We start from the raw sequence: 288,358 nt of genomic DNA, 5'->3' as shown, positions 1-288,358 counted from the left end.
GACACACCCTAGGCCCTGTGATTTGAATCTACATTCTACTAAAACTCTCATTGTATTTATATTTTTGTTTGCTTGTACCCTCAAGTTAAACTAAAATATTTATCTACATTATATCACAACAATTTTTGAAGGAAGGTACCTAAAATCCATTAATTTAAAGAATGCATCAAAAATAAAATAAAATCCAGGACTCATTACTCCCCTGGGATTAAAATTCCACAATGTTCAGACTAGTTTTATTTACAAAATTGTGACTGTTGAAATATCCACACAATCATGCAAAGTTAATGGGAAGCTGGCAGAAAGTTGTAAGTTGTTCCTGCTCCAATCACTTTCTTGCCACTACATTTTTAATTGTGTTTGTGTGTGTGTGTGTGTGTGTGTGTGTGTGTGTGTTTAAGGTTGATGCTGGTCACATAGGCTACAGTACCTTACTCTCAAAAAATGATTATAACTTCTCTAGTAGTTCATCTATGCCTATAATGTCACTGTTTTTGTAAATTTGCATTAAATTAGTACTTTATGCTAAGGGATGAAAACTATGTTATCGAATTTTGGCAAGATCAAAGAAGCACAACTACCTAACAAAATAATGGCATGGAAAGAACTAACTGGCAAAAATACAGAGATTTGGAATGGGAAGGAAGGTAAAAGAACTTAAATGTTTGAGGCATTTAGGATATTTTTACAGATGCGATTATCAAAAACCTTGTCATTAAAACTCATTGCTGGAAAATTCTGAACCTGAATATGATGCTGGAATTATGCTAAGTGCAGCATCCTATCAGAAGCTTGAAAGAAATCTTTAGTTGAAAACTGTTTTATAGTTTCAGATTATGTATGCATTTTGGTCATACTTTCATCCCCAAAATCCTGAAAATAATTGAAGTAAATTTGAAACAAAGTACATCAGCTTTGAAAATAAGCTTGAAAATCATTGAGAACGAGAAGCAAAAACTCTAGTGAAGTTTCTGTCCTCCTGGCTTTTCATTTCTACACTGCTTGCTTGATTGTTTCCTTGTTGATTGAAGGACAAGATTTATATCTTACATTTTCTTCTGGAAATTAACGAAGGATGCAGAATGCTTCCTCCTTTTATTTCCCCAGACAATTAACCTTTTTAATTGTAGCTGGGCCAAGGACTCCTAATACGTTTAGCCTGTTAACTTCTGATATACTTCATTTCTGGTTCCTAAAACTATTAGTAAAGTTGATGAAGAAAGCAGATACAATAATGCATTTTGATATTCATACAGTACTGTGTTTTAAGTTTGGTTACGTTAGAAAACTTAGCCCCATCTTTCTGAAGTTTAATATCCTTCAGGAGTCTCCAGAGCTTGGGAGACATTTGCACTTCAGAGAGCCTTCTGTTCATTACTAGACATTTATTTGGCGATAATATTTACACTCAGATGCACAGTGTGGAGCAAGCTGTTAGGAGCCTTTCCATTCACAAAACCTTTTCAGGTACTATAAAAGCAGGAATATTTTTTTCAAAAGCAATATTTCTCTACCCATGTTATCCTCCATATATTGAATTTAGCTCAAGAAACAGCCTAATCAAGTCAGGACCATTCTAAATCCACCTTCTTCCACATGAGGAAGAAGATTTGGAGAAAAAAATTGCTTGACTTTTATATAATCTAGTACAGGGAAAAACAGAATGGGAAACATTTGTTAAAAAATGAGGCAATTATGTGGAATAAGCATGTCAACATTCTTAGAAATCAACTAGGGGGCTTGAATTTCACTGTTTAAAATATTTATTTAGTTACCTACATTTAATTGACCAGAATATGATTCAATTTGGAATGATAGTATGTCTATAGGGAGGGATAGACACACAAGAATCAACTTTCAGTTAGATAGGCTAAAAAGGGATTGTGCAAAAGTGCATTTTAAAGAAATTATAGCACTCCAACTTATCTGGCTTTCTACCATCAACCAAAATCCCATAAAAGCTCTTACCAGCTGTGTTTTTTAAAGAGCAACTTAATCATGATGGAATGAAAACTTACCTATTTCCAGTTGTGCACTTTGTTAACAAGAAGTAAGTGTTGACTTTTTAATATAATTTAATTTAGGATACTTCAATATTTTATAAATATAAGATCACTCCTCTCCCACCAAAATAGTTGATAATCTCTTAGCCCAGGTCTAATTATAAGATACCTTGAAAGACGGGAAAATGCAACCTTTCCATTAGACACAGCAGTTATTAAAGTGGCAGGAATTATCTAATTGATTTATTTTATTTCTTTTTATTACATTTTTATGCTATTCATCTTCCCTATGTGATTCTTACCTCCATCTGCAAGGTTTACCAATAAGAAGTAAGTAAAAAAATATGGTATGGAATGTGGAAGAGGATAGAGAAGAGATAGATAAAAATATATTCATGTTATAAAAGGTGCAGTAGAAGCAACAATACTTTTAAGCATTTGCTTGTTTATAAAATGCATTTTCAGTAATAAACTGAGGGGTCCCTCAATCTGTTCCCAGGGTTTCCTCTATTTGAGTAGTTTAATTTAAAAAATGGAGAAAAAAACCAGGGATATCTGTAGTATATGGAGATCTGCTAGAATGATAAACCTATATTACACCATCATGAAGCAAGCTCCACTGTTTTGGAATACATATATGATATCCTTATGCATTTTTCTAAGGGCTGAGTTTGTGCCATGACAGCATGATGCTGCTTGTATCTCTGTCCCCCACTCCTTACTATTCCCATGAATGCCTCTGGGAGAAAGCCATTGACAATGTTACCATAAAGCTGAATTCTGGAAACAGACTGAGAAGCCCCTCATACTTTTGGTATCATACATTTTTAAAAATGAGCTATTTGACAAGAGGCAGGCAAAAAGGAGAGGGATGAAGAGCACATGTATAGGCAAAGAAAATGATAGGTCACAATAAAGAAACTGGATTTGATCCCTGTCATGTCTAAAAGGATCCATCAACTGCTGGAGTTAATAATAGAAATCAGAAACATTTAATTGTTTATTATAAGTAATCTAATATTACAAATAAGTCCCAATATAACTCCTGCTCCCTTTCAATGTGGTACAATGAAGTCTAAAAATGGACTCACGTCTACAATTTGTAAGTTTTACAAATTGTAGACGAGTCATTGTTAAAGACATCATAGTTTGGTGGTCCAATCACTTACATATTATTCATTTTCCAAGTCCCCTTCAAGTCAACATGTTACTCACATCTTTCTCATACTCAATTCTGAGCAGAGATCATCCTTCCCAATTCATGCTGCTCCTAAAATCCTGCCCCCGGCTATTCCCAATCTGAGATTTTATATTCCCGATTTTATGGGCTAATATAACTGGTAAGAATTTTTGATTTAAAAAAAGTTCCAGTCTTTATTTTGGCAGAAAGTAATATTCTGCAAACACATTGATGGGATTCCTTGGACTCAGTTTGTCTCATTAGTCATCATACATGCATTGACTTTAACTCCCAATGATACTAAAGTAGCCAAAAGGTACAAATAAATCCAAAAGCAACAATGGATAAGAAGAAATAAAAAAGTGGATTTTATATAAGCATTTTTATACTAAATTATATTGCCACCTTGTTTATTACATTTACATCATTCCTTCCTCAAAGGAACCTCAACTCTCTTGCAGAACCTTTCTTTTGCTTTACAACAATCCTACAGAACTGTAGATTCAGAGATTATGAAGAAAAAGGGAGAAACGTTTTGAATCTGGATTTGTCTAATCACATCAGGTGGATTTTATAAATGTTACAGATATATCTCTAGCAGAAATATTGCTAAGTTTCAAATTGTTTTAGGGCACCACTATTGAAGAGACAACAATACTGGTATCTTAAGTATATATAGGTAGTCCTTTATTTATAGCAACCATTGGGACCAGATTTCCTGTTGTAAATTGAGAAACTCACATGACCAGACTTAATTTTACAATTTTTTAATAGAGATCATTAATTATACTTATGTTCTGAATGGATGTTTTCAGCACTAATTCATAAAATGAATCAATTGCCAAGTACTCAAATTTAGGTCTGAAGGGGAAGGGTAATTTATAATAGCCAGAAATGCTTTACATGCCTTAAAGCATTCATTCCAGGACCATCTCAATTTTGAACAATTGTTTAGTTGTAAGACAAGAATTCCCCATATTTCTTTCACTGTTATATGATTATTTGAACTTAAAATATAATATGTAATAAGTGATACTTTTGTTAATTTAAAAATAATCCAGTCTGATAAAATAACTTTCTTTTATGATTACTCCAAATACTATTTTTAAGTACTTTTAGTCAGTGGAGGTTGATGATGGTTGGTTGGTTGATTGGTTAGTTGGTTGGGTGGACAGAAAGGCAGATAGACAACAGTTGATTTTTCACTCATTGGAAAACTGAAAGTTATATCCTGTTTCATTCAGGAGTTCAAGAAACTGAACCAGCACAACTTCTATATGGAGTGGAATAATATTTAGGTTGCAGGATAGCTGTTTCCATCCAAATTTTTAAGAAAGAGTTCTAAAGAACATGTTATTCCAAATGCAGTACACTAAGGTGACCAGATTTTTAGATTGGTAAAGAGGGACACCATTGACCCGGGGGGAGGGGGGACTTGAATAAAAATTTTATATGGAGCAACAAAAATTACATGATCCCAGGACACTGAAACCATCATAAATACGAATCTGTTGCCAAACATCAAAATTTTGATCACGTGACCATGAGGATGCTGCAAAGGTCCCTAAGTGTGAAAAATGGTTGCTAAGTGTGAAAAATGGTCATCAGTCACTTTTTTCAATGCCATTGTAACTACTAGCAGGCAGGCACTCCAAGTCAATCCAGAATGATGTAGATGTTAATACAAAGAACTGAGCAAATTAAAATGGCGAAATTAGTCCCAGGGAAATATTTTTCAAAGAAACCTTGCCACAATTTTTCCCACACGAGCCAACTTCCAACCTCCATGCCCCTCCCCTCTGGGAAATCCAGGAAGGAACAGTCGCTACTTCTCTAGCCAAAGTATTTCCTGGAGCTCTATGGTACTGGGCCATTTTTTCTTATAAAAGGAAGTAAAAGGGGCAGGGGGGTTCCGTTTTCTTGCTTTAACATTTTAATATCTTCATTGAAAGTACTGAGACATAGAGGGGGGTTAGAGTAGACAGAGTGTCTTTTGTCTTGCCCCGGTTAGGATTTCTTAAGCAAATCCACTGCGCTTTCAACATGAAGCCAGAAAATCGGGACTTTTTAAAAACACCCTGGGACACGGGATAAATTGTTAGAAATCGTGACTGCCCCGCCAAAATCGGGACGTCTGGTCACCTTACAGTACACTGCTTAGAGTCAGGTCTATTGTTACTGAAACTAAGAATCCAGTTCCTAGTGTATGGGAATATTTAACATTTGATTGAAACTGATGAGGCCTCACCTTTTAATACTGGAGATCTTTTGCATACATAGGGAAACTGAAGGTAGAAAGGAAAATGCTATAGAATGCACATTTCCCCCCATCAATTTGGTGAAAATGGGTCACGATTAAGTAGGATAAATGCTACTCTAACTCAAAAGAGACAAATAGGAACATACAAGAACATCAAGTAAGAATCTGCAAATGTATTAGCCAGAATCTAGTCAGCTAGGTCATTCATAGTGAGGGAAGTCACCCTCCTAGAAAAATGAAGTATTTTAAGAAATATTTAACAAGGCAGAATATTATATTTTCCCTAAAGGAGAAACATGTTTCTAAAGATGGAAACTCAGAGCTTCAACTCCCTGCCCCCCAGCAGATATTTGGTGCCCATTGAGAAGGACTGGGCCAGTCTATCCACAAAACAAAAGACCTTCAGCTCCAGGATGATGGGGTTATCCTTCAAGACAAAGACATTCAGTCCAATAGGAATTGGAAACAAGCCCCTTTCTTTGCATCAGCAAGCTTCAACCAAGCTTGGCTCAGACAGCCTACAAAATTAGCTGTGAGCCCTACAACAACCAATAGAATACATATTCTTGCACAGGAACAGGAAGTTCAAGTGTAAAGTCCAAGAGAGGGTATAAATACCTATCTATATCCACTCCATGTGGTCAGCTGTCCATAACCATGTGCTTGATGGTTCTGCTTTACCAGTAAACCATCATTCCAATCAGCCCCCATATTTCCAGTGTCTTTCTCCCCACTTGGAACTGAACCAGATGACTATTTCTTCCAAAGCCAGGCAATCCAACATCTTAAGCATTCTCCTGAAGTAGACCATAACATTTATCTTTGCACATTTTAACATCTTCTGTTTGTCAGTTCTCAGGGTTACATAAAAGATGGAATGAGACTTTTAGGCTTCTATCCTTGGCTGCACCTGCTTCTCTGCCAGGGTCCCGCCTCCATACATTAACCTGTAACTTTTCTCCTTGGCAGGGCTATCCCTAACTGTTCACCCTGACCAATGAGCCATAGCCCCTCCGTCCCACGGGCTTCAGCATGGACCATTCATCAGAACAGCTTTTGTCTCTGGCTTTGCCCAGGACAATTAGCCCCCAGCCAATAACTTAACTGCTAATGCTGTCTGGGGAGCTTTGGGCGAGGTGTTGCAGCCAAACAGTGCTTGTTAGGAAAAGGAAGAGGAAGAGGTGGAAGCTCCCTTGAACCTGATTGTGCCTCCCTGACACCGAATGGGCAATGTTATTTGCGACTGCTGCCTGGATTTGGTTGGAAGGGAAGAGCGAGGGGTGGAGGAGGCGACAACAGTAAGTAATCTGGCTTCATCCAAAGATGTTTTTGTTTTGGGTGAATATTCTAGCCTTAGAAGGAGAGAGGGAAGGAGGAAAGAAAGGAGGAGAGAGGGGGAGGAGAAGAGAGATAAGAAAGAAAAGAAGGAAAGAAAGGGGAGAGAAAGAAAGACATAGGGAAGGGCAAAAGAAGAAAGAGAAAGAAAGAAAGAGAAAGAGGGAAGGGAGAAAGAAAGGGAGGGAAGGGAGAGAGAAAGAAAGAAAGAAAGAAAGTGAAAGGGAAGAGAGAAAGAAAGAAAGAGAGAGTGAATGGAGAAAGAAAAAAGAAAGAAAGGGGAAGGGACAGTGAATGAGATATGGATGGATGGATGGATGGATGGATGGAGGTATGGATGGATGGATGGATGGTGGGTTGGGAGAGAAAAAGGAGCGGGAGGAAGGACAAATACTGGCACTAGACGCAGCTTCAGAGGATGTTTGAAACAACACAGAAATCCAGGGTTGGAAGGGCCTTGGAGGTCATCTAGTCCAACTCCCTGCTCCAGCAGAAGATCATATATCCATGATGGCAAACCTATGGTATGCATGCCAGAAGTGGCACACAGGGTGCTCTCTGCTGGCACGTGTGCTGTCACCCCAGGTGAGATCTCCATGATGTTTCTTTTGTGAGTTTCCCTGAAAATGACAAAATAGAAGCTGCGCTGCCGGTGTTGGTATGCTCCACCTCCCACCAGGGAGCTGGTCTTTGGGCCTCTGTGCATGCCCGCACGCCCATGCATGTCGCACGCATGCCAATGCATATCTGCACATGTCTGCAATGTCCATGCATGCACACATTCACGCATGTCCGAACATGCATGTGTTTGTGTGTGTATCTTTCAGTTTGGGCACGTGTGCACCCGTAGTTTGGGCACTCAGTGTTTAAAAGATTCACTATCACTGCCTTATATTATCTGAGTTATTTTGGTGCCTCTAACAGAAAGGAAAATTCCCAGAAAAAAGGAGTTTACTAGGAAAAGGCTGCCATGCAGAGGAAGGCAGATATAGTCCTCAATGTACGACTACAACTGAGCCCAAAATTTTGGTTGCTAAGCAAGAGTGTTATTAAGTGCATTTTGACACATTTTACTCAATCCATCCTCCAATTGTGGATGTCAATCACTATGGACCAGATTGAGAATTTGAGAGCAAAGGCCTGCCACATTACCGGTGATTGACATACTCATAAGGGAAGGGTAAGGGTACCCCTTGACTTACTGTGTGCCCACCATTGAGCCTTGAATCTCAATTACTAAGCAAGACAGCTATTCAATGATCTTTTAGCAGTGGTGGGTTTCAAGATTTTTTAGAACCTCTTCTGTAGAACCTCTTCATGGGAGTGGCTTGCCGGCCATTTGATCAAGTGGGAGTGGCTTGCCAGCCATGTGACTGAGTGGGAGTGGCTTGCCAGCCATGTGACTGGTTGGGCATGGCCAACTTGTAAAATATGGTGAAATGCACTTAACATCGCTCTTGCTTAGCAACCAAAATATTGGCTCAGAAACTCTGGCATTTGAAGCACGCAAGTCTTAAAGCTGTCAAGTTACAAAACACTTGCACCCCTAACCCTTTAGGAAAAAAACCCAGGAGTGTTTACACTTGACAATTTTAAGACTTGTGGACTTCAACCCCCAGAATTCCTCCTCTTGCTCTTCATCTTGATGATGTGCGGATGAGTGGGGGGAGGGAGCTGGAACTGGTTCTAAATGGCACTGTAGATTTGTGGAACCTCTTCTATAGAAGAGGTTAGAACTGGCAGGAACCCACCCCTGGCTTTTACCCACTTTACCACTTTTCTGGCCACTGTTGTTAAGTGAATAGTTGCAGCTCTTAAATAAGTCACATGATTGTTAAGTGAATCTGGCTTCCCCGTGGACTTCATTGGTCAAGTCACAAAAGGGAATCACATGACTCTGGGACAGTGAGACCATTATAAGTAAGAGTCAGTTGCCAAGCATCTGAATTTGGATTACCTGACCATGGGGATGCTGCAACAGTTGTTAAGTATGAAAAACAAATGTCCCCTTTTCCAGTGCTGTTGTAACTTGAATGGTTGCTAAGTGACTCACACAGTTGCTAAATGAATCTGGCTTCCTTGAATCTCTGTTGCTAAAAGACCTGTTCGATGAGTTTGGACTCATTTTACAAGTTTTCTTGTCACCGCTGTTAAGTGGAGTTGTTTAACTCAGTCAGATGATGGTGAAGCGAAGCTGATTCCCCCAGTGACTTCGTTGTCAGACGGTTTTAAAAGGGAGATCATGTGACCACAGGACCCTGCGACCGTCATAAATGCGAGTCAGTTGCTATGCATCCAAATGTAAATCACGTGACCATTAGGATACTGTAATGGTCATAAGTGTAAAAATGGTCATTACTGTCATTGCAAATTTGAATGGTCACTATATGATATGGTTGCAAATTGAGGACTATCTGTACTTTTTCCAATTTGACAACAATCCTTGACTTACGACCATCATGGGCAGCCTTCATCAATGTCGTATGTCCGTACCTAAGATGGAGGGGGTGGGGATGGGGGAGCAGCATCCCAACTGCAGGATCAGGTATGGGGTGGGGAAAGAGCAGAATATTAGTTTATTTGATTATTTTCTTCATCTGAAAAGAGGGGCTATATTATCTCCCTACCCTCAAAGTTCCTATTTCATCTGTATAGCTTGATATCAAGATATGCAAATTGAGGTTGCTATGGAAGACTTTGAGCTACATGCAATGAGAGAGGCTTGAAGACTGAAAGGAAATTCCTTTGTAGCACCTTTTTTTTTGCTTGGGGCTGGGGCATATACATTGCTGTGGCTTTCATTTGCTCCCCTTTGCTGATTCAAAGCATCATCTAAAGCCAAGATTTATGGTTCTTCCTTCCTCTTCTTTTTCTCTCTCTCTCTCCCCCTCCTCCCTCCCTCTCTCCCTCTCTCATTTAATTTCCTTTTCCTCTTTTCCCTTTCTCTCTCTCTCTCTCTCTCTCTCTTTCTTTCTCCCTTCCCTCTTTGTCCTTCTTTCTTTTTCTTTCTTTCTCCCTTCCCTCCCTCTTTCTTTCTCCCTTCCTTCTTTGTCTTTCTTTCTCTCCCTTTTCTTTCTTGTCTCCATTCTCCTCCTCCCCTCTCTCTGTCCCTCTCTATCTCTCCCCTTCCCTTTTCTTCCTCCTTCCCTCTCTCCTTCTAAGGCTAGGATGCTCACCTGAAAAACACTTTTTTGGGATGAAGCCAGCTTACTTATCCCCACCCCCCATCCCCACTCTTCTCTTCCAACCAAACCCCCACAGCAGTTGCAGCAACAAACACTGCCTATTTGGTGTCAGGGAGGCACGATCAGGTACTGGGGAGCTTCCACCCCTTCCTTCTTCTAACAAGTTCCTGAGGCTGTTTGGCTGCTGCACCTCCCCCAAAGCTCCCCAGACCTTGTGATCATCACACCATAGCTTTTGGTTGCCAGCATTGGCAGTTAGCTGATTGGCTGGTGGCTAACTATCCCAAGCAGCCAAAGACAAAGACAAAAGCTGTTTTGGTGAATGGGCCATGGCGAAGCTTGTGGGACAGACAGGTTATAGCCCATTGTCCAGGGTAAGCAGCTAGGGGTGGGCCAGCTGAGGAGAAAAGTTAATGTGCAGAAGCAAGACCCTGGCAGAGAAGCAGGTGTGGACAATGGTAGGAACCTAAAAGTCCTAGACCCATATAAGGCTAGTTCATTGAAATGAAATACTATGAAAATGATGTGATGGAGAAAATGACCATACTTTTCTGTTCCACCGTTCTATACACACTATGATAGATTTCCTAATAAAAATGTTTGCAAGAACTATGAAAAACTTTTATAAATGCTACTTATCCCATGCCAACTACTGCCAGCAGCCATTGATTTGTAAACATACAACCTAGCTTCCTCAGTTGTTACACTATTTAAGAGGAACATCATTTCCACATTATTGCTCTATCGTAAAAAAATTTAACTTCCAGGAAATCATCTCACAAGCTGCCATCACACCGAAGTCTGTGCTGAATAGTTGCGTTAAAAGTTCTTTGAGCTTTTGGGGGCGGCGGGGTGTAATCATTAAAAGAAAGCACAGAAGAAGCTGATCATATTTGGATATTAAGAACTGTTAGCTTCCCTCTGTTTAATCCACACCACAGCTTCCACAATTCACACACCATTGTTTCTACAATTCACAGCTTAGAGAATTAATTTGACCATATTTGATTCTAAATGCCAAAGATTTCTCCTGCTTCACAACTTTAGGAAAAATTCACCCCTTATCCTAGTATCTAAAATGTTTCATACCAAGCTTTAAAAAAAGATTTTCACTAGGGTCTGAAGTGCAATTTCTATTTTCAATGTCATTTTTCCCATGTGTGTTGTGCTGGGGCTGGCGATATTGGTTTTAAAATATCTCTGTTCTACTGATTATGACTAAGAAGCTATAATGTACTCAAAACTTCAAGAATGAAATCATTCTTTCTCAGAGCTATTTTAAGCAAGGTGCTTTTCCAATGTCAGATGCATGCCAAAAAAAGAAGGAAGCTGTTCTAAAAAAAAAGAAAAAAATCCTCAGTTTTAATTATCTCAGTAGCTACTTTTTTGATGCAAAGAATTCTTTGATTTATTTCAGAACCTACAAAATCACAGGATAAAGAAGAGGACTGAATTTTATGCAAACATTGTTCCTTTTGTAGAAAGAGAAATGGCTGTAATAGAGCAACATTCTCTTTGAGGCATATCCCTTTGAAAACAAAGATAGTGGACAGATTTGTCAGAACTAGCAATTAACAACTGACCCAATTAATATCCTCAGGCAAGATTAGCCTAGTAGTTCACACAGTATATTAAACAAAAGCATGACTCAGTCAAATAGCATTACATATTTCTGTAATTATAACTTATTTCAGAACCAATGTGGGGTAGTGGTTAAGATATTGTGCAAGAAATGGAGAGATTATTGTCATTCATGAAAATCTTTGGGTGAATTTGGACCAGTCACTCATTCTGAATCAACTTACTGCTTTTTTCAGACTATAAGATGCTCTGGACTATAAGACGCACCTAGCTTTTGGGGAGAAAAATAAGAAAAAAAATCTGCTTCTGCCTCCCAGCAATTTGCCTCCTTTCAGCAAACAGCAAATAGTTTGGTCAGCTTCAGCACAGCCTGATTTAGCATGAGCAGCTGATTGGCGATTGGATCTGTCTCTGGTAATACCACCTATCGGCTGTTCCAGGCTGCAGGAATCTCCATCACCCATCGCCACCATTGCCGCCCATCACCGCTGCCACCTCTTGTCGCTGCTGCTTATCCCCACCTCTAAATGCCCATTTTTGGCCTCCGTACATCCCATTTTTGGTCCGTTCCAGATGGCGGGGATAGGCAGTAGCAGAGATGCCTGCCGCCTGGAATGGGCTAAAAATGGGGCATGCAAAGGCTGAAAATGGGGTGTGTGGAGGCTCCGATAGGTGGTTGTGATCCCTGCTGCCTGGAACAGTTTATATGCAGTATTCCTGGAGGTAGATACAACCACCAATCAGCTGCTCTTGCTAAATCAGGCTGTTCTGAAGCTATTTGCTGCAAGGAGGCAAATTGCTGGGAGGCAGAGGCCAAAGGGTGGGGGCCAGCAGGTGGGGAGGAGTTTGGCAACATTCACTGTATAAGATGAACAGACATTTCCACCCAACTCTGAGCGGGGGAGGGAAGTGCGTCTTATGCACTGAAAAATACGGTATATCACAGGGCTATGGTGGAGAAAATTGAAGGAATGAGTTCCTAAAGGAAAAGTAGGATATAAGTCTAATAAATAAATAAAGGACCATGAAATGAATATTTTTGGGAAGTTTATTAAGAGAGAAAACAATAAAGAAGAGAATGTTTGTGTGTTTGCATACATACATGTGCATGTGTGTACTTTAAAATCCAAAACATGACCAAAGATCCTCTGAGCATTCAGAATTCAACATTTAAGTGCTGAAAATCATTTTAATGAACACTTTAAGAGTCCATGTTTATTTCATGCTTCAAAAATTAACACAATAATTGTGCTACCAAGTGAAGAAAAAAGCAACTCCTCTTCACACCCATGGAAGACATACTTTTACTTTCTACGTAGCACTTTTCAAAACCTTTCAGGTTTTACATGTTTAGGCAAATAAAAAGTTAGGATCTGGATTCACATGCAGTACTAAAATATAACTTTCTGCAGGGGTAGCTAATTACAAGGGATTAATTCTGTTATTTATTCCTTCTCTGGCATTTAATATGTGCAAAAAAAAAGGTTTTAAAAAAATATTAGGAAAAAATAATCTTGGGCAGCCTATATTCTACATTCATTCTAGACCTATCTTTAGATCTATTTACTTATCATAGGTAATTTCAAATAACTCCAATTTAGTGGTATATCTGAATGTAACCTATGTTTAACTGTTATGATTTGCTGAAACAAACTAGTTTCTTTAACTGCAACATGAAATTGATTAAGCTTAACCATCATTTACTCATACAGATGTTATGTAACTGGAAAAATATTTTACATATATAGGGATTACACAATATATGGAAAAAAATGAATCTTTTGCATTGAAATTCTGCTATATAGAAATGAGCCAGGCTGATCCTAGACTAATATAAAATGGGGCCAGCAGTTGGTGGTATAATGTGTTTTGGAAACAAGGTCTCTAGAAACTTTTGTGAGTCCATAACATTAAGCAATAACATGGATCATTTGCTGTGCATTGCATGGAATGTGAATATAACAGTTGTATTTTGATAATCCAGGTTTAGCATTTACTGTGTTGAGTGAATCTAATAAGACTTAGAAGAGGGAAAGATTGAGATATATCATTTTGTGGCCTGATGGTATTAGATCACCTATAAGGACTCTTCCACAGCAAATTGCACAGGTTTATTTTGTTATTTTTATACTAAATAGAAATCAGTTATGAAAGTGGAGATAGAATATAGGTCATATATCTGTCTTTATGAAATTCTATTTAAACATATCAATCCTGGAAATAATATCATGAAGTTATGGGAACAAGCTGATGGGTGCCATGGAGGTCTCAATTTACATACAAAAAGGGCACATAACACATACCTATCAGTTTACAGAGGTGGGCTTGGCAAGTCAGCTACTTTTAAAAACTCTGTTCAGATATAAACAAGAGTTAGTGAGCAGCCAAAATAAAAATGATGCTAAACATGACATTAAGGATGACTCTATGCATGCCTTCTTCTTGTCCTGAAGCCTGAATTAAGATGTTTTGTTATGAGTTTTGCTGGTAAAGAAAAAAAAGGATACTTTAAAGAACAAACAAGATGTGCTTAACATCATGTCAAATTGGCCTGGTATGCAGAAAAGCAGCAAATAAAAATGTGACCACACAAAGAATGATTACAGGGCTTAGAATGCAAGTTTTCAGGGTAGGGCAATCATTTGCAGAGATTAGATAAACCAGATAAACTGCAAGTTAAATCAACAGGTGGTTTATGACTGCTTCTGTTTTGATCTTCTAAACTTTATGTTCTCTAAGATACAAAGAAAAGAGAGGGAGTTGAATGTACTATTTCCAAAAATTCCCAGGTGAAGTAATATCAGAAAAAGCTTCCTTAATATCCTCCTAGATGTTCATCTGATCACTATCAGGTAACTCAATGTAATTCTGAAGTAAACAATTTGGTCTATGGCTTAAAAATAAATAAATTAGTCTTGTATCTTTTTTTTAATCTCCCTAGTGATAGCGACTCATGTATCATGAGCAAGAACTTGAGAGGCAAATAACTCTTTAGCCATAATCTCTGCTTTAAAGTGACTGCTAATTTTCTTATTTTTTTCAATGGTTCAGTCAAATGATATTGCTCCTAAGTAGGCTAGGTTACTCTAACACCATTGGATAATCATTTTTAGAAAACTACTGTGATGTGTACATGTCAGGAATTTTTACATAACTGTTTCATCCTAAGATAGATCATGTCTGTTCTGTTTCTCTGATAATAAAACACAATATGATGTGAAGCTAATATAGAAAAGACATATGGATTTAAGAGTAAAGATCTAGATTTCTACCTCCTTAGCTGAACAACCCCATGACAACATTAGAAAGCAGATAAGAACACTAGGTTGGGAATCTAAAACCAATACAATCACTGTGCACTTATATTTTTCATTGTCGTTTTTTTCCTAGAAATAAAATGTATCTGGAACAATAATAAAAACAAAAGCCAACTGTCATGTCAAATTGGGGTCCAGTCCTCCCAATATGTGGGAATTATATGTGTGATGTGCCCTTGCATAGAAAATATCCTTCATCCTATTTGAAAGCTATTTCAAATGTAAAATAAATCTATGTATTAGCTATCTATCATATCCACCAACACAGTGCAAGCATTTAGATAACAATGACTGTATACTCCTCAAGGATGTTGGCTTTTCTCATGAAATCTTGGTTGTGGTAGGCTGCATCTCAACATGATGGTGTCAAATCTTAACTAAAAGTGTATCTATTTGCAGCTTCTAGAGCAGTGATGGCGAACCTATGACACGCGTGTCAGTGCTGACACGCATAGCCATTTGGGGTGACACGCACAGGATTTCATGCAATTCATCCTCGGCTCCTGCACGGCCGCCGAGGATGAAAGAATCTGTGCTGGAGGAACGGGGGGGCGGGACGTGTGATCTCCCCCGCCCACACTCACTTACTGTATCGCCACCGCCCCTTTCTGAGCGCAGGGGCTGCTGGTAAGGCGTGCGTGCCGTGCGCACACACGTCATCAGCGCGGCGAGGGAGGACCCGCAGGAGAGGAGCGCGGGAACAGTGCACGCCTCTCTCCAGTTAGGCCGGCACAGAGAGTCTACTCCTGGGACTGTCGGTTACGACCGCACCACACTTATCTCAGTTCATGGCAGGGCTGTGAAGTCTGCTGCTTCCAGCTCCACGTCCTCATCAACATGCCGCTCCAGCCCGCCCCCGCTATGAATATTCATATTCTTCGCCCTTGCGTCACTAGGAATATTCATAGCAGGGACAGGCTGGAGCAGCATGTTGATGAGGACGTGGAGCTGGAAGCAGCCGACTCCACAGCCCTGGTTCACGGCACCCCAAACAAGTTCAATAATATCAAGGGCAACATACAAAATCGACTGATGAACAAAGAAGTTACTAAGCAGGTATGTTAAATAATTTGTTTTTGGTTTATTAAATACAATTATATATTGCAATTATACATTTTTGTAGTTTAAACTATAAATTGCACAAAATTATGTTTTTGTCGAAGTGACACACAACGCGAGTTATGCTCGATTTTTTGCCGATTTTTGACACACCACGCCAAAAAGGTTGCCCATCACTGTTCTAGAAGCATGCAGACAGAGGAAATCATCTAGTGAGGATGGCTACTACAAGAAGTTCACAGAGAGATTCTGTTGGGGAGGAAAAAACAAGAGACAGAAGGCTGAACTTTCATGCTACAACAGCTCATATTATAACTATTTTGGAAGAGGTGGACTATAATTGGCAGCTATTGAATATAAGAGATTGTGAGGAGAAAACATTTTTCTTCATCTATCACATGATGAACTCTGAAAATAAGGACATCAATTAAATAATAACATTTCATAAATCATTATTTCCACTTCTCACCTTACCATTAGGAACAATATTAAGAGTAAAACATGATGTAATTAAACTGTCTTCATGTAAAAGTTTAAGATATAATTAAACACACATTTTCATAACCCACCTTAGACAATCATTCGGAACCACTTGTTGAAAAACAGCTGCTCAGAAATTCTACATTGGCTTGTGACCCTTTCAATATCTTCTGTGTGTGTACATTCATTGATGCTTACTCCTATAGATAATTTTGTCAGGGCTGTCAAAATCCTGGCCCACAGGCCAGATGCATCACATGCTGGCCATGCCCACGCTTGGTTTAGCAAAGGGGGGGGAGTCCTGATGCATCACATGATGCTGCCATGATGATGTGAGTTTAACACCCCTGCCTTACATTTTTAAGAAATTTAATTAAGAAATTCAACCTTAAACTGTCTACTGTGGATTTCACACCATTCCTAAGAGATCTGTAAGGGAGTGTCCATAAGTGCACCTGTATGCCTACCGTCCCTGTCCTATTGTCCCCATTTATTTATATTCATTTCATGTGCTCATGTCCATGTTTATACCTGTTATCTCATACATGTTTGACTGACTGATTGGTCAAATAAACAAACAAACAAACAAACAAATACATAAATAGTGGTTACTTCTAACAGGCAGATCCAAAGGATCACTTTTCTTTTTTATTTCATTGTATTTATTTATTTATTTATTTGTTGGTTGGTTGGTTTAGGTATTTTACATTAAACTTGTTTAGCCATCTTAATTTTTACTGATCTCCTCTTATTTATATAGTATTCATAGTAATGGAGTTAAATTCCTTTGATTTTTGACAAATTCTTTCACCCAGTCAAAGAATCTGCAGAATGTTATTTTTGATTTTTTTTTAAAAAAAACACCTTTACAATGATGGACTATTTTATTGCTATCAGAAGTTTGCTATATATGGTAGATGCTACCACACAAATATTTGGCACTGCAGCCAGATGGACACCTGTAGGGTTTAGTATGATCAGCAGGGCAATATTTCAAAAACTAGTATCTTGAAAATAGCTTGGTAGCCATTTCTAACCCATCAGTGCAAGCAATTATGTAAAAGAACTCAAGAATATAGTACAAATGAAAAGGAATATAAAAATGAAAAACCAAAACTAGTAAGTTTGGTTCTACAACAAAAATAAAGAGTTTTTTTATTCTAATCTTATAAAATACAATGCTACATACAGTATAACTAAGTGGATCCATTCGGTATTCCTTTTATTACTAAAATAGGGCCTTATTGTGAGGGAACAACTTCCAGAACTCATGCTAATGTATATTACAAAAAAGAATGTTTGGATTTGGAATATTACATAAGAGAAATATCTCAATCCATTCAATTTTGCTCTGGACCAATAAAGACCAGTGCTGCTAATTGATGAAGCTTTTGTGAAGAAACTAAGAAAAATTAGCTGTCTGATATAGACCATCTATAAGCTCTCTGCACTTTCAATGGACCATATGCCTCCAAATGGCCTTTAAAATTAGTTTTTCATGACTAGACAAAGTAATAAATTATAGTTTAGTTTTAGATTCCCTCTACTGTGCTTTACAAACTGATTGTTCTGGCCAAATTGGAAGTAAAAAAATGTGAATATTTTTTTCTTTGCCAACAGCTAGAACAATTTTCAAGGTTTTTTTTTAAATTTTAAAGCATGTCCAAAAGCATTTCTATATCTCAATCTATTTCTGAAATGTAGCTCCAAACATTGGCCTCTTTAGGCCAATATTGCAAATATTTGTCAGTAGCCTTCCAGTTTTGCAAATAGATAATCAGTTCTTGAAAATAATACACCCCCTTATCAAACGATTAGCTTTTCCTCCTACAAGTGACCTGGCCCTCCTTAGTCCTTTTATCTTTCTTTCTTGATGGTTTTTTAAATAGTAGCAGTTAGACTTATATACCGCTTCATAGGGCTTTCAGCCCTCTCTAAGCGGTTTACAGAGTCAGCATATTGCCCCCACAGTCTGGGTCCTCATTTCACCCACCTCGGAATGATGGAAGGCTGAGTCAACCCTGAGCCGGTGAGATTTGAACCACCGAACTACAGATAATAGTCAGCTGAAGTGGCTGCAGTACAGCACTCTAACCACTGCACCATCTCGGCTCTAGTAGGCATGGATGATGTGATGCCACCATGACGACGTGAGTTTGACACCCCTGAGACAGATGAAACCAGATGGTTCTCCTTCCTGTTGCATAGCAACTGCTGGGGAAGATCCAAAGTGGCATAGAATAAAATGTATCCTTCATCCTGGGAGCTGACAGATGTTATCTCAGAACCATTGAATCATATCATTCAAAAATCCTGGAAAGCTGGAATGTCTAAATAAATTTTATTAGTTATAGATAAACTGGCAATTATCACCAGATTAAAAGTGAATGTATGAAAGATGATCCTCTCTGGAACCAAACTACTAAAACCCAAATTGTTTTCCATGATGCCCCATGAGCTAGGAGAACTCTGCACATTCATAGACAAAAACAGTGCAGATTTATCCAGCCAGCCAGACCCCAGGTAACCATTCCAGTCTTATTCTGGAAGAAAAAGGATGGGTCTCTTCATTTATGCATTGACTACAATGGGCTAAATAGTCTATGCATTGAAAATGTGTTCCCACTATCACTAATGAAGGACATGGTGGCCCATCTATCTAAGGGCAAGATCTTCACCAAATTGGATTTACAAGAAGCCTATTATCATGTCACAATTAAAGAGGGAGGCAAATGGAAAATGGCATTTAATTGTCCTCTTTGGGTGCTTCCAATTCAAGCTGCTCCCAATTGACTTACAAGGGGCACCTGCCATGTTCATACAGATAATAAAAGAAGTTATAATAAATGAGGGAGGCAAATGGAAAATGGCATTTAATTGTCCTCTTTGGGTGCCTCCAATTCAAGCTGCTCCCAATTGACTTACAAGGGGCACCTGCCATGTCCATACAGATAATAAATGAAGTTCTGCATGATCACCTATACAAGGGGTTTTTGGTATACCTGGACAACATTCTATACTGAAACCAAGTATGAGCATGTGAAGCTTGTACGAGCAGTGTTGAAAAAGCTGCAAACCACAGAAGTATAAAAAAACTTGCAAAATGTGAGTTCCATCAGGAAAAAAATGACTATTTCAGCATAGCAGAGTGGAACTGGACCTGGGGAAAGTGGAAGTGGTATTGTGGTGCTCCCTCACAGTATAAAGCAAATCCAAAGCTTCCTAGAGTTTGCAAACTTCTACCAATTCATCCCCTCCTTCATCCCAGATCACCCTACCCATTACTAACTTGCTAAAAACTAACTAACTAAACCCTAGCCAATCAATAAGATCAACTGTGGACCAGGTGGTGTTTAGGAAATTCAAACAGCTGTTTCCAGTGGAAACAATGTTAAAGCACCCTGACCCAAATGTCCATTTTGTGATTCAGGCAGATTATATGATGTGGCAGTAGAAACAGTGCTGATACAAGAAAAATTCCAGGGAGTCCTTCAACCCTGTCTCTACACTTCTAAAAAAAAAATGACCGAAATGGAGGTGGGTAGTGCGGGAAAAGGAGGCTTATGCAGTCCAATGGGCACTACCAATTTGATGGCATTTCTTAGAGGGGTCAAAAAACCCTTTTGAAGTCTGGACAGACCATAAAAATTTAGAAGCCCTAAAAACATCACATAAGTTGTTTCCCAAATAGGTTCACTGGGCACAATATTTCAATTGTTTTAATTTCACCCTGCATTATGGGTGGGGGGAGAGAAACTTTCTGGTAGACACTTCATCCTGTGTCACAATATAATAGTGTCAAATCCAAAATAATCTGACCAGTCATTCCCCCGAAGCAGCAGGCCGCTATGGTAATGACGAGAGCCCAGGGGAAAACAATATCAAGTATCGCCAATGAAATATTCAATAAACCGAAAGCTGCCCTGAAAGATGATAAATGGCTAGAAACCTGTTCTGTCCCCACTTCACGGCTCTTAACAAACGGCAAGACGAATAAACTTAAAAGGAAGTCTTTTTATCAGTTCTTGGCTCAGACTAGCTTCGAGCTCAAAAATAACATAAATACAGTCTCTGCCAGAAGATAACGAACTGAAAAACAAATCTTTCTTACGGCAACACAAGGTGAACCAAATGGAAACAAAACTCTTATTCCAAAGTATCTATGAATCAGGGTTACAGAAATACAAAGCACTTATCCAAGTGTATCTTACATAAACCACAGCTGATGATCAAGCAATGTTGTACAAACCAAGGAACGCACGAAGGAACGTTGACTCCTGCGACTAGGGCATGGCAGCATCCGTCCTTTTATCTCCAAACCTGCCGCTAACAAGCCCCAGCTGCATAATGAATCTTGTATCCCGAAAAGACTCACAGCAGACATCTGCTGAGTCACAACAGAAACCCACCAAGAGTAATGCACCATGAGGGATGGACTAGCCTGGTAGGAGTAAAACTATATGCCCCAGCCAGTTTGCACAGCACCATACTACAAAACTGCCATGATTCTAGGACAGATTCTAGGACATTTTTGTTTGTCAAAATGCTGCATTTGGTCAAGCAGCAATTCTGGTGACCCAATCTGAAAAAAGACATTGAAAGCTATGTGGCTAGCTGCCCTTTCTGTGCCTCAGCAAAACATGGACCAGGGAGACCCATGGGGTTACTGCATCCAGTACCAAATCCTAAAATACCATGGGAGATTTCTATGGACTTTAGTGGAGCTGCCAGAAAGTGCAGGGAACACTGTAATTTGGGTGGTTACAAACTTATTTTCCAAATAGGTTTATTTCATCCCCTTCCCAAAGATTCCATTGCACACATCCTAGCCAAACTCTTTGTTCAGCACATTTATCCATGGAGTTCCTGATCACATCATCTTGGATAGGGGAACATAGATTAATTTTTACTTTCATATTTAAAAGGTAAAAGGATTGAAAATAACTCCTTGAATGCCCCAGATTGCCTCTGTGGGATTCATCTTATAAGAATGTGCATTGATTTATATGAAGATAGTTGTCTACTGTGGTTGAGAGGTTATTTGAGTCATGTGGTAACTTAATGTCTGGATAATAATTCCCAGTCAGTCTCACGTAATCAATCTACTCTTAGGATGAGGAAGGAAAACCACATTCTGCTAGAAAGATATGCTGAAATTGCACTTAAATCTATCAGATATCTGCCTCCACTATTCGCATCCACAGGACTAATATTCATTCTCAGGTAAAGAGAAATATTAGTTGGGGTAGAGCCATAGGAAATATAAAATTCATCGTAACATCCTTTTCAGTGGGCACACATTGTGTTAATATTATTTAAGGGCATTTCTGCCTTTGTTCTTTTATTTCATTTTAAAAGATTGATTGCTTGATTTATAATGCTTCCCAATGAATATCTGTCTACTCAAGCCCACCCTCCAGACCTTCTGCACAGCCCTCAAGATCTGGCTATCCCGTCAGGCCTGGGGTTAAAGATTATAGTCTGTCCCCACCCGAATGATGAATGAATGTTGCTTTTATTTTAATTATATGTTATTTATATATGTCATTGTGTGTCTTCCCGCCCTATCTGTTGTAAGCCGCCCTGAGTCCCCCCAGGGAAAAGGGCGGCCTATAAATAAATTTACCATTTACCATTTACCATTTTTAGTCAGAAAAATGTCTATAAACAAAGCCAATTAAGAACTTTTTAAATATAAAATGATTGGCTATAGCTACTGAAGCATTAAATAAGTGAATGCCATGTGAATACCTTCATTATTATTCCCACAAAGTTTTGTGCTGTAATCTTACCTATTCAGCTGTACTTCAAAGTTCACCCACCTTTTTTGATATAAGCCACCATTTTTGTCATTAAAAATCTGAAAGGTTTCTGAACTGGATTCTTACTTTATCTACTAGCTATGGCTAGTTCTTGTTTCAGCTAAGTTACATCATATCTAGCAAATAATTACATTAATTTAATGTAATTAACTTGCTAGATGTAATGTAACTAACTGAAACTGTCACTAGTTACTTAATTAACTAGTTATTAGTGAATTTGTTGCACCAGTGCCTATTTAATTAAGTTAATAAGATATTAATTAACTAATTGAGTTAATTAATTAGGACAGGCACTAGTTAATTAAGCCACCAGTTAAAAGTTAATTAATGTAATTAATTTAAATATATTAATATACTAATTTAAACAACCATGTAAACCAGGGATGTCAAACTCAATTTCATTGAGGGTTGCATCAGGGTTGTGTTTGATTTCAGGGGCCAAGGATGGGCATGACCAGGGTGGACATGGCCAGCTTGACATCACTCATGTCAGGGGTGCCTGTGGTGGTCCTAGTGCTCTGCCAGCAAAAACGGGCTCCTGAGCTCCATTTTCAACTGTGATGGCTTCCTGCAACCCTCTGCCAGCAAAAATGGAGCACGGAAGAGCTGTGCACTGTTATGTCATCCCAGATATGGCCGGCAGCCGCAATCAGATCAGGGAAGAGCCCTGATTGGCTCTGGCGCAGTTGCCAGCCGGTCGGAGAGATGCTGTTCGCTTATTGGTTCCCCGCCTGACAGCTGTCCATATAAATAGCTCTCAGGTAGCTCTTTTGCTGTTCCGTTCTGTTCTTGTTGACGCTGTTTGTTATTACTGTTACTTGCTAAATAAATAATTGTGGAAGCCACGCTCCTTGGTCATGTGTTCATTTAAACATAAAACTGGTGACGAGGATGTGTGAAATGGACCCCACTCGAGTTCCTACCATGGCTGCCGCTTCGGTTTTCGCAACTTTCTGCCCTGAGGCAGAATCTTGGGATGAGTTCCTTGAACGCTTTGAGTGTTTCATCCAGGCCCACAACCTGACTGAACTGTCTGTGGAAAGGAAGAGAGGGTTTTTTCTGAACTACTACGGCCCCAAAATGTTCTCCACTGCTTGAGCCTTGTCCGCCCCTACTCCAGTTCACACTATGCCATGGGAGCCGCTGTTAATTAAACTAAAGACTCACTACGAGCTGACCCCTTCCCGATTTGCCCAAAGGCAATTTTTTCACCAATGCATACAGGCTGAGGGGCAGTCCATCAGCCACTACATTGCCACTCTCAGAGCCGCCGCCATCCACTGTGAATTCACTGATTTGGATGAGGTCCTCCTCGAACAATTTATTTACGGCCTGAAGGACATTAATTTACACCGCTGCATCCTTTCCCATGCTGAACTAACTTTAAAAATTGTGGTGGACAAGGCTTGCACCTCAGAAATGGCCGATCAGTCCACCCCAGACCTCAGGAGATTCCCTCCGGCTGCTATGCCTTCATTCCCTCACTCCTCTGTTAATTGTCAACTTGGCCCTGAGGAGTTGAAGTCCGAAGTAGACCTCGCCATTGACCGCCTCAAGTCGCTCTCTCTCAGGAATGGAAGGAGCTGCCTCAGCTGTGGGGGCCGCCACCTACGCTCCTCATGCAGATTCCGGGTAGCCGTCTTCCGCAAGTGTGGGGAAAAGGGCCACATTGCAGCTGTCTGCCGTTCTGGCCCCACAGAATTACGGGCGGCTAGCTTCACTGGCTCCCACCACTGGCCTACCTATACTCCCTCTGCTACACGACAAGGGTGTTTCGCCATCGGGGAACCTCAAGGAACCAACCCCGAGTGGGTAGTGGACTCTGCCATCACAGCTTTTGGGGGTCGTGGTAAGCTCTGTGTCTCCATCAAAGACCAGCCCTGCACGATGGAGCTGGACACTGGCTCTGCTCAGTCCATAATGTCATGGGACACTTTGAAGGCTTTGCTACCGTACCTCCGCCTGCATCAACTGGCCCCCTCCACCTGCCATCTACGTGACTATCAGGGGAACCCCATTCCCACTGTAGGCTGCAGCACATTCCTCATCCAATATGGCCGTTTTAAGGGACCTCTACCTTTCATTGTGGCCCGCAACCCTCTAGCCTCTTTGTTAGAGCTTGACTGGTTCCAAGCCCTGGGCCTGTCTATCTCTGGCATTAATTCACTCCACCTGGCCACCAAAATTGACTCTTTGATTTCTGAATTTGCTGATGTATTTGATCTAGCTTTAGACTGTTACAATGGCACTCCTATCTCCCTCAATCTGGATCCCTTGGTGGCGCCCATCTGCCTTAAATCCAGAAGGGTACCTTTCATCTTACAGGAAAAGATTGACATGGAGTTAGACAAATTCATAGTGCAGGGAATTTTGGAGCCCATTGATCATTCCTGGTGGGAAACGCCAATAGTAATTCCCCTCAAGTCTGACGGATCCATTAGGATCTACGCGGACTATAAAGCCACAGTGAACAAGGCATTGCAGACACATCCATACCCCATTCCTGTTGTGCAACACGTGTTGCATTCCTTGGGCCAGGGCAAGATTTTTGCCAAATTGGACCTGGCCCAAGCATATCAACAACTTCCTGTTGATGACGCTACTGTGGCAGCGCAGACAATCGTTACGCACCACAGTGCTTTTAAATGCCGCCGCCACCAATTTGGCATTAGCGTCGCCCCAGGACTCTTCCAGGGATTAATGGAGCGATTGCTCCATGGTATCCCTGGGATCACCCCCTATTTTGACGATGTCCTGATCGCTGCTACTGACCGATCAGGGCTCGTCAAAACACTCAGGGCATCGGGCCTCCATTTGAAGCGCGCCAAATGTCAGCTAGGTATTCCTTCAGTTGAGTTCTTAGGGTACCTCATAGACCAACACAGCATCCACCCCACCCCTGCCAAAATTGTGCAATTGCTTCAGCGCCCACGCCCACGAATAAGGTGGAGCTACAGGTCTTTTTGGGTCTTCTAAATTTTTACGCTTTCTTTATTCCTCATAAGGCTACCATGGCGGAGCCGCTCCACCACATATTGGACAGCTCCGCGCCATGGGCCTGGACTAGCAGCGAGGCGCATGTGCTTATGGCTGTCAAAGGCCTTTTGACATCTGCCCCATGCTCATTCAATACAATGAGTGACTTCCCCTCCTCCTTGTCTGTGATGCCTCACCCTTTGGTATTGGGGCCATTTTAAGCCACTCCCTTCCCGACAGAACTGAGGCCCCAATAGCATTTTACTCCTGCACCTTGTCCAAGCCTGAGCGGAATTAAAGTCAGCTGGACAAGGAGGCTCTGGCCCTGTAAAACACTTCCACCCCTATCTATATGGCAGACCCTTCACACTCCTTACAGACCACAAAACCCTCCTGGGAATCTTGGTGGGGGACAAGCCCCCACAATAATTTCCCCTCGTATGTCCCGCTGGGCTGAGTTCCTAACCGCCTACTCCTATACCTTACTCTACCAGCCTGGGAAGCACATGGGCCACATGGACGCATTGAGCCAATGCCCCCTGCCCCAACTAGTCTCTGACCCTGCCCCCGCCACCTCCATTTGCCTCATTGAGGATCTGCACCTGCCACTATCTGCAGCGGACATTGCGCAGTCCTCTCTTAAAGATCCCGCCCTCTCTAAAGTTATGGATGCGATTCGCAGTTGCTTGGCGGTGGACATACAAACTGCCACCTTCCTACAATTTTTCCGGCACCGCAATGAGTTGTTGGTTTTGCAGGGATGCCTCCTGTGGGGCTCTCAAGTTGTGATTCCCTCTGCGCTCCGCCACCCAATCCTGACCCGTCTCCATGAGGGCCATCCAGGCATTTTGTGCATGAAAAGCCTAGGGCACAGTTTTGTCTGGTGGCCCTCGATGGAATCAGACATTGCTGGATGGGTGCAATGGTGCTCACCATGCCAAAGTGTTCGACCAGCCCCTCCCGCCGCTCCACCCCAAAAGTGGGACATCCCTTCCACCCCATGGAGTCGCCTCCACATCAATTTTCTAGGGCCCATTGTGGGGCAGACCTTCATAGTGGTCGACGCTCTCTCTAAGTGGGTTGAACTCTTCCCGGTGTGAACTACCACCTCTGGCGCCACCATCCAAATTCTGGATGCTCTTTTCACCATGCACGGCCTTCTGGATGTCCTAGTTTCTGATATCAGGCCACAGTTTATGTCCAAAGTCTTCCAGACGTACCTGGCAAGCCTGGGCATCCGCCATGCCCAGGTCACCTCTTACCGCCCCGCCAGGGACAGATTGGCCAAACGGGCTATCCGCTCGGCCAAAGAGGCTCTCACCCATATGAGCCACCTTCCCTGGCTGGCCAGAATCCAAACTTATCTGAGGGCCCAATATACCATTCCTTGCCAGGCCTCGGGCAAAAGCCCTGCTGAGGTACTCATGGGCCATCGCCTGCGCACCACGCTTGGTCGCCTGCACCCTTCATATTCTCCTTCCGCTTCCCGACTTCAAGGGCCCCCTAGGTCTTTCCTGGTGGGAGAAGGGGTGTTTGCGCAAAACTTTGCAGGTGTTCCCAAATGGCTACCGGGACTCATTACAGAAATAACGGGACCCTGTTCTTACAGGGTCCAGCTCGGTGATGGAAGACTTTGGCAGTGCCATATAAATCAACTTCGCCAGTGTGAGACTGCAAGATTGTTCCTCCAGCCAGCTGCGCCAGCTTTGTAGACTCCACCGGACGCCACCTGCCAGCCGTAAATGCCCAAAACAGCAACCCGAACTGTGCATTTCCATTGCGATCTTGGTAGCTGTCCTACCTTTAAATGTTGACACTTAGTTGGGGGTTGGGCTTCCAGTTCAGCCACGTCACGAGCACGAACCGATGATGACGACGACTGACACTCCTCTGCAGAGACGTTCCCAGCACACGTGCAGACGACCTGAGTACTTAAAGGATTACACATGTGCAATCCGGGAGAAAAGAGTGTAATGTCCTCCCGGCAGTGACATGCGGTCAGCTTTAGGGCTGGTGAGGCACTTTTTAGACTTGTGGACTTCAACTCCCAGAATTCTACAGCCAGGCATGCTCAGTTCTGATTTAAAGCGACAGCATTTTTCCCCCTTGCAAAATAAGTTTTCCCATTTTTTCTTTTCCTTCCCCCTCCTTCCTCCCTCCATCCCTCCCTCCCCCCTCTCTCAAACAGACACAAGCACACAGAGAAATTGGATCCCTCACTCATTCTCAAACAAACACAGAAGTTGGATTGGATATATTTTCCAAAGGCTTGAAAGCAGCTCCTCTGCAATACCCCCCCTTCTCCTGCTGCCTTACGATCAAACATTTTGAATTCCTCCCCCTCCCCACCCACGCACCTTTTTCCAGCTGTTTCAGAGACGATTTCAACTCTGCTTTTGCTAGTTGCTCCCAGAGAACTCTAAAAAGCCTCTAAAAATGCCCTCTACAGGAGGCAAGAGAATACGTGCCTCATTTGCATAAGGAATTCTTCGCATTTTAACCCTTGGTTATCTCTTAAAAGGCGAAAAATTCCTTATGCATAGGAGGCCCCTATGGTTAACACAAAACACTGTTCCAAGTCACTGTGAATCTGGTAGCAACTACCTTGGCTTTAATTATTTTTTTAAAATTCTTTAAAATTCTTTCTTTTTCCTCATGACTGGTGGGGCCATGCCTCTAGTGACTGCACGTCCCTGCCTCCCGGATACAGCCAGCAGCTGCAGTCAGATCAGGGAAGAGTCCTGATTGGCTCTGGCATGGTTACTGGCCGGCAGGAGAGATGCTGTTCGCTTATTGGTTCCCCACCTGACAGCTGCCCATATAAATAGCTGTCAGGTGGCTCTTTTGCTGTTCCGTTCTGTTCTTGTTGATGCTGTTCGTTATTTCTGTTACTTGCTAAATAAATAATTGTTGAAGCCACGCTCCTCGGTCATCTGTTCATCGAATGTAAAATGCACAAGCCTCATAAGCTCTGTTTTTGGCTGTGATGGCCTCCTGCAACACTCTGCCAGCGAAAGCTGACCTTGGGAGGACTGCATGGATCACAAGCCAGTCCTTCGCTGTTTCCAGGGTGGCTTTGCGGGCCAGATCTAGGCATTTGCCCCCTTTTGAATCTCTCATTCACCCCATGGCTGCTCTGTCACATGAGCTTTTCTCTTCCTTAAAGAAGGTCCCACACACCAGTCAAACTGCTTTGCTCTCCAGAATCTGGAAAGCAAAGTCAGTCACTGTCAATTGAGACTAGCAACGAATCTGGGTACAGTTAGGAAAAGCATGGAAGAGGTGGGATCCAGCTATTGACAGAAGGATCTTTCCTCTCTCTCTCAATCAATGCACTCCACACACTTATTTTCCTTGGGCTTCAGTAAAATTTGGTGGTACTAACCTTCTTTTCAAGTGGCTATTAAGAGCCAACCCTCAAAACTCCCTTTATCACCTTCACAATTGGGCAGGGTCTGGAGAATTCATCCACAGACAAGAGGCCTGACTAGGTCTGGTCCAATGGTTGGTGACCTGGAGTCCCTTTGTGGTTGCCAAATTATTAGAAAAAACATTTTGCATTTCAAAGCCAGGAGAAGCAGATGACCCCAAAATGAAGAAAGAAGGCAGCAGCTTATAAAGATGGTTTTAATTGGCAAACACAAGTGACAGCAGCATTCAGTTCTGGGACAACTGACCAACTGGTTTGCTGAGTACAAATATTTTTATACTATTTACAATGTTTCATAATTTTGAGGTTTGCATTTGTGTACCTTTTATTATTTAATTTGTTTTGCATGATCTTTATTTGCTATGAAAAGATTTGTGATTTCTCTCAGGGTTGGGGGAATGAAAATGTTAAATATCAGCCTCCTTGGTTTTAACTCCACCAAGTAGTTATCTTTTGTCTGTCTATTCGGCTATTGGTGTTAACATACCTTCTTCAAAGAATGGGAAGCCTTGAGTCATTGTTTCCACTTTTCTCAATGACCAAGGAAAACCAGAGTTCGTGAATGAAACATTATTTCCATTCATAAGTTCAGTCTTACTCTGACTATTTCCTAAAGAATGGGGAGGGGGGAGACCATGTTCTTTTACTTTTAAAGGCTTCTATGTTTCTTTTTTTCCTGACTTCAGGTTATTTTATGTGATTGTGGGTGGGGGGGTGGAATGAAAAGGAGATGGGTGATCTTACCACAAGTAATTTTTAAAAAGCTAAAAAGTATAAAAATGTGTGAGAGAGAGTGTGTGTGTATGTGTATGTGTATACAAAACCATAAGGAAGGTGAGCAATATAGGATTAAAAGGCATACAACAAATGGCACAAAAGTCTAATTTAAAAGAAAAATATCTGAAAATAGACAAAGTATATATAAAAACAAAAGTATATCTAAAATTTGAAGGGAACAATAGAAACTTCAGATGAATGTAGGGAAACATACAAGTTAATATATAGGAAATTAAATCTATAACAATACAAAGGCTCTAAGCTAATAAACTAAATGCTCACTAATACCAGTTTTAAGGAACTGGTCATCATCTGGTAGAGTATAAGTATAGCTGCACAAAACCTAGCAACATTTTATACTGTAGCAGGATTAGTATCTTTAAGCAGCAAGGAAGTGTAGAATTGTCTTGTGCTGCCTGGGCATTTATACAATAATGGTGAAATGAGGCTACTACAAATGTCTGTCTAATGCAGGCACTGGATGAGTACATGCTTTGTTATTTTTTGTCACATGGGTATTGTTTCTCCAGATAGGGAATTCCGTTATATCAGCTTTTAAGGACAGTTGAGGGGAGGGCATGAAATCAGGCCTTAGTGGCCCTTTAATTGTTATGTGATTTGAGGTTGATTAAATATGTCATAGGAGAGGCAGAGCACCCTCTGTATTTAAGTGGCAATGAAGTTTGGGATCTGATTTGGTAAATTTGGCATACTGTGTCTACCGCACACTGTTTAATGAGTGCTTTAGTCTGATCATATCCCAATCAGAGTAGATGACTTGTAAAGAAATCCAAGGGTGAGACTTTAGTTTCTACTTTTCCATTTGGACTGAAAATCATCCATCATAGTTAAAAAGGATAATTTAAATTGTGCTCAGTTCAATATGGTCACCCATACTTTCGCGAGGTGTATCTTCAGTCTCAGTGTGACTGAGGTTTCAAGTTTTGGGACTTGAAGTGCCAGTCTTAGAAATTTGGACTGAATGAATTCTAATGCAGCAGAATTGGCAAATGACACTGGTTGGGCACCATGAAAAGTTGTACTAGAAAGCCAGGATAAAGTTGAAAGCTTTATAGGATGACAGAAGCAGAGGTGGTATGGGACTCCCGGACTGGGAGCTTTATTACAAAGCAGCAGCACTAACATGGATCAGGGACTGGATAAATTTAAAAAATAAAAGAATAGAGGGCCACAATTTGCAAATGGGATGGCATTTTTTCCTATGGGAAGAGGGTAAAAAGAAAAAAAAATACTTTCACAGATACTATATTAGAGATGCACTGATACAGGTCTGGAATAAAATTAGATAAAAACATTACATGAAAATGCCAACATGGCTTTCCACTGTGGAAGCCATGACACACCCCAATACTAGATCTTTCGAAAATGGTTGGATATAGTGAAATTTTAGACAGCCAAGGGAATTTGAAAAAAAATCCAGAATTAAAGGACCAAAATATAAATATAGATTGGTGGCCATATCTCCAACTACAATCAAGATACAAAAAAGACGTAAAAGAATATGGAATATACACAGAATTACAACAAATAGATAAAATTTTAATTGGCCCGGAAAATAAATTCATAATGAAAATTTACAAATATTTATTAGAAGTAACATTAGAAGAAGAAAAAGTTAAAGGTTGCATGATAGCATGGGCCAAAAACTTTGGTTACAACATTGATATAGTGGATTGGGAAAGAATTTGGAACACAAATTATAAATTAACACGATCAGCAGCACTTAAAGAAAATATATTCAAAACGTTTTATCATTGGCATTTATCACCAACAAGATTGGCAAAAATGTACCCGAACATGAAGCCGTCCTGCTGGAAGTGTAAAAAAGTACAAGGGACCTATTATCACATGTGGTGGACCTGCCTTGAAACACAAAAATATTGGACAAAAATTTGGAAATGGGTGCAAGAAATTACAGGAGAACAGATAAAATACAAACCCAAAATCTTTCTACTGGGAATAATCAAAGGGAAATATACAAAGAAAATTAAGTACATATTAACACATCTGCTAACTACAGCTAGAATAGCATTTGCCCAATGCTGGAAACAAAATACTATCCCCTCAGACGAATTAGTGATAAAAAAAACCTTTGGATTGTGCAGAGATGGACAAATTAACACTGAAATTAAAAGATTAAGAAGAGTCAGAATATCATGAAATTTGGAACAATTGGTACAAATGGCTGCAAAACAGGAACAAAATTAATTAAGCCAAAAAACAATATATATAAATATATATAGAACTGTGTATAAAGTGTGTAACTATAGATGCAAAATATTATATACATGTACAGGTATGATGACATAACAATGTTGATGTAATGACTGTAAGGTGTTGTAGAAGGGAAAATATAATAAAAAAATCTGTCAAAAAACAGAAGTTGTACTAGTGACTTCGCTGCTAAAAGTTTGAGTGTAGCAGGAATACAATGGCTTTCTCTTGTTCTGAGTAATCTGAAGATAGGAATCAAGCTCTTCTGTGCATTTTCAGCAACATAGTCCCCATGAGTTTCCTACTGTTGGCAGAACACTTGTCTGCTCTAGATTAAGGTGACCAGAAGTCCCGCTTTTGGCGGGACAGTCACGATTTTGCACAATTTGTCCCGCATCCAGCTGCGTTCTTAAAAAGGCCTGATTTTTGTTTTAATTTTTATCTTTACCAATGTAAAGAGGCTGCAAGGCCATGGCAGATATGGGCCACCAGCGGGTCTTACTGATTTTCTAGGATACATACAAGTTGCCCACCATGTCTTCCATATTCGGGGAGAGACACTCGCTCCCGCGCAGCACGATCATGCCACAGGTTTTCAAAGCCACATTCTTGATTGGCTCGCAAACGTCACGAGAGACAGCTTCCAAAGGAGGACAAAAAGCGCTGTAGCTGTGCCTAAAGAATAGCCATCTCTATAGGAACGAGAATGTCACTCATCCCAATCTGTTGAGACAAATATTTAATCTCTCAGTTTGATGCTTTTGGAAAGCAGAAAGCCTAGATATTCAAGGAAAGACTTATCCTACTCGTGATAGCATCTGGATTCTGCACTATAGCTCACAATGTCGCTATGCAGTAGTAAATTGAAAAGCTACAATATGGAAAAAACGACGTCATAAAGCTGTAAGTCCTGAACTAATATATTAAGGAGTAAGCCTTACTGAATTGCACATGGTTTTACATGTATATGCTAGGCCTCCAAAAAGAACAGGTGCAGGCATGAGGGAAGGGGCGGGAACTTACACGGCTGGCATCTTAGACATGTTCGGGGACCTTGCAAGGCCTTTGCAAGGTCCCTGGACTTGCCCAAGCTGCCAGGCCTCCAAAAAGAACATGCGTGGGCACAAGGGCAGGGGCGGGAACTTATGCGGATGGTGTCTTTGTCATGTTCATGGACCTCACAAGGCCTTTGCAAGGTCCCCGGACTTTCCCAAGATGCCAGGCCTCTGAAAAGAATGGGCGCGGGCGCGAGGGCAGGAGTGGGAACTTATGCAGCTGATGTCTTTGACATGTTTGGGGACCTCACAAGGCCTTTGCAAGGTCCCCAGACTTGCCCAAGATGCCTGGCCTCCAAAAAGAATGGGAGCGGGTGTGGGTGCAAGGAGGATGGCGGAAACTTGCACGGGCTGTCTCCTAGGACCTACTAGGTGCGGTATGGACAGTATTTTGTACCGGCCGCGCTTGGTCCCCAAGCTGTCCCATGCCGTGTTCTGCTGGAGCCAGACGGCAGCAGCAATAGCAGCAGGAGAAAGCCTGAGCTTGTCGAGCCACCGCAGTGAAGAGTCCCTGGAGGAGTTGAGAGCCTTGCAAGAGGGTGATTGAAAGCAACTTCCACCTGAGAGAAGGCGAGAAGGCATGGGGGGGAACCTCGGGCGGCTGTCACAAGTTTGCTGCGGGGGAGAGAAGAACTATCCCCCACCTCCTTTTTCTCCCTCTCTTCCTCCTTTTTGTCCTTTTCTTAGCAGTAGCATGGAAATTGTCAGTTGCTTTTGGACAATTTTTAATATCCCACTATCCCCCACGTCCTCTTTCTCCCTCTTTCTCCTTTTTGTCCTTTCTCCTCCTTCCCCCCAAAAAGAGAAAGAGAGGGAGAAAGAGGAGGTGGGGAATAGTGGGATAACAAAAATTGTCCAAAAGCAACTGACAATTTCCATGTTACTGCTAACAAAATTACGACACATCAATAAAATTATAGGAGCTGAGTTTAATTCAAGAGAAACTTTTCTAAAGGTAGACAGTTATATAACAATTCCACAATTCTGAAAGAACAAGCTTGTTCTATATGAAATTTAATGCTATAGCAGAATGAAGTAACACTGAAGATAAGTGCAGGTAGTCCTCAATGCACGACCACAATTGAGCCCAAAATGTATGTTGTTAAGTGAGAAATTTATTGAGTTTTGCCCCATTTTACAATTTTTCTTGCCACATTTGTTAAGTGAATCATTGCAGGTAAATTAGTAACATGTTTGTTGAGTGAATCTACTTTCCCCATTCTTTGCTTGTCAGAGGGCCGCGAAAGGGAATTACATGACTCCGGAAAACTGCAACTGTCATAAATCTGTGTCAGTTGCCAAGCATCCGAATGTAAACCTCGTGACCATGGGGATGCTGCAATGGTCATAAGTGTGAAAAACAGTAGAAGTCCTTTTTCAGTGCCGTTGTAACTTTGAACTGTCACTAAATGAACTGTTGTATAGTGAGGACTACCTATATTACATTTATTTTTTTAAAAATAGCCAATAACAATAATTTATATCCTTGAATAAGACTGCATTTAATTCATATAATTATATTTTATGACTATTTACATAGAGATAAATCTTACTAATTATTATGCTTATAAACCAAGGCAGAGGAACTTGTACTATACTCCCTTTCACAGGAGCATTCCCTTGGAAGTAGATTAACTTGAGACCTAATGACTGGGTAAAGGCATCTGGAGTGAGTTGGTAGTTAAATGACTACATTTTATTTCTTCATAGCTTCACTATCATGGCAAACAGGTCTATTGGTAAACTGTAAACATTTTGCTAATTGGTGCCATTTTTAAGAAAATATACACAGGATTGAAATATTAGAGAAAATTTTTATTAGAACTCTAATAAGAATAATAATACTGCATTGTTTTTATTTTTATTTAAAGTGACAAGTGATGTGAAATTAATCTCATCAGACAATACATATTTAATTCCCATGGTATGGCAAACATTAATACTAGATTTGTTACTTGTATCTCATTAGAATATAAAATACATATTTTGGTGGAGGGACTTGTATAGAAATTTTAAATATTTACAAATGAAAGATACAAGACTATTTTGAAGTATTTAAAAGCAAGTTATCCTCCAAAATTAATGACATAGCCCTCCTAACAGGACCCTTTTAAAAAACTATTATATAAGTATTATTGTTGTACACAGAAAAATGTACAAAATGTTTGAAAATCATAAAATGACATCATAAAGCAATTTGTCATTGTCAGTAAAAATACTTTATCACTGCACACACAACTGTACTGCTGATATTGAAGAATATTGTGTCTCATATATTCCTGTGAAATACCAAGATTGACAGCATCACCCTTTGAATGATTTAATTGCCCTGAATCAATTCATCAGCTTGATGATGTTATTGCAACATTCACTTCATTTTTGATCATACAAATCAGCTCTTTCTGGTTCACCATATTTATATTTTTGGCCCAGCAACCATTATACTTACGGCAACATAATCATCACCATAAAGAAGCTGCTTTCAGCAGTGAATTTCAGTTGAAGCGACTTCAGCACTCAAAAATTCAGTTGTGGCATGTTGCTTAAAGCATGCTTGAGAACCTGTCACAGCCTTCCATTTCACAAATAATAACAACCCAATGTTTTTTCAAAACTACTTCTCAACAATCAAAACAAAACAATGATTCAGCATTTCTAACATGTCAGTACTACCTTTTATGGCAATTGACATCCTTGGAGCCATTATTTTTCACTCAATCCTTACATTATGTAAGTGGAGATCAAATAAATACAACAGGCAGGAGAGTGGGAAATGTGATAATTCTGAGGGAAAAAATGCCTGGGTCAACATTAATTTGAGAAACAGCTATGATCCTGCCATGAGATGCTAGTACAGCATTTCTTTGGTGTTTTACACAATCCATGTTCAGCTGACACATGTATTACATTTGCCTGTTTTGTCCACTTTGAGCCATCCACTAACACATTGGTAAACTCCACACAACACTGATCCAAGATTGCATAGTGTGAGAACAGAGCACACTGCTATTTATACAAAGCAGGTGCACTGCTTTAGTGCACATATAACACCCATATGGATGTTTATATGCCTTCAAGCAGTGTTTAATACAGCATCACTCTATTTCAAGTGTTTGAAAAGCATTTTTTTTTAATTTTCAGCCCCACTCCAACAACCTTCCCACCTCACATCCCAAGCTGCTGTTCAGTTATATATAGAATTGTCAGTCACATGCTTCTGTTTGAAGGAGACATCTTCATCCTCATCCTCCTCAATCAGCACCTCTAGTCTAAGGTGACCAGACGTCCCACTTTTGATGGGGCGGTCCCGATTTTGAACAATTTGTCCTGCGTCCCGCAGCGTTTTTAAAAAGTCCCGATTTTTTTAAAAAAACTTAATCAACCCCCCCCCCCCCCGGGTCAATGTTGTCCCTCTTCACCAATGTTAAAATCTGGTCACCTTACTCTAGATGGATTCACATTTCCAGATCCTGATGAGTTACATCCCAGAGTTCTGAAGGAATTGGCAGAAGTTATCTCAGAACTATTGAGCCACATCTTTCAAAGTTCTTGGGAACTACCTGAGGCTTGGAAAAGAGCTGATGTAATCCGCATCTTCAAAAAAGGGGGAAAACATGACAGGTTCAGAGGACTACAAACATTGTGGATTCTGATGAACAGTTCAGGGACTGAGTAATTTTTTCCAACATTGGCTTTTTGTGTTTTTGGACACTTGGGATATTGGGATTTTGATGGACTAATAAGTAACTTCTAGCCCATTAAAATAACTAAAACAAGAGAAAACAAATACACTCCAAAGAGAAATATTATTAATGCTTCAAAGTATTCAGGAAGAGATGACAAGGAGCCATAGGGAGATGATGGAAATGCATGATACAGATGTGGGACTAGAAAACTCCAGCAAATGACAATAAAGAAGGAACAAAAAATTCAGAAAGTAGAGCAGAAACCAAAAGGAATAGAGGAAAAAATAGAGGAGATAAATCAACAAATAAACAAGCAGATAAAGAGACGAAAAAGATAGTGTTGTTTTTTTAAATCGAGCAGGTAGATTATCTCGCAAGAGGTCAAAGGGTAGAAGAGGGTAAAGAGAAAGATCTCCCAGAAGTGATGACAGAATTACTGATTAGTGTTTCAGAGATTAGACAGTGAGAGGCAGATGTGGAGGAAGAAGACATACTTAGATTAAATAAGAGTGATGTAAAGGGATACAAGATCCCAAGGGAAGAGCATGGGAGACCTATCAAAAAAACCAATAAATTTGAAATACTAAAAAGGACAAGAAATGACAGATAGAGATTAAATACCTTTTAACATGGGGTTTATTTTATTAAAAAATAGAAAAAATTGAATAGAAATTGAAAATTTGGAAAATATTATGCATATTATCATATAATATAACCTACTACAATTACTAAGTATATGTAAATGTTAAAAGTTGGAAGAGTACTACTATGTATACTTAAATAGTATTATTGTTATTAGTATTGTGTTTAAAGTAGATTGACCCAGACAATATACTGCTCACTAAGCAATCATATATGTTAAAGAAAAAACTGTATTTTTTTTTTAAAGGGAGCGGGGAACAGATCCAGGAAATTACAGACCAATCAGCCTGACATCAATACTGGGAAGATTGTGGAAAACAGTCTGCCCAATAAATCTTTTCATTCTTTTGTCTGAATGGTATGGAATCTCTTGCCTTCAGATTCAGATTCAGATTCAGAAGTTTATTTGTATGCCGCCCTTTTCCCTGGGGGGACTCAGGGCGGCTCACATCCGAAAGGGAAAAGGGAAACAGACTTTTACATATATGAAAAAACATAATTAAAAGAAAACACAACATTCATACCATTCGGGAGGGTGCAATCTTAGCCCTAGGCCTGGCGGGATAGCCAGATTCTAATGGCTGTGCGGAAGGTCTGGAGAGTGGTGAGGGGGCGAATCTCCATGGGGAGATCATTCCATAGGGTCGGAGCTGCCACCGAGAAAGCCCTCCTCCGCGTGGTCGCCAGTCGGCATTGACCCGCAGATGGAACCTGGAGGAGGCCCAATCGGTGAGATCTAATGGGTCGTGTGGAGGTAATTGGCAGTAGGCGGTCTCTCAAGTACCCAGATCCACTACCATGGAGGGCTTTATGAGTGACAAGTAGCACCTTGAAGCGTATCCGGAGATCGACAGATAGCCAGTGCAGCTCGCGGAGGATAGGTGTTATGTGGGTGAAGCGAGGTGCACCCACAATCGCTCGCGCGGCTGCATTCTGGACTAGCTGAAGTCGCCGTATACTCCTCAAGGGCAGCCCCATGTAGAGCACGTTGCAGTATTCCAGTCTAGAGGTCACAAGAGCATGAGTGACTGTTGTGAGAGCCTCCCGATTCAGGTAGGGGCGCAACTGGTGCACCAGGCGAACCTGGGCAAATGCCCCCCTCGTCACAGCTGATAAATGGTGTTCAAAAGTCAGCTGTGGGTCCAGGAGGACTCCCAAGTTGCGGACCCTGTCTGAGGGATGTAATGTTTGACCCCCCAGCCTGAGAGATGGAAAACCTGCCAAATTGGCGGGAGGGAAACACAACAGCCACTCGGTCTTATCTGGGTTGAGCACGAGTTTGTTGACCCTCATCCAGTCCCTAACGGCTTCTAGTCCCTGGTTCATCACGTCCACCGCTTCATTGAGTTGGCACGGGGCGGACAGATACAACTGAGTATCGTCCGCATATTGATGGTATTTTATCCCGTGCCGCCGAATGATCTCGCCCAGTGGTTTCATGTAGATGTTGAAAAGTAGGGGGGACAGGACCGAACCCTGCGGCACCCCATATGTTAGGGGCCTAGGGGTCGATCTCTGCCCTCCAACTAACACCGACTGCGACCTGTCCGAGAGGTAAGAGGAGAACCACCGCAAAACGGTGCCTCCCACCCCCACCTCCCGCAGTCGTCGCAGAAGGATACCATGGTCGATGGTATCGAAAGCCGCTGAGAGGTCAAGGAGAACCAGAATGGAGGCATGGCCTCCGTCCCTGGCTCTCCAGAGATCATCGGTCAATGCGACCAAAGCGGTTTCTGTGCTGTAGCCAGGCCTGAAGCCGGACTGGAATGGGTCAAGATAGTTAGCTTCCTCCAAGGACCGCTGGAGCTGAAAGGCCACCACCTTCTCAACAACCTTCCCCACAAAGGGGAGGTTGGAGACTGGACGATAATTGTTAAGAACGGCTGGATCCAGAGATGGTTTCTTCAGGAGGGGCCTCACCACCGCCGCTTTGAGTGCGGGGGGGGAAGACCCCCTCCCGAAGCGAGGCGGTAACAATCGCCTGGATCCAGCCCCGTGTCACCTCCCTGCTGTTAGCAACCAGCCAGGAGGGGCACGGGTCCAGTACACAAGTGGAGGCACTCACAGCTCTCATGGCCTTGTCCACGTCCCCTGGGGCAACATCCTGAAACTCAACCCAGCGATGGTCAACCAGATTCTCCCCCTGTGCCTCGACTGGATCTGCAGAATCGGAGTCCAACTCCGACCGAAACCGAGCAACTTTGTCCACTAAGAACTGGACGTACTCCTCAGCCCTACCCTGCAGGGGATCCTCCGTATCCCTCCTATTTAGGAGGGAACGGGTTATCCTAAACAGGGAGGCTGGGCGGGACTCAGCGGAGGCAATCAAGGTGGCAATGTAAGATCTTTTTGCCGTCCTAATTGCCCTGATGTACTCCTTGATGCACGATGTTAAAAGTGCTCGGTTCGATTCGGATCTGTTGGATCTCCACAAGTGCTCTAGGCGTCTCTTCCGGCGCTTCCTCTCCCAGAGTTCCTTGGTGAACCAAGGGGGTCTCCTGGATCCACTGCCTCGGAGTGGCCGTAGTGGCGCAATCCGGTCAAGAGACTCCGACACTGCCGAGTTCCAGGCAGCAACCAGAGTCTCCACCGGACTGTGGGCGAGAGTATCAGGAATAACCCCAAGCTCTGTCTGGAACCTCAAGGGGTCCATAAGTCGCCTGGGGCGGAACCACCTGGTCGGTTCCTCCTCCCTACAGTGGAGGTTTGGCCTCCGAAAGTCAAGCCTCAGTAGGCAATGGTCTGACCACGACAGGGGTATGATCTCACTACCCCTCAGACCAAGATCACAAGTCCACTGCTCCGAGAGGAATACGAGGTCGAGCGTGTGACCCGCTGAATGAGTTGGGCCCCGAATTACCTGGGTCAGGCCCATGGCTGTCATGGAAGCCATGAACTCCTGCACTCCATCAGAGTGTTCACCGAGCGAAGGCAAATTGAAGTCCCCCAGAACCATAAGCCTTGGGAACTCAACCGCCAGCTCGGCTACTGACTCGAGGAGCGAGGGGAGGGCTGCTGCAACGCTGTTGGGAGGCAGGTATGTTAACAGCAACCCCACTTGACCCTTGAGGTCCAACTTCACCAACAGGGACTCACACCCGACAAGCAGGGATCCTACGAGGTGCTAAAGACTCTCGGATAACAATCGCCATACCTCCACCCCTTCCCTGGGTTCTTGGCTGATGAAGCACCTGAAAACCTTCTGGGCACATCTCTACGAGGGGGACTCCTCCCTCTGGGCCCAGCCAGGTTTCAGTAATACATGCCAGGTCTGCCCCCTTGTCTAAGATTAAGTCCCGGACGAGGGGAGCCTTGTGAACTACAGACCTGGCATTTAGCGACAACAGCCTGAGACCAGGGTCCTGATTACTCGCGCCATCTGGCCTTGGAGTGGGACTTGTAGGGCCGGAAGGAGGGATCTCTATGACGTAGCGAGCCCTCCTTCCCCGGTAATGGCCAGCCCTAAAGTCCCCGCCATATCTGCCCCTCCCTGTTACGACCGTGATGCTTGAGCAGGAGGTTGGACTAGATGTCCTCCAAGGTCTTTTCCAACTCTGTTATTCTAGGTTCTTCTGAATATCATTATTGACATTAAAGAGAGACTGATTAGGCTTGTTGCAATATTTATGTAAATCTATAACACTTGTAGAGCATTAATACCAAGAGAAACTTGCAGTCAGAATTTGACTATTGCCAGCATGCTTGAAATCCAGAAACCTGCTGCCACTGTTCTTTTGTCCACTATACTGGAATATACTGAAATGGAATGTAGTGTTGGGGAGACAGGAAGCTCCATGAATATCTGCACTAAAATCAGATCTACTACATAACTTAATCTGAAAATGAAATTTTCACACTTCAACAGTATGAATATTAGCTATTTCTTTGAACTACTCAACACAGAATTTCCAACTATCAAAGGTAGATTCATGGAGAAGCCATTACATGCCTCACTCCAAAAATGAAATATTTCATTTTCAACTTGATATAGGATTAGCTAAAAGAACCTTGCCCAAGACCAGAACTAGGCTTTATATGCAAGAGATTTAGGTTCAACACTCCATTACATTCATGTGCAGACATATCAAAAGAACTCAAGGATGACTGAGAATCTAAAAATATGGCTTTTCTAAAATATTTGCTGCATCTCCCTATCATAAAATATTACGTATCACAATAATAATCTCTCTGTGTGGTCTCTGTGCAGATATTAATGGGATTTCCTGTCTCACCAACACCACCTCCCATTTCAATGTATTCCAGTATAACCTTGAATCCTCACTCTATGCTTTTCTTCTAGAGTGAGTCCTACCACTCTTTAAGTTTCTGGAGAGTACTACCACTTAAAATATATATTAGTATGTTAGAGACTAATATTTCATATAATTCTGAGCTCATTGAAACATAGGAATACAAGAATAAACATGATATGTCAGATCTATGCAATAAGTGCCAGGAACAGGCCTTGTTTTATCTCATAGCTTCAGGATAGCAATCTCTTTGGGTCTGATCAGGTTTTCTACAGAGATCTCAGAAAGACCCTTTCTTTAGTCAAATTCAATTACTTCCAAAAGCCATTATTGAAGGATGAAATAGAAAAGTCCCTTTTGAACAAAGACTGTGCTCATGTGGTGGTGGAATAATTGAATCAACGGAAGATGTTATGCATTGTTATTCCCCCATGAAAGTACATGCCAGGATTTATTATTTCCACCTTTTATTAAATACCTTGACCATTCTAATTCATTTTATCTTTAAAATGCTGTTATCAGATCAATCTGACTCCATCAGTCTACATCAGTGATAGTGAACCTTTTTGGCACCAAGTGCCCAAACTGGAAAGTACGAACATGCATGTGCATGCACACACCAGAGCACTGGAAACCTGAAGACCAGCTGGCTGGTGCACAAATGCCTGTTTTGGGGGCATTTTTGGGGCCATTTTCAGGCCATTTTTCTGCTGTTTTGTGCCAAAAACAGTCCAAAAATGGTGTGGAATGCCCCCCAAAAACTGCTTGTTTCAAGGGCATTTTCAGGATATTTTTGGGCCTTTTTTCAGGCTATTTTCAGGGTGTTTTAGCTCTGATTTTGGCCAGAAAAAAACAGCCTGAAAATGGCATGAAAAACAGCCTCGCTTTTGGATGTTTTTCAGGCTATTTTTCAGGCCATTTTCAGTGCTCCAGCATCTGTGCAAACCAGCTGGCAAGCTCGCATGTGCGTGCCAGAATCCAGAAGAGCAGCTGGCAATGGCGCGCATGCCCACAGAGAGGGCCAAGCCTGCCACCTCTGGCATGCGTACCATAGGGTCGCCATCACAGGTCTACATCAAGTTCTACTCACTGTACTTTACACTGTAGGATTGATTCTAATCTTCTTAGATACTTTGGAATACATGCATACATACACACAAACACACATACACATAAACATATTTCCTTTCTTTTGTATTTTATTCTAATTAATTATTCTGTACTACATGCTGGTCTATGACTGAATAAAGATTTGATAATGGCAGATATCTCTATTTTCTTCTGATTTGCAAGCTACACAACCTCCTTTTGTTTTTTAGTGAAGGGGCAACACTTCTCCCATTGCTTCAATATTAGAAATTGTTCCCAATGGATAAGTAGGCTTTCAGCAGTTTAGTAGCCAAGGGTTCCTTTCTCCATCCTCACATATACAGATACATATGTTGAATGAGAGCAGAAGGGCCATTTAACACTTCAGAGGAAACATTCAACACTTCAGTTAAGTAAATTCTGTTGTTCTTGCCAGGGGCATCTAATAACGATTAACTTCAGAACTAGATTTTCTTCTTTTTCTGAACTTGAGACAAAATTTGCAATGTGTGTTCAGAATATTTTATTACAGATTCTAAATGAAATTAATTCCTTTAAACCTATCAAAATATATTGCCTGTAACTATACATTACACCCTATAATTCCCTTATTCAAACTTCCTAACAGAATATAAAACTCTCCACTCTGCACAAACACATATATACTATCTAAAATAGCCTTAATATATTGTATTTTAGGATTAATTTAGATTTAATTTTTTCATACACCCAACAAGGTCCTGAAAATAATACTTCAGTCATGATAATCTTTTCTGAAGTAGGAAAAACTTCCACTGTGATTATGCAATGTTTTCTCTCTTCCTTGGGAAATGTTTAGTCTTACTAAAATTCTATTTTTTAAGGTTTTGCTTGATTTAAGAAAAGTTCCAAATTCATTCTGAAACAAGAAGTAGCAATAACCAGGGATTTTAATAAAAATTAATTCCCTTGTTAAGATCACTAAACATTGAAAGCAGAGTAGTAAATTAAATCGTAGTAATTTGCAACCTAATAAATAAAAGAAGCACTATATACTTTGATATAAACTATGTTGAGAAATAATTTTTGCCAAGGAACAGAAACTATGCTATAACTTCTCTTACAAATATTTCTAACTGAACATTCAGAAAAAGTTGTACTCTTCATAGGAAGAGATAACATTCACACCATCTAATTGTAACATGTTATACCACAGGGAGAAAGTTCTTCTTGATCCATCTGGTAATCAGTTTATACTCTGAATCATAAAGATTAATAGAACTCATGCAATGTAAATGTAAATGCAGTTATCTTATATCAATTCTATAAATCAGAGGCTCTCCTTTTTATTAATCTATGTCACATTATAATAAAGTAAGTTAAAAGACTTCACCTTTCATATTCATTTTGATCAGCCACTCATTCTCACAGAACTAACAACCATGTATTAGAAAAATAATATATAGAACTGTGTATTAATTTTAATTATATAATCCAATTTTGAATGGAAGAACAAAGTAGCAGGGCAAAAAAACATCATGTGTTAAATGCGCTAATTACTGCAACACCAAACCCACAAAATATGTATCAAACTTTCAATTGAAGCATTCTCCTCTACCAAATGCATATTTCATCATAACAATATAAACACATCTAACCCACAGACCCTACGCACTAGCCCATATTTACTTTAATTTTTCCACCCAAAACCAAAATATTTTGATTCAAATTGCTGTTAACTCAAAATATTAAGCAGTAGACAGCAAGTTCTGAGAAGCCCCTGAGAATATGCCATATGCCTGATCTATCAAGCAGGTCTCCCAATGTGACACTTAAAAAAAATCTATAGTACATTGTGCTCTGTTAAGCTTCATCTGTAACTACAGGTGTTCATTTTCTTTTAGCTATTTCGCAGTCACCACTACCATCATAGCATTCAGTGGCAATACCCTGCAGCTTCAACATAGGTCCTATGTTGGATGCACTATATTTCAAATTCCAATTGGGGGAAATGATGCACATCTCTTGGAGCATCTGTGTCTGAATGTAAATGGGGGAGTAAAACAAGATCAGGATTTTTTTTCCTGACAAGTCATTGGCAAATCATGGATTGTCATCAAACCAATTCCACTTTTTTGCTCTCTGCCAGAAATACCACCTACACACCTGATGGCAATTAGTCTTTGGAGGTGCTAATGAATAAAAACAGCAGACAGTCTTCATAGGCCTCAGAAGAATATCCTGGTTCAGATACACCACATAAATATAAATTCACATCTACCCTCCATTCATTCTCTGTCTGTCTGTCTGTCTGTCTGTCTGTCTGTCTGTCTGTCTCTGTCTCTGTCTCTGTCTCTCTCTCTCTCCTCTCTCTCTCTCTCTCTCTCTCTCTCTCTCTCTCTCTCTCTCTCTCTGTCTCTCTCTCTCTCACACACACACACACACACACACACACCATAAATTATGGATCCAGCTTCCTACTGCTTTTTTCTATATGACAGGAACACCCACTTGCCTGGTGATGTTGGGGTGAGGGATGTTGAAAATCAAATAATAAAGATTTTTTTTAAAAAAGGAATCATTAACTATTTTCAATAACTCTCTTACTATGTGAACATTAATTTAGATGTACTGTCAACAGCATACATATCACCTATCATTTTTTTCACATCAGAACTATGAAACATTTCTTAAATTACCAAAGTACCTACAAAGGCTTTTCTTGAAGAGTTACCTTCTTACTTACATGTTTGGTATTGGTTGGTTAAATTTGGAAGAATGCTAAATTAAGAATGACATACAGGAAGTCCTCAACTTATGATCACAATTTAGCCCAAAATTTACGTGAAAATTTGTTAAGTGAGTTTTGCCCCATTTTATGACTTTTTTGCCACATTTGTTAAATGAATCACAGCAGTTGTTAAATTAGTAACACAGTTGTTTAAGTGAATCTGATTTCCACATTGAGTTTACTTGTCAAAAGGTCTCAAAAGGTGATCGCATGACTCCGGGACACTGTGATCATCATAATGTGAATCAGTTGTCAAGCATCTGAATGTAAATCACATGACCATGGGGATGCTGCAATGGTCCATAAGTGGGAAAATGGTAATAGTCACTTTTAAGTGTCATTGGTAACTTTGAACTGCCACTAAATGACTTTGTATGTCGAGGACTACCTGTAACAGATGCATTTTTAATGTGATTTTTATATTTATTCTTGGTCAGGAACGGGAACATCTAAAGAGAAATCCTTTCTCAAGACATTTCTAGCCCAATTGCTACATATTTAATATATCTGACCTATGAAACATCAAATATTTCTGTTTTCCCTTTAACTAAATGGCATGCATTTCTATCCAGGTATTATGATCTTTTATGGAGAAATTAAATAATCTTTTCCTCTTCTAAAAATTATGTTTAATTCTTGTAAGTGAAACATTGAGAACCACCTTAAGATAAAATATCCATTTTTATTGTATAATAATAGTCTGATAAGAGAAAGACTAAGTCATAGGTTTTATCCTTTCAAGCTACGTAAAGTCAAGAAACAGACACACCAGGGATTTCAAGAATGCTCTTTATTATAGTAGCATAGAGTAACTGATTCATGAAAATCTTGCCTGTACTTTTCAAATACATGCAACAAAAGTCCAAGATGGACTCTGAGTCCCTTTCTCACATTTTTTAGTTTTTCATGGTTGAATTACCATTTCCCCTTTTCCTCCTGTTTTTCAAAACCGTTCTAGAAACACTCTATACTGAGTTTTTAAGATGTATCATATGGGTGCTATTGTTAATGACTTATGTCTATGTCACAAGTTTAAAAATCTCAATATTGATGAAACATTTCTTTATTCTCCCGTTCAGTCCATTCTGATATAACCCTCATCATGTGAGGAGAATGGATCTGAAATTCCACTCCTTCCAATAGAAATTTAAGGTGAAACCTGAAGTGAGGAGACTTCTTGGCCAAAGCAAAACCATTTTACCCAGATTCAGCATCCTCCATTAAAGGTGTCCCCAGTTTCAGAATACTGTTCTCCAAAATGCAATGAAGAGAAGGAAGATGAGAGAAGGTTATTCTTGTCAGGGCATTCCCACCCTCTCACCTGAGTGGATTCCTACCAGTTTGCTCCAGCTCGAGCCAACTGGTAGTGGAAATTGGACCTGGGTCACCAAACTGGTAGGGACAGCATAGCAATAGCAATAGCAGTAGACTTATATACCGCTTCATAGGCCTTTCAGGCCTCTCTAAGCGGTTTACAGAGAGTCAGCATATTGCCCCCAACAATCTGGGTCCTCATTTAACCCACCTCGGAAGGATGGAAGGCTGAGTCAACCCTGAGCCGGTGAGATTTGAACCGCTGACCTGCTGATCTAGCAGTAGCCTGCAGTGCTGCATTTAACCACAGCGCCACCTTGGCTGGCCACACCCCCAAACTAGTCCCAGTTGCTTGCCCTGCCTCTCCATCCCACCCAGTCACGTCCTCATCTCCTGGGTGGCTTGCCTGCCTAAGTTGCCTTTCCAGTTCCCACATGGTGCCTGTCCTGTGCCCCAACTGAGCTGTCTCCTCCTGCCTACAGGTAAGGTCTTTAGGAGGCCTGCTAGGCTCAAAAAAGGGCATGGGGAATGTCCCCCACACAGACATCATGTAGCCTCCTGGGAGCAAAAATGGGCTGGAGTGGGAGCTTCAAGGGAGAAAGAATGAAATCCTCACCATTTGGGGATCTCCAAGTGCACTGAGCTTGAATGAGAGCTCATTGAAAGTGCTGCTAGCTAACCTTGCTCAAGCTAAGCTAATCAATAGTGGGGCTGAAAGAAATGCCAGATGATCAATGGGCATGTTCTCAGTTTCAAAACATCTGGCTTTTCTTCCTCCTACCAAAGACCTTCAGGCAGTGGTGGGCTTGGTTTGGACGATTCAGCTGAATCTGTAGTGTTTGGCAAACCTGGGGTCAGTGGAACCAGCAGCAACCCAGACCTGCCACAACTCCAAACCGTTCTCAGGGGCAGTGCCATAGGTGCTGCCATCTTGTTTTTCAGTTCTGGCATGCGCAGAACAATTTTAATTGCACTGTACATGCGCACAAAGTGTGCACACATGCGCAGCATGCACACATGTGAAGTGGCAGTAGTGCCTGCCAGAACCCACCATAGCCTTCTGGGGTTCTTCACAAGCAGGGAGAAAGGGGAAAGGAAAGAAGGAAGGAAAGAAGGAAAAAAGAAAGAGGGGAGAAAGAAAGAGGGGGGGAGGGAAGGGAGAAACAAAGAAAGAAAGAAAGAAAGAAAGAAAGAAAGAGGGAAGAAAGGAGGGAAGAGATAAAGAAAGGCAGGGAAGGGAGAAAGGAAGGAAGGAGAGGGAAAGGAAGAAAGAAAGAAAGAGAAAGAAAGAAGAAAGAAAGAAAGAAGAAAGAAATAAGAAAGAAAGAAAGAAAGAAAGAGGGAGGAGGAAGGGAGGGAGGAGGGAAGGTAGAAAAATGGAAGGGAAAGTGAATAAGATATGGATGGATGGAAAAAGGAGATGAAAGAAGTACCACAAACCTGGCACTAGACACAGCTTAAGAGGATGCTTTGAAATAGCACACCAATCCAGGGCTGGAAGGGACCTCAGAGGTCCTCTAGTACAACCCTCTGCTCCAGCAGGAGACCTTATATCATCTGGTTATTTTGGTGTCTCTAACACAGAGGAGAAATTCCCAGAAATCCCCAGGCATTGCCAACCTCGCCCCTCCCCCCGTAAAAAAAACCTACAACAAAAACCTCATGCAGTATTAAAAAGAATAGAAAAGGAGGCTGTGTATTGTTTAATGGACTGCTAAATTGACCACACCCTCCCAGTCACATGACCAACAAGCCACTTCCACCCTGCCGCATGACTGCCAAGCCACTTCCTCAAAATAAGCCACATCCACAGAACAAGTAGTAAAAAAATTTGAAACCTCCACTGCCTTTCATGTGTGAACTTTAGTGATGTACCAGATGGAATGCTTATACTGCTTAAGGCAGGTCATCATATTAATCCATCACATGAAAAATAGCCTCAGAATTTAAAAAAAAATTGAATCAAATGTTTTCCCTATATTCAAATCACATGTTTTCCTATATTGTTATTCTAATAATTGATATCCTGATTGATACCTGTTTTCTCTTATAAAATGACTATGGAATACGGGATCATTGCAGATGTAGTGGTGGAGCAAGCAGGATTGTTGCTTAAGGTGACCAGATTTTCAGATTGGTAAAGTGGGACACCTTTGACCGGGGGCGGGGGTGATTAAAAAAAAATTTTTTTTCACTTAACAAATGTGGCAAGAAAAATTGTAAAATGGGGCAAACTCAATAAATTTCTCACTTAACAACATAAATTTTGGGCTCAATTGTGGTTGTGCATTGAGACTAACCTGCACTTATCTTCAGTGTTACTTCATTCTGCTGTAGCATTAAATTTCATATAGACAAGCTTGTTCTTTCAGAATTGTGGAATTGTTATATAACTGTCTACCTTTAGAAAAGTTTCTCTTGAGTTAACTCAGCTCCTATAATTTTATTGATGTGTCGTAATTTTCTTAGCAGTAGTATGGAAATTGTCATTGTTGCTTTTGGACAATTTTTAATATTTTTCTTATTAAATATACAGTACTGAGATTCCCAGGTGGATTCCCCCTCCAATTATTAGCCAGGTTCAACCCTGCTCATCTTTTTGAGAGCAGGCAAAAACAGCCAGGTTACATCCCTACAAATTGAAAGCTCTCTCCCTCCCTTTCTCTCTATCTCTCTCCCCTCCCTTCCTCTCTCTCTCTGTCACTCTGTGTGATGTGTGTGTGTGTGTCAGGAGTGGGTTTCAGGTGGTGTCGCAGCGGTCCCCGCGAACCGGTTGGTCGGCGAACCCGGAAGTAAGTACTTCCAGGAACGCCAAAGGATCCACCCACCGCCGGCCTTTCTTACCCGGTTTTGACAAGTTCTGCGCTTCCACGGATGCGCAGACGCATATAGCACCTGCGCGATCCTCCAGGAGTAGCTGGAGCATCGCACAGGCGCTAGTACGCATGCGGCACTGCACGCACCAAACCGGTTGAACGGGGCGAGAAACCCACCCCTGGTGTGTGTGTGTGTGTCTCACTCACTTAATCACTCACTCTGTGTGTGTTTCTCTCTGTCTCTCTCCCTCCCTCCCTCTATATCTCTCAATCTCTCTCCCCTCCCTTCTTCTGTCACTCACTCACTCACTTAAACACTCACTCTGTGTGTGTGTCTCTCTCTCTCTGTGTCTCTGTCTGTCTTTCTGTGTGTCTCTCCCTCCCTCCAACATGCAGATGGGCTCCAGACCAGGGAGCCTCTTCCTTCTTTTTAACCAGGTGAGTTTCTAAGACTAAGACATAACAAGAACCTTAATTACAGGCTGAACAAAAGAGCCCATTCGGGAAGACTAGTAACATGAGGACAATCCCTCATGTTACTCAGACCAGCTGAGCCTCCCTGGACATTGCAGCAGCAGCAGCCCCGATGCAAAAAAAACGCCGAGATCGAACTGTTTGCATACTTTGCAAAGAAGGCAATAGTGAAACTTTTTCTGTGTTTTAAAATATTCATGTTTTGGTTTAGGTAAAGATTAAATGAGCACCTCAGAACTAGGGTAATTGTAATGCATTCCTTATGATACTTCCATTAAATACCCTTCAGAAGCTACAGTTGGTCTAAAATGCACTTGCGTAGGCATTGTGAGGAGCATTAGTTATACTCATGTGACCTCACAGCTTGATGCCCTGCACTGGTTACTAAAAAGCTGACTATCACTTTTAAAGACCCTCCATAGTGTTAGATCCTGGCTATTTGAGGCACTGTTTATTTTCAATTATGTGTGCCCTTCTGAGCAGAATGTGTCCCATCTAGTGGTGGGATTCAGCCATTTCGCATCTATTCGGGAGAACCGGTTGGTAACTTTCTAAGTAGTTCAGAGAACCAATTGTTGGAAGAAATCTCCTTTCGTTTTTTTCCACTTTACAGGGCTAATCCTGTAAGGAAGGCAGGAAGGAAACATTCTAGTGTTGTTTTCTAGCCTAATCTTTATTGATTTGCTTACAGAAACTGCCTCTCCGGTTAACCCTTATTACATTGTAACAGCTAAGGTGAAGCGTCCATCGAACTGAGTGACCTTGAATTGGCCATGTCCACCCAGTCACATGACCATCGAGCCCCACCTACCCAGATGGTCATTAGGGCAGAGAACGGTTGTTAAATTATTTGCATCCCACCACTGGTCCCATCAATCAAACAGTGTCATTTTGAAGGCCCCAAGTATATGCTTACTTTCTTGTAGGACCTGCTCTCTGGATATTCTCCCAGAGAACTGTGTTGTTCCTATCCATATGACATTTTGGGAACTCCTGAAAAACCTAGTTCTTCTCCCAGGCTTTAGGTCAGGGGGCTGTAGACACCTGCCCCCCCCCTTAGTTATGCCCAGTCATGTTTGCCCACTGCTGGTGTGTACTGTATTGTTCCTCCAACTGGCCAGGATGTTTTTTTTATATAATTATATATGTTGTTTTAGTTTTTATATATAGCTGCTCAGAGTTGTCAGGGAATCAAAATTAGATAAATATATATAATAAAACAAATTGCAAATGGATGTAAGTGGAATTGCTTCAAATTACATTTTCATATGCAAAAAGTATTGTACCTAAAAAACTTTATATTTACTACTCCAAAACTAAATATTTTTTTAATTTGTAAACTGGCAGGGTCACCTAGGTGAGATGTGTGATGCATAAATTTGATAAATAAATAAATAAAATATACTTCTTAGAATACATTTCCTAATAATTTGTGATAGGCCTCTATTGTTTGCATGCATGCATGATAATTACCCAGTTTAATTAATCTTATCTCTGAGTAAACAGGCACAAAATTATAATATTGTGTGATATTAATTGGACAAATGGATAGAAAGCATACTCTGTTCTAATTTCCATTTGAAAATATTTCAAATAATCCATTATATTTAATTACCTAATTTTGATGTACAACAAAAACTTTTGCATTTTCCCCCTTAAATATAAACTCAGGCTAAAATTAAAATTGAGGCATATAGTAGCAAGAATAAAATAATAAATCAGCTACATGATTATCTTTAATGTATTTTTAACTTTGATACAATTCAAAATAACTTCGCACACAATAATCACTGACTGACTCATCTTATTGTCCACATGGCTTCATAAAAAAAGTCCTCATTTTAAAATGATCAAAACATAACATTTTGTTGGAACATATGCCTTGTTTGCTTGAAGTGCCACATTATTATTTCAAAGGCTTTATTTTAACAAACATGAGTAATAACCAATGATCAGGGAAAGTGCTGAAGGTAAAATCTGATGCATCACTCAGTACAATGATATTATTCTGAGGCCATCTTCCCAACTTAACACTGATGTTTTTCCTGAAATTGATTAAAACTGGATATTCGTTGAAATTGCCAATTGTTCAATCAATGGTAAAAAGAAGTTCAAAATACTATTGTAATAGGAAACTTATAAAATGTGCATTCATTATTTTTTATACTATGAATGGCAGCATATGAATTCCCAAGAAAGAGCCTTAGACCTCTTCTCGGCATTTTTACTTTTCAGGTTTCCCTCAAGAAATTTCTAAGCAACTCTGGTTAAAACATTTTATGTAGTCCCCCCAAAAAAGTAGATACTTTGCCATAAGATTTGTTTTAAAAAACATCATTTTTCTCTCTTTCCTCCTCCTCCCAAAGTATCACAAGTTACAATGGTGCTCCAGTAATTAGTAGCTATTTAAGCATAGTCTACTTATATATACATATTAAAAATAGTCAGCCAAATAAGATTACGTTCAATCAGCCAGTTTATTATACATTGTGCCTTGCTTTGGGTTAGCTGATTCACTTCAGACATAATTGTAAGTGACATGATCACTATATTCAATACACACTAATTTTGTCTTCCCAAAAAACTCCCTTTCTTTTACAATCTGATCAATTTGGGCTGCTCTCTGGCAAGTACTGGTATGTTCCATTCCAACATAATGAAATCAAACTTTTATTCACCAAGTGGATCAATTGTCCAGATAGTGTTTCTGTTTATAATCTAGTGTGGGAAGTTATCATCCAGCCCTCTCCCAGAAAAATGAAATATCCTAGGAAATATTGAAAAGGCAGAATATTTCTCTGGATGTGAAAAGAAACATGTTTTAAAAGACAGAATAGTTGCCTGTAGCTTCCTGCCGATCTCCACTGTTAATGGGCCATTAAGATGGCCAAGCTAGTCCACTTTACATAATAAAGACTTCACCAGGCAGCTACAGGAAAGCATGATAATTATTGGCCCTTTACTCAACTGACCACATGACATCTGAGAACTCATCCATACCTGGATTCAAAACACAGCCTAGAAAATAGCCACTGCATGGCCCCATGGGAGTCTGACAACCAATCAGAATACATTTCTTACACAGGAACAGGAAACAAAGAGGTGGGACTGAACAGGTTAGAAAAGCCTAGCAAGCCCCTCCCTCAGCCCTTCTCTTCTTCTCCCCAACATTGAAGCATGTGATCAACTTTCTGTTCTGGGCTCAAGCCATGTGGCCCTGTCCAACAATAAACCATCTTTCCAAGCAGCCTCCATGTCTCCAGTGGTCTTTTTCCCCACTTGGAGTTGAACCCAGAAGGAACATTTCTTTCATCACTAGGAAATTAACTTTGCCATTTCAGAATAAAAATATGGATTTTCCCACCTCAATTGTCCTAAATCATTTTTTTTCCTCAAGAGATATTCTCATTTTTATCAGCCACTTTGTTTGTATGTATTGCCTAAATGCTTTAATATAAAAAACTATCTGGCCAGACGATCTAGAAAATAAAATGATACAGCCATTTTGAAGAAAAGTGAGGAACTTAGATTATTACTGTAATAAATTGCCCTATAACTGAACCTATGTAAATATACAATACTGACTACATACAATGATTTATTCTTACATCACAAACAGGAAGTAAAAATCACCGCAGTTAAGTTATAAGAAATGCTATCATAAGCAGCTTCCAGTTTATTTCAAATAGAAGCAAGAGGCATATACAATAGCTCATGCTAATTGAACTTTCCACTGTTATAAAATTATATCAAGACCTTCCTCCATTTTATGTTATAGCTGTATTTTTGCATATAGTGCTTACTATTAATACAAAGATGTCTAAGAATACATCTTTATCAGAGGTGGGTTTCTGCCGGTTCGCCCCAGATCACTTTCTGAATCACTGTGATTGGAATTCTTTTGATAAAGGATTTCTACAAGTAAAATGTCAACCAGTTAGATTTGACAATCTTATTCTTCCTTTCCCCTGATAGTGAAATGGAAGCAAGGCTATGATTTCTGCATAGGGTCTCTGTCCTATACAATGCTGTGAATTAATGAAATGTTCACAAAGTTTCCTGTTTCAACAAGAGACATTTCACAGAGATCATATTTTGCTTTGAACAACCCAAATTTAGCAAGAACTAAACACCTCAGAGTTTGCCTGACTTTGATATAGATCTTAGTTCGTATTAGTCAATGTTATACATTATCCAGATGGAATATGAGATAGCTATGTAGCTATATTTAACAACATAACACAACACAAACGAAATAAGCTATAACTGCTCTGGCTTTCCATGATATATTTGTTGCATATATATTTGATATAAAGTATGTAACTATAATCACAAATTTTATATCATACTTTTAAAAAATCAAGAATTCATTGGGTTGTGTGCATGTCAAATAACCAAGATGTCTATACATGTGTGATCAAGCCCTATCCTTTTCTTATATATGTTTAATGTTTTTATTCCATGCAGAGAGCCCAAAACAAAATGCTTGCAAATATGGATGCATAGATAGATGCATAGATGCAATTTGTAAAATTGTTGCAAGAAAATTCTACAAAGAAAATGTTTATGATATGCAGGGACATGAAACAGTGCATATTCTTAACAAATGAATAAAACCATCTGCAAATAAGGTTTATATTTTTAAAAAGTTTAACACATTTATATTCATATTTTAATAATATTTTACTCCACCCATTCATATGGAATTTTTAGCATATTACATGAAAATGTTATGGTGCAGTAAAATCAAAACCTAATTGAATTGTAAAACATACATCTACTATAATTATATCATTGCAATTACATAATTATAACAATTATATTTAATATTCAGCTTTGATTTATTAAATAATCATCAGCTGACATAAATTAAAAGAGAACCAGGTCATACATTTAGGCATGAATGCTGCATTTTGACAGGTAAATATCGTAACTGTCAGCATATTTGAAGAGTTGTGCTAGTTTGAACAAATAAACAATTTTAAACAATCAAAAGATTCCCTTATCTTTTATTAATCTAATGTGACATTTATTATTTATTATTATAATATTATCCTTATCCTGTGAAAATTTGTTTTATCACTCTAGCTTTTCTATTAATGTTTTGGTGAACATTGTTATGCCGTGAATAAACAGAATGAAGAACTTTATCTAAATTCCACTGAGTGTTTGCTCTGTTACATCCATTGATATTGCAGTAGATTACGATAGCAGATAGTAGATTCTTAATAATTTGAAATTATTTAACTATAAAGTTTACAATAACATTCATTTATATTTTACAGAGAAATTTTCTTTCACATACAATCTGTAAAGATACATAGTCCCCATTGAATGACATTTGTTCAGTGATTGTTCAAAATTATGATGGCATTGAATGAAGTGACCACCTGTGCTCAAACCTTCTGGCCTTGTGTCACCTGCTTGGTAATGTAATTACAATCAAAAGACTGGATGAAGGGAAGGAAGATCCAACGTTGCGCCGATACAACGTGCAGTCTCAAGACTCCGATACCGCCATTGATACTTTTGCCACTGGATGGTCCATTTGGACCTAAACCATCCCGCAGAGATGGTGGTCAGGAAGACGAAGCCTTGGTGGTCCCAGGGACACTGCAAAGTCCCTAAATGACCCAAGAGAAGCTCTTCAAGCCAGCGGTAAACAGGCAGCCCCAGGCTGATGAAGTAGGGATGGCTCCGAAAGGAAGGAAATGAAAAAAGAAAGTGAGTCCATCTGGTGAGGTATTTTTTCTATTTTGAGAAAGACTGCCCAAAGAAACTTTTTTAAAAAGCCAAATAAAATCCTTAAGCAAAAGAATTAAGTGGCAAAATTAACCTATATTGGATTGCTCTGGAAAGCTTTTTTTCTTTGTAACTATCTTGGTGGATTGAAGTGCTCGCAACATTTTTTGTTTCTCCTCTTAAAGTGAATGGATTAATTTTTCTTCTTCTGTTTCTTGTTACTTTATTTTTTCACTTTGGATTAAAAACCTTCCTTTTTATTTTAACAAATTGTTCCTATTACTTGTTATTAAATTCCATTAAAGAACTCTGTGTCCTAATAAGAGAAATATTAGAAAGTGAAAGGTAGCAACACTGCCACTCAAAGGTCAGAGGCTGGAGTTTTTGAAATAACATATTTTCTTCTTTTCCTCTTTGATCTGACTGACTTTGTAGCTGAAGGGTTTGCAATTTGTTTACAGAAACGATAAAGAGCCAGGACATGAATTGTTTTTGCAGGTGCTCTTTGAGAACTATTTTGGCAAGGGGAGAGAAAGGGGGAAAATAGAACCCTTCTCATTTGAAGAGCTTGTGTTTAAATCAATCTAAATAAAAAAATAAAAGAGGCCTGGAAGGCTAGAGCAGCAGTGGTTATTAGTTTTTCTTTTTCCTCCTTCTTTTTTGGAAACATGGATCAATACTCAGATGAGGAAACTTTAAAATTCCAAAATATCTTGTCTGGAATTCAAAATCTACTTGAAGGATATGGGAAAATAGAGAAGAAGTTGGAAAAACTAGTGTTCCTCACAGCAAAAGATGAAGAGATTGGAGCCCCAAAAATTAAAGGAGAGAATGAAGACATAGAAGATAAAGACAAGATAATAGATGCTTTTATTAATGGAGCAAATGTGGGTGAAAGCGGAAAGAAGGGAATATGGAAAAGGGAATTCGACAAACTGGAGCTCTACCTCAGATTCCAAGATACAGAAGAAGAAAAAAGAGAAATGATGGATTTAAGAAGAGACATTTTTTCAGAAGCATGATTAACAACCAAAGACAAGCTAATTTTAAAAGCAGATGGAGGGCAACAAGATTACCGGAGAAATCCTTCAAGCAACAAAGTGCAGAGAGAAGTCTATAAAAACCTTATAAAGGAGATAAAAAGAAGACTGACACCACAATTGGGAAGAGAGATAAGACTGCTTTGTTACTGGAAAGATACAGGTTGACAATGAAAGTTGATAATAAAAAAATAGTTAATTTTGGTGATCAATAAGTAGGAATTTAGTAATTTTTAGATTGTTTTAGATAGTTATTAAATGTTTATTTGCTAACAAATAATTAATTATAATAACAATAATGAAATGATAATGGATACAGCTTAATGATACTGGCAAACTAGTAAAAGAAATTTGGATATAAATGGCAAATTGCGATCTGGGAAAAAAGACCTATACATTTTATTAACCAATTTTTATTCAAATCTTGTCATAAAGGTGTAATATTTTGGGGGATTGACGAGAGGAGGAGGTTGGATATAAATAGTAAATGATTTTTAGCCAACTACAATAACAACAAAGAAATGTCAATAGACATTGTTTAATAATATATATATGCTCTGGTTTTAACAAAAGAACTTGGATACAAATTCTAAACAGCAAGTTGGGAAAAAAAGAAAAAAAGTTTAGAAACTTTATTAATTGACTTTTACTTAGAACATGTCACAAAGGTGTAATGTTATTGGAGGATTTTGAAATAGCTAATGAACACCATTATGTGGTTGTGTCTTTAAGTATGAATTATTTGAGATAAAAGCATGTTCAGATAATTGTAGTCAAATGAGAATTGTGATACATTGATAGTAAGATTTGATTTGATTCAAATGTATAATCTAATATGAACTATAAGTAATGACTGTGGAAGAAATGCATGAAAGTTATCTGTAACCAATCAACACATTTTCTGCAAGATGTAATGAAGGATGATTCTTTTTTTGTGTTTTTGTTTAATTAAAATTAAAAAAAAATAAAAAAAAAGATTGGATGAAAAAGTCCCCTTCAAGCTCTCTGTGCCAAAATCCTGCCTGGATTTTAGGATGGAATAAAATGGAGGGGAACTCTAGTGCTGGGCTGGAAAAAAAGAGTTCAAGTTGATTTGCTCAGCACTAGAATTCCCTTTTGCTTCTGTACATGGAGGAGAGCTGTCCGCTCCCCTTTGGCAGGCAACTCCTTTGCTTCATCTGCTTAATTCCATGTCTGCTTAATAACTTCAATGGAAAAAGCCAGGACTGCTGTTGTTGAGCAAATTCGCCACCTAAACCATCTCGCTAAATGACCACAATAACTTACAATCTAAATTCTATGCTCAATTGTAGTCATAACTTAAGTACTATCTATAGCTACATATGAACACATTCTAAATTCTGAATTAAATACTAAACAAGTGTTCTATTTTTCTGAAAAGCAAGTATATTTAATGGAGCAAAGAAGTAATAGCAATAGCAATAGCAGTTAGACTTATATACCGCTTCATAGGGCTTTCAGCCCTCTCTAAGTGGTTTACAGAGTCGGCATATCGCCCCCATAGTCTGGGTCCTCATTTCACCCACCTCGGAAAGATGGAAGGCTGAGTCAACCTTGAGCCGGTGAGATTAGAACCAGTGAACTGCAGATAACAGTCAGCTGAAGTGGCCTGCAGTACTGCACCCTAACCACTGCACCACTGCGCCATAGGAGAAAGGGTGTTAATAGTAAATATTAAATATTCTGGATCTCAGAAACATGTTCAGGTCCTCAAAGAAGAAAAGGTCATGAAAAAGGAAGAGTAAGTGTTTTAGAATAGAAGATAGGGTGGTAGAGGCTTGAGAGAACGAAGCTAGTGTGGTAGAATATGTGGAGTCATAGGCAGGAGTGAAAGTCTTTCTCAAGAAGTGAAAGGACAAATCAGCATGGAATTCTTGTTGTGTGGGAAGAGGCCCAGAGTGAACTCTCCCTAACCTTTCAGAGGTACATCTAATATTTATTCAGATAAGTTTAGCAGGATCCTGTTTATGTGCAAGCAATAATTTTTAAAAACAACTCTGAATAATTACTATGTTATTCTAGTACTTTTTAATCTGGGTATCAGATCTGCTATTTCAGCTTGGTGCCTCCCTGGGATCCTGCCATCAAATACTAGGGGGAAGAAGAGCAAATGGATAATGATATGAAGCAGAGATGGGAAATAGGGAGGGGGGATGAGAGGTTTGACATAGATCAGAGGTGCAAGATACCAGTCTGTGCCAGTCTTCAAGGCCATGAAGCCTGAGAATGGAATGTGGATTGCTCAAACATCCAAGTGATTCTCAAAACATCTATGAAGCTCACCATTGGCCAAAAACAAAGTAGTCAGGGGAGAGGGCCAGTATGAATAAGGTGACCAGATTTTCAGATTAGTAAAGAGGGACACCATTGACCGGGGTGGGGGGCTTGATTAAAAATGTTATATTTGGTCAAAAGGTCACAAAAGGCGATTACATGACCCCAGGACACTGAAACCATCATAAATACGAATCTGTTTGCCAACATCAAAATTTGATCACGTGACCATGAGGGATGCTGCAATGGTCGCTAAGTGTGAAAAGTGGTTGTTAAGTGTGAAAATGGTCATCAGTCTCTTTTTTCAATGCCATTGTAACTTGGTCACTAAATGAACTGTTTGAAAGCTAAGGCTAGCTTGCATTATAATGCCTTATACTAGCTTACATTTTCAAGAGAGAGAGCTAAACTCCTAAACACACAAGGAATTTGTCTTTGGTGAATCTGCTCTTAGGGTACATAAAGAAAAATAAAATAGAATACATTCATCAAGAATCATAAGCTACAACACTTAGTGATAGTCACTAAAGGCTGGAGGATTGTTTCCTCTGTGCTTCTTTAAAACAGTATATCTTAGAATAGAATAACAGAGTTGGAAGGCACCTTGGAGATTTTCTAGTCCAACCCCTGCTTAGGAAGGAACCCTACACCATTTCAGAGAAATGGTTATCCAACATCTTTTTAAAAACTTCCAGTGTTGGAACATTCACAATTTCTCTCCTTGATTAGTTTCCACCCATTGCTTCTTGTTCTACCCTCACGTCCCTTGGAGAATAGTTTGACTCCCTCTTCTTTGTGGCAACCCCTGAGATATTGGAACACCTGCTATCATGTCTCTCCTAGTCCTTCTTTAATTAAACTAGACATACCTAGTTCCAGAAACAGTTCCTCATATGTTTTGGCCTCCAGTCCCTAATCATCTTTGTTGCTCTTCTGAGTTTTGACTGTTTTTCTCCTTTATGACCACTGCACTATCCTCATGAGCACATGGTCAAAATTTGCTTGGCATCTGGCATGTGTTCATAATAGTTGCAGTATCCAGGATATGCGATCACCATTGTCACTTTCCCAGCTGTTTTCCAACAAGCAAAGTGACCCGGGAAAAGCCAAACTTGATTAATGACTGCATGGTTCACTTAACAATTGCAGTGACTCAGTTAACAACTGTGGAAAGAAAGGTCATGAAATGAGGGAACCGTCTTGCTTCGCAATGGAATTTTAGGGTCAATGGTGGTGTAAATCGAGGTCTAGCTGTACAGTATATGGAAATAATCCGTCCCTTAAAATTGAAGTGTGCTTGCCTTGCATTCTAAACAACAAAATATCCAACCATTTTTTCTTAAATATTTTAAGCAAATGTTGTACAAAATCTCCCAATGCAATAAGCTTAACACTGTAACCTGAAGTGTTGGAATATAAAAACTGTCCTCGTTCACATAATATGTGAAAATAGCAATGAATTTAAATGTATGAATATAAACTAAGTTTGGAGCTATATTTATAGCCAATGTTGCACTCTATTTTATACAAAATGCTTCCGTATCAGAAAACCCCATGTTCTTCTATTCCAGACACCTGTAAGGAGCCAAAGGACAGCTATTTGTCTATGACCTTCTATAACAAATTCATGGCTTTATACAGAGATACATAATATCAACACCCAACTCTGCTCATTGGGTAGTTTAAGATAACTGCTATTTGAGGAGAAGTTTTAGAAGTTACTTGCAATCTTGTGGCAAGTTTGCTGTTTAATCTGCTAGTTTTGCAAAAGGAGAAACTACACAGCCGTGAAAATAATTCCTGTTGCTCAATGCAACTGTGCTGAGCTGCTTTCCTGGCATGATTTGGAAGATATTTGGTCACAGTAGATCAATATGAATAAGATTGATTGGCTGTGTGACTGTATCATGATGGTAGATTGGTGCTGATTGGTGCTGGCTGTGTGTCCATTGTTGTTTTGTGTGGCAATGGCCTGGGTGGTGGATGGGGCTCGTTTTGTTGACTAGGGCTGGTTTCCAGATGTCTGGCAGGTGGGAGGTGGTTTCAAAATATTCCATGTATAAGTTGGTGATGACTGGGGAGGGGGGGATCCCATGAGTGCTCCTTCTATCTGTTTGTAGCTTTGTCCATTATGGATGAAGTATGTGTTGGTTAGGCAGTGGTTGTCAGGTCAAGGATGTGTTTAGGGGGGATGTGTTTGTTCTGGATAGCTGTCAAGGATTCTTTATAGGCACTTAGGTGAAGAGGAATATGACATCGAAGCTCACAAATAGGTTGCTGGGTTGTAGGTTTTGTTTCTTTATTGTTTCTATGAAGTGGAGTAGGTTTTGTATGTGCAAGGTGATGGATTCTGCGTAGGGTTGGAGTTGTTTGGCGAGGGAATTTGGCAAGATTCTGTAGAGGTGAGTCTATGGAACTGACTATGGGTCTGAGTGGTGTTCCTTCTTTGTGTATCTTGGGGAGGACATAGAGTTTGGGGCATCTGGAAGATTTCTCTCTGGGGATGATTCTTGCTGGATCTCTTCACTGATGGGAGAGGCATTTTCCAGGTAGGTGGTGTGGTGTGTGTTTAGAGGTTTGTAAGCGGGGTCTTGGAATAGGTTGGATAGTTTGGCTTGGTAGTCAGACTTGTTCATTACCACTGTGCCGTTACCTTTGTCTGCTGGGAGAATGATTATGTTGTTGTCTTTCCTCAAGTTGATGAGTGCTTCTTGTTCTTCTTGCTGTAAGTTGCTTCTGGATGGATTACTAGAGCAAAGGACATTGGTGTCTACAAGTCTCGTTTATTGGTTTCATCTGGGTGCTTTTGGTGAGTGTAGCTTCAACTCCGCATATGATTTCTTCAGTGGGGATGTGTTTAAGGGCAACTGCAAAGTTGAATCCTCTGGAAAGGACATTGGTTCAGCTGTGGTGAGGGTTCTGTCTAATATGTTGTGTACTGTTTGTTTCATGAATTGCTGTGGAGAGGGTTGGGCTTCTGTTGTTTTTTTAGTCTGTGGAGTTTGTTGGTGTGTGTGTCTGTCTTGTAGGAGGTTTTCTGTTTGACTCTCCAGAGGGCTAGTTGTTTGGATTTGTCCCAGAGTGCTGGTGGATTTTGTTCGCTGAGTTTGAGGTGAAGAGTGAGTAGGTCCCAGTAGTTTGGTCTAGTAGGAATCTTTCCTGTGGCGTTCGTTCTGATTAGGGCTAATTCAGTTCTTTTCAGGACTCCTTTTGGTGGCTGAGGTTTTAAAATGGAATTTTAGTTGGAAGCATGATCAGGCTTTTCTCTCGGCAGTTGCGTAGGAATGTGAGATCACATAAGATGATGGCTCTTCGGACTTGTGTCGATCACACCCATCACGTCTGCGCAGGACAGGTGCTCAGCTCGCCCAGGGTGGCCATGCCGTCGGAGTTAGCAGAGTTTGTGGATGTCTTTAGTGAGCAGGAGGCAGACCAAATGCTGTCATATCAGCCTTATGACTGCCCCATTGACTTGGTACCAGACACAAAGCTCCCTGTGGGTCTCCTGTACTCCATGTCTGAGCCGGAGTTGGCCACATTGCGAGACTTTCTGGACAAGAACCTCGCCTGGGGTTTTATCCAGCCCTTGTCTTCACCACTGTCTGCCCCAGTCTTGTTCATCAAAAAGAAAACTGGGGATCTGAGACACTGTTGCGATTATCGTCACCTGAATGCCATCATGTTACCCGCTGCCTCTGATTCCTGAGTTGTTGCAGTGGCTCCGGGAGGCAACGGTGTTCACGAAACTGGACTTGGGTGGTGCTTATAACCTGGTCCGAGTCCGGGCAGGGGATGAATGGAAGACGGCCTTCAGCACCTGGTACGTACCATTTCAAGTACACAGTCATGCCGTTTGGTTTGACCAATGCCCCAGCAGTCTTCCAGCACTTCATGAATGATATCTTCCGGGACCTCTTGGATCAGTTTGTCGTCATTTACGTAGATGACATCTTGATCTACTCGATGTCTTGGAAAGATCATCAGCAATACCTACGCCTGGTCCTCCTCCGGGAGCATCGCTAATTCACAAAGCTGGAGAAGTGTCAGTTCTGGCAGACTACCATCGAGTTCCTGGGGCACCATATCTCCCCTGAAGGAATTGCGATGGAGCCGGGCAAGGTAGAGGCATTATGCAGTTGGCAACCCCCTCAGCGTGTGAAGTGTTGACTCCTCGGGTTTGGCAACTACTACCGGACCTTCATCCCCAGCTTTGCTTTCTTTATCTTTATCACACTTGACTCCTGCAGAAGAAAGTGCTGTTTGGCTGGGGACCCATGGATCAACAAGCATCGAGGCCCTGAAGCACCGCCTTCACAAAGGAGCCAATCCAACTTCCTGGGCGTGGACCTTGCTGATGGTGGCAGCTTAATAGAGCTGCTCCCGAGTTCCTGGTCGCGTATCTGCCTAGACATGTGACAGATACCTCATCCTTCAGGCAAGAAGGGGAGGAGAGAGATCCCGCCTGGCAAGTGCCTTTTTTAAATCTTTGCAACTTCTTTGTCTGCGAAGAGAGGGGGGGCAGCCGAGGCTGAATCATCTCCGTGCCGGAATCTACAGCTGTTTTTTTTCAGCTCAAAGTAGATCCTCCCAATTAGAACAATATTTGAACTATCTATCTGATTTTAATACAAGCAGAGCCCGTATATGAGAACCTCATTGCTTATTTAAATCCTAGCTTCATTTTTTTACAAGAGCTTCCTTCGTTAATTTGGTTATCTAAAAAAAAGCTCCTAAAATGGCGATTGGTATTCTCCGTAATAACGCTCACCTCCCTAATCTTTTTGCAAAGAACAGCTATAAACTTCAAAGGGAGGGAACAGCCGGCCAGCAGCTTCTTATTAATTAGTTTCATTTCTACAAGATTCGACAAGACTTTCCTCTTATCAACTTTGCTAATATATATTTCTGATATAGAGAAGTCTAAAATGGCGCTAAATATGCTGAGCTGCTTCGTTACAATGCTTTTTTTTCCTGAAACCTTCTGAAAAGTCCTAAGGAGCTAACAAAGGGGTGATTTAATACCTTTTTTCGTAGCTCCACAGCGGGCCAGTAGAGTTTGATTAATTGCTTGAAGATAAGACTTATAATGCCTCAAAACTAAATCCTGGGCTGAAACCTCCTCCTAAAAGTACATCCCCAATACCTGGCACAAAGTTGCAGCCTCCACCATCTATGTCCCCTACTGGAGATTTGCTAACAAAAGAAACTTTTTTTGGAAACTTTTAGAGAATTTAGAGAGGAGAATTTAGAAACTTTTAGAGAATTTAGAGAGGAGATAAGAAGGAGATAAAAGAGCTTAAGGCGGACTTATATGATAAAATTGATACTAGGATTGCTAAAATGAAAGATGATATGCTGGGACTTGCAACTGTACTGACAGAACATGTTTCTGGAATTGAAGATAACCTAGAGGATCTTAACGAAGCTAATACCAATTTGACATCCAAAACTGAGGTGGTGCAACAAAAAGTTGAAAACGCTGAAAAACAAATTATTGTGATACCTACAGGCAGATGGAGCTGACATTAAGAGTCAGGGGTTTGCATGAGGATAAACAGGAGAACTTGAAACAGATTTTTTCAGAAGCTTTGATTGTCTGGTGGGAGACCGGGGGTCCAACTTTGGCAGATCAATAAAGCTTATCGCGTTAATTCTTGGGTGGCAAAACAGAAGCAACTTCCCCGACATGTAGTTTATACTTCACCACAAGAGAGCTCAGAAACATGATACTACAAGAGTCCTATAACACTAGGCTTCAAATTGGGGGCCAGGATTTGATGTTTTGAAAGAAATACCACCTCAAATGCTAAGAGCCAGGAGAGACTATGCTTTTTTAGTGGAAGAACTCAGAAACCATCAGATACAGTACAGATGGGATGCACCATTTGGTATTATATTTACATTTGACAGGCAAAGATATCGTCTCAACTCCGTATGGAAAACTCGAGATTTTTATCACAATATTCTGAAGGCGGGACACTCTGCACCATCTGGATCTGGAGAAAGACCACAAGAAGGACAAGACAGACAGCAAACCACACAACTACCAGACAAGATGTACCATTTCTCCTCCCCGGAGGGGCAAGGTGTTATGGAACAAAGACCTAGCCGTATGACTACCAGACAATGGAAAACAAGCTAAAAGGCAACAACCTCAACAATTATCGGCCATCGATCAAGGAGTTACAGCACAAGCTCATAAGCTGTGGGAGGAGCTAGGCCAAAGGTTAAACAGGCCATGCACGGAGGCTCTAAAAAAGCTTCAGGTAACCAAGATAACACTAAGATTCTAACATGGAATGTCAATGGACTGAATTCTCCACAGAAGAGAAAGAAAATATTTCACTAACTTAAACAGTTTAAGAATGATATAATTTGTTTGCAAGAAACTCATATCAAATCAACTGATCAAAAATATTTGCTTAACCCAAAACTTGGTCAACATTTTGTAACTTCTGCTATGGAAAAGAAAAATGGTATAGTCGTATACTTAAGAAAAGACATCAAAGCTGAACTAATTAAAGCAGATCCCTTTGGAAGATATATCGCATTAGATCTAATCTTAGAAGAGAAAAAAGACATTAATTTGGGGAATTTATGCTCCTAATCAACAGCAAGACGGATTCTATAGAAATCTTCATGCTAAATTAGTACAGTGGGGGACTATAGGTCTTGTATACTATTGGGTGACTGGAACGGTGTGATAGACACTAAAAGAGATAAGAAAGACCTCTCGCCCAAATACTAAAATGCGAGCTAAGCTACCCAAACCTTTTTTTGACATGATGGACGACTTTGAATTGAGAGATATTTGATTGATTTGATTTTGATTTTAACTTTATTTGTATGCCGCCCTTTCCCTGGGGGGGACTCAGGGCGGCTCACAATGCAAGGGGAGAGGAAGTACAAAACAAGGTATACACATAAAGACAATACATCGTTAAAAAACACAACAGTCGTACTATTCGGGTGGGGTTGAAGTCTTTAGCCCCAGGCCTGTCGGGACAGCCAGGTTTTAAGGGCTACGTGGAAGGTCTGAAGGGTGGTGAGGGTACGAATCTCCACGGGGAGTTCATTCCATAGGGTCGGAGCAGCCACCGAGAAGGCTCTCCTCCAGTAGTTGCCAGTCGACATTGACCGGCTGATGGAATTTGGAGGAGGCCTAATCTATGGGATCTTATTGGCATAGTGGAGGTAATTGGCAGTAGGCGGTCTCTCAAGTACCCAGATCCAATACCATGAAGGGCTTTGTAGGTGACAACTAGCACCTTGAAGCGCACCCGGAGATCAACAGGCAGCCAGTGCAGCTCGCGGAGGATAGGTGTTACGTGGATGAACGAGGTGCAACCACGATCGCGTCGCGCGGCTGCATTCTGGACCAGCTGAAGTCGCCGAATACGCTTCAAGGGCAGCCCCATGTAGAGCACATTGCAGTACTCCAGCCTAGAGGTCACAAGGGCATGAGTGACTGTTGTGAGAGCCTCCCGGTTCAGGTAGAGACGCAACTGGTGCACCAGGCGAACCTGGGCAAATGCCCCCTGTCACAGCCGACAAATGGTGGTCAAAAGTCAGCTGTGGGTCCAGGAGGACTCCCAAGTTGCGGACCCTATCTGAGGGGGGTAATATTTGACTCCCCAGCCTGAGAGATGGAACACTTGGCCAATTAGTGGGAGGGAAGCACAACAGCCACTCGGTCTTATCTGGATTGAGTACAAGCTTGTTAACCCCCATCCAGTCTCTAACAGCCTCAAGGCCCTGGCTCATCATGTCCATCGCTTCATTGAGTTGCACGGGGCGGACAGATACAACTGTGTATCATCCGCATACTGGTGGTATTTTATCCCGTGCCGTCGAATGATCTCACCCAGCGGTTTCATGTAGATATTAAAAAGTAGGGGGGACAGGACCGAACCCTGTGGCACCCCATATGTTAGGGGCCTAGGGGTCGATCTCTGCCCTCTGACTAACACCGACTTGCGACCTGTCTGAGAGGTAAGAGGAGAACCACTGTAAAACAGTGCCTCCCACCCCCACCTCCCGCAGTCGTCACAGAAGGATACCATGGTCGATGGTATCGAAAGCCGCAGAGAGGTCAAGGAGTACCAGGATGGAGGCGTGGCCTCCATCCCTGGCTCTCCAGAAATCATCGGTCAATGCGACCAAAGCGGTTTCTGTGCTGTAGCCGGGCCTGAAGCCAGACTGGAATGGATCAAGATAACTGGCTTCCTCCAAGGACCGCTGGAGCTGAAAGGCCACCACCTTCTCAACAACCTTCCCCACAAAGGGGAGGTTGGAGACTGGACGATAGTTGTGAAGAACGGCTGGATCCAGAGATGGTGTCAGCTCCTCTCCATTTATTAATTAGGAAAGAAAGACCATGAGACTCCATGCGTAGAAATCAAATGTACTTTTACTAATTAAAAATGGCTAAAAGGCTATGCATAGCGAAGTCTGATTAATTAGGCGCGAAAGCAGTTGATATATAGAATAGCCCATTCCCCACCCCTTGGCATCACAGTTCCAGCCCAATCATAAGTCTTCCAAGTGTCAGGTGTGAGATAACTTCAAAAGGCATCACGAAGATGGAATGTCGGTGCCGTTAGTCCAGGCAGGAAATACCCACGCCTGCGCAGTCCGCTCAGTCGGTGAACTCCAGAACTTTCCTCCAGCACAATGAGTAATCCCTCCCAAATACCAGGCCCTCCCCCCCCTGTTTCATGGCAGCTGAAGTGACAGCAAAGCAGAAGCTGACATCCGGCTGTCCCCCGGAAAAAGGCGATCAGGCCTGTAAAACGAAAAAAAAAAACACCAAACAAACAGACAAACACAAAAACAGAAAGAAAAAAGGGGAGAGAGGGAAGAGAAAATCAAAGCTTGTCAGGATAAGCAGCATAAAACTTCCAAAGCAGCCATGGAGCACGAACATGGGACTTGTCAACCCATTCCGTATGGGAGGGGGGGAAATGCTTCCAAGCCACTAAGTACTGGATGCGGTTACGCCGCTTGCGGGAGTCCAGAATCTCATGGACTTCAAAGTGTTGTTCGCCATCAATCAACAAAGGAGCAGGTGGAGGAGTTGCTGGCGGACGTAAAGTGGAAACACGAACAGGCTTAATGAGGTTAACATGGAACACGGGGTGAACACGGTCAAGATGCTTAGGCAGTTGCAAACGAAACGGAAACAGGATTGATGATTTTGAGGATGGGAAAAGGACCGACATACTTAGGTCCCAGCTTCTTGGACTTCTGGGTGGTCTGAAGGAACTTTGTGGACAAGTAGACTAAGTCGCCCTCCTTGTACTGATAAGGTTGCGTACACTTCTTATCAGCTTGCTTTTATGAGCGCGATGAGCGGCATCCAACGTAGCAAGAGTCAAAGGCCAGAGACGGCTGAGACGCTCACTCCAGTCAGCGACGGAAGAAACTTGCGGTTGGTCACGAGGTACCTCTGGAATAGGAACAAAGTCCTGACCAAAAACAACTCGGAAAGGGGTGAACCCAGTGCTGGAATGAACAGAATTGTTGTAGGCGACTTCAGCATGCGGCAACAAGTCTACCCAATCATCTTGCTGATAATTAATGAAACAACGTAAATACTGTTCTAGAATAGAATTAGTCCTCTCACAGGCCCCGTTAGTCTGAGGATGGTGGGCGGAGCTAAGCCCCTGGGCGGAGCCAATGCGTTTAAGAAATTCCTTCCAGAAGGTCGAGGTGAATTGGACACCTCTATCAGAAATGATACGATCAGGCACTCCATGCAACCGGTAAACGTGGGAAATGAAAAGCTTAGCGAGAGCCTTAGCGGAAGGAATCTTGTGGCAAGGGATAAAATGAACCTGTTTAGAAAATAAGTCCATAACGACCCAAATGACGGTGTGCCCCTGGCTCTCAGGAAGCTCGACAATGAAGTCCATCGAAATTTCTTTCCACGGGGCAACAGGCTGTGCCACAGATTGGAGCAGCCCTTGCGGTTTCCCAGGTGGCCGTTTGGCTGGCCGCACAAATCGGGCAACTAGCAACATACTGTTCAATGTCCTTTTTCAAGGAGGGCCACCAGAATTGTCTCTTCACGAGATGCAAAGTTTTCATGAAACCAAAGTGACCCGCCAAACTTGGAATCGTGAGCGCGTTGGAGGACGACGAGACAAAGAGAGGCGGGGACATAAAGTTTGGCCCCGATCCATGGTAGATCATCCCTCATGGTACACTCATCCTGATGCCCCTGGAACCAGTCGTCCTGGGGAAGGGCGCATTTGAGGTTATTGAGGAAATCTTGAGGCATGTCCATCTTTGAACGTGTTTGCTGGTGAGTGACCACCGGGGCCACCAGGCTGGAAGTGGGAACAACTGTTGAACAATGCTCAGTTGGAGCAGTTGTATTGAGGGAGTCTGGACAAAGCATCCGCCATGAAATTTTTCCCCCCAGGGATGTATTTGAGCGTGAAATTGAAACGGTTGAAGTGTTGGGCCCATCGCATTTGTTTAGGTGACAGACGGCGCGGGTTCTCAACGCCTCCAAATTCTTGGTGATCAGTCCACACCTCAAAAGGGTGCTTGGCGCCTTCCAGAAAATGGCGCCATGTGGTCAAAGCCATCGCCACCGCAAATGCCTCTTCTCCCAAACGGCCCCAACGCCTCTCAGTGTCCGTGAGTTTGCGTGAGGTGTAAGCGCATGGTTGCAAGTTACCTTGGTCGTTGGCTTGTAGCAAGACGGCACCAACGGTTGACATCACCTGGCATCAGCTTGGACGACGAAAGGCTTTTCTATGTCGGGATGCTTCAGGACGGTTCCGCAGCAAAAAGGCGTTTAAGTTTCTCGAAAGCAGCTTGACATTCCATGGTCCAATCCAAAGGTTTTGCTAGGCTTAGGTTTAGGCCCACCCTTGGACTTCAGCAAGTTAGTGATAGGAAGTGCAATTTTGGCAAAAGAAGGGATGAATTGACGATAGAAGTTAGCAAAACCCAAAATTTTTGCAATTGTCTGCGCGTTCGGGGTGCCTCCACTCAGTGACCGCCTTAACCTTCCCAGGGTCCATCTCAATGCCGGCGGGAGAGATGCGATAACCGAGGTAGTCAATTTTAGCTTGGTGGAACTCACACTTCGACAACTTGGCATAAAGTTCAGCAGCCTTGAGTTTTTTTAAAACAGTGCGCACCAGAGCGACGTGTTGGTCATAAGTGTGAGAATAGATAAGGATATCGTCCAAATATACGATAACGCCTTTGTAAAGTGTGGTCATGCAAGACCTCATTAATTAATTGCATGAAGACTGCAGGCACCCCCTGCAGGCCCAAAGGCATGACCCGGAACTGGAAGCAACCAAGGAGGACAGTTGAAAGCAGTTTCCATTCATCTCCTTCCTTTATACGGACCCGATAGTACGCTTCCCTGAGGTCCAGCTTAGTGAAAATACGGCCCTTCCCCAAGTGGGCCAACATGTCCTTCATCAAAGGCAGCGGGTTACAAATTTTGGGCCGATATGGCGTTAAGGTTTTTAAAATTAACACATAATCTCAGAGAGCCATCTTTCTTTTCACGGAACAGCACTGGAGCAGCGACTTTAGGGGGGCGGGCTCTATGAATCCCCGTTCCAATTTTTATCGATGAACTCTCTCATTTCTTCCATTTCCCTAGGTGACATGGAATATATTTGGGGTTTTGGCAGCTTAACCCCGGGTAAAATGTCGATTGAACAATCAGTAGGCCTGTGGGGCGGAAGTTTGTCGGAAGATTTCTCACTAAAAACTCCCCTCAAGTCCCAATATACTTTCGGAATTTTTCCTCTCCTTCAATCTGCTCCTGCCCTCTAGCGGCCAAATCAGAACTGCAGTCAACAGGGTGCGAAGAAGCTCCCTCCCCTTCCGGAGGTGTGGCCGTGCGAATCTGTTAACCAGCCTTCCCTCCAATTTATGCAAGGGTTCCACTGGCGAAGCCAAGGCAGGCCCAAAATGAGTGGTCTTTCCATCCCAGGTGCCACAATAAAGAGATTAGTTTCGTGTGGGATCCCATTTTCATCTCTAAGGGCTCAGGTAAAGAAATGGGCGCCCCCCCCCCCTGCAAATGGACCATCTATCTGGCAAAAGACAATAGGGGTTTTTAAAGTTTTCAACTTGAGGCCCAGTTTTTCCACCATAGCAGGATTGATCATTGAGCGGGAACAGCCTGAGTCAAGGAGGGCGGAAAGGCATTCAGACCCCCCATCGGGCAGAACTCTCAATTCTACGGGGATTAGCATAGGGCCCTTGTTTGACTCACCAGCGAGGTGAGGCGTCGTCATCGGAGTCATCAGAGGAGCTGGTGGAGACATCCGCTTCTCCCTCCAAAGCCTGGCTGATGTGGGGGGGTTTGGAATCAACGGCAAACGCAGCTTCTTTCTTCTTCTTATCTGAGGGCTTGGTAGATTTCCCCTCCGTTTGGAAGGGGTTAGGGCGGTGGGCAGCTGGGCAGCTGGGTGCGCATTCAGGAGCACGATGGCCAAGTTTCCCACAATGAAAGCAAGGTAAACGGTCTGGATATTCCAGAGGGGCCTCCCCTCCCTTTGTCTCTGCCTCCGAAAGGGGTTTTGCGGCTCGGGGGGGAAGATTTCGCAGCTTTCTCCTTTTTCTTCTGCCTCTCCTCCTTAGCACATTTGAGCCTTATTAAATCCAGTTCAATGTCTGCCGCGTTTTCAAACCAAACAGTTAAGCGTTTGGGAAGGTGGCGATTAACACATTGTTGATAAATATCTTCATCCAAGCCCAAAGCAAATTTGTCCAAAAGGGCTTCTTCAACCCAACCTCTCATGTAATTACATAGGTGTTGAAACTCCTGAATGTACTCGGACACTGGCCTGTCCTCCTGCGCAAGGGTCATAAATTCAGTTTGCCCCGTTTCTCAGTCAGGGGGTCATCAAACCGCCACTTGAAAGCCCCCATAATGAATTGAAATTCCTCAGGAGGGGGGGAATTTGATTGATGTAATCCTGTTCCCCAGTCAGAGGCCTCTCCGTCTAATGCAAGTAAAACCATTCTTATTCTCAAAGTATCTGATTCAAATCAGGCCCCATAGATTTTCCATATAATTATAGACTTGCATGATGAAAGACCCCAGCTTCTTAGGGCTGCCATCAAATTTTACAGGCAATGGGGGGACTTTAGCCATTCTGCGTCTTCTGGGGAAGTGGGGCCCTGGTCTAGCAGCACCCCTGGCGGGGGGCGAAGCTGCTCGTGGGTTTTCTTGCTCCCATCCCCTCTCGGCCTCTTCACCCTCCCCAAAAACTTAGTCCAGAGTACCTCTGTTCCAAGTAATCAGGTTGATCTCTCTCCTGCGGTCGTCGTTCGGCTCCCGCCTCAAACGGCCTTTCCTGGTGTGTTTCTTCTGGTAACGGCCGCATCCCAGTTCGTTCCCTCCTCTCTTTGTCCCACCGACAAAGACTAACGGGGGGGGGAGACTAGCAGGACACGATATTTCCAGTTGAGCCAATTCTCAGGAACAAGATATCAGCTGGGTTCTTTGTCCTTTTCACCTTCGCTTACCGGCGTAGACATTTTTTTTTCTCTGTCCTGTCTCCTTGTAATTTTGGCACCTTCCACGGTAGGTTGTAGTCTCCTGGAAAGGTGTGTTGAGACTTCGCTAATTGTCAGCTCCTCTCCATTTATTTTTTTTTATTTTTTTTATTTTTTTTATAATAAATGTTTTTTTAATTTTAATTGAAACAAGTACAGCATCTTTCTTTACATCTGTAGAAAATGTATCAATCGATTACAGATCCTCCCGGTCAACAAACATAACTCATATTAACTTAAGCATTATTATATATCCATTTTCATTTGACTGTAATTATTATTTAAAAATATTAATACAAGTAATAATCTTGAACAATACCTGCCCACACCAGTGGGAAAAGAAAAAATCAAAAGAAAAGGTAAAAAAAAAATAGAACAAAAAAAAAAGACAAAAACGACAAAGGACAAGGCAGGAAAAAAGAACAAAACACAGGTATCTATATAAACAAGAAGAAGTATATCAACTGGTTACAACATGCTTTGGTGCTTCTCTTCCATTAACTCATATTAATTCAAATATCTTAACTCAAATGTTTACCATATTAGTATCATTATACCTCCAGTTTTAATTACCTATAGTTATTTAAACACCCTTCTCCTTAGCTATGCCAAAGAATTACTCCATAACACATGCGGACATTTCATTTACTTACTTATAAGTCCTCTATTTACATCAAATCCTCATATCCTATTTTAGCTGAGCATCCATAATATTTAGTTATATCATATATCTAACATTTTCCCAGTATTGATTAACATTTGATTGTATGTATTTTATTTAGTTTTATAATAGTGATAATTATTATAATTAATACTCTTTATGTATAATCCAAAAGTGTTTTCTCATATCCAATTGTATTTATCATGTCGACTCCACATTATATACATTACTATCAATATCAATTATTATTCAGCTATATCTGTTACAAAGAGAGCAATTAGGTTAGCTAAATTGCAATTGTATTCTTCAATCTATCAGCCAATTCCACATTATATACATTACCATCAATATCAATTATTATTCAGCTATATCTATTACAAATTAAGGTAATCAGATTTAGCTAATTTTATGTTATATTCTTCCATCTGTCAGCCTGTGTCTCTCCAACAGCAAAATTTATCAATCCAATTGCCATTCGTTGAATAAGTTTACCAAGTGTTTTTTATAAGCAAGTCCAAACGAAAATATCTTCGCACCTTTTGGCTCTGAATGTCAGTGATGAAATAATAATGTTGTCCCGGGCTTGTAAAACTTTTCAAATTGACTTTAATTCTCCAGGGTGGAGTTTCCATTTCTCCTACACATCTGTCTCTTTAAATGAATCTTCTTTATAGCTCCCCCCCTCCTTTCTTCCTCTGAGATAGACCAGACGCCATTTCTCACATTTTCCATTTGTATTTCAGGAACATTCAAACTTCAACGATCTCAGTTTTTCCTTCATATTTTAAAATCAGATGATCCAATTTTCTTTCCAATCTCTGAAAAGAGTCAAAAAGCTCTCGACATGCGGAAAAAAGAATCTTGAATGAGACCTAGAAGTATTTTCAGACCGCCATGATGTGTCGCAGTTAAAAATTGCAAGTAAAGACACGCTGGAAACTGTGGCAATCTTATCTGATCGTAAACACAGCCAGGTAATAAAAATGTCAGATCGTGAAGGGCTAATTAGTAGAAAGTTGACTTTACGATCCACTTAAAAAGGAGTCAGTGAGAAGGCTCTGAAGCGTTCCTTAAAGCGTTTAAGAAATAGAGTAGCCACCAGCCTAAATCCATTAAAAAAAAAGACCACTTCGCCGCTAGATTTTCTATTTTTTGGTTTCAATTAGCTTAAGCTTTTAGTGCGGACAGTCTCTCTTGAATAATAAAATCAGCTTACCAGATGACATCACTTCTGCCATTCTTAGGGGCAACCTGCAGTTTCAGTTAGCACACAGCTAATCCAGAAAGGAATTGGCCGAGGGTTAATACCCCCCCCAAGAGACTTTGCGAATGTCTCTGAGGTCCTGGGTCTCTCCTCACCTTCACTGTCGTCTCTGGGACAGCTAGGGTCCAAAGAACCCGTCCAAAATCCTTCGGAATAGAGGAATTTCAGGAATAGCCTGAAACTCCGTCTTCTCACTGCTAAGCCCCGCCTTCTCCAGCTCCTCTCCATTTATTAATTAGGAAAGAAAGACCATGAGACTCCATGCGTAGAAATCAAATGTACTTTTACTAATTAAAAATGGCTAAAAGGCTATGCATAGCGAAGTCTGATTAATTAGGCGCGAAAGCAGTTGATATATAGAATAGCCCATTCCCCACCCCTTGGCATCACAGTTCCAGCCCAATCGTAAGTCTTCCAAGTGTCAGATGTGAGATAACTTCAAAAGGCATCACGAAGATGGAATGTCGGTGCCGTTAGTCCAGGCGGGAAATACCCACGCCTGCGCAGTCTGCTCAGTCGGTGAACTCCAGAACTTTCCTCCAGCACAATGAGTAACCCCTCCCAAATACCAGGCCCTCCCCCCCCCGTTTCATGGCAGCTGAAGCGACAGCAAAGCAGAAGCTGACAGATGGTTTCTTCAGGAGGGGTCTCACCACCGCCACCTTTAAAGCGGGGGGAAAGACCCCCTCCCGGAGGGAAGCGGCAACAACCGCCTGGATCCAGCCCCGTGTCACCTCCCTGCTGTTAACAACCAGCGAGAAAGAAATTTGGCGAGAAAGAAACACAGAGGAATATGATTTCACTTTCTTTTCTGATAGACATCAATCCCTTTCAAGGATTGATTTTATACTAATCACTAATGATTTGCTTTCTAGGGTGAAGAAGATAAAGATTGCAGCTAGAGTCCTTTCGGATCATAACCCAGTTTGGATGGAATTGGGAAGGGCAGTGCAGGCAAGAAGGTCTTGGAGACTGAATGAAAACTTATTCAGATATGAAAAGTACATTAATGATTGTAAAAAATTGTTATCTGAATACTTTCTTTTGAATATAAATAAGGGTACACCTATGGAATTCGTATGGGATGCAACCAAAGCGTATATGAGAGGAGTACTGATGAATATAAATAAAACACATAGACATAAACAAGGGCTAAAATGAACAGAATTGGAAGAGGAAATTAAGAGGAAAGAGTTGGAGTTAACAATGAATCCAGGCGATACAAAAGTTAAGGAAGCAATTACCATATTAAAATCTCAATTTGACATGTTGATCTCTGACCAGGTAGCCACTAGTTTATTATATGCAAAACACAATACTTTTTGTAATGAAAACAAACCTGGCAGATGGTTACCTTATCAGATTAGGAAAAAAAGGAAAACTTGAAATATATCTAAACTGATTTATAGAGGGAAGGAGGTGTTTCAACAGGAGGAGATTCAAAAAGCATTTCGGGAATTTTTACAGAATTGTATAAAGGGGATAAAATTAAGGGTTTAGATATAGACAAATACTTAGATAAAGAGAAAATATCCTTAGTTAGAGAAGAGCACAGGCAAAAATTGAACCAACCAATAACCTCGGGGGAAATTTTGCAGGTAATTAAGCAACTAAAGTTAGAGAAAGCACCAGGTACAAATGGTTTGACAGCGGTTTACTATAAAAATTTACAGTTAGAAATGGTAGAACCTCTTAGAGAATTATTTAATAAGATTCAAACGGAAGGTAAGGTGCCTCTATCTTGGAAGACAGCGTTTATATCTTTGATACCCAAAGAAGATCAAGATACTACCCAACCAAGAAATTATAGACCTATCTCATTACTTAATGTAGATTATAAAATTTTTACTAAAATACTAGCAAATAGCTTAATGCTGGTTATTCAACAATTGATACACACCGACCAAACAGGTTTTATACAGGGGAGACAGATGAAAAGTAATGTTAGATTAATTATTAATGCATTAGAATATTTGGGAAAGAACAACCAAATTCATGCTGTGTTCATATTTTTGGATGCTGAGAAGGCCTTTGATTGAGTTAACTGGCAATTTCTGTTGAAGATATTGCAAAAATGCAGATAGGAGATAGCTTTTTACAGTCAATTAAAGCAACATACCAACAGCAAACAGCACAAATCATAGTCAATGGAAGTTTAACAGACTCTTTTCAAATTGGAAAAGGTACAAGACAGGGCTGTCCTTTGTCCCCACTATTGTTTATTATAACTTTGGAAGTATTGTTGAATAAAATACGGGGCTTGGATGGTCTAAAAGGGATCAAGATTAGGCAGCAAGAATGCAGAGTGTGTGCTTTTGCGGATGATTTGTTCATAATATTGGAACAACCGCAGGAATCCAGTATGGTTTTAATGAATACGATTAATCAATATGGTCAAGTGTCTGGTTTTAAAATAAATTTAGGAAAAACAAAAATATTAGCTATAAATATGAATACTACACAAAAGGAAGAACTAGGAGGGATGCTAGGATGTGAGGTAGTCAAAAAGTCAAATATCTTGGAGTTAATATTTTAACCTCAAATGGGAAATTATATAAGCATAATTATGAACCACTTTGGCATAGTATACAGAAAAAGATGAAAAAATGGGAGAAATTGCACTTATCTTTGCTGGGTAGGATAGCGGCAGTGAAAATGAACATCTTACCAAATTTTTTATTTCTCTTCCAAATGTTACCTATACTTAAAAAAGATGTGAATCTTTTAGAATGGCCGAAACAAATTTGTATGGGCAGGAAAGAAGCCGAGGGTAAAGATGAAAATAATGCAAGATGTACGAAAGAGAGGAGGCTTGAAATTACCTAACTTAAAACTACATTATGATGCAGTGGCACTATCTGTAATTAGTGATTGGACTCATTTAACTAATGATAGAATACTGAATATCGAGGGACACGATCTGGTATATGGTTGGCATGCTTACCTGTTATTCAACAAAAAATTGGATAAGAATTTTAAAAGTCATATTTTAAGAAATGCTTTACTGCGGGTCTGGAAAAAATACCAATATAAATTAAATGACAAGATACCCATGTGGGCAATTCCTAGACATGCAATTGAAAATATGAATATAGCACAAAAACAGGATAGAACTATCTACAGACAGCTTCTCATTTTGAAAAGGGGGGTACTACAACTAAAATCTTTAGAGGTATTAAAAGAGGAGAAGGTAATTCAAACATGGTTCCAGTATGGGCAATTACAGGCCAGGTGGAAAATAGATCAAAAAATTGGTTTTATCCAAGTTGAGGATAATTTGTTTAAACAAATAAGAGATCAAAGTTTAATGCATATAAAGAGGATATATAATGTATTAATACAGATGGATTCGGAAACAGAATTAGTTAAAGATTGTATGATAAAGTGGGCTCAAAATATTGAAGAACCAATAATGTTGGATACATGGGAAAGAATATGGATAAGAAATGTGAAATTTACACAAGCTCAAAACCTGAGAGAAATTTTTATAAGATGTTCTATAGATGGCATTTAGATCCTAAAAAGCTGGCTTCTATGTATCCGAATGTACAGCCTAAATGTTGGAGGTGTGGTTCTCTTGATGCTACATATTTTCATATATGGTGGACCTGCCAAAAGGTTAAGGCATTTTGGATAAAAATATGGTGGATTATGCAAAATATCTTTAAAAGAAGGATAAAGTTTATTCCTCAGTTATTTTTACTAGGTATATGTACTGACTTTACAGTGGTAGAGACTAACTTGATTCTGCACCTAATAACGGCGGCAAGACTGTTGGTGGCGCAATACTGGAAGAAGGAAGACTTGCCTACAAATCAAGAATGGACATTGAAAGTTACAAACTTAGCCAAGATGGCATATCTTAAAGATCATTCAAATGAGAGATATAAACGAGACTGGAAAAAATGGATTGACTATATACAAAACAAATACGGGACTAAGAAATTCCAGATAGCCTATGCTTAAGATCCGGAATGATTTAAACTGTTCAAAGTTAGTGTAGCAGGAAGAAGCTAAGATCAATGTAGAGATGTTATTAACCTCTTTTTTTATTTCTTTTTTCTCAATATATTTTAGACTGTGTTTGTTAAAAATCTATACCGTGTACGGGCTCTGGAAGTCGGGGGGAGGAGGTGGGGTGTTGGGGGATGGTGGGGGGAGGGGGATATATACTATGTGTTAGATTTCAATGTAATGTGACTTCACATTTATACTATTTCTCTTTAATTTCTCTGTAAAAATAGGACAAATTGAGTACATTGACATATAGTAGAAATACACCAAGGGGAGGAGGAATGGGATAGAAGAAAGATGGGTAGAGAGGGCGGGAGAGAGGATGGGAGGGAGGGTGAGAAGGAAGGGAGGGAGTGGACTGGGAGAGAGGAGTGGTAGAGGGGGAGGGGAAGTAGGGTAGAGGGGAATGATGGAGGGAAGATAGAAAGTTGGAGGGGGGCGAAGAAAGAGGTGTATGGAAAGTGGAAGAGGTATACTGGGTTTCTATTTTGGGGGGTATTGTTGACAAGAGGAATTGCTGTGATTATTGTTTAATGTTGTATGGCCTCGGCTATGCACAGTATATATGTGAGTATATGAAAATGGAAAATGGAAAATAAAACATTTTAATACAAAGGAGCCAATCCTGAAGCACCATGATCTCCATCATCCGTTTGTGGTGGAGGCGGACGTGTCTGACATCATGGTGGGCACGGTATTACTGCAGGCTCACGCCCCTGGTGGTACCCTTTCCCCTTGCGCTTATTACTCGCGGAAACTCAATTCTTCCGAGTGCAATTATACCATCTGGGAGAAGGAGTTGCTGGTTATCATGGTCAAGGTCCAGACGGACCATAGGAATCTAGAGTTCCTGACAACGACGTGCAAGTTGAACCAGCGCCAGATCTGGTGGTCTCTGTTCATTGTCCAGTTCAACTTCAGAGTGACCTACATTCCAAGTGTGCAAACCAAAGGACGGATGCCCTGTCCTGGAAACGGAGTACTCTGACACTGCAGACTCACTTCCACCCCGGACAGTTTTGCCCGTCGAATCCTTCACTGCAGTTCACGAGCCTGTGGACTTACGGTCTCAAATATGGGATGCGCAGTGGTGCAACGAGTGGGTGGAGCAACAGAAGGCAGAGATAGGGCCAGCCTTCCGTGGACCTTCAACGATGACCTCTTGAGGTACCAGGACCGGCTCTATGTGCCCGCTGGGCCCCTCCATGGACTTATTCTCTCCTAGTGTCATGACAATCTGGCGGCAGGACATTTTGGCCTTTTCAAGACATTGAACATGGTCTCCCATACTTTCTGGTGACCCCGGACAGGCCCTGGGGTGCTGTGTCCATGGACTTCCTGACAGAACCGCCTCCATCTTCGGGGTTTACCATGGTCCTCGTGGTGGTGGACATGCTCACAAAATGGCGCATTTCATTCCCTGTTGGAAATTGCCAACAGCCCATGCCACTGCCCGCATGTTCATCCAGCACGTCTTCCGGCTGCACGGCCTACCAATCGGGTCATGTCGGACTGTGGGACACAATTCGCAGCCCAGTTCTGGAAAGGACTGATGGAAGCTCTAGATGTCCAGGTTTGTTTGTCCTTGGCGCACCATCCCAAACTGACGGGGGGGGGGACAGAGAAGGTGATTGGGATCTTGGAACAGTACCTGTGCTGCTTCATGAATCAGCAGCAGAACAACTGGGCAGAGTACCTGGCCATGGCGGAGTTTGCATTTGACAACTCGCAGCATACCTCCACACAGACGATGCCCTTCATGGCTAACATCAGGTATCACCCTCGCTTCTTCCCTCTTACCCCAGTCCCTGCAGCGCCTGACTCCTCTTGGAGCTCCAGGCAGTCCACCAAGTGGTGCACCGCTATCTGAATCAAGTGAAGGAGGACTACAAGTGGGTCACGGATAGGTCTCAATGTGCTCAGTGCCGGTGTTGGCTGTGGGTGATCACATGTGGCTGTCCATGCAGCATCTTCCCTCCCACCGGCTGGCTAAGAGGTTGGACCACTGGTATCTTGGGCCGTTCCCTGTGGAGGCTGTCATCAACCCAGTAGCCTATCACCTGACCCTGCCACGCTCGATGCGAGTGCACCCAGTGTTAAATTGCTCGCTCCCAATCCCTGAGTGGTCGGCTTGTCCTCTCTGCCAACCGTCTCCACCCCAGCCATCACTGCCTGAAGTGGCCCAGATCTGAGACTCGAGATGGCTAAAGGGACATTTCCAGTACTTGGTGGACTGGACGGCCGAGGGGTTGGACAGGGGGGCTTGGACTGATGCAATGGATGTACATGCCCCTACTTTGGTGCAGGCCTACCATGCACAATATCCCTCAAGGCCACATCATGAGCGTCAGACCCAGGGGAAGGGCCCTGCAGTGAGGAATAGTGTTGTGGCCTAGCAAGAGCCATTGGAGCTGTCGATGGACTCCAATTGCGAGGACCCTTATGACTCCTGCTATGGAGGACCCTGGGCAGGGTTCAGACTCAGAGCAGGGACCAGAGAAGCTGGTTGGCCACCAGGAGGCACCTGAGGCATGGAGGAATGGGGAAGATCAAAGGGAGTTTGTCCCTGATGCCAGACAGAGAAGGGCAGGGAAACGGAAGCAGCAGTTATGGAGACAGACTCATAAGAGATAATCAAGCCCAGATGGTTGTGGCTTGGCCCCTCCCAAGAGATTATATAAGAAGAGACTTTGGGAGGAGTCCTTTTGCAGGACACAACCGTTCGTACTAATCTGGAGAACTCCTTGTCTGGTCTGCCTTGTGTTCCCGTGTCTGTTGTAGTCTGGATTGCTGCCAACATCTTACCTGTGAGTCGTGTTTGGGCTTTCAGCAACAGGATTGTAATTGCTGTAAATAAAGAGTGGAAAACTACTAAGCCTGTGTCGGCATTAATCACCGGATGGAGGGGGGGTCAGAACAGTTTATGACCTGCCCACAAAAAGCAAAGCTTCATTAAGCCATGATGGAGCAATTGCATGCTGAAAATGCCCAGTGGACAGCAAGTGGCTCTGCTGTCTGGTCAGATAGCTCAGCTGCACAGGGCTGCTATGCCCCCCCCCCCCAATCTTGGAGGAAATATCCAAGTGGCTGTGCCGGACAAGTTTGACAGCAGCCAAGCCATGTTTCCAGCTTTCTTGGGACAATGCCACAGCTGTTTATCAGCCTGAGAGAAGAGGACTTTCCCACTGACCGGGCTAAGGTGGGATTTATTATCAGCTTGCTCTCAGGCACTGCAGCTCATTGGGCTTCTCCTTTGTTATCCCAGGCTAGGTCTTTGCTGGACGATTTCAGGGGATTTGGTGAGCACCTCAGACTTATGTACAAGGACCCCATTAAGGAGGAAACAGCCACCAGACTGCTCAAGACACTGCAGCAGGGCCAGGGTTCCTTGCAGGATTATGTCCGTGAATTCTTAGTCAAGATTCGGCCTGGAATGAGGCAGCCCTCATGGACACCTTTCAGGACGGGCTGTCGGATGACCTGCAGGATGAGCTGGTGTGGGTGGACAGGCCACCGAAGTTTCAACGCGTTGATCCATCTGTGCCTCTGGATAGACACCTGGTTGCAGAGGCAGGGGCCTTGCTGCGCACCCCAGGAGACCAGTAGGGTGCCAATCCCACAGGAGTCCCTAGCTTCACAGGAGGAGCAATATAACCAATTTCATTGTATTTATTGTACAATGGCAATAAAGACTATATTACTAACAGTCTAGATATTTTAGCTACTTATTATGTTTACACTGTGAGCCATTGTTATGTTATTTTTTTAAAATGTGACAGGAACAGTAAATAACATTGAATAATATTTAAAGAAATAATATCTTAATTCCTGAGTTGGAAAAAAACGTATTCAATTTGCAAATAACATAAAAATTTGTGAGATCAATAATACCAGTCTCACAAGATTTTAAAATATTACCTGAAAGTAATAGAATGGTGTTGAACAGAAACACAAGTTTTTCAAAACAAAAAACAAATGTACAAGTACAGGATAGAATTTTTTTGCTTCATGCTACTACCTATAAGACATATTGAATGTGTTGATTGCAAATTGAATGAATCAGCAATGTGATATTTTTCAGAAAAAGTAAATTTGATTTCAGGATGCATCAAAAGAATATTGTTTCCTACCAGGAAATTCAGCATTGGGTCCCTGTGCTCTCTGAGCTGGTTGCTTTCTTGTAAATGTTTCATTACCAAAGTAGGTAACAGCATTACTGCTAGAAGAGAATCAGGTTTGCTCTTTTTTATATATATTAGTGGCTTGGCCTGTCAGCATTAGTGGGAATGTTCTCTGTTGTATTTGGGTTTTGTTTATTGTCAGCTTGTTTCTCTGAGTTAGTTGTCCTTGATTGTGGCATTATTTATTGCTTGAATGTTGGTCTAGCATTAATCTTGGTGTGGATGTCTGCTATTTGGGTTTTTATTGCTGCTGAAGACCTGCCTTTAGTCTGTTGACTTGGTCTAGGATGCTCACAGTTTGTCAGTTGAAACCTATGATTAAGATTCTGTGTGTATTATGGAATTAAGGATTTTTCCATCATGTCTTCTGACTGCTACTGATGTTTATGGATGCACTCTGCTAATCTTTGGCCTGTTTGCCCTACAAGCTCTTGCACTGTATGATGTAGATTGTCAAGTCCTCAGACTTACGACCAGTGCAAGTTTAAGACTTCCAGGACCGTTCCCATTGGCTGCGGTGCGCCTGTTTTCAGGCGGGAGAATCGTAGCCTTTTGATTCGTTGCTTTCTTTTTTTTTTTTAATATATATTTTATTCATTTTCACATTCCATTTTACCAATCACTTATATACAGGGTATTTGCTATAAGAAAAAAAAAAGATAAAAAAATAAACAAAATAAAACTCATCATTCACAACCCCACCTGACACTTCCATCCTCCATACACCCCATCTACCCCCTCCAACTTTCCTTTCCTCCCTCTAACACTCCCCTCCTACTTCCCTTTCCCCTCAAACCTTCCCTTCTCCCCTTACTCCCAACACGCCCTCCTTACATTCCCCTTACTCCTTCCTACTCCTCCATCTTCTTTCCCTCTACCTCCCTCCTTGGTGTATGCCTTTATTCAAGTGTGGTTTAATCTGATAAAAGTAAATAACCAAGGAAAAAAAAATATAAGAAGAAAAGAGAAAAAAAAAGGAAAAAAAAAACAACAACCGTATATAAGTGCATTCTTGTTCTTATTGAGACTATGTTAACACCCACCCCCCATAAATCCCCATCCCTAATCCTCCCAACTTCCCAGGGCCCACACCTGGCACTGCCTTCTATCTAAAGTATCTTGTGTTCGTATGGATTAAAAATAAAAGTAATATATTAAAGGAAAGAAAAACAAGAAAAAGAAAGAAAAGAAAAAGAAAAAAGAAAAAGGAAAAAAAAGAAAAGAACTCTTTGTGTTAAGCTCAGCCCCCATCTTTATCTATGCTTAAATAGTGTAAGTCATTCTATCTATATTTTATTCTCATCTCTTGCTTCTTTGTTATTTATCCCAACCTCCTGTAGACTCTCCCGTTCCTCTTCCTTAACCTTGTATTCAGATAACATTTATACAATTTGTATAGGCATCAATATACAGTCTAGCTCAAAGTAATCCCTACCAGTAAAATTTAAGCAGCGTGGATCATTCCACATATTCAAATATTACTTTACAGAAGAACAATCAAACTTTCCCTTCTAATAGGATTTAAACAGCGTAAATAATCTTTCTTAACCTTATTTCAAACAGTAATTCAAAATAATCTAACCAAACCTTCCCTTCTTAGTAAAATTTAAGCAGCGTGGATCAAGTATTACTTTACACAAAAATCAGTTTACATTCTATCTTAAGATGATCCCGACCGGCTTTCCTTTCTAATAGGATTAACAACGTAAATCATTTCCGCATGCATTTTACCCTCATCCCTTGCTTGTCTGATATTTACCACTATCAAATTTATGCAGACATTAGTTTAAGATCTAGCTCAAAATAATTTCACCAAACTTTCCCTTCTAATAAGAATTAAATAGCATGGATCATTCCACAATTCAAATAATACTTTCAACAAGAATCAGTTAACCTTCTGTTTTAAAAATACTCTCGTCCAGCTTTCCCTTCTAACAGAATTTAAACAACATAAATCATTTTGATCCTTTTACATATATACAATCAGTATCACCCCACCAATAAGTTCCGCTTTTTCTACCGGAGAGAGGTCGCAAACCCCCCATTCAGTCCACCAACTTTGGCAAAATATTTTAAATGTCTAAATCCTCGATCTCGCTTTTCTGCTTCTCCGAGGGAGGAAAGGCTACCCCCTCCATCTTGCAGCCATGTGGTCTGTTGCTTGCCTTCTCCTTCAGCTTGTCTCTCCTCTTTTCCAATGTGAATCAGGAAGTCCCGCCTTCAAAGTCTTGTAATAGAAATCTCGAGCCTCCGAAACAGAGTTAAGACGAAGTCTTTGATTCTCAAATGTGACCGTAATGCCGGCTGGGGCCTCCCATCTATATTGAATCTGTTGATTTCTAAGCTCTTTTGTTAAAATGCATAGTCTCTTCTTGCTCTCAACATCTGGAAAGGTATTTCTTTGAAGCAAATCAAGTCTCTGGTCATCAACTCGCAGACTGTTATTATGAAACTTTTGCATAATCGCATTTCTGGATTCTTTTTGTGGAAAAATATATAATTATGTCCCTCGGGAGCTGTCGCTGTTCCGCTACCAACGAGTTTCTGGCGATAGATTTTCCGAATCTGCCAATCAAAGTTAAGTCCCGGACTTCCCACCGCATGGCTGAAGGCTTCAACAAAGGTCTGTTTCAGATTCTCTCGCTCCTTTTCGCGGAATCCTCTGACTCTTATTGCGAATGCCTTCTTATTAAAATTTATCATCACGAGCTGTTCTTGAGTGTCTCTAATTCTTTGTTGTAATATTTGAATATTAGTAGTCAAATTAAAATTAGCCTCCTCCTAAGCTTTCCAATTATTCTCTATTTCAGCAGAATAATCTGACAGGGCAGACACGGCTGCAAACGTATTCGCCTTCATTTGGTCAATTTTAGACTTTAAATCATCATATAGCTCCAATACAAATTCCTTAATTTCTTGTTTAAATCATTAAGCATTTGAAAGAAAATTCCTGTGTTAAAAATTCTCCAGTAGAGGGCGTAGGAGACAGGGCTGCGATTCCAGTATAGATTCTTTAGATTCTTTAGGCACATTTGTAGAGAGATGCTTCGATTTTGACCTGGGTGCCATTATAAATAAACAAATAAACAGCTGTTTCGCTCCCCTCTGTTTCCAAAAAAAAAAATATATATTTTGTTAAGGAGCGGTCCTGCAGGAAGGTAAACCGGCTAAGTACATCCCCTATCAGTCACCAACGGGGAGAAATCGCCATTTTGAAGTCCGTTTAAACAAAGAAGCCTCTAAGACAAATGGTGCTGGTGTTTAAGATAGTAATAAAAGCATAAATCTCACAGGGGTGGGACCCGCCCGTATTAATCCTAGCTTCAAACAACTTTTGCTTTGTCCTGGGGGGGGGGGCTTGCCTGTCTGGGGCTGCAAAAAAGGCAGCTGAGAAGAACTGGCTGGAGATAAAAGCTCCGCTCATGCTGGATCTAATCTCTGTCCACAGCCAAAAAAAAAGAGAAAGGCTGTGGATTACGAATAGACCCTGCACACAGAGCTACTCCCTGCTCCTTTCTTAGCCAAAAGGGGGTGATATCTATGATCTTATTTAGATATACAGACCAGATCTCTGAGAGGAGCTCGGTTGAGCCCTCTCGGCAACAGGCTCCGCCCCCCAGTCCGATTCGTTGCTTTCTTGACAGCCTCCATATAAATAGCGTCAGGCACCTCCTGTCAGTTGTTCTGTTACCAGAGTGTTAGTTAATAAAGCATATTTAGAAACCACGCTGGATCTCGTCATTGCTTCATAGAACAAAGCATATAAACTCCTGTTTCCCCTGGCCCAGGCTGCTGGGTATCTAAGTTTATTTAAAATGTTTGGAAGGCTTTACTTGGTTGTGTACTATGATGATGCATGTTTATAAGAGTATGTGGTTGTTTTGAGTGTTTTGATGTATAACATGTTATTCTTTTCACATATTGTGTTGATTGTGCTGTAGTCATTTAAGCAGTCAAGCAGTTTTTGATAAAGTTGCATGGGTATCCATTTTGTCTGAGGATGTTGCATAGATGATTTGTTTCCTTTTTCTGATATTACAGGGTTTCTGCAGGGTGTTTATCTAAATGGTGTCTTACCCAGCTTCTCTTGTGGGAAGTTGGGATGTTATTTTAGTAGTGGAGTACTGGTTAGCATGGATAGTTTAATGAAAAATTGTGTTTCTAATTTGCCACATTGCCTCTGCTGATGAGGATATCTGGGAAGGATAGTGTATTGTGGTTTCTTCTTTTCTTGTGAATATTATTCCTTTAAAGATGTTGATAGTTTTGTATGCCTTTTCTAATTGTTCTTTTTATGACAAAAGTATTGTGTACTTACATACATGCATGGGAGTGCTAAAGTTTCTTGCATTGCATTATAGTTTCTACTATGAATCATCTTGAAAATAGTATCCCTTGGTGTTCTTCTGATTTGTTGGTATATTGTCTGTCAAAGTGAAAGTATTTAGTCAGGCAATTTAATTTTATTCTGCATTGATAAATCCCTACTTTGAATAATTTGACCATTTGAGCAATCTGTTTAAAACAAATTGGAAGAATCTTAGATAGGTTCAGTAAAGGGCAATTCATATGTAGGGAAGGAGAAGGATATATTTGGATATAAAATGATTTAAGAAGAAATTGATACCATTCTTCAAATACCTGGAAATCAAAAACCATGGTTCCAGAATACAATCATGGATAATTTATTTAGAGACAGAAGGCAGATTCCTATAATTATGCATAAAATGGCTAGAATAACATCAGTTCTATAGTGGAACTAATTAGCCAAAGAGGTGATGGAGTTTACTTATATGTATATGTAGGCAGACATTAAATTTAGTTTTGATTTCAAGATTAAGTAGGACTAAGCACTAAAAACTAATAAATTAAAGACTGAAAATTTAAAACTAAAGATAAGCAAGACTGAGAACTGAAAACTATCTAGGTCACTCTCTCTGAGCCAACTCACCCTTGTGAGGAGAAATATATTAGATATATTTGTCACCTTGAATTATTAATAAGAATAATAATAAAGGTACAATCTAAAAAAAAATAATCTAAAATGTAAGTGGTTTAAATGCCATTTTCCAATTCTATGGATTAAAAGAGCCCCAGGCAATTTAATAATACTGTTCCCTCCTTCAGAAGCAATGAGCAGAAGGAAGTAACAGGAAAAACCTATGGAGTGGGTTTCATTACATTTTTAAGGCTCATGGGCAATGCTATGTCCAGGAAATTATATTGTAGCTAGGGCAGTCTATTATTAGCTAGTCAGACACTCCAAGTACCTGTGTTTTCCCAAAAAAGACCAGGTCTTATTTCTTTTGACCTGAAATAAGCGATTTTCCTTATTTTGGGGGAGGTCTTTTTTTGAGGTGCAGGAGGTGATGAGCATGATTACTCATAGCTGGTCAGCCCTTAACCTCGGCCCGCAAATCAGCTGATCCAGCATGGGCCGGACGTTCTGTCTCGCAAGGCACCTGGAGATGTTTCTGGCACACTCTGCCAGCTCACCAAATCTGCTCTTATGCCTTAGGAATGGAAACAGGAAGAGGAGGACCAGATGAATCATTAATAAAGAGATTACTGTTGTTGTTCAGTCACTAAATCATATCCAACTTTTCTTGACCCCATAGACTCTCCTGTTCTTCACTCCTTCCCAGAGTTTGCCCAAAATATTACTGGAAACCTCTTTCAGCCTATATGTCACTCAACATCTATTCACCCTTATGTTACAAATTGAAAAGCACCTTTGCAGCCAAGCTTTTGTAATTATACAGGATAGAAAAATAGCTTTATGTTTTAAATTCAATTATTGTATACCACAACTTGGCATATTAAGCCCAAACCATAACTTTATATCATTTATTTCTTCTTGGACCAATAGATATGTAGAAAAGAATAGGTGGCAGACTTTGAATCAAAACAACAGGATTATCTAGATTTTCCATCCGGGCTATCCTCAGATAATTATGTATCTAGCAGTCTTTGTGATATAACGTCAAGGGAATACTGAGAATATGGCTGGAAGCTAAAGCTGAAAATAATGCTTTTCATAAACAGCATGAAAATTTAAAATCAGCCTTATATTTACTGGAGGTCTTGAAGTAACTGATACTTTTATTACAAAGTCTTTAAAAAAAAACCCTTAAAACCTGGCTATTTGGGCCAGAATCTGTGGAAGATACTTTGTGATCTGATTAGCCTAGTAGCACTTTTTTCCCACCAGAGAAGAGTATTAGCATATGCAGGAACACTTTATTTTCTTCATGTTCCAAAGCATCTTTTGGAGACTGGATCCAAAGCACTCTCAGCCACCTAAAGGATTATAGAAGTGAAAATTATTGCTTTTCAAGTTTTAACACCTGAGATCTCTGATCACTATCTTCTCACTAGGATGGGATACTTATTTAATCTACAGAATTATATGGTTGTCATATACAATTTCTATTATTATTTCTAGAGTTGTTTGGAAACACACTGCAAGATAAATACTTTTTAAAAAGCTTTCTGTGGAGAGGACCAAAATAATTAATTGATACCTCAGGCAAAGCTATTTTTTAATGCAATTTTCAAAACAAAATTATAAAAGTCTGACTTTGATATGTTACCTGTGAAGAACAGAATGTGTTGTATGAAAAGTGACTCACTAAAACTCCCAGCTATTTTCTATTCAAATTAGTAGGGTTAAGATTTTTTCCTGGGTTTTTTTTATGATTAACATTCTGTAACATTGTCTTGAGCAAAAATCAAGGAGTCTGGTGCACCTTTTACAATGCAAAACTGGCTTGTAGGGTCATTTTTAGTCCTCCGGAGCCTTCAGGGAAGCCTCCTGAAGGTCCCTGAAGGCTCCAGAGGACTAAAAAACGGCCTATGAGCAATCGGAAGTTCTTCTGGTTTCCTTGTAGGGTCATTTTTGCCCTCCAGAGGTTTCAGGGAAGCCTCCTGAAGGTCCCTGAAGCCTCCGGAGAGCCTCCGGGGGTGGGGGAGGCTGTTTTCATCCCTCCAGGCTCTATAAAGCCTCTGGAGCCGGTTGAAAAAAGCATGCAAAACATGGGGGAAGTGCATGTCATGTGTGCACTGGGGGGGTCGCGCATTGCATTATAGGTGTGGCACACCCACGCACCACACCCCGCGCTTCCCCCACTTATGGCACATGAGCCATAAAGGTTCGTCATGCTGCTATACCATTTCAGACAGATGGCTGCCCAGTCTCTTTTTAAAAGCTTCCAGTGATGGAGCCACAACTTGTAAAGGAAAGATGTTCATTTTTCTCACTGTCAGGAAAGTTCTCCTTAGTTCTAGGTTGCTTTAGTCCTTGATTAATTTCCATCCATTGTTTTTTCTTCCATTGCTTTGGAAAATAGATTGAACCACTCTTCTTTGTGGCAGCCCCTCAAATATTGGAACACAGCTATCGTATTGCCCTTAGTCCTTTTTTCAGTAGACTAGATAAACCCAATTCCTGCAATCATGTTTAGCCTCCAGCTCCCTAATCATATTTGTTGCTCTTCTCTGCACTCTTCCCAGAGTTTTAATATCTTTTTTTTAATATTGTGGTGATACCCCTAGATGCAGTGATCCAAATGTGGTTTACCAAGACCTTATAAAGTGGTACTACACCTTACATGGTTCTATTTAATCCAGTCCCTCTGTTAATGCAGCCTAAGATTGCATTGGCATTTTTAGTGTCTGCAACATACTGCTGACTCATATTTAAGAAATTGTCCTCTAGAACTCGGATTTTCCACTTTGGCTTTGATGCTTTTTCCATTTTGTGACTAGGTCCTTTGATTTTAATGCCTAGTTCATTAGTCACTACTACAGCTGCACTGTACATTAACTGATTCATTTTCAAGATGGATCCCGATTCAATTGTTGAAAACACTGCATTGACCATTTTCATGATAGGAGCCAAAATTTTCTTAGGCACAGTTTTTAATGATGGTAAACGTTGCCTTTCCTCATTAGACAGAAAATGCTCCATGATCTTGTCCTTCAATTCTTTTTATTTTGAGTTAGTTCATCAGTTGCTTCAGTGATAACTGGTTCTGGTGGTAGTGTTTTATTTCCGCCCCGACAGCTTCTTCTGGGAGTTCTACTACAATGTCTTTAGTTGTGTCTTGAATATCAGTTATTTCCGCTTGTAATGTTGTTTTTTTAGTTTTGCAAATTGCCTGTATTTCCTCAAGTCCAACTTCACTAAACACTTTATTCTATAAATAAATCGCCTTTGATCTGCTAGTCATTGTTCACTAACATTGAATCTGGATATTGTTGTTTCCATAATCCATACATTCGCTTTAAATAGCCTCTTTTTTCTGGTTCTGTGTTGTAATAACAGGCCATTATGGCACGATTTTCATCTGCACTATATTTTGTCATTTTGTTGGCTGGTCCACTTGTAGCCCACTTGTTGACAGATGCCCAGGGACCAAAACATCCACCGCCCTTGTTAACCCGCACGACGACCGATGCAGTATGGAATTCTTATTCGTTTTTTTTCACCATATTATATAGGTTGGGGGTTTTTTTATGGGACCAGGTTGCCAACCTGACAAACCTCCTCCTTTCTCATCTGGGCTTGGGACCAGCAACGGCAGAGTTGTTGTGTTGTTGTTGTTGTTGTTGTTGTTGTTGTTGTTATACAATTGTATCACAGTGGCCAGTTGTTTCGCCGGATTTGGCATTGGTTACTAGTCGGGCCCCACCCAGGGGCTTAGGACGTTGTAACGTATTTCGTAATATGCGTGCAGATCCAAGCAGTGCGGCTTTTAGCATTTGACTGATGGTGATTTTGTCAATTTTTAACTGTTTTAAATGTAATTCCAGTGCTTTTGGAATAGCACCCAGTGTGCCAATTAGTTTCCTGTTTTTTCGGTCCAAAATGTCCAAATCAGCTTGTGCCCAGTTAACTACACCAGCTGTGTATCTTATAACTGGTATTGCCCAGGTATTTATGGCCTTGATTGTATTTCCACCATTCAATTTAGATTTCAAAATTTTCCTAACTCTGTTGGTGTACTCTCGCCTGACAATAGTTTTTACTTCTCCATGCTTGATGTTATCCAACTGCAGAATGCCTAAGTATTTGTAGGCTTCATTTTCTTTGCATTTAATTAATTGGCCATTGGGCATTTCAATTCCCTCACATGCAGTGAATTGGCCCCTTTTTATGGATACAGTGGCGCATTTTTCCATGCCAAAGTGCATTGAAATATCGGTGCTGAATACTCGGACTGTTTGTCAATGATTGGATTTCTATTTCTGACTTTCCATAGAGTTTCAAATCATCCATATAGTAAATGTGAAATTTTTTCAGCTTCTTTGGCTGTTTGGTAGCCTAATTTCATTTTTTTTAAGATTACTGATAGTGGGATCATTGCGATGATGAAGAGAAGAGGTGAAAGTGAATCACCCTGGAAAATTCCTCGCTTGATATTAACCATTCCGTAGATCTCATTCCCTACTGCCAACTCAGTTCTCCATTGTTTCATCGCCTTTTCAGTAAAGGATGTAATATTTTTGCTAATGCCAGTTGTTTCTAAGCATTTTATGATCCAACTATGTGGCAGTGAGTCAAATGCCTTTTTGTAATCAATCCAGACCATATTCAAGTTCATTTTTCTGTTCTTACAATTTTCTAATATCATTTTATCAATTAGAAGCTGATCTTTTGTGCCTTTACTCCTTTTTTTGTTGCCTTTTGCTCTACTGGCAAGATGTTGTTTGTTTCCAAATATCCATCATGTTATCTGCAATAATGCCTGTGAGTAATTTGAAGGTTGTTGGCAAGCATGTTATTGGTCTGTAGTTTTCAGGTGTTGTTCCTTTAGTTGCATTTCTGAATCAAGTATGTTTTTCCAGTTGTCAACCATTCATCAATTTGGCCCTTTTGTAAAATTTCATTCAGTTGCCTGGCCAATATTGCATGTAAACTGGTCAGATATTTGAGCCAGAAACCGTGTAATTGGTCCTTTCCAGGTGATGTCCATTTCTTTACCTTTTTAACTCAATTTTTGACCATCTCAGTTGTTATTTCTAATACTTGCATTGTTTGTTGCCAATGCTTTTCTCAAAGTCATGTATCCACTTTGCTTCTTTATTGTAGTCCTTTGCATTTTCCCACAATTCTTTCCAGAATTCATCTGTGGCCTGCTTTTCTGGTTTTTCACTTTTGGTGTCATTCACATTAAGACTTTGATAAAAATGCCGTTGGTCTGATCGAAATTGCTGATTTTGTTTATATTGGATGATTCGTGCCTCATATCTTTCATTTTTTCTAGCTGTTGCTGTTATCTGCTGTTTTAACAATCTCTACAGCTTCATTGATGTTTCTTGTATCCAATCTATATCTTCTGATTAGCCAATCTATGATTTTGGTTGTTTTTAAGCCATTGCTCATCGCATGTTCTTTAAGTTACTAGCATCTGCCCTTAATTTTTGACTTTTTGTTCTAATCGGATTTTCCACTTTGGCTTTGATGCTTTTTCTGTTGTGTGACTAGGTACTTTGATTTAATCCCTAGTTCATTAGTGACTATTACAGCTGTGCTGTACATAACTGGTTTGTTTTCCAAGATGGATCCCGAGTCATTGTTGAAAACACTGCATTAACCATTTGGCCCCATTGGGGCCAAAATTTTCTTAGGCACAGTTTTTAGTGATGGTAAACGTTGTCTTTCCTCATTAAGCAGAAAATGCTCCATGATCTTATCCTTCAATTCTTTTGTTTTTGAGTTAGTTCATCAGTTGGTTCAGTGATAACTGGTTCTAGTGGTGATGGTGGTGTTATTTCCTCCCCGAGAGCGTCTTCTGGAGTTCTACTATAATGTCTTTAGTTGTGTCTTGAATATCAGTTATTTCCGCTTGTGATATTGTTTTTTTGGTTTTGCAATTTGCCTGAATTTCCTGAAGTTCAACTTCACGAAACACTTTATTCCATATAATAAATTGCGTTTGATCTGCTAGTCGTTGTCACTAACATTTGAATCTGGATATTGTTGTTTCCATAATTCATACATTCACTTTAAAATAACCTCTTTTTTCTGGCTCTGAGTTGCAGTAACAGGCCATTATGGCATGGTTTTCATATGCACTATTTTTGGTCGTTTTGTTGGCTGGTCCACTTGTAGCCCACTTGTCGACGGATGTCCAGGGACCCCAACATCCGCCGCGGCCCTTGTTAACCCATGCGACGACCGATGAGGTATAAATTTTTATTTGTTCCTTTCACCATATTGTATGGCTTGGCGGGTTGTTTTTTTTTACGGGACCAGTTGCCAACCTGACCTCAACCCTCCTCCTTTCTCATCCGGGCTTGGGACCGGCAATGGCGGAGTTGTTGTTTGTGTTGTTGTTGTTGTTGTTATTATTATTATTTGCAAATCTTAGTTCATTCTGAACTTTAGCTTTCCTGAAATCAATCATCTTTGCAAATACTAGTGATTGTTGGTGGTCTACCTTTATTATGTGTCCTTCTTTCCATTTTTAATACTTAGCCTTAAGAACTTTATCAGAGTTCTTGTGCAACCTGTTAGGGTTCTTCCTGATTTCTCTTTTTCCAGTGCTAGTGTGCTCAATTGGGGTTTTGTAATCATATTTTAACATATTTTCTCCAAACGTTTGAGTTGTTTTCTCATTTTAAGATTTTTATCCATGGAATGCGTCCCAAGTTCTTTCTAAGTTTTTTTAATCATTCTTTTAAAGTCTAAGACAGTGGTTTGATTATGTTCTGTTACTTGTGCTTTATTATTAAATTCTAATATGATATGATCACTGTCCTCCCAAAGTTCCTGCAATATTCAAACCCCTCGTATCATTTCTTCTCAGTAAGAATTAGGTCCAGTATAGCTATCCCCCTAGTTCTCTCCTCTACCTTTTGGATTGGCAAAGTATCAACTAGGCTTGTCTGGAATCTGTTTGATTTCCCACTTGATGTATAGTTTGTCTCCCAGATGTTGTCAGGATAGTTTAAAGTCCCATATTGCTACTGTGGTGTGTTTTTACATACATTGTTAACTGATTAGTAAAAAAGTTCATCTATTTCATCTGATTGGTTTGGTAGTATAAACCTATGGCAATGTCATTCTTTTTTCCTTTTATATTAGATCCTTATGGGTTTAAGAAGACTTTCATCCCTGGTTTTACCAAGTTATCTCTTACATATATGGCATAGTTATCCTCTTACATATAATGCACTCCACCTCCTCTTTTCTTACATCTCTTTCTTTGAACAGTTTATATGCTTCCATCCAGTCAAGTAACTTAATATCATAGCTGAAAAGTATTGGATCTAAACACTGAGAAACAAGTAAACTATAAAAGCCATAATAGGTTTGTCAAAAACAGATCATGCCAAATAAACCTTAGTGCATTTTTGACAAAGTGACTAAATTAGTTGACCAGTGAAACATTGTTACATAATATACTTTGACTTCAGTAAGGCATTTGAAAAGTAGACCCCAATCTAATTCTTGATGATTTATGGTTAAAACAACATTCCCACCAGATAGATTTATATCTAGCTGATCAACTATGCTCAACATGCAGTGCTCAATGGAACTACATCTATGTGAAGGAAAGTGCACTGATGAAGCCCAAGGTCCTGTTTTAGGCCCACTACTCTAACATCTTCATAAACTATTTATATGAGAGGATAGAAGGGGAACTCATTAAATTTGCAGATGACACCAAGCTTTGGGGAATAGTCAACCACTTTAAAAGGGTAGGCTTAAGATCCAGAAAAATCTTGACAGAATTGAACACTGGACCTATCCAGCAAAGTATTCAACAAAGTAATAAAGGGGAAAAAAAACAATCTAAAAGTATGGAGAAATTTTCTTGATGATAGTGATAGTGAAAACAATTGACTAGTGGAATAGCTTACCATCAGAAGTTGTGGATGCTCCATCACTGGACATTTTAAGAAGAGATTGGACAGCCATTTTTTAAAAATGGTATATTGTCTCGTGCTTGAACAGGGTTGGACTAGAAGACCTCTAAGGCAGCTTCAACTTTGTTAAACTGTAATTCAGTGGTGAGAAAAGAAAGTGTTTACACGGTTTGGGTAAAATCACACTTGGAAAACTGCATCCAGTTTTTGGTCACCCCAGACAAAAATGGTGTTGAGACTCTAGAAAGGATGTAGAAGAAAGCAATAAAGATTATTAGGGATCTGGAGCTTAAAGCATATGATGAATGGTTGCAGGAATTGGGTATGTCTACTCTAACAAAAAGAAGGATTAGAGTGACATGTTAGTAGTCTTCCAATATTTGATGGCTGTCACAGAGAAGAGGGGATCAACCTATTCTCCAAAGTACCTGAGGGTAGGACAAGGAATAACATATAGAAACTTGTCAAAGAAAGATCCAACCTAGAACTATGGAGAAATTTCCTGACAGTTAGAACAATTATCGGTGGAAAAGCTTGTCTCCAGAAGTTGTTTGATGCTTTATTTATTAGCCACGCATCTTAACATAAAGTAATTTTGGCCAGCTTACCATTATAGCTAAGCTAAAACATAAAAAGTTAAAACTCAAACATTAAAATCAAAGTCACATGATGAGGGCAGGGTCAGAGTAGGGGGGAGTTGAAATTCGTTATTACTCAATTAACCATCTCCATTGTGCTGTTCCAACACTGGAGACACAAACTGACAGGCAAAGTCACATCATTAGGCCCTTACAAAAGATAAGTGCGTTGGAGCCAACCTCACATTAGGGGGCAAGATGTTGCACAGGGCAGGAACAATAGCAGAAAAGATTGTCCTCCTGGACCCCACCATCTGGAATAATCCAGATCATGGGATCTGCAGCATGTGTCCTCTGCTGGTACGAATGATATGCGTCAATCCCAGTGGATTGAGATGGTTCCTCAAATAATCTGGAGCCATGCCATGAAGGGCTTCAAAGTTGATCACCAATACCTGAATTGTACCGAGAAGCAGACTGGTAACAAGCCACTTCATCAGGGCTAACTGGATTAAACTAATCCCAGGTAACAGAGCAAGACCTTTCCCCAGGTATCTCACATGGACTGTCTCCACACATGGGGTCCAACTAGGAACAAATTGAATGACTTTGTCCATCAGGTGCTGAACAAACTCCTCTGCCCATCCCTACAAAAGATCACTTGACTTAAGAGGGAATGGCCCAAACAGGGCCTCAGGCATGCTGAGGACACAATAAGAGCAGAAAAATACTACTATTTCACCACTCTTACAACCATGAAGTTGGCCTAAGTCATGTCCAGTTGGAGTCATCCCTTGTCTTCTTCCAGTGTCATTCTAGGTGTCTCTTTTTAAAAAGAGATTGGACAACTATTTGTCCAGAATGGCATAGGGTCTCTTGTTTGACAAGGATTTGGATTAGAAGACCTTCACGTTCTCCTCCAACTCAGTTATCCTATTCTATTCTGAGTCCTTCGGGATTGGGCGGCATATAAATTTTAATAATAAATAATAAATAAATAAATATTCTGGATAAAAATGGAAAAGGAGGGGAACAGAGAATAGTTACAGGATATGTGGAAAATAGATTCAGTGAGCTGACAATTTTATAATGCATGTAAAATAAATTCACTGAGCTGCCAACATTCCCATCTTGAGAACATTTTATAAGAAAATATGCAAATGGATCATAGAAAAAATCAATTCAGAATTCTCATTTGAGGGACCAATGAATGAACTCATTATATTTTGGATACATTATGGGAAGACATAGTTCTCTAGATTTTACTCTTCTAGTCATTGCTGACTATAGGGGTAGTACTAATCTTCATTTCAAGGCCATTGAGCCAGTGCTGTCTGAAGCATTTCTGTGGTTATGACATTATATTGGTACTATATATCTACTCGCACTTGAATGCTTTCAAACTGCTAAGTTGTCAGGAGCTGGGACAAGGACAGGAACTCATCCTGTTGCATGGCACTCAAACCTGGCCTGCAGGCTTTCAAGCTGACAGCCCAGTGTCTTAACCACACTGCTCCGTATTCTAGAGTATAGTTCTCTAGAGAAATATATAAAGCTAGGAAATACATAAGGAAATAGGGCTGAGAATGACCAGAAGCAAGAGGAATAGATGTTATCAGCAATGATGGGGACATCATAGGAAGACTTAAGGCCCAACCTGGGGCCTATAATTTTCTAGAGAAGTTCTTTCATTTTAAAGAAAATTATAATCTAATTGGTATTATCAGAGTGCAACTGGTATGTGTTTTGCATAAATATAAATTATCAGCTCATTTCCATTTTTTTCATTATTAAGTATTTGTTGCATGCTCAGTCATTCCAAGGTTCCCAAAAATTGGTATACACACTAGAAATAAATTAAAAGGTAGTTCTAAGCCATTGATAAGAAACAATGAAAGAAAACCACCATCAGATTCTGTACTTCTATATCATCACTTAATGAACTAGAATTGCCTTTTCTGAAGGTAGAGCAATAGAATAAATAGATTGCTTGGAGTGCTATAGATTATGCCCAAAATTAGATACAGTGTAAATCAATAAGAATCAATAATACCAGAATAATTTCATTTTACCTAGTGCCAGGCTAGTGTAAGGTGACCAGACATCCCGCTTTTGGCGGGACAACCCCCGCTTTTTGATGCATTTTCCCGTGTCCCGCCCGCTTTTTTAAAAGGCACGCTTTTTTTGGCGCTCGCAGCTCCCGCCCATCAGCTGCTGGGCTGGCTCATCGTTCTGTTCTATGCTACCTACAAATTTAAGCCAGCCCAGCCTGCCGCTCACTGATTTGATTGGCTGGACTCCAGCCAATCAGTGAGCTGGCCAACCAGCTCACTGATTGGCTGGACTCCTTAGCTGAGGACGCATGCGCGAGTCTCCATTTATTTTGTCTTTCTTGTTGGGGTTGCAGCTGCGCTTACTGGTGGTGAGTAAAATAAATCATGTTTTGTAAATAATGTACTTATTTTATTCTTATTGTCTTATTTGGTACCGTGGGAATTGGGAGGTGCTGGGCTGGGGGGAGGAGACAGCCCCTTCTCCCCCTTTGGCTTTGCGGAGTTCACAGCCAGCCCCTGTGCTGCGCTGGAACGGGCGGCAAGTCTGGATGGAACCACGTGGAAGTTCTCTGCGCGACTGGCAGCCGCTTTTTACTCCCGAGTAAAAATTTACTCGGGAGTAAATTTTACTTACTCCCGAGTAAAAATTTTACTCGGGAGTAAAAAGCGGCTGCCGGTCGCGCAGAGAACTTCCACGTGGTTCCATCCAGACTTGCCGCCCGTGCTGGCTGTGAACTCCGCAAAGCCAAAGGGGGAGAAGGCAGGGGGCTGTCTCCTCCCCCCAGCCCAGCAAACAGAGTCCGTTTTTCAGCCGTGCAGACAACTTCCACGTGGCTTCCGCGGCTCTCGCAGCCCGGCAGAAGCATTTTTTCGGGGCTCTGCCTTAAGCAAGAATTGCATTAAAGACCAGAGCAACAGGTATTTCCTTATTTGCCTGGAGATAAATAATTCCTAGGGATACTTGCCATGTTCTTTCATCTGTGTGTGTGTGTGTGTGTGAGAGAGGAGAGAGAGAGAGAGAGAGAGAGAGAGAGAGAGAGTGTGAGAGAGAGAGAGAGAGAGAGAGGTAATTCATAAAATCACTTCCCCCTCCAGCCATTCTTCCCCGGCTTTCCTACAACTGACATTTCTGCCACTGCATGGTTTTTTTAAAAAAAAATTGTGGCGGAGGCTGTTTGCTTCAAGGTGGCTTGCCTCGTCGTTGGGGGGGGGGAAGGGCTCTGCCTTAAGCAAGAATTGCATTAAAGACCAGAGCAACAGGTATTTCCTTATTTGCCTGGAGATAAATAATTCCTAGGGATACTTGCCATGTTCTTTCATCACCATGACGATCTTATTTTTTGAGCTAAATGTATTTTTCCAGTTTGAATTGGGCATAATCTTTTTTTATTGATCCACTGTCAGGAAGAGGGATTATAATTTAAAACAGATGATTTCAGTGGCATCTTTTTTATTAATTTAAATTTCTTTCCGTTCTCCATACCCATCTTCTTGTATCAAATAATAGCTGTGGATTCATTGGTATTAAGTGTATATGTTTGAAGCAGTGCAGGAAATCTTGAAAACTTATGAATTTCTCTCCCCTCTGTGGCATTAGGCCTTAGTATCTGATTTGCTATATAACTTAGCAGTAGTTATTAGCACTCTTGGTGAATGATTCCCTTTTCTCAAATTATCTTGAACAATAGTTTGCAGTGTTTTCATATCTTGCATCCAGCTTTTTAAATTTATTATTAAATAATTTGTATTCTATCAGGGGCTTTCAGCAGTTTACAGCAACAAAAATGCCAAATAAAATTATATTATTATAAAATCATTGTAACAATTCCACAAAAACAATAAAAAGAAAATCCAGTGATAAAACCATATTAAATCCCAATGGCTCTAGAAGACAGAATAATTTGTACAGCCTTCCTGAATGGACAGCAGGTTAGGGCTCCCTGCTCTGGAGGAGGTTTCCAAAGAATGGGCACCAGCTGAGACCTTCCTCCTGAGAAAGCCCTACCTTTGTCATGAATGGGATTACAGGGCCTCCCCAGAAGATATTTAAAGCTCTGGTAAGATAGCTTTGAGGGGGGTGGTCTTTAAATATTTGGACTTTAAGCTGATTTTGGAACATCTGTAAATTTGAAAGCACAAAAAATGCTATTGGCTTGTTTCCAGATGAGTCATTTACTGTAAGGAGTATAGGCTCAATGTATTTTAAAATAATATTTTATTTATTGTGCATATGATTTTTTAAAATAGTGGTATTCTGTGTTGATTCTTTTTTTAAATTGTCTTAGACTATTTAAAAAAAGATTCTATCCAAAATAAATTGAAACAAGCCATTTTTAAAATTTCTATGCACAATACTTTGAAATGGACTCAGGAGTCATGATTGACACTGAGTGAATTTGCACTTTTAATAATCAGGAAGATACAATTGCATTGAAAAAAGTGACTGATGACCATTTTTCACACTTAGCGACCATTTTCACACTTAGCGACCGTTGTGGCATCCTCATGGTTACGCGATCAAAATGTTGATGTTTGGCAACGGATTCGTATTTCTGATGATAGTTTGAAATGGTGACAATATAAATTATTGCTGGTGTAATACTTAACAATGGTTTTTAAGGATTTCTTTTATTTATAGAATACCTTTTTTATTATTTTGGGGGGATTTTTACTTTTAAATTGTTTATAAAATGTATTTACCACAAGAAATGTTCCTTTTTGCAAATGTGATCTTTGCAAATCTTTGTGATGCAATATGTTCAGACCAGGTTTATGTGTCTCAAGTGGCTGCTATTCTATGGGCAGGCCAGGTTGGTGCAAGGCAGCTTTGCCAGATTTGGTGTGTTTCACCCTCATTGAATTTTATATCATATAAATAATGGAAGGAGGAAGGAAGAGAAAAAAGGAGGAAGGGAGTGAGTGAGGAAAGAAGAGGATGGAAGGAGGGAGGAAGGAAGGAAGAGAGGGAAAGAGCAGAAGACAGATAAGGTGAAGGTAGATAAGCATGAGGAATGAAGGAAGAAGTGAGGAGTCTCGAGGAGGGGGAAAACATTTAGTGACCAAAGTTACAATGGCATTGAAAAAAGTGACTGATGACCATTTTTCACACTTAGCGACCGTTGAGACCATTTTTCACACTTAGCGACCGTTGAGACCATTTTTCACACTTAGCGACTGTTGCAGCATCCTCATGGTCACGTGATCAAAATTTTGTTTGGCAACAGATTCGTATTTATGCTGGTTTCAGTGTCCTGGGGTGACCTTTTGACAAAAAAAAATTTTTTTTAATCAAGCCCCCCCCCCCCCCCCGGTCAAGGGTGTCCCTCTTTTCCAATCTGAAAATCTGGTCACCTTAGGCTAGTGCTATTTAAAAAGAGTATGGAAATTTTAAAATCATTTTATAACTTTCCAGTTCTATACCGCACATGAAGAAGCAATCCATTTTTCTAGACTCCCATTTAGCTGGGGAGTTTATACTGGACCAATTGATTATCATTTAGAGTTAAACTGCATTGCACATCAATTGTATATCAAAGATGTCAAGTTCAATTCCTAAAATATCCAAAAGAAGTTATGTGAGTCACTGCATTCCTGCTCTCTGGAGGGAACTCAGGGTTAAATTATCTAATGAAGACAATTGGGTAAAGCAGATTTCTGTATTCCTAATTTTGTCATTCTGTTTAATTCGCACTTGTCTGCTAGAAATGGGTTTGCCTTGTTGATAAGTGTGTGCATCTTTGAAATAAGGTATTTGGATTTTGATGAGTTGAAAGTGGAACTGGGTTTCCTGTAAAAATTAGGGCACCCCCCCCCCCCCAAAAAGAGATTAGTCTTATTGTTGCTGTTTATCTCATGGCTTACCTCATCTGGGCTTGGAAGCTAAGCAAGATCAATCTGGATTATACTTCAGTGGAAAAACTCCAGGGACTACCAAGACTATTGTTGCCCCCAAAATTACATGGATATAACCATTAAATCACCATAAGTTGAGCTCTGTTAAAAGAAGACTTTTAACTATTCAACTGTAACAATAACTTCACATATTTAACTGTACACAGGCATGTACATCATTTTCAAGAGATGTCATGGACAAAATTTAGAGTTCTCTATTTGGTTTATTTCTGCAAATGAAACACATATTCCATTTCCTATATGAAATGTAAAAACATTGGTGTATTGTATTCTGGGAAGTTTATTCCAACTGCTAGGGAATAAATTCATTGTGCAGAGTTGCTTCCTCAGGAATAAATATTCTATTTTCATACAATTTGCTTGTTTGTTTCTTTTTTCTTTTCTTTTTTTTTTAAATTTTTATTTCCATTCCATTCTATACAATCACATGTTTACTGTGCATAACCGGGGCATATAAAATTGAATAATAAACACAGCGCTCGCTTATATAGAAATGCCCTCTACAATACAAACCCAATATACCTCCTTGATCCACCATACACCCTCTTTCAACCCCCTCCAACTTTCATTCTTCCTTCTTACATACCCCTCTACTATCTACTTCCCCCCCCTCTATCACTCCCTCTCTTAATCCATTCCCTCCCTTCCTTCTCTTCCTCCTCTCTCTCACCCCCTCCACTCTCCTTCTTCTTTCGCTCAACTCCTCCCTTCGGTGTACTTCTATTACCTTCCAGTATATTCAGCTTGTTCTATTTTAACACTAACATTAAAAAGCCACAGTATACAAGTGGAATCATGTACTTTAGAATTTGACACATATTGTATTTCCCCCCTCCACCCTCCCCCTAGAACCCCACCTCCCTTCCCTTCCCCAACTTCCCAGAGCCCGTACACGGTATAGCATTTTAACAATCACAGTCTAAAATATCTCAACATTGAGTTCAGCTTCTTACTGTTACCCAAAACAGTTTAAGTTATTACTAATGTTAAATATAATAAGCAGTTTACATTGTTCGTATACATTAAACTCAGCTTCTCACCATTACACAAATTTAAACAGTTTGCTTTGTTCTGTCTATTTCCAAACCCATTAATTTTGTTCCCTTTGTGCCTCCGTCCTCTATAACACAATTTAGATACATTTCGAATTTTTCTTTTGATTTCCTCTTCCAACTCTTTTTTACCTTTATTTGTATCCATATATATATATATATATATATATATATATATATATATATATATATATATATATATATATATATATACACACACACACACACACACACACATATATATGTATATATATACGTACATATCTATACATATATATTTTTATATTCATTAGTACTCCTCTCATATATGCTTTTCTTAGGTCTCCTGAAAATTCCCTAAATATGCCCTTATTCATATTCCAAACATGATATTCAGATAGCAATTTTTACAATCATTAATATACTTTTCATATCAAAATAGCTCCCATTCGACCTCCAAGATCTTCTTAACTACACTACCCTTCCCAATTCCATCCAAACTGGGCCATGATCCAAAAGAACCCCCACCACAATCTCCGTCCTCTTCGCCCCAGAAAGTAAATCATCAGTAATTTATATAAAAGTTCATAATTATATCAAGTAAATATCTTTTCTTCAGTATGCAACTATGTCGTTTTTCTTTTGCATGACAGAAATCACAAAGTATTGACCATGTTCGAGATTGAGGCTGTTTGAAATAGCAAAATATTTTCTTTCTGTTTTATAAAAAGTTCGGACATAGCTCCTTAATCAATGGCCGATAACTATTAAAGTTGTTGCAGTCTGCCTTATTTCCCCATTCGTCTGGTAGTCGTACCGTTAGGTCCTTGTTCTCTGATCCCTTGCCCCACCGGGAAGGAAAGATGATGCTTTCTATCTTGTGGTTGTATAATTTGTTGTTTATCTTGTCCTTCTCGTTGTCTTTCTCCGGATCCAGATGATTCAGAATGTCCCACCTTCAGGGTCTTATAATAGAAATCTCGGGCTTCCCATACAGAATTGAGACGATATTTTTGCTCACTAAGTGTAATTATAATACCAAATGGCACATCCCATCTATACTGTATCTGTCGGTTTCTGAGTTCTTCCACTAGAAAAGCGTAATCTCTCCTGGCTCTTAACATTTGGGGTGGTATTTCTTTGAAGACAATCAAATCCTGTCCGCCAATTTGTAGCTTGGTATTATAAGACTTTTGTAGTATCCTATTTCTAGACTCTCTTGTAGCAAATATATGATTACATCTTGAGGGAGCTGTCTCTGTTTTGCCGTCCAAGAATTATGGCGGTAAATTTTTTCAATCTGCCAATCAAAGTTGATTCCCGGTCTTCCCACCAGACGATTAAAGGCCTCTGAGAAAATCTGTTTCAGGTCCTCTTGTTCCCTTTCACGCAGTCCCCTGATTCTTAATGCAAGCTCCATCTTTTTATAATTTATCATAACGATTTGTTTTTCTGTATATTCAACTTTTTGTTGCATCACTTCAATTTTGGATGTCAAGTTGGTATTGGCTTCCTCCAGAAGCTTTAGCTTATCTTCCATTCCAGATTTTTCAACTTTTTGTTGCATCACTTCGATTTTGGATGTCAAGTTGGTATTGGCTTCCTCCAGGAGCTCTAACTTATCTTCCATTCCAACTTTTTCAGCTTTTTGTTGCATCACTTCGATTTTGGATGTCAAGTTGGTATTGGCTTCCTCCAGAAGCTCTAGCTTATCTTCCATTCCAGCTTTTTCAACTTTTTGTTGCATCACTTCGATTTTGGATGTCAAGTTGGTGTTGGCTTCCTCCAGAAGCTCTAGCTTATCTTCCATTCCAGCAACATACTCTGTCAATACAGTTACAAATCCAATCATGTCTTCCTTTGTATTAGCAATCCTAGTGTCAAACTTGTCACAAAAGTCTGTAATAAGTTGCTTTATCTCCTCTCTGAATTCTCTAAGTGTCTCAAAAAGAAGTTCTTTTGTTAGCAAATCTCCAGTAGGGGGCATAGAAGGTAAAGTCTGCGACTTCATGCCAAATGCATGAGGTGTATTGCTAAAAGAACGTCTCCCCGACTTTGATTTTGGTGCCATTATTTCAAACAATTAGTCAAGAATTACTCGAACTCTGCTGGCCCGTTATGTAACTTGCAAAAGAAGAAAGTGTTGAGTCCCCCCTTTATTTGTTCATAAAGGTTTTCAAAAGATTTCAAAAAAGAGCGTTGTAACAAAGCACGTCTCAAAAAGAATTAGCATTGTAGTGTAACAGTTCATATTCATCTGTGTTTAAAATATCTCTATATTGACAAGGAGGCTTAACAGCTTTTAAGAATTGATAAGAAAAAGAAAAAGAAATTCTTGGTAGGTCTTCAAAGAAACAATGTTAATTAGTCGGAGAATGCTATCAGGCAATACCTTTGATCTTTCTCTCTGTCGGCTGTGCCAGGAAGCTAATAATATACAAATGCGAAAGCTACAAGATCGCCATCTTAGAACCAATTACACAAAGGGATTTTTTTGTCACATTGAAACTGGGATTTTTGATAGGAAAAAAAAGGAAAGTAAAGTTCTCAAGTTCGGTCTCCGCCTGTATTAATTTCAATAACATAGTTACAAAAATTGTCCAAGGGGTGGGGGTTTCTCGCCTTGTGCTGTAAAAAAAACAGCTGAGATTTTCTGGCCGGAGTAGATGACTCAGCCTTGACTGACTCTTCCCCTCCGTTCGCAGCCAAAAAAAAAAACTGCAAACTTCAAAAAAGACTCTTGCCGACTGAGACGCTCTCTGCTTTTTTCTTGCCTGAAAAAAGAGATATCTAAAAGATATTAAATAGATAACGAACCAGGAATCTGGGGGCAGCTCCGTTAAGCTGCCGACGACGGCAATGCCCTCCCCGGAAGCCCAATTTGCTTGTTTGTTTTCTTAAGAGAAATCAGCCTTCTGGTTTCAATATTCTGGTGTAATTTTTTGAAATGCTTTTATTATATTACCCAATATGAGTCTTCTACCATAATGAATTTCTAAAACTTATGAAATATACAGAGATGTGCACACATGCACACAGACACATAAAGTAATGAATGCACAGGTACACATATTTCAGGTTTGACTACTATTAAAATAATCTTTATTTGCACCTGAGAATGGTCATATTTACAACATTTTATGGGACAAGACCATTTTGTTATTTGTAACAATGATGTAAAGTGTGAACAGGATTCTAGATATTAGCCATGGCTTTTCCCAAAATACTTATTCTGATGACCTCAAATGGATTTGCTGCACTGGGAGAGGATCCTGATGCTAGAATGGCCCCCAATGAGTATACTCTCTATGCAAAGCACAAATGCCCCCTCCCAATCCTGAAAATGATAGATTCCTTCTAAAATTGCTTAAAGGATCAAAAATAAAATTTGAAGGTCTTTACCAAGCACAAACAGTCTAAACAGCCTAAATCATGAAAGTAACCACCTAGCCAAATTCACAGACCTATCTGGCTTCAGGATGTGTGGAATTGATTATCTAATTTCCTAGGGACATTCTTCCTCATGGTAGTCGAAGCCCTAGCCTATGAGAACACAAGTGACAAAGGTCAGGAATCTTATTGCCCAACTGAAAAGAGGGAAGACTCCAGAAGAAGACTTAATCTCTATAGAGCCATTAAAAACAACTTGGACTACTCTTTTTACATGAATCAATACGTATAGCTGAGCAAGGATTGGGGGCTCACATTCATTGTCCCTATATGTAAAAGGGGGGAAAGGATGATCCTGCCAATTATAGATCAATACACATAATTAGTAAATAGCAAAGAAAGAAGCAAAAAAAGTATTTACAGAGTAGCCAGCTGGATTTAAGGAAGGAGGATCAATTATTGAACAGTGTTTAGTGCTTCAACATCTCATTAAAAAACTCTCCCCATTGCACTACTTCCTTTTATGCTGCTTTTATAGGATTTCAAACAGTCTTTCATTCCGTATCACTAGCCAAACTATATGAAACACTAGAAACTCCTTCACTGATAATCTAATACCAGGATGGCGAACCTATGGCACACGTGCCACAAATGGCACTCAGATCCATTTGTCAGGCCACGTGAGGCATTGGCCTATCAGCTGGCCAGCGTGCATGCGCACGCTGGCCAGCTGAGTTCAGCATTTTTTAAAACTATATTTTGCCCTCCCCAGGCTCCAGAGGCTTTATGGGGAAGGTGAAAAGAGCCTCCCCTGCCTCCCCGTAGGCCCTCCGGAGGCTTCAGGAACTTCCCTGAAGCCTCCAGAGATAGAAAAATCAGCCCTATGGGCAAACTGGAAATTCAGGAATGGACTTCTGATTTGCTCATAGGGTCAGTTTAAGACCTCTGGAGGCTTCAGGGACCTTCAGGCATTTCCCTGAAGCCCCCAGAGCACAAACAAAATGGCACTATGGGCAAACTGGAAGTTCAGGAATGGACTTCCGGTTTCCACATAAGGTCATTTTCCCCCTCCCCCGGAGGTTTCAGGGAAGCCTCTTAAATGTCCCTGAAGCCTCTGGAGAGCCTCTAGGGGCCAGGGGAGGCTGTTTTGCCCTCCCCAGACTCCTATAAAGCCTCTGGAGCCTGCGGTGGGTAAAAAAAAGCATGCAAAAAATGGGGAGGCAGCGCCTGTCATGCACACATGCACACTGGAGGGGGTTACACATTACATTATGGGTGCAGCACACCCATGCACAACCCCCCCAGCTCCCCCCACTTATGGCACAAGAGTCAGAAAAGGTTTTCATCGCTGACCTAATAGGTATGCTTTAGGGGTAGGTTTCATCCGGTACGGACCAGTACAGTCGTACTGGATGGTGAAATGTAGTGTGCCTTCATGTACCCCTTGGTCAGGAGGCCTCCTACAAGAACACTCCATCCCCTTCTTCGCTCTTTCACTTATCCCACCCATCCACAATATGCTGCCAAAAAGTTCTCAGAAGAAGAACGAGAAGAAGGAAGAACAGGTGAGTGGCTGGGTTGGGGGGGAAGATATTGGGGAAGAGGCAGAGAGGCTGTAAGTTTGCATGTGTGTACAGGCTGTGAGTTTTAAAAACATCTGAGTGAATCCAGGAAGAGGGAAGAGGCAGAGAGTCTGGAAGTCTGTGTGTGTGCACGCACACAGGAACACACAGGCTGTGAGTCATAAAAACATCTGAGTGAATCCAGGAAGAGGCAACAGGGTTGGAAGTGTGTGTGTGTGCGTGTGTGTGTGTGTTTGTGTGTGTACATAGGCTGGGAGTCTTAAAAATGTCTGAGTGAATCCAGGAAGAGGGAGAAGACAGAGAGACTGGAAGTGTGTGTGTTTGTGTGTGTGTGTGTGTGTGTGTTTGTGCGCATAGGCTGGGAGTCTTAAAAATGTCTGAGTGAATCCAGGAAGAGGGAGAAGACAGAGAGACTGGAAGTGTGTGTGTTTGTGTGTGTGTGTGTGTGTGTGTTTGTGCGCATAGGCTGGGAGTCTTAAAAATGTCTGAGTGAATCCAGGAAGAGGGAGAAGACAGAAAGACTGGAAGAGTGTGTGTGTGTGTTTCTCTCTCTGTGTGTGTGTGTGTGTGCATGCGTGCGCGCGCACATAGGCTGGGAGTCTTAAAAATGTCTGAGTGAATGCAGGAAGAGGAAGAAGGGCAGGAAGTGTGTGTGTGTGTGTGTTTGAGAGACAGAGAGAGCAGACTCTGAGTCTTAAAAACATCTCATGAATGAAGCCAGAAACAGGAAAGAGTCAGAGGGGTTGGAAGTGTTTGTGTGTGTGTGTGTGTGTGTGTGTGTGTGCGCGCGCGCACGCGCGCACACACACGCGCGTGCATGCATTGGACACGAGTTTTAAAAACTTCTGAGTGAATCCAGGAAGAGGGAAGAGACAGAGGGGCTGGAAGTGAGTCTGAGTGCCCACAGGCTGGGAGTCTTAAAAACATCGGAGAGAATCTAGGAATAGGGAAGAGGCAGAGGGCCAGGAAGTGTGTGTGTGTGTGTGTGTGTCTTAAAAATGTCAGAGTGAATCTAGAAAGAGGGAAGAGTTAGAGTGGCTGGAAGTGTGTGTGTATGTGTTCAGGCTGTGAGTTTTAAAAATGTCTGAGTGAATCCAGCAAGAGTCAGAAGAGCTGGAAGTGTGTGTGCTGTGTATGGGCTGTGAGTCTTAAAAATGTCTGAATGAATTCAGGAAGAGGGAAGAGGCAAAAAGGTTGGAAGTGTCTCTCTGTTTGTGCACAGGCTGTGAGTCTTAAAAACGTCTGAGTAAATCCAGGAAGAGTGAAGAGGCAGAAGGGCTGGAGGTGTCTGTGTGTGTGTTTGTGTGTGTGTGTGTGTGTGTGTGTATGTGTGTGTGTGTGCACATAAGCTGTGAGTCTTAAAACATCTGAGTGAATCCAGGAAGGGGGAAGGGGCAGAAGGGCTGGAAGTGTGTGCGCTGTGCATAGGTAAGCAATGTTCCCTCTAATTTTTTTTTCAGTGTGAGCAGAAAAGTATCGTGTTTGAGCGGCATATTTTCATGCCTGAGCACCTGAATTTTTTTCACAGAAGTCATCTAAGATAACAACGAAATCAGTATTATTTGAAACTCAAAGTTATGTTTATTCAAGGTACCCGCTTAATTAAAAGTGTTATATAATATCAGTATCACTTAACAACGCTCCTGCTTAGCAACCAAAATGTTGGCTCAGAAAGTCTGGCATTTGAAACAAAAAATAGCCTTTAAAGTTGTGGTGTGTTAGGAGCATTTTTATTCCTGCATTTTAAACACACACACACACACACACACACACACACACACACACACACATGGAGAGAGGGAAACATAGGAACTTCGAAGGGTGAATAATTTGAAATGGTAGTTGGAGAAAATAGTGTAAGTAAAATAGTGCTTTATATAATTAATGAACAGGGTTTTTTTTAATAGTTTCTTTTTACATTCATTTCTGTGTTCATTTTCTTGGGAATGAAATTCCTTGAGGCTAACTTAATTTTTGGAAGAAAAAAAATAATGCCTGTAAACCAGCAAGAAATTTAAGACAATCTTTAAAATTTGTATTTGAAGAATTTAACAAGAAGGCATTTCTGTTTGCATTGCTTTCAGCAAACATTTCCTATTTTTACTGCCTTTCATTCACCCACTTTTCACTGATATGTTTATACATATTCATTAAGTGACAGCATTTTGGCAGACAGCATTGCTTTTTCTACATTACTGTATGAAAATGTCCTGCATCTAAAAATGACTGATCTATGGCCTTATCACTGCTGTGATGAGCCCCCCCCACACCAGAATAACAGCTGTTGCCGCCTCCTCCTCTTCCAACAGCACCACCACATTTGCTGCCCGGCGCTGCAGCTGAAGTGAAGCCGCCAAAGCTCCCGCCCATGGCAGCGGTGCCGGTGCCTGCCTCCACCTCCGCTCGGAACACCTCACCTAAGCAGGGGTGCTGGCGGGAGCTTTGGCGGCTTCACCTCAGCCGCAGTGTTGGGCGGCAAATCCGGCAGTGCTGTTGGGGGAGGAGGAGGCAGCAGCAGATATTTCGTTCGAGCAGAAAGCATGGCAAGGGATGGGAGGAAAGAAAAGAGCCTGTAGTGCCAGAAGCGATGGGCTTCCGGAAGGCAGAAAGTGGGGAGGGGAAGATACCGGCAGGTCGGGCGTCCAGGAGAGCCATCTCGGTGCCGCCGAGGGGGGGGGACGCCAGGTGCTGGGCTGCCTCTGACTCGCCCTCTCCATGGCTCCCCAGGGCTGCAGGAAACCAAGCAACAAAGCAAGCTAGAAGGACCGCCGTTGTTTTTTTAATATCTCTCCCAGTCTGGGGAAGTCCTTTGCAGGCGGCCAGTTCTAGCTGCCTGCAAAGGACTTCCCCATGTTTGCTTTGATAGAAATCTCTGCGCAGCAGTTAGAAACTGCTGTGCAGGGGTTTCTTGCCACGTTCGCGGCCGTGCAGCCGCGCACCTTAGAGGGAACAGTGTAGGTAAGGTGACCAGATTTTCAGATTGGTAAGGAGGGACACCTTTGACCGGGGGGGGGGACTTGATTAAAAAATTAAATCAAGTAAAATTTTATTTTTTATTTCAACATAACTACAATTTACAAATATAAATTGTAACTGTTGCCAAACATCAAAATTTTGATCACGTGACCATGAGGATGCTGCAACGGTCGCTAAGTGTGAAAATGGTCACTAAGTGTGAAAATGATCATCAGTCACTTTTTTCAATGCCATTGTAACTTTGGTCACTATACCACCTTTCTTGCCACAGTTCTTAAGTTAATAACTGCAGCTGATAAGTTAGTAGCATAAGTGAATCTGGTTCCCCATTTGACTTTGTCAAAAGGTGATATATGACCCCAGGACACTGAAACCATCATAAATACGAATCTGTTGCCAAACATCAAAATTTTGATCACGTGACCATGAGGATGCTGCAATGGTCGCTAAGTGTGAAAATGGTCGTTAAGTGTGAAAATGGTCATCAGTCACTTTTTTCAATGCCATTGTAACTTTGGTCACTATTCCACCTTTCTTGCCACAGTTCTTAAGTGAATAACTGCAGCTGGTATTTTGTATTTTGGATAGAATCTTTTTTTAAATAGTCTAAGACAATTTAAAAAAAGAATCCACACAGAATAAAAATATTTTAAAAAATCCTATGCACAATGAATAAAATATTATTTTAAAATACATTAAAAACATAAAAGAAAAAAACCCAGTTCACTTACCAGCAGGCACAAGTGAGCATTCCAAGTCAATCCAGAATGATGTAGATGTTAATATAAAGAACTGAGCAACTTAAAATGGTGAAATTAGTCAGGGAAATATTTTTCAAAGAAACTTTGCCACCATTTTTTCCGACCTCCAACCTCCGTGCACCTCCCCTCCGGAAAATCCAGGAAGCAACACTCACGGCTTCTCTAGCCAAGTATTTCCTGGAGCTCTATGATACTTGATCATTTTTTCTTATAAAATGAGGTAAAAGGGGCGCGGGGGTCTGTCCGTTTTCTTGCTTTAATGTTTTAATATCTTCAATGAAAGTACTGAGACAGAGAGAGAGGTTAGTTAGACAGAGTGTCTTTTGTCTTGCCCCGGTTAGGATTTCTTAAGCAAATCCACTGGGCATTCAATATGAAGCCAGAAAATCGGGACTTTTTAAAAACGCATCGGGACACAGGACAAATTGTTATAAAGCGTGACTGTCCCACTGAAATCGGGATGTCTGGTCACCTTATGCATATGCTGTGAGGCTTAAAATGTCTGAATAAATCCAGGAAGAGGAAAGAGGCAAAACTTGTGAGCCTTAAAAATGTCTGAGTGAATCCAGTAGGAGGGAAAAGAGAGACTGGAAGTGTATGTGTGTGTGTGTGTGCGTGCGCGCACAAGCTGGGAGTATTAAAAATATCAGAGAATCCAGGAACAGGGAAGAGGCAGAAGGGCTGGAAGTGTTTCTGTGTGTGTTTGTCCACAGGCTGTGAGTTTTAAAAATATCTGAGTGAATCCAGGAAGAGGAAAGAGGCATAGGGGCTGGAAGTGTGTGTGTGTGTATACAGGCTGTGAGTCTTAAAAAGTCTGAGTGAATCCAAGAAGAGGGAAGAGGTAGAGGGGCTAAAAGTGTGTGTGTGTTTGTGTGTGTGCACAGGTTGTGAGACTTAAAAATGTCTGAGTGAATCCAGAGATAGGGAGAAGACAGAGAGATTTGAAGTGTGTGTGTGTGCGCGCGCGCGTGCACAGGCTGTGAGTTTTAAAAATGTCTGTGTCAATCCAGGAAGAGGGAAGAGGCAGAGGGGCTGGAAGTGTGTGTGTGTGGGTTTGTGTGTGCATGCATATCTGTGTGTGTCTGTGTGCATAGGCTGTGAGTCTTAAAAATGTCTTAGTGAATCCAGGAAGAGGGAAGAGGCAGAGGGTCTAGAAGTTTGTTTATGTGTGCACAGGCTGTGAGTCTTAAAAACATAGGAGAGAATCCAGGAATAGGGAAGAGGCATAGGGGCTGGAAGTGTGTGTGTGTATGTTTGTGTGTGTGTGTGTGTGTGTGTGTTTGTGTGTTTGCACATGCTGTGAGGCTTAAAAAGGAATAGGGAAGAGGCAGAGGCACTGGACGTGTTTGTGTCTGTGTGTGTGTGTCCACAGGCTCGGAGTCTTAAAAATATCAGAGTGAATCCAGAAAGAGGGGAAATGCGAAGGGGCTGGAAGTGTGTGTGTGTATGTTTGTGTGTGTGTGTGTGTGTGTGTGTGTTTGTGTGTTTGCACATGCTGTGAGGCTTAAAAAGGAATAGGGAAGAGGCAGAGGCACTGGACGTGTTTGTGTCTGTGTGTGTGTGTCCACAGGCTGGGAGTCTTAAAAATATCTGAGAGAATCCAGGAACAGGGAAGAGGCAGGAGGGCTGGAGTATGTGTGTGTGTGTGTGCACAGGCTGTGAGTTTTAAATTGTCTGAGTGAATCCGGGAAGAGGGAAGAGACAGAGGGGCTGGAAGTGTGTGTGTGCACAGACTGTGAGTCTTAAAAACATCTGAGTAAATCCAGAAATATGGAAGAGGCAGAGATGCTGGAAGTATGTGTGTTTGGGTGCACAGTCTGTGAATCTTAAAAAGTCTGAGTGAATCTCGGGGGCCGATGCCGTGATGAGATGACGTGTGATCTCAAAGCTCTGAAGAGATGGTGAACAGGAAGATTACATCTTGCTGATCTCGAGGATATCGCAAAATCTCTGAGAAAAGCAAGGCAAAAGACTTCAGCTGGCAATAAAAATTCCAATCTATCAAGGCTGACAAAGTCAGGGCAATATGGAGGAGAAGTGTTAAGCTGGTGAGAAACTTTTATTGTTTTTAAAAAATGGACTGCCTATAAAATTTAAAAACTAACTTAAATCAAAGAATAGAAGAACTTAGCGGCAAATTTGATTTTTGTAATGGTTCTGGATAGTGGTTATCTTACTTTCTAAATGTTATTTACATGGATTGATTCTAAGTAAACCTTTTCAAATGGATGGATTACCCTAACATTTCTTCTGACTCTCTGTAAGCTACAAATTGGCTGTTTACATCTTGACACTTTTATTGCTTGGCTGTTTTGGCTTAAGCTCTTATAAGATTGTTCAGCTGTTCCTTTGTAGTTTGTTTTCACTTGCGAGTGTTTCAATCTCGCTGAGCTTCTAAGAAAAAATACAACTGCGTATAAACATGGCGTCTCTTCAAGTGTCTCTTCAAGCGATACTTTTAGCTTTGAAGAGGGTGTTTGATACAGAGGAAAGAATTGAGAGAAAATTGGACTATTTGGTGCATTTGGCAACAAAATGTGATGAAAAAACTGAGGATGTTCATCAAATACAAAATAAGAAGATGGAAATTCAAAAAATTGAAATGGAAGAGTTTCAGCCTGTTGATATTCATGGCAATTGGTTTATTTCTGAGGGAGGAAAGAATGGAATATTCGAAGAGGAATTAAATGGAGAGAAAACTTATTTCAAAGGACAGGACATAAAAGGAGAAGAAAGCATTAAAGAACTTATGGGCTATGAAATACTATTTGCAAAATATTTGGTAACACTGCTGAGAATTAAAGATAAGCTGACAAAGGAAACAGAAGGAGGGAGTCAACATTATATGAGAGATACTACAAACAAGAAGGTGCAAAGAGGACTTCATACAGACTTGTTTAAAAAGATGGTTGGAGAATTGGATCCACAAATGGCAGTAGATATAAGATTGTTTTGTTATTGGAGAGATACATGTTGATAGATGGAAGAGTATAATTCAAAATTAGCTAAACTTAGTTAAATCCAGTGATAATAGGTATAGTTAAGAGGAAGAGATGCACAAAAGCCTTTTGTAACCAGCTGATACACTTTCTACAGTATGTAAAGAAGGAGGAGTTGTACGTTTTGAAAATAAAAAAAAATTACAAAAAAAAAGTCTGAGTGAATCCAGCAAGAGTCAGAAGGGCTGGAAATGAAGGGCTGTGAGTCTTAAAAACATCTGAATGAATCCAGGAAGAGGGAAGAGTTAGAATGGCTGGACATTTGTGCATGTGTACAGGCTGTGAGTATTAAAAATGTCTGAGTGAATCCAGGAAGAGGAAAGAGGCACAGGGGCTGGAAGTGTGAGGTTGTGAGTCTGAAAAATGCCTGAGTGAATCCAGGAAGAGGGAAAAGACAGAGAGACTGGGTGTGTGTGTATGTGTGTGTACATAGGCTGGGAGTCTAAAAACATCGGAGTGAATCCATGAAGAGGCAAGAGGCAGAGGGGCTGGAAGTGTGTCTGTGTGCCCACAGTCTGGGAGTCTTAAAAACTTCTGAGTAAATCTAGGAAGATGGAAGAGGCAGAGGGGCTGGAACTGTGTGTGTGTTTGTGTGTGTGTGTTTGTGTGTGTTTGTTCACAGGCTGTGAGTTTTAAAAATGTCTGAGTGAATTCAGGAAGAGGAAAGAGGCAGTGGGGCTGGAAGTGCGTCCGTGTGTACAGGCTGTGAGTCTTAAAAACATCTGAGTGAATCCAGGAAGAGGAAAAAGGCAGAGGGGCTGGAAGTATGTGTGCTTGGGTGTGTGTTTGTGTGCACAGTTTGTGAGTCTTAAAAAGTCTGAGTGAATCCAGCAAGAGTCAGAAGGGCTGGAAGTGTGTGTGCTGTGTATGGGCTGTGAGTCTTAAAAACATCTGAGTGAATTCAGGAAGAATGAAGAGGCAGAGGTTTTTGTTTGTGTGCACAGGCTGTGAGTTATAAAAACATCTGAGTGAATCCAGGAAGATGGAAGAGGCAGAGGGGCTGGAAGTGTGTTTATATGTGTGTGCCCGTGTGTGCGCATAGGCTGTGAGTCTTAAAAACTTTTAAGTGACTCCAAGGAGAGGCAAGAAGCAGACGGTCTGGAAGTGTGTGTGTGTGTGTGTGTGTGCACAAGTTGTGAGTCTTAAAAATGTCTGAGTGAATACAGAAAGAGGGAAGAGTTAGAGTGGATGGAAGTTTGTGCATGTGTACAGGCTGTGAGTTTTAAAAATGTCTGAGTGAATCCAGCAAGAGTCAGAAGGGCTGGAAGTGTGTGTGCTGTGTATGGGCTGTGAGTCTTAAAAACATCTGAGTGAATTCAGGAAGAATGAAGAGGCAGAGGTTTTTGTTTGTGTGCACAGGCTGTGAGTTATAAAAACATCTGAGTGAATCCAGGAAGAGGCAAGGGGCAGCGGGACTGGATGTGTGTGTGTGTGCACAAGTTGTGAGTGTTAAAAATGTCTAAATGAATCCAGAAAGAGGGAAGAGGTAGAGGTGATGGAAGTGTGTGTGCTGTGCATAGGCTGTGAGGCTTAAAAAGTCTGAGTGAATCCAGGAAGAGGAAGAAAGGCTGGAAGTGTGTGGGTATGTATGTGTGCACACACACGCGCGCACACACACACACACACACACAGGCTGTGAGTCTTTTTTTAATTAAAAATTTTTAATTTTTAATTTAAAACAAATACAACATCCTTCTTTACATGCTATAGAAAGTGTATCAGTTGGTTACAAATAGACTTTTGCGCATCTCTTCCACACTCAACATAGTTCATGTTAACTCGAGCATTTTAACTCAAATATTTATACATGTCACCATCATCATATATCCATTTTCATTTGACTATAATTGTTATTAAAATAATAATAATAATAATAATAATAATAATAATAATAATAATAATAATAACAACAACAACTGATGAACTAACTCAAAAACAAAAAGAATTGAAGGATAAGATCATGGAGCATTTTCTGCTTAATGAGGAAAGGCAACGTTTACCATCACTAACAACTGTGCCTATGAAAATTTTGACCCCTATCATGAAAATGGTTAATGCAGTGTTTTCAACAATTGAATCGGGATCCATCTTGGAAACGAACCAGTTAATGAACAGCGCAGCTGTAATAGTCACTAATGAATTAGGCATTAAAATCAAAGTACCTAGTCACACAACAGAAAAAGCATCAAAGCCAAAGTGGAAAATCCGATTAGAACAAAAAATCAAAAAATTAAGGGCAGATGCTAGTAACTTAAAGAACATGCATGAGCAACGGCTTAAAAACAACAAAATCATAGATTGGCTAATCAGAAGATATAGATTGGATACAAGAAACATCAATGAAGCTGTAGAGATTGTAAAACAGCAGATAACAGCAACAGCTAGAAAAATTGAAAGATATGAGGCACGAATCATCCAATATAAACAAAATCAGCAATTTCGATCAGACCAACAGCGTTTTTATCAAAGTCTTAATGTGAATGGTGACACCAAAAGTGAAAAACCAGAAAAACAGGCCACAGTTGAATTCTGGAAAGAATTGTGGGAAAATGCAAAGGACTACAACAAGGAAGCAAAGTGGATACATGACTTTAAGAAAAGCATTGGCAACAAACAAATGCAAGTATTAGAAATAACAACTGAGATGGTCAAAAATCGAGTTAAAAAGGTAAAGAATTGGACATCACCTGGAAAGGACCAATTACATGGTTTCTGGCTCAAATATCTGACCAGTTTACATGCAATATTGGCCAGGCAACTGAATGAAATTTTACAAAAGGGCCAAATTGATGAATGGTTGACAACTGGAAAAACATACTTGATTCAGAAAGATGCAACTAAAGGAACAACACCTGAAAACTACAGACCAATAACATGCTTGCCAACAACCTTCAAATTACTCACAGGCATTATTGCAGATAACATGATGGATTATTTGGAAACAAACAACATCTTGCCAGTAGAGCAAAAAGGCAACAAAAGAAGGAGCAGGGGCACAAAAGATCAGCTCCTAATTGATAAAATGATATTAGAAAATTGTAAGAACAGAAAAACGAACTTGAATATGGTCTGGATTGATTACAAAAAGGCATTTGACTCACTGCCACATAGTTGGATCATAAAATGCTTAGAAACAACTGGCATTAGCAAAAATATTACATCCTTTACTGAAAAGGCGATGAAACAATGGAGAACTGAGTTGGCAGTAGGGAATGAGATCTACGGAATGGTTAATATCAAGCGAGGAATTTTCCAGGGTGATTCACTTTCACCTCTTCTTTTCATCATCGCAATGATCCCACTATCAGTAATCTTAAAAAAAAAAAATTAGGCTACCAAACAGCCAAAGAAGCTGAAAAAATTTCGCATTTACTATATATGGATGATTTGAAACTCTATGGAAAGTCAGAAATAGAAATCCAATCATTGACAAACACAGTCCGAGTATTCAGCACCGATATTTCAATGCAGTTTGGCATGGAAAAATGTGCCACTGTATCCATAAAAAGGGGCAAAATCACTGCATGTGAGGGAATTGAAATGCCCAATGGCCAATTAATTAAATGCAAAGAAAATGAAGCCTACAAATACTTAGGCATTCTGCAGTTGGATAACATCAAGCATGGAGAAGTAAAAGCTATTGTCAGGCGAGAGTACACCAACAGAGTTAGGAAAATTTTGAAATCTAAATTGAATGGCGGAAATACAATCAAGGCCATAAATACCTGGGCAATACCAGTTATAAGATACACAGCTGGTATAGTTAACTGGACACAAGCTGATTTGGACTTTTTGGACCGAAAAACCAGGAAACTAATGACAATGCACTACAGTTTACATCCACGTGGTGATACTGATAGACTATATCTGCCCCGAAAATCAGGTGGCAGAGGATTATTACAAGTGAAGCAAACAGTTGAAGAAGAAAAACATGCACTGGCTGATTATTTAAAAGAAAGTCAAGAACATCTATTAATCGAAGTAAAGAACAAAAATCTACTGAAGGCCCAACAGACGAAACAAGAATACAGAAAAGATGTGATAAAATCAAGAATGGAGAGTTGGCAGAACAAAGCACTGCATGGCCAATTTCTGGAAAAAATAAAAGATAAAGTGGACAGTGAACAAACTTGGTTATGGTTAACAACAGGTACATTAAAGAAAGAAACAGAGTCACTAATCCTGGCTGCGCAAGAACAAGCTATCCGCACAAATCCCATTAAGGCCAAAATCGAAAAATCCTCTGATGATGCCAAATGCAGACTTTGCAAAGAAGCTGATGAAACTGTTGATCACATACTCAGCTGCTGTAAAAAAATCGTGCAGACTGATTATAAATTGTGGCACAATTCAGTAGCACAAATGATCCATTGGAATTTGTGCAAAAATTATAATATTAAAACAGCAACAAACTGGTGGGAACATCAGCCTGAAAAAGTCACCGAAAATCAGATGGTCAAGATCTTGTGGGATTTCCGTATACAAACCGACAAAATACTGGCGCATAATACACCAGACATCACACTGGTTGAGAAAAATAAGGTCACAATCATAGACGTCGCAATACCAGGTGATAGCAGGGTCGCCAAGAAAGAACATGAAAAAATCGCAAGATACCAGGACTTAAAAATCGAAATTCAACGACTATGACACAAACCAGCAGTGATAATTCCAGTGGTAATTGGCACACTGGGTACTATACCAAAAGCACTGGAATTACATTTAAAACAGTTAAAAATTGACAAAATCACCATCAGTCAAATGCAAAAAGCCGCACTGCTTGGATCTGCACGCATATTACGAAAATACGTTACGATGTCCTAGGCCCCTGGGTGGGGCCCGACTAGTAACCAATGCCAAATCCGGCGAAACAACTGGCCGCTGTGATACAATTGTATTATTATTATTATTATTATTATTATTATTGTTGTTGTTGTTGTTGTTGTTGTTGTTGTTGTTGTTTCTTAAATAATACATGCCCACACCAGTGGGAAAAGAAAAAAAAAACAAAGAAGACAAAAAGAACAAAAAACAAGGCAGGGAAAAAAAAGAAAAACAAAAGAAAAACAAAAAAAGACCAAAAAAAAGAACACAGGTATTTATTTTTAAAAAAAAAAGTATATTAGCTGGTTACAACATGTTTTGGTGCATCTCTTCCATTAATTCATATTAATTCAAATATCTTAACTCAAATGTTTACCATATTGACATCATTATACCTCCACTTTTAGTTGACTACAGTTATTTAAACATCCTTCATCCTTAACTATGCCAAAGATTTAATCCATAACCACATGCTGACATTTCATTTACTTGTTTGTAAAATCCTCTATTAACATCAAATCCTCATATCCTATTTTAGCTGAACATCCATAGTATTTAATACCAAGAATTCCATCTTCCATGCAGTATAGTTTATTATCATTCTCCCTTCTTTATGTAATTATATCGTATATCGTAACATTTTCCCCATATTAGTTAACATTTACCTGTATATATTTTATTTTATTTTTTAATAGTGATAATTATTGTGATTAATAATCTTTGTATATGATCCAAAAATATTTCCAACCTTCCCTTCTCATATCCAATTATTATTTATCATATCAACTCCACATTATATACATTACTATCAATATCAATTATTATTCAGCTATGTCTATTACAAATAAGAGTAATTAGATTTAGCTAATTTTAAATTGTATTCTTCCATCTATCAGCCTATGTCTCTCCAATAACAAAACTTCCTTAGTCCTATTGCCATTCGTGGAACAGATTTACCAAATGTTTTTATAAGCAAGTCCAAACAGGAATATCTTCGCACCTTTTTGCTCAGGATGCCTCTGATGTAATAATAACGTTGTCTCAGGCTTGTTGCACTTTTCAGTTTGTCTTTAATTCTCAAGGGTGGTATCAAAAATTCTGCAAATGATGTTTCATAAAGTATAGGTTCTTTAATGCTTCTCATTCCTCCTGCGCTCTGTCTTTTAAAACAAATCTTCTGTATGGCTGCCCCCCTTTCAAGCGTTGCATCTCTTTCTCCCTCCGAAGTAAACCAGACGCCCGGCATGTCAGCAAGTTGAGAAACTTCGTTTCTGACATTCTTCATTTGTATTTCAGGAACATTCAAACATTCAACGTTCTCACTTTTTTCTTCATATTTTAATGTTAAATAGTCCAGGTTTTTTTCAAATATTTCATATGTGTCAAACAACTTTTGAAATGCAGAGAAAATCATTTGAAACGAATCACTTGAAGCATGTATAGACGCCATGTTGTGACGCAGCTAGAAGCTCTAAGATATTTGCAAGTAAGAACACGCTGGGAGCTGTGCGATCTTATCTGATCTTAGACCAACACAGCCAAGCAATAAAAGTGTCAGATCATAAGAAGCCAACTTGTAGTAAATTAGTTTACAGCCCACTTAAGAAGAGTCAGAGGGAATGTTGAAGTAATTTTTAAAACATTTAAGAAATAGGGTAACCACCGGCCATAAATCCATTAAAAAAAAACCAATTCGCCGCTAGATTCTTCTGTTCTTTGGTTTCAATTAGCTTAAATTTTAGTGCGGACCGTCTCTCTTTGAGTAATAAAATCAGCTTACCAGTTGAAATCGCTTCCACCATTCTTAGGGGCAACCTGCAGTTTCGGTTAGCTTACAGCTAATCCAGAGGAGCTGGCAAAAGGGGTTAAATTCCAAGCCCCCCAGAGACTTGCGAATGTCTCTGAGGTTACTGGATCTCCCCTAACCTTTCACTGTCTCTCCGGGACAGCTAGGGTCCGAAACGACCCGTCCAATTCCTTCGGAATAGGGGAATTTCAGGAATAGCTTGAAACTCCGTCTTCTCACTGCTAAGCCACGCCTTCCATCCAGGCTGTGAGTCTTAAAACATCTGAGTGAATCCAGGAAGAGGGAAGAGGCAGAGGGACTGAAATTATGTCTGTTTGTGCACAGGCGGTGAGTCTTAAATACGAATGAGTAAATTCAGAAAGAGGGAAGAGGCAGAGGGGTTGGAAGTGTGTGTGTATGTGTGTGTGTGTGCACGCACACACAGGAGGTAAGTCTTAAAAACATCTGAGTGAATCCAAGAAGAGGGAAGAAGCAAAGGGGCTGGAACTTTGTGTTTGTGTGTGTGTATATGTGTGTACATAGGTTGGGAGTCTTAAAAAGGTCTGAGTGAATCCAGGAAGAAGGAAGAGGCAGAGGGGATGGAAGTTTGTGCATGTGTACAGGCTGTGACTTTTAAAATGTCTGAGTGAATCCAGCAAGAGGGAAGAGGCAGAGGGGTAGAAGTGTGTGCGTGTGTACAGGCTGTCAGTCTTAAAAACGAATGAATAAATGCAGAATGAGGGAAGAGGCAGAGGGATTTGGTGTGTGTGTGTGTGTCTGTGTGTGTGTGTTTGTGTGTCTGTGTTTGTGTCACAGCAGCCTCCCTCAGTAACCAAGTAACTCCATTTTGCAGAATTAAGAGTACTTTTACTGGTCATGAGTAGATAGCAGCTAGGCAAAGCAAGATCTGAAACCAAAGCATGCGTAATCATAGACATCAATATGTAACCCAACCCCCTCCCCTTGGTAAGCCCATCCCATAGTCCAATCCATATACCACACACGTGTCATATGGGAGACATCTTCAAAAAACATCATCAGGCTGGTATGCCAGACAGTTGGCCTTGGCAGCAAATCCTCTATCTTCAACATGTGCACAACTCACTTTTTACAGTCACTCCCGCACTGAACTCTTTCCCACCCAAATACCATGCCCCCTCCCCATTTCAATGGCAGCCACAAGCAAGCAGCAAAACAGAGGCTGACATCTGGCCGTCCGTCAGGAAAGGAAACATCCCTACAGAAAAAGAACAAACAAACACACAAACAACATAAAACAGGAACAAGAAAAACATGGAAATGTTGAAAACAATTCGGGTCATGGCTTGCCGGGGTAGGTAGAGTAGAATTTAAGTAAAAGTCGAGAAGCCCTAACGTGGGACTTATTGACCCATTCAGCTTGGGAGGGGGGGAATATTTCCAGGATACTAGATACTAAATTCAATTTCTATGTTTTCTAGAGCCCAAAATCTCCTTAATCTCAAAATGTTGCTCATCCTCAATGAGAAAAGGGGCAGATGGTGCAGGTAGAGGAACTTGCAAAGAGGAAGTGTATTCCAGCTTCAAAAGGTTGACATGAAACACTGGGTAAACACGGTTAACGTACTTAGGTAGTTCCAGTCGCACCGACACAGGGTTAATCTTCACAATAGGAAACGGACCGACATACTTAGGATCCAGTTTCTTAGACTTCTGGGTGGTTTGGAGAAACTTGGTAGACAAAAACACATGATCTCCAACCTTGTATTCCTTTTGTTTAGCTCTCTTCTTGTCAGCCTGTTTCTTGTGTGCTCGATGACCAGCATCCAACGCCCTGTATGCCAAAGGACAGATTTTGCGGAGCTGGTCACTCCACTCGGAGAGGGACAGAACTTGTGGTTTTTCACGTGGCACTTCCGGAATAAGCACAAAATCATGGCCAAACACTACTTTAAATGGGGCAAAACCCATGCTGCTGTGCACAGAGTTGTTGTAGACCACTTCAGCATGAGGTAACAACTCAACCCAATTATCTTGCTGATAATTAATGAAATACCGGAAGTACTGTTCCAAAACAGAATTAGTCTGTTCACAAGCCCAGTTAGTTTGAGGATGGTGGGCGAAGCTTAGCCCCTAGGCGGAGCCAATCAACTTTAAAAACTCCTTCCAAATCAAGGAGGTGAATTGGACCCCTCTATCTGAGATAATGCGTTCCGGCACTCCATGTAGACGATATACATGCGTAATGAATAATTTAGCCAAGGATTTAGCCGATGGGATTTTGGAACAAAGAACAAAGTGAACCTGTTTGGAAAATAAGTCAGTAAAGACCCAAATCACAGTATTCCCTTGACTTTCAGGTAATTCAACAATGAAGTCCATAGATGTTTCCTTCCACGGAGCCTCAGGAGGGGACACACCTTGGAGTAGGCCTTGGGGTTTCCCTGGTGGGCATTTTGCAGCAGCACATGTGGGGCAACTGGCCACATAGGACTCAATGTCCTTCTTCAATGAAGACCACCAAAATTGCCTTTTAATGTGATGCAAAGTTTTCACAAATCCAAAATGGCCTGCCATACATGAATCATGGGCCCGTTGTAGAACCAAAGTCCTAATGGTAGCAGGAACATACACTTTAGCTCCTATCCAAGGTAGACCATCTTTTATGGTACACTCATTTGAATGTTGTTTAAACCATTCATTGGACTCAAGGTCCTCCTTGAGTTTGAAGATGATGTCCTTTGTGACCTCAAAGCTAGAGTTGCTCTGGCTTCTGGTGACCACCGGAGCAGTGAGACTCTTCGCCGGGATGACTGGGTGAACTATGCTAAGCTTTGAGCTGTTTGTTTATTTATTTGTTTGTTTGTTTGTTTGTTTGTTAAATTTATAGGCCTCCCAATCCCAGAGGACTGTTGTATTGTGGGAGTCTGAACAGAGCATCTGCCATAAAGTTCTTCCCCACTGGGATATACTTTAAAGTGAAGTTGAATCTGTTGAAATGTTGTGCCCATCTCATCTGTTTAGGAGATAACTTTCAAGTGGTCTTTAACGCCTCCAAATTTTTGTGATCAGTCCATACTTCAAAAGGGTGTTTAGCTCCCTCCAGGAAATGTTGCCAGGTCATCAAGGCCCACGTGACCGCAAAAGCTTCCTTTTCCCATATAGCCCATCGTCTCTCTGTCACAGTTAGCTTCCAAGAGGTATAAGCGCAAGGTTGCAGCTTCCCATCAGCATTCGCTTATAATAGTACTGCCCCCACTGCTACATCACTAGCATCGGCCTGGACAACAAATGGCGAATCCATGTCTGGGTGTTTCAAAACTGGTTCAGCCGCAAAGAGTCGCTTTAGTTTTTCAAATGTGGCTTGACATTCCATAGTCCAATTTAATGGCTTCCCTGGTCTAGGCTTGGCCTCCCCTTTAGATTTTAGGAGGTTCGTAATGGGGAGGGCAATGCTGGCAAACGAGGGAATAAATTGATGATAAAAATTCGCAAATCCCAAAAAACTTTGCAATTGTTTGTGGGTGCGGGGGGGGGGCACCCATTCAGTGACAGCTTGGACCTTTGCTGGGTCCATCTCGATACCATCATGGGAGATGAGATACCCAAGGTAGTCAATCTTCTCTTGATGAAATTCACACTTAGACAGTTTGGTGTACAGTTCCGCTGCACGGAGCTTCCTGAGCACTGAGCGGACCAATTTCACGTGTTCTTCACGTGTTTCCATGTAAATAAGGATGACATCAAGATAGACCATCACGCCTTTGTACAAGTGTTCATGCAAAACTTCATTGATCAGTTGCATGAAAACAGCTGGTGCCCCCCGCAGGCCAAATGGGAGTACTTGGAATTGAAAACAACCAAGTGGGGAGTTGAAAGCAGTTTTCCATTCATCACCCTCTTTAATTCTGACTCTGTAATAGGCCTCTCGTAGGTCTAATTTCATGAAAATCTTCCCTTTACCCAATTGGGCCAACATATCCTTCATTAAAGGTAGTGGATAGAGATTCTGAACACAGACAGCATTCAGGTTTTTGTAATTAAAACACAGATGAAAGGAGCCATCTTTCTTTTCTCTGAGCAGAACTGGAGCAGCTACTCGGGGCCTAGCAGGTTCAATAAATCCCAAATTTGCAAATTCTTGTCAATAAACTTCCTTAACTCTTCCGTTTCATGGGGGGTCATTGAATAAATCTGAGGTTTTGGAAGTTTTCCCCCAGGGAGAATATCAATGCTGCAATTAGTGGCATGCTGTGAGGGTAATCTATCAGATGATTTTTCACTGAAAACATCTCTTAGGTCCCAATACTCTCTTGGGATTTTCTCCTCCCCATCCATTTTTTCTTGCCCCCTTGCTGCTAGGATAGAGTCAGCGTTATTTTGTTTGGGAGCCCCCTCTCTCCCTCAGGGGGTGTAGCAGATCAGATGCATAGCCACTCTTTCCTCCAGTTGATGTGTGGATTCCATTTCCGTAATCAGGGTAAGCCTAATATAAGAGTCCAGTCCATCCCTGGAACCACAATAAAACTTATTGATTGTTGGTGAGTTCCCATCCACATGTCTATTGGCTCAGTTACAAAATGGGCTGGGCTCCATCCAGCTATTGAGCCGTCCAACTGACAAAAAGCAATTGGGACTTTTAAAAATTTCAGTATCAGGCCCAATTTTTCCACTACTTCGGGGCTAACAATGCAATGTGTGCAACCCGAATCTAAAAGGGCCAGCATTTTTTCTTGCACTCCAGTAGAGGGCACTTTAAGTTCAACTGGGATAGTCATGGGGCCTGATCAGGAACTTACCAGACGTTTGTCGTCAGATTCAGTTTCACTTTCCACCGATGAGGAGGGTGATTCCTTTTCCTCTGGCGCAGGGTGGCACTGTGGATTACGTTCCACTGCCTTCATGGCAGTCTCCCTCCTCCTCCTAGGCAGTTTCTTCAGCTTCCTCTCCCCCCCTAATAGAGGGCCTTGGGTTCATCTTGGTGCTGCAGTTTGCTGCTTGGTGCCCCTCCTTCCCACAACCGCAAGAGACGAGCAACCTGGGTTTGCTTGCTCCTTGGGAGGGTTTGGGCAGGGTAGCCTTCTCCTTCTCACTATCTTCGCTAAAATTGTCATGGGCTAAATCAATCTCCATCTCTGCAGCCACTTCATAGTAAGGCTGCAATCTGGGGGGGGACCCCCCTGTTTACACAGTTCTTGTTTCCCTGGGCAAGGGTTTTAAATTTAGTTCTTGCTTTTCGCTGTGTGAGCAAATCATCAAAGCGGTTTAGTCTCTCAGTAGGGGGGAGTCAGCATTATGCAGAGCCTCCATCCAAACAGCTGCCTTATTTTCCAATGCCATTGTAATTATTCTTAACTTGGCCTCCTCATTTGGAGAGATCATCTCCAAACTATTGCATGTAATTCCACATTTGACCGAGGAAAACCACAAAATCTTTAGATTCTCCCCCAAACTTCACACTCGGGGGGAACTTTAACCATCCAGTGTCTGTGGGGGGGCCCTCTCCCTCTTGGAATGTTTCTGGCTGCTGCTGGTGGGGTCATGACTGTGTCATCCTGATCAGTTCCACCTTCTGCCCCCCCCCGGCTCCTCTCAGGCAGAACAAGACCTCTGCAGACCTCTCCATCATTTCATGGAGATCTGTTTCTCTTTCCAGGCCACAACAGAAGTGTTGCCTCTCCCAAGTCTCTTCAAATAGCTTCAGCCTGGGACATCATGAGGTTCTCCTCATCTTCCTCCTGGTCGCTGCCTTGGTGGACCATTCTCCAGGGGTTTGGGATTTTGTTGCACTCCCCTTGGAAGGTGTTAGCTCCAGGATGAGTGTGAAACTGAGATCTTGCTTAATGTCACGGCGGCTTCCCTCAGTAACCAAGAAAGAAACCACTCAACTCCATTTTGCAGAATTAAGAGTACTTTTACTGGTCATGAGTAGATAGCAGCTAGGCAAAGCAAGATCTGAGGCAAAAGCGTGCATAATCATAGATATCAATATGTAACCCAACCCCCCAGGATACATGTACAATCATATTACTTTAAAACCTAACACCCCTCCTCAAGCCTAATATACTTCCCTCCCTCCCCCCTCCCCGCCAACCTCCCCCCCCCTGACTTCCCAGAACCAATACACGGTATAAATCTTTAACAAAAACAGTCTAAAATATATTGAAAAGAGAGTAGAAAATTAATATCGTCCTTAAATTGAACTTTGCTCCTCCTTGCTAGGCTAAATCTAAACAATTTATATCATTCCTGATCTTAATCATAAGCTATCTGGAATTTCTTAGTCCCATATTTATTTTGAATTTAGTCAATCCACTTTTTCCAGTCTCGTTTATCTCTCTCGTTTGAATAGTCCTTAAGATATGCAGATATTTTAGCCATCTCAGCTAGGTTTCTGACTTTCAATGTCCATTCTTGAATAGTAATCTTCCTTCTTCCAGTATTGTGCCACCAACAATCTAGCTGCAGTTATTAAGTGCAAAATCAAATTAATCTCTACAGCTGTACAATCAGTAATTATACCTAACAAAAATAACTGGGGGGTAAATTTTATCCTTTTTTAAGAACATTTTGCATAATCCACCATATTTTTATCCAAAATGCCTTAATCTTTTTGCAAGTCCACCATATATGAAAATATGTAGCATCCACAGAATCACATCTCCATCATTTCGGTTGTAAATTCGGATACATAGAGGCCAGTTTTTTAGGATCTAAATGCCATCTCTAAAACATCTTATAAAAGTTTTCTCTCAAGTTTTGGGCTTGTGTAAATTTTGCATTTCTTACCCAAATCCTTTCCCATGTATCCAGCATTATTTTGAGCCCACTTTATCATATAGTCTTTAACTAATTCTATTTTGGAGTCCGTCTCTATTAGTACATTATATAATCTCTGTATATACATTGGACTTTGATCTCTTATTTGTTTGACTAAATTATCCTTGACTTGCCTAAAACCAATTTTTTGATCTATTTTCCATCTGGCCTGTAGCTGCCCGTACTGAAACCATGTTTGGATTACCTTTTCCTCTTTTAATTCATCCAAGGATTTTAGTTGTAGTACTCCTCTTTCTAGGGTAAGAAGCTGTCTGTAAGTAATTATATCCTGTTTTTGTACTATGTTCATATTTTCTATTGCATGTCTGGGAATTGCCCACATGGGTATCTTATCATTTAATTTGTATTGATATTTTTTCCAGACCTGCAGTAGAGCGTTCCTTAAAATATGACTTTTAAAATTCTCGTCCACTTTTTTGTTATATAAGAGGTAAGCATGCTACCCATATACCAAATCATGCCCCTCGATATTAAGTATTCTATCATTTGTTAAATTAATCCAATCACTAATTACACATAAAGCTACTGCGTCATAGTATAATTTTAAATTAGGTAATTTCAAACCTCCCCTCTCACGCACATCTTGCATTATTTTTAGTTTTACTCTCAGTTTCTTCCCTGCCCATACAAATTTATTAATACCCTTCAGCCATTCTAACAGCTTCACATCTTTTTAAAGTATTGGTAACATTTGGAAAAGAAATAAAAATTTAGGTAAAATATTCATTTTCACCACTGCTATTCCTCCCAACAATGATAACTGTAGTTTCTCCCATTTTTTCATCTCTGTCTGTATACTATGCCAAAGTGGTTCATAATTATACTTGTATAGCTTCCCATTTGAGGTTGAAATATGAACGCCTAAATATTTGACCTTTTTAACTATTTCACATCCTGTCATTACTTCTAGTTCTTCCTTTTGTTTAGTATTCATATTTGTAGCTAATATTTTTGTTTTCCCTAAATTCATTTTAAATCCTGACACTTGATCATATTGATTAATCATATTCATTAAGACCTTACTAGATTCCTGCAGTTGGGTTAATATTATAACCAAAACATCTGCAAAAGTACGTGCTCTATATTCTTGCTGCCTAATTTTAATTCCCTGTAAATCCTCCGAGCCCCGTATTTTATTCAACAATAATTCCAAAGTTATAATAAACAATAATGGGGACAAGGGACAACCCTGCCTTGTACCTTTTTCAATTTGAAAAGAATCTGTTAAACTTCCATTAACTATAATTTGAGCTGTTTGTTGTTGATATATTGCTTTGATTGATTGTAAGAAATGTTCTCCTATTTGCATTTTTTGCAATATTTTCAGCAGGAATTGCCAATTAACTCGATCAAAGGCTTTCTCAGAAATATGAGCGCAGCAGGGATTTGGTTATTCTTTCCCAAATATTCTAGTGTATTAACAATTAGTCTTACATTACTTCTCATTTGTCTCCCTTGAATAAAACCTGTTTGATCATTATGAATCAATTGCTGGATAACCAGCATTAACCTATTCACTAGTATTTTGGTAAAGATTTTATAATCTACATTAAGTAATGATATAGGTCTATAATTTTTTGGTTGAGTAATATCTTGATCTTCTTTGGGTATCAGGGATATAAAAGCTGTCTTCCAAGATGGGGGTACCTTGCCTTCCACTTGAATCTTATTAAATAATTCCTTAAGAGGTTCTACCATTTCTAATTGTAGATTTTTATAATAAGCTGCCATCAAGCCATCTGTACCCGGTGCTTTCCCTGCCTTTAACTGTTTGATTACCTGTAGAATTTCCCCCGAAGTTATTGCTCATCTTTAACTATGGGTATTTTTTCTTTGTCCAGGTATCTGTCTATATCTAGGCCTTGAATTTTATCACCCTTGTACAATCCTATAAAAAATTCATGAAAGATCTTTTGAATCTCATCCTGTTGATAGACTTCCTTCCCTCTGTAGTGTAATTTCGCTACGTTACGAGATTTTTGTTTTTTCCTAATCAAATATGCTAACCATCTACCAGATTTATTTGCATTACAGAAAGTGTTATGTTTTGCATATAACAGATTGATAGCCACCTGGTCTGAAATCAGCATATTAATTCATCTTTTAATAAGGTAATTGCTTCTTTAATCTTTTTATCTCCTGGTTTTAAAATTAACTCTTTTCTCTTTCTTCCTAATTTCATCTTCCAGTTCGATTTGCTTTTCCCCCTGTTTGCATCTATGTAATCTATTTATATTTATCAAAGCTCCTCTCATATACGCTTTACTTGCATTCCATACTATTTCCATAGATGTACCCTTATTCATATTAAAAACAAAGTATTCTGTTAACAATTTTTTACATTCATTAATATATTTCTCTATCTAAATAAATTTTCATTCAATCTCCAAGACCTTCTTGCTTGTTTCCCAGCTCCCAACTCCATCCAAACTGGATTGTGATCTGATAAAACTCTGGAACATATCCTTGTCTTCTTTACCCTAGAAAGCAAATCATTGGTTGTTAGTATGAAGTCAATCCTAGAAAAGGATTGGTGTCTATCAGAAAAGAAGGTAAAATTGTATTCTTCTGCATTTCTTTCTTGCAAATATCTCTCAGTTCAAAATCATCTATCATATTGAAAAAAGACTTAGGTAGTTTTGCTCGCATTTGAGTATTTTGCCCAAAAGCCTTCTTGTCTTTCTTGCTATCCATAACACTATTCCAATCACCCAATAGTATGCAGGACCTATAATCCCAATGTACTAATTTAGCATGGAGCTTTTTATAAAATCCATCTTGTTGTTGGTTGGGAGCATATATTCCCAGTAGCAATATCCTTTTCCCTTCTAATACCAGATCTATTGCAATGTATCTTCCTTGGGAGTCTGCTTCAATTAATTCAGCTCTCATATCCTTCCTTAAATAGAAAACTATACGATTTTTCTTCTCTGGAGCAGAAGCTATAAAGTGTTGTCCAAGTCTTGTGTTAATCAAGTATTTTTGATCAGTTGATCTAATGTGAGTTTCTTGCAAGGAAATTATATCATTCTTGATAATTCTTGAAACCTGGAATAGGGAAGAGTCAGATGGGCTGGAAATGTGTATGTGTCCACAGGCGGTGAGTCTTAAAAATGTCTGAGTGAATGCAGAAAGAGGGAAGAGGTTGAGGGGCTTGAAGTGTGCGTGTGTGTGCACAGGCTGTGAGTCTTAAAAACTTTTCAGTGATTCCAGGAAGAGGGAAGAGGCAGATGGCATGGAAGTTTGTGCATGTGTACAGGCTGTTAGTTTTAAAATGTCTGAGTGAATCCAAGAAGATAAGTGGCCACAGGACTAAGTATCTGAGAGTAGTCCTACATTCCTCTAACAGTAGGGATCCTCATGCAACCACATTTCTGAAAATACTCAAAGGAGTTCATCTGCCATTCTTAAATGCATCAAGACTAAGAGGTAGGGCTACAGTTCTGCAACCCTCATATTATATGAAGCCAAATCAATAACCCAACTTTATGATGGCCAGCTGGGCACCTTCTTTTAGTCTGATTGTCTAGAATTTGTCTAGCTCAAATGTCTAAGCCCTCCAACCCCCAAAAGATGTCTCAAATACCATATTGAGACTACAGACGGCCTCATGAAAATAGAGACTAAAGCTGTGATGACGAACCTATGGCATGCGTGCCAGCGGTGGCAACAGAGCCCTCTCTGTGGACACACATGCTGTTCTCTTCTGAGTTCTGGTGCTCTGGCACACACACGTGCACATACTCGCTTGTGCTCCAGTTTCGGCAAATGTTTAGCTGTCACTAGACTAGAGTGTAGGTAATCATGTTCAGTTATTTTCTTAGGCTATCCTTTTTTTCCTCTTGGCCTTACCCTACTAACTATAAGGGATGATTTTCAGTCCAATGGAAAAAGGCAGTGACTAGTAAAATCTCATCCTTGCAATTCTCTCCAAGTTTACTACTCAGCATTGGATCCGATCAGGCCAATGAAATCATTAAACAGGATGTAGTGAACACAAACTGCCAATTGGAGCTAGCCAGATCCCCAATCTTTACCACAAATGAAATTGATGGGTAATCTGCCTTCCCTAAGGCATTTAACTATTTACTGTATTTTTCTGACTCTAAGATGCACTGGAGTATAAAATGCACCTAGATTTCGAAGAGGAAAACAAGAAAAAAGGTTTTTGGCCTCTGTGTATCCAGTTTTTGCCCTCCCTGACCCCCAGGAGCACTTTGCCGGCTTCCCAAACACTCTGCGTGTCCCATTTTTGCCAAAACCAGGCCTCCTTTCACCATTACAAGATAATGGGACTCATTATCTTGTCCTGCTGGAGTGATTGATTGCTGTCAGTCTATTTATAGCATTTGAACTGGAGTATCTGCAGGTTTGTGGAAAAGCTTTTCTCCAGGCTGGAGAGTAAAAGGGACATTGGGGAAAAGTTGCTGCCAATAAAGGGACTCATACCAGTTCTCTGACTGTGTTGCCTTCATGCTAATCCCCGGGTCATCACACCTGTTAAGTTTGGTATAAACTGAAGAGGCGTGAGGTGGCTGAGGTAAGTGAACAGCAGCTTATTCAGTAGAACAGCACAAGAACTATGTACAGCGATTCAGCACCTCTCCCGGCTTGACAGCTATTTATGTGAGAGCTATCAAGCAGGATGACCAATAAGAATGCCTTAGGCAGCCTGCGCTCAGCCAGTCGCATCTTAGCCAATCAGGCATGGCTGAGCTGTTGCCGGCTGTCGATCGTAAGTCAAGGACTTGCATCCGGTCGTACGTCGAGGACTTGAGGACTGGTTGCAAGTTGAGGACTTAGCACTCCTTCCCATCAGCAAGGGTGCCTGCATGAAGGAAGCGCATGCATAATCACTTAAGTAGGCGGGCTGGCGTCGCACCCACCCAGAGTGCCTCAGTTGTATTGGTGCCGTCAATGAGGTAAGGAGTCCCTATTGTAGGTCCTCCCTGAAGGGAATGGAGCTCCAGGTGACGTCATTGCAGCTTACTCCCGAAGGCAGATCCTGCAATATGGGTAAGACCGGGCAAGGGGGCGCATCGGATTGAGGTAAAGCTGGTTGGGGCTGCCGGACAGTGGTGGCCAGATAGGCAAGGCCTGATTGGGTGAAGGCCTCATGCTGGGGAAAACCAGGAGGTGCACCCACGGACAGAGATAAAACTTGGGCCAGCTGCTGGAAGGCAGTAGCAGAGTAGGGGAGGCCTGATCATGTGAAGGCCTCAAACGGATTCTCATTCAACGGTGGAACCATGGATGGCAACGGAACTGGGGCTGGCTGCTGGATGACGGCGGCTGGACAGGAAGGGCCGGATTGAGTGGAGGCCCTGGGTGGAAGGTGGCACCTCAGTTGATCCACATGGCACTGCCATTCGCTGCTATCTGGGAAGCCAACCCTGTAAGGGCCAGGACCGGTTACAGCAGTGATGGTGGCAGGCACCCACTTCGAATCCCCAGTAAAATTTTGAGCATGGACGAGGTCCCCTTCCTTGAAAGTCCTGGGAGGGACCCCCAGATTGCCAGGCTGTTGCCCCATATAGATTGGGTGCAGTCTGTACCAGGGTGGTTTGCAGGCATCGGCCCATTAGCATCTCAGTGAGCTTTTGTTGGATACAGGGCAAGGGGTGGAGTGCTGACCTAAGAGGTAAGCAGCTACCCTTGCCGCCAGTCACCGAGTGGATGGCACGTTCCGCCCGGCCATTGCAAGCAGAATGGTATGGGGCCTTAGGTGCGTGGTGGATCCCTCGCATGGCCTGGAACTCTTGGAAGGCTGTGGACGCAAATTGTGGCCCATTGTTGGACACGACAATGTCCAGCAACCCATGGGGTATTAAGAGCCGCTGCAAGGCCTGCAAAGTGCTTTCCGTGGTGGTGGAAGACATAAGGATAAGCTCCACCCAGCGGGAATAGGCGTCCACGACCACCAGGAACATCTGCCCATGGAACGGACCTGCGAAATCTAGGTGGAGCCTCAACCAAGGTCCCCTAGGGACCTCCCAGTCCCGGGCAGGTGCCACGGGCAGAACAGGGTGGGACAACTGGCATGGGGAGCAATGGCCCACCCAGGCCACTATCTCCTCATTCATAGCTTCAAGCTAACGCCTTCATGCCTGGGTGGTCCCTATGGAGGCAGTAAAACACCTGGTGGCAGAGGGAGGGTGGGAGGGATGATCACCCTGTCCCCCCAAAGCAAGCACCCGCTGTGGATGGAAAGCTCAACGTGCGGGTTTTAAAGGGGCGGAACTTCTCAGACACTTTGTCCATAGGCCAACCCCTCAAGACCTACAAGAAGATCTGGGAAAGGACAGTGTTGGCCATATAGTGGGTCACTACATCCGAGGCAGTAAGAGGCAGGCCTAGAGAGGCAATGGATAGCACAGACATGGAGGGTACAGTTGTGGGTCAGTAACAGGGAGGGGACAGCGGCTGAGGGCATCAGCATGCCCAAGCTGCTTGCCCAGATGGTAGTGCAGTGTATAGGAATACGCTGGGAGGAACTCCATCCAACGGGTCATCCAAGGAGAGAAAATGGGAGGGGTAGGACGGTCACTGGCCAGAAGTCCAAGGAGTGGCTTGTAGTCAGTGAAGAGCATAAAAAGAGCCATCCGTATAAATAGTCATGGAACTTTTTAATCCCGGACACAGCAGCCAGAGCCTCCTTGTTGATCTGGCTGTATGGTTTATGGTTTTATTATTTATAGACCGCCCTTTTCCCTGAGGGGACTCAGGGCGGCTTACAATATATAGGGAGGGGAGTACAAGACAGTAAGACATAAAACAATACATAAGTAAAAATAGTACACAACATTCATCATTCGGGTGGGGACAGATTACGATCTTTATCCCCAGGCCTGACGGGATAGCCAGGTCTTGAGGGCTGTGCGGAAGGTCTGGACAGTGGTGAGGGTACGAATCTCCATGGGGAGATCGTTCCAAAGGGTCGGAGCTACGACTGAAAAGGCTCTCCTCCGTGTAGTTGCCAGTCGACACTGACTGGCGGATGGAACTCGGAGGAGGCCTAATCTGTGCGATCTAATAGGTCACAAGGAGGTAATTGGCAGGAGGCGGTCTCTCAAGTACGCAGATCCACTACCATGAAGGGCTTTATGGGTGGTAAGTAGCACCTTGAAGCGCACCCGGAGATCAACAGGTAGCCAGCGCAGCTCGCGGAGGATAGGTGTTATGTGGGCGAACCGAGGTGCACCCATGATCACTCGCGCGGCCGCATTCTGGACTAGCTGAAGTCGCCGGGTGCTCTTCAAGGGCAGCCCCATGTAGAGCACGTTGCAGTATTCCAGCCTAGAGGTCACAAGGGCCCGAGTGACTGTTGTGAGGGCCTCCCGGTTCAGGTAGGGTCGCAACTGGCGCACCAGGCGAACCTGGGCAAATGCCCCCCTGGTCACAGCCGTCAGATGGTGATCGAAGGTCAGCTGTGGGTCCAGGAGGACTCCCAAGTTGCGAACCCTGTCTGAGGGGTATAAAGTTTGGCCCCCCAGCCTGAGTGATTGAACACCAGCCAAATTATTGGGAGGGAAACACAACAGCCACTCGGTCTTCTCCGGGTTGAGTACAAGCTTGTTAGCCCTCATCCAGTCCCTAACGGCTTCAAGACCCCGGTTCATCACGTCCACTGCTTCATTGAGTTGGCACGGGGCGGACAGATACAACTGGGTATCGTCCGCGTATTGGTGGTATCTTATCCCATGCCTCCGAATGATCTCGCCCAGCGGTTTCATGTAGATGTTAAATAGTAGGGGGGATAAGACCGAACCCTGCGGCACCCCATATGTTAGGGGCCTAGGGGTCGATCTCTGCCCCCCAACTAACACCGACTGCGACCTGTCCGAGAGGTAGGAGGAGAACCACTGCAAAACAGTGCCTCCCACCCCCACCTCCCGCAGTCTTCGCAGAAGGATACCATGGTCGATGGTATCAAAAGCCGCCGAGAGGTCAAGGAGAACCAGGATGGAGGCATGGCCTCCATCCCTGGCTCTCCAGAGATCATTGGTCAATGCGACCAAAGCGGTTTCTGTGCTGTAACCAGGTCTGAAGCCGGACTGGAAGGGGTCTAGGTAACTGGCATCCTCCAAGGATCGTTGAAGCTGGAAGGCCACCACCTCCTCAACAACCTTCCCTACAAAGGGGAGGTTGGAGACTGGACGATAGTTGTTGAGAACAGCTGGATCCAAAGATGGTTTCTTCAGGAGGGGTCTCACCACCGCCGCTTTAAGTGCGGAGGGGAAGTGCCCCTCCCGAAGGGAGGCGGTAACAACTGCCTGGATCCAGCCTTGTGTCACCTCACTGCTGTTGGCGACCAACCAGGAGGGACACGGGTCCAGTACACAGGTGGAGGGACTCACAGCTCTCATGGCCTTGTCCACATCCCCAGGGGCAACATCCTGAAACTCAACCCAGGGATGGTCTGCCAATTTATCCTCTTGTGCCTCGGCTGGATCTGCAGAGGTGGAGTCCAAATCCGACCGAAACCGAGGAACTTTGTCCGCTAAGAACTGGACATAATCCTCAGCCCTACCCTGCAAGGGGTCCCCCGTATCCCTCCTATGTAGGAGGGAGCGGGTTATCCTAAACAGGGCGGCTGGGTGGGACTCAGCGGACGCAACCAAGGTGGCAATATACGATCTTTTTGCTGTCCTAAGTGCCCTGATGTACTCCTTGGTGCAAGTTGTTAAGAGTGCTCGGTTCGATTCAGACTTATCGGACCTCCATAGGTGCTCTAGGCGTCTCCTCCGGCGCTTCCTCTCCTGGAGCTCCTCGGTGAACCAAGGAGGCCTCCGAGATCCGCCGCCTCGGAGGGGCTGTAGTGGCGCAATCCGGTCAAGGGTCTCCGATGCTGCCGAATGCCAGGCAGCTACCAGAGTCTCCACCGGACTGTGGGCGAGAGTATCAGGAATAACCCCAAGCTCCGTCTGGAACCTCAAGGGGTCCATAAGTCGCCTGGGGCGGAACCACTTGGTCGGTTCCTCCTCCCTACAGTGGGGGTTTGGCCTCCGAAAGTCAAGCCTCAGTAGGCAGTGGTCTGACCACGACAGGGGTATGATCTCATTGCCCCTCAGACCAAGATCACAAGTCCACTGCTCCGAGAGAAATACGAGGTCGAGCATGTGACCCGCTGAGTAGGTTGGGCCCCGGATTACCTGGGTCAAGCCCATGGCCGTCATGGAAGCCATGAACTCCTGCGCCCCATCAGAGTGTTCACCGAGCGAAGACAAATTGAAGTCCCCCAGGACCATAAGTCTGGGGAACTCAATTGCTAGCTCGGCTACCGACTCGAGGAGCGAGGGGAGGGCTGCTGCAACGCTGTTGGGAGGCAGGTACATTAATAGCAAACCCACTTGACCCTTGAGGTCCAACTTCACCAGCAGGGACTCACACCCGACAAGCTCCGGAGCAGGGATCCTACGAGGTGCTAAAGACTCCCGGATAACAATAGCCACACCCCCACCCCTTCCCTGGGCTCTTGGCTGATGAAGCACCTGAAATCCGTCTGGGCACATCTCTACGAGGGGGACTCCTCCCTCCGGGCCCAGCCAGGTTTCAGTAATACATGCCAGGTCTGCCCTCTCGTCTAAAATTAAGTCCCGGACGAGGGGAGCCTTGTGAACTACAGACCTGGCATTTAGCGACAACAGCCTGAGACCAGGGTCCTGATTACTCGCGCCATCTGGCCTCGGAGTGGGACTCATAGGGCCGGAAGGAGGGATCTCTGTGACGTAGCAAACCCTCCTTCCCCGGTAATGGCCAGCCCTAAAGTCCCCGCCATATCTGCCCCTCCCTGTTACGACCGTGATGCTCCGGGCCCCTCCCGTGGCCGTGGTCCCCTCAACCACCCCCACAGTTCCTGCATTCCCCGACAGGCCCTCCGAATCAAGCACACTCATTTATTCACTCAAGCAATCCCCACGTAATAATTAAAAACACATAAAAATACAACAACCATAGAATAATAGAAGTGGGATCATTCACTCAATCACATGCATATTCCATACACTCACCATACAAGAATAATTGCGCAAGTATTACAAGATGTGAAAAGTGTGCAAGTTCGGGTAAAGTCTGTGGATGGGTTCATATAAAGTCCAGTCCGGTGGATTCGCAGAGATATAAAGAGGGAGAAAGATTTTATCTTCCCTCTTCTTGCGTAATAGATGGTAAAAGTGATGTAAGTAGACTTGGGATAGGAGCAGGAGAGTTCCTCTCAGCAGGAGAGAGTGTCTGGGAATAAAAAGCTATGGGGCTTCAGAGCCATTGGGGAGGACATGGCTCAGAACCGCCCCCAGACCAAAAGGGGGGATCACATGCTAGTGTCAGCGGCAGCTTGTCACTATACTGCACCAAGACAGCCGCTGACATAAGCATAGCTTTGACAGCTGCGAACGCATGCGCTTTGCAGCTGCTCCAGCACCAGACGGCAGATTGGTTGAGCAACCGATGCAGCGGCTCGGCTAGTGATACCTTATGAGGTAGAAAAGGCACGTAAAAATTCAAGAGGCCAAGGAACGCCTGCAGCTCCGCCTTGGGGGCATTCTGGATGGCAGCAACTTTGGAGGGGTAGGGTGGATGCCCTGGGCATCTATTAAGAAGCCCAGAAACGCCACCCTTGGCGCAGCAAATGAGCACTTGCTGCGCTTTAATTTTAAGCGTGCACCCCTGAAACGCTTGAGGAACTTCCATAGGACTTCGATGAGACCTGAGCAGTTGTGGGCAGCGATCAGGACATCATTGAAGTAGGGGACTAAGCCTGAGAGCCCATGGAGTAAGCGCTTCATGAGGCTCTGGAAGATCCCCGGGGCAACGTAAACGTCAAATTGAAGGCGGTGGCAATGGAAAGCCACATGGTAGGTGATGATGGTCTGGGCCGCCGCGGCTTTGTCATCCACCAGGAGCTGCTGGTAGACCTGCGCCATATCCAGTTTGGCAAAGATGCAGCCCTGCTCCAAGGAACGAAGCAGGTGCTGCACCACAGGGATTGGATAGGGTTTTGCCTGGAAGCAGAGGTTGATGGTCATAATCCACCCATACAGAGTAACAACCCAGGGTGGGAATTTGAGTCCCCTGGTAGTCCTGAAGGGTAGTATTGGGTGGCATCAGATGGTCGCAGGAGTCGGTCGGGCTCAATTGGGACAGGGTGGCCCAAGAGAGGAGAAAGCGGGAGGAACCAGAGTCAACCTCCATGGTGCATGGCGATCCCTCCAGCAGCAGGGACATGGTGATCTTTTTAGAGTCAGCCGACACTGCAGGGGTGTCTGGAGGATTTTTACTAACAGTGAAGCAGTTGTCCTTCTGCCACTGCTGGCGGCGGGGTTGCTGGAGGCGGGGTTGCAGGAGGGGCAGCAGCGTCGACTGGCTGTAAAGCGGTGGCTGGGTGTCCAGTTGCAGGATAGGTGGTAAGGTGGCGCAGCATACTTGGGCCAGATGTCCTTTCTTGTTACACCTGTGGCAAATGGACACACAGAGCGAGCGTCATTGCCCCCGCAACCCAAACAGGCGGCTACAGCGGAGCGGTTGGCCAGTTGAGGCAGCAGTTGTCTGGGCAGGGCTCTTAGGCAGTCTACCTGGTCCTCCTCCAGATCGTCTAGGGGCACCAGCTTGTCAATGAGGCAGGTTCTCTGGGGTGGAGGGAGCGGTAGCTGGATGCGGTGCATCTCAGCTGTGGATTGCTCCGAAAGTTCAGCAGCTCTAGCCTCCTCCATTGCCTGTTGTAAGGTGATCTCTGCCCTAGCAAGCAACCTCCATTTCAGGCAGAGATCCCGAACCCCGCAGACGAACTGTTTGACGAGGGAGTTGTCAAGATCGACGAATTCGCACTGGATAGCTGGCGTTCGGAGAGACTGTAAGAATTGGCTCAGAGTCTCTCTGCACGCATTGCCGAAAAGTGTAGCGGCGGGCTATCCTTGAAGGCGTAGGGGCATAGTGGTTCTTAAACTTGTTGATAAGCATGTGCCAACTCAGTTGGTACATGGCCAAAGGCGAAGCGAGAGCCCTGGCCATATTAAAAATCTCAGGACCACACGAATTTAAGAAAAAGCTACACTTGTGGTCCGAAGGTAAGTTGTGATTGTTATTTGCTATGAGGAAGCATTTGAAGCTTTCTAAAAAACCAGTCCATGACTCGCCAGCGGTTCCAAAAGGTGCAAACGGCGGAAGTGAAGCCATGGCTGTCGTGGCTTGAGGTAAAAAAAATCTCTTGTAGAAAGGAAGCAAAGTAATTAAGCTTCCTTTTTTCTGTAGCTGTTCAGGCAGGAACCATCAGCATCCCACTTTCATCGCCAGTGTTAAGTTTGGTAGAACAGCACAAGAACTATGTACAGCGATTCAGCACCTTGCCCTGCTTGACAGCTATTTATACGAGAGCTGTCAAGCAGGGCAACTAATAAGAATGCCTCGGGCAGCTCGCGCTCAGCCAGCCGCGCCTTAGCCAATCAGGCATGGCTGAGCTGTTGCCGGCTGTAAATCGTAAGTCAAAGACTTGTGGCCAGTCATAAGTGGAGGACTTTAGGACCAGTTGCAAGTTGAGGACTTAGCAACACCCAGGTATACAAGACAATTTTACACTTCTCTGCTGTTCTCAGATACCCTGCTATAACATGTGTTGTAAGGTTTTGTGCTTAGACTCAAAAGATAACCTGTGTCACAAATTAGTTATAATGAAAATTTAGACCATCACAATAGAGCAGCAGCCCCCAACCTTTTGGGCAACAGAGACCTGATCTGTGGAGAGAGGTTTTCTATGGTTGGGAGGGGGCATGGTTTCACGTGCTGTCTGCAACCCATGAATAGGACTTTGCTTGTTTGAACAACCCAGTTTCTGGCATGCCATGGACCAGAGTCAATTTGCAGACCAGGGGTTGGGGATCCCTAATATAAAGTATTATTTATTATGATACATTTAGTTTATGGATGTTTTACACTCTTTTATTGTTATAATTTTATTTTTTAGATTTTCTAAATATTTTTAAGTTTTTAATGTAATTTTTATTTTTGCAGTTTTTATTTTGTAGTTTTTAAATTCTTTTGTACCCCATCCCCTTATGCTGGTCCTTAACAATAATAAATTTGATTAATTTGTCATATGTAAGATTGAAGTCACAAAATTGCTAAAATACTTTTAAGTCAAGGCTTGGTGTTTATAATTTTAAAAGATATGAGTCACACATAAAAAATATAAATGATGCAATAGTTACAAAAACCTCAGGGGACCACTCTGAAACAATAGTAGCCTCAAACCACAGTTGTGATGCAATGGAAGATTTTATTATATGTTTCCTTTGCTTCATCCTGTTTTATATTAAATACGTTTCTGAAAAGATAGTGTATGGTGATTATTGGGGTCAGCAGGACAACACACATGAACCAAGAATATTAAATATATATATGGAACTCAAATTACAAGGATTTATCTGATTCTTAATTGTCCAGTTGTTGTCTGTTTGAGTATCTGCCTGACTGTCGTGTCTATTGATTAAAATATATTATTGCCAGTGTCTATGTTTACCTCTTTGGGTTGTTTGTCCAAAACACATGATTGCATGATTCGTTAAGAGTTGTTTTTTATTTTCTAAGAAAAAAATATACCACCAATTGTGAAGTCTCTGAACAATAATTCAGATTAGAAAGATATTTATGTTGAAAAATTAATTTGCCAATAAATAAGACACATTACATTTTATTGTTCAGCCTTTATGTATGTAAAATACATATCATTATTGTATCACTTCTTAGAAGGGTTATAGTAATTCATAGTATTGTGTTACTAAGTTATAATGATTGAGATCCTGGATATTGTTGATTTGATACATATGTACAGAACCTGAAACAAAGGGAATCATGCAATAATATAATCATCATCATCATCAGTTTAGGAAAGTTGATTGGGGAAACACTGGTGCTACATCCACACCCACAGACATAGAAACACAGACACACAGAGACATATAATCCTATAACAGTACTGGTTAATACTATACCGGAGCCGGTTTGGTCTAATAATTAGGGTATCAGACTAGAAGCCAGGAGACTGTGAATTCCAGTCCTGTCTTAGGCATGAAAGCCAGTTGAATGATCTTGGACCTTTCACTCTCTCTCAACCCAACTCATCTCACAGGGTTATTGTTGTGTGGAATATAGGAGGAAGAAGGAAAATGTACATTCACACTTTTGAGTCATTTATTTTTTTTAAAAGAGTGGGGTTAAAAAATCTATAATCTATCCCTGCAGTTATCTGATATCTGGGTGCAATGTGTATCTACAACCATGGCATAGTGCAGGGCAATCTGAGGGAACACTTATTTCAATTGTCTTTCCCTGTGTGATATATTTGGGAAGAGTGGGTGACCCCCTTGATTAAATTTTGTAATCTTCTGGATTGAGGAATATGTCTCTGCTGCAGCCTTCACTCTCTGGAACAGCATCTCTATAGAGATTCAGATGACACTATCCCTATTTTTATGGCTAGCTAAACTAATGAACTTGAAATATATGAAATGTATTTATACCAATTGGTAATAATAATTATTTGCATTATTTAAGGGAAGATAGAAGAGGTAGTGTTGGATTATAAAAAGGTAGAGATTATCTTCCAATAGCAATAGCAATAGCAGTTAGACTTATATACCACTTCATAGGGCTTTCAGCCCTCTCTAAGCGGTTTACAGAGTCAGCATATCGCCCCCACAGTCTGGGTCCTCATTTCACCTACCTTGGAAGGATGGAAGGCTGAGTTAACCTTGAACCAGTGAGATTAGAACCACTGAACTGCAGATAACAGTCAGCTGTAGTGGCCTTCAGTACTGCACCCTAACCACTGCGCCACCTCGGCTCTATTCATGCTCAGGGATGTTGTTCATGGACTGGAAGAGTCAGCTACAAGGTTCTTATGCAGTCACCTATGATCCAGAATACTTGTTTCAGTGAGTGAGTGACTGACTCAGAGTGTCATTAGATGTGTAAGTAGAGAAGATTAGGATCAGAGTCAGCACACATCCTTCATCATTGGCCATATATGGGCAGTGATTCTGCCAGAGTTCTGAAGGGTAAAGCAACAGGATAACTCTTAGTTCTCCCTCCAGTGACAGGTCAGGGAGAGAGGAACAGCAAAGGAAGACTGAACCACCTGGTTTGGTAATTGGAGGGAAGTATGTAATAGGCAGGAAGGGATATAGAGTGTGGTTGTATGAGTGAAGAACTAGAATTTGCTTTTGTGAGAAGTATTCTTAGTGCATACTTTCCTTTTACAGGTTTCCACAATTTCAGGCCATGAAATTGAGCAGTAGAAAAAGATGAGAAAGTTGATTGATTTAAAAACACTTCCCAAAACAGTGCAAGGTCCAAGTGAGTCAGGCCCTTAGAGCAGCAGTCCCCAACCTTTGCAGCTTGGTGGCCTGGTGGCGGGGGAAGAGAGGAACTGATCTGGTCTGCATATGCATAAATGCACAGCTCGACTTGCACAAGTTGAGTTGTGTGCATGTGTGCACATGCACTGACCCACTGCTCATGCAAGTTGAGCTGTGCATGTGTGCGTGCATGCCAGCTTGCCGCTGACATGGCATGGTTCAGAATAGCCCATGGCATGGTAGTGAGCCATGTCCTAGGGGTCAGAGAACCTTGTCTTAAAGTCATTAACACTTCAACACTTCAATAAAAGAACAGAGAGATATCATTGTTCCTACCTATTCTACTTTGTTCAGACTACACCCAGAATATTGCTTCCAGTTCTGGACATTGCATTTTCAGGAAGGCATCTTGGAGTGCATCTAGGATAGAGAACCTGAATGGAAAAACATTCAAAAAACATCTGGTTTGTCTGGAAAAGAGACTGCAGGAGATATAATTATTGATTCCAAATATCTGAAGAACAATCTTGTAAAAAGTATGGAAAAATTGTTCAAAGCCATTTTAGGAAAAAATCATTTTGTTTAGCTTAAAAACATTGATTTCTATATTTGGATATTATAATTTTGATAAATTATTATCTGTTGCCAAGAACAAATATTGAATCTGCAAGTCCTTCCTTGCCTCCCTCCCCATGTTTCACTTTCAGCATGAAATTCCAAGCTTGTTTTTAATAACAGTTCCATATTATAACCTTGAGAATTCTGATTTAAATAACCAGGGTAATAAGTGAAGTTTTCTGGGTTCTTTGGAAGAATGTTCCTTTGCATATGCTACATATGTTCTAAATAAATAGATATATTCCATTTTGAACACTCCCAGATCTATCCTAGATCTTTCCCTCCAAAGCCACACCTGGGTGTATCCCTGTCAGTTATCCTAACATCTGTCCATAGGGTTTTTATTGTTTTGATTTAAGTTGAGCATGATCTTCTGACTGCCATCTGTGAACAATTTAAGGGAGCAATTATAGTATTATCTTACTGTTGCTGAAAGAAGTATAATGATTGTAAAGGACAAAATACTTGCTCACGTGAATTTATTGAGAATGTAGCTGAATAGATAAAAAATACATAAACACATTGAAATCATTCTGGTACTTCCAGCATTCTTGTTGAAACAATATATTAACATTTTTCAATACAAGTACATGTAAGATGGGTTTCCTAATACTAAATTGTCAGTGTTACTTAGTCACAAAACACAATATACTTAACAGACAGAGCGAATAAAGATCCACCAGCTGCCTTGGTGTGAAATCAAGCTTTGCCCTTCTCTAACTGTCCTTCAACAACCTTTCCACCAGGCCACCCATGGGCTCCACCAAAAACCCTAGCAATTCTTTGACAAGCTTCAGTTCCAGCTGGTCTTGATAAGTTCATTAATGCTTGACTGTGTTATAATCTTTAAAGAACTACAGTACATCTGCACTGCAGCTGAGCATTTTTTAACATTAATAACTGAAGCCTGAGTTTTCTCAATTTCCTATCCTTTAAATGCTGCATATTTTCAAATAATTAATCAACTAGCTAAAAATAAAAATAAAAGTTAACTAACTGCTAAAAACATTTCTTACCTATAGGATGATCTTCTCTTCAGGAGCTCCAGCCTATGAAATATTGTTTCATCAAGTATAAGATATGCCCCCTCCTAATATTTAGAAAATGTGTAAGCATTTGGCTCTTTCAAATAGTATTTGGGGACTGAGATGTGAGCAATGGCAAGTATTTGAAATAGTTAATGAGACGCTGATAAGATATAGTATCAAGTGAATTATAGATTGGTTGGAATATTTATATGTTCACATTTAATGACTATGACTTTTTAAATGTATTTTCATATTTCATATTTTTGTGGCTAAATTAATGATTGCAGCACTTGAAATAAACTTAATTTATATTGTATTCAGCTTTGTTCATCGACTATAATAATAAAGCAACCATGTGTCTAGTAAATCATGCAGGAAAAAATTACTACATAGAACTAAACTTCATTTTGCTGGCATGAAATTTATGGGGGGGGGGACTTTAAAGTAACCTGACATTTATAAAATGTTTCTAATCAATGAAGCTACAATGAGTTTTCCTGGCTATTCAATGGAGACAGAAGTTTTCCTTAGACAGAGGGAAATGTGCCTCTGATTTTTGCATGTTCTTGTACATAATTCTGTAAGATCAATATTAATATCTAGCTGCCAGGGATTTGGGAACTGGGGATCAGCTCTTTGCAGGTAATATCAAGATTTATTTTTCTTTTCTATCCTCAAGTGTGCTGGGTTCCATAAATTGTTCATGATGAGATCATGTTTTGATCTGGATGATTAATGAATTGAATCCAGAGAAATCTGAGGGTTTGATGGCCACATGTATTTCCAATCAATTTGAGGGATCAATGGAACTGGGTGAGTGATTTTAGATCCTGCACTAACCTTGCATACTCAGGTTAGTGCAATGTTCTACCATACATGAATGATTTACAGCCATTTAGTAAATGAGAACCAATTACAATTGATTGCTTACCACTTAAATTGCTGCAGCAGGGTCAGTGTAGAAATGCCAGTGAAGGAAATACAGAAACTAATAATGATGTTACCTAGTCAGGTAATAAAACATCTGCAAGCAAACAACAAAGCTCAGGGTACCAAGGACTTCAATTTCATTGTATACATGATGTACAGTGACAATAAAGGCTATACTAATTTCACAATAAAAAATCCTTTGAGGATATTCTGGTGGGACCATATAACATTTATTTTGACTAAGATGTATGGTAACTGCTCCCAGTAGTTGCCTCTGCCAAATTCAGTGTGCCCATCATTCCAATAAATCATAATATGGCTAATCTCTTTCCATGTGTAGGAGCTACATTATGCAAATAAGGAGTTTTTATAGTTTCTGCTTGGAAATGTCCATTTCAAATTAACCAAAGAATAGACCATTTCAGTAGTGGCACCGAAGTTTTTAAATGCCTTCCATCAGGCAGTTCAGTCAATCTCTTCTTTGTTATCTTTTAGGAGCATTCTTCTATTTTTATTTCTAAGCTTTCCCTTATAGTAGTCATGCCTATTTTTCCATCTAATTTTAACCATTAACGACTTGTAGTTTTCAGTATGTTAATTAGAAGTATATTTTATTGCTTATAATTTACTGCCCTCATGTTATAATTACAGTTATTTGTGATTTTAGATAGTATTAGGATGAGAGTTATTTTTTAAAAACCTGATCCTATGTTTGGTTTTGTTGTTGCCATGTTTTATCATAAAATGCCATGGGATAGTTCTGTGGCTGGGAATGTATGAAAAGAACCTGTAACTTCAGTTAATCATAAATCCCACAGTCTGATAAAAATACTTGGAAGAGCTGCAAAGTAGCCTAACAAATCTTTCTGTCATTAAGCATTGTTCTAAAAAGAAAAAAAGAAAAAAGAACATCCAGGCCAGGGAATCCCTATAACAGCAGGTTTCTTATATCATGATGTGACAGTCCTAATGAAGAGTCAGTGGTTCTTCCATTCCACAAATTGATGCTCGCCCAGTCTACCCCAGAACCACAGCTTTCATAACAACAGTATCTCCAACTTATGAATAGATTGGGAAATACTTAATATCTATGGGATCCAAGGCACAGTTGATTCCCAAATAACCCACAACACATCAATGGAAAAAAGGCAACTGAGAGCAGTGAATTGGCGGCTGAATAGCAAACAAGAAGGGAGGCTGTTGGAGGCAGCAACCAGTGGATCACACTATATTCAGTAATTGCCTAGACCCATGATGGCGAACATATGGCATGTGTGCCAGAAGTGGCCCACAGAGCCATCTCTCCAGGCATGCCAGCTGTGGCCCATTGCTCCTCCGGATTCCAGCGCACACATGCATGCCAGCCAGCTGGTCTTTGCATATGCGGGAGTGTCAGAAACCAGAAGAGCAGCTCCCTGGTACGTATGCATACAGAGAGAAGCTGAGCTTCCAGCTAGTCTTTGTTCATGCATGCATGCCAGAAATCAGAAAACCAGTGATCGGCATGCATGTACATGCCGGAAACCAGAAGCTCAGCTTCCCAGCACGTGCACGTGTGAAAGGGAGCTGCTCTTCCAGTTTCCAGAGCCCCCACACATACAAAGATCAGCTGGCTAGCATGCATGTATGACAGAACCCAGAAGGCTGGCATGCCTGGAGAGATGGATCTGAGTGCCACTTCCAGCATATGTGCCATAGGTTCACCATCACGAGTCTAGGCAATTATTAAATATATTGTGACCTGGGAGACAAACACTGCAGCAAGCAGAAGAGCAAACAGATTCCAAACCAACCTAGTCGACAACTTTGTTATCCAAAAGGTAGAGGGGAGAATTAGAAGTAAAGCTATACTGGATCTAATTCTTGCTAATAGAGAAGTGAAAGAGGGAGTTGAAGTGCCTGAACCTTAGGTGAAAGTGACAAGTCATACTAGAAGTCAACATAATGCAAACACAAGCAATAAAAAAAACCCAACTAGTGTGTAAACTTTAAAAGAACTGATTTTAATAAGCTCAGAGAAAGCTTAGGAAAGAGTTCATGGATGAAAATCTAAAGGGGAAAACAACTCGAGAAGCATGGGAAACTCTGAAAAAAGTGATCATAAAAGCCCACTCCAGCACAATATCAATGAACAAGAAAAACAAGAAATTGAAGAAGAAACCAGAATAGCTACGCAAAAATCTCTCTGACAAACTGAAATATATAGCTCACAGACATAGAATTATGGGTGTGGACATACCCGCACATGACCCCTCTGTGCTCCCCCGCTTTTGGCATGTGATGGCAAAAAGATTAGCTATCACTGAAGAAGAAGCAAATAAAGTTATAACTAGTAGCCAGCAAGGGTTTGTTAAAAACAGATAATGCCGAGCCTATTGTATTTAATTCTTTGATAAAGTCACTAATTAGTAGATCAGCTAAATGCTGTGGAGATAGCATATTTAGATTTCAGAAAGACATTTGACAAAGTAGACCACAACCTACTGCTTGGTAAACTGGAAAAATGTGGAATAAACAATATCACCACTAGATGAATTTGTAGCTGACTGACAAACTATATTCAACAAGTAGTCCTTAATGGTACTATGTCCAGATGGAGAGAAGTAAATATTGGGGTACCACAAAGCTCCATCTTAGGCCCAGTACTCTTCAATATTTTCATAAATGATTTAGATGAGGGAATAGAAAGGGAACTCATCAAATTTTCAGATGACACTAAACTGGCAGGTATGGCCAACACCCCAGAAGATAAGCTCAGGATCCAAAAAGATATTGACAAACTTGAATTGATTAGGCACTATCTTCTATTCTACTGGTATACACTATAGTAACTTCCATTCTTTCCTTAACTGCCCATTCCATTAATAATCTGGGGATTTGCCCACCCCTCCAAAACTCAGTTTTGGTTGGCAAAGTGCAAGATGAATGTTGCACAGCTTCTGGGGTTGTTCATAAGGGTGAAGAACTGCCGTGATGCGTAGGGTGACCAGACGTCCTGCATTTGGCGGGACAGCCACGCTTTTTCATGAATTTTCCCGCGTCCCGCACGGTTCTTTAAAAAACACGCTTTTTTTGGCGCTCGCAGCTCCCTCGCTCCCCCGCCCATCAGCTGCTAGCTCGCTGGGCTGGCTCATCGTTCCGTTCTATCCTACAAATTTAAGCCAGCCCAGCCTGCCGCTCACTGATTGGATTGGCCTGGACTCCAGCCAATCAGTGAGCTGGCTGGGATGGGAAATTTTCAGCACGCCACGTGCTGAAAATTTTCCATCCCAACCAGCTCACTGATTGGCTGGACTCCGTTAGCTGAGCACGCCTGCGCGAGTCTCCATTTCATTTCATCTTTTGGGGTTGCAGCTGCGCTTACTCACTGGTGAGTAATCATGTTATGAATTGGTATGGGTGGGAATCGGGAGGTGCTGGGGGGAGGAGAACAGCCCTCCTCTCCTCCTTCTCCCCCTTTGCGGAGTTCATTTCACCTCCTCGCGTCACAGCCAAGCCCCTGTGCTGCCTCCCCTGCGGCTCTCCTGCCGCGGCTTCTGTTTCAGTCTGTGCCGCCCGGGAAGAGAGGGAAAAAGAGGAGGTGTGGGACAGATCGTGGGATCACTGCTTTCTGAGCTTGATGGGCAAGGATTCCCCACCCCACCACCTCTTAGGGAAAGAGGAGGTGTGGGACAGATCATGGGATCGCTGGTTTCTGAGCTTGATGGGCAAGGATCCCCCACCCCACCACCTCTTAGGGAAAGGGGAGGTGTGGGACAGATCGTGGGATCACTGGTTTCTGAGCTTGATGGGCAAGGATTCCCCACCCCACCACCTCTTAAGGAAAGAGGAGGTGTGGGACAGATCGTGGGATCACTGGTTTCTGAGCTTGGTTGGCAAGGATTCCCCACCCCACCACCTCTTAGGGAAAGAGGAGGTGTGGGACAGATCGTGGGATCGCTGGTTTCTGAGCTTGATGGGCAAGGATTCCCCACCCCACCACCTCTTAGGGAAAGAGGAGGTGTGGGACAGATCGTGGGATCACTGGTTTCTGAGCTTGGTTGGCAAGGATCCCCCACCCCACCACCTCTTGAGGAAAGAGGAGGTGTGGGACAGATCGTGGGATCGCTGTTTTCTGAGCTTGGCTGTCAAGGATCCCCCACCTCACCACCTCTTAGGGAAAGAGGAGGTGTCAGGCAGATCGTGGGATCGCTGTTTTCTGAGCTTGGTGAGCAAGGATCCCACTATCTTACTATTTTATTTTATTTTTATGTACACTGAGAGCATATTCACCAAAGACAAATTCCTTGTGTGTCCAATCACACTTGGCTAATAAACTATTCTATTCTATTTTACTCTACTCTATTCGTTTCTATTTCAATTCTAACAAGGAGTTTAGCTTCTCTCTCTTGAAAATGTAAGCCAGCATAAGGCATTATAATGCAAGCTAGCCTTAACTTTCAAACAGTTCATTTAGTGACCAAAGTTACAATGGCATTGAAAAAAGTGTCTGATTACCATTTTCACACTTAGCGACCATTTTCACCGTTGCAGCATCCTCATGGTCACGTGATCAAAATTTTGATGTTTGCCAAGTTACAATTTATATTTGTAAATTGTAATGTTGAAATAAAAAAATATTGCAATATTATTTTTGCGTTGTATGAAAATTTTTGTTGCTCCGTATAAATTTTTTAATCAAGCCCCCCCCCCCCCCCCGGTCAAGGGTGTCCCTCTTTACCAATCTGAAAATCTGGTCACCTTAGTGATGCTGCAAGATTCATAGTTTCAGGAATTGTTTGTAAAACTTGGGAACACTGATCATGTAACTTTGAACATTCGCTAAGGGAACACTGTAACCTGGGAATTACCTGTATGTTTTTTTGTGAAATAACATCTACCAGGAAAAAGTATGGTTTTTTAAAAGAGTCACCAAGGATATTGAATCCAAAGCACTTTTCCCACTTCAGAATAACTAGATATTGAGTTTGAAAGGTGGTAGGTTTAGCTATTCATGATAACTATTCTTGGTAAGTAAAGATTAACCATTTGAACTTTCACAGTAGTTTCATAGTGTGGAAAGTTATCACCCAGCCCTCTCCTAGAGAAATGAAATATCCTACAAAATGTTGAAAAGGCAGAATATTATATTTCCCTGGATGTGAAAGGGAGAAATGTTTTAAAGAGAAACTTCCTGCAGCTTCCTGCCTCCCCCAACTTTTTGTCAATAGGTCATTAAGAAGGCCAAGCTAGTCCCTTTACATAATAAAGAGTTAAGACATGATATTATTGGCACTTTTCCCAATTTGCCACATGGCATCTGAGAGCTCAACCAAACCTGGATTCAAAAGGCAGCCTAGAGAATTGCCCCTGCATGGCCCCATGGTAGTCTGACAACCAATCAGAATACAAGATCAAGTTCAAAGGCTAGAGAGGGCATAAAACCAGGGACTTGGCATCTCAGTCCTGCCTTCTCTTTTCTCCCCCAACATTGAAGCATGTCATCACCTTTTCTGTTCAGGACTCAAGCCATGTGGTCCTGTCCACAAATAAACCATCTTTCCAAGCAGCTTCCATGTCTCCAGTGTCTTTTTCCCCACTTGGAGCCGAACCCAGGAGGACATTTCTTTCAACAATAGCATGCTATGTTTTAGACAAAGTGTGGATTTGAGATTTAGTTTTCCAAAAGCTTAAGAAACAAACTCATAAAACAATAAAGGAACAAGTGCCGAAAGCAGGAATGAAAAGACTTCTATGAAGCTGATTATAATCCTTTTTTTCCATATAAAAAGTGTTCCAAACAAAGTGGCACGCCCAAGCTGTAGAGACAGCTTTTCCTTTATTCCCAGAAAAATTCCTTCATCCTTTTGCGTTTCCCTTCTTTCATTCACCACAGCAGTCTAATCAAATCTTGCCTGATACCCAGAATTTCTATTTGTTTTTGTTGAGGGAGGGATTGTTAAATTTACAGACATAATTTTAACTTTTGGGCTCAATGACTTATCTGACAACTATAGTGAATCCTTCAAGATACTCAACCACAGGGTGTTGTTGCTCCTGTTTTAATGGAAATTCCGCAGAATTTTATTTGTTTAACTAATGCCAATTTCACAAAATGGGAACTTGCCAGCTCTGATTAAAACTGAAAATTAGTACTATATTTATTTAGTCTCTTTCCAAATCATATATTACGGTAGTAAATTAATGGGTTCTTTCCTTCTGCCTTTGCCAATATCCACAAAAAAAAAAACAAAAAAAAAACTAAGCCAAAGTCTTCCTAGACATTTCCAGGGCTGATAAACTACTGCCTCATCACAAGATTTTACAGTCCAGACTTATGAAGAAATCGGCACAGTTCCAGCTTCCTGCTAAGATGAACTAGTGCATGACCTTAAATGCACCACAGTGGTAGTATTTAAAGAAACAATGTGCTTTTTTATTCTTTACTTTCTTTTAATTTACTAGCACAGAAACAATAGTATCAGTATTCATTTTGAATATCTTGGGCTAGATTCAGACTTAGTCATGCTTAAGGGAGACTCCAATGAAATTAATAGGATTTAAAGAATAATTAAAATCAATGGGTCTGCTCTAAGTCCAGACTTAGCTCATTGTTTCTTCCAAAAGTTATTTGTTTTATTTTACTAAACACACTGGTGGCCAAAGCAACAATTATTGAGTTTGTGGTTAACAGCAGTATATTTTGAGCTGAACCCTGAAACTGTGATGAAATAATTGAGAGAAAAAAATGGAAGAGAAAAAAAGTGACTGGGCTAATTTGCTTTTAGCTTAAAGAATTGAGTATAATTAGTCATTTAATTTGTTACCTATAGTTCATGGCTTAGCCTTATGGATAGCACTATATATTGTAATCTGATTGTGGTTATGAAAGCCATGTTTTGTGTGATATATAAATCTAGTCACTAATTTCAACTAGAACTAGAAGAAGAGTCCAACGGAAATGGACAAGTACAATATCTTATTTTTTGCAGAAAAAAAATCCCAGTCTTATATTTTGAAATACTCCAAAAAAAAATTATAAAAATAGAATCAGACAGGAAATAATTAGATTGCTAATGGCAGATGGACAAAAATCTGACATGATAAGACACAGGTTCTCATTTTTGCCTATCCTGTCTGTCCTGGAAAGCTTTCACTTTTCTTTTCTATTCAGTTTTTAACTTTGAATTTAGCAGCATTAGAATGCTGACAAAAAGTAGTCATTTAACAATATCTACTCTGAGGGACACAACTTTAGAAAATATGCTTCTTAAAGGAATGAACTAGCATGTAAGCATATGATGCAGTGGTTTAAAAATGTTATTTTGGGAAGGAAAAATAACATTTACTACTATCTAGAAATCCATCATATGATTCCATCATATGATTCCATCCATTACATTTAAAGAAACATATTTGTAAGTACAGCACCAATTATTTGGAAGAAAAAATGTTTGGGAAGAACAATGAAATAAGAATGACATCCTAGAAGCTATCTATGTTTAAAATTTTTCATTCTCATGCTCTTTTTAATTTTTATTATTTTATTAAGAGCTCCTCCATTACAGACAAAGAAGAAAACAACAAACGTAACAGAGTTGTCATTCCACACATTGCAGGAATATTTGAAAAGTTCAGGAGGATTTTCAACCAACACAATCACTTCACAAGTGTATGGCACAATATAGGAGATCAAATCCATCAGGATAAGATTCAACAGTCCATATGCATTTGTAAGACAAAGGTTTTTGAAGACAGCAAACTCCACATTTTGGATAGAGAGAATCAATGGTTTGAAAGAAAGGAAAAAGAATCCATCTATATTAAAATTGAACAGCCCTCTCTCAACAAGGGGGAAGGGGATAAGGCACCACTTATCTCTTGTCTACAACACAGCCCTTTCAGAAGTTCCAAGAAGATTCCACAATCAATTACACCTTGATTCAGGTGACTCTGAGGCCACAGATAAATCCCAAGTGGCCTCAACAGCTCTCAGAGATAGTGCTAACAACCAGACGACTGCAAAAAATACAATTCTTCTACCCCACCACCATCATCCTATCAGTACTTATCCTTCCATCATCCCTCCATCTAGTCTCAATTGTCAGTACCTATCCTTCCATCCTCCCCCCACCATCAGAACTGATGAAACTTCTTGGATTAGAAGTAAAATATTTTCTTCTCCTTCTTCTTCTTCTTCTTCTTCTTCTTCTTCTTCTTCTTCTTCTTCTTCTTCTTCTTCTTCTTCTTCTTCTTCTTCTTCTTCTTCTTCTTCTTCTTCTTCTTCTTCTTCTTGGAAAAACAATCCAGTTTGTCCTTTGAAAAAGCACCTTTGAGACAACTATGACCACGATGACTGAGAATCTCCAAAGAATTTAGATGCAAGGATAATTTTTTTTTCCATGCCATCACTCTGCTGAACAGTTCTAGGTTGCACGAACAGAGGGAAGAAATAATGTGAAGAGTTAATACCACTTTATAATGCCCTGCTAAAACCACACTTGGAATATTGCATCTAGTTTTGGTTGCCAAAATGTAAAAAATATGTTGAGACTGTACAAAGAATGCAGAGAAGAGCAACAAATACGATTAGGGAACTAGAGGCTAAAACCTATAAAAACTGGAATTAGATATGTATTTTAATGAAAAGAAAGACTAGGGGTGACACAATGGCAGTATTCCAATATTTCAGGTGTTGCACAAGGAAGAGGGAGTCAAGCTATTCTCCAAAACACCTCAAGGCAGGACAGGAAGCAATGGGTGGAAACTAATGGAGAGAAAAAACCTAGAACTAAGGAGAAATTTCCTGACAGTTAGAATAATTAACCAGAGGAACAACTTGCTTCCAGAAGTTGTGAATGCTCCATCACTGGAAGTTTTTAAGAAGATATTGGACAACCATTTATATGAAATGGTATAGGGTTTCCTGCCTGAGCAGGAGATAGGACTAGAAGATCTCCAAGGTCCCTTCAAACTCTGTTATTCTATTCTATTCTGTTCTGTTTTGTTCTACTCTAGTCTATTTTTATCTCTAAAGAAAAAATAATTTGTCTCTTTTTTAAAGTATATGTGTGAGGGAATGAAAGGAGGTCTATGTACCTCCTAGCTACAGGGATGTGTAATAGAGGAGCCAATATGGCCACATATGGTTATAAAAGATCCTGAGGCCTTACTCATATTTATTCAGCCATACTAAGATAAATAGGAGTTGACTAATTTCTCATGGTAAGATCTTTTATGACTAAGTGTATCACACCATGGCGAGTCACTGAAGAGACAAGATAGATAATTCCACTCCATTCAAGGTAACCTTCCTCACATCTCTCTGAATGAAAACACCTTTGTGGTCTTTTTTTAATAGCAGCTTTTCACTGATATGGATTTAAACTAGATTTACGTATTCAATCATACTTAGACTATATCTTTCCTGGCATTTTTACATTACAGAGGTTTTAATACAGTTTCGGGGCATCTGCTTTGAAAAGTTTTATATAAAAATATATACAGTACTGTTGTATATAAAAAGCATGTATATTTTTAGTATTAATAAAAGTCAAAGTGTTCATCACACTATTGTTCAGAGCTGGTCTAAATAAGAACATGAATATATCAATTTTTGGTAATTAGCACATGCACAGTGTATAATAAATAGTCATAATTTAAAAAGATTGCCTATTAAACTCTCCATATCATACTATCAATATTAGAAAAATATTATTTTTTTATTTGTTTATTTTTTAATTGTTCCCTTAAATCAATTAACATGCATTTTATTAGTAACAAAAAGCATATTTAGATACCTGGAACTATAAAACTACAGTTTTGTACTTTCTGGCCTGTTTAAAACACTGTTTTATCAATTTTAGATATTACTACAGTAAATTTATTTAGTAAATTTATTTATTTAATATTTAGATATTACTTCATAGCTTTGTTGAAATGCTAATTGTTCCATTTTTTTTGTCTGAAAACCCAGACAATGACTATCTAGTTTTGTTTTGTTTCCATCCAAGTGCATTTCAAATCCATCATTTTTGGTACTCTATTTCTCTGTGGTGTCATTCATATGCTGTTTTAATGTATTTTAGGTATATCTTTCCTACTTCATGATGAAAAGTTTTACTGTCAATCACTCAGATAAATTTATTTTATTTATGGATGATATATAATTAATGTTAGAGCATAAATAAATGGTTAGTTACTGAGCTGAGACTTTGCTATCTATATGTTATCATCATCTTTTCATAAACTTTGCTTTGAATTATTGTAAGGCCTTTGTGTATAAAGTTAATTTTGCAGGTGATTCATTAGATTATTCAAGAGTTAACCCATGATGGGCTTTTATCCCTGTGGAGAGCCTTTATTTATCCTTTGTGATATCAGACTCTTATTCACCTTACTAGCCATGCAGTATTATGCCATTATTATCTGTATATTAAAAAAGGCACTTTTAGGACATAGACATAGATCAGATAAAATTCCCCCAGTCTTTGAAAGCTACCAGGTAACAGCATTATTCTTTCAAAAAGCCTTCCCTTTAATAAATGTGATTAGTATTTTTCAATCTATGTTTTTAATTTGATCAGATAATTAACTGATTGATAAAAAAAAGTTTAATTACCACATTTCATTACCTAAAATACATTGTAGGGGAAAGGCAATGCATAAACATTAACTTTAATCTTTTGCTTTTGAAAATGAAATCAAATACAGCATGGCTGCACTATCCAACTACATATAACTTAGCTATAAATTTCCTCTTCTAGTCATTTCCATGAACCATTAAAGAAGCAGTTGAGGAAGCAGTTGAGGCATGTGGCTTCTAAATAAGTGGAAAATAGAGCAATAGCTACTAAATTATCTGAGAATGCACAAGGTACTTAAACATGGTTTTCTGTTACAGAAACCTGACTATCACTAAGGTGACCAGACGTCCCAATTTCAGCGGGATGGTCACGCTTTATAACAATTTGTCCCGTGTCTTGGGCCGTTTTAAAACAGTCCCGATTTTCTGGCTTCATGTTGAAAGCCCAGTGGATTTGCTTAAGAAATCTTAACCGGGGCAAGACAAAAGACACCCTGTCTAATCCCTCTGTCTCAGTACTTTCATTGAAGATGTTAAAACTTTAAAGCAAGAAAACGGACACCCCCCCGCGCCCCTTTTACCTCATTTTATAAGAAAAAATGACCAAGTACCATAGAGCTCCAGGAAATGCTTGGCTAGAGGGGCCGCAAGTGTTACTTCCTGGATTTTCTGGAGGGGAGGGGCATGGAGGTTGGAGGTCGGCTCGTGTGGAAGAAAAAATGGTGGCAAATATTTCCCTGATTAATTTTACCATTTTAATTTGATCAGTTCTTTGTATTAACATCTACATCATTCTGGATTGACTTGTGCCTGCTGGTAAGTGAGCTGGGTTTTTTTCTTTTATTTTTTAAATGTATTTTAAAATAATATTTTATTTATTGTGCATAGGATTTTTTTAAAATAGCTTTATTCTGTGTGGATTCTTTTTTTAAATTGTCTTAGACTATTTAAAAAAAGATTCTATCCAAAATACAAAATACCAGCTGCAGTTATTCACTTAAGAACTGTGGCAAGAAAGGTGGTATAGTGACCAAAGTTACAATGGCATTGAAAAAAGTGACTGATGACCATTTATCACACAGCGACCATTTTCACACTTAGCGACCGTTGCAGCATCCTCATGGTCACGCGATCAAAATTTTGATGTTTGGCAATAGATTCGTATTTATGATGGTTTCAGTGTCCTGGGGTCATATATCACCTTTTGACAAAGTCAAATGGGGAAACCAGATTCACTTATGTTACTAACTTATCAGCTGCAGTTATTCACTTAAGAACTGTGGCAAGAAAGGTGATATAGTGACCAAAGTTACAATGGCATTGAAAAAAGTGACTGATGACCATTTTTCACACTTAGCGACCATTTTCACACTTAGCGACCATTGCAGCATCCTCATGGTCACGTGATCAAAATGTTGATGTTTGGCAAGAGTTACAATTTATATTTATAAATTGTAGTTATATTGAAATAAAAAAATACAGTACTATTTTTGCGTTATATGAAAAATTTTGTTGCTCCGTATAAAATTTTTAATCAACACCCCCCCACCCCCCCGGTCAAAGGTGTCCCTCTTTACCAATCTGAAAATCTGGTCACCTTAACTATCACACAATTAGATAGAGATACATGGACACAAAAATGCCTCTTAATATAACCTGTCACCTATGAACATTCTAAATAAACCTGCTGCAGACTGAATACCCTTTTTTTCTTTTCTGGACAGAAATATTTCCACAGCATTACCACAGCCTATTTAGAAGCCAACAATTTTTTGTTATGTCTAGTAACGCTTGTTGGGTGACTTTTTGGCTTTCATTTATTTTCTATATCTTTGACATTGATCCACTCAGATCCAAACTTTATAGTTTGGATCTGAATGGATCCTGGAAAATCATTAGGTTGTGGAGAGAAATCATGGAAGAGCCAGCTTGGCCTTTCGTTTGAGGTCACTGGTGAGTCAATGAGCAGAATAAGAGTGAGTGAGTGAGTGAGTGAGTGACAGAGCGACTGAAACAATGAAGATGCAATATACACAGTAGGTTCCCCAACACTGAGAGTGTTATTGTCATCACTGTAGAATATCACTCTCTGAAAAATATAGATTTTCAAAATTAGAAGTATTAAGAATAAACATTTGCCTTATTGAGTTTTCATATATGTGCCCAAGGTGCAAGTTCATTATTGTTGTCATTCTTGTTTTATTCATTGACCTGCTTTCCTTTCATAGAAATTATAACCCAAATTTTGTTTCATGAACATTTGGATAGGCAGTGCTATAAATTACAAATTTTTTTAATGTCAGTGAACATGCTGAGATCAAGTCCGTAAACATCTCATCCAGAGAGAGTTCGAATGGAATAGAATGCTAGCACTAAAACAACATAAAGTCCAGACAAGCTAGAAACATGTTATTTACTTTGTCAGCATTCCAAATGTCATCCAAAACTAAATTAGAGCCCCAGGCAGTGTTGCGTCCTCCCAGACGCGGCCGGCAGCTGAAGCCAGAGCCAGAAGAAGATCTGACTGGCTCTGGTGCAGCTGCCGGCTGGCGGGAGAATTGCTGCCGCCTGATTGGTTCCCCGCCTGACAGCTGTCAGTATAAATAGCTGTCAGTTGGGTGTTGTGTTGTTCTGTTCATCTTGTCATGCCTGTTCATTCTAGTTATGCAATAAACAACTGTTGTGAAGAACGCTCTTCTGCAGTCATCTTTAAAACTTAAAACTGGTGACGAGGATGAGTGACACGGATCCCGTCCACGTCCCCACCATAGCAGCCGCTTCAGTTTTCACGACATTCTGTCCTGAGGTGGAATCATGGGATGCATTCCTTGAACACTTCAAATGCTTCTTACAGGCTCACGACCTGACCGAACTGTCTGAGAGGCGTTTTCCTACATTACTGTGGGCCCGAGATGTTCACCACTGCCCGAGCCTTGTCCGCCCCTAGTCCAGTGCACAGTATGCCTTGGGAGCTGCTGTTAGCTAAACTGAAGATCCATTATGAACCGACTCCTTCTCGTTTCGCTTGCTGGCAGTTTTTCCGGCACTGCATCCAGGCTGAGGGGCAATCAATCAGCCAGTACATGGCTGCTTTGAGGGCTGCAGTGATCCACTGTGAATTTGTGGACTTGGACGAAACACTCCTTGAGCAGTTTATTTACGGCCTCAAGGACATTAATCTCCATTGCCACATTCTTTCCTGGGCCGAACTGACTCTAAAAATCACGGTGAACGAGGCGCATACCTATGAAATGGCCGATCAATCAACCCTGAATCTCCGGCAATTCCCTCTGTCAGCCTTGGCTATGCTTCCTCACTCCTCCGTTCACTGTCTGGAAGACCTGTGGTCTGAGATCAACCTCGCTATTGACTGCCCGAAGGCTACTCCCTCAGGGATGGCAGTGGCTGCCTCAGCTGCGGAGGCCATCACTTTCGCTCCTCCTGTCAGTTCCGGTCAGCCATTTGCTGCAAGTGTGGGGAAAAAGGCCACATTGCGGCCGTCTGCCATTTTGGTCCTACTGACATGAGGGCAGCCAGATTACCCGTTCCTAGCCACAGGCCTGCCTCAACCTCCTCGTCCACGTGCCAAGGGTGCTACGCCGTCACGGAATCTGAGGGGCCGAATCCTGACTGGATGGTGAACTCTGCCTCTACTGCCTTGGGGGGGTTGTGGTAAGATGCATCTCCATGTCTGCCTCGAAGGCCAGCCCTGCACCATGGAGTTGGACACTGGCTCAGCTCACTCCATTATGTCTTGGGGCACCCTTAAAGCCTTGCTTCCTCACCTCTGTTGGCATCACCTGTCCCCCTCTACATGTCATCTTTGAGATTACCAGGGAAACCCTATTCCCATAGTGGGCTGTGGTACTTTTGTTGTGCAATATAGGCGTTTCAAGGGCCCCCTGCCCCTCATTGTGGTCTGAAACTCCCTAGCTTCACTCTTAGGGCTTGACTGGTTCTGAGCTTTGGGGCTATCCATCACCGGCATCAATTCCCTTTGCCTGGCCTCTGACCTTGATTCCTTACTTGTTGAATTTGCCGATGTATTTGATCCGGTTTTGGGCTGCTACAGGGGCACCCCCATTTCCCTTAATTTGGATCTCTTGGTGGCGCCTATCCGCCTTAAGGCCAGGAGAGTGCCTTTTGCGCTTCGGGAAAGGGTCGATGCAGAATTGGACAAGCTGATCACACAGGGCATCTTAGAGCCCATAGATCACTCCCATTGGGAAACCCCTATTGTGATTCCCATTAAGTCCGATGGATCCCTGAGTGAACAAAGTGTTGCAGGCCCACTCCTACTCTGTCCTTGTTGTGCAACACGTGTTGCACTCCTTGGGTCAGGACAAGATTTTTGCAAAATTGGACCTGGCCCAAGTGTACCAGCAGCTTCCCATAGACAAAGCCACCGCGGCGGCACAAACTATTGTTACGCACCACTGTGCTTTCAAATGCCACCACCTTCAATTTGGCATTAGTGTCGCCCTGGGGATTTTCCAAGGATTGATGGAGTGGTTGCTCTATGGCATTCCTGGGGTCATGCCATATTTTGACAATGTCCTGATTTCTGCTACCGATCAATCAGGACTCGTCAAAATGCTCAGGGCAATGCTGACTAGGTTTCGAGCTTCAGGGCTCCATTTAAAATGATCTAAGTGTCAGCCTGGCGTCTCTTCGGTTGAATTTTTGCGTTACCTCATAGTAAATTTACGGTATTCACCCCACTCCTGCCAAAATTGACACCATTGTTTCCACCCCCCCACGCCCTCCAATAAGGCGGAGCTACAGGCCTTTTTGGGTCTTCTCAATTTTTACGCTGCCTTTATTCCCCACAATGCTTCCATAGTGGAGCCTTTTCACTGGCTTTTGGACAGCTTCGCCTCGTGGGTCTGAACTAGCCGTGATGCGCATGCACATGCGCTCGTGGCTGTCAAGCGCCTTCTGACAGCTGCCCCCGTGCTCATTCAATACAATGATCGACTGCCCCTTCTCCTCACCTGCGACACCTCTCCCTTTGGTGTTGGGGCCATTTTGAGTCAATCTCTTCCCGACGGCTCTGAGGCCCCAATCGCCTTTTACTCCTGCACCTTGTCCAGGACTTAGCGTAATTACAGCCAGCTGGACAAGGAGGCCCTTGCGGCTGTGGTGGGGGTAAAATGCTTCCACCATTATCTCTATGGCTGGTCCTTTACCCTCCTGACAAACCATAAACCACATTTGGGCATTTTGGCGGGGAACAGGCCGACCCCTCCCATTGTCTCCCCTCGCATGTCCCGCTGGTCCGAATTCCTGGCCTCCTATTCGTACACCCTACTATACCAGCCCGGCAAGCACATGGGTCACACGGACACCTTAAGCCACTGCCCACTGCCCCTGTTTGTCTCAGATCCTGCTCCCGCCTCCACTGTTTCTCTGATTGATGATCTCCACCTGCAGCTATCCATGGCTGACATTGCCCATTCCTCCCTTATGGACCCTGCCCTTCATAGGGTTCGCCAGGGCTGGGCGGCGGACACTCACTCTGCCAAGTTCCTGCCATTCTTTCGCTGCCGGGACGAGTTGTGCAGGGCTGCCTAGTGTGGGGTTCGAGGATTGTTATTCCCTCTGCCCTGCACCAGCAGGTCCTAACCTGCCTCCACGAGGGCCATCCAGGCATTGTGCGAATGAAATGCCTTGGTCACAGCTACATCTGGTGGCCCTCTATGGACGCGGACATTGCTGGCTGGGTTCAGCAGTGCCCCCCATGCCAGGCTATCAGGCCTGCCCCACCCGCCGCCCCTGGCCAGGAGTAGGACAGCCCCTCCGCGCCATGGAGCCGTCTCCACGTTGACTTCATGGGCCCCATAGAAGGTCATACTTTCTTCCTTGTTGTCGACACCCTCTCCAAATGGATCGAACTTTTCCCGATGCACTCCACCACATCTGGCACCACCATTCAAATTTTAGAATCCCTTTTTATGACACATGGCCTTCCAGACATTATTGTTTCTGACAACGGGCCGCAATTCACTTCTGAGACATTCCAAACATACTTGGTGAGCTTTGGCATTCGCCATGCCCAGGTGGTCCCTTACCACCTCGCAGGGAATGGCATGGCCGAACGGGCTGTCCACTCAGCCAAGGAGGCCCTCGTTCGCCTATGCCACATTTCCTGGCCTGCCAGAATCCAAATGTACCTCTGGGCCCAACATACTACTCCTTGCCAAGCCTCCGGCAAGAGCCCTGCAGAGACTCTCATAGGCCGCCGGCTCCATACCACTCTGGATCGTCTCCATCCCTTACGCCCCTTCTGTTTCCCCATTGCAGGGGCCCCCACTGTCTTTTCTGGTGGGGAAGGGGGTATTCGCACAAAATTACGCAGGAGACCCCAAGTGGCTACCGGGTTTAGTAACAGAATTAATGGGCCCTGTTCTTACAGGATGCAACTCAGCGATGGACGACTTTGGCGGCACCATATAAATCAACTGCGCCACTGCACGACCATTCACTTGCATCTCCAGCTGGCTGCACTGAAATGGCAATCAACACCGCCTACCAGCCACAACCATCACAAACCATCCTCCCGAACTGTGCATTGCCCATCGCAATCTCAATCCAGGACTTACCTTTAAATGTTCACGCTGGACTGGGGGTCGGACCTTCCATTCAGCTGCTTCACGACCACAGACCTCCTTCTCCTCCAACGATGACGGTGGACACTCCCATACCAAGGCGTTCCCAGCGCATGCGCAGAAAACTGCAATACTTAAAAGATTATGCATGCGCAATCCGGGGGAAGGAGTTTTGCATCCTCCCAGATGCAGCTGGCAGCCGAAGCCAGAGCCAGAAGATCTGATTGGTTCCCCGCCTGGCAGCTGTCAGTATAAATAGCTGTCAGGCGGTTGTTGTGTTGTTCTGTTCATCTTGTCATCCCTGTTGTTGTACGCCATTTCGGTGAAGGGTAGCAAGTCCGACCAATTGTCTTGCTGATAGTCCACATAACTCCTGATGTATTGTTCCACCATTGCATTGGCCCTCTGTGCTGAACAGTTCATGCTGGGATGAACCACTGAGCTCAGTCCTTGTGTGGACCCAATGGATCCCAGGAACTCTCTCCAGAACTTGGCTGTGAACTGGACCCCGAGATCTGAAATGATCCTCTTGGGCACCCCATGCAGGTGATAAATGTGTTTCACAAACATTTTCACTAATTTCTTTGTAGACAGTAACTCTGAGCAAGCGATGAAGTATGCCTGCTTGGAAACCAAATCAATAACTGTCCAGATTACTCTATTCCCACTGCTGTCTGGGAGTTCGATGATGAAGTCCATTGCGATCTCTTCCCATGGTCGGTTAGGGCTGGCCACTCATTGAAGTAGTTCAGGGGGCTTCCGTGTTTTCATCGTTGCACAAGCAGCACAGCTTTTTACATAATCTTCCACCTCCAATTTCATCTTTGGCCACCAAAATTGATGCCTGGCGAGGTGGAGCGTCTTCAGGAATCCAAAGTGCCTCCTAGTTTCACCTCATGGCTTCGCTGTAGAACTTCCAGCCTCAACCCTGCAGGGACATACAGTTTAGACCCCTTCCAGGCTAATCCATATTTCATTGTTAGGATATCTTTGTTATTGTTGAGCCACAGGTCTGCAGGAAGAGCCGATTCCATTGCTTTGATCAGCTTATCCTGGCCTTGGTTGGTGACTTGGCCTGCCTTTGGATGGGAGGAAGAAAGCATGGGGTAAACAACTCCCTTCTCACTGTCATACTGCGGCTTTCTCGACAAAACATCCTCCAACAGGTTTTTTGGTACTTGTTGGATACCTAGGGGTTTTGTCTCTGCTGTAGGTGCTGCAGGTTCTGAGCTCTTGTGTTCAATTGCCTCTGGATGGTCCTTTTTTTCTACACTGGTGGTAGTGGCCCAATGAATGTGGGTTCATTCAACCATCCCACAATGAATCTGAGAACCTCATAGTGGTGGCCTACTTGTAACTTTACTAGTCTGGTCATCAATGTTGTCACCCCCCCCCTTAGTGTTCCATCTACCTGCTCAACCTGAATGGGACAGGCTAGAGGTCTTGTGCAAATGCTTGGTTGCTTTACAATCAACATGCTGATTAAGCATCGAATGCAGCCGGTGTCCATGACTGCTTCAACTTCCCCTTCCATCCCCATTTCGGGTACTTGGAGCTTGGCTTGGAAAGAGAAGGGACGGATGGGTGCACTCACCATCGGATCATCTACACTATCCTCTTCCTCCCAAGTTTCCCCATTGGGTGGACTCTTCATCACCTTAGTTTGGGGATCAGTTTTCTGAGGTTGTTGGCCCAGATGACTCTTTTCTGGTGGCATCTGGGGCCTTCTCTTTACTACACTGGTGGTTGGTGTGCATATTTGTGATATTGGGGCTGGAGCCAGGCACTCTGATGCTCTGTGGCCAAGTTGACAGCAATGGTGGCATTTTATTGGCCCCCATGAGGGAAGGAACCTAGTTACATCTCTAAACTTAGGAACCACCTCATCACATTGTTCTGCTATCCATCCTGCAGTTTCCCCCTTATTCACCCCTTCTTCCATTGTCAAGAACATTTCTCTGTTGAACGGTGGGGTAAGAACCTATTGGAGCATTGCAGGTGAGACTGGACTAGGTGGGTGGGGTCAATCCCTGGGTTGGCCACTGCCCAGTTATCTAACATGGTGCCATCTGCTGAGAAAAGGCAGGTGTCCACTGGCATCCCTCCCATCCATGACCTGGGAAGAAAGCCCATTCCGTTGGTGCTTGATCCACAGGTTGCAGTCTAAACATCGATGGCTGACTAGTGAGAGATGTTGGCCAAATCTCTTCCTGCAGTCTGGGTTGAATTCCCCATGTTGATAGGGGATCAACTGCAGGGCAATAGGTCATTTCATTTGTTGTTATATGGAAGGAGTAATTATCTCCACACCTCAGTATATTGCTGAGGCTTTGCTGGGGAAGGAGGGGGAATATTCACTCATGTTTGGCTGCACAAGTTGGTGTGGGAGGCTCCAATCATCTTGTTGTCTACTGGGTGATTGCTCTTGCCTTTTCCAGCCGTGTGTTGAAATAGCCTTTCCAACCCCCTCCGGTTGTGACCACATGTTCCCAGACCCTATAAATCTTCAATCTTCCTCCCCCATAAATTTCTTTGCAGAGATTTGCAGAGAAGTGACTCATCATCAGCTTCTTTTTCTCAAAGGCTCTATCTTCATCTTTGCTGATATTTTACGTTGACCGGGTTAGGTCAGTGTTGGGAGTCAGCACCCCTCACCAGTATCCCATGCCAGGGTTGCTGCTGAATTATTTTAAAGGAGATTTGGGTTAATGTCAGTGTTCCAAATATCATCCAAAATTAAATTAGAGTCCAAGGCAGAGTGTTCCTCAAAGTTCTAATTTATTAGTTGAGACATGTTGGCACATCTATGGAAACCCGAATCTGAAAGCTTCCCGGGGTTTCCCACCCAGCTGACAGTTCATGATCTTGCCCCCACACCCATAAGTCCATCACATGGTCCAATCTTCCACTGCCATGCTGGCAGTTCCACCCATCCAGTTCTGGTCAGGCTCAGAGGTGTAGAGAACAAAAGATGATTTCTTTGGTTTGGTTTCTAGAAGGAATTTTTTATTTTGATAACAACACATTCTACTCCTTACTATTCCCCCTCCCAATTTCCTACTAATGACACGGACTAGTAGAAAAGAATATTAGTGTGGCAGGCCAAAAATCCTAAAAGGAACCGGCTGCAGGCCTGACATACTTGCTTTGTGGCTTATTCAAGACAAAGATTCAATTTCCTTATACATACACAGTAAAAAATAAATTCAGAATAACAGAATAATAGAGTTGGAAGGGTCCTCAGAGATCTTCTAGTGCAGCCCCCTGTTCAAGCAGAAACCCTATACCAACATAAATTTTAAAGCTACAAGCAACATGATTATAGTCATAAGTGGGAAGAGATAGGTACTAGGAAGGAATAGAAGAATATTAGTAATACAGTCTTATAGGTGATGGCATTCAGGTGAAACTGTCCTTGTGTCTAGTTGTTCTGGTGTGCAGTACCCTATAGCGTTATTTTGAGAGTAGTTGAAACAATTTATGTCCAGGATGTGAGGGGTCTGTGGTTATTTTCACAGCCCTCTTTTTTACTCATGCAGTATACAGGTCTTCAATGAAAAGCAGGTTGGTAGCAATTGTTTTTTCTGCAGTTCTAATTATCCATTGAAGTCTGCGTCTGTCTTGTTTGGTTACAGAGCCAAACCAGACAGTTATAGAGGTGCAGATGACAGACTCAATAATTCCTCATAGAACAGAATCATTAAACTTTACAAAGTTTATATATTATAATTAAACTTTACAAAGTGCTTGCAATGTAATATTCTCCATGTTAAAGATGAAGGAGCACAGACTGAAAGAAAACTGCTTTTCTTAAAAGAACAAACTAGTTGTCATAGTAAATGTATTATAATACTGAAGATTTATTTTAGAAAGCAATAATAAACTAGATCAGTAGTAGAGTGAGTAGAGAAAGGAAAATATATTTTGTACTGTCACTTCTGATGTACTGTAGAATAATTACACCAGGTTCTATATCAATTGAACAGGTTAAATGATCTGGCAGGTGTGTCCTGGACTACTTAAAGCATGCAAGGGCGATGTACATGTTACAAATAGCTTCAACAGAAACCAAGTTACTCCATCTAAATTTGATGATGGCAATATAGCTGCATTTAGGCTTGCCTAAAACTGGAAAAAGAAACTTGGAAATAAGAGTGCAAGTCTATTCCATTTGGAAGCACACCCCCTTCCAATAGCAAACCTGCCACGTCTGCAGATATTACCAAAAGACCTTGTGGAGCTAGTAAGATAGATAGGATGCTGAATTTCCCCTGATTCTGGAAACATTGCCCATCACTCCAAATGATTTTCAAGAACATCCCATCTACATTAATCATATTGCAGTAGTCTAAGCAGGAAATTGTAATGGCAGTGATCTATCATATGCACTTTTGGCCCAGAGGCAAATATATACTGATGAGCAACTGTTGCGCTTCTATGATACAAACAGCCGTAGTACAGGTCAAGGATTCAATGGGTGCATAGATATATGAAACTATTCCTTTTCCTTCTTTGACTAAATTTTAAGATATCTAATTAAGTGACTTGGAATCTAGTGAGTTCAGTATAGAGTTTATTGGAGACTTCATAATTTATAGTTGTCTGGAAATCATTATGCAATGCCGGAAAGTATCAGGGTCATGACACACATAAATAGACTTAGCAAAATTTGTTATAAGGGGAATTTCTTGTGTCAATTATTCCATAGAATACTTTTATGTACTCCTAAATTCCACAGTCTTGTTGAATTTTTGATAATCCGGTTCTAATCCCAATTGATATTATTAAGCATGATTACCATATTAGAGAGAAAATTCTTCTGAATAGCAAGTCTAAGGAGCCCTGGAGGTGGGACTAACAGATGAAAAAATCTAGAAGATAAATAGTACCATTTGCCATGTGAATTTTAAATATATAAATGTCAGAAAGTCTATTTAGAATCAATGAAACTCTACTTTCCATCAGAATTATGGTAGAATACTCATAAAAATACCTACCTGTAGACAATGATTATTTTATTCAGAATTTATTCATTAGAGCCAAATTTGAAGTATGGTGGTAACCATTCATTATTTAATTCTGGAGTTAGTAGGTTCACCTGTATCAAGGTTATGTTTAACTGGATCTTCTTTACCTCCCCTATGAATATTATAATAATAAAATACCATTTTCCCTTTTTGTGTAAATATTATAATTCTTTCAGGTCATTATCCCATTTTGCTGGACTAGTTTTGGATGATTGAGCACATTTGAAGGGTAAAGGTTGTAGAAGTCTGGTTTAATCATGGAAGAACAGAAAAATCAAAATGGAAAAAATATTTCTATAGCCCTATAATATACAATTTTGAAAATAAAGATTAACTTCTGTTCATAGTGATGTTATTTTACACATACAGAGTGGGGACGAAAAAAATCAGTATAATCTGGACCAATTTACCAGAGAATGTAACATTTTTTTTACAACAGTAGCAAATTCATCTTATAAACACCCCAAGGGGATACTAAAATATTATTGCTCTACTAGCAAACTCCTTGCCAAAAAATGACAAAATTTTGAAACAGAAATGGAAACAGAATGGGAATCAGGTTGAGGTTTAGTTAAACATTTCTGATAACTACAACTCCTATTTTTCCCATATATGGTCTGGACACCTGTCTGTTGGACTAAGTTTAGCCACTATAACTGCAGTTCAACCACCATCTTAGAAAATGTATTCTATTACCAGACCCTGAAGAAATAACATGCATAATGTAAATATGATCTATAAATTTCAGATATGTTTCACAAAAAAATTGTCAATACCTGTTAAATTTTTGGGATTCAACTTGAGGAAGTAAAAAGGATGGATTCTTTTGCAAGGGAACATTAGAAAATTCACCACAAGAATATGAGCAAAGTTTAATGTTCAGCTGAAAAAACAGCTGTTTTTTAAAAAAACAAAGACAAAAGCAAATCTGCCAAAGATTCTGGGTTGGGAGGAAGTTAAAATGAAGAATGTTTAGTTCCTTAATGCCCCTGTGTGAAGATAAAATGGCAAGACATAGGGAATCTTAGTTTGTAAAAGATCTTTCAAATATTCTTGCCTTCTGAACATTTTTGGTTTACAAAATTAGATCTCTTCAAATGCCAGATTGTACAAGGAAGTAGTCCAAGTTTATGTAATATAATATAGTTACTGGCTCAGATACCTGTAATTTCATTAAACCTCTCTGGAAGCTATTTGTTGACCTTGTGTTCATCTGTTAAATCAGTGGTTCTCAACCTGTGGGTCGCGACCCCTTTGGGGGGTTGTACGCATGTGCAGGAATGGAAGATGGCTGCTCGAGCTGAATGCTCGGGCTTTGCAAAGAGTGAAAAGTGGGAATTTCGAGTGACAGAGCTCCCAGGCTTTGGAAGGGAGGAGTCCCCCATGAGAGACTATCTGTCGGGCAGGCCGGGGGAGCGTTTGGTGGGAGGGGGTCACCTTAAGCGGCCCCTGGACAACGTTTTGATCACTCCTGAATTTCCTTCACCCCCATGCTGGCTTGCGACGATAGCAGCAGCGTTTTGAAAATGGCGGTGGCGGTGGCGACGGCACTGGGACAGCGAGTGGCTCCCGACCGCGTTGCTGGAGGGAATGTTGGAGTGAGTGCGAGATCGAAGCCTCCATTTGCGCTGGGCTTCCTAGACCTTCCAGGTGTGCTGGCTTGCTGGAGGGTGTCACTCTTGGGCGGCTCCCGGACGGCAGCGTTTTGTGACTGGTGGCGGCGGTGGCGAAGGCGCTTGAACGGCGTGGGCAGAAGGAAGTGAGCTTATTGATTTGGGCTTATTGGACCTCCAGGCTCAGATTGTTAGATCTTTGGAGCTGGTGTTACTGGTGTGGTGCCCCAAGGAGGAGCAGTGAGTGGACTAATCATGTTTGCCAGGACTGGGTGGTTGGCCTTTGCTGTTGCATCAGCCCTTCTAGGCCTCCCACCTCCCCTCCTCTCTTTCTATTTACTATCTGCCATCTGCTGCTCCTCAAGAAGATCTTTTGCGACTGCACCCCGGGCCGGGTCAGCTGGGTCATCATCATGAGGTGGGGGGGACAAGACTGCAAACTTATCATCGATTTCAACAGGCGTCTACCCCCCACCCCTATAACCACTCCAGCCACTTCAGACTCTGGGCCTTTGCCCCCCCCCTTTTCCTTGCATCTCTAGACCTACAAGAGAGAGAGGGACTGTGGAACTCTCCCTCCTTGTTTACTATCATTGGTTCCCAACCACAATTTCTGCACTATCCCACTTGAGTGGTGCTTTCTGTTAAGATGTGTGCACTGTTTGTGTATGGAGACTGTATGGGGTGATTGCTGGTTGAATGAACCCACATAATTTTAACTATTTTTTACTATACTATTGTATTTTATATGTTTTAATGGATTTTAGTGGGGTATGTAAGAGAGAGTGATTGAGAATGCATCTAAGAGGATTGAGGCCTGGTGACTCCCCCACTGAGTGCACAAGCAGAAGTAGTAGGGGGGCCCAGGCCCATCCTAGAATGAGTAATAGATGTGTCCTACCGGGTGGAGCAGGGGCCGTGGGGGGGGGAGGGCCTTCTGGGATGGGGGAGAGCCGGAGCATTCCGGTCATGTGGGGGAGAGACAGATACGACGGGGGCTACAGGGCTAGCCATTACCGGAGAAGGAGGGCTTGCTACGTCACAGCGATCCCTCGTTCCGGCCCTGTAAGCTCAACTCAAGGACCAGGTGGCAGAAGAAGCCGGGGCCCTGGTCTCAAGTTGCTGTTGCTAAATGTGATCCAGAAAGCTCCCCTTGTCTGGGACTTAATACTTGACAGGGGGGCAAACCTGGCATGTATTACTGAGACCTGGCTGGGCCATGAGGGAGGAGTCCCCCTCTCCGAAATGTGCCCAGAAGGGTTTCAGGTGCTCCATCAACCATGACATCAAGGAAGGGGTGGGGGAGTGGCAATCATTATCCGGAAATCTTTAGCACCTTGCAGGAGCCCTGCTCTGGAGATTGTTGGGTGTGAGTCCCTTCTTGTGAAGTTGGACCTAGGGGTTCAAGTGGGCTTGCTGTTGGTGTACCTACCTCCTAGCTGTGTCACAACAGCCCTGCCTGCGCTCCTGGAGTCAGTAGCTGGATTGGCAATTGAGTTCCCCAGACTGTTAGTACTGGGGGACTTTAATCTGCCGTCCTAAGGCGAATGCTCTGATGGGGCCCAGGAGTTCATGGCTTCCATGACAGCCATGAACTTGACCCAAGTAATCCAGGGTCCGACTCATAGAGCAGGACGCACGCTTGACCTAGTGTTTCCGGGCAGTGGAGACATGATCTCGAGTTAAGGGAAATAGACATCTTGCCCTTGTCATGGTCGGATCACTTCCTGTTGAGGCTTGATTTTTGGAAGCTACTCCCCCACCACAGGGAGGTGGAACTGATTAAGTGGTTCTGCCCCAGACACCTGATGGACCCGTTGGGTTTTCAGAAGGAGCTTGGGGAGATACCTGATTCTCTTGCCCACAATCCGGCAGAGTACCTGGTGACTGGGGCCCTGGATCGGATTGCGCCTTTGCGGTCTCTCCGCAGCAGTGGATCCAGGAGGGCTCCTTGGTTTACTGAGGAACTCCGGGAGATGAAGCGCCAAAAGAGACTCCTAGAGCGATGCTGGAGGGCTAGTAACTCCGAATCCAACCGAACACTACTAAGAGCCTTTATTAGGACTTATCTCATGGCGATACGGGCGGCAAAATGTGCACATTTTTCTGCTCTTATTGCATCCACAGAATCTTGCCCAGCACCCTCTTTAGGATAACCCGCTCCCTCCTGAATTGGGGGGAAACAGGGGAATGCCTTGCAGGGTCGAGCTGAGGAGTTTGTTCAATTTCTGTCAGACAAAATCGCTCAGATTTGGACAGACCTGGACTCCATTTGGACAGAACCAGCCGAGATGCCGAGGGAGGGTCTTGCTCAGACTTTCTGGAATGAGTTCCAGCTTGTCACCCCTGATGAAGTGGACAAGGCCATGGGAGCGATGAGTGCCTCCACCTGTTTACTGGATCCGTGCCCCTCCTGGCTAGTCTCAACCAGCAGGGAGGTAACACGAGGCTGGCTCCAGAGAATTACGAACGCCTCCTTGATGGAGGGATCCTTTCCACGGCCTCTTAAGGAGGCGGTGGTGGTGGAAGAAGGCGGGGCTTAGCAGTGAGAAGATGGACTTTCAGGCTATTCCTGATTCTCTATCTATACCGAAGCATCTGGACGGTTCCTTTTTGGACCCAAGCTGTCCCGAAGAGACAGTGAAAGGTAGGGGGAGACCCAGTGGTCCCAGAGACGTTCGCAAAGTCTCTGGGGACCCAGGAAAAACCTCCTTTGCCAGTGACTTCCAGATTAGCCTTAAGGCTATTGAAACTGCAGACAGCCCTAAAGAAAGAGAAAGTGTTTCCAGCTGATAAGTACATTTTATTGTTTAGAGAGAAACGGACTGCCTAAAAATTCAAACTAATTTAAAGAACAGAAGAATCTAGTGGCGATTTTGATCCTTTTAATGGTTTTGGACGGTGGGTATCCTACCTTTTAAATGTTATTCACACGGATAATGGATAGATTACTCCAACATCTCCTCGGATCTTTTGCAAGTGGCTGTAAACGAATTCACTATAATTTGGCTGTTTACATCTTGACACTTTTATTGGTTGGCTGTATTGGCTTGTCAGATCTTAAGACAGCTTGCACAGCTTTCAGTCTGCTTTTACTTGCAAATACTTCAGAGCTCTCAAGAAAAAATACTAACTGCGTATAAACATGGCATCTATTCAAGCATCTATTCAAGTGATTTTTTCAACACTACAGACGCTGTCTGACACAGAAGATAGAAATTGGATTATTTGGTGTTTTTGGCAACAAAGTATGAGGAAAAAACTGAGAATGTTTTTCAAATGCAAAATAAGAATGTCGGAGATAAAGAATCTGAACTTGTTGATATTCGTGACAATTGGCTTACTTCTGAGGGAGAAAAGAATGGAATGTTTGAAGAGGAGTTAAACAGACAGAAAATTCACTTCAAAAGACAGGGCGCAGGAGGAGTAGGAAGCATCAAAGAATTCATAGTTTATGAAATACCATCTGCAAAACATTTGATACCACTACTGAGAATTAAAGACAAGCTGATAAAAGAAATAAAAAGAGGGCGGCAACATTACATAAGAGGCATTACAGACAAAAAGATGCAAAGATTTCTTCGTATGGACTTGCTCATAAAGATGTTTGGAGAATTGGACCCACAAATGGCAGCAGATATAAGACTATTCTGTTATTGGAGAGATACAGGTTGATAGATGGAAGAGTATAATTCAAAATTAGCTAAACTTAGTTAAATCCATTTGCAATAGGTATAGATGAATAAAAATTGATAATGTTAGTAATGTATACAATGTTGAGTTGATATGATAAGTAATAATTGGATATGAGAAGGGAAGGTTAGAAATATATTTGGACTATATATAAAGATTATTAATAACAATAATTATTATTATAAAAAATAAAATAAAACTATATACAGTTAAATCTTAACTAATGGGGGGGGGAAATGCTATGATATAGGATATAATTAAATATAATTAAATACCCTCCGGGCATTGTATAATTACTCAAGCGGCAACTAGAAGGTACCAAGTTTATAGTTTAAAGGGGGAGAATTGAATAAACGTAAATGGCAACGAGAACAGTAACCTTAACCAAAGGGAGTAAAAAGCAAACGCCTTTATCTACCCCGGTAAGGGAAAAGTTGCCTGAGGGCAGGCAAATGGGAGACAAGACAGCCCCAACTCCACAAGGCCAGGAGGTAACAATGGACTCTTTACAGGAGGCAATACTGAAGATGAGCGAAAACGTTACCAAAGGTCTGGAGGGTGTAAAGAATGAAATGCATGAAGTTAAGAATAATATGGGAAAGATTGAGGAGCGTATAGGGGCGATACAAGCAGCGCTGTCGAAAAATGAACAGGAAATTCAAAATGTTAAGGAGAGAATGGGAGTAGCAGAAAAAAGGATAGACAAAGTAGAGGATAAACTGGAATCTATAAACTCAAACCTGGAGGAGGCCATCCTTCACCTCGAAATAGAGCGATCAGCATACTATCTGAGATTACAAAACGTGGAGGAAACAAAAGACGAAGACCTCCGGGAGCTGATTGGAGAAATTCTGGGACTAGTCCTTGACAGGCCGAAAAACGAGGTCATCAACGAACTGGACGAAGTCTATAGAATTAATACAAGCTTCGCGAGGCGCCATCGACTTCCGAGGGAGATACATGTGAGGGTGTTGAGAAGACAACTAAGAGAGGACATTCTAAACACAATAAGAGGGGACTCTCTAACGTATAAGGGTAAAGAAATCCTCATTTTAAAGCAGATTCCCTGGCGAGTCAGAGAGAAGAGAAGGAAATACAACTTCCTCTCCTCACATTTAAACAGACACAGAATCCAGTTTCAATGGCTTCTTCCAGAGGGATTGTTAATAACATGGAGGGAAAAGAAATACCGGATAGATACTTTGGAGAAAGCTCAAGAATTCCAGGAGCTCTTACTAGCAGATGAAGAGAGGTTTAACAAGGAAGGAACCTTAAGACAGGAGGACTCTATAACTGCAACTCAGCGGGAGGGGCGAGAGATGGGAGAGGTCAGGGAGCGAGAGAGATATGGCAGAGAAGTTTCAAGGGCAAGGTCACCAATTGAGACACAGTCTAAAGGTGCCAGCAAAGCGAATAATATGTAAAGAAATGGGGGAATGGGAAACGAATGTATTGTCAGCTAATATAAATGGTCTTAACATAACTTCCAAAAGAAAACGTGTACTGTTGGATCTAATGAAACAAAAGTTAGATGTAATTTGTCTTCAGGAAACCCATATTAAAGAGAAATATAACAATCTGTTAAATTGCCCAAAACTAGGTAAAACTTTTTGCTCGTCAGCACAAACTAGAAAAAGGGGAATTGTGATGTATATAAAGGAATGGTTGAACCCCAAATTAATACATGCAGACAAGGAGGGTAGAGTATTAATGGTGGAGATAATGAATGGTGGGAAAAAAAATTTACTAGTTGGAATTTACGCTCCAAACCAAAAACAAGAAAGATTTTATGTAAATCTATACAAGAGGATAAATGAAATAAAGTGGCAAAATATATGTATTCTAGGGGATTTCAACGCAATAGTAGACGGTAAAATGGACTATAAGGGTACACACAAGAAAAGTACAAGAAGGAAATTACCGACTCCCTATGCAAATATGGTGAAGGAATTAGATCTTTATGATGTCTGGCGAACAATGAATGACAAGATACAACAGTACACGTTTTATTCTCAACCACATAATTCATGGTCCCGTATCGACATGGTCTGGTCAAACCTGGAACTACTCATGGATACTGTAAACATTGAAATAACAACGAACAAGTGGGCCGACCATCACCCAGTCTTATGGCAATGGAAAGGGAAATCAAGGACAAAAGCTAGATGGACATTAAACCAGAACATATTACAAGAGAAGCAATTTGTACAACAAATAGAAAAGGAACTGGGCCACTTTTTCAAAGAAAATGGCAAAGAGCAGACCTCAATACAAAACGTCTGGGACACAATGAAGGCAGTTGTGAGGGGAATATCAATAGCCTATCTAATAAGAAGAAACAAAATGTATAGGGGAAAACTTAATGCATTGAACAAAGAATTAAGAGAGACAGAATTGCTGGCTCAGAGAAACCCAGACAATAGCAGATACAGGGAAAGAGGAGAGTTAATCAAACACCAAATAAATTTGATCTCGCAAGAGGAAGTAGCACAAAATATTAAGAGAATGAAACAGAACTATTTTGAGCATGCAAATAAAACTGAGAGATGGCTGGCCCACAAAATAAGAAAAGAGGAGGTCAAAAGAATTATTAAACAATTATGTGACGAGGAGGGGAATTTGAAACAGGAAATAGGGGAAAAGAAAAAGATTGTACAGAATTACTATAAGAAATTATATAAACCAGACGAAATCAATAAACAAGACACTAGAAAATACCTAATAAAGTAGAAACTGCCAGTCTTGTCGGAGGAGATGAGAGAAATGCTTGATAAGGAAATCACACAAGAAGAACTGAAAAAGGCCATTCAAAAACAAAAAAATAACAAAACTCCTGGTCCGGATGGGCTTCTGTCGGTAATATACAAAAAACTTCAAAACGTCGTAGAAGATAAATTATTAGAACTATTCAATGAGGCATTACAAAATGGTAAGGTCCCAAAATCATGGGAGGAAGCTTACATCACTCTAATACCAAAGGAAGAGGCGGATAGTAGTAAGATACAGAACTATAGACCTATATCTCTGTTAAACGCAGATTACAAAATTTTTACATCAATATTGGCGGAAAGGCTAAAAATAATATTAAACCAAAGTATCCATTCGGATCAAAACGGCTTTCTTCCAAAGAGATATATTCGGTATAATACAAGAATGATAATCAATACCTTGGAATTCTACGAAACAAGATTCGAGAAACAAGTAGCTTTAATTTTTGTTGATGCCCAGAAAGCCTTTGACAATTTAGATTGGAACTTCTTAATTACACAATTGAAAATGATGAAATTTGGCGATAATTTTATAAAGATCATAGAAGCTATATATTCACAGCAATCTGCAAACATCATAATCAATGGAGAATTAACAGAGAGGGTACAAATTGGAAAAGGTGTTAGACAAGGGTGTCCGCTCTCCCCATTACTATTTATTATGTCCTTAGAAGTTCTCCTAAGTTGGATAAGATTAAACCAGGAAATTAGGGGGTTGACTATAAAAAAAGAACAATATAAAACGCAGGCCTTCGTGGACAACATGGTTTTTATTGTGGAAGATCCACTAACTTCAGAACCATATTTGATGAAGGATATTGAAAACTTTGGGCGCGTGGCCGGATTAAAAATAAATAAGGAAAAAACTAAAATGATTATAAAGAACGTTCCCAAAAATCAGATTGGCGAACTAGAAAAAATAATGGAAATAAAGGCAACCAAAAAAATTAAATACTTAGGGATCTGGCTGACTGCGAAATGCTCTTCCATAAAAGAAGATAACTATGATAAACTATTACAAAATATCCAAAAAGACTTAAAAAACTGGTCGAAACTACAAATATCATTGATGGGAAGAGTCGCAGTAATCAAGATGAATGTTTTGCCAAAAATCCTCTATCTATTTCAAATGGCACCGGTCAAGCTAGGGGAAAAATTCTATAATGATCTAGACAAAATGGTACGAAGTTTTGTATGGAATGGTAAAAAGCCTAGGATAAAATATAAACATCTTCAGGATAAAAGAGCACAAGGGGGAATGGGCTTACCGGAGTGGAAAACATATCATCAAGCAGCAACAGCTATGTGGACAAAAGAGTGGGTAATGTTAGCCAACAAAAGAATCCTAACGATAGAGGGACACGACTTGCAGTATGGGTGGCACAACTATCTATGGTGCGAGGGAAATAAAGTCCACAATTACTTTAGTAGACACCATTTAAGAGGGGTTTTAATTAAGAACTGGCTGGAAATCAGAAGGAAATTTTACACCCAACTCCCCAAATGGATATCTCCGACGGAAGCCCTGATATACCCGAATTTGATAAACTTTGATAAAATTGTTACTTACCAACAGCTGCTAGATGATCAAAATAGACTAAACCCTAGGGAAAATTTGGCTGAAAGGGGAATAAACATTGATTGGTGGCCATATCTTCTAATTCAAAATAAACATAGATTAGACCTAGCACAATTCGGCTTCCAGAACAAGGACCAGGAACTGGACAAAATTTTAATTGGACCAGATGAAAAAGTAATCTCGAAACTATACAACTGCTTCCTGATTCGGAAAATGGAAGCAGAAAGAGTAAAAGAAGTCATGGTAACCTGAGCCCAAAATATCGGCCACACGATAGATCTAGATGATTGGGAAAGGGTTTGGGAGTGGAATTTGAAATTGACGAAATCGACGGCCTATAAAGAAAATATATACAAAATGTTCTACCGCTGGCATCTTCCTCCAACAAGACTGGCAAAAATCTCCCCAAAAGTATCGGCCAAATGTTGGAAATGTAGAACAACGCTGGGCACATTCTACCACATGTGGTGGACGTGTCCGGTGGCCAAAAAGTATTGGAAGCAAATACTAGGATGGCTGAACGGAATCTTGTCAATGAAATTATGTCTTAACCCGGAAACTTTCCTATTAGGGATAACAGACCAAAAAAATATGTAAAATTAATCAATACCTCCTCGTCCATATTTTGACAGCGGCAAGGATTGTTTACGCACAGTGCTGGAAGAGTGAAAATGCCCCCACCAGCACTATGGTGATGAATAAAATCTTAGAATTAGCAGAAATGAATAAATTGACGATGCGGATTAATGATAAAGAAGATACAGACTTTTATAAAGTCTGGGAGAAATTGTACAAATGGCTTGATGAGACAGTGAAGGTTTAGACATAAAAGGAGATAGCTGACTAACTCAACACGATTCAAGCAATAACCCTAACAAACAACATACAAAAATTGAGAGATAAGTGAGAGGAGAAAAGCATTAGAGGGAGGATTTACCATTGACTAACTCTGCTAGATTACGACGTCGGGAAAACTATGACAAGAGTTGATAGGTAATCCGTCACAATTACCTGCATGGAATTAGCAACCAAGTCTTATTCTAGGTAAGGCGAGATGAGCATGGGAGATGAAAACAATTCTTCATCTTGCTTCTTGTAAAGCTTGCCTTTCTTAAAGAAGGAAAGGAAAGAGAACCGGGTCGCCCTCAGTAGAGGAAAATATGTAAATGCAACAAGGTTAGACTGGGGGGGAGGGAGGGGTAATAGGAAAGACAAGATGGCAGAGGAGAAAGGAGAGGAATAGGAAAAAGGGAAGGGTAAGAAGAAGGGGGAAGGTTAAAAAAGGAGGAAGAGAAAGGAGAGAAGGAAAGGGAGAGGTGAAAGGTGAAAAGAAAAGAGAAGAAAGTGGGATAGGAAGGAGAGAGGAAAGAAGGCAGGGAAGCAAGGAGGGGCAAGAGGGAGGGAAGGAAGGAGAGAAGGAGAGTAGATAGGAAGGAGGGAAGGAGGAAGAAAGGAGGGAACTTAAGAGAAGAGACAGGAAGGAGGGAAGGAGGAAAGGAGGGAGGGAAGATATGAGAGAAGGAGGGGGGAAGAAGAGAGGAAAGAGAGAGGGAAGGAAAGGTAGGATAGGAAAAGAAAAGGAGGGAAGGAAGGAGGGAAGGAGAGAAGGAGGGAGGGAAGGAAGGGGAGTGGGAAAGAAGAACCAAGGGAAGGAAAGAGGGAGGGAGGGGAGAAGATACCTACCTCGGATGTCTATAAGGATTTTGATATTATGGGAACGTCTTGAAATGCAGTCAAATGTAAAGCGAAACAGTGAATGCTGTATTGTTTTTTACCAGTTATTGGTTGTTGTATTTTTCTGTTTACTATAAAAATATTTATTAAAATAAAAATAATAAAAAAAGGATATAATTAAATAAAGAAAGGAGAATGATAATAATTATATACATGGAGGATTAGAAATCTTTCGTATTAAATATTATGGATGTTTAGCTAAAACAGGATATGAGGACTTAATGTTAATGGAGGATGTTATAAATAAGTAAATGAAATGCCAGCATGTGGTTATGGATTGAATTTTTGGTACAGTTAAGGATGAAGGATGTTTTAAACACTGTAGTCAACTAAAAGTGGAGGTATGATGATGTTAATATAGTAACATTTGAGTTAACGACATTCGAATTAATATGAATTAATGGAAGAGATGCACAAAGACTTTTTGTAACCAGCTGATATACTTTTTATAACATATGTTTGTTGTGGTTCTTTTTGTGTTTTTTATTATTGTGTGTATCAAATATATAAGTATATATACAATAGAGAGATACAAAGCGTGTCCTGTGGGGGGAAATATAATTAGGATAGATTAGCAAAAGTAAGGGAATAAGTAATGATACTAAACTTATATCTGGGTTGGCGGAAGTACCATCCCAAGGAACATAAACTGAAATTTAAATAGACACACCAACAATAGTAGAAAAAGAAAGGGAGAAGGAGGAGAGAATAAAAGGAAGATGGGGGAAAGAAGAAAGAGGTAAGGAGAGGAGGATGGAAAGGAGAGAAAGAGGAGGAGAGAGGGTAGAAAGGGGAAGAGGAAGAGCAGGAATAGGAGAAAGGCTACGGGAAGAAGGAAGGGGAAGGAGAGGAGGAAGGAGGAAAGTAGAGAAGGGAGGAGAGGGAGAAAGGAAAGGGAAAGGAAAGGAAGATGGAAGGGAGAGAAAAGGAAGGAGAGAGGGTAGGAAGGGAAGAGGAAGAGTAGGGAGTGAAGGAGAGGCAAGGGAAGAAGGAAGGGAAGGAGAGGAGGAAGGAAGGAAGTAGAGAAGGGAGAGAGGGTGAAAAGAAAGAGGTAAGGAGAGGAGGATGGAAAGGAGAGAAAGAGGAGGAGGGTAGGAAGGGGATGAGGAAGAGCAGGAGTAGGAGAAAGGTTCAGGAAGAAGGAAGGGAAAGGAGAGCAGGAAGGAAGAAAGTAGAGAAGGGAGGAAAGGAGGAAGGGAGAAAAGAAAGGGAAAATAAGGTGGTGTTATAACAGGAGGAAGGGATGGTAAACAAGCAACCTAAACTGTATATTATAACCTATTAAATGAAATAATAATGTATAAGAATGATAAATGTTAAACACCTTGTAACCAAATGACATGCTATATGTGATGATGGGTTTTTTTTTCTGTTTTGTTTTTGTTTTTTTCATTGTTGTGGGTATGTGTTGTCTTTGCAACAAAAAAAATTATATATAAAAAAAGGAGGCAGTGGTGAGACCCCTCCTCAAGAATAGCTGGACCCAGCTATTTTTAAAAACTATTGCCCAGTCTCCAACCTCCCTTTCTTAGGGAAGGTTGTTTTTTTCCCCTTTTTTATTTTATACACATAAGCACATCAACAGAACACGATAAACACATTACCAAAATAACCACATCACTTAAAAACAACATAGGAACAATAAGTTCCATCATATATCATACAGCCGTTCTGAATCGGTTTCTTTGCAGTTAGTGTTTTCATTTCTATACATTTCTATCTTGCATGTGTAATCTCGTTACTCATTATCCATTTTTATACATTTCTTTATTTATTTATATTGTGCTTTATATTTTTACTGTCATCTATTCTCCTACATGCAGTTATAGGTATACATTCACATATTCTTTTTCTTTGCCATTCTTATATTATTATTATTCCATTTAAAAGGGTATAAGATATAATTTGGAATGTATTATTTACCATCCTTTGCACCTGCTATGACACCACCTTATTTTCTCTTTCTTTTCATTTCTCCCACCCTTCCTTCTCTACTTCCCTCCTTCCTCCTCTCCTTCCCCTTCTTTTAGGGTTAGGGTTAGGGAAGGTTGTTGAGAAGGTGGTGGCCCTCCAACTCCGACGGACCTTGGATGAAGCAGATTATCTAGATCCTTTTCAGTCTGGTTTCAGGCCTGGCTACTCCACCGAAACTGCTTTGGTCACACTGACCGATGATCTCTGGCGGGCCAGGGACAGAGGGCATTCCTCTGTCCTTGTGCTCCTTGACCTCTCAGTGCCTTCAATACCATCGACCATGGTAGCCTTCTGCGACGGCTGGAAGAGGTGGAGTGGGAGGCACTGTCTTACGGTGGTTCTCCTCTTACCTCTCCGACAGGTCGCAGTCGGTGTTGGTCAGAGGACAGAGGTCGACTCCTAGGCCCCTCAATTATGGGGTGCCGCAGGGGTTGGTCCTGTCCCCCCTCCTATTTAACATCTACATGAAGCCACTGAGCGAGATTATCTGCCGGCACGGGATTAAATACCACCAGTATGCGGACGATACTCAGTTGTATCTGTCCACCCCGTGTCAACTCAGTGAAGCAGTGGAAGTGATGTGCCAGTGCCTGGAGCTGTTGGAGTCTTGATGGGAGTGAACAACTTGCACTCAATCCTGACAAGACCGAATGGCTGTGGATGTTGCCCCCTAAGGACAGTCCATCCAGTCCATCCTTAACCCTGGGGGAAGAAAAATTGCTCCCCTCAGAGAGGATTCGCAATTTGGGGGGTCCTCCTGGACTCGAGCTGACCTTGAAACACCACCTGTCGGCTGTGACTAGGGGAGCCTTTGCCCAGGTTCACCTGGTGCACCAATTGCAGCCCTATTTGGACCGGGAGGCACTTCAGACACGCACTCATGCCCTCGTCATCTCAAGACTGGATTACTGTAATGCGCTCTACTTGGGGCTGTCCCTGAAAGTGTTCGGATACCGAGCACGATTCAAGGTGCTAGTCATCACCTTTAAAACCCTACGTGGCATAGGACCAGGGTATCTGCGAGACCATCTTCTGCCACATACCTCCCTCAGACCAATAAGTCGCACAGGATGGACCTTCTTGGGGCTGTTGACCCCTTGATTGAGGTCCAGCCTCCTCCTGATTGGGTGTTTGTTGTGTTCCCTTTTTAACCTTGTTGTGTCCAATTGTTTTCAATAATTCTTTTTAATTTTTTTTCATTTCTGTAAGCCGCCCGGAGTCCTCCGGGATTGGGCGGCATAGAAATTTAATAAATGAAATGAAATGAAATGAACGACCTTTCCACAGGGGTTGCCGAGGAGCCTCCGGCAGCGAGGCTGGCAAGAAGCCGCCCGAAGAGAAAGAGCGGCTCGGGTTCCCTGCGCGGTGGAAGGTGTGTGTTGGTGTGTGTGTGTGTGTGTGTGTGTGTGGTGTGTGATGGGTGGTGGGTGGTGGGAAAGTAGGAGCCGGAACATGTCTGCCGAGCTCACCACTCAGGCCCCGTACAAGAGAATGACTAGAGAAGAGGTGAAACCGAGCTTGGGAATTGTGCTGGGGAGAGGGCAAGGCACAAGTGATTTATAGGGGAGCTGGTGGCGGCAGTGAATGGGAGAGATAACGCTCTCCAAGGCTGCCATTTGTGGAAGACGCCGACGCCATTGGTGGACACCGCGGCTCAGCTGTTTGTAAGACGCCACGGCCCAGCTGTTCTGTGGAGCCCCGACCTTGCCGCGACCGCCGCCCTGATTGTCGCGACCGCCGCTTTGTCGTTCGCCAGCTCAGCCACCTTGGAAGAGTTTGGAGGACCCTTGGGGGGGCGGGGGCTTGCTGGCTGCCGCTGCTTCGTTTGCTTGGTTACTGCGATCACTATTTCCTCCCTCCGGCTGCCGTGGCCAAATTTCTGCTGGGAGGAAAGAACGGGTCTGTTTGTCTCGGCCACCATGGGACTGCTTCATATGCTCCATCCTGTCCCAACCCCCGCGGCTCAGCTGCTCTTGCCGTTCGGAGGAGCCTCGACCCCACCACTATTCTTCCCGCTCCGGACTCCGACCTGTGCGTCCGCTCTTTTACATGACTCAGCTGCTTGGAGCTTCGGGGAGTTTCGAGGGGCTTGCGGACTTCTACCGCTACTTCATCCGCATGGCCGACCCGCCCGCCATTGTACCACTTTGGCCGTACGGCTGAGCTGCGACCAAGTTCTGCTATTTGTGGGGAATGAGTCACAGCTTTACATCTGCTTCGGCCGCCGTGGACTGGTCTTGTTGTCCGAGAGCCAGTTGCTTTTCCACCTAACCTGGCCACCGCGACCACCATTTCATCCACCCAGCTGTTATGATCTAGCCCTACTGTTTCTGGGGAGCCACTGACCTTGCTGTCTTACTCTGGCCCCCATGACCGCTATGTCATCTGCAGTCCTGGCCCTGTTTTTCTCACTTCTGGACTACAATGAGAATTGGAGGGGGTAGGCTTCGAACTTGCCTCCTGTCTCAATCTGTGCTTATGCCCCCCCCTCCATCTGCAGCTATTCACTCATCACGGACTCTGGAGCCTTGGCCCTCTGTGGTTCTTTTCGGGACTTATAGGAGGGAGAGGAGCGGAGGAGCTCTCCCTCCTTTTCCATCCTTGTTTCCCATCTTATAATTGCACAAACTTACTGACTGAGCCTAAGTTCTCCACAATTTTTATGGATGTAGGTGTGTATGGTATGATTGCTGATACTTGTACCCACTTTTATTTAAATTATATTCTACTGTATTCCATTGTATTTTGTACTTTTAATTGACTCTTGTAGGGACTGTATGAGTGAGCGACTGTGGGTATGTATAAGAGGACTGGGAGTACAGCCTGGTGCCTCCTCCACTGAGTGCTGAAGCAGAAGTGGTAGGGGGCCCAGGCCCTACCTCCCATCCTAGAATGAATGATATAAATGGTCTGCCAGAGAGAACAGAGGCTACGGGGGGAAGTGGGGTCTACGGGGCACGGGGATGGGCCAGCGCATTCCGGTCATGGTTGGGAGAGGCAGGTTTGATGGGAGCTATAGGGCTAGCCTTACTGGGGAAAGAGGGTTCGCTACGTCACAGCGATCCTCCTTCCGGCCCTACTACTCCACTCCAGTACCAGATGGCGAGAGTTGTCAGGCCCTGGTCTCAGGCTGTTGTTGCTAAATGCCAGGTCTGTGGTTCACAAAGCTCCCCTCATCCGGGACCTAATATTAGATGAGGGGACAGACCTGGCATGTATTACTGAGACCTGGCTGGACCATGAGGGAGGAGTCCCCCTCACTGAAATGTGCCCAGAAGAGTTTCAGCCGTGACACCAGCAGCTGAAACCCTTCTGGGCACATTTCAGTGAGGGTGGGGGAGTGGCAGTCATCATCTGAAAGTCCCTAGTTCTCATAGGATCCCTGCTCCGGAGATTGTCGGGTGTGAGTCCTCCTGTTGAAGTTGGACCTTGGGGGTCAAAATGGGTCTGTTGCTAACGGTACCTACCTCCCAACAGCGTTGCAACAGCCCTGCCTGTGCTCCTTGAGTCAGTAGCCCGAGCTGGCAGTTGAGTTCCCCAGGCTTGTAGTGCTGGGGGATTTCAACCTGCCGTTGCTAGGTGATTGCTCTAACGGAGCGCAGGAGTTCATGGCTTTCATGACAGCCATGGACTTCACCCAGGTAATTCAGGGCCCGATTCATTCAGCAGGGCACACGATCCACCTCATATTCTCCTCGGAGCAGTGGAGACGTGATCTTGATTTGAAGGGCATCAAGATCTTGCTCTTGTCATGGTCAGATCACTTCCTACTGAGGCTCGACTTTCGGAAACCAATCCCCCACTATAGGGAGGGGGAACCGATTAGGTGGTTTCCGCCCCAGGCGCCTGACGGACCCTATGGATTTCAGACGGCGCTTGGTGAGATACCTGACTCTCTGGCCCACAGTCCGGCGGAGTCCTTGGTTACTGCTTAGAATATAGCAGTGGTGGAGGCTCTAAACCGGATTGTTCCTTTATGGCCTCTCCATGACAGTGGATCCAGGAGGACTCCTTGGTTCACCGAGGAACTCCGGAAATGAAGCGCCAAAAGAGACGCCTAGAGCGACGTTGGAGGGCTAGTATCTCCGAATCCGACACGAACACAATTAAGAGCCTTTATTAGGACTTATCTAGTGGTGATACGGGCAGCAAAATGTGGTGCATTTTTCCCGCTCTATTGCATCCGCAGAATCTCACCCAGCCGCCCTGTTAGGATAGCCTGCTCCCTCTTGAAAGGGAGGGATGTGGACGAACACTTACAGGGTAGAGATGAGGAATTCGTTCAATTTCTGCGGATAAAATCACTCGGATCCGGACAGACCAGGACTCCACTTGGACGGTACCAGGGGGAAGGTCCTGATCAGATTTTATGGAGCGAATTTCAACTTGTCGCTCCTGAGGAAGTGGACAAGGCCATGGGAGCTGTGAGTGCCTCCACCTGTTTGCTGGACCCATGTCTGGTCTCCTGGCTGGTCTCGACCAGCAGAGAGGTGACACTTGGCTGGCTCCAGAGGATTATGAACACCTCTCTTCTGGAGGGATCCTTCCCGCATCCTCTAAAGGATGCGGTGGTGAGACCCCTCCTTAAGAACCTTCCCTGGATCCAGCCATTTTGAACAACTGTCGCCCAGTCTCCAACCTCCCCTTCGTGGGGAAGGTTGTTGAGAAGATGATGGCCTCTCAACTCCGACGGACCTTGGATGAAACAGATTATCTGGATCCCTTTCATTCGGGTTTCTGGCCTGGTTACGGCACAGAAACGCTGCTTTGGTCGTGCTGATGGATGATATCTGGCGGGCCAGGGATAGAGGACATTCCTCTATCCTAGTGCTTCTTGACCTCTCAGCGGCCTTCGATACCATCGACCATGGTAATCCTTCTGCAACGTTACGTGAGGTGGAGTGGGAGGCACGTCCTAGAAGTGGTTCTCCTCCTACCTCTCGGACAGGTCACAGTCAGTGTTGGTTGGGGACAGAGGATCGACCCCTAGGCCCCTCAAATATGGGGTTGCTGCAGGGCTCAGTCCTGTCCCCCCTCCTATTTAACATCTACATGAAGCCTCTGGATGAGATCATACGCCGGCATGGGATCAATATCATCAATATGCGGACGATACCCAATTGTATCTGTCCGCCCCGTGCCAACTCAGTGAAGCAGTTGCAGTGATGTGCCAGTGGCCTGGAGGCTGTCAGGGTCTGGATGGGAGCGAACAAGCTTGCACTCAATCCAGACAAGACCAAGTGGCTATTGATGTTGCCCTCCCAAATATGGTCCAGACATTCCATCTCTTAGCCTTGGGGGGGGGGTGTGAAATTATACACCCCTCGGAGAGGACACGCAATTTGGGGGTCCTCCTGGATCCACAGCTGATGTTTAGAACACCACTTGTCGGCTGTGACCAGGGGGGCCTTTGCCCAGGTCCCTGGTGCACCAGTTGCGGCCCTATCTGGACCAGGAGGCACTTTGAATAGTCACTCACACCCTCATCACCTCAAGACTGGATTACTGTAACACGCTCTACATTGGGCTGCCCCTGAAGAGTGTTCGAAGGACTGCAGTTGGTCCAGAATGCAGCCCGCGCGAGCGATACTGGGATGTCCCGAGATACACCCATGTTACACCCATCCTCCGCGAGCTGCACTGGCTCCCTATCGGTCTCCGAACGCGCTTCAAGGGGCTAGTTATCATCTTTAAAGCCCTACATGGCTTAGGATCTGGATATCTACGAGACCATCTTCTGTCACATACCTCCCAGCGTCTAATAAGATCACAAAGGATGGGGCCTTCTCCAGGTGCCATCGACTAGACAATGTCATCTGGCGGCTCCTTAGGGGAGGGCCTTCTCTGTAAGCTGCCCCGGCCCTATGGAACGATCTACCTCCAGAGATCTGGGACCCTCCTCACTCCTCGGCCTTCCGAAAGTCTACTAAGACCTGGCTATTCCGGCAGGCCTGGGGCTGTTGACCTCATGAATGAGGTCCAGCCCCACTAAGATTGAGTGCATGATGTGTCTTTTTACAACTTGTTTTCCCCCTCTCTATTTTAATTTTTTTTTCTTAATATTCTTTTTAGAGCTGTTTTTATGTAAGCCGCCCCGGAGTCCTTCGGGATTGGGCGGCATATTAAATTCATTAAACTTTGAACCTTGGTAAGATCACATTGGGATACTGCATCTGGTTTTGGGTCACCAGGATACAAAAAAGATTGTGGGACTCTAGAAAGAGGCTGTAAGAGCAACTAAGATGATTAAGGCTAAATATATGAGAACATTGCACTAGACTTTGGTATGTCCAATTTAATGAAAGAAGGACTGTGGTAGCAGTGTTCCCAATATTTGAGAGTCTGCTACAAAGAAGAGAAGATTGAAGTTTTCCTTCCAATTCTGCTGTTATGTTGTGTTGTGCATGTTATGAACATAGCAACAGAAATATCCATCAATAACTGGGAAGTAATCTCAATTATTTCTTGTAAACTAAGAGTAGGAGGGGTGATGCATCAAATATTTATAGAGTAGACTTTTCTTGAAATAAATTGCTTCACCTGACACTACCATGATTGTCTGCTGTGTCTTAATACACATTCGGAAATATTCAAACCTTTCCCCTTCATTTATTTTCAAAATATTTTAGCTATTTTGTAAGTTTTTTTGTCCTTCTTCTATTGAAATATAATTAATTATATTGGCTAGTATAGCTTTTTGCTGAGTTATAACTTGTGAAGTTCTGTCCTTTCTGGGATAAGATTTATTTAGCAGGATATAGCTTCTTCTCCTTCTCCTCCTATCACCTAATTCTGTGTAATTGTTTTCTTTACTAAACAGGAACTAATGACTTGAGTCCACTGTTCCCTCTAAGGTGCGCGCCTGCGCGGCCGCGCACATGGCTGTCATTCCCCGCCCAGTAGTTTCTAATTGCCGTGCAGAGGCACGTGGGGCAGGTATCTGGACACGAACTACAGAGCGATCGCAATCAAACCTCTCCAGCTAAATCTTTTCTACTGCAGTACATTGCCGCCCGACTTCAGGATTCTCTAATCAGTGTAGGTTGAAAAGAAAAAACGGGAAAGGGATCTTAAAGATTTAAACTCTGGAGCAAATGCTTCAGAGGCAACAACAGTTTTCACGGGAATTAGAAGAGTCAGAGAGCCCTGCCTGGAGTTTTGCTCCCCCCTCCCCTTTCAGACCTGCTGCAAGATCGGCTAATTTGCTATTGCCTGGGCTGGCTCTCCTCGGTTACATTTAGCACAATGTAGCTCTTTTGAGCTCTTTTTCTCCCTCCTCAGCCCCGCCCGACTTCAGGATTCTCTAATCTGTGATTCTGTGTAGATCGAAAGAAAAAAGGAAGGAGGGGAGGGGGATCTTAAAGATTTAAAACTCTGGAGTAAATGCTTCAGAGGCAACAACAGTTTCATGGGGAATTAGAACAGTCAGACTCAAAGAGCCCTGCCTGGAGTTTTGCCCCCCCCCCTTTCAGACCTGCTGCGAGATCGGCTAATTTGCTATTGCCTGGGCTGGCTCATTTAGCAACAATGTAGCTCTTTTGAGCTCTTTGTTCTCCTCCTCCCTCGCTTCTCGGGCTCCACCAATGGGGGAGCAAAGCCCAGCGCCAGGCTTTGGGCTAACACAGGGATCTGCAAAGTTGGCTGTTTTAAGACTGGTGGACTTCAACTCTCAAAATTCTGGAAGTTGAAGTCCACCACCAGTCTTAAAAGAGCCAGCTTTGCAGATCCCTTGGCTAACATAATTGATGCCTCCGGAGTTGGAAAGAGGCGAGAGAGCCGGTCACATGAGTCATGACACACATGAGCTTTGTGACCACATTGCTGAGTAATAAAAATCCAGTCCACGTTGTAATGAAGGAATACCTATATTTGATAACTCATTGGGATTTTCAAAGTCATTGAGAATATTTTTGCTTTTAATCTAATTAAACTTCCTATCTGTCAGTTTAAAATAGTGACTTCCATAGAGCAAACTAAAATCACTACTTTATAAACAAAAGGAAGGTGTTTTTTTTCTCTTATTTGGTTATGGTAGAGCCATTTTAACAATCTATTTATATTTGCAAGTAGTATGCAGTTTAGAAATTAGTTTTTGCAGTAGTAGTAGGTTACTGAAACCCTCTGTACACGGGACCGGGGGGCGGAGGCCTGTTGCCGAGGAGAGCTCAACCGAGTTCCCTCTCAGAGATCTGGTCTGTATATCTAATTAAGATCATAGAATATCACCCCTTTTTGGCTAAGAAAGGGGCAGGAAGCTAGCCTCTGTGTGCTAGGGTCTATTCGTAATTCACAACCTTTCTCCTTTTTTTTTGGCTGTGGACAGAGATTAGATCCAGCATGAGCGGAGCTTTTATCTCCAGCCAGTTCTTCTCAGCTGCCTTTTTTTGCAGCCCCCCAGACAGGCGACCCCCCCCCAGGACAAAGCAAAGTTGTTTGAAGCTAGGATTAATACGGGCGGGTCCCACTCCTGTGAGATTTATGCTTTTATTACTATCTTAAATACCAGCACCATTCGTCTTAGAGGCTTCTTTGTTTAAACGGACTTCAAATGGCGATTTCTCTCCGGTTGGTGACTGATAGGGGATGTACGTAGCCGGTTTTACCTTCCTGCAGACCGCTCCTTAACAAAATAATTTTTTTTTGTTTTTTTTTGGAAACAGAGGGGAGCGAAAGCACTGTTTATTTGTTGAATTTATAATGGCACCCAGGTCAAATCGAAGCGTCTCTCTACAAATGTGCCTAAAGAATCTGTGAAGGAATTTAAAGATTTATACTGGAATCGCAGCCCTTGTCTCCTACGCCCTCTACTGGAGAATTCTTAACACAGGAATTTTTTTTTCAAATCTTTAATGATTTTAAACAAGAAATTAAGGAATTTGTATTCGAGCTATATGGTGATTTAAAGTCTAAAATTGACCAAATGAAGGCGAATACGTTGCAGCCGTGTCTGCCCTGTCAGATTATACCGCTGAAATAGAGAATAAATTGGAAAGTTTGGAGGAGGCTAATTCTAATTTGACTACTAATATTCAAATTTTACAACAAAAAATTAGAGACACTCAGAACAGCTCGTTATGATAAACTTTAATAAGAAGGCATTCGCAATAAGAGTCAGAGGATTTCGCGAAAAGGAGCGAGAGAATTTGAAACAGACCTTTGTTGAAGCCCTCAGCCATGCGGTGGGGAAGCCCGGGACTTAACCTTGATTGGCAGATTCGGAAAATCTATCGCCAGAATTCGTTGGTAGCGGAACAGCGACAGCTCCCGAGGGACATAATTATATATTTCTCCACAAAAGAATCCAGAACGCGATCGTGCAAAAATTTTACAATAATAGTTTGAGAATTAATGGCCAGAACTTGATTGTCTTCAAAGAAATACCTTTCCAGATGTTAAAGGCAAGAAGGGACTATACCTTCTTAACTAAAGATCTTAGAAATCAACAGATTCAATATAGATGGGAGGCCCCAGCCGGCATTACGGTCACATTTGAGAATCAAAAACTTCGTCTTAATTCTGTTTCGGAGGCTCGAGATTTCTATTACAAGACTTTGAAGGCGGGACTTCCTGATTCACTTGGAAAAGGAGAGACAAGCCGAAGGAGAAGGCAAGCAACAGACCACATGGCTGCAAGATGGAGGGGGTAGCTCCCCCTCCCTCGGAGAAGCAGAAAAGCGGAGTTTGAGGATTTAGACATTCTAAAATATTCACCAAAGTTGTGGATTGAATGGGGGTTTGCGACCTCTCTCCGGCAGAAAAAGGGGAACTTATTGGTGGGGGTGATACTGATGTATATATGTAAAATGCATGCAGAATGATTTATGCTGTTTAAATCTTGTTAGAAGGGAAAGTTTGAAGAGATTATTTTAAATAGAAGGTAAACTGATTTTTGTTTGAAACTAATTATTTTGAGCTAGATTTTAAACTAAGCTTGCATAACTTTGATAGTGGCAAATATTAGAGAAGCAAGGGATGAGGGTAAATGCATGCGGAATGATTTACGTATATTGGTGGGGTGATACTGAATGTATATATGTAAAATGAATGCAGAATGATTTATGTTGTTTAAATTCTGTTAGAAGGGAAAGCTGGATGAGATAATTTTAAAACGGAAGGTAAACTGATTTTTGTTGAAAGTATTATTTGAATATGTGGAATGATCTATGCTATCTAATTTTTATTAGAAGGGAAGCTTGGTGAAATTATTTATAAATTTGGATAAATGTTTATTTGAATACAAGGTAAGGAAGAGGAACGGGAGAGTCTACAGGAGGTCGGGGTAAATAACAAGAAGCAAGCGACGAGAATAAAATATAGATAGAATGATTTCACTATTTAAGCATAGATAAAGATGGGGGGCTGAGCTTAACACAAGAGTTTTCTCTTTTTTCTTTTTTCTCTTTGGTCTTTTCTTTCTTTTTTTTGGTTTTTTTTTTTTCCTTTAATATATTATTTTTATTTTTAATCCATATGATATAAGATACTTAGATAGAAGGCAGGCCAGGTGGGCCCTGGGAATTCAGGAGGAGGTAGGGATGGGGATTTGGGGGGATGGGTGGGTGGGTGTGAACATAGTCTCAATAAGAACAAGAATGCACTTTATATACGGTTGTTCTTTTTTTTCTCTCCTTTTTTTTTTTACTCTTTTCTTTCTTTAAAAAAATTTTTTCCCTTGGTTTATTTTACTTTTTATCAGATCTATAATAAACCACATTGAATAACGGAATACACCAAGTGAGGGATGGGTTAGCGGGAAAGTAGGAGGGAGGAGTAAGGAAGGAGTAAGGGGAATGCAAGGAGGGTATGTTGGGAGTAAGGGGAGAAGGAAGGTTTGAGGGGAAAGGGAAGTAGGAGGGAGCGTTAGAGGGAGGAAAGGAAAGTTGGAGGGGTAGATGGGGTGTATGGAGGATGGAAGTGTCAGGTGGGGTTGTGATGATGAGTTGTGTTTTCTTTTTATTTTATTTTTTTATTTTTTTTTTATTTTATTTTTTCTTATAGCAATACTCTGTATATAAGTGATTGTAAAATGGAATGTGAAAATGAATAAAATATATTAAAAAAAAAAAAAAAAAAAAGAAACCCTCTGTACAGAAAGGAGCAAATTCCACAAATTTTTAAACAATCAACAAGCATTGTTGAACATGCAGGCAATAAATCCTTGAGTTTACAAATTAACGATGGAAGAAAACTCTTAGATGTGAATGAGACTTTAATTATGGTGATTTTTAATAATTTTACTCATTTAAATAGCAAATTGCATATAATACATTCACAGAAGCATACAGTGTATAGACAACTTTTTGCAATTGAATGTTAACTCATTAAAATGAAGTTATCAAGTGAAATTCATTAAATGAAAGTATATCAAAATTTACTATTTAATATTAGTGGTATAAGTGCCATTTATATATTCATTTCAAAGCTCTTTTTTATTTAATCCAAAATGAATTTGAAAAGATAATTGTAATAATTGATAAACCCTAACCTATAGGTACATCATTCAGTCAGAACGTAAAGCTGGAGGTAAATGTTGCTTACGAAGAAAAAGTGCAGCTGGAAGTTTAAACTAGAATGGTCTTGTGTGACATCTGTGAAAAAAATTCAGGTTGCTCAGGCATGAAATGTGCCGCTCAAACACTATACTTTTCCGCCCACACTGAAAAAAATTAGAGGGAACATTGCTTGAGTCTTAAAGATGTAACAACAGAATAGGACTTAGCATTGCATTTTCAAGAACTATTACCTGCAGAATAGCATATTAAGAAGAGTACAAAAAACAGAAAAAGAATAGGCCAAGAATAGTGAGTCAATGAATGTTTTTTTACAAGGAGAAGCATCTGCTGTATCATCATACAGATAAGGAAGCAGACTCTTAGTCTGACAGGCAAAAGATGTTGCCCAAGGAAAAGTACTATATGTTAAGGTGCAGTTGAACTCTCTGTGTTTACTCAGTGTAAACTGACCAGTAACTACTGTTTCATTTAATACAGTGGTTCTCAACCTTCCTAATGCCGCAACCCTTTAATACAGTTCCTCATGTTGTGGTTGCTACTATGTAACACCGGGAGCCACAAAACCTGGCTCAACATCACTCCCACCCAGTCACATGACATCCCTCCCAAGACATTCATGCTCAGTGTTTTCTGTGGGACTAGGATCTCTCTCTCTTCTCTCCCCCTCCCTTTCATTTCTGTTTTTCTCTATTTTTCCTCTCCCTTTCTCTTCTTCCTTCCTTTCTTTCTTCCTTCCTTTCCCTCTTTCTTTTTCTTCTTTCTCATTGAATACAATAGCAAATCCAAAAAAAGTTATTAATTGTAGGAAATTGCTTCTCTATAATCTTTTTATAGTGAACTCTAAGTTGATAGAAGCTGGCAAGATTGTACTAACAGCAATAGTATATATATTATATATATATATATATATATATATATATATATATATATATATATCATATATATATATACTATATATATATATTATATATATATATATATATATATATATCTATATATATATATTATATATATATATTATATATAATATAATTATATATAATATATATATATATTATATATATATATATATATATATTATATATATATATATATATATATAATATATATATACTTAAAGTCACAACCCCTGGTATGCCCAAGTAGGGGAGGAAGGTCCACACTTCCCACTCTCTGTCATTAGGCTCGTCACAAGAGTCCATCCAGACAGAAACCCAATATTTTTTACTGTTGCCTTTTTTGTTACATTTGTTTATATTTATGCTGATAATAAATAAAGGGAGACTAGTATAGATCTATTTCAAGCTATTTAGCTCTCATCAGCTAGCCATACCCAAGTTTTTGGGAATCGAACCTGTGCTCTATTGCCTCCCAGGCAGGGAGTTAACCATTTGAGCTACAGAGAACGACTCCTTTATCAGCCAGCCAGGGTGGGAGGTATATACTTAAGTCACAACCCCTGGTATGCCCAAGTATGGAGGAAGGTCACACTTCCACTCTCTGTCATTATCAGCATAAATATAACAAATGTAACAAAAAAGGCAACAGTAAAAAATATTGGGTTTCTGTCTGGATGGACTCTTGTGACGAGCCTAATGACAGAGAGTGAAGTGTGACCTTCCTCCCATACTAGGCATACCAGGGGTTGTGACTTTAAGTATATACCTCCCACCCTGGCTGGCTGATAAAGGAGTCATTCTCTGTAGCTCAATGGTTAACTCCCTGCCTGGGAGGCAATAGAGCACAGGTTCGATTCCCAAAAACTTGGGTATGGCTAGCTGATGAGAGCTAAATAGCTTGAAATAGATCTATACTAGTCTCCCTTTATTTTATTATCAGCATAAATATAACATATATATATATATATATATATATATATATATATATATATATATATATATATATATATATATATATATATATATATGTTTTTATTTGTGCTGATAAATAAATAAAGGAAGACTAGTATAGATCTATTTTCAAGCTATTTAGCTCTCATCAGCTAGCCATATCCTACTGGGATTCGAAACCCAATCAAATATATATATTGATTTCTTTTGAGTTTGACAATATAATACGTTATCCAAACTTATAAATAATCTTATTTCAGATGCATTCTTTTGCCATCTCTGTTATTTTCTTTTTAAAAAATCAGACTTGCTTCCAATTTGTGCCTTCTGGTAAACTGCAGTTTTCTGGGCAAGAGATCTAGCTTGCCATTGCTTTCGTCATAGGTCTGAGAAAGTTAGTTTCTTTCTTTTTTTCTCTCTTCCTTCTTTCCCCCTGATTTGTTTCCCTCTGTTTTGCCCTCTCTCTCATTCCTCTCCCTTCACCTCTCTTTCATTTCTTTCTTCCTCTCTCCTTCTCCATCTAATTTGTTTCCCTCTATTTTCCCTCTTCCCATTCTCTCCTTCCAGCTTTTTCATTTCTCTCTCTTTCTCTTTCTCCCCTTTTCTCTTCATCTCTTTCTTGCGCGTGCAAGCAAATTGCCCTCTTGGGCTGGGATCACGGTGGCAGGGACAGCGACTCTTTCCCGCTGCCACCACTGAGAAGTGAGTAGCTGGCTGCGCTGCGCAGGAGACTCCTCAGTGCCAGACTCAGGTCGGTCCCCTTCGTGTTGACTCAGGAAAGAGCTGGAGCAGCTGTCTCTGGATGCAGAGAGGGAAAAGTTCCAGAGCCCTGCACAAGGAGAGCCCTGTGCAGAGCAGGAGAAATGAGCTCTTTCCCTCCCTGCACCCAACCAGCTGCTGCTGCGGCTCCCCATATATATACCGGCCAGGCATTCTCAACATACATACCCTACTATAACGTTAAAAACATACAATAGTACAATAAAATAGAGAATAAAATTAAATTAATTAGAACCTGTCCTGTATGGCTAATCCTAGTAAGGGTATGGCTAGCTTGATGGGAGCTAAATAGCTTGAAATAGATCTATTCTAGTCTCCCTTTATTTATTTATCAGCACAAATACAACACAAATGTAACAAAGGCAACAGTAAAAATATTGGGTTCTGTCTGGATGGTCTCTTGTGACGAGCCGTGGACAGAGAATGGAAGCAGTGGACTTCCTCCCATATTTGGGCATACCAGGGGTTGTAACTTTAAATATATATAACTCTATGTATATGTACACACACACACAACACACACACTCAAAGCTCTTCTAATATTATCAACATTCAACCTCATTTACTATAATAATACACACCCAGAGTCCACTTTCTGCCACACATCTAACTATAACTGCTGTACATTAGAACATTACCTATGCCTTCAGATGTTATTTCCTAGCCTCCATATGACTGTTGGAGTCAAGAGATGTCATGGATTGAGTAAAATGTGGTGAAACTCATTTAACAATGCTCTTGCTTAGCAACAAAATGTTGGGCTCAGTTGTGATCGTAAGCCAAGGACTACCTTTGCCTTCTTCTGCATGGCAGCCTTGTCCTATTAAACTTCTCCTTTCTGGCAATTTTCCTCTCTGTTAGAGGCACTGATATAATCTAGACAATATAAGATTTCCTGCTGGAGCAGGGGGTTAGACTAGATGGCCTCCAAGGTCCCGGCTTACCTTGCTATTCTTTGATTCTGTAAGGATCTTCTACTGGAGCAGGGGGTTGGGACTAGATCAGTGGTAGCAACCTTTTAGGCACCAAGTGCCCAACTGCAACCCACTTATTTATCCCAAATGCTAACACGGCAATTTAACCTGAATAACAAAGTTTTACTACTACCTAAAATAAAGATAAACAAGGCAGAGTTCAGCTAATTGTTCTAAGAAAAATGTAATAAATGTACTTTTATGCCCCCTTTCTTTGCTTTTGAAATATTAGGTTTAGCAACAATAAAAAAGAAAAACTTTTGTAATACCGTGTTTCCCCAAAAATAAGACAGAGTCTTATTTCTTTTTACACACAAAATATGGCTTGGGCCTTATTATGAGGGGAGGGTTTATTGTTTAGGGTTGCCGAGCGGCTGGTTTCTTGTGAGCAGGCTCACAGCAGTGCAACATAACAGCCATGAAGAGACCACGCTCACAAGCAGCCACCCGGCAAACCCCTTTCCATCCGGGCACAGCGCCATTCACTGACCTAGGGGTATCGCCAAGCTGCGAGAGCACCTGTTCGCTCGCTGTCTGGCTCCACGGCTTGGCGCCTTCAAATGCCAGTGAATGAAGCTCTGCACGGTTGGAGAGGGGGGTTGCATGAGCGGCTGTTCCGCTCTTGCTCACCGGCCTCCAGCCTCACAATGCCCCTGGCCAGTTCTCATTGCAGAGCCAAGGCACCTCTGCTGCTGCCGCCACTGCCACCACCATCCCAGCATGGCCTTTTTGGTGGCTTCCAAACTGAGTCTCCTGGCAGTGGCTGCTCTGGGCGTACGGTCTATGGTTGTACCCTCTGCCGACAGCCAGCCCACAACCATAGAGTGTACATCCAGAGCGGCCCACTGCCAGAAGACTCAGTTTGGAAGCTGCCAAAAAAGCCATGCTGAGATGGCGGCGTGAAGGTGCCCTGGCTCTACAGTGAGAGCTGGGCCAGGTTACAGTGAGGCTGGGAGGCATGCGAACGGGAGTGGAACAGCCGCTTGCACAACCCCTTCTCCAGCTGTGCAGAGCGCCATTCACTGACATTTCGAAGGCGCTAAGCTGTGAGAGCCGGGACCGGAGAACAGGTGCTCACGCGCTTGGCGATACTCCTAGGTCAGTGAATGGTGCTGTGCCCACCTGGAAAGGGCGTTTGCCGGGTGGCTGCTGGCCCGGCTCTTTGGGAGCCCCACTTGCAAGAGAGCAGCCACCTGGCAGCCCCCTCTTCAGCTGGACACAGCACTGCTCACCAACCTAGCGGTATCCCGAAGTCACCAAGCAACGTGATCACCTTTGCCCCCCCCCCAGTTCCCGTGGCTTGGCACCTTCAGGATACTGCTAGGTTGGTGAGCGGTGCTCTGCCTGGTTGGAGGTGGGGGTTGTCCAGGAGGCTTATTTGCGGGGATGGCTTAATTTTTGCCCACCAGAAAACTGTGGCATGGCCTTATTATCAGGACATGTCATATTTTCTGGAAACATGGTATCATTTATCTTTCTCTCTCTTTCCCTCTCTCTTTCCTTCCCCCCCTTTTCTCTTCCTCCTCTCTCTTTCTCTCTCTTTCCTACCCTCCCTCCCTTTCTCTCTTTCTGCCCCCTCTCTTTCTCTTTCCCCTTCCTCCCTTTCTCTTTCCCTCCCTCCCCTCTCTTTCTCTTTCCTCCTTCCTTCCTCCTTCTCTCTTCTTCCCTTCTTCTCTCTTTCTCTCTCTTTCCCTCCTCCCCCTCTCTCTCCCCCTCTTTCTTTCCCTCCCTCCCTCCTTCTCTCTTCCCCCCTCCTTATCTCTTTCTTTCTCTTTCCATCTCTCTCTCTTTCTGTTCCCCACTCTTTCTTTTCCCCCCTTCCTCACCTGCCTTTTTAAATTGTGCCTCTTTGTCTCAAGGGCCCCAGTGGGACAAAGCAATTGGGAAATTATTGGTGAGTGGGTGTGGGGGGGGATATGGTACTAAGGAGGAGAAACAATAGCTTTCCAGCAGAGGTTGGTTGTTGGGGATGCCCTGCATCCCTCCGCCCAGCTGAGTGACAAAGAGGCATGATTTGAGAGACATATGAGGAGAAGTCTCATGTGCAATAGAGGACAACTGCTCCTTCCTCTTTCTCCCCCCCCTCTCACTTGTGTGTGTGTGTGTGTGTGTGCTTGTGCGTATGCGCGCATGGTGCAAGCCTGATAGAGATCAATTTCCCCTTTCTTTTTCTCACCCCTTCTCTTGTGTGTGTGTGTGTGTGTGTGTGTGTGTGTGAGAGCGTGCGTGCCAGGGGAGGCAGGGGAGGCAGAGCCTCACCACTGTCATCATGAAAAGAAAAAAAATGTAAAAGGAAAAAGGCAAGAGCTGAGGTCAGGCTGAGCTAGTTGCTGCCAGAGTCACCATGGATGACTCTGCTTAGTGCTTAACTGTTTAAAAAAGCATCTAAAAAAGTGCCCTCTACAGGAGGCGGCAGGAGAACGAGGTGCCTCATCTAGTCTGACTTTATGATCACTTGAGCAGAGCTAAGCAAGGGTTAAAAGCTGAAAAATTCCTGATATAGATGAGACACATTGTTCTCCTGCCTCCTGTAGAGGGCGTTTTTTAGAGGCTTTTTTAAACAGATAAGCAGAGTCATCTACACAGTGACTCTGGCAGCAACTAGCCCAGACTGACCTCAGCTCTTGCTTTTTCCTTTTACATTTTTTTCTTTTCATGATGACAGGCAAGAGTTGAAATCCTCTCTGAAACAGCTGGAAAATGTGCGTGTGGGTCAGAGGGAGAGGGAGGAATTCAAATTTCATCCTCAAGTGTAGATCAGGATGTAGGCAACTAAAGGGAACCGGTTCAGGGGTATGGCCAGGCTGCCATTACTACCAGTTCAGAAAGATATGCCAGATTTTACTACCTATTCAGGCGAACCAGACTGAATAGGTAGGAACCCCACCTCTGGTTGTCATATAGTTTATCAAAGGCCTTTATTGTTGTTAGTTGCAAAGTCATGTCCAACCCATCACGATACTATGGATAACATTCCTCCAGGCCTTTCTGTCCTTTACCATCCCCCGGAGTCCATTTAAGCTCACACTGACTGCTTCAGTGAGTCCATCCAGCCAACTCATTCTCTGTCATCCTTTTTTTCATTTGCCCTCAGTTGTTCCCAGCATTTGTCTCTTCTCCAATGAGTCCTCCTTTTCATTAGATGGCCAAAGCATTTGAGTTTCATCTTTAGAACCCTCTTCTAAAGAGCAGTTAGGGTTGATCTGCTGTAGGACTGACCAGTTTCATCACCTTGTAGTCCAAGGGACCCGCAGGAGTCTTCTTCAGCACCAAAGTTCAAAGGTACTCAGCCTTCCTTATGGTCCAACTTTCACAGCCATACATTGCAACTGGGAAAACCACAGCCTTGACTATATGCACTTTTGTTGGGAGGGTGATGTCTCTGCTTTTTAGTATGATGTCTACATTTGCCATAGCTTTCTTCCCCCAGGAGCAAGCATCTTTTAATTTCTTGGCTGTAGTCCTCATCTGTGGTGATCTTGGAGCCTAGGAAATAAATCTGTCACTACCTCCATTTCTTCCCCATCTATTTGCAGTAAATTGATGAGAGCCAGATGCCATGATCTTAGTTTTCTTAATGTTGAGTTTCAAGCCAACTTTTGCACTCTCCTACTTTACCTGCATCAAGAGGCTCTTTAGTTCCTCTTCATTTCTGCCATTAGAGTGGAATCATCTGAGGTTCTTGATATTTCTTCCGGACAATCTTAATTCCAATTTATTATTTATCTACCCTTGCCTTTTCATGATGTGCTCTGCATATAAGTTAAATAGACAGGGTGACAGTATACAGCCTTGATTAACTCCTTTCCCCAATTTTCAACCAAATAGTGATTCCATGTCCAGTTCTCAAAGTTGCTTCTTGACCCACATATAGGTTTCTCAAGTGACAAATAAGATGATCTGGTACTCCTATCTCTTTAAGAACTTGCCACATTTGTTGTGATCCACACAATCAAAGGCTTTAGCATAGACAATGAAGCAAAAGTAGATGTTTTTCTGGAACTCCCTAGCTTTCTCCATGACCCATTGTATATTGGAAATTTGATCTCTAGTTCCTCTGCCTCTTCGAAATCCTGCCTGTACTTCTGGTAGTTCTCGGTCCATATACTGCTGGACCCTAGCTTGTAGGATTTTGAGCATAACCTTGCTAGCATATGAATTAAGTGCAATGGTGTGGTAGTTTGAACATTATTGGCATTGCCCTTTTGGAATGGGAATTAAACTGACCTTTTCCAATCCTGTGGCCACTGTTAAGTTTTCCAAATTTGCTGGCAAATTGAATGTATCACTTTTATTGCATCGTCTTTCAAGATTTGAATAGCTCAGCTGGAATACTGTCACCTCCACTAGTTTGTTGTTGCTCAGACTTCCTAAGGCCCATTTCACTTCACATTCCAGGATGTCTTTCTCAAGGTCAGTGACCACTCCACTGTGGTTATCAGGGATATTAAGCTCATTCTTGTATAGTTCTGTGTAATTTTGCCACCTCTTCTTAATATCTTCTGCCTCTGTTGGGTCCCTGCCATTTTGGTCCTTTATTATGTCCACCTTTGCATGAAACGTTCCCTTCACAGCTCCAATTTTTTTAGACTTGTGGACTTCAACTCCCAGAATTCCTCAGCCAGGCATGCTCAGTTCCGATTTAAAGCAACAGCATTTGTTTTTCTCCTTTGCTAAATAAGTTTCCTTCTTTCATTTTCTTTTTCTTCTCCCTTCCCCTCCTTCCTCCTTCTCTCCCTCCCTCCCCCCTCTCAAACACACACACACAAAGTTGCACCAGGATTCAGAAAATTTAGGTTTTCCTCCTCAGCCCATGTTAGCAATACCACTAGCAGCATTTTGACTGCTGGCAGGTGTAAGTAGAAGTGGAAATTCATTCTACTGAAAACATTGTCTTTGCTTATGATTGGATAATTAAAATTTCAGAAGACCCAAAGGCATAGTATTAGAGTGTTACATAGTGCATAAACTAAAGAACTATCTCAATATGCTCCCTCCCCACTCTCTCAAACACACACACACACACACACACACACACACACAATTGCACCAGGAGGATGAAGTTTGAATTCCTCCCCCTCCCTCTGGCCCACATGTACCTTTTCCAGCTGTTTCAGAGAGGATTTCAACTCTGCTCTTGCCTGACATATGAAAGAAAAAAAATGTAAAAGGAAAAAGGCAAGAGCTGAGGTCAGTCTGGGATAGTTGCTGCCAGAGTCACCGTGTGGATGACTCTGCTTAACTGTTTAAAAAAGCCTCTAAAAAAGCTCCCTCTACAGGAGGCAAGAGAACAACGTGTCTCATCTCAGACCTTTTTCCTTTTACATTTTTTTTCTTTTCATGATGACAGTGGTGAGGCGCTGCCTCCCCTGCCTCCCCTGACTGCACGTCCCTGCATATTTGATTAGTGCACACAGTATGGCACACACTGTCAAAAGCTTGTTTTTTCTTAGCAGCAACCTTAATATTCTTAATCACAACTCTATTTGTTTTGGATTGCTGGAGACAAAAATGTTCTCTGCCCCCATTATTCAGTTTAAACTTTTTCCAAATAACCCCCCAATTTAATACTAAATAACTTAGTCCCTTTCTGTGATGGATGTAAACCATTTCTTCAGTACAACTTTTCATCAGACCAATTGCAAACATCAAGACTAAAACCAAAACCTTCTCCTTTATACAATTCATTTAGCCATACATTGAACTCCACTATATACTAGAGTTCAATATTTATATACAGTATAGGTAAAAACTCTGAAAAAATAATCCTACAGCTTATTCTGCTAATTCCTGCCCCAAGCTCTAGGAATCCTTACCTATGTAGAATTGAGGGGTGTGTGTGTTTCCTTTTAATAGTCTTAAAGCCAGTTTATACCACTTCAGGAGAACAAGTTTTTAAGTTTCTGAGCAGTTTGGTGAGTGGTGGGTTCCTATTGGTTAGGACTGGTTTGGCCAAACCGGTAGTGGTTTTGGCGCCTGGGTCACTGGAACCAGCAGCAACCCAGGTCTGCCACACCCCCGAACCAGTTCCCTGATCAGTGCCATCAGTGCTGCCCTCTTATTTTTCAGTTCTGCACATGCACAGCTCCATTTTAATTGCACTGCGCGCACGTGCACAGTGCAATTAAAATTCTTCTGCGCAGTGCACATCAAGTGCAATCGTACAAACCGTGCCCACTAGCAAACCGGCAGTAGTGTTGGCTAGAACCCACACCTGAGTTTGGTGAACTGGTTGTTGGAAGAAATCATTAGGGCAGAGAACCAGTTGTTAAATTATTTGAATCCCACCACTGTTTAAAGCAGTGGTTCTCAGCCTGTGGGTCAGGACCCCTTTAGGAGGTCGAACGACCCTTTCACAGGGGTCACCTAAGACCATCAGAAAACACATATTTTCGATGGTCTTAGGAACTGAGACACTAATTTTATGGTAGGGGGTCACCACAACATGAGGAACTGTATTAAAGGGTCACGGCATTGGGAAGATTGAGAACCACTGGTTTAAAGCTTTACTATTTTGTTCAGCAAAGCTGATACCAGACAGAGCACAGAAAACACAAAGAAGCAATGCAAGACGTGTTAGAGAGACCCCACTCACAGAATCACCAAGAGTTAGACATGACTGAATGGATAAAAACATCATCATTTTGTTCCCAATTTACCTTGAAAATAGTCACATTCCATATTAAAACTAGCAGAATTTCACATGATGTGCAGATTGAACCTGCAACTTTCGAGTCCAAATATGACATCTAAACAAAAGCAATTAGTTTCGTAAATGTACATGATAAAAAACTGAAGGTCACTGAAAATCAGATACAAATTTGAACAATGGCTTAAAATCATATAGGAAGTCTTCTGTCTGTTTTTCTTTTAAGTGGATCATTTTATTCCTAACATGATTCCCCCCCTCCCAAAAAAAAATTCAGTAGTATTGCCAGTGCTACATCAGGGCTTTCTAAGAGATTAATCAATCTTTCATCATTACAGCTGCTGACTGTTAAGAGTAACCCCAACTGTACCTCATCAAAGTGCATTTTCTTAATTATTGATCTTTGGTCTGCTAAGATTTGGATTCTCAGAGTTTTCAACAAAGGCCCTCTCACACAGAGATTGCCAAACAATTTCATCTCACATAATCAACGTGTCTTACCTTGTGATGGGTTTGAGTAGTTCTCTACAAGATTTCTGCTATTTGAGGAAATGAGACTTAGTGGATTCAGATATAAAGTTGTTTATGTCTGTAGTTTGAGACATCCCAACTGCAAATCCTTGTGTTCACCCATTGTTCTGTTCAAATACTTGCTAGATGAGAGAATATGAAAATTAATTTCTTAGTTTCTTCAGCAGCTGATACCTAATTCAGGTTTAGCATTAGGGATTTCATTATTCAACAAAAGGAAGAAAGTCTTTTTTTGAATTCTGATAATCAGAACATATATTTCTGTAACTATGCTAATTAACTATTACAAAATAGGAGCTTTTAAAGACCTGGATAGCTCCTATGTCACAATATGTCATCTAACTGTCGTCCTGTCATGAGAGGAAGGGAGGGAGATGGAGAGACAGAGAGGCAGACTGACTGACTGACTTGCTATCTTTCTGGTTTGAACCACACATAAACAAGATTGTGCATCATGCTACCTAATACAAATAATATAATAGTAGAGTTGGAAGGGATCTTGGAGGTCTTCTAGTCCATCCCCCTTCCTAGGGTGGAAACCCTATACCTACATAGCATGACTGGTTAATTAAAGTACATCATCCTGATGACATAAAAATAGTTTGTGCAAAGGGAATCCTAGAGTCTGGAAAGACTGCAGGCAGCTCAGCTCAAAGGCAGTTCACTGGCATTTTACATTTGTGACACCAGCAAGAAATCATAAGTAGATACTAATCAAGGCTTGCTATTTGTGTGTTAATGAGTCACATTATGCCAAGATCATAACAACCAGATGTCCCAACTGACCCAGACAAGGCTCTCAGACAGATCCCACGCGTTTCATGTGTCAATTGTACCCATTCATAAAAAAACAACTCCCTTTTCAAAGATAATGCCTTGGGAACTCATAAGAGCATTGTGCAATTTGTGATCTTTTTTCCCCAATGATTTTCTAGTCAATATTTTTGTCTTTTTCTCTTTATTTAATATCCACAAAAATTACTGTTTTGTTAATGAAAACAGTCAGGCAGGAAATAATGTCTGTCAGTTAAAGGAAATAAAAAAAATTCAAGTTGATTGTCTCAGAAAAAATAATATTATTCTCTGCTCTTCAAAGTGTTACAGCTATAGAAACAACTGCTGGACCAAGTCAGACAGATGTTTCCCCCTTTTTTCCCTACTCCCCCTCTTTTTGAAAGCAATTTCTCAACAGCACAGCTGAAAAACTTTTATAAAAAACATAGGCGTTGGAAGTGTCTGGGGCTGAAGACTACAGAAGTTTAAGCTGGCTCCCCAGTCAAAATTACAGCTGCATAAAAGATGGTACAGTGTATCAGTCCAGGCTCAAAGGTACTTTTCCAGTTCTCATGAATGATGCAGGCAGATCCGGGGGGGGGGGGGGGGAATCAGCTGTTCTCTGATCAGGTTCAACTTTTTGACTAAAATCAACTGTCTTCCTGCTCTCTACTGCACATATTCAGAGCTATGGTTAGCAATTTTTTCCAGGGTGCTGTGTCATTAAAACAGGATGATGTCTTGTTGATTGGCTGGTTAGGTGAATAGATTGCACAATATAAATACTAACAGAGGGAAGAATACAAGAAAAAAGAAGAAGAAGAAGAAAAATGTCAGAAAGGAAACATCTAGATTACAAATTAATAGTGATTTTTTCTGGAAGATGAAGGCACTTTGGAAATTGCTGTAAGGCAAACAGATTTTGTAGGAATTGGTACTCTATCAACATCCTACAAAAACTGTTTCAGAAGAAATTATGTAGCCTTAAAGACTAGGATTGTCAGGTGCATCTTCATTTAATAATCAGGAAAGAAACCACTCAACTCCATGCCTCAGAATTAAGTGTACTTTTACTAATTACAAACGATGAGAAGCAAAGCAAAGCTGAGGCTGAGTAAAAAGTGCGAAAGCAATAGATATCATGTATGATTCAATCCCCTCCCCTGGCACCCCAGTTCATAGTCCAATAATAATTCACCCAACCATCAGGTGGGAGATGTCTTCAAAAAGCATCATCAGGTTGGAATGCTGGACAGTTGGCTTGGCGGGAAACTCTCTTCTTCCACATGCACAGAGAGATAGTCAGAATAACTCCTACTAACAATCCTCCAGTACATAATGATTCCCCTCCCAAATACCATGCCTCCCCTCCCCGTTTCAATGGCAGCTGAAAAGCAGCAGTGAAGCAGAGGCTGATATCTGGCCCTCCTCCAGAAAAGGACGGTCACACCTGCAGAAACAAAAGAACACAGACAAACAAATGAACGACATGACAAAGAAGAGAAAAAGGGGAAGGGGAGAAATTAGCAATCTACATAGAAATCAGGGTTTGTCAGGGTAAGTAGAGTAGAAATTGCGGAGCAGACGAGGAGCCCGCACATGGGACTTGTCAACCCATTCAGTGTGCGATGGGGGAAAATGTTTCCAAGCCACAAGATACTGAATACGGTTCATCTGTTTACGAGAGTCCAAAATTTCCTGGACTTCAAAATGTTGCTCACCCTCAATCAAAAGTGGTGTGGGCGGAAGCGGAAAAGGAGTCCTCAACGGAGAAGTATGTTCCGATTTCAGGAGATTAACATGAAAAACAGGATAAACCCGGTTGAGATGCTTAGGTAATTGGAGACGGACGGAAACAGGGTTGATGACCTTGACAATTGGAAACGGGCAACATATTTTGGATCCAATTTCTTAGACCTTTGAGCAGGGCCGGATTTAGATGAAAAGAGGCCCTCGGCTATTCCACTTATGAGGCCCTTTCACCTCCCATTTTTAAGTTTGTAAATTACATGAGAGACAATAAAATACATCATTACTGTGATATATATCAATATATATCAATATATATCAATATATATAGCTGGCCTCCCGAGGGAGGGCGGCTCTGCTCTGGGGCAAAGGCAGCGAGGCCAGCCGCCTCCCCTGCTGCGCTTAGCTGCCTGGCTCGGCCCCCTCGCCCTCACCTGCCTGGCCGCTGGTGGGCTCAGCATTGACAGGGCGGCTACTGGGAGCGGCCACGCCTCTCGCTCGACCACCGGTGCCAGGAACGTGGGAGGGCTCCCCAACTGCTGCAGCGCTGGAACAATCTTAACCAATACATTTTTATGTTTGTTTATTAGTCATATGCATAGAATTTCTCCTTATTTTTGGTTCAGTGTTTTAGTGTTCACCGTTTTTAGAATAGTGTAATTTTAATTTTGCTAACAATTTGAATGTAGGCCCCTCTTGATCTTGAGGCCCTAGGCTGAAGCCTAGTTAGCCTACAGGAAAATCCGGCCCTGCCTTTGAGTTGTCTGAAGAAACTTAGTGGATAAATAAACCCGATCACCAACTTTATAGTCATGAGGTTTAGACCTCTTTCTATCCGCCTGTTTCTTGTGTGCGCAATGTGCAGCATCCAGCGCCTGGTGCGTCAAAGGCCATATCTCCTGAAGGCGATCACTCCACTCAGAGAGGGAAGACACTTGTGGTTTCTCGCGAGGAATCTCTGGGATGGGTACAAAACCTTGTCCGTAAACAACACGGAAAGGGATAAAGCCCGTGCTACTGTGCACGGAATTGTTGTATGCTACCTCAGCATGAGGCAACAATTCCACCCAATCATCTTGCTGGTAGTTGATGAAACAACGAAGATATTGTTCCAGCACAGAATTAGTCCTCTCGCAGGCCCCATTAGTCTGAGGATGGTGGGAGAGCTTAAGCCCTAGGAGGAGCCAAACAGTTTCAGGAATTCTTTCCAAAATAGCAAGGTGAACTGGACACCCCTATCTGAAATGATGCGGTCCAGCACCCCATGCAAGCTATAGATATGTGAGATGAACATCTTAGCCAGAGATTTGGCAGATGGGATCTTGGAGCAAGGAATAAAATGAACTTGCTTGGAGAATAAGTCAGTAACAACCCAGATCACTGTATTTCCCTGACTCTCCGGAAGTTCAACAATGAAATCCATAGAGATCTCCTTCCACGGGGCCTCCGGGTGGGCCACTGCCTGAAGCAATCCCTGGGGTTTTCCCGGAGGGCGTTCGGCAGCAGCACAAGTGGGACAACTAGCCACATAAGATTCAATGTCTTTTTTCAATGAAGGCCACCAAAATAATCTCTTAACGAGATGCAAGGTTTTGACGAACCCAAAATGTCCAGCCATGCAAGAGTATGAGCCCGTTGAAAGACCATGGAGCTAATGGATGCAGACACGTATAATTTAGCACCAATCCAAGCCAGTCCATTTTTCATGGTGCACTCATTCATATGTTGCTGGAACCACTCATCAGTCGTAAGAGCCCCCTTGAGTTCAGAGACAAAGTCCTGTGTGACCTCTAACTTAAAGGTTGTCTGACTCCTAGTGACAACAGGCGCATCCAGACTTCTCATGGGCACAACTGGCTGGACAATACTAAGCTTTGAGCTGTTGTACTGCGGAAGTCTGGACAAAGCATCAGCCATAAAATTCTTCCCTCCCGGAATGTATTTCAAAGTAAAATTGAACCTATTGAAATGTTGTGCCCAGTGCATCTGTTTGGGAGATAGTTTCCTGGTGGTTTTAAAAGCCTCTAAGTTCTTGTGGTCAGTCCACACCTCAAAAGGGTGTTTTGTGCCCTCTAGAAAGTGATGCCAGGTCATCAAAGCCCAACGAACAGCGAAAGCTTCCTTCTCTCAGATAGCCCAACATCTCTCAGTGTCGGTTAGCTTGCAAGAGGTGTAAGTGCAGGGTTGTAACGTTCCTTGAGCATTTGCCTGAAGCAGAACTGCCCCCACTGCCACATCACTAGCGTCAGCCTGGACCACAAAAGGTGCGTCCATGTCTGGGTGTTTTAGGACCGGTTCCTCTGCAAACAGGCGTTTCAACTTCTCGAAAGCAGCCTGACACTCCATAGTCCAGTTCAAAGGTTTGCTAGGTTTGGGCTTTGCTCCTCCTTTTGACTTAAGGAAGTTAGTGATTGGAAGAGCGATCTTAGCGAAAGAGGGAATAAATTGATGATAGAAGTTGGAAAACCCAAAAAACTCTGTAACTGCTTACGTGTGCGTGGGGCTTCCCATTTGGTGACAGCTTTAACTTTTGCCGGGTCCATCTCTATCCCTTTGTGGGAAATCCAATAGCCCAGGTAATCCACCCTCTCCTGATGAAATTCGCACTTGGATAATTTGGCATATAGTTCTGCTACACGGAGTTTCTTCAGAACTGTGCGGACAAGCTTCACGTGTTCTTCACGTGTTTCCGTGTAAATAAGGATATCATCTAGATAGACCAGCATGCCTTTGTAAAGATGGTCATACAAAACTTCATTAATCAACTGCATGAAGACCGCTGGCGCCCCCTGGAGGCCAAACAGCATTACTCGAAATTGGAAACAACTAAGGGGGCAGTTGAAAGCAGTCTTCCATTCATCCCCCGCTTTAATTCTGACTTGATAGTATGCTTCCCGCAGGTCCAATTTAGTGAAAATCCTTCCCTTCCCTAGTTGTGCCAGCATGTCCTTCATCAGTGGTAAAGGGTAGAGGTTTTGGGCAGAGATGCAGTTAAGATTTTTAAAATTAACACATAAACGAAAGGAGCCAACTTTTTTTTCTCTGAATAACACTGGGGCTGCTACTTTGGGTCTCACTGGTTTAATGAAGCCCTTTTCCAAGTTTTTATCAATGAATTTTCTCATTTCATCCATCTCCCTAGGGGTCATTGAATAAATTTGGGGTTTTGGGAGCTTCACCCCAGGTAGAATATCAATGGTGCAATCTGTGGCCCTATGAGGGGGCAACTTATCAGAAGATTTTTCACTGAAAACATCTTTCAGGTCCCAATATTCCTTCGGAATCCTCTCCTCCCCCTCAATTTTTTCCTGCCCTCTGGCCACTAGTTTGGGGACAGTTTCATCAGGCTCAGGATCCTCCATCCTCCCCTCAGGGGGTGTGGCCAACCGAATTCGTAACCACCCATCTCTCCAGTTAATGCGTGGGTTCCATTTCCGGAGCCAGGGGAGTCCTAAAATAAGGGGCCGGTCCATCCCTGGGACCACAATAAAAGTTATCATCCCTTGGTGGGTTCCCAACCACATTTCGATGGGCTCTGTAGTAAAATGAGCAGAACCGCCCCCCACAATAGAGCCATCTAATTGGCAAAATGCAATTGGGATTTTTAAAGTTTTCAGTTTCAAGCCCATTTTTTCAACTATATCTGGGCTTATAATGCAATGTGAGCAACCAGAGTCTAAAAGAGCCAGAATTTTCTCTTTTGTGTCAGAAGAGGGCACTCTAAGTTCAACTGGGATAAGCATGGGGCCTGAGTGGGAACTTATCCAGCGGTCCATGTCCTCAGAATCACTGTCGTCAGACGAACTGGGGCTTCTGCTCCCTCCTTCCTCCAGCCCAAAGAGTTGAGAAATCTCCTCCCCCCTCAAAACAGGTTCCCTTTTCTTGCTAGGAGGCTTCTCAGGCTTTAGCTCCCTCCGGGGTGTGGAGCAGTGTGGGTCATCTTGACTCAGCAATTCACAGCACGGTGCCCCTCCTTCCCACAGCGGAAGCAGACGGAAGGCTTGGGCTTGCCTGTGAATCCTCCCCTTCCCCTTTTTGCACCTTTTGGAGGGGAGATTTGGTGGTGGGTGGGGAATCCTCAGCTTCTCCCTCTTCCTTGTAACGGAGTCTGGCCAAATCAACCTCAACATCTGCAACAGCCTCGTACCAAGGTCCTAGGTGGTGGGGGAGCCTCCTGTTTACACAGTTCTGGTAAACGTCTTTGTTCAAACCATCCGCGAACCAATCTAACAAGGCCTCTTCAGACCCTCCTCTCATATAAGCTGACAATGCCTGGAATTCCTTACATACTCAGGCACAGTCCTTTTGCCCTGTCTAAGGGTCGTAAATTTAATTCTAGCCCGGTGCTCGGTCATCAAAGCATTTTCTCAGGGCTGCCATAAACCCATCAAAGTTTCTTAGGAGAGGGGAGTCACTATTATGTAATCCAACCATCTTCTTCTCCAAAGTCATTAACACTATTCTTACTTTAGCTTCATCTGAATTCAGATCGGGCCCATATATTTGCATATAATTCTAAACCTGAATTATAAACACTCCCAGCTCTCCGGGTTCTCCAGCATATTTTATGCTTAAGGGTGGGACCTTAGCCATTCGGTGTCTCCTGCCTCCCCCCCGTTCTCGGAATGTCTGTAGCTGCAGGGGGTGAGGTCGGTGCTGGGTCTTCTTGTGCACATTCTCCTTCGCCCCCCCCCCCCCAGCCTCTCTTAAACTATGCAATGGGTACCTTCTCTCTAGTTCCTCCTCCAGTCCTCTTTCCACGCCGCTCTCTCGAGCTCGGCATTTTCCCCACGGTTCTCCAAGGAGTTTCATGGCTTGGGACATCATGAAATCTTCCTCTTCAGGTCCATGCCAGTCAGCAGCTGGTCTTCTGGGCCTCCTCATCGTGACCCCAGTTACTGGTTCTTCAGGTTCCTCTTTCTGTCCCACTCCCCAAGTCCACCTGGGTCGAACAGTAAGTTCCTCCACTTGTAGGTCAGCCAACATTTCCGTTAATGATAGTGCTGCAGCTGCTGCCAAATCTTCTTCTTGGTCACTGCTGTGTAAAGACATTGTTTTCTTTTTCGTTGAATGCACCCTCCTCGGAAGTTGTTCACTCCGGGGTGGGTGTGAGGTGAGACTGAGCTTAATGTCAGGTGCATCTTCATTTAATAATCAGGAAAGAAACCACTCAACTCCATGCCTCAGAATTAAGTGTACTTTTACTAATTACAAACGATGAGAAGCAAAGCAAAGCTGAGTCTGAGTAAAAAAGCGCGAAAGCAATAGATATCATGTATGATTCAATCCCCTCCCCTGGCACCCCAGTTCATAGTCCAATAATAATTCACCCAACAGTCAGGTGGGAGATGTCTTCAAAAAACATCATCAGGGTGGAATGCTGGACAGTTGGCCTTGGCGGGAAACTCCCTTCTTCCACATGCGCAGAGAGATGGTCAGAATAACTCCTAATAACAATCCTCCAGTACATAATGATTCCCCTCCCAAATACCATGCCCCCCACATTTCAAAGGCAGCCAAAAAGCAGCAGCGAAGCAGAGGCTGACAAGGATAGATTAATATAGATGGATCACGTTGAAAGATACAGTTGTGTTGGTCACTGCTTTCCACAGCCAATAGATAAGATAACTCACTTCCCAATTATATATAGCATGTATATTAAGTTCCTCATGCTATCAAGACATTTTGTACTTTGAACTGCAATGTTCTCTTACTAAAAGAAATTATAATTATAGGAATAGTTATACTATATTATTATGCTCCAATTTCTAGCCATTATCTTAGATCGCTTTATTTCCTTTCTCCACCAATTTTAATTGCCTAAACAAAACTGTAACATCCTCATGGGAAATGCTATATTTCTCAATTATGTCAAATATTAGTTTGTCTTATATCAGTTTCTCCAAAAAAAGCATGTGCATGCTTTATTTCCAAGGATAAATACTTTTTTAAAAAAATCTTATTTTTATTTGAAAATATCAAAATATTTTCAGGGCTGTAAAGCAGGTTCTTTTCTTGTTTTCTTTATTTAAAATGTATATATGTATATGGAAAATATGCCTGCTTCTTTTTACTTTTGAAAAATTTCTGACAAAAATTTGAAATGAAATCCCAGATAGCAACATTTATCTTTCATGCAGCTGAAGAATGTGACTTAGAAGACACCAGCTCTTCCAGCCATCCTGGAATCTCAAAATATATTGCTGGCCAGGTAGCAACAGATGAGGGAGTCCCTTTACAAGACGCATCATAAACCATTTGGGTGACTGTTTTTTCCATTGTAGTTGGACTGAATCGATAGTGTGGCCTGGTTCCTTATGTAGGAGTCACATGTTGAAAGTAGGTGAATAGCCTTCCAGTTCACAAATCATGTATGAGGTAACATGAAAATTGTAGAGTGAACTAAGAAATCTCAAGTTTGCATCTGTATCTTAGCTTCGATTTCACTTCTTAATCTCGGCCATAGCCTTTTCTGAATGTTGGCAAGAAAGAAAATTAACAAAGGCTGAAGATAATGTAGAGATGTCCCTCTTTCTTCTTTCTTTCTTTCTTTCTTTCTTTCTTTCTTTCTTTCTTTCTTTCTTTCTTCTTCTCTTTCTTCTTTTTTCTTTCTTCTTTTTCTTTCTAGCCCACCTCAGAGAATTGCTTTTCAAGAAGTAATCAAAGTCTAATTATAATTATTAGGGATATCTAGGGAAGTACTTCAGTTTTCCATTTAGCCTAAAACCTTACATAAGTTATATGTATTTATGTATGTATGTATGTATGTACGTACGTACGTACATACGTATGTACACACACACACACACGCGCACACACACACACACACACACACACACACACACACACATATATATATATGTAGGTCTCTAGTTGTTCAGGTTTTCTCCCGCGTAGAATTGGAGATGTCTTGGCGACGTTTCGACGAAGTCTCATTCGTCATCTTCAGGCTGCTTCAGGCTACTTCAGGCTTGGTGTTTCCAGGAGTAGTGTCAACCCCCTCTGGCAGTTAAAAGGAAGAAACAGCTGAGATCTCACACTACTCCTGGAAACACCAAGCCTGAAGTAGCCTGAAGCAGCCTGAAGATGACGAATGAGACTTCGTCGAAACGTCGCCAAGACATCTCCAATTCTACGCGGGAGAAAACCCGAACAACTAGAGACCTACATACCAACACCCGCGAAAACCTCAGAAAATATATATATATATATATATATATATATATATATATATATATATTTGTGTGTGTGTGTGTGTGTGTGTGTGTGTGTGTGTGTGTGTGTGTGTGTGTGTGTTTTGTTTTATTTGTGCTGATAAATAAATAAAGGAATATATATATATATATATATATATATATATATATATATATATATATATATATATATATATATATATTCCATTCTTCAAAACTAAGCTTGGGGGTGGGGGGGGGGTTTGCAACACTTACATCTCTATATAATAATTTTCAATTGCACAACACCCACAATCACTCAGTGAGTGAGACTACGACTGCCTAAAGTTGATAAAAAAATAATAACTTTCTTCCTCACCCTATTTTATCCTCATAGCAGTCTTATTATGCAAGCAAGACTGAGAGAAAACCCAATTGGCTTCCTTGTTCTTTGTCTGAAGTTATATAATTTAACATTGGATGTGCAGCAACTGTTCATGTCAATAGGCTTATATTTGAATTATTTGCACTGACATTTCACAGATCCAATAAGTCTGGAATTCTATGCCCATCTAGATCACATGGCAGTTTGATTCTCACCAGCTAAAGGTTGACTCAGCCTTCCATCCTTCCAAGGTCAGTAAAATGAGGACCCAGATTGTTGGGGGCAATATGCTGACTCTATAAACTGCTTAGAGAGAGCTGTAAAGCACTATGAGCAGTATATAAGTCTAACCACTATTTCTGGTTGTATTGTTAACTTCAGGAAGTACAAGATCAGCTAGGTTGAATTATTTTCCCACATTGTTTTTATTTATTTATTCATGTGCAATTTTATAGGCTTCATTCTGTGTATATGTGCTGATTCACCTTCTTAAGAATACCATAATGGTGTTAAGATTTTATTAGCTTAACGGGAAGGGATTAACCCATTATATTCTGTGGCCCTTTGAAGGGGATTTACAGAATTGCCTGATTACATGCTCTTCAAATTAGCAATCGTGATAGCTAATTTTCTCTTCTGTTTCTGATTTCCACTGCTAAAATCATTTTCTCAGCTGGCTCCTCCTTTCCTATACCGATCATATATACCGATTCATTTTTCCATCCTTAGAATCAAGTCTCTGCATAAATAAGTTAGCCCCTCCCACATTTTCAGCTCTCTTTACTTAGTACTTTGTTTGTTATTTTGAATTCTTCCTCATTTTTGCCAAATAATAATATAAACATCCACTAAAACTCAGGTCTCTGAACAGCTTGGTTTAGTTGAAACAACTGGACACACTTTAGGCAACATGTATAAAAGAAACCTTTGATTTAATCCTTACAGCATTTGCAGTTTAGAATAGTTGGTCCTTGGCTCAATAGTAGTAACTGCAAGAGGAATCTTGGAGTCTTAACAGACAATAAATTAAATATGAGCCAGCAGTGTGCTGTAGCTGCCAAAAAAAGCCAATGTATTAACAGAGATATAGAATGAAGAAGACATGAAGTATTAATATCACTTTATAATGCTTTGTAAAATCACACTTGGAATATTGCATTCAGTTTTGGTTGTCACAATATAAAAGATTTTGAGACTCAAGGAAGAGTGCAGAGAACAGCAACAAACATGATTAAGGGACTGAAGGCTAAAACATATGGAGAACAGTGGCAGAAATCAGGTATGTCTGGTTTAATAAAAACAAGCACTAGGGTGTGATGTGGTAGCAATATTCCAATAGCTAAGGGGCTGCCACAAAGATGAGGAAGATGATTTTCCAACCTAGAACCAACCTAGAACTAAGTAGAAACTTCCTTAATAGTTAGAACAATTAATCTGTGGAACGAGTTGCCTCCAGACGTTGTGGGTGCTCTGACACTGGAGGTTTTTAAGAAGAGATTGGACAATCATTTGTCCAATGTTATAAGGTTTCCTGCTTGAGGAAGAGGTTGCACTAAAAGACTTCCAAGATTCCTTTTAAGTCTGTTATTCATATTAATATATTTTTAATGTTGCCAAGATAATTTAATTTAATTTAATTTATTAGATTTATAGGCTGCCCAATCCCGGAGGACTCCGGGAGGCTTACACAGAACAAGAAAGGAAAACAAACAAAATAAAATAAACATGAAGATTAAAATTCTCCAACACACATACATTCAAGTTGGGGCTGGACCCTACATAATAAGGTCAACAGCCCCAGGCCTGCCGGAACAGCCAGGTTTCAACAGATTTTCTGAAGGCCATGAGGGTGGGCGAGGTCTGGACCTCTGGGGGTAGCTGATTCCACAGGGTTGGAGCGGCCACAGAGAAGGCCCTCCTCCAAGGCCCCACCAGCCAACACTGTCCGGCTGCCGGCGTCCTAAGGAGACCCACCCTGTGGGATCTTATCGGTCGTTGGGAGGTATGCATCAGTAGGCGGTCTCGCAAATATGCTGGTCCTGAGCCATATAGGGCTTTAAAGGTAATGACCAACACATTGAATTGTGTCCGGAGACCAATTGGCAGCCAATGCAGCTCACGGAGGATAGGTGTAATATGGGTGTATCTCGGTACACCCAATATCGCTCACGCGGCTGCATTTTGGACTAGCTGTAGTCTCCGAACGCTTTTCAGAGCCCCATGTAGAGCGCATTGCAATAATCCAGCCTTGAGGTGACAAGGGCGTGAGTGACTGTTTGAAGTGCATCCCGATCCAAGTAGGGCCGCAATTGATGCACCAGGCGAACCTGGGCAAAGGCCCCTCTGGTCACAGCTGACAAGTGGTGTACCAGTGTCAACTGTGGATCCAGGAGGACCCCCAAATTGCGGGCCCTCTCTGAGGGGTGTAAGTTTTCAACCCCCCAGGATCAAGGATGGACTGTTTGAACTGTCCTTCGGGGGCAGCATCCACAGCAACTCGGTCTTGTCGGGATTGAGTATGAGTTTGTTTACCCCCATCCACATCCCGACAGCTTCCAGGCATCGGCACATCACATCCGCCGCTACACTGAGTTGGCACGGGGCAGATAGATATAGTTGCGTATCATCTGCGTATTGATGGTACTTTATCCCATGCCGTCGTATGATCTCACCCAGCGGTTTCATGTAGATGTTAAATAGGAGGGGGGACAGAACTGAACTGAACTGAACCCTGCGGCACCCCCCTCCGTCCCCCAACCAACACCGACTGTGACCTGTCGGAGAGGTAGGAGGAGAACCACCGTAGAACGGTGTCTCTCACTCCCATCTCCTCCAGACGTCGCAGAAGGATACCATGGTCGATGGTATTGAAAGCTGCTGAGAGGTCAAGAAGCACCAGGATAGAGGAGTGCCCTCTATCCCTAGCCCGCCAGAGATCATCGGTCAGAGCGACCAAAGCGGTTTCTGTGCTGTACCCTGGCCTGAAACCAGACTGAAAGGAATCCAGATAATCTGCTTCATTTGTAATTACTGCATTCATTATAATGCAGTAATTACAATAGATGGCAAAGGAATATTGATTCAGCCGAGTAGTTAGTTAACAGTGGAAAAGTATAAGGCAGTATGAGACTGATAGCTTGGTATTTCCTTGACAGGAAAACAAAGCCAATATAGTTCCATTAGCACAGGAAAGATGCCAGAAAATCCAAGAAGATAAATAGTAATAGCAATAATGAAATGAATAACACACAGTACTTAAGCAAGAAATCATACCAGTTTAATACAGGTAATACACTATAATATATTTGGATATAAAATCTTATTTCTACTTACAAAAAAAATCCATTTGGTTTCACATAGGGAATAGCTCACAAACAAACACAACAGAAATAGAAACAGCCAGCAAAAGAGAAATCAACTGCAGAAAGATACAGGGAAGAGTCCTTTTACATTAAGGTGAAAGGAATGACATAGTGAATCCAAGGTTTTGTTTCTTGTCTTAATATATAGTCACCCCAACATTATGTATTAATGCAGCCACATTTCTGCCTCTAATAAAACATGGACCAAGAGAATAGATATAATGAATATATAAACCAATCATGTAACAGATACATATATAGATAAAACAGGATAGATTCTGTAAACTCCTGCAAAACATGTCAATCTGTATAAACCCTGAAGGGTGAGAGGAAATCTATGAGGCTGTCCCTCTTTATAAATTTAACTGACAGATTAAAAATATTCGTGGCCTTTGATTTGACATTTGAATGGTGCTTTATCAGCTTCTCCACTAATTCTTGTATAAGAATGTACAACCTCAGTCATAAAAGTGTCTCTAAGGCCTAGGTGCTTAGAATATTTAATTAAAAGTATGTAGATTTAAATTTTCATTTATTGGATATTAATATACAAATGTTCAAGACAAATTTGGAATTTGATAAAGTTATAAAGATACAGCTAGAAGGATTTAAATTATTTAAAAGAAACATACCAAATAAAAAAGGAGGTGGAGTTGCATTGCATATAAGAAATAACTACATCTCTACAGAAATAGAGCACAACAATGATGAGAAGTATCTTGAATGCATTTGGGTCAATATTAAAGGTGGGGGGATGGCATTGCCTTAGGGCGATACTACAGGCCACCCAACCAAGCAGAGAAAGTAGATGAACTTTTTGCTAGTCAGCTAACTAAGGTATGTAGAAGCACACCACAATAGTAATGGGGGATTTTAACTACCCTGACATCAACTGGAAAACAAAGTGGAAGATCCAACAGGTTCCTAACAAACCTAGCAGACAACTTGTTTCCCAAAAGATAGAGAAGGGAACAAGGGGATCGGCCATATTGGACTTAATTCTCACTAACAGAGAGGAAATGATAGAAGGTGTTGAAGCTACAGGAACCTTGGTGGCAAGCAATCATGCAATACTGGAATTCAACATTATGCAAACACAAGTAGTAGAACAAAGTCAAACTAGAGTATTGGACTTTAAGAGAGCTAATTTCAATAAACTTAGAGAGAGCTTGGGAAGGATTCCATGGATGAGAATCCTCAAGGGGAAAACAACTCAAGAAGCTTGGGAAATTTTGAAAAATGAGATTATAAAAGCCCTGTCTAGCACAATACCAACGAAGAAGAAAAATAACAGCTCCCAAAAGAAACCAGCATGGTTGCATAAAGAACTCACTGACAAATTGAAAGACAAAAAAGATAAGTATAAAAAGTGGAAAGAGCGGGACATAACTAAGGCAGAATATCAGCAAATAGCCCAAGCCTGTAAAGATGAAGTGAGGAAAGCTAAGGCTTACAATGAAGAAAGGCTTGCCACAAAAGTAAACAATAACCAAAAAAGCTTCTTCCAACATGTTAAAAACAAGAAAAAAGTTAAGGAAACAATTGGTCCATTGCTGGAAGAAAATGGCAAGTAGGTGACAAGCAACAGGAGAAAGCGGACCTCCTGGACCCACAGTTGACCTTAGAACATCATCTGTCGGCTGTGACCAGGAGGGTCTTTGCCCAGGTCCTCCTGGTGCACCAATTATTTTTTTTTATTTTATTAGTATTTATAGGCTGCCCTTTTCCCTGAGGGGACTCAGGGTGGCTTACATAAAATAAGGAAGGGAGGGTACAAGACAATAAACACAAGACAATACATAAAAGTAAAATAGTAAACAACATTCGACCCTATCTGGACCGGGAGGCCCTTCAGATAGTCACTCACTCCCTCGTCACCTCAGACTGGATTACTGTAACGCGCTCTACATGGGGCTGCCCTTGAAGAGTGTTCGAAGACTTCAGTTAGTCCAGAATGCAGCCGCGCGAGCGATTGTGGGTGCACCTAGGTACACCCACATTAGACCTATCCTCCACAAGCTGCACTGGCTTCCCATTGGTCTCCAAACATGCTTCAAAGTGCTAGTCGTTACTTTTAAAGCCCTACATGACATCGGACCTGGCTACCTGAGAGACTACCTGGCTACCTCCTGCCAATTACCTCCCTAAGACCGATTAGATCGCACAGACTAGGCCTTCTCCAGATTCCATCTGCCAGCCAATGTCAGCTGGCGACACCCCGGGGCAGGTCCTTCTCTGTTGCAGCTCCGGCCCTTTGGAACGAGCTCCCCGTCGAGATCCGGACCCTTACTACCCTTCCAGACTTCCGCAAAGCGACTAAGACCTGGCTGTTCTGGCAGGCCTGGGGCTGTTGAGTTGTCCAGCCCCACTTTAGGTTTGTGACTGTTGTGCAGTTTTTTAAACTGTTTATTTATTTATCTTTTTTATATCCCCCTCCCCTTCTACTGTAAGCCGCCCTGAGTCTCCTTGAGAGTGGGCGGCATACAAAATTTGATAAATAAATAAATAAATAAATAAATAAATAAATAAATAAATAAATAAATAAATAAATTTAACTCACTTTTTGCATCTGTCTTTACACAAAGGGAAAAAACAGTCCAACCTACCAAAAATAGCACCACAAAAATCAGATTAGGAACACAAGTTGAAATAGGGAAGAAAATGGTAAGTGAGCACCTGTCTACTCTAGATGAGTTCAAATCACCAGGACTGGATGGATTACACCCCAGGGTTCTGAAGGAACTGGCAGATGAGATTTCAGAACCACTGAACTACTGTATATCTTTCAGAGATCCTAGAGCATCGGGGAACTGCCAGGGGACTAGAAAAGAGCTGATGTGGTTCCCATCTTCAAAAAAGGAAACAAAATAGATCCAGGAAACTATAAATCTATCAGCCTGACCTCAATACCAGGGAAGATTCTGGAAAAGATAATCAAGCAACGAATTAATGAACACCTAGAAGCAAACAAAGCAATAGTCAAAAGCCAACATGGGTTTGTCAAAAACAGATCATGCCAGACTAATCTTATCGCATTCTTCAACAAAGTGACAAAATTAGTGGACCAGAGGAATGCCATCAATATAATTTACTTGGACTTCAGCAAGGCATTTGCTAAAGTAGACCATAACCTACTATTAGATAAAATAGAAAAATGTGGGTTAGACAGCATCACCACCAGATGGATTTGTAACTGGCTGACCAACCGCACTCAACATGTAGTCCTCAATGGAACTGCATCTCCATGGAGGGAGGTATGCAGTGGAGTACCCCAAGGCTCTGTTTTAGGCCCAGTACTCTTCAACATCTTCATCAATGATCTAGATGAGGGGATAAATGGGGAACTCATCAAATTTGCAGATGACACCAAGATGGCAGGAATAGCCAACATTCCAGAAGATAGGCTTAAGATACAGAAGGATCTTGACAAATTTGAACATTGGGCACTATCTAACAAAATGAAATTCAATGGTGAAAAAAGCAAGGTTCTACATTTAGGCAATAAAAACAAAATGCACAGGTACAGTATAGATGGTACCTTGCTCAACAGTAGTAACTGTAAAAGGGATCTTGAAGTCCTAGTAGACAACCATTTAAATATGAGCCTGCAGTGTGCAGCAGCTGCCAAAAAAGCCAACAGAGTTCTAGGCTGCATAAACAGAGGGATATCACGTGAAGTGTTAATACCACTTTATAACGCCTTGGTAAGACCATACTTGGAATACTGCATTCAGTTTTGGTCGCTACTATGTAAAAAAGATGTGGGCACTCTAGATAGAATCTCCACGGGGAGATCGTTCCATAGGGTCGGTGGTAGCTCCGACCCTATGGAACGATCTCCCTGTGGAGATTCGTACCCTCACCACCCTCCAGACCTTCCGCACAGCCCTCAGAATCTGGCTATCCCGTCAGGCCTGGGGCTAAGACTGTAACCCGCCCGAATGGTATGAATGTTGTGTTTTTAATTATGTATTGTCTTATATGTTAAAGTTTGTCTCCCCCCTCCCTTTTGGTTGTGAGCCGCCCTGAGTCCCCCCAGGGAAAAGGGCGGCATACAAATAAACTTCAAATCAAATCAAATCAAATAGAGTACAGTGAAGAGCAACAAAGAGGATTAGGGGACTGGAGGCCAAAACATATGAGGAACGGTTGCAGGAACTGAGTATGTCTAGTTTAATGAAAAGAAGGACTAGGGGAGACATGATAGTAGTTTTCCAATATCTCAGGGGTTGCCACAAAGAAGAGGGAATCAAACTATTCTCCAAAGCACCTGAGGGCAAAGCACCTGAGAACAAGAAGTAATGGGTGGAAACTAATCAAGGAGAGAAGCAACTTAGAACTGAGGAGAAATTTCCTGACAATTAGAACAATTAATCAGCGGAACATCTTGCCTCCAGAAGTGAATGCCCCAACAATGGGAGTCTTTAAAAAGATGTTGGATAGCCATTTGTCTGGAATTGTATAGGATTTCCTGCCTAGGCAGGGGGTTGGACCAACTCTGTTATTGTATTGTATTGTATTGTATTGTATTGTATTGTATTGTATTGTATTGTATTGTATTGTATTGTATTGTATTGTGTAATCTCTCAACGAAATGAAAGTAGTAGTCTCTTTATTGCTATTAAGTATTTCTTTAGTCACAGAAAAATTTTACATAGCTCTTATAAAATATTCTTGCCTAATTTTAGTATATTTAGTATATTTTAGGCATATTAGTTCACATAAAATATTAATGAGATTTTGCCAGGTTTTTTTAAACTTCCAAACTTCCATTTGCTCTTCCATTTACCCATTGTAGGCATCATCCAGATCCTATTTTCTTGTAGTCTATGTATGTAGTCAGGTATGAAACTGTACTTCCAGAAACACATTCTTTTATTTTCTTTAAGCTTATATTATAGTAATGGAAGAGTTTCTTAGATTCCAGGGCAAGCCCCAGGGGATTTCTCGCCAGTCATTTTCTCCTGTCTCTGTTTAGCTTATATAAAACTACATCCAGGCATTGCTAGAAGGTGGTGACGGTAGAAGTGATAGCTGAAGGTACACAGATGAACATTATCTTGACAATATTGTACTGCCAGAACAGCTCAAGGAATTGTTTTGATACAGGATTTGTGACAGAGCTCAGCTCTTTGATTTTGGGATTTATTGGGTGGTCTACTGCAAACTAGCACTTAAGGATCAAGAAAGAATTATTGTTTTTCTTTGACTGTTAGTGTGACAGACTGGCAGGTCCCCTGGAATGGATAATCTCATGGAATTGTGGCTCACTGGGCAAAACTTTGCTCAGCACAGGAAAGGTGGATAGAAGTTGAGATATAATGAAAAATAATGAAAAAAGGCTAATGATCTTATCTTTTCATTTAATCTAAATACAAATGAAGTCAAGCATTATTTAGAATGAATGAAGATAAAATGAGTTTGAATTGACTAATTGTGGATTAAGGTATTGTACTTTCATACTTCTGTCTTCATTTTCTTTTGAAATTCCTTTATTTGTTGTTTTTCATAGCATTCTTTGTTCTAAGATTTGAACCAGACTAAACTTTGCATTATAAATTCTTGTGGCAGATGGTGGTGGAGGAATGATGAGATTGAAGCAGTTCTAAGAAGAAGTAATACATTTGCCTAATTTGTAGTAGAAAATCTCCCACTTATCTGTTTTTCCCTTTTGCTACCAGCAGAGAAGGGCAGTCCAAGAAGACTGTCCACCTGACAAAAGAGAAGACATTATCTGAATTGGTAATAGAAATGGATAATTTATCCTGAAAATACCATATTAATTTAGAAAGAGGTGTTATGTCAAACTGCATGGTGCATATACAGCATATCTCATTTCTAAGAAAGGAAGAATTAGTTTCCTCTTTGCTTTTCTTCCCTTGCATTGTTTTAATCGTACTTTAATACTCTCTGTGTAGAACTCATAACAGCTCTACAGCCAGACAAATCCCTGCACAAATATTCTACATTTCTTGGAAAAAGAAAAACTTACAACACATTCCTCAGGTCTGCCAAAAGGTCATCCACAATTGTTAAATTGGTAAAGTAGGCAGTTAAGACAATATGCATTAGAATCAGTATTATTCCACAATAGAGAGAAAATATGGCAAAAAGGTTTATAGAATGTATTTGTTAATATTTATCCCTCTTTGATGAGTGGTTTTTGAAATATGAAATATAAACGAACAAACAAACAAACAAAACAATGGGAAGAAGCCAAATATAAAATGTACTGTCAAGTAGATAAATGTATGTAGCTTTATTGGCTAAATCTCCACTGAAAAAGAATCTGCCATTTCCCCCAAAAAATATGTGTGATAAAGCTCTCACTTTGGAAAGAGAATGTTCTAAATCATGGTGCCTTGTGAATATATAACAATAATCAAATGCTTTGAATATGAGTAAATACTAATATATTTGTTCCTAATGGAAGCACAGAATTGCCTTCTTCCTATCCATGTAGTAAACCACAGTTTTCCATTAAATTCAAGTTAGCTGTATGCATTTTTCACTTGATTACCACTCGAGGCAACTGAGCAATAAAAATCTTTAAAAATAAGAAGTTACAAAGTAGAAAAATAGTCATATAAAACTAGAAAGATGCTGCTAATAATTAAAGACACCTCAAAATAATCACTCACTGAAGCATTAAATGAAAAATCTGAGAACAATACCTACTTTATTCTTTTAATCATTTTCTTTCAGCTAAAGAGAATACAGACAAAATCTTATTTTACATACAGTAAAATAAAGGGCCTGAATAAGGAAGAGATTGTTATGTCGACATTCATAAAGAATACACTACTTACTTTTGATCCTTGCCAAATTTAGGCAGGAAATCTGCTTCTGTTGTTTGGTAGTTTGCCACTGAATTTCAGCACTGCAATCTTGGATGCTTGGGGGACCAGGAGAGGGATGCATGCATAGAATCACTGTATTTCAATTCTACTTGTATTATCAATCTAAAAGAAAGGAAAATCACTGCTCATACTTGTTTCTTGTGAAACCATGAAATGGCTCTAATTTTTTAACTTTGCAGGTACCATGTTCTTCTTCCAAGTATGAAGCCGGTTTATGTTATTGCAGTGAAATAAATTCAGGAGTTCAGAACTAAAATCTTTTCCCATAACAAAAAAAAAAGTATTCCTCCTTTTTATATAACAAAATGAAATGTTAGGATTTACATTTAGTCAAGAAAAAACAATTATACAGGTACAGACTAAGTGAAACTTGGCTTCATGTATCTAATTATGAGAAAGCTCAGAATCCAAGTGGACAATCACTTAAATATGAGCCAACAGTGTGCAGCGGCAGCCAAGAAACCAAAGCAATCCTAGACTGCATTAATAGAGGAATCAAATTCACATGAAATATCAGCACCATTTTACACTTGGAATACTGAATCCAGTTTTGGTTACCACAGTATAGAAAAGATGTTGAGATTCTGGAAGAAGCGCAGAGAAGAGCCACAAGGATGATTAAGGGACTGGAGGCTAAAACATATGAAGAATGTTTGCAAGAATTGGGTATGTCTAGTCTAGTGAAGAGACATGATAACAGTGTTCCAATATTTTTTTTGGGGGGGGGGACTCCCACAGAGATGAAGGAGTCAAACAATTTTCCAAACCACCAGAAGGCGAGACAGGAAACAATTATTGGAAACTACTCAAGGAAAGAAACAACATAGAACCTTAGGATAAATTTCCTAACAGTGGGAACAATCAACCAGAGGAATGTCTTGCCTTCAAAAGCTGTGAGTTTTCCATCATTGGAGGCTTTCAAGAAGAGACTGGACAATCATTTGTCTGAAATAGCAATAGCACTTAGATTTATATACTGTTTCATGGTGCTTTACAACTCACTCTAAGCAGTTCACAGAGACAGAAGGATGGAAGGCCGACTTAACCTTGAGCTGGTGAGATTCAAACTGCCAACTTGCCAGGAGTCAGCAGAAGTATCCTGCAGTACTGCATTCTAACCATTGTACCACCATAGCTCTTTAATGGTATAAGGTCTCTTGTTCAAGCAGGCGATTGGATTAGATGACCTGCAAGTTCCCTTCCAACTCTGTTATTCTATATTATCTATAATATCTTTATATGTATAATTGCTCTTTCTTTGTAGATAAGTCTTGCCCATTTTGAGACTGATAGGAACAGGATGTATCTGCAGAAGCACTACGTCTATGTTAATAGGAATACTTTGATAATTTGTCTCTTATTTTCAGTATGCAATATTATGGAATAAATATTATGGAATAAAGAGGAGAGGAGGAGCCAACGTTGCGACGTTACATCGTGCGAACTTTACAGTCCGGGTCCACCCGATGACACTTTTGCCCCTGGACGGTCCGGCAGGACCTAAACCATTCCAAAGAGACAGTGACTGGGAAGACAAGACCTTGCTGGTCGCAGGGACACTGCAAAGTCCCTGATCGACCCAAGGGAAGTGCTTCTAACTGGCAGCAAACAGGCAGCCCCCAGGCTGACATAGTCGGAGATGGCTCCGGAAAGAAAGAAGTGAAAGTGTTCCATCTGGTGCAGTTCTTTTTTTTACTTTTAAAAGATTGCCATAAGAAACTTTTTTTAAAGCTAAATTAGTCCTTTAAGTAAGAACAAAGTGGTGAATTTAATTTCTATTGGACTGCCTTAGAAAGTTTTTTGCTCTTGCTTGTAACAATGTTTTATGGATTGAAGTGATTGCAATGTTTCCTGTTTTTCTCTTGAGGTGAATAGTCTGATCTTTTTTCCTCTATTTCTTTTTACTACCTTAATTTTTTTGTCTTAAACTAAGAAAAAATTTCTTTAATAAACTTCTCCTTCTACTTGTTATAAAATTATATGAAAGATACTTAAGGAAAAAGTATTAAAAATAGTTGAATCTGCCACTTGGAAGCCTAAGTCTGAAATTGTTTTGTTGAAATAATGTATCCTTTGTTCATTCCTATTTGACTACACTGACTTTGCAACAGAAGGGTTTGGAACTTGTTTTTAAAACCTGATAAAGACTCAAGGACTCGAATAGTGTACTTCTGGTGCTTGTGGAAAATATTTCGGCAAGAGTAGGAAAAGGAAAGAAAAAGATAAGAACCCTTCTACTTTGAAAAGCACAAAAGAACCTGTGCTTAAGATTTAAAATAAAAATAGATATATTCTTTAAAAAATTTTGACAGGCTAGAGTGGCAGCAATTATTAAATTCCTCTTTTTCTTTATATTTTTTTCACTTTGAAAAATGGAGCAATACTCAGATGAAGAAAACTTGATAATCCAAAATATTTTGGCTGGACTTCAAAACATTTTAGAAGGACTTGAGAGATTTGATAAGAAAATAGACAGACTGTGGGGTATAACAGAAAAAGATGATGGGGTTGGAGCCCCAGAAATTAAAGAAGAGAATGAAAATACATAAAACAAAGATAAGAAATCAGATGAACTTATTAATGGAGTAAATGTGAGCAAAGGTGGAAAGAAGGGAATCTGGAAAAGTGACTTTGATAATTTGGTGCTTCATTCGAAACTCCAAGATACAGGAGAAAAAGAAAGAGCGAAAAGATGGAGTTAATAAGACAAATCTATCCAGAAATAAGTTTGACAACCAAAGTTAAGCTTACGTTAATAACAATTCAAGGGCAACGAAACTACATGAGAGATCTTTTAAGCTACAAAGTACGGAGAGAAGCCTTAAACTCTGGAAAGGTTCTGAAAAGAGAATTGACACAACAGCTGGCGAGAAAGAAAAGTCCATTTTGTTACTGGAAAGACACTGGTTAATAATGCTAGTTAATGAAAAAAAGTTAGCTAATTATTGATGATTAATAAGTAGAGATTTTAGTATTTTGTAGACTGTTCTAGATTATCATTGAATGTTTATTCGTTAACATATAATTTACTATGATACTAATAGTGAAATGATATCCTTAACTAGGATAAATAACCGGGCCATAAATTGTAATTTGGGATCTGGTGAAAAGATGTACAAATCTTACAAATTTTTGTTTAGATCTTGTTATGAAGATATAAATAATTTGAGTCAGAAGAGAGGAGATGTGATATAAACAAGGAAATGCTAATGTATACTTTTGGTGATTATTAAGTAGAAATGTTAACATCTCTTAGATTGTTTTACATTTTTAATGTTTATTTTCTTAACACACAATTAACTAATTTGGGACTAAGGGAAAAGACCCATAAATCCTATTAGTAAACATTTGTTTAAAGATGGTTATAAAGTAGGGTGACCAGACGTCCCGCTTTTGGCGGGACAGGCATGATTTTTCATCATTTTTCCCACGTCCCGCCCGCTTCTCAAAAAACCCCGCTTTATTTCGGCGCTCGCTGGCTCTCCCGCCCATCATCAGCTGCCGCTAGCTCGCTCATTCCTTTCCCCCATCTATTCTATTCTACACTAAAAATCTAAGCCAGCCCAGCCTGCCGCTCACTGATTGGCCAATCAGTGAACTGGCTGGGATGGAAAACTTTAAGCCCGCGGCATCCTAGCCAGCTCACTGATTGGCTGGAGTCTGCTTAAGCACGCCACGCGAGTCTCCATTTCATTTCGCCTTCGCTATTTGCTTTTGCTGCTTCACTGGTGAGTAACCGGTGGGAATCGGGAGGCTTTGCCGCTTAGAGTGGGTAGCGGCAGCCTTTAGCAAGGGAAGGCCTTCCCTAGGGAGTCTGGATTTCCTGCCCCCACCCCGCCTCCTCCACTAGCCTTTGTCCCTCCACAGGGCGGCTGGGGGAAGGAGACGGCCCTCCTCTCCTTCTCCCCCTTTGTGGAGTTGGGCGGGTGGGCCGTCTCCTCCCCCCAGCCACCCTACTGTGGAGGGACAAAGGCTAGTGGAGCAGGCGAGGTGAGGCGGGGCAGGGGGGAAAGCCAGACTGCAGCGGTTACTGCCAGCCCGCGGCCTCCCTACCCTGAGAGAGAAACCTGGGAGAAGATGCGGGGGGGAATTCGCATGGGGCAGGCTGCAAGAGGGAGGGAGTGAGTCTGGGGCGGGTGGAGAGTGGGATCGCTGCCCGGGAGCCGCCAGAAGCCTTCCCCCCCCCTTTCCTTCCCTCAGCTGCGAAAAGGATGAGTGGGGGGCGGAGCCGCGGAGGGTCTGGACCGAGATGGGCCGTGCTGAGGTGGAGAGATGGATAAGGCAGAGCTCTGAGCCGTGAGTTTCCTTCTGCGGCCTCCGCCTCCACACCACCCAACAATAGCAGGCCCCGAGTCGGGCTGCATCGCGGGAGGATGCACCAAAGGTACCGGGAAGGGGCGGCCTTCGTGGCGTAGGTTAGCTCAAGATCGGTCCCCAGCCCCACCACTTTTAGGGGCTGGAGGAGCGGGCAGTGGTGGGGACAAAATTGAAGAGTGCTGGCAGAGAGCCTGAGGAAGGGGTTACTTGCAGGGGGGCTTAAAAGGAGACGGCCGGATGGGAAGAGGGTGAGCGCTTTGGAAAATTTCTGAAAACAGAGTGCTAGCTGGGGGAGCCGCCGCTGCAGCAGCAGCAGGAGCCCTTCAAGGGAGCCCCTGAGCTGTGAGGGGAGGGAGAGATGCCCTGACTTGGGAGCCATGTAGTTTGAAAGAGAAGCAGCAGCTGCGCGTTTCCAAAAAGCTCTCCCGGAGCCGGCAAGGGACGTGTGGACTGAGGAGCGTTGGGCGTGTGTAGGATTTGCTGGAGAGGAGGACTTGGTGCTGGGTAGGCTCGGAAGGGCTGTAGAGAGATTTGCGGGGCGGGGGGAGGGAGCGGCGGGGAAATACAGTCTTCGGGGTGGGGAGAAGAAACAATCTCTCGACGGGTCATCCCGAAACTGGGTTTGGGGCTGTGAAGTTCCGCTGTTGGGACACGATGCATCTGTAGCGGAGGAGCGGGATCCCGAGGGAGGCTGTTGCAGAAGGGCGAAATCTGAGATTTCTTCGCTTCTGCAGCAGGATAACGTTTGTTCTTTAGAGGAAGGGGGGGAGAGACCACTACAGTTGCATTTCTTTTCTTGCTGGGGATTTAGAAGTCTTATGCTCATTTTTATTCCCAGGAAAAAAAAAAAACCCGAGCCTCCGTCGTTGTCCAACCCTCACGTTTCCTGGCAAGAAATCCATCCCCCATTATGATGAGGTACGCCGGCTTTGGATTGGTTAAGGCATCCTCGGCATCCCCCGGGTGATCTCCGGGCCCCCGGCTTCCCCATCTCCTCTTCTATGGGGAGACGTGCATCATAATGTTGTAAGCCGCCTGGAGTTACCTGTGTGTGAGGTGGGCTGCCCTATGCATTTGCGTTTGTGCGCTGGAGAGAGAGTGAAAAAGAGAGGGAGAAATAATTATATTAATTAGAAGCGGCGGTGGTGGACGTCGGCAGCGACTGTAACGACTGCTCGGGCGAGGTGCAGAGGAAGAACGGAAGGTCCCTCCTGCCCGCAACGACGGCTCCAGCCATGGACGAGCAGGCTGGCCCCAACAACAACAACGCACTGCTCTTGCCGCCACCTCCGGATGGGAAGCAACCACACCTGTGCGGCCCCTGTGCTGCGGTGGGAAGCGAGTCTGCAAGGCGTGGTTGCTTCCCACCCGGAGGTGGCGGCAAGAGCAGCGTGTTGTTGTTGTTGTTGAAGAAGACACCGGGGCCAGCCTGCTCGTCCATGGCTGGAGCCATCATTGCGGGCAGGAGGGACCTTCCGTTCTTCCTCCGCACCTCGCCCGAGCGGTCGTTACAGTCGCTGCTGACGTCCGCCACCGCCGCTTCCCTTGTCCGTCTCGATTGCTGGAAGCAGTAGGAGCTTTGAGGACCTGAGGCATCTTGGGAAATGCAGTTCCCTATCGGAAAGAATGGAGTAGCTGCGAATTTATAACAACAACAGAAGATAATAACTTGGTGCTTCGCAGGTTACGAAAATCTCAAGTTTGATTTGCACACTGTTTTTTAAAAGTTAGATAAAGAAATTATGCTGTGAAAGCGACTAGAAAGCCTCCCCTCCCCTTCCTGTGTGCGAGAAAGGGAAGGAGAGGAAGGAAGGAGGGAGGGGGGAAGGAAAAGAAGAAGGGAGGGGGGAGAAGATGGAAGGAGAAAAGATGGATGGAAGGAGAAAGAATGGGAGGAGAAGGAGGAAGATGGAAGAAGAAAAGAAGAAAAAGAAGAAGGGAGGGAAGAGGGGATGATCTTAGATAAAAACATGTTTAAATAATTGTAACTAAATGAGAATTGTGGTACAGTGATAGTAAAATACATAAATTTTCTTTTTTGATTTAAAATGTACAACTCACTTTGAATGAAGTATATGTAAAGATTGTGGAAGATGCTCACAAAATGTATTTCTAACCAATCGGTGCGCTTTCTACAAGATGTGACGAAAGAGGATTCTTTTTTGTGTGTTTTTGTTTAATTAAAACAATAAAAAAAATTCAAAAAAAAATATTATGGAATAAAGTATGCCAAATGTCAGAGTGGGAAGATTCCACTACAGGTATTCCTCGAATTACGAATATAATGGAGCCTGCCCATTGTAACCAGAGGATTTATTGGAGTGAATCTCATACCTTGAACAGGATAACTCCCTCCTTTCTCCACATGTTTGCTAATCAAATGCACAGTTTGTTAAATCCACATGAGATATTTCAGGGTGGGGAAAGCCATGGGGAGGTAGTGATAGAACCAGAGACCTGCTTAGTACCACCCAAGGCCTTACCGACCCACTGAAATACCTCATGCTCCCCAAATTGCTTTCCCTACCACCCAACCTGCCATTTTGGGTCACTTACTGTGCGAAAAGCTAGCAAACTGTCTTCTCTCCAGCCTTTCAGCCATGCACGTCCCTCTGCAGCTCCGTTTTGGTGTGTGCAGGCCTCATCAGGCACTTTGCTGGCCAAAATGAAGCTCTGTTTAGGCCTACACAGGTCTTGCCAGGCACTTTGCCAGCCAAAACAAAACTCCATTTAGGCCTGTGCAGGCCTTGCCCTTCATTCCATTTTGGCCTTTAAAGTGTCAGTCAAGGCCTGCACAGGCCTAAATGGAGATCCATTTTGGCTGGCAAAGTGCAGGACGAATGTTGCAGAGCATCTGTGGTTGTTCATAAGGGCAAACAACTGTTGTGATGCTGCAAGATTTGTAGTTTCAGGACTTGTTCATTAGGGGATGCTGATTGCATAACTTTGAACATTCACTAAGGAAATGCTCATAACCTGGGGGTTACCTGTACATTGCCTACAACATTGTTCGAAAATAAAAGAGAAGAAAGGGTATTCTCACTGATCTCTATATACAGTTTTGATAAATCCAGATCTAATCATATTAAGACATTATAGGACAAAAGAAAGAAAAGAAACATCTTTACAATAAGAAAATGTAATTTCAAAACTAGGAATATCACCAACTTGCAGAACTTGCAAGCATAAAAGTTGATTTCTTTTTCTGAAATATCCTCACTTCTACGATCAATGAGAATACGTCAGAAAGAGAGGCTTTATTTCAGCTTGATAAAATTTGGAATATATGAATTCCCATAAAAGTATGAAAAGAATAACAAGAGACCATAGTGTAACAATGGAAAGACACACATGGAACATCTGTAAAACATAAGTAAACAAAGACACAGGCTCTGGAATAAACACGTAATGTGGAAGCATTCAAAACTCCTTGCTTATTTCAGCTAATCATAACATTAGCAGCTTAAAAATGTAAAGTAATCTAGGAAATCATTTCTCTATTTATTAGAATTTGTTTTGCATTTTCCCCTGAGATTCAGTTTCCCAGAACAATTAACCGTTTATGTAGCCATCATAGACATGTGGGAGCCACATATTTGAAAAACTGCAGAACTGTGTGATGAATTATATTTAACTTATTCATTTCAGTACCTTATTTGACTTATGCCCATTCCATTACATCTCCAAACTTTTTTTTAAAAAAATCCAGTCTTTGGGTGGTTTGAAACAACAACCATCAAAAAATTCACATATATCAAGTATCAGAAAAAAGGTTTTCAGCTGACCTTAGTTAAAAACAAAGGCATCTTGGAATAGTTTTCTCTTGTCTACTGTGAAAATGGAAGCTGCCTAGATAATTTACATTTATTATTGTTGTGGTGGTGGTAGTGGTGGTTAATCTTTGGTGAGATTCTCAGCCTTTGGAGCTGGTTGGTAGCTCAACAGCTTGAGTCCTAACTAAGGACCTAGGAACTGTTAAGGTAACATCGGAGGATGTAAACTGTTCCAAGTAGGGTAGTTTTTTGAAGAATCAAAATGTTCAAGTCCGATAAATTTAGAATTTCCAAATAGCAAGGCAGCCCATTAGGTATTGCTTCAAGGGCTCCAATTACAATTGGGACAACACACAATTTTTTTTTCCACAGTCGCTCATTTCAATTTGCAAGTCCCGGTATTTTGTGATTTTTTTTTTCTTGCTGCTTATCTTCAATTTGCACATCACCAGGTATTGCAATGTCAATGAACCAATCTTTTTTCTTTTCAACTATTGTTATATCAGGTGTGATGAAATGATCGACTGTCTCATTTTTCTCATTACAGAGGCAGCATTTGCTGTTGGTGTAACATGCTGAATTTTTGCCTTCATGCAATTTGTGGCTAAGGCTAGTTCTTGAGCTGCCAAAATAAAGCCTGTTTCTTTTTTCAGTACTCCTGATCTTAACCAGTTAGCTTTTGGTCAGCTTTGCCTTCAACCTGTATGTTGGTTTCTTCCACTGGTTGGTCAGTGTTGGAAAAATTTCTTCTTCTTCTTCTTCTTCTTCTTCTTCTTCTTCTTCTTCTTCTTCTTCTTCTTCTTCTTCTTCTTCTTCTTCTTCTTCATTATTATCTGATGTTGAAGGTGCTACTTCTTTCTGTTTTAGGCCACCATAGTTCCATTTCCTTTTTTCCAATTAATCTACTGTAACTCTCATTTTGTTCTATCATTCCACTTTTATATTAACAAGGCAGGCCCAAGATTATTAACAATACATATTCTATTTCTTTTACAATTCAAGATGCAAGATGTTAGGAATACAGTACATGGATGAATTTGCACATTTTCACTAGATTCCTAATTCCAATAAAGATTTAGAATTTCCTGAGAAAGAAATCATAGAGGGAGCGGGCTGATCCCTTGTTTACACAATGTGTGTCTGGTTGCATTCATGCAAGTACACTTTATCTAAACTTTAAATCGTTAGAGCAAATATGGATTGCCACATTTCAAAAGAACAATGAAACACAAAACCTACAGGACAATGGGAATATCAGACATCATACTGGTATGGATGCTGAGTGCAACTGGTAATATTTCTGAGAAAGGTTCAAATGTGTAAAAAGCTTGTCAGTACATTTTTTATATGTTGCTCTCTGTGGTTTTGGAAGAATTACAAATGCTTGCAGTGATGACATTTTCATTAATGAGCTTCCACTTTGTTCATACGCGAATTTAAACCAGTTGTCTCCAGTAGAATCATAGAAGCATACACACATACAACAGAGACCACAAGAAGTTTTCACTAGCTGCATATTGCAGCTCAAGTTTATATCTATAAGTATCTACTTTTTCAATAAAAGTATCTACTTTTGTTCAATAAAAATTACTACTCATTAGATAGCTATATAACTACAATCTTAAGTAGAATTCCAAATTCTCCACAATATGCGAAGTGAAAATCTAAAAATGATTTCATATTAACCATTGTCTTTAACCATTTTTTTCAAAGGGCACTACCCAAATGAACTGTTCAATAGAATATAGAATAAGTGACTTGGAAGGGACCTTGAAGATCTTCAACCCTCTGTACAAGCAGGAAACCCTATACTGTGATGGTGCAGTGGTTAGAATGCAATACTGCAGGCTAAGTCACTCCTGCTCACTCCAGGAATTTGATTTTGACCAGTTCAACGGGAGACTCAGCCTTCTATCCTTCCAAGGTCAGTAAAATGATGACCCAGATTTTTGGGGGCAATATGCTAACATTGTAAACGACTTACAGGGGGCTGTAAAGCACTATGAAGCAATATATAAGTCTAAGTGCTATTGCTATTGCTATGCCATTCCAGACAAATGGTTGTGTTCTTAAAAGCCTCCAGTTCTGGAGCACCCAGAGTTTTTGGAGGCAAGCCATTCCACTGGTAAATTAAAAAGCCCATATTGTCTACAAATGAATGTCACTGAAATATATTTCATTATGAAGTATCATGTGCATATTCTTGTGTTGTTAAACATTTAAATTAAGAATTCACAATGCAATACATGTGAGAACCAAGGCACATGTATAGAACCTGTAAACAGTGGTGGGATTCAAATAATTTAACAACCGTTTCTTTGCCCTAATGACCAGCTGGATAGGCATGGCTCAATGGTCATGTGACTGGGTGCGTGTGGGCCAACTCAACATCACTCACGTCGATGGATGCTTTGCTTTAGCTGTTACAATGTAATAAGGGTTAACCAGAGAGGCAGTTTCTGTAAACAGGGCAATAAAGATTAGGCTAGAAACAACATCAGAATGTTTCCTTCCTGCATTCCTTACAGGATTAGTCCTGTAAAGTGGAAAAAAACAAAATGTGATTTCTTCCAACAACTGGTTCTCCAAACTGCTTATAAAGTTAACAACCAGTTCTCCAGAATAGGTGTGAACTGGCTGAATTCCACCACTGTCTGTAGATATTGTCAATCTTCTCATTAGCAAGCAAATAAATAGAAAGCAAGGACATCTAGAGGTACACCACATTTACACAATACAATACGAACAGGAGGTTCCTGTACTTTCTAATAGCAATTATCAATCGATACCACTCACCTTATATTATTTCCCCTTCTATTGTATTTCATTTGTGTGTGTGTTTTACATGTTTGTTAATAAAAAATAAAAAAGTATAATAATAAAAAAAGAAAGCAAGGACATCTGATGTATTGAGAAAAAAGCTAAGAAGCTATTCCTACAAGAGTGAGTTCTATTTATAGTGCACTCTATCCAGAGTGACTCTAGACCACTCACAATTTCAAATGTCTTTTTGCTTTCTTCCAGTCACTTGAAATGACTAGAAATGATTCTCTCTTAGGCAGGAGGAACTTGCCTTATTCCTTGTTTTGGTAATGGCCAGATCTAATATCAGGCTGTTTTGTTTTGATCATGTCAATACTAGTTTTGTTCATGAGAAGGGACACAGCTCCACTTCCCAGTCATTTGCTATATGTAAGATTTATTGATGTTGGGTTTTCTCCCAAAAAGTTTAGAAATCTGGAAAATTATCATTCTAAAGTATTAAGGAGCTTCTACCAAATATAAACAATATTTAGAATAGTAAAGTGATGGCATTATTATATCTGTCTTCTCTCTCATATGGTGGACTTATATTGGAAAGGAAGAGTAAACAATGTCACATACAATCCATTGAAGTCAATGAAATTTCAGTTAAGCCTAATGAAGATTGAGTTTGAGGACTCTAGGATATATATACACCAGGTGCTTTGACAAAAGAAAAAAAACACTTAATCATTCCCCTGGCTCAGCTGCTAAGGGAGAACAACTTGTGGTTTAGAGGTTAATATAACTGTCTAATATGTAAAAACAGCCCAAGTTCGAATCCCAGCAAGGGCATCGCTAGCTGATGAGAGCTAAATAGCTTGAAATAAATCTATACTAGTCTCCATTTATTTATCAACAAAAATGCAACACAAAATGGTTTTTCTACCTGGAAGGGAATGGGGCTGAAAGGCAAAAGGGAAGCAGTATGCTCCCTCCCATATTGTGTGTGTGTGTGTGTTTGTGTGCGTGTGTATGTATAAAATGTATATATGTGTGTATATTATACACACACACACATATTTGTACATATATGTGTGTATATTATACACAGACATGTATGTATATACATATGTACGTGTGTGTATGTATACATATACATACATACATTCACACACAGACACACAGACACACACAGACACACACAAAGACACACACAAAGACACACACAGACACACACACGTATGTATGTATGTATGTATGTGTGTAGATTTTCATGGGTGTAGGTATGCTGGTCTTGTTGTATTCGGGTCTTTTCCCGTGTAAAATTGACATTGTCTTGGCAACATTTTGTTGGAAGCCATCGAAATAGAGAAACACTCCCACAACATGAATAAACGTGATGATACCTTCCGCCTACCAGACATCTGGAAACCAGCCCTAGTCAACAAACGAACTCCACCCACCACCCAGGTCGTTACAACACAAAAGAAAATACCAGCCTGAAAATGGCAAGTGGGACCTTGCTGAAACGTTGCCAAGACAATCTCAACCTTACACGGGAAAAGACCCGAATACAACAAGACATGTGTGTGTGTGTGTGTGCGCACACACACACACACATATATATGAACAAGTAAATTTGTTCAGTATTTGGTTTCTATCTAATTATATAGTGCATACGCCTGTTTATGCTGCAGATTGAAATATAAGTGAGGGAGATGGTTTTGTCTTGTTTCTCCATCTGGGGGGTGCCTTGGCTCACATGACTAAGATTATTAAAGGAGATGTATAGCAAACAAAAGCAGATAGAGTGTGTTTTTGTAAACAACACAATGTAAATGTGTAGCAGGTCAAAACAACTAATATGGTCATTGCTAACAACATTATGGAATATGGATATTGCAGATCTTTCTACTGGGAAATGGGGAGCACACATATGTCCTGGGAAATACATGCTTTTTCATTTTTTGTAATGAAAAAAGTTCCAAGATTACAACAGAACAGTTGTAAAATTTTCAAGATGAAAAAGGGGTAGGAGGATAGGACTTCAATTTTCAATTGTGTTATCAAAGAAAGGGTTGCTATTATACAGTAAAAATGTATTCCCATCAATTAAATTTCAGTGAAGCAACACTTATCCTCCCTTCTTTTCCTTATTTATAAAATTCTTTATGTAGATCTAGCCTCCCAGAAAATATTTGAAGTAATTTTTTATTCAATGGATTCCCAAAGAAGCAAAATTTTCTAACTCCATTGAATGTATCATTTGATGAAAATTTTAAAAAATTGTTTCCAATTCCAGCAACTCAGGACACCTTCGAAAACTGTGCCGTAAAAAATACTTTTATTACATTATATGTGTTTGAAGCAAGGTCACTGGCTAGTTATGTGTTATGACCCAGCTGCAGGAAATTTCTATGGCTAGATTGACCTAACAAGCTCTTTCTTTCATTTCATGTTTTGCCAAAAACATATGGGGAAGTATTCTTGAATATCATATTTTGCTTACACAGATATAAGTAGCATTGGCAGTGACACAACTTTCTTTCATTACTTATTTTAAGTGTATTCTGTAAGATGCCTCCAGAGTTGGTTTTGCTTCATTTTATATTGGATCAACTGTCCATCACTTTGCTGCTGCTCTCTCAAAGATATCATCTGGAAAGCTGCTGAAACTATTTCCAAATTATGTCAGTTTCACCAGAAAGCTGAAGATGAGGAAATGAGTGAAACTAGAAATGCATTATACTTTGCATCTGAATTTACTTGCAAGGCAATATGGACCATGTCTTCAGGAGTGAAAGAAGACATTTAAATCAGAATAGTGTAATTTTAAAATGGAGATAAATACACTTTTAAAAATGTGGGTAGGATTTCATTCAGTTAGTTTATATGCATTTTCACATCATTTACTCATCTCTAAGAGATGCAAACAGAAGAAATCTTCATAGGACTCTACAATTCCCACTTCTGTGTCCTTCAAATGCAGGCTAGCATTCCACCATTTCCTATTTTAACAAACAATTCTTAAAAAGACATGAGGAATTATTAAAAATCTTAATTGTTTCATGTTGTTAATTTTTTGAAGGTGGTTACTTCCCTGATTCTTTTCTAGCATTTTCACTTGGCTGTGGATGGTAACCTCATTCAAAAACAAAGAAAACCTCAGTTCCATTCACAAAATGCAAGAAGTGAGGCCATCTTCATTAAATCAGGCTGTGAGGAGCAGTCAAAATTTTGTGTTCTTGGTTTATAGATATGGCTCATATTTAGGATTCATGTTCTTGAAAACAGAAATGTGATGCCATATTATAAAAAGCAACATTTAGGGAATGTATCTGAAGTAAGCAGTTGACCTTTTGTGAATCTCAAAAGCCAAAAAAGGTGTCTGATTATTGCTGACCAGGAATGGAATTTCAGAACCCAATATAATTCATTGTCATCACTATAACTGTAAAAGTGTTGTGCTAAATACAGAAAAATAAGAATAAATTAAATGTATATGTGTTTTATTAAAATAATGTAATATAGCTCAGAAAATAGACACAGTTCTTCATACACTATTGATGATTTAAAGGGATAAGTACCCCCTAGAGACTGTTGGTTGCAGCTGATGGAAGAAGATATTCCATGATAATCAAGAGGCAGGAGCGAACTGAGAGACCATGAGAGGTTAACCGCAACATCAAACTGGGTCTTTTCTACATATGTGCTTATAGGAGGCATTGCATTTAGCCAGATTTGGATAATATTTAAAAGTTTAGCAAAGTCAGACCTGGTTTATCTATGAATGGGGGACCAACCATAACAGCCTAGAGCTAAAGTATGGGAAGTTTTTTTAAAAAGCTATCTGTGAAGAAAGGAATGACAAACGACTTTGGTATGGCTGCCAAGAAATGTACATATGAGTGAGACAAGCCACCCTTTAGCATTATTACTTCTGGGTATTTAACAGTAAACAGATGAATAAAAATAGCACAAAGTTATAAAGGGCAAAACAACAACAGATGTATGTTGCAGGCACATACAAATTGTGTATGAAATAGCATATTTGGATTGCTGGTTTCCTCTTTCAACACTGAACACTGGCATATCCTGGCATTTCTTAACAAAACTTTTCTGGAAAAAAGAAGAGATCATATGAACAGCAAAATTCCTTTTTTGCCTCTTTTGAGAAGTGATCAACAATACTCCCCCATTGCAGGGAGGTGGAACCGATTAAATGGTTCCACCCCAGGTGCCTGATGGACCCGCTGGAATTTCAGAAGGAGCTTGGAGATGATACAGCATGGGTTGCACAGGTAAACCCACCAGTGGCTGGCCAGGTTAGGTGGTCTTAATAGAATGGACCTTATAGATTCATTTTAGTTTGGCCTTTTACTCCAGTGCCCTAGAGTCCCAAAGATGACTTTTAGCTGCAGTGAACCTTCTCCCCAACTTCCTCATAAGTTACAAATAGGGCTGAACAGTGTGGCAAGACTCTGCAAAGGAGGGGCACAGGAAGCCAGACGTGGGGGAGAGATAGTACAGAGAAGTTGCAGAAAACTGTTGGTATGAATATCTGCTTTTGTATTTTTCCAAGATGTACTTCCCTGTTCTGAACAGGGGTTTTTACGTTTTGTATGAATACGCCTCTTTAAACGCCCTCTGATTGACGAAGTTTGATTAAAGGTATAAAATCACTGCCCTGGGCATAGCCAGGCCAGTTCAGATGTTGGTGTGTGAACACGCTGAACTCGATGCATCCAATAAACCTGTTTCTCTTCCTTCGTGGTCTCAAGTCCTGATCTTTCGTAAGTAGATTACAAACCTCAATCTGCTGCAACATTTTTGGCGAGCCAGGCAGGAGTTGAGGGGTCTTTGGGACCCTCTGGAGCGTCCACCCCGATGTCAGAGCTCATCTTGTCAGGGGGAACCTCCCTGGCGCCAACGGACCCGTTTGATCCGAGGGACTTCCCAGCGACAGAGGGCTCTGGCAGCAGCGTTTGGCGATTCCAAGAACCACCAGAGAAGGACCAGAGACCAGGCATCTAAAAGGCATCTAAAAGGCTGGCCAGCATCGCAGGAGGGAAGCCAAGTACATGAGGCAAGTACTGTGGGAACCCTATTTAGACCCGGACTCCTTGTTGAGCCGGAGGTGAGGCCTGATCTCCCTCACTAGGTGAAAGGTTTTGGGGAGGATTGTCTAGTGTATGTGTGTGTGTGATTGAGGGGGGGCTACTGCATTTCCCTACGATAGCCGTGTCCATCCGGTATCCTGGGTCAGAAGCCTGTGTGGGGTGATTGCTAAATTTTTGTTTGGTGCCCTGGGAGGACATGGGTGGGAGCAGCAGTGTTCCCTTGACCCCTTACATTGTGTGTAAAATCATTTCAAAGAAGGATATGTGACTCAGGATTATGGCATTGAGTGGAGCAGGCATGAGCTTAAAAAGTTTTGTGAATCTGAATGGCCCATTTTTGGTTTTGGGTGGCCTAACAAAGGCAATTTTTGATCCCAACATAGCTTTGAATGTCCATAGGTTAGTGTTTGATCCTGATCAAACAGGATCCATATATTGACGTGTAGTACAATTTGTTGAGGAGACAGCTTGGTAAAAAAACAAATGCAAAAGACCAACAGTGTATTCTTATGGCTGTTCGGGTTGCAAACCCCAAATGTCCCAAGCAGAGACCACCAATCCTAGCTAGTGCCCCAGAAGACTTGCCAGAACAGGAAGAGGATCACCACGACCCTCACCACGACCATGCCAAAGGGGGGCTACACCTAGTAGCTCAAGAGACTTGAGGGCATCAACAAGCCGAGCATCTGTGGAGTGGATAGAGTGAGGGCTGGACGTTGTGACCTCTATGATGTCAGAAGAAAGTCCTGTCAGAGGGACAGAGGATGGGGACCCTCTGAGAATTTTGGGAGAAGAAGGAAGAGGAGATAGAGCAGTCTGAAGAGAGGGAGAAGATTAGAATTGCAGTGTCTAACATTCTAGAACCTGATGTTCCTGCTCACACCAATCTAGCTGACTTTATTGAGCAACGCTTCCCTTCAAGGGATCCGAGATGGAGCCCCTATGACCCCCACCAGTTGATTCTGCTACGTAATCATCAATAGTTAATTGTAAGGGCTGTCTGGCTGGGAGGAAAGCCAGCCACTAAAATGTCTGAACTCTGCCGAAAGCCCTGAGGTTTTTATTTATGGTAACCACTAACCTTCCTGAAAATGCTCGGATGCTAGCTATGGCCTTTATTTCTCAGTCATCCGACAAGCTGTAGAAGCTGGAAGGGGCACTGGGGAAGCCCCTCAATGAGCTTATGGAAGTAGCTAGAAAAACTCTCGTCAATAGAGACTTGTTGGAGGAAAAGAAGAAAAAAAATCAAAAGATGCAGAAAAAAGCAGAAGTGCTCGTGGCAGCAATTAGGGAGGGGAACAGGCCCCCACCCTTGGGACGGAACCGATGTGCCATCTGTTACGAACATGGCCACTGGGGAGGGGAGTGCCTCAACCGGGACTGGGCTCCACCCCCTGAGGAAAGGGAAGATGACCGCCCTAGGATGCCAAGGGATCCCCCCCCACCAAGCTGCCCCAGGAGACCTGAATCTTACAGGAGGGCCTTCAATGGCATGCAGAGGAAAATGGTTTTCAGTCATTGATTCAAAGGATGCTTTCTTTGAAATCCCCATCAATCAAAAAAAGTCAGCATTCGTTTGCCTTCAAATGCCCAGTCACAGGCAGAAAGCAGCAATATGTTTGGACACGTTTGCATCAAGGCTTTGAAGAAAAAAAACTCCTAATGGAGCTGCATTAGCCATGGATTTGAAACTTTTAGACATTGCCCCACCTGATGTGGTTTTGCAAGATGTAGCTGACTTGTTGGTCACAGGCCAGACGGAGGAAGCTTGTCATGCCACTGCAGCAGCCCTACTGCTCCTGCTACGAGGCCTCTCGGACCAAAGCCCAATTAGTCCAATTGGAAGTTAGATATTTGGGTTACGACATCCAATAGGGACAAAGGACTCTGGGCCATAAAAGGAAGGAGGCCACTTGCCAATTGCCAGCCCCACGAAATAGGAAGGAATTAAGGGGCTTTTGGGATGCAGCTGGGTTTTGTCGCATTTGGATTCTCAACTTCGCATTGTTAGCAAAGCCACTCTATGAAGCTACCAAGGGGAATGGAAAAGGAACCCTTGAGTTGGGAGGAAGAGGAACAGAACAGCTTTTTGGAATTGAAGCATGCTGTGACTCAGGCTCCTAGTTTTCTGACTTGACAGCCTTTTCAGTTGTTTGTGGACACTAAGCAGAATATGGCCATTGGGATACTGACCCAACAGTTGGGAACATGGTATCGTCCGGTTGCATATTTGTCCAAACAGCTGGATCAGGTGGCCAAAGGGTGGCCAGCCTGTCTCAAGGCTGTGACAGGAACTGCCCTACTTACCCAGGAAGCCAATAAGCTCACCTTTGGACAGCAATTAAATATCTACATCCCCCATGCTCTTCGGGCTGTCCTAGACCAGAAAGGTCATTTGTGGCTTACCAATCCACGAATGTTGAAGTATCAGGGGCTTATTACACATAACCCCCTCATCAAGTTTGTCCAATCTATGCTTTGAATCCAGCAACCTTGTGGCCTGAACCAGACTCTGAAATTACTCATGATTGTTTGCAAAGCATTGAAGAAACCTAGGCCAGTCACCCAGATTTGAAGGATAAACCCACATCACACAAAGATGCAACTCTTTGTACAGATGGAACCAGCTTTCTACATGAGGGCGTGCGAAAAAGCAGCTTATGCTGTAGTCACCCTTGATGATGTGTGGGAAGCCATGCCCCTACCACCAGAAACCAGTGCCCACTTGGCAGAACTACATGCCCTCACAAAGCTTTGGAATTGGCATGAGATCTACGAGTCAACATTTACACAGAGTCCAAATAGGCCTTCCTAACCATCCAAGCCCATGGAGCTTTAGGAAAAAGCTCTTCACAGGAAAAAGGCCTCATCACAGCTGGAGGAAAGGACATCAGATATGACCCCAAATTGTGCATTTGTTGGACAGTGTATGGGCCCCCAAACAAGTTGCCATTATGCATGTATGGGTCATCAGAAAGGGGTTTCAACAACTGAAAGAGGAAACAACAAAGCTGATCGAGTTGCCGGAGCAGTGGCCTTGGATCCCCTTCTTTAACAGGCCACATGCCTTACTCTGTGGACCCCGGCCCAGGAAGAACAACCCCCATCGTATAGTCACTGAGGAACCCAGCAAGCTGAAGCAATAGGGGTGGAACTACTAGATGGGTGGTGGGTTCTGCCGGACAAAAAAGGTGTTTGTTTCCCAGCAGTTGGCATGGGATGCTGTCTCCTCCCTGCATAAGCATTTGCACTTAGGAAAAACGGCTTTGAAAAAAAAAAAAAGGCCTTGGCTCAGGGAGGTCTATATCAACAATTTGTCTAGCCTGGCAGCTGCTGTTTGCTCTCAATGTCAGGTATGTGCTGCTAATACCCTCCGTCAAGGCCCAGTTCAGGTGGGAGGGTAAAGAGGGCAGATCACACCATAGAGGATAAGTTGGCCAAAATTTGTCAGGAAACCCATCTCAAATGGCCGGATGATGCCCACAGCATGGCATTGCTGGCAAAGAGGTGCACTCTCACCGAGGAGTTGGGTGTCTCGCCATTTGAATTGTTGTATGGGAGGGTTCCTAATTTGCTTGGCACACAGGTGTTGCCCACCCTCAAGTTACAGACATGGTGAAGCTCAAACAGTTGCCAGCCCTGAATGCCATAGTCCACAAATTGCGAAAATATGTTTTGTCTTGTCGTTCTCATGAAATTGTAACTCCAGTCCACAACTTCCACCCAGGACAAGAAGTCTGGGTGAAGAACTGGTAGAAGGAACTATTGGGCCCCAAATGGTGGGGGCCGTATACTGTTGTTGTTTTTTCTCCCCTTGTTGTTAAGGTAACTGAAATTAGGCCTTGGATTCACTGGACCTGTTTTAAATTGGCTGTGAAAGCTTACTGGAAGGCCTCCAGTGACCCTGCCAAGCCTCTATACCTCACGTTTTGGAAACACCAGGAGGAACGCCACCTCTTCTGCGGACACACGGGAAGCTGTCGCTCTACGAACGGGTGGTGAAGAACCAACGCCCTCTGCAGGTGTCGCTCCAGGTGCCGTCGACACCCATCGCACAGGCAACGTATCGCGTCTACCATGGAAACTCCGCCCCGTCCAATGCCCAGGCACAACCATGAAGACTGACTAGCGCCTACGCCAAGCTGCGTGCATCAGGAGAGGCCTGATGCCGGCAGTTCTGATCGTGTTTTTTTCTCCTATTCATTTCTATTCTCATTGACTCTCCTTATCTCTATCAGGCAATCTTGGCCAGAGCAAAGGGTGAGGCCCATTGGTGGTGTGGGAAGTTCCGAATGATTACGAGGACACCCGCTCCATCCTTTCCTATAGGGGGGAATGAGGATAATGAGGGTACTCCCCAACAAATGGAAGCTAGGCCCCTCACCTCTATAAATGACTCCCCTGCACAGGTAACTTCTGAGCCAATGCTAGAAGAAATGGGTTCAGGGCCTTTCCCCTTTTGCAAAGACTGCTTTTATCAGGGTGAACAGGGACTGCATTTTGTGTATAATGAACGCTGGTTATTAAATTGCCATCCGGAGGAGGGGCTATCCCCCTGTTCAGAGGAGACAGGGAACTATTGGCAGTGTTGCATGAACCCCAATGTCACAACTTGGGCACCAAACAAACGATACAATTCAACAATTAGGTGCCATCGAAAAAAGCCCATTCAGAGACCCTTCCCAGACCCCTTTCCAGAAAGGACAAGGGCTCAGGTGAAGTGGGCCCCCCTTGATTTCAGTCTGAAAATGGAATATGACATAACTTATGACCAGATTCCCATAATAGTGGAGATAACTTGTCAGCTTATTGGGGATATAGGGAATCAGTGGTTTCTACAATGGTGGTCAGAGGATGAAAATCTGTCAAGCATGGATGCACAAGACCTGAGTAAGTACTGGCTCCTAGGTGTAACGTGCAACACTAGTGCTAAAGCCAGTTGCCTGGAGGTCTGGATAACCCAATCCAACTACTTGGAAACATATCAATGCCATGCGGGGACACTTGACAAGAACCTCAGCAGAACAGCTATAGCCACCCTAAACACACAGGGAAAGGGAATGGTGGTTCTGGAGCCACTCCTACAACAGGGTAGGAACCCCCATCCCACATGGACCCCTCAGAAGGGTGGGAGGGGCGGCCCACAAGGGAAGGAAAAGGGAGCCCCAAGGGAACCCAGGGCCACAAGGGAGGCCATTACCCCCTCTCCATTGGAATGCACTCAATGCCTGCAGGATCCACAGAAGGACAAAAAGGGAAAAAAAGCCACAAAACCCCATCTAGCACTTGGGAAGCCCCGGAAAACATGTTTTGGATTCGTGGCACATTGGCCTACGAAGTCCTCCCTGTGTTCTTGGATGGATAAAACATTCGTTCTTTCTGTTGCCCATCCAATCAGGACAGGTGCTAGGGGTCCTGGTGTATGACTCAGTAGGCCCCATCCGTCAGAAGAGGAAGGTGGACACAGCCTTCTCTAACTTTCCTTGTAAGGAACTGGCTGAATACGAGAAATTTGACATGTGGAACTCAGAGAGAATCATATGCATCTATGGGAGGGCCACTAGGGCAGAGGATGGGTATTGGGGTTACCGCACCCCAATCTACATGATCAACTGGATCATGCATTTGCAGGCAGTATTGGACGTGGCTGGAGAGAGGATTGATAAATCTTTGAATATCCTCTCCAGTGCCACTGGCAAACTCTGTACTGCAGTGTACCAAAATCGATTGGCTCTTGATTACCTCCACGCAAGGGAAGGAGGGTCTGTGGGAAGTTCAACTTGTTTAATTGCTGCCTTCACATTGATGAGACTGGACGTGTCATTAAGCAGCTCACCACAGAAATGAGGCAACTCACTCATTTCCCAGGGTAGGAATGGAAAGGATTTGATTTCACCTCCACTTCTAACTCCTGGTTCCCGAAATTGCCAGGGTTTCACCCCTCTTGATGGAGAAATGGGCCACTGCAAAGGTCCTGGCCCTGGTGGGACGCTCAGAAGAAGGACGCTCGAGCAAATATGTTGGGCTCATGCTTAATGGAGAGGAACCTGCCATTTATGAAACTACACAGTAATCTTAGGATTGGGTGAAGTTTCAATAGGGGGGAATGATACAGCATGGGTTGCACAGGTAAACCCACCAGTGGCTGGCCAGGTTAGGTGGTCTTAATAGAATGGACCTTATAGATTCATTTTAGTTTGGCCTTTTACTCCAGTGCCCTAGAGTCCCAAAGATGACTTTTAGCTGCAGTGAACCTTCTCCCCAACTTCCTCATAAGTTACAAATAGGGCTGAACAGTGTGGCAAGACTCTGCAAAGGAGGGGCACAGGAAGCCAGACGTGGGGGAGAGATAGTACAGAGAAGTTGCAGAAAACTGTTGGTATGAATATCTGCTTTTGTATTTTTCCAAGATGTACTTCCCTGTTCTGAACAGGGGTTTTTACGTTTTGTATGAATACGCCTCTTTAAACGCCCTCTGATTGACGAAGTTTGATTAAAGGTATAAAATCACTGCCCTGGGCATAGCCAGGCCAGTTCAGATGTTGGTGTGTGAACACGCTGAACTCGATGCATCCAATAAACCTGTTTCTCTTCCTTCGTGGTCTCAAGTCCTGATCTTTCGTAAGTAGATTACAAACCTCAATCTGCTGCAACAGAGAGATACCTGACTCCCTTGCCCACAATCTGACAGAGTCCTTGGTCGCTGCTTGGAATATTGCGGTGACTGAGGCGCTGGATCGGATTGCGCCTTTGCGGCCTCTCCGCAGCAGTGGATCCAGGAGGGCTCCTTGGTTTACTGAGGAACTCCGGGAGATGAAGCGCTAAAAGAGACACCTAGAGTGATGCTGGAGGGCTAGTAACTCTGAATCCGACCGAACACTATTAAGAGCCTTTATTAGGACTTATTTAGTGGCGATACAGGCAGCCACTTATTGGGTTCGCAGAATCTTGCCCAGCCGCCCTGTTTAGGATAACCCGCTCCCTCTTGAAGGGCGAGGATGTGGGGGAACAGGGAAGGGCTGAGGAGTTCACTAAGTTTCTGTTGGACAAAATCACTCAGATTCGGGAAGACCTGGACTCCACTTGGACAGTACCAGCAGAGATGCCGAGGGAATTCGAGCTTGTCACCCCTGAGGAAGTGGACAAGGCCATGGGAGCGATGAGTGCCTCCACCTGCTTACTGGACCTGTGCCCCTCCTGGCTGGCCTTGATCAGCAGGGAGGTAATACAAGGATAGCTCCAGATGATTACGAATGCGTCTTTGCATGAGGGATCTTTCCCGCAACCTTTGAAGGAAGCGATGGTGAGACCCCTCCTCAAGAAGCCTTCTCTGGACCCAGCTATTCTTAAGAACTACCGTCCAGTCTCCAACCTCCCTTTTTTGGGGAAGGTTGTCAAGAAGGTGGTGGCCCTTCAACTCCGACGGACCTTGGATGAAGCAGATTATCTAGATTCCTTTCAGTCTGGTTTCAGGCCTGGATACAGCACCGAAACCGCTTTGGTCGCACTGACTGATGATCTCTGGCGGGCCAGGGATGGAGGACATTCCTCTATCCTGGTGCTCCTTGACTTCTCAGCAGCCTTCAATACCATCGACCATGGTATCCTTCTGCGACGGCTGGAAGAGGTGGGAGTGGGAGGCACCGTTTTACGGTGGTTCTCTTACCTCTCCAACAGGTCGCAGTTGGTGTTGGTTGGAGGGCAAAGGTCGACTCCTATGCCCCTTAAATATGGTGTGCCGCAGGGTTCGATCTTGTCCCCCCTCCTATTTAACATCTACATGAAGCCACTGGGTGAGATCATTCGTCAGCACGGGATTAAATACCATCAATATGCGGACAATACGCAACTGTATCTCTCCGCCCTGTGCCAGCTCAGTGTAGTGGTGGACGTGATGTGCTGGTGCCTGGCAGCTGTCAGGATCTGGATGGGAGTGAACAAACTTGCACTCAATCCTGACAAGACCGAGTGGCTGTGGATGTTGCCCCCGAAGGACAGCCCAGATAGTCCATCCTTAATACTGGGGGGTGAAAATTTACGCCCCTCAGAGAGGACCCACAACTTGGGGGTCCTCCTGGATCTGCAGCTGACATTAGAACATCACCTGTCGGCTGTGACCAGGGGGGACTTTGCCCAGGTTCGCCTGGTGCATCAGTTGCGGCCCTACTTGGATTGGAAGGCACTTCAAATGGTCACTCATGCCCTCGTCACCTCAAGACTAGACTACTGTAATGTGCTCTATATGGGGCTGTCCCTGAAAAGTGTTCGGAGACTACAATTAGTCCAGAATGCAGCCGTGCGAGCGATACTGGGTGTACCAAGATACACCCACGTTACACCTATCCTCCGCGAGCTGCACTGGCTTCCTATTGGTCTCCGAACGCAATTCAAGGTGCTGGTCATTACCTTTAAAGCCATACATGGCTTAGGACTTGGATACCTGCAAGACTGCCTACTGCCGCATACCTCCCAATGGCCGGTAAGATCGCACAGGGCGAGCCTCCTTCGGGTGCCGTCAGCCAGGCAATGTTGGCTGGCAGCTCCCCAAAGGAGGGCCTTCTCTGTAGCCGCTCCGACCCTATGGAATGAACTACCCTCAGAGATCCAGACCCTACCCACTCTCATGGCCTTCCGAAAGTCTGTCAAAACCTGGCTATTCCGGCAGGCCTGGGGCATTACTGAGGTCCAGCCCCGATCAGATTGGGTGCATGGTGAGGTTTTAATCTGTTTTCTCTATCTTTTTTAATTCTTTATTTTTTATAATTTACTTCTTTTCTGTAAGCCGCCTGGAGTCCTCCGGGATTGGGCAGCCTATAAATTCATTAAATACAATACAATACAAAGTGTTGATTATTTGTCAAGTTGTAGGAAATGCAAAGAAAATGGAATTGAAGGTGATAACAGTTCTATGAAAAATAACTCAAATGCCTTATGTGCTTTGAAAATTTTATAAATAATTTTACCCAGTATAACATAATAATAAATTGTGAATTGTACAATGGTCATTTAAATAAAGCTGGAATAACCACATTCTGGTATAATCTTTTCTTGCAGAAATACCACATTTGAATCTATATTTAAGGACTGCTTTTGTAGCATATCCAGAAATAGTAATAGAATAACATATTTTCTTCTAAGGTTTGCATTCTTTGTTGCATTATACTTACAATCCAACAGTGCCATCCACTGATCTCTAAATCTGCTTTCCTTAAAAAAAAACTTCAATGGGATTTTATAACAACATATCTCTATAAATTCTATGTGGTATAGGGAAAATACTTTTCTAAGCAGCAAAAATAAAACAAATTGTTATATAATTATTGAACAATACTTTCCAACCAATAGCATTTTTTAAACCAAAGTCCATTGTCCAGTCTTCAGTTCTTTGGTGCTTCTGAATTTTCTATGCTTCAGAATTATACCCATTTACTACTAATCAAAGGAAGTGAACATTAATATTCTGTTTTTATACTGAAAAATACATTTCCTGAACTGGTGTGTCAAAGTATTACAGAAATTTCTTTGACTTAATATGAAATATTGGGAGGGGCCAGGCAAAAATCTTATTATCTTATTACATACATGTTCATTATGGTACTCATGATAGAAGAAACTTATATAAAGTACAGAAAAAGAATAACAAATAGTATGCAAAGGACAGTAAAGGCATAACATAAGGAAGAAAAAAGAAAAACAGATAATTCTAATTTACATCACATTGTTTATTGTATCTTTCCATAAATTTCTGTTTTAAAATAGAAACTCTCCTCACTTCTTTCACATTATCATACTATTTCATACACTCTTCTATTGTTTACATTTCTCATCTCTTTCTTTTTAAAAGTGATTCTATCCAACTATCATTTCTTGGTGTTTCCTTCCTCTTGATCTTATTCAATCTTTTTCTTCTATTAGTTTTGAATGGGATCTTCATTCATTCGGTCTATATGATCAAACCATTTCTTCCTTTATAGTGATTACTTACTTTGGTATTTAATCAACATTCATCCATTAATTCTTGGTACTATATCCTTGTGTCAGTATCAGCACCCCTATCCCATTGTTTTTTATTTGCTTTTATATTTCTCCTTACATACTCAATTCTCCTTTCAATATTACAAAATGGACAAAGGTTTAGTCTTATCATTACCAATAGATCACATACAATCCATTATTTTCTTTCACTATTTAAGTTTTCTAAATTTTCTCCACATTCAAACTTTAATAAACATTCTATCAAATGTACTTAATTTTTGCTGTTTATGTTAACTTGCTTATAGTGCCAGCCATAAGAGGTGACAGAAAAGCAAGATGAAAGCCACCATCTCATGACTAAAGTTCCTCCCCTTTTTTACATTAATGTGAAATATGAAAAAAAAGGGGGGACAGGAATTTAATCACATGAATTTATTGATTTCTTTGTAGTTTCCTTGTGTATGCCTACATGCAATTATTCATTTCTTCTTTGAAATGAGAATCTGTTGCTCTTGTTATAAACAAACCTTATACATTTCGATCTTATCTTATTCACTGCTCAATGCATACAGTACCATCTATTCTTACACATGCTTTACTTCTCTTATACATGTGTGTGTGTATACACACATACACACATACATACAGATACACACACATATACATGCAAAATATTCTATACTTCAAGCCTAATCATTTTGTCATACATTTTTCGAGGTGGCGCAGTGGTTAGGGTGCAGTACTGAAGGCCACTACAGCTGACTGTTATCTGCAGTTCAGCGGTTCTAATCTCACCGGCTCAAGGTTAACTCAGCCTTCCATCCTTCCGAGGTAGGTGAAATGAGGACCCAGACTGTGGGGGCGATATGCTGACTCTGTAAACCGCTTAGAGAGGGCTGAAAGCCCTATGAAGCGGTATATAAGTCTAACTGCTATTGCTATTGCTATTTTCTCTAAATTGACAAACATACAATTACCTAAATTTCTTCTAACATTTATACCTTTCTCAGTTGCCTACTAAAGAACAAATATCTATTCTGTACCTCCTGATCTCCGCTAGGTTTAGAATTGGACCTGAGGAAAAGACAAGCTAGGTGGGTATAATAGAATGAATACATGTGAGCATTAATCCCATAATTTATTTCTTATATATTAGCTTTATATGACAAGTATTATCCACCGAAGTTTTAATGATGGAACAATTACATACCTGCAACCATTTAGTGAATGCAATAACAAATTGTAAATGATTCCAATACTGGAATCTTTTACTGGAACAGGTCAATAAAAGATCTCTAGCTAACAGAAAAATCTCTGGAAAAGTTTCTTTCTGTTTTAGAACTTATGATTTGCACCTTTCTATGGTTCCAGATATACTATGGCTACATGATATTTGAGCTTCTTATGAACTTCATAAGAGTGAATATCTTCTATATTTACATCCAAAACCATATAAAACAAATTGGACTTGGATTTTTTTTTTAATTCAGAAACATTTTTAGAAATAGAGCTAATCTTTCTCAAATCCTGATTGGATTTCTCTAATCATTGAATCACTACCAACTTTGCATGGAATAAACATCTCTGTGAGGGCCCTTCAGAATTATGGAATAAAGCAAATGGACATTCCACCAAAATAAATAAGCATTTCATCTAATACTCCCAGAAATGTAATAAGTGGTGGAAATTATCTTCCTATTTCAGTAACACAAGAAATATTGGACACATCTCATTTAATGCTATGGCATATCTATTAAAATTATTAAATGTCTGATTATCATAACTGTAATGTTTTATTTCATTCTAGGGAAGAGTGAAGGACATTACAATCTGTACTTTAAAACATAGGAGGTTTTTTTTTCCCTTCCTTTGATCTGTTGAGGAAATGATCATTTCACCAACAAAGGAAGCAGTTAAAGTTTGTATAATAATCTATTGGATCTTTGGGAACCAATCATTCCATTAGATCTAGGAAATTATTAGAGTCACCCAATAAACTGTAAGGTCATACAAATAAAGATGCATGCAACATAAAATGGAAGAGGGACTTTTTTATATTGATGCTTTATGCAAATGACATGATCTGTTTCATGTTAGAAAAAAAAGTAGAAACACATTTTACAGAAACCTGGTGAAATGTAAATTACCATTGGGAAATTCAGATATATGTTTGCATCTAAGATCAGATAAATTGTGACAAATGTTAGAGAAGATGAAGTTATCAGCAAAATTGACAAACTAAAAATAATTAAAATCCTGTGTCCAGAGGGAATCCATGTAAGAGTCCTTGAAGAACTTAAATATGATCCTTTCACAAAAATATGCAATTACATATCTGCATCTGCTGCCAAGGACAGGAAAATAACAAGTCCTAATTTTGAAAAAGGATCAAGGAGTGATAAAGAGAATTATAGGTCAATTAAACTAACATCTGTTCTGGGGGAAAGGTTGACTGTTTTATTAAAACAACAATATTTAGAAGTAGGAAAGAAAGACAGGAAGGAACTCCAACTTAGATTTGACACAGGAACAGAAAAAAAAACCTGGATGATAAATTTGATGCAATTAAAAAAATAACAATGGGAAACATTATGCATCAAATTCCTAAAATTTACTTTAAACCAATGGTGCCCAACCTTTACATCTTTGCAGACTGGCGGAGGGGAGAGGGGATTGTTCAGCATGAGCAGCAGGCTAGTGTGATTGTGCAGGTCCATTTGCATTAGCCCATCGTTCATGCAAGTGGAACTCCACACATACACTCACCTGCCACTTTCATGGGCTGGTTCCCAATGAGCTGCGGTCTGGTAGTGGGCTGCGGCCCAAGAGTTAGGGACACCTTTCTTTAAGCTATGTCTAAAAGAAAATTAGTAAAAATGTTTTACATATAGTATACAACTCTGGCAATAATCTCCAAGAGATTATTGTAGTAATGTGTTGGAAATGCCATGAAACAGAAATATATATATATTTAAAACCCTCAAAAATATTTTAAAGATATTTATAGTACAATGTAAAATATTTTGGAAATGAAGTTTGAAATAAAATCAAAACTTTTGCTAGGCATAATCTTAGAATATATAAACTAGAAATATAATTTACTGAGATACCTGCTCTTGACAATTCAAATAAAATTTTTGCCCAACCTGTATTATAAAGAGTTTAACTATTTTGCATTTGTTTTTCAATGCCATATCCAGCTTTTGATATAAAATTTAAGCAATCTTATATTTATCAATATTAGCATTTTAGAAATCATAGTCAATGATGGTGTGTGTGTGTGTGTGTGTGTGTGTGTGTGTGTATATATATATAATCTTCAAATGTTTATCTAAACACAATTATGTTATTGACAGTATTAATACTGATGGTAGTTTATTACTTCCTGAATAATAGGCACTATGCCTTAAATACTAAAATTGCTGTGGAAAAACAAACTAAGGAGACTTTCATTCTCCACTATAGGCCTATGAATTTCCTAACTATATCTCATTGATCACTACATTGTAACATAAAACACTGGACTAATATAACAGCTTCATTCATTCTTGAATAGTAAGGGTTTGCCCATGGTGATTTAGGAATAAGCAAATCAGACAATGATTCAGAAAAATTGCATTTGCTTGAAAGATATAAGTTAAACTATATATAATTGCCGATAGCTTTTAAACAAGTTACCTAAAATATGTGTGCCAAAGTAAATAAAATGTTCTTGCACCTAAAGGCAAAACTGCAGATATCTTTTTCTTCTACTTTCTGCTATGCCCAGTGTTTTTTTAAAATATATTTCATAACTATCCTATCAGCAAATGTTTTTAATAGCAATTTTATAGCATTCCTCCTATGTCATTGCACAATCATATATGGATGTTCTTTGGGACAAGACCAGAGGTGGGTTTCAGCCAGTATGCTCCGGTATGCAGCGGGAAGCTAGCTGCAGCACCCTGAGCTCTAGGCAAGACTGGGGATTGGCTTCGGCCTGCAACAAAGGCCATATCCGATCCCCGGGCTTGCCTAGACTGTAGGACCGTGTGGTGCTCAGCCAGCGACTTCGCATGGGGAGGTGGGGCAACAGTGGTGGGAAGCTAGCTGGAGCACCCTGCACTCTAGGCAAGCCCGGGGATCAGCTGCATCCTGCAACGAAGGCTGCAGCCGATTCCTAGCCTTGTCTAGATCGCAGGACTGCATAGCACTCAGCTGGCTGTTTCGAGTGGGGATGGGTGGGAAGCTAGCTGCAGCACCCTGCACTCTAGGCAAGCCCAGGGATCGGCTGTGGCCTGCAATGAAAGCAGCAACTGACTCCTGTGCTTGCCTAGACTGCAGGACTGTGTGGCATTCACAGCAGGCTGGCGGTGACCACAGGCTGGCGACTTCACATGGGGGGAAAGCTAACTGCAGTGCCCTCCACTCTAGGCAAACTCGGGGATTGACTGCAGCCTGCAACAAAGGCCGCAGTCAATCCCCAACCTTGCCTAGACCACAGAACCACTTGGAGCTCAGCTGAGGCCTTTCTTCCTGCACCCCACTCAGTCCCTAGCCTTGCCTGGCTGGCTAAGACACCTCGGTTCCATGCCAGGCTGGCCTAGCTGACTTGGTTGTCCCTGTGTCCCTCCAGTCCAGCTTACCTGCTGCCTGGCCACCTGCCTGCTGTCTGCATCCATCACAGAGCAGCTGATTCTGCATCCATCGAAGAGCAGCTGATTCTGCCTGCTGGTAAGTAACTGGGGTTCTTATTCTTTATGCTTTTAATGTTTTTTAAAGGATATTTTATTTATTGTTTATAGAATATGTTTTTTAAATTGTTTTTAGGGGATGTTTTTTAATTTATTGTTTTCAGAAAATGTTTATTACAAGAAATGTTATTGCTTTTTGGAAATGTTTTATTTGTGATGCAATATTTTGGTTTTAAATGTGCAGGTTGGTGCATGGTTTGTGAGATTTTGTGTGTTTCTATAGTGAATTCACTACAGAAATAAACAAACAAAATCTTGCAAATCATGCACCAACCTGCCCATAGAAATGCAGCCACTTTGAGGCACATAAAATTTATGTGAGCTTTGCGAGATTTTGTGTGTTTCTGTGTGATACTTTGTTTTTGAGGTAATTGTGAAGTGGTTGTTTCTTGCAGCAATAACCTTTTATGTGATTCCATGGCTGTTTTCATATGTTGAGTTGTATTCTGCTTTGTGAGCTCCTGCAGCTTGATGGGTTTTGATAGTTTCTGATTGCCCTACTTTTGTTTTCCTGTATTCCTGGGTTAATCTTGGTCCCAGGTCTTTTGTCTTTCCTATCCTGGGGGTTAGTTCTGCCAGGAAATAGGAAAAAGGGAGTTCCAGGTGAGCTATTTTTAGCCTTTGTCTTAATGGGTCTACTTAAAATTTAACTTTCAACTGGTGTTTTTGTCTGGTGTTTTCTTAAAGGGGGGAACCACTGTTTTCTGTGGTTTCTGGTTCTGTGAGCTTTCCTTTATAACTTCCCACAATGCCTTGATGGTTTTTATTCCACTGGCTTTGTCTTTCCTGTCCTTACAGTTAGGGGAAAAACTGGTTTCATCTGCAGTCTTTTGGGGGAAAACTGTTATTCTTTTGGTGTTTTCCAGGTGCTGTCATAGTTTGGGTGTGTGTGTGTAATGTCCCGCAGTTATCTACACATTAATAATGATCAAGTACTAATAATATTTGCTTATACATTTAATTTACCTTTCCTTACATAATTGGTGTTTTCCTTCATACTTTTAGATTTCTAACTTCTGTTTCTGTTAGTAAATCCCACGTGAAAAAGTATTTGAAGCCTTCTTGATTTCAATTGTCAATTTATTCATTCCTGCACATTCTGATATTTATTCATTTTCATATCTTTGTTTTTCCACTGTTGTGTCAACACAATTCCAGCAGTTGTTAACATGCATAAAATTAAATATGTATTCAATGTATTTAAATATGTATTTCCCCTTGAAATACCCAACAAAATATTTCTGGTTTTAAATCCATATCTTGCTTTACTATTGCTTCTAACCATGACACCACTAACTCCTGAATAGCTACTTGGACCGACCTAAGTACTGAACCTCATTCATATATTCCTGTTTTTTGAACTGAGGAAGAAATTTCAGAAAAAGAAATCTGTATTGCTCTGTGAATCTACCCATGACATTCATTCTTCTTGATCTGACTTCTTAGATGAAAAACTATATCTTTTCTGTTTGTTGGGGGACATCCTTCCTGAAAAGACTGTACATTGTTGGGTGAAAACAGAGGTCCCTTCTGTTACCTGTAGTCCTCAGTTTACAACCACAATCAAGTCCAATATTATTTTATTTCTTTTGCAGCTAGTATTATTTAACAGAATGAAGAAGAGGCAACAGAGAATGACCACTTTCTTCTCCCAAAAACCAAGAGAGGAGCAATCAGCTGATCCACAACAATCACCAGCACTAACACCACCAGCACCAACACCACCAGCACCAACACCACTTGAAGTCGGAGAAAGCAACAAGTCCATCTCCTCCACTGAAGTTCCAAAACTTCCTGACTGTTGGAGTTTGCAGCAATACAGAAACTTCAAGAAGTATGATGGACTGGCAGTAACTGACAAAAAGTTAGGTTGTGAGTACTGTGTTCTCATTAGAAAAAGGTATTCATGTTACTAGAGAGTGGAAAAATTTCCAGGTTGTGGCAGCAGGGACAAATAAGGAAAATCAGCAATCATCTCTCAGAAAAAAAATGAAGGAACATTTTCAATCAAAAGCACACTTTATTTGTAGAGGGAACAGTAAACAACAGGAGCAGGATGTTTTAACCAAATCCATAGATAAGTCAACTGACAAACATTTATCCAGTACTTGCAAAATATTTTTTTACTGTTTATAATCTGGCACAAAGATGCAAACCATTCTCAGACATTGAAGGGCAGGCAGCTAACTGCAATTGGAGTAGATGTGGGAGTAGGCTTGCATTCACGGAGATCCACAGTGAAAATAGTTGAATTCATTGCAAACAAAATTAAAACCACCATGTTTGCCAGCATTATTGCAAAGAATCTGAAGGTGTGTTTAATAATCGAAGCCTCAACACTATCAATGAAAGCAGTTCTGATAGTTTTTGTTAAAGTTGAGGATTCAGAATGCCAGCAACCATTTTTGTTGGAATTGGAGAAACAAGATGCGGAGACCATATGTTCTGCAGTGATGGGAAGCTTACATAAAGTTGGGTTTACCACCAAATATCTGCAGAATAATTTAATAGCATTCTGCTCCAATGGTGCCAATGTTATGCTTGGGAGAAAATCTGGTCAGCACCAGAATAGCTCAAGACTTCCCAAACATTGTAATCTGGCACTGCTTGAACCACTGCCTCCAACTTGTGCTGGATGATGCGATAAAAGAAATAAAACAAGTGAACCACTTCAAGATATTCCTTGATAAGACACACACCACTTTCCATAAATCCTGCAAGAGCCAGAATGAACTTTTCCAAATCTCTGAACAACTGGGCATTGAAATCATGAAGTTTGGCAAAGTTTTGGGACCAAGATGGGCTGCCTGTAGTTCTAAGGTCAACCATAGTTGTGTGGCATGCTTATCCAGCCCTACATCAGTTTTTTCTGGGCAATGGAAGATTCCCAGCCATGACTTCCCATTTTGAAATTTTAAATTTTTTGAACGATTTGGCCCTCATGATTGATATTCTAAATGAGATTTCTCTTCTGTCAAATGCCCTGTAGGGGAGAAACACAGATATCATTAAGGCCGAAAAATTGGTATTGCGGTCAAGTAAAGCATTTGAAATGCTTAGACGGGGAAAGGACCCAATGAAAAAAAGGTTGATGGAATGCTAGCTTCAGAAGCCTTCAAAAACATAAAATTAGTTCCAAATCAACGATTTGTTGCCCTTCCTCATGAAAATCTTTTGGTAAGCATCATCACCAATTTGAAGAAAAGGTTGATGGATTCCGACTATCTAAAAACAGGTACCCAATTGCCAGATGCAAACAAATTACAATTTCTCACATATTTGGAGCCGGATTACTGGAACACTGAACATGTAGTCATACCATGTGTAGAAGCAGAGGCAGGATTGATTGAATTTGGTGAAATATGTAATCATAAAATTGATTTGAACGACTACAGAGATTTTTTGGAAAATGTGATCAAAGATCCAAAGACCTACAAAATTCCTGACAGTATCAAAAAAGCTTGAGATATTGTCAGGACAATTGCTGTTAGTTCAGCAGAGGTGGAAAGGGGGTTCCTTTCTGTGCTCTTCTTTGTACAGGTTATTGGAGCCAGGTGGTGAGCTGGTGGTCTAGAAGACAGGCAAGCACAGTCTTCTTTCCTCGGTAAGTAGCTGTTTTATTGTTTTGTTTGCTGGTTTCATCCTTAAGCAATTCTTATTTAAGTAGTAAGTGCACAAAATAATAAATTTCCTTTTTTTATATCTTCTTTTTGTAGGTCATTCATTGGGGCAAAGAATTCAGTGACATTGACTTGGCCACTCCCACCCAGTCACATGACTGTCAAGCCACTCCCACATGGTCACTCCCACAAAACAGGCCACACCTATAGAATAGGTTCTAAAAAAATTTGAAATCCACCACTGGAGAGAAGGGAAAGGAATGAGATATGGATGAATGGATGGATGGATGGATAGAAGGAGGGAGAGAGAGAGAGAGAGAGAGAAAAGGAGAGGAAGGAAGGACCACAAACCTGGCACTAGACGCAGCTTCAGAGGATGTTTTGAAACAGCACAGCAATCCAGAGCTGGAAGGGACCTCAGAGGTTATCAAGTCCAAAACCCTGCTCCAGCAGGAGACCTTATATCATCTTGGTTATTTTGGTGCCTCTAACACAGAGGAGAAATTCCCAGAAATCCCCAAGCATTGTCAACCTCTCCCCCCCCAGTAAAAAAAAAACCTAGAGCAAAAACTTCACGCACTATTAAAAAGAATAGAAAAGGGGGCTGCTGTGTATTGTTTAATGGATTGTTAAACTGGCAAAATGGATGGCTAGATTGGCCACTCCCACCCAGTCACATGACCACCAAGCCACTCCCACCCAGTCACATGACCGCCAAGCCACTCCTACCCAGTCACATGTCTGCCAAGCCACACCCACAGAAATGGTAGTAAAAAAATTTGAAACCCACTACTGATCAACATGCAACAAAATAAATAAATTGTGAGAATGGTGTCCTTCTAAAGGAAAAGAGGTGCTCGCTGCCTTATGACATGCTTTAAACTACTGCATTTATTTCATTTTTATCCACTTTATTTTCTCTACTTTTTGGTTTTTCTCTACTTCAATGATAGCATAGCCTGTAAAATTCTTATCTGTCTCACATGCCAGGGTTATGTGGGAAAACATCAGGTAAATACATCCATGTGACTGACAGGCAATGGCAACAGACAGCACTAAGCAGCTACATTAAGACAGAAAGATGGAGGCACCAGGATGCAAAAAACAGAGGATCTCAGGGAGAAAAGAGCTGAGACATACACCTTGCATCAAACTGGCACAACTACAGAAAGGTAGGAAAGTTATCCATGTCTCTTTTATGTGCTCTTTCCATTGGAAATTTTGAGATTGTTTCAAACTGACAATGCAAAAATTGCCCCAGCTCAACAATACTGGCGATCTTTTTAATGATCTTTCACTTTTTATTTAGAGAAGTGCTGACAGGATTTAAAAAGCAAATTCAACCATGCCCTTTTTTCTTTTTAATCAATTTTGCCAAACATCTCCCCAACTCACAATAAAATAGCACTCACAACTCTCAATAAAATAGCACAATAAAATATGCTGTTCCAATATTTGAGGGGCTCCTACTAAAATGAGGGGTCGTTCTATTTTCCAAAGTACCAAAAGGCATGACAAAAAACAATGGATGGAAACTAACCAAAGAGAGAAGCAACCTAGGACAAAGGTGAAATTTCCTAAGGGTGAGATCAATCAACCAATGTAATAGCTTGCCTTCATGTGTTGTGCATGCTCCATCACAGGCTTTCAAAAAGAGTGAGGGAAGTACATTCCAAAAGGACAATGCCAGGCACCACTAAAACAATGCAGAAAACTTAAAACAGCCATTCCCCTTTAAAAAAAGTCAAAATCACAAAGCAAAAGCACCAGTTGAGAAGGAAACTTAGAGGAGCTGCTCAAGTTAATTGAAAACCTGGGTGTACTGCCAAAAGCCATTAACCCTTCCAACTCTATTATTCTATGTTCTCTATGTTCTAAATTGGGTGCTTCACAGCAGAAGCAATGCAGCTGGCTGGACCACACATGCATTAAATTCATGGCATGTATGATCAAGCTGCAAAAGATACTCCTGTGTCTTTTCCCCCCAGGAACAAACAAAAAGTAGCCAACATTGCAGCAGCTATAAAAGGTCTTGGGGAACGCCAGGAAGAATCAGCTGATCACAGAAGTGTTACTTAATACCCTTTTATAATGAAAATGTTTCTAATCTTGTCCTTCTTCCTGCAGGGAAAAAGTTAATCCCATCCCTAGATTTGTGATTGATGGGTTTCCTGGATATCTCTCTGCCCTAATCCTCAGTTTCTGTTGTTTATTGACTTTATTCAAGGCATGTGTCAGCTGCATTCCAGATGCAACTAAGTAGACTGTTAAGTGGTTCTCAACTGTCTGTCCAGAGCTATTAACTGAAGTGAGAAAGAAGGAGAAGAAATCTCTTTTGCACCATTTTCAGCCAGTTCTCTGAAAGGCACAACAGTTAGCTACCAGTTCAGGTGAAGCAGTGTGAAGCGGCTGAATCCTACCATTGAACAAGATCCAGATGTGCAATATGCATCTATTTTTTGATGCAAAATCTTTCAGGAATCTAAAAGGATAATAAATTTTACTTGGCTTCAGAATAAAAAAAATTCAACTGATTGTAAACAATTAACAAATTGTAAAATTGTTATTATCATCATAAATACATCCAATATTTTTAGTTGGTTCAAATTTTGGACCATACTTTTATTTCACCCAACTAAAATAATGTTACTATTTGACTCTCCAGCAACTTTCCTTTTCATCCATTACTATATCTACATTTCAAGTGCAAAACCTATAGCTACTTAAATTGGATTTATAGCAGAGGAGTCAAACTCAAGGTCTGTGGGCCAGATCTAGGCCATGATCTGGTCTATGAAGCTGCTCTGGAATGGACCACCTCGTGGCCAACTGGGCACTGACCTGAAACGTGATGATGGCAATCTGGGCTGGGCCACAGCCAGCCTTAGATCTTTGGTGCTGTATCGGCTCCACCTTCTAGGCTTGTGCAAAGGAGGAGGCAAGCGCGAGGGGAGGGGCTGGTATCCCTAGGGACTGCATTCGGAGTGCCCTTGCTCATTCGCTGTCTCCTGTGTTCATGCCCAGCAGGAAGGTCCAAGGTGATGCCACGGATTTAAGGCTGGCCACAGTTCAGCCTGGCTGGCCACCACCAGATTGCAGATCAGTGCTGCACCTGTACCAGTGTCTTCATGCCCCATTCATTGGCTTTTACTGGGACCACCCCACCCACATGTGGGAAAGCCACACTGTCTGTCAGGCCTGCAGCGGTTCCTTTAGGAATCTTTGGCCTGCCATACTCTCTCTTCTAGCTTCATCTTTAGTATGCATATTCATTAAGGGGGGGGGGGATAGCAAGGGGTAGAATGTGTTGTTTTCAAAATAAAAAATTCCTTCCTAGAAGCTCAAGTTTATTCTTTGTCTCCACACCTTGGCACCTGACCGGAACCAGCTGGATTGAGATGCCAGCATGGAAAGAGAAGATTGGACCATGTGATGGATTTGTGGGTGTGGGGACAAGATTATGAACTTTTAACTGGGTGGAATCCCAGGAAGTTCTTCAGAATTGGGATGCCATAGTACAATGCCAAAATGTCTGTTTTATTAAATTGGAACTTTAAGGATAGCTCTGCCTTGGACTCTGATTTAATTCTGCATGATATTTGGAACACTGACACTGCCAATCTCTCATCTGCCCCTCATCCCTTCCTGAGCACAGAGGAAGGAAGGAGATGAGAGGGAGATGGAATAGCATTGGCAGCAGGTACAGTTGTGGGGGGGAATGTGATGCAGACCACCGGATGCGCCTGCTGTATCCCAAGTGGCTGGAACGAGGAAGGCAGATGCCTGGTGCATTCAGGAGACTGGACCACATGACTCTCCCCTGCACCTCTGCTTCTGGCTACTTCTTCTTGGACAGTCAGCCCCGTGGAGCGGGCTCCAGAGACGTAGGTGTCATAGCTGGTTCTATAGGCAAAGTACAAGTTCTAGGTATTTGGACTGCTGAGATGATGTAATGAAGAGTCTTGTGTTCTGAAAGAGTGTTGAGCAATTCCTGTTATGTTTTAATGGCTTTGTCCTGGTTTGGCTCTTGGGTGAACGTATTTGCTTATGAATATAGTTATCTAGTTTTCAATAAGCTCTTTGTCTCTTAAAGGCTGGCATCTGCTGAGAAGATGGGGGGAATTAAGAAAGGTGGAGGGGCTGCTTTCTGTCTCCAAGAGCATGTTTCTCCATTCCTCCTTTAGGGAAACATAATATTCTGCCTTTTTAATATTTCTCAAAAATGTTCATTTTTCTAGGGGGGGGGCATCCCACAACTAAAACTAAATCTGGTCAGATTCTATAAGATTACATTAAATCATGAAAGATCATGAAACATGCAATGATGTTGCTGAAACCTGATGAGATCTAGTTGTCTCATCAAATTTCAGTTAATTCAGGGTCCAGGCAATGGTGCAATTCAACCGGTTCTATCTAGTTTGGGGAAAATGTTAGTGGTGGAAGTGGGAGGCCCTGCCCATCTGGACATCATCACATCCCATTTTTGACACTCTGCACATGCACAAAGGTGGCACGCATGAGCAAAGTGAGCGTGAGCGTGCACTGACATTTGCAAACTGGTAGCAAAGGTAGATTGATTTCACCCTGGGTCCAGGCACCCAAGTTCAGACTCCAACAAAAATAACAGTGTGTCTAAAGCCATTTTGCTAAAGATAAATCCTTAGCAGGATCAATTGGCTATCCAAACATTTAACACAGAGAAAATTTTAACCCCTGGCATAACATTTATTCTGAAGAATGTGACAGTGAGACGAGAAAGAGAGAGAGAAAGAGAAAGAGGGAGGGAGGGGGGAGAATGAGAGAGAGAATGTTTCATATATAAAAAAATCCTCTGTCAACATTGAAGTGTTAATTCTTGGATGGCTCTTTGTATTGTACTTTTTTCTTACAACATGTAGAATTGAATTGTAACATAATTTTCCAAGAGTGAACCCTGAAATTCTTTCTATTTGTCTTTGGCTCTATTTGTACACATAAATACTTAGAGTAGGTTGCACTTTTATGAAGTCTCCTATCAAATGCATCCAAAGAGAAAGTAAAACTACAACTCAGTTACTTACATTCAGAAGTTTTGGTTTCTAACATCAGTCTACAATGAAGGAACAGCTATGTGTATTTCTTCCTTTCATTTTCAAAGCATCCAAATTTCCCTAGGAAAGAAAAGCTCATACCTATTTGTACAAAAGCTACAAAATCTAGTTTTGGAGAAACAGTCCTCTGTTCCCCCAAAATTTTGTAAAGAAAGGAAACAAGGAAAGACAAAAATAAAAATATTTTTGGCATTATAGAATAGACTTCCTATTCAATACTCTGCATTTCCACATATGCTTCTAATTATCCAATGTCAAATCATTTTATTATTTGACAGAACTAATCCAAAGAATTAAGCTTTGTTTGACTGCCTTGAAAACTCATTAAAAGCCCTCATACAAATCCAACAGCAGCAGGATCTTTTCCAATTAATGCAAATGTTGCTATTAATCTTTTGGAATCATCAAATGACTGAAAAATTATCAGGTTTCCATGAAGAATTTCCTAAGCATTCTCAAGTGCTTTGGAAATCTGATTTTTCTCTAGAATGATCAGTATATGAAGGAAATGAGGAAAGATTCTTGTTACTTGTGAAAAACAATCACTCAAGAAGATGGTAAAATTGAAGTAAAAGCCCAAAATATGGCAGAAATAGAAACTATACAAAGGAAATTATATTAACAGTCATTAATGTAATTAAAATCAGATTTAAATAAATTAACCTTATTTATTTATTACCAAGGCTCAATCTACTTTGTAGAAAAATGTTGTGAACTGTTAATCCAATAGGTAAACTCTAGGATTGATGAGATCCAGATCCTCTTTTGAAAATGGGACACTCCAAGTGATTTTAAACCAATCTTTAGTTTTCACTAATTATTGACAAATACTGAAATTGACAAATACAGAAAATAAAAAATTAGAAGAATAAAAGAAGTTTAAAAGTGATCATAAGAATAAAAGATTAAAAGTATGATACTGGCATCTCATATATCACAGTAAGTGTGTTAGTCTTCCTGATTTCCAAGGGTTTTATGTCTACTGAATTATCTCTGGATTCATCCCAATGTCTGTGGAGTTCAGACAGAATGGAAAGCAGTGGTCCAAGCATTTGTTAGACACGTAGAAAATAGTTGGGAAATGTTTACAATAACTGAGAGATTTGTAGGTTTATAAAATCTTTTCTAGTTTCAAACATGCCATTGATTCCAACTGAAGAAAAATAGGGTAATTATTTTTGATGTGTTTCTCAGAGGAAGAGGCTATTATTAATAGCGGGTGATTGTTCCACAAGACGAAAGGGAAACAAGATTGATGAGAAATACAGTCAATTCTGTCATAATTGTCCAAATAAACCATGCATGAGCTGGTATGCAAACATCCTCTTAAGAAGCAACTTTTAGACTAAGAATGAAGAAGTTTGGTTTATCCCTAAGGTATTTCTCAACTCATAAACACAATCCTATTAAAACACATTGGTTGGTGTAACATTTAAATCTCTTTGATAGTAAGCTGACAACACTTTATGGGAGAACTCTATTGGTTATATTGCAGTAATAAAAGAGTTGCAGATCAGTGGGCAACCAAGAAAGAAACCATTTGATCATCATTAAAGCAAGACATTCCATAATTCTTTTGGAATGAGATCTGAAATAACAATGCAGTATAATGGCCAACCATGTACAGTCTTCTGTAAAGAAGATATTTTCATTTCTATAACAAATGACAGCTGCTAACCAAATTTTCATTTCTATAACAAATGACAAGTCTCATACTTATGACAATAATCCTTTCCCTCATGGAAAAATAAGTAAGTCAAATACTGTGGGTTTTGACCTTTTGTATGACAAATTCTTAAAGCAAAGCTTTGCAAACATTAGGCCATCAGGTGTACCAGTTCATTTACCAAGAAATTTCACCATATCTGCCATTTATCCTTTGTTTTCAAATGGTTTCTGGAGAATATTGTGTGGCAGATGTGATTCAAAAATATATATTTTAGGATCATGGGCTGCACCATCAATTTACACATGCTAGAAATGCATCTGTCATGTAGTAAATGAAAATCTGCTATCCAAGGAAGTTTATTCACCTTCATTTACTTCTTTAATGAATATTCCTGAGAAACCTCTAAGAAACCAAATTCAGATGCCTTAGCAGGGCTTTCTATATAAAAGCTACTAACCAAATCCTTCTCCTTCATCACATAAAAAAGAAAACAAATTTAAAAATTATTATTGAATAAAATGAAACAAAAGGCTAAGAAATGCAAATGTACTTTTCATCAGCTGAACCTTTATAAAATTTATATTATAAGCTGGTTTCATCCTTGCTTTGATTTTGTCATTATATCAACCTAAAATTGTTATCCCCAACTCTAAAAATAACTGTGGGTGGCTTCAGGAAAAATAAAATCATAAATTCAAACAGCACAGTCATTCCACGGAACCAAACAAAAAAGCAGGCACTTACAACACACCCAATTTAAAGGAAGAGACATGTTTTAGAGCTCATTTGGAGGTTAGTAGGGGAGTGATCAAATGTACCTCCTATTTGTTCATCTTATCTAGAGATAATCTTCAAATTCATGTTTCAGAAATATCCTGACCCTGTCAAGGTTAAGGTCTACCTACCTTAAAACAAGCTCAATTCCTGGTGATCTCATGAAGACTTCATTGGAACTTTATTACTAACAGTTTAGAAGTGGTTTGCCATTATAATGTTTTTAAACATATTCCTCTAGCCTACAACCTGAGACAGACCAGTGCCACCTTTTTTTAATCACTTTACATCAATGTTGACTTCTGGCAACAAATCCCTGCAGTTTTCTTTGGAAGTGGTTTGCTACTCCATCCTTCCTGGCAGGCCTGAGGAGAGGGGGGTGCAGCCAGTACATTGTTCTGGGGCACATGGAGCTCAAAGAGGGCCCATGAAGGGGGAAAATTTTACAAAACCAATTTTTTAAAAAGAAAAACAATATTGGGTGTACACTTCATACTCTATACTTTGTGTGCATAGCAAAACTACCTTGAAGCCTTGTTTGACAAACCTTTATTAATCTGAAACTCAGTGAACAGTTATTTATGTAATTTATTGATTTTTAATTTCATTGCTTATTTATTTAAATTTGCAACTTTAGTTTCATTTCATTTATGAATATATTTTATATTTCATTTCAGTTTATGAATGGTTATGAAATGTCATCTCAAAAATCTGGAGCTCAAACGTGCAAGAAAAAACAGAAATGTGATGAGATTAATAAAAAGAGGCAACAAATGCTTTTTCAATTTGGCATTAAATGCAAAACAAGCGAAACAAGAAAAACTAACCAAAAGGAAACTTTAAATTCAGAACAATGTCAGACATGTGCAGAACTGAAACAAGGTTCGGAATCTCATGAGGCAGATTTGATTTTCAAGTAACATCAGATCAAGTAAATTCTCAATTTAAAGATTTAGAGAAACAATTGAATGTTAGTGATGAGAGTACTTCACTGTCTACAGAATTTGGGCCTGGCAGACATAGTGAAGAGAAAAATTGTTCAATACTGGAATTGATATTGGACTTCTTATAACAGATGTGCCTTCTCAATTGGATATAGAAAATAATGGTATTAAATACTGGCTTTCTAAAACATTTCCCAAAGATATAGATAACTAGGTTTTTCTTGAAAGTATTCTAACATTTCAAAGTTTACATGGTGAAAAACATGACTGAGATTGGCTTGCCTGGAGTGAAGTTAAACAAGCATTATTTTTTTTTGCTTTCCTTGTTGATTATTTTGGAACAAGATTTGTTGCAGCATTAGCTCAGCATCTAAATCTAGGGCTATATCAACAAAAGGATGGTCAGCAGCTAAAAAGTGGCAAAAATTATGTATTCACATCCAGAACATGAGAGAAACAATAGTCATAGGCAGTGCTCTCTGGCTTGGTGAGAACTAGAAAGACATCTTTCATCTGACAAGGGCATAGACAGTCTATTGGAGGCATTAATTGAAACAGAATCTGTCAAGTGATACAACATTATGAAACAAATCATTGATGTTGTACTATTCCTTGGTGAACGGATTCCTTTGCATGGCAGTTCCCAGCACACTGGTGAAAAAGGCAATGGAAATTTTCTGAGAGTCATAGAGTTGTTGTCTCATTGGGATCCAATTCTAAAAGTACATGTGTTGTATTATATGTAGGTGAGGGTGGCCATATTTGTCTTGTTCCAGCAATTAATAATTCTCGCGATGTCCCTGCTTCTTGGAGCCAAAGGGGAGTGACTGGCCCAAGGACACCCAACAGGATTTGTGCCTAAAATGGGATTAGAATTCTTAGTTTTGAGCCTGATACCTTAATCACTACAATTAACAGATCCAACCTTACATAGCATTTTTCAAGCTAAGATCTTTGTACCTGTAGTTAGCAAGCATAGTTATGTCCACTGTTGTTTTTTTAAATAAGATGCTTTAAAGAAGCATCTGTATATGCAGGTGAAAAACTGTCTGTATTACCAATGCAATATATGTCCAATAAAGGCAAGCAAATCCAACATCTGGACTTGGAAGGTTTTTTTTTTTTTTTTTTTTACAAAAAGCAGAAGCCAATGATTAAATAATATTTTTGAGAAATATGTGCTTGCACTGCTTCCTTGGAGGAATGATATATTTATGCATAAGATGTTATGAAGTTGAAGTATATAGCAGGAACTAAGCATACTTTCTGCTTTATTTACCTTCTTTGTTTGGGGTTTGGGGGTTTCCGGACAGAGAAGACCGCAAAAAGAAGAAAAAGATTTAATAAGTGTATTCAATCTTTGTGTAAAAAAATTGTACATAAACTACCAGTTTCCTCCAGTCTGATTCTTCTGTTTCTTTTATTGGTCTAACTGACCAGAGGAAAAGTGTAAACTAAAGTTGGATTGAATAGTCAAAGTATGCTTAGCATTGAAAAACTAATTGTAAAAGCTCTCATCTCAAAACTTTCATTTAAAATGTGGTTATCAAGCTGATGAATGCCCCTTTTTAAAACCCCAAACTCTTAATAGAATTATACCTTATTATTATTCTGAGCTGAGCTTTTTATTTTTTTTATGAGAACCCATTGTCAGGTGCATCTTCATTTAATAATCAGGAAAGAAACCACTCAACTCCATGCCTCAGAATTAAGTGTACTTTTACTAATTACAAACGATGAGAAGCAAAGCAAAGCTGAGTCTGAGTAAAAAAGCGCGAAAGCAATAGATATCATGTATGATTCAATCCCCTCCCCTGGCACCCCAGTTCATAGTCCAATAATAATTCACCCAACAGTCAGGTGGGAGATGTCTTCAAAAAACATCATCAGGGTGGAATGCTGGACAGTTGGCCTTGGCGGGAAACTCCCTTCTTCCACATGCGCAGAGAGATGGTCAGAATAACTCCTAATAACAATCCTCCAGTACATAATGATTCCCCTCCCAAATACCATGCCCCCCTCCCCGTTTCAATGGCAGCCGAAAAACAGCAGCGAAGCAGAGGCTGACACCCATGCTCTTGATTGGATTGTGTAAAACACTGTGAAGTCAATTGCAGTCCAATGCCATGGATGTTTCTTTACTTTTTATATTTCCTATAATATGATTGATTAAACAAACAAACAAACAAACAAATAAACAAATAAATAAATTGCAAAATTCCGTGAGTTATTTTGCACTTTTTGGAGAACCTTCCCCAACAACTTGCTTAAAAGGATATTTAAAAATACTTTACATTTCTCTTTAAGTGTAGCATCTAAGTTTCTCTTTGAAGCGTTAGAATGAAGCAATAGATTGAGGGCTAAAATCTACCCTTTCTGCATGAAAAAGATAGCACGTAATGATAGAAAGGTTTGGCACATTTTGCCCTACATTTTAATGTAGTTCATGATTTATGTTCAAACTCCCAACCTAATAGTATAGTCACCTGAAACTTAGAGGAATAGATAATTCAGAAGCCATCTGTATCACATTCAGATTACTAAATATTTTTTGGAATTAATATAAAATCCTGCTTTAGGATGATTCCAAACTTAATGTCACACATTTGTTTAAGCTAATTGACCCAGAGACAGATTCCATATGGTGACAACTTGAGATGCTGTAAAAAAATTATGAACGAATTATGTTTCATTCCTGCATTGAAAAGTCCACAGATGATCATTTATTTGAAGGCAGTTATTCATTATATTGGAAAGCTGAATGAAATGTGCCACTGCTGAAACTTTAAAATGAAGAAAACATTAAAAGTTTAAAAAGGTATTAGGAAAAGAGAAGAGGATGGGGGGGAAACCAGAAAAAATGTAAAAAAAGATTTAAATTGTTTTATTTATGCATACTTTCTTTTGTCAATTTTATTTCTGTACAAAGCATTCCCTCTTTAATGGACAGCTTGGGCATTCACTTAGTGCATTAGGCAAATATTCAAACAATGTGTTAACTTCCTGCTTTGGAATTAAACATATTTGAGTGACCTTGCACAAGTAGGATTGCCTAAACTAAATGTGTGCCAACATTCTTCAAACCTGAATATCTGGAAATGGCAAGCACAAATAGAGCCACCCAATGAGAAACCAAGAAGAGGGAAAGGCTGCAATGTCTCATTCTTTTTGACAGTAAGCTTCAGTATTTTAAAAATATTTTTATTTAGTAGCTTGTCTTCCCCAGAATGAAAGAATTGAGTAGCAACACAGGAGAAAACACATCGCTTTAAAGATGCATACACAAATAATTTCATCTTTTTAAAATGTAATATGTTTATGATATATTGTTAGTCAATTTCTTCATGATAAAGTGCTATCTATAATCATTTTCTGCACTGTAATGAAGAGAAAATTGTAACTGGGACAGCAATTTTTCAGGACCTATAAAAACTTTCTGAAAAATGGGAAATGGTAATTTAGAGACTTGTTTTTAGGCTATGATTGAGAGTCATGCAGTGTCTAAAGGACACAAAATTGTAATTCTTGTAATCCCTAAAAAAAGGTTCCTTTCTGTTGGTCACTTTCTCTTAACCTTAGATAATGTCATCTCTCATCTATGCTGATGATTTGGCACTTAACACTGAGGGAATTAACTTTGAGGAGGTGGAAGAAAAACTTTCTCTGCTTCTTAAGAATATATCAGAATACTATAATAAAAATGGACTAAAACCTAACCCATTCAAAACTAATGCCTATGTAGACCAAGGCATCAATATTAGGCTCAATATTATCTGGGATGCAGTGAGTCTGACACATTGTGAGATGGCTCGTTACCTTGGCATTAAACTGGACCAAATATTAACTTTTAAAGATATTGTTGCAATTTGAAGTAAAAGATCTTCACCTGAAAATTTGAAGTAAAAGATCTTCACCTGAAATAATCTGCCCCAAAAGCTGACTGGAACTTCTTGGGGTGCCCATCCCATTTCTCTACTAATGGCTGCCATTGCATTGCATTATTTGATGGGAAAGTATGCCTGCCTTGTTTTGGGCTGGGCTGGGCTGTGCATGCTATACTGGTGGATAGGATACTTAGTGCTTAATGATACATGCTACATCATTACTGGATATCTCTGTCCCACCCCACATGACAAACTACATATCTTGGTGGGAATAGTCCACCAGGTGTTAGAAGGAGTATGGCACAAGATGTGGAATATAATAAGATGTCATTCGGAACACCCATTACTTGACGGAGTATCTTCTGCAAAAAGATTGAAATTAAAAAATAGCTTTTCCAATTGCACCAAGGAGCTTCTTAGTACATCTCAAGCAGAATAATTTTAAAAATGGAAACTTCAAGTTAAATATATTCATAATTGGATAGATCTGCTTGAGGAGTTGCCTGGAGGTCTAGAGGAGGAGAGGACGCTTTGGATATATTTAAATAGATTACGCTCTGGTTTGGCTAGAACTAAAGACCATATGGAAAAATGGGGGTTTCTCCCAGAGTACAAGAATATTTCTGGTGAATGTGGTACTATTCAAACAACTGGCCATCTTTTATAGTGCCCCTTGAGACCAACATACACACAGAATGACTTGCTATTCAGAAATACCCCTATCATCAATGTGGCCCAGCTAGAACTAAATAAATTTATGATTTTATTAATTTTTTTAAAAAAAAATCAATTTAAATTAATAATTTTTCCTCTTTCTAGTTCCTGCTTTTCTGACATTAAATGAAAATCTTAGATATTACTAGACCTATTCCTGCTTCTGAACAACAGTGCTAAAAGGTAATGAGTTTTCTCTCTTTTCTTTTCATTTTTTGTTTTATTTTAGGCAATAGCTATCTTACATGCTACACATTTCCCCCCTCAATATTGATTCCTATTTACCAGAAGGATGTCAGCTAAACACAGAATGATGGGGTGGATGTCAGAAAGCTTGATAAAATTGCAGGTTGTAGGAGGAACCAAAAGATTTGCACATAGAGAGAAAAACTCAAATTTGGAGGAAAAGTAGCTAAGTGAATACTGAACATGATTGATGAACAGAAAATGCTGATTGACTTTGGAGGTAATAAATTATTTCCAAAGCAGAATGAAATCTCTTTGGAAAGATCCATTTTTCTCAAATTCTAAATAGGTATATTTCACATAGGATTGTTTTAAATAAATCCCACTTACGTAATTAGCTCTGACAGATATTTAAAAATATGAGTTTTACCAGCTGCAGTATTTTAAATGCAAGCAGCCTACAGAAGCACAAGCCAGTAAACATATGGTGAATTTTTGCATACACCAATGCAACATAAAAACAATTTGATGGCAGCAGTATGTCATTATTAGTTATGTGCTGACATCAAAGTATTTGATTTATGGACTTCTCTTGTTTAATCATAACTGGCAGGAACTCTACTTTTCAACAAAAGGGTGTTGAAAAGTTATTATGGTTCAATTATTGTTCCATGACCTTGATTTATTATTTTTATTTTGTATAATTCTGTATAGTTTTCACTTTTTAAAATGTGCATTATTTTAATTTTTGGAATGTGTATTTATTGTTATGCTGCACTTGGAGATTATGATGGGGAACAATATGTTATATATAAATAAATGAGAAAGAGACAAAAAAGAGAGATGATAGATGCAGAAGATAACATGTTTAAAATGTATATTGCTGTTGAGGATAAGAGCTGAGAATTACAGGGGCATTTGAAGGCAGCAGGAATTGGCAGGAAAAGAGCAGCAAGAGAGAATAAACAGACATTTATTAAAATAGACCAACTCCGTGCAAACAACTATCCATCAACAGACATATTATCTTTATCATCCAGTTTAGTTTGGATGTTCCCAAATATAACCATAATTTTTTTAACATGCTGACTAGTATAAGACTATCTTAATAATTACCCTTGAAACCAATAAATCTGTAACTGAAAATTTTGAGATTAATATAAATTTAATTTAATAAATCTGCTACTCCCAAATAGTGCCTGTTTCTGGGATAGTACCACATAACCTCCACAGCCTACAGTTCATAGTGGATCAGCTGCTTCCCAAAGGTAATCTATGGTAAGGCAAATGGTCTGAGCCATGATAGGGAAGGATGTGATTTAGATAAAGTGCCTAGGCTTGAACTATATAATATTTTAAACAAATATTGATTTGAGGATGGTTACTGAATATGATGACAGAGGTGTACTTAGGAAGCAAAAGCATGAGTGAAAATGAATGAAATGATTCAATAGTAAGTAAATAAGATAAAAGCATGCAGTGTCTCATTGGCATAATATTCTTATGAATAAATGTGTAGGGAATGCTTGTGGTAATGATAGGAGTGAATTAATTGGAGATGTGAGTGCATATTTATATTTATATCAAGTAATATCATGTTGTTTTCTGAGTTTAAAACTACACTGTCTGTTCCATGTTGTATTTGACATAACATGCAAAGTTTTCAAATCAGCATATGCAAAACAAGCAGACACATAAAACCACAACATTTGCAGCATAATAAGTTATATAGACTTACTTGAGAAACTATATAATTTATTTTAGGAAGATTAAAGCATATCAGAAGAGGAAGAATATTCTTCATATCTGTTTTATTCTCTAGAATCAATTAATATTGCCCTAATTAATTGTGTAGTAGTGTCAAAACAGCAATATTATATTATGCTGGTTATTAGTTATTTATATCCAGCCTTTCTCTGGAAGTTCAAAATAGTATATGAGGGCATCCCCTAATTTTGTGTCCACAAAATACCTATGAGATTGACTGATCCAAAACCATGTAGTGTTTTTGATGATCTACTAGGAATATGAATCTTGATTCTAATATAAAAACCTAACAATTACACTATGTTACATACATGAACAAGGGATCATATTATCTACTTCATGTGTAATTATATAGAGTACTAATATACTGAACATTTATAGCAATTCAAGTTTATTGTTTTAACAACTGGGGATTAAAAGTCTGGATTCCTCCATAAATGCTGCTCTGACTTAGCAGCATGCTTTGAAAACAAATTTCAAAAGCAAACACCAATGGAGATATTTCCCTACAGAAAATATTCAGATGACACATATTAAACCCCTTGAGAATGACTATCTTCAGTTGATTTGATTTTACCATGTAAGCCTTCTAGGGATCTGTATCAAGGTTGTAATGGGATGAAAAATTCCCTATAATGCTGCATTGCAACTTAAAACATATATGCCTAATTTTTTCACTGTGTCTACCTTACTTAGATTGAGGATACCCAAATAATATCAATTAAATAAAATAAAATAATGCAATGGTGGGTTAAACACTTTCTCATTCTAATCAGCTTTAACAATCTGTATGGGGTCAGAGCAAGCAGAAATAGCATCACTCACATATACAAGGCATTCAGCATTAGCTTTTTTTTTTTTTTAAATATAATTTTTATTAAACATTATTACCTTTAAAAAACAGAAAAAAAACAATACAACGACATAAATACAACGACATAAGCAAGACAAATCATACATAAAACATACAGATACAAATGCCGTTTTAGACATACAACCCCCCCTCCCCCCCCACGGTGACAGTCATTCACAACCCAGTTTTTCTTTCTTTCCTCATTATTAGATCTCTAAGCCACATCTTCTCATTGCAAGATTCAGGGATCTATTACAGTACCTATGTTAACTTTCCCCATTTTAAGTCCCTGCTGTTCTCCTAGTCGCCCACATATACCATAGGTTCCAGCTAAGATAATGTTCTGTTTCTCCTTTGTCCCTCAGCCAACCCGTCATTCTGTCCATTTCTGCGCATTCGTAGATCTTTTTAATTAATGCATCTTCCGGCGGTATAGTGGTGGATTTCCAAAATTGTGCATAGGTTATTCTTGCGGCCACAATTATATGCAGGCTCAAATGCCATATTGAACTGCTTATGTTATCTGGTTTGATGCTTAGTAACAGGTTCTCAGGTCTCCATTCAATGTTTGCCCCGGTAACCTCTTTTAACCATTTTTTAATCCTTTTCCAATATTTCGTGGCCTCAGTACAGGACCACCAAATATGGTAGAATGTGCCATCCTTTCTTCCACATTTCCAACACAATGGAGATAACCCAGGAAACATCTTAGCTAACCTCGTTGGGGGGAAGTGCCACCTATACACCATCTTGTATATGTTTTCTTTGAATGCAGTGGATGTTGTAAGTTTAATGGTCTTACTCCATAGATCCCACCATTTGCCCATTTCAATTTCATAGCCTAGGTTTCTCTCCCATACTGTTAGAAGGCTTTTGTCCATCTCTTCATTGGTATCTTGGCAGGTCAAAAATTGGTAGATCTTCGATAACATTTTTTTGTCTCCACCAAACAAGATCTTATCTAGCCCCTGAGGGTTTGGGTAGATCTCGAAACGTGCCTTATCACTTTTAAACCTGTTTCTAACCTGTAAATATTCCCACCATTCCAAATTCCTGCCCTGTTGCTCTAATTCCATCTTTGTTTTTATGTTGCCCTCTTCTGTCATAATATCTTTATACGTTATGTTTCTTGTCCAATTAAATAAACTCGGATGTGTTAAGGCCTGTAATGGTGCCAACCAACACGGAACCCTAAGATAATATTTTTTCCTCATTTTTTCCCAGACCCCCATCAAAATCTTCCGAATATAATGTCCCATGAAGTACCTATGGGGGGTGTCTCTTTCTTGCCAGAGGGAGGCATGCCATCCCTGGGGGAGGTCATGTCCCTCTATAGCCAATAGGCGCCTTCTATTCAACATCACCCAATCTTTCACCCATGTCATGATTGCTGCGTTATAGTATGCTTCCCAGTTGGGTACTCCGAAGCCTCCCAGTTCTCTGTGTTTTTGTAAAGTTTGGGCTTTAATTCGTGCTTTCTTGCCTTGCCATATAAACTGTGTCACTATTGTCTCCAAGGATTTAAAAAAAATTTTATCCAATTTAGTTGGTGCCGTTTGAAACAAAAACAAAAATTTTGGTAATACATATGTCTTGACTGTCTCGATCCTGCCCATCAGAGACAATTGTTTGCTACTCCAATTAGTCATATCTTTGGATACCTGTTGTAGTAATTTCATATAGTTATCTACCTTGATAGAGGAACATCTCTCCGTCAGCCAAATTCCCAAATATTGTATTTTGTGGGCCATGTTGATCCCTAACAGGCTTTGTACTTCCCTTTTCTGGTTCAGAGTCATATTTTTAATTAACAGTTTTGTCTTCTCTTTGTTTATACGTAGCCCCGCTATCCTACCGTACTCTTCTATTTTACATAAAAGTTGTATCCCAGACGCCATAGGGTCCTCCAGGATAAAAACAAGGTCATCGGCGAAAGCCTGGACCTTGAATTCCTGAGCTTTAACTCGTAACCCTTTAATTTGTGTATCGCTTCTCACTAATCTAAGAAGGGGTTCTAATGTGAGGATAAACAGTAGGGGGGATAGCGGGCATCCTTGTCTTGTGCCTTTACCAATCACAATGTCACCCGCCTCTTCTCCGTTTACCAATATTGTCGCGGTTTGTCGTACATAAATTGCCCGAATTGCATTTAAAAAACTTTCTCCAAACTTCATGTTTTCTAGTTGTGACAACATAAAATTCCAATTTACCCGATCAAAAGCCTTTTGTGCGTCAAGAAACATAAAGGCCACTTGTTTATCTGGCCAAGCTTCATAATATTCTAAGGCATCCAAAATAATTCTGACATTGTCTTTCAAATGCCTTGACGGCAGGAAGCCATTCTGATCAGAGTGTATAAATTTGTTAAGGAAAAATTTGAGTCTATCTGCCAATATAGCTGCAAAGATTTTATAATCCACATTCAAAAGTGAAATGGGCCTATAGTTTTTAATTTGGGTACGGTCAGCTCCAACTTTAGGCAAAAGGGTTATATAAGCCTCGGCCCATGATTTCGGTGCAATAGAATCCGTCAAGACAGCATTAAATATTGCTATCATCTCCTGTCCTAAAATTTCCAAAAAAGATTTATAGATTTCAACTGGCAAACCATCCATGCCAGGAGTTTTGTTGTTTCCCATTTTTTTAACTGCCTTTTCTAGTTCCTCTAATGTTATCTTTTGGTTCAGTACCCCTTTTGCTTCATTTGAGATCTTGGGTAGATTTGCATTATCTAAAAATTCCTTAATTTGGACCTCAGAAACTTCTTCCCTACTATATAGTTGCTGAAAAAAGCCTTGGATAATTTCCTGTTTCTCCCCCTTGGTTTCTACTAATTCCCCTTTACTATTCTGCAGTTGAGCTATATGTCTGCTCTCTCTTTCTTTTCGAAGTCTATAAGAGAGCCAGCGACCTGGTTTGTTAGCATGCTCAAAAAAGTTTTGCTTAATCCCCCTAAGTTTTCGGGCGACATCCTCCTGGTCTAAAAGAGAGATCCCATGCTTAATTCTAGCCATTTCTTCTTTTTTCCTGTCGTCTAGTGGGTTCTGTTGCAAGGCTTTTTCTACCACCTCCAGTTTAGTTACCCATTTTGCCCTCTCTTCTAATTTTTTCCTGTGGGTACCTATTGTATGTTTAATAGCTAGGCCTCTCATATAAGCCTTGGCCGTATCCCAAAGTATTTGTGGGGTTACTCCTTTCCTGTTTTCTTCAAAAAAAAACCTCATTTCCCTTTTAAACATTTGCTGAAATTCTTGTTCTTTCACTATCTCTGTATTCATCATCCACCTTCTCTTCCTCCCCTGCCTTACTCCCTTCCACACCAATAAGAGTGGATTGTGATCGGCCCAGGTGTTGACCTCAATTGCTGCTTCCTTAATCAAGTCCCCAATTTCTGGTGTCAACCAGGCCATGTCGATCCTAGAACAGGATTGGTGTCTATGTGAGAAGAAAGTAAATTGTTGTTTCTGTGGGTGGAGTTCACGCCATACATCATTTAATTCATATTCCTCCCTCATGTCTTCAAAGGTTTTGGGGAGAACTCTCCTCCTTTCTCTTAATTTCCCCCCCTTTTGGATGTTTCCTGGGTTATAATCCATTGTCCTATCTGCCACCGCGTTATAGTCACCCACCACACAAATATGATCATAGCCTAACTCTGCAATTTTTAAATGCAACCTTCTAAAGAAGGTACTTTGGTTGTCATTCGGTGCGTATATGGCCACCAGCAAGATTTTATATCGACCAAATTTCAATTCAACCATTAAGATTCTACCCTCCCCATCCGTATACACCAATTTAGAATCGATATGGTCTTTAACATACAACACAATGCCCCTTTTCTTTTCATCTGCTAAGCTTGTATACATTATACCCAGCCGGGGGTAATTCAACACATTTTGCTGGTGGTTCGCTATATGTACTTCTTGCAGGCATGTCAAATCACAATTCTTTTTCCGTAAAGCATTTAGTATTTTATTTCTCTTTCTTAGTGAATTCAAACCAGCATTAGCTGTGTACTACAACCTTTGCTCAGATATTCTCCTCCAGTGAGTCTACAATAGATTTTTCATATTCCTGTCAATACTACTGCATAGATAAGAGGCATAATTCATTGTCATTATTTTTCTGGTCTATCTTACTAATGATGATCATGCTATTGCCAGGATGTATAGATTTCTATTGAAAATGAATATGCAAGATGAATGTGTTGGACTGTATGACTAAGTGGGGAAAAATGGAGGAGGATGACTAGGTGGAGTAAAGGATTGAAATTCACTTTGAGTTATAATTTGAAATAAAAATTTTATAAGATAATGGGTGAGATCATCCAACACTATGAGATGAGATATCATCAGTATGCTGATGACGCACAGCTTTAAATGTCCATCACTGATGATCTGAGCAATGCTATTCTCTTTCAGTGTCTGGAGGTTATAAGGCTCTGGATGGTGGAAAACAGGCTTCAACTGAACCCAGGCAAGATGGAGAGAATGTGCATGCAAGGGATCTCTGGATCCAGCTGTTTAACATGATTAACTCTGGATGGAGTTGCACTACCCCAGACAGATCCAATGTGCAATTTGGGAATCCTCCTGGACTCACACCTCCTGTTCAAATAACAGGTAGAAATCATGGTTAGGAGGTACTTTGTGTGATTGTTGTGCACCAATTGTACCTACCTGAATACTGAGGCCTTGTCCATGGTCACTCATGCTTTACTCATCTCTTGGCTAGATTACTGCAACATGCTCTACACTAGGCTACCCTTGAAGAGTATTTGAAAGCTGTAGCTGGTACAGAATGCAGTAGCATGCATAATTCTGGGAGCTCCTTGGCCTGCACACATAACACTACCACTTCACAATCTGCCATAGGGTATCTTAGTAATTGTTTTTCCCCAGTGGGACAAGCCTGCCCCACTTGCTCCAGTAGAATAACCCTGCTTTGGATCCTGTCTGCTAAGGAAATGAAGCAGGCAATGTCAAGAAAAGCACTTTCTGCTAGGGCTTAATCTCTGTGGGACATTCTACCACTGAAGGTTAGAAGTACCATTCTCTTTGGGCCCTCTGGAAGAGTATTAAAATCTGACTTTGCCTGTTGGCACTGGAGGGGAGCTCACAGTGGAGATGGTTGATGCAGTAAAATGACCTCATCCCTGTTGCATAACCTCTTAGTTCTTTTAGTTTTGGCTTTAGTACAATTTTTAATAATATTTTAATCTATGTAAAATTTTGATGTTTTAATATTTTAATTATATTTTACTTCTTTTATAATGTGTATAACCACAAAACAAATTTGTAAGTTGTTCAATAAATAATGTTCAATAAATTTTTAGAGCAAGTTTTGGGGCAACTTGTCCTAAAAATCATCCAGATCTGTGCAGTACCAACGTAAGAAGAAAATATCTAATGTCTTACCGTCCATGTACAAGTGACTGATACTTTGTACAAATCCTTGGCAGTTCAGAAACAAATAAAAGTTATCCTTAAACACAGACATAGAATCAGTTATTGGGTCCAACTGTTCCTGGACCTTGCAATAGGACAGAGGGTGAATTTCTGGTTTAAAGACTTGAAATATTCCCACAGCTATGTGCAAAATCTATTTTTCTTCATTTGCTCATCTCTAAAATCAAAGTTTCTGACCTTCCAGGTCATGTTCCCATTATATTATCTGAAATGAACTCATTGATCTTATGATGGAATTCTGACAACTCTCAGGACCTAAGTCTAAATGAGTCAAACTTTTGGATGTTGATATTTCATTATTCTCCCCACCCTAATTCTTGAAAGCTTAAATTAATAAACAGTGCAAGATTCATATCACTATCAGTATAAATAACATATGATAGTATTTTTCTTTTTGACATTAAAATTAGGACAAGGAGGAGTGGGAGAGAGAAACATCTACTTTCGGTACTGTTTTAAACATTTGAAGATCATTTTGATTCAGTCCCAAGTGATAAATTTAAATTTAAAATTTCTCTATTATCAAAGGCTTCGTAATTATTTATCTCTAACACTATTCAATCAATTTTTGGAGATGCAGTATTATCTTAAATTCCCTTTTCTATATTTTTGTTGAAATTTTTATTCCTCTAACATCCATTGTGCAAAACTGCCAGTCTCTGCTGTTGTTCTGTACAGATGAAGCTGTGCTCTTGTCTCTAATTAAGATGAATATGCATTTCTTGCACTGATATGACTATGGTGGACCTCAGGGAGGTGGTGCAAAACAAGGGGCATGGAGAATGCTGATCCATAGAGTGGCTGCGGCTCAGAAAAGACTGAATGGCTGACAACAATGATACATTTATTGACTACTATTCAGATACATTTCTTGTGGCAAACCTTCAGAAATACAAGATAATGGTCCCTTCTCCAGCTAATGCTTTTCCCAACAACAAATGAAACTTGAAAGATTAAATCCTTAGCTATTGTGTGTGTGTGTGTGTGTGTGTGTGTGTGTGTGTGTGTGTGTGTAGATAGATAGATAGATAGATGATAGATAGATAGATAGATAGATAGATAGATAGATAGATAGATAGATAGATAGATAGATAGATAGATGATAGAATATTTTATGAAGAATTTTAATAGTAGGACTAATACTGTAATAAAATCTAATACAAATTAAAGAAAGAAATAGGAATTCAAAGAAGTAAAGGTGCAAAGGAAAAAAACAGAAAAAGAAAAAAAAGGACTAAAGAAATAGAAAAGAAATAAAGAAATGATTTCCAACCTTCACCACAAATATTGAGAAATTTCATAACACTTTTTTCCCATTTTAGGTTACCACTTATGGTTTCCATATCCCATTTCCCTTCTCTTATCTATAGATAAATCCATACATGAAGTATCATCTTTTCAGCGTCAATATCAGCAGAAAATTTATCAGCTTATTTGTACCCTGTAACTATCATTAAGCGTTGTACCTTATGATTCTTGAAGAATGTATCTTGTCTTTTTATGTACACTGAGAGCATATATGCACCAAAGACAAATTCCTTGTGTGTCCAATCACACTTGGCCTATAAAAAATTCTATTCTATTCTATTCTATTCTATTCTATTCTATTCTACTCTACTCTACTCTACTCTACTCTACTTTACTCTACTCTACTCTACTCTAGAAAGTGCACAAGGGTTACCAGAAATGACACATCTTATCTTATCCTTAATCAAACAAACCAATGATGTATTTCTTCTATTCTACTTCTAACAGCCTGAATCTGTAGTGTATTCAAATAACATTGTATCATTTGATTTCTTTTTATTTTCTTCTTTGTCTCTTCACACAAGATTAATAAGCCTTTTGGACAAATCCAGTATAAAAACATTTCCTAGCTCACTCTCTCAGGTTATTCTTTGCATTTCCCTTTTGATTTTTAAAACATATCTGATTTATTTTGTATATCTAGAGAGAAATCCTTTTCCATGTCATTCTCATTGGTTGTCATTTATAGATCTAATTTCTATCATCTGCCATCTCTGCCTTGTCTTACCATTTCTTTCACAATGTCTTTTCGACATAGTTTAACCATAGAAGCAAACATTGCTATTGATACTAATTCCATTTTTCAAAAGTTTCCTTCAGTATTTTCTATGTTACATCTTTTGCATCATTTTACAAATCCCATTCAATTAATTTTGAGTCAGGTTTGTCTATTTTTCTCCTTTACCTAAAGTCATTAGTTTCCTCTAATATCCAATTTTTTAAATTACTTATCCTTATTTTGTCTTGAATAAGTCCAATCAAATCTATTTCCCACCAGAAAGTGTTTTAATAATTGACATTGCAGCAGGAATGGCTGGAAAATAGCGGAGATCTGCTGGGCTCCATGAAATGCAGCCAGCAACTGCTGGCTGGGAGACCCTATGGGATCAAGCTGGAGAGGTGGTGAAGAAAGCAGAGGTGCTTCGTCAGTCATGAGGAAACTGCAATTTTCTCGTTGATCCGAAGAAAGCTCTCCCACACAGCAGCAGGGATGATGGCCATTTTGGTCTGTCACAAGCTGGGACAACTGGGACACTAAGATCTTGTAGAAGAAGCAACAAGAAGCAATGGGTGGAAATTAATCAAGGAGAGAAGCAACTTAGAACTGAGGAGAAATTTCCTGACAGTTAGAACAATTAATCAGTGGAACAGCTTGCCTCCAGAAGTTGTGAATGCCCCAACACTGGAAGTCTTTAAGAAGATGTTGGATAGCCATTTGTCTGAAATGGTAGGCAGTTTTCTGCCTAGGCAGGAGGTTGGACTAGAAGACCTCCAAGGTCCCTTCCAACTCTGCTATTGTATTGTACTGGAGAAGTGCGTGAACAGAGCAGTGAAACTGGGTCAGATAACTTCCAACTTTTACCCTAAAAATTTAACCCAAGTTAAAAATTACAAAAAACAATCTCCAAATAGTAAGAAAGTGGTGATTGAATTTATGGAGAAGGATTGAAGATGAAAAAATCAAAGAGAAAGACTAAAGATTAAAGACTCAGATGCAAAAGAAATATTTAAAAGATGTTTTAAAACACAGGAAGCCTGGAAAAAGTCAAACAACATTGTGAAAAGTGATTATTGAAAGATATTGCTTTTCTAAATTCTATCTTTAACACCCCTGAATGGTTGACAGTTGTTTTGACTTTTACACTTTGTTGAATGCTGGAATTGGGAGTAGGGGAGAAGAAGATAAGGGGTAAAGTAGATGGAACATTCAATCTATGTAAAACTGTTAGAAATATAGGATCCCAAGAAAGAAATATAAATATAAAAGAATCATCAAAAAGTCAATAAATGATGAAATTCTAAAAAAGCTGAGACATGACAGACAGAGACACAATATCTTGTAATATTGCAATTGTATTAAAAACTAATAGAAAAAAATAGAAAGTATAAACTGGAAAAATAGTAACACAGATTGTGATTAGGCATATTTAAATCTATTATTATAATTAACCATGTGCAAAACTATATTGGAATTTATAGTTTTTAAGGACTACAAATTCAGGGGATTTAGAGATATAATCCCAGGTCCAATTAAATTTTATTAATTATTGGTTTTATTGGTGTTTATAGAAAACTGAGATATTGGAAATATGGTGGAACTTGATTAATACTTAAAATATTAAAATATTGGTGATTAAGAGGGATCAACAAACACATTGTATAAAGAAATGTAATTGATGTTTAAATATATTTTTGGAGAAAGTTATAAAGAATCATAAAGAGAGAATAGTACTGTTTAATGATAAAGAGGTGAATATAGAAGAACCCCAACAAGTGGAGGGGGGAGTACAGACTGGGAAAATAATTTACACATTGATACTTAAAATAATATATTATAATTATAATGAGCATATTAAGTTTAGAAGTTGGAAGATAAAAACTATGTATATATAATTGTATTATTATTATTAGCACTGCATAAAAAATGTATTGACCCAGTCCTTACACTGTCCACAAAATAAGTTGTTAAAGGAAAACTGCAAATAAAACATATATGAAAAAAGAAAAAAGAAAGTGTCTTAATAATTTATTCCTTTAGAATTTTCCTGAATATTTAAGCCATCTAAGATCAAAGTCTTATATAACCCTTTGCTATTTATTTCATTTTAAAAATTCTTATGTTCAAGGTTAAAACTTTCTTTTATTAAGATGGAAAGCAAACTCAAAAGTTTTCAGGCTTTTTGAGCTAAAGCAGGGGTGTCAAACTCAAGGTCTGCAGGCCAGATTCGCACCACAATGTGGTTAGATCCAGACCGCAGGGCCTTCCTGGTCTACCCAATGTAAAGAGAAAGGATCAGACCAGTGCAGCTTTGGTCCGGTCTACCCAGTGCGAAGAGGAAAGTTCAGGCAGTGCGGCTTTGGCCCCATCTACCCAGTGCAAAGAGAAAACATGCCAGCAGTTGGCCACACCCACTCAGTCAGCCACACCCACTCAGTCAGCCATGCCTGCCCACCCACACCCCACCCACATGGTCAACCACAGCCCTGATGCAGCCTTCAATGAAAATGAATTTGACACCCCTGATTGAAAGGACTCTAACAGGTTAAAAGTAGTTAACAAGCAATTTCAAATATGATTAGAAAAGAAAGTTTGCACAGTTAGTATCCTTTAAAAGGTGCCAACCTTGGTTGCAAGCAAAGTGGTTATTTCTGTTGTTTCCCAGTGTTCAGAAACCCATTTGTAACAACTGTCTTGATGTCTCCTCACACAGAGCACTGCTCAGAACACATCTGGGTGAATGCCCATCCTCTCCTTGTCTGGAGAATATTCAGCCAGTCTACTTACTGAAACTTTATTCTTTACCACAGTCATCAGCTTTGCTTTTCATGAAGCCATCTTCAATATATCATGCATTCCTCCAGAAGGCCAATCCTTAGCTATTATTTCAATTGTTAGCTTAAGTATTTGTATAAAACTTATACCTCAGTCTGCCATCACTTGGGCCAAGGCCTTATCATTTGGTTCTTTTTCATCATGAAATGAGAGGTTCCCATGTTGCTTCCCTAATTATTGTATTAAATTCTAAAGTATAACTTGATATTATGGAGGCTGAAAATATCATGTTCAAATGTTGCTTTATGTCTGTAAAATTTTTGATTCTTTATGTCTGGAGACTGGTTTTCCTTTTGTTGACCCTTCAAATATTGACTGAAAGTTTGCAATGGCAGTACCTCTTCTGGATTTTCTTATTTCCCCACAGTTTAGCTATGTTAGGTTTCTCATGTCACAAAAGCTTTGGGCTATCTTATATTAGCCTCCAGATGCCTCTAGCATCATGACAGTTTTATTACCTTTTCTCCTGTTGCCTATCTTTTAGACTTATTTCATTTTGGGGACATCCAGTTTCTTTTTTAATATTTACAAGTCTTATTAAATTCTATTATAGTAATACCTGTTGATAAAGGAATTCTTATCAGTATGCATATACTTTAACAGATCGATGCCTATGTAATAAAACTTATCAGTGTTTGGATACTGCTGGAACCATGTGAAATATTGGAAAGAAGGATGCAAAATAGTTATCCCGGGAGCCTGAAATGGCAGTGAGAAAAGAAAGTAGTATAAGCACATTTCCTGTTTTAAGTATGATTTATCTAAACAAAGGTGTCCCTAAACTTTGGTTTATCTTTGACCCTGACTTCTGGCTTGCCCAATGGCAACTGGTTCTTGGATCCAGCTTAAACCAAGACACAGCATGGGGTGAATTTATGAAAGTACACAAATCTCACATCATGGAGATCTTTAATCCCCTTTCAGTTTTGTCCTAGATTATATCAGCAACCAAAACAGGAATGAAATATTCCCTGTGAGCCTTCCCTATCTATATCTGCAGTTTCTGGAACATTGTCTTCAAGATAAGCAAATACACGGCAGAATCTATCCTTGATTGCACCAAAGCAATATAAAAAAAGAATTGTTGGAATCAACAAATAGTGACATTTGAACAATTGTCATGGTAATTAATAAATATATAAAATAATTGACATAGTATATACTTAGAAATTTTGGCATTATTCACAGGTTCAATCATTTAAATGTACTCTTTTTGCATCCATTCATCCCAAATTACCAAATAATCAAAGCAGAATGTGAAAAATATTTATGGAGGTTCTCAGTCATCCAGATCATTCAGGTTGTCCCAAAGGTGCTTTTTAAAGAGGCAGCTGTACTTTCTGGTTTTTCTTTGAAGACATTTTACTTCTCATCCAAGAAGCTTCTTCAGCTCTGACTGGATGGTGGGGGATCAAAGGATTTATATTCCTTGCAGATAGCTGATCATAGCATGGCACAATATACCATGATACAACATAGGAGAACAAATCCAGCAGGATTAGATTCAGCAGTCCATCTGCATTTAAAAGATAAAGGCCACTTTTTTGAAGACAGCAAATCCACATTTTGGACAGAGAGGATTGCTGGTTTGAAAGAGGGGTCAAAAATGCCATCTATGTCAAAAATGAACAGGCCTCTCTCAACAGAGCGGGAAGGATACATCATCAATCCCCAGTTTACAACACAGTTTTTTCAACAATTGCAAGAAGGCTCCACACCCATTTGCATTACTCAGATGACCCTGAGGACACATAAACTTCCAAGTGGCCTCAATGACTCTCTAAAAGGATGCAAATGACCAGTTGTCTGCAAGGAGTATAAATCCTTCCATTCCCCACCATTCAGTCAGAGCTGAAGAAGCTTTTTGGGTGAGACATGAAATGTCTTCAAAGAAAAATCAGAAACTCTGGTTACTCTTGAAAAAATAGCATCTTTGAGACTCAGTGTGAAAACAATGTCAAATAATCTTGGTTTTACTACAGAATATAAAGTTTAGAAATATCTATAAAATATATTATCCCAATTTATTGTTGCAGGAAAAGTGCAACCACTTAATTATTCCTTTCTTTAGTTTGGTTGCTTGCAATCTGCTCACCTGAGAATTGTACAACAGCAAGGTATTATGGCTTGCCAGACATTGACATGAAAAATATACCAACATTTTCAGTTTTTGTCATTCCAAGCAAACAACATGTTTTGAAAAGATCATTGCGGTTTTACAGTCAATTTCTGGTACACTCTGCTGATAGACTGAGCAACCACTGGTCCTGGACATTACCAACCACTGCCTAACCAACTTCATCCATAATGGACAAAGATACAAACAGATAGAAGGAACACCCATGGGATCACCTCTCTCACCCTTCATCGCAAACTTATACATGGAACATTTTGAAACTAACACCTTAGATAAATCTGAACACAAACCCAAACTCTGGCTTAGATATGTTGACACTTTTGTGATTTGGCCACGCAGGAAAGAAAAACTGGACAACTTCCTCACATATCTTAACAGCCTACACCCCAAAATACAATTCACCATGGAAATAGAAGCAAACAACCAATTCCCTTTCTGGATGTCCTAATCTACAAAAAACCCAATGGCTCCCTAGGACACACCATCTACCGGAAAAAAACATACACCAACTGCTACTTAAATGCACAATCTCATCACCACCCTGCACAGATCAACTCTGTAACCAAGACCCTCATCTTCAGAACCAAACGCCTAGCTGACAAAGACCACCTGAAAACTGAATTACACACTCTCACAAACATATTATTCTCCAACAGATTCCAAAGAAAAACAATTACAAACCTAATCCAAAGAAAGGTTCCACCAAAAAACCAAGACACAGAACAGGACAATGGCATCACCCTCCTCCCTTACATCAAAGGCACCACAGATAAAATCAGCAAAATTCTTCACAAACACAATATCAAGAAAACCTTCAACATTGACCAAAAAATAGCCAACATCTTAAGAAACCCCAAAGACAAAATCCAGCTAGAAAACTAAGGAATCTACGAAATATCATGCAAAATATGCCCTGCAACATACATAGGACAAATGAACAAGAGAATAAATTCATGCATTGCAGAACACAAGAATGCAGTAAGAAAAAAAAGAAAAAATTTCCTCCCTTTTCCAGCACCTTAAAGCTACAGGACATCAAATTAATTTTGAAGGAACCAGGTTAATCTCCAAAACAGAACACTTCAACAAGAGAATAATTATGGAAGCTATCGAAATAGAGAAACACCCGCACAACCTGAATAAACGTGATGACACCTCCCGCCTACAAGATATCTGGAAATCAGCCCTAGTCAACAAATGAGCCCCACCCACCACCCAGGCCGCTACAACATGGAACAACAATAGACACACAGCCAGCACCAATCTGCCAATCATGATACAACCAGTCAGTGTCGACTGGCGACTACGCGGAGGAGAGCCTTCTCGGTAGTAGCTCCGACCCTTTGGAACGATCTCCCCGTGGAGATCCGTACCCTCACCACCCTCCAGACCTTCCACACAGCCCTTAAGATCTGGCTATCCCGTCAGGCCTGGGGTTAGATTGTAATCTGTCCCCTCCCGAATGATGAATGTTGTTTTCTATTTTTAAAAGAGCCAAGGTGGCGCAGTGGTTAAATGCAGCACTGCAGGCTACTGCTAGATCAGCAGTTCAGCGGTTCAAATCTCACCGGCTCAGGGT

Source organism: Thamnophis elegans, chromosome Z (genome assembly GCF_009769535.1).
Source record: "Thamnophis elegans isolate rThaEle1 chromosome Z, rThaEle1.pri, whole genome shotgun sequence".
NCBI classification, from domain to species: domain Eukaryota; kingdom Metazoa; phylum Chordata; class Lepidosauria; order Squamata; family Colubridae; genus Thamnophis; species Thamnophis elegans.
Note: the sequence above shows the minus strand (reverse complement) of the source record.